Below are 285,782 nucleotides of genomic sequence, written 5' to 3'. Positions count from 1 at the left end.
AAAAGAAGAAGAAGAAGAAAAAAAAAAGAGGTTAAGTTTGATTCTCTTGACAACATATATAATAGGCTTTTACTCTCAAGCTATAGGGGGAGGGGGGGGGGCAGTTTTAGTTATCCAAGGGTTGTTCAATTGACAATGAAAAAAAAAAAAAAAAAACTCTTTGGAGTTACAAATTTGGCTAGTGGAGACTAGAAATTGTTCTATCAAACTAGGAAAAGAATTTCCCATTAATTATTTAAGTATTTGATAAATTTACCCTTCTCTAAAGGGTCTGAATCCTCTACTCTCATGGAGAGAATTTTCCTCTAGGCACCATGTTTCTTTTGTTTGTACCTCCTGCACTCCCATCCCATCTCAATCAAACCAATATCTTGCAATCTTCTCATATACTGTGAAACAATTGTATGTGACAAATTGGATCCTTAATTTTTGGGGAATGCAATGCTCTGATTGTTTTGTTTGATGCGTTTGGCTAGTTAACTGAGTCAAAAAGTGATTACGGCTCATGTGAATTGAGTTTAGATCCTCTCCACCCAGAGTGGGTCACACACTTATGTGAGTGTGGAAGAATGGATAGAGAGACAAGTTGGGTGGAGAGGATCTTCATTAGTGTTAACTTCCAAACAAATGGTAATAAGCAATTTGTGTCACCATATGCATGGCTAGATAAAATGAAAGGCGAAAAGGCTTCTTATGATATGTGCTCTTAAACTTGGCATGTCCAAGGCTTGTGATAAGGTGGAATGGACCACTTTTGTTAAAACTTCTTAAGTGCCTAGGCTTTGAGTCAAAATGGTGTGACCTTGTACAATGCTCGATCTCTACTTCATCTTTCTCAGTCAAGTTGAATGGGGCTCTTTTCTCTTGGTTCACTGAGTCTAGAAGCCTAAGACAAGGTTGTCCTCTTCGCACTTAATTGTTCTTATTAATTATGGAAGTATTATCCAGGCTGTTTGGGGCTTTTAGAAATGTGAATGCTTTTAAAGGAATAAAAGTTGCAATAACTGTTCTTGAAGTCTTTCATCTTTTCTTTATTGATGATACTTTCTTGTTTTGGAGAGCAATTGTTGTTGATGTGCATATTGTCTTCTCTGTCTTAAATATCTTTGCTAATGTTACCAACCAAGTCATTGTGTTTTCCAGTAGGAATGTAAGCAACAATGATAGATGTAACCATGTAAGCTTCTAGGCATCCTAGGTTTTAGGCTATGGGTCCTAAGGCCCCAATTTGGGATCTAACCTATTTCACTTTGGAGTAGGACCAAAGATCTGAAACCCTTGTTAGCCAAAATGACTCATAGAATGTCTGGTTGGAAATCCATTACCCTATCTTTTGCTGGTGGAATTATGCAGTCTATTTTGAATGCATTACCCATTTTACCATATGCAGTATATTATATTGTCCCAATGCAAGGTTGATTGACTAGTAAGACTCATACTTTTTAGTGAAAAGCTAGTGAGTTCAACCCTTGTAGATGGCATATGTAATATCCTCATTTCCCATATATATAAAAATTGCCAGATTTCCTAACAAATAAAAAAAAGTATGTTTCCCAAAGATATTTGCAGAAAAATGGATTCAATATGTCAAAAGAATACAAGTAAATATCTTACTTTAATTGCTTGGGATAAGCATTGCTTGCCTAAGGATAGAGGAGGATTAGACTTCAAGAGAAGGATGGAGACTTTTTCCTGACCCTGCAGGTATGGTTTTTAGGAAGGTGGGCAACTATAGGAGCATTTCTATGAGTCTGGATCCTCACCCCGCCGGGGGAGCACAGACGGCTCCCCGACGGCTTCCCAACCACACAAATACGTGGGACCCATAGGTGAAAAATACTTTTTGCAAAAATTAAAAAAAAAAAACTTCAAATTTTCATCTGTGGGACCCACGTGTTTGTGTGGTTGGGAAGCTGTCGGGGAGCAGCCTGTGCTCCCCCGACGGGGTGAGGATCCGGACTCCATTTCTTTCTAGTTTGATCTCCAGATTTGGGCAACCTAGAAGCATATGATTGGAGAGATTAATCCCCATTTTCAGTCAAGGAGCTCTTGTCTTGCTGATTTGATGGAGTGGAGATCTCTTTTGAGGGAAGAGATAGACTTGTCTTTTCCTTCCATCTGTGCAGAGGCAATCCACTCAGTCTCTTTGAATCCGGAACAAGATCCTTGGACACCCCTACTAGCTTCAAATGGTTCTTTTTCTACAAAATTAGCATATAAATATTTGATATGTAGATAACTTCAAAATTTTCCAAGTTAAAACATAGAATGGTAGAATTTCTTTTGGAAGATTAACACACATCTCAAATTTAAGCTATTTTTTTGGCAGTTGTTACATGCATGAATCCCAGTTGAGGAAGCCGTTTCTGGATGGACATCAGTTCCTGCAAATTGTCTTCATATATGACAGTTTTTCATGGGTTGCAATTGGACCCAACGCCTCTAGGCTGTAGGGCCCTTAGGACTGAGAGTGGAGAACTTGAATCATGGTGCTCTAAAGTTTAATGACTTCAGCTCATCTATTTTATGATAATAATCTGGATAAAGCTATGTTCAGATAGCTATTTTCAATTGATGATGATAACATGTTATGCTATCTGGTTGTTGAGAAATGAGGTAGTGTTTTCGAATAAAGATCTTGACCCAGCTACAGTGATGAACTACATCAATTGCTGAATTAAAGACCTTAATATCCAACCACCAGGAATTGGCTGGACTGAAAAACTCTGTCAACTACTTAGGTCTAACCAAAGTTGTGTTTGCAGATCGTAAATAGAGCTTCAAACAAGTAATGAAAGGCGAGTTTATATTAAACGAAGAACCCATGACCTTCCCATGGAAGTTTGGACTTTTTAACTGGTCAATTAACCCACCGTTGACAAAGAGTTATATTTCATATATGGTGTAATCAACCACAACTCTTGGATCTCACAATCTTACCCAATAAGGGAACATGGCTGATATTAGACCTTTAAATGGATATCCAAAATTTGCCTATGAATTCGCATTCATATTCGTTTAAGGGTGTTTGTATCCATAATTTTTTTAATGGAAAATATTGTTAGGATTAGAACGATCAATCACACACAATCAAATAGAAAACAAGGAAGAAAGAGACACGAATTTTACCTTGGTTCACCTCAATGTGAGGCTACGTCCAGCATTAGATTTTTCACTATATTCTTCTAAAAAACAATTACATATAATGTTCTGTTACAAAAGAATATATATAGGCACTTAGAAACCTTAAGCCATAGTTATTCATGGGCCTAGATCCAAATTGTAAAGAAACTCCAAAGACCATAGAAACATGGAAGCGTCCCCCACACCCTACCGAGGCAACACAATGAGAAGCATGAGTCATACTCAACAAATATCTATATTCGCCTACTAAGCAACCGGATTTGAATTCGGATAATTTATTATCAGATCGGATAATATCCAGATAGAGTTAAGTATTCAACAAATTTTTTTTTCCTAAAAAGGGAATCGGATTCGAAAATCAGAAATTAAAAAAAAAATGACAATCACCAATCAATAATCAGATTGTTTATCGGATCGGATTATTATCGGATATCCGATAAAGTTCCGAATTTGATTTCGGATGCTTTTTCTAAATTTCTGCCGGATTCTGATCCAATTTACCACTGAATACTATTAAATTAATATTTATCTTTTTTTTTTTTTTTTTTTTAAATTAAAAAAATATCCTTATCAAAATGGATTGTATGTGTTTTTAAAATATAAAGTGGGTTGTCAAAGCCATTTAGGCCCTCCATTTTGGAGCTTTGAGTGTTTTGAGCCCTTCTTTTCGGTTCTAGTGTAATTTGTTAAAATAAAAGTAAGAAGAAGAGAACACCATGTTCTCTGTGAGTGAGCGTGGAACTAGATGGTAAGGACTAAGGAGTGGAAATTCTGTTAATCAAATGCCTTGTCTCAATCTCTTTCTCATCTTAGGTTTGTAGCTCTGGGCGTCGCCATATCCAGGTAAGGGCTTCCTTCTCTATCCGTAGAATTGTTCGAGTGTGTTTGATGGGGTATTGGAATGATATGTAGCATTTCGGAAGTTGGGAAATAAGAACCTAACTCATTGATCCCTAGCAAACCCAGTTGAACTAAGCTGTTTTAGCTCAGAAAGTCTGGATTTTAAGCCCAAAAAGAGCACAGAAATTCTCCAGAGATTGAAGTAGCCCTGTTTTTCTTTGGCTTAGGTAGGTGATCTCAAGTCCATTTCTGTGCTGAAGGTAAATTGACACACTTCTGGTCTTCTATTACAGGATTAACGGACCTTTCCATCTTTATTTGAGTTGCAGAGCTAAAATTGAGATTTTCTGGAAGCTCACGGAAGGCCCGATGCTCATTCAAACATCTCATCTTCTCCTCCAAACTCCTCCTCCTCCTCCCCTTGTCCCTGGGTAAGACCTCCATGCCTGTTCTTGGGTTCTCCTTCAGAAATGTTAACTCACTTCAAAAACAAATAGTTATTCATTTATATTCCGACACGAGCTTTGCTTCGTCCACTAAATTCAAGTATTCGGTGGCTGTGACCATGTTTGACACTGTAAAAAAAAAAATCCCCACACACGGTTTCAGGTTTTCAGTGAACTACATTAGTTACTCAAGCGATTATATATACTTGAAATGTGGATAATTTGAAACTATCTAGTGAGCTTAGGCTAAAAGATTACACTTTAGTTTTGGAAATATGAATTGGTTGATCAACTTGACATTCACTATTGATATTCACGTAAGTGCGTTAATTCCAGGTAGGTATTCCTCAACTTTAATTCATCTCCTGATATCCAGCTCTGTATATTTTATAGAAGATACCTCAGTACAGGTAAACTCTGGCTGTTCGAGGACAGTAGCTCAAGGGTAAAAAGCAATGCCTCTCCTATGAAATATAAGATGAAATTTTAGGTTCATCACTTAATCTATTCAGAATTAACTAAGAAACTTAGAGCAAGCTGAGACATGTGGATTCATTTCAAGGTTTCAACAGTTGCTGGGTCTGGATTCTGTTTTGGCCAAGCCTAAACCAAGACCACCCAGAGATTTCAGTCAGTTTCCACTGAGATTTAGTTCCATGCTTTAGAGTGTGGAAGTAGCCACATATTGCCTTTAACTCACCATTAAGAACAGGAATAAACTTCATATTACATGGTTTTATTGTTCTTAATGGAAATTTAGTTGAGAATGGTCGTGGTTCATTCCACTTTTTGCCATCTTTTATTTTGTACTAATGAAGCCATTTTGTGCTCAAGAACTGAAAGAAACAGAATACCTTCTATTTTGTTATGTTTCTCATGTTGTTATTATATGTTACCCCCTCCACCCCCACCCAAAAAAAAAAAAAAAAAAACCCAACACCCTGGGGGACAGGAAGGGAAAGAAAAAAAAAAAAAAAAAAGAAGACAACTGGATCCATCTTTCAGTTAACTTCTTGATAAGTTTGTTATGATTTAATACTGATACTGCTTTCAACGAAGTCTTTTTTTCTTTCTTCACATTTTTGTCATTATTTTCTTGCCTTTGTTATGTGATTCGCCCTATTCATCATCTGAGGTAATAATTCGCCAAACAGCTTCCCTTGAATTGCAGTTGTTGACAACCATCTGCCTTTTTTTATTATCTAGATATGGATTATGGATAACATGGTGGGAGATCTCGCTCTCGAGCGAGATCTCGCCACTCCAAAATAGAGACGGGGATCTCGCGCGAGATCTACCAAAAAATTGGCATAATCTCGATGACCCATCTCGGTGGGTTTTAGGGCCCCGGTTGGGCTGAAATTTGGTATTTAGTCTATTTAAGGCATTTTGAACACATTGGTGGCCTTAGAATTGTGAGAAAATAACCCTAACTATGTCTTCTAAGTCAACCCTATGTATAAAACCGAAATGTAGAGATATCAAGTAATTCATGTTATCAACTATAAAGTATTAAATATATTACACATCAAACTATCAAAGACTTAAATGGCTTCAAAATTTTACAACCATAGAGTTTTGACTTTAGTAGTCATAAATCATAATCCATAGTTCACAATCACAATCACAAGAGTATATGGTAATAAGTTACAAGACTACAAGCGGAGTATCCCGTTCGCATCACGTTCGCGGGCCACATATGACTCCCAGTCAACTCATCACTTAGTATGTCACATATGGTTTAAATGTCACATTAAATTGGTTTCCATGAGCATATATTTACACTAAACTCACACACCCATTGTGATATTCTATTTGAATTCAAATTTGGGGGAAAATCTTACCTTTGTTGTAGATCTAGTTAAAATAGGCTTGAATGATGATAATTTGATGTTTTAAAGATGTTTAGAAGTTGAATCCCCAACAAATTTCAACAAAAAAATCAAGTTTCTGGCAAATTTTTATGGTTGCAGCGAGATATAGGCGAGATCTCGGCGAGATATGGCGAGATTTCGGCGAGATGTGGCGAGATCTCCCATCTCGCGGATCTCGCCTCTCATCTCGTCTTGCTATGTCAAATTAGCGAGATCTCGCGAGATCTCCCACCATGATGGATAAGAGTGTGAGATACTGTTTCTCTTGATTATTTTATCTTGTCTTCTTCCTCTCTTTTTTCTTCTTTCCTCCCCCCTAACTCACAGGAGGATAACAGGGAAGGAAAATATAAAGTGCTCTTTTGAGCACACTTCACCAAGCAGAAAAGGTGTTGCCAGACATGTGCTATCTGGTCTTGCTGCCTCAACTATACTCTTTTGTCAAACAAGCCAGGTGAGGCATGCTAATTTGGATAGAATTCTGAAGCTTTTTGTTACTTTAGAAAGCCAGGCCAGACGGTCTTAAATATAAGGATGGATGGGTCATAATAAAATAGATCAGCTAATATTTTTACTTACCCTAAATATTCATTTTTTAAACATTCAACTGACAAATCTTTGTTAACACAAAGTTCTCAAGGACTCTTAACAATGCTTATTTGCATTTGTCATTTGTATTGGGTTCATCATTTGATGGCCTCATAAAAGTTAAGCTATTTGGCCTGACGTCAAGATGATCTTATTATGCTAACAGTCACAGAGTTCGATTTTACAAGAACTATTTCCTTCGTGTCTTCAGCAGCTCAATGAATGTAATAAAGAAGAGGATTGTGTCTCACCTTATCCGTTGATTTTATCAGCAGCTCAATGCTAACAGTCACATGGTTCTCACCTCCTCTTGTGTTTCCACATGTATTGGTCGTAGACAATCTTTTTTGTTCCATCCAAGGGGAACTGTGTTATATTCCATATTTGTCATGTTGACACCAGAGTAAAAAAACAAAAGAAGCCATATAGGAATTAGCTCTTGTTTCAGGACTCATTTTCAGAATTAGCTCTGCTTGTTAGAGCCAGAAAATACCGGAGTCATCACAAGAAATTACAGAATGTAGCATGAGAGTATTAGAGCATAAGGGGTGAAAACTTAATTTGTTTTTAAAACCAATCTCATTTCTCTTGCCCAGGTCCTTGCAGCAGATCTTTCTCATCCCCTGCACTTATGTGAACTTGCAACAGCCACAAAGAATATCCCTACTCTTCCACTTAATGAAGGGTCTGCAGATAGTGGGAAATTGATGATGATGAGAGGCATGACGGCTAATAATTTTGATCCAACAAGATATGCTGGAAGGTGGTTTGAAGTAGCTTCACTTAAACGTGGATTTGCTGGACAAGGGCAGGAAGATTGTCATTGCACACAGGTGAAAGCTTCAGACCATATGGTTTTAGATAACTTTTTCCCCCTCTTGGTGGGGGGGGGGGGTTGTTCTGGTGTTGGTGTGGGAGAGCCTTCTGTGCATGAAGCCATGAAAGTTCTGGTATCTACTCCTGAGACTACCTAAGACTTAAACTGTGGGTTTACTCTTGGATTGCTAACTACATAAGACATGCATGCCAAAATGATCCTAGGCTTCTCTAACTGACTAGGTGATGGCATTCTTTAAAGTTCTTTTATTTCCTTATTGTATGATACAGTACAAGATTGTACCCAATCATCGGCTGAATCCTTGTTTTTCTTTGTCTCCAGTAAAAAAAAATGGAGGATTTATGTTTCTGAATGATTTCTAATCGGCTAAATCCTTGTTTTCCTCGTTTTTCTTTGTCTCCAGTGAAAAATTTGAGGATTTATGTTACTGAATGATATGCTAAACTTTCTAATCAACACATTTGTAGGGCATATACACATTTGATGCTGAGACCCCCTCAATCCAAGTTGATACTTTTTGTGTTCATGGTGGCCCAGATGGCTATATTACAGGGATAAGGGGGAGGGTACAATGCCTCTCTGAGGAAGATACAGCGAAAAATGAGACTGATCTAGAAAGGCAAGAGATGATTAAGGAAAAGTGTTACCTTCGTTTTCCTACATTGCCATTTATTCCCAAGGAGCCATATGATGTGATTGCAACTGATTATGATAACTTTTCTCTAGTTTCGGGAGCAAAAGACAAGAGTTTCATTCAGGTAAAGGCAACCATTTGACTAGGGCTGGTAAAAATCTAGAAGCTAAATTCAAAATGTTGATAATTTTAATGGACACCTACAATCATTTGTAATTGTTTTGAGTTTCATACTGTGCTTGATTTAATCTGTTGGGTTTTCTCTCTCTCTCCCTTTTTTTTTTTTTTTTTTTTTTTTTTTTTTTGATAATTCAGATTTATTCAAGGACACCTGATCCTGGTCCAGAGTTCATAGAGAAATACAAAACTTACTTGGCAAACTTCGGGTATGATGCAACTAAGATCAAAGACACCCCACAAGATTGTGAAGTAATGTCTAATAGTAAGCTTGCAGCGATGATGTCTATGTCTGGAATGCAGCAGGCTCTAACCAACCAATTCCCTGATCTGGAATTAAAGGGTCCTATCCAGTTTAATCCATTCACAAGCATATTTGACACCTTGAAGAAGCTTGTTCAGCTCTATTTCAAGTAGTTCTGCTTCCATTCAGGGTGGATATGTACTGAATATTGTAAAGTTGCTGTGGATAAAATCTATAATTCTAAAATATTCTTTCAGTAATTCAAGAAGAAGCACTGCCTAAACTCAAACCATTTGTAACCAAACAAATTGGCAATGGAAGAAGCACTGCTTTTTGGTATGACCCTTGGCTCCCTTCAATTAAAGCAAAATGTATTCCTGAAAATCTTCATAAAGAAGACCGAATGAGTTGGGTCTCTCAAGCTATCGTGGGTAGTTAACTTTTGACTTCTCTTCTTCCCCTTTTTTTTTTCTTCTTTTCTGAGATTGTGACTTTCAGGATCCCTGGATAAGAAGATGAGAGGTGGACTTGCTCCTTGGTTCGGGGTTCTAAATTCTCCACGAGGCTGGCTGCTCTACATCTTTCTCCACATTCTCATACTACTGGAGTTAAGTACTTGAAATGGTGTTCTTATTTTCATAAAAATTTTGCCTTACACTCAAGACACAAAATGTTTTTTTGGAGAATCCTATCTAATGGATTACCAGTCAAATCTAAACCGAGTAGGTGGAAAACTCTCTACTTTGTGTAGCGTATGTGGTAAATCTGATGAGTCGATTTGGCATTTCTATTTTGGTTGTGATATGTCCAAACACATTTTAGCTGTAGGACCATTAGGACTTAGACTGAAAATATTTCAGCCCTCTCTCTATTGGATGTTTGCATTTTTTGGGGAGATGATTTCAGATGGAAAACTCTTGTGATTAATTGGTTTTTTGCTATTTTATCAATCTCCTTCTATTACCTATGGAAATCTAGGAACCAAAATCTTTTTGACAAAAAAAATGCAAGCCTGGTATTATTCTCCAAACAATTCACTTTTGGATTGATGCTTAAAATATACACCCTCCATTAGAAAATCTAATCCCCTCTCAACTAGTGTCACAAGCTGAAACTACAGGTATGGACACTCACTTTTCTTTTCCTCACTGGTTAGCAGCTACTGACTCAGAACTAATTGTTGCAGGTGCTGAGTAGATGGCTATGGCAACTCTTTTTGGTCCATGAAGGACATGTTGTAAATAGCAAGACAAGTTCCTGCACTTTCGTCTCCCAGTCAGAAGCGGTTTTGGATGGTATTAGCGAAGGTCTGCAGGATATTCAGGTTCAGCAACTACAGCTACATAAACTATGGCATAACTGTTTAGTTTTTGTAAGTATGCTGCCGAATCCTTACTTAAGCCCGCTGCTTGTGCAACTGTTAGATGCTCTCTCCACAGTCTAGATTGTTGTAATACCATCCCAAACCCGGAAAAATGTCACCTGCTATGCACAGCAATGCACATTTATGCCAAATAACTGACGGAGAAAGCAAAAAAATTATAAGGTTATTCTAAGAAAGCAAAGAAATGACCCCTATTGTAAATACAGTCACTAGTGAGTCCTGAAAGTCTAGAAGAAAAGAAGAAGAAGAGTTTATGTACATTTAAGTTGAATAACCAGAAGATATGGGCATAAGAAATCTAGTACAAATCGACCGGAATCTGAACAGGATCCATCGGATTCTGATCCAATTTAGCTCAAATCTTGCTGTGATTCCTGGAATCATACTCCATATTCAAAACTCTTACACCCTTACTGGATTATTGGTCATGGGTTACATGCTACAGGTGTGTTAACATGCAATTTCAGAATCTACAGAAATAAAAGCATTTTCAGAACAGATTTTGGGGTTATATTACACTGTAGGGTGCATATCTAATCTCAATTTTATTTGATTCAATATGAAGGGGAAACTCTAGAAGCTGTATGCACTATGCAGTGCCCATTTGATTTCATTCACAGGTACGAGCATTTGACAGTTAGAATTTGATTATCTGTTCAGAAACTCCTGAATCCTAAGTTGCATTGGTATTAAGTACAATAAAAACTTTTTCAATAATAAAATTGATTTTTTTTTTGGGTGGGGGTTATGTTTATCCAGGCCAATTTGCATGCATGTCAACTACATCTTTTGGATAGTTTAATTATGCTATGAAGTTGAATCAAACCTTGATTTCTTCACCCTTACCCCCACCAAAAAAAAAAAAAATAAAAAAAAGAAGAAGAAAGAAAGGAAGCTGACTTCTTCACGGAGAAGCATTGTTCATTAGCAATGGGCTAACTCTCTTTGGTGGTATTATTTCTCAAAATGTTGGAGCTAATTTTACTTTTTATTCTTTGTTGGTAACCTTGACTACAAGGGCTTTTATGCCAAAAAGAAAAAAAGAAAAAAAAAAAAGAAGGGGAGAATTTGAAAGATACCCCAAAATCTATAGTAGAAAGCATATACACTCCAAGAATATATTAAATTGGCAAAGGCACCTCAAAATATGTCTTAGATTTGCTCAACGGGTTATATTCCATTAGCGGATTTCGTTATCCTTGTTAGATAATCTCATAATTCCTAAATTGTTGTATATTCATATTTTTGAGAATAAGTAATTAAAAATCTTATTTTTTAGAGCAAATTATTAAGAAAATTATAAAAGTTACAATCATCTTTTTTAAATTAATTTGAATTTTGATGACTTTTACTGTCCAAAATTTAAATTAATTCTAAAAAAGATTGTTGTAAGTTGTAACTTTTAATTTATTTTTTTCCCTTTTTGATAATTTGCTCCTTAAAAAAAGACCATTTCAAAATTTAATTAATTTATTTTCATAAAAATGAAAATACAATGAATACAAAAGATATTATGAATTTGTAATTACTTGTTTGAATAGATATTAAGGGTAATTTAGAAATTATAAGATTATTTAATAATGAACCAATGAAATTTGCTAAGGGTTTGTTTGGTTACATGAATCCAGAGATTTCAAATGTTTAAATTCATGAAATCTTGAGATTCATCTTTTTATACTAAAAATATCAATATATACATTTATAGGTATGGGGAGAAATCCAGATTTGTACACATTTACAAAAATTACGTCGATCAAACAGTTTTTCATAATGAAATTACTACAAATTCATGTTAATCAAACATGCCCTTAAGAAATTTTTTATGGTGCAAATTTAAGAAATGTAATGAAATGTCTCAGTACATTTAATACATTTTTGGAGTATAATACTTTTTTGGTACCAACTTCTTCACTAAGAAACATTGCTCATTGCCAATCAGCTACGTCTGTGGTATTATTTTTCAAAAGTCAAGAGCTAATTCTGGTAGAAGTGCTTTGAAGATTACTCAATAACCTTGACTTCATGATCAAGAATTCAAGGGTTTATACTCTTTACCGAACAAAAATACTTCAAGGGTAGGGGTTGTATTTCATCAAAACCTGGTGAAGATAATGAATGTCGGTTAACCACTTAATCCCCCTGTTCGTGAAGAACTGGTTCTTTGAAATCATCGGTTTTCCAAACAGGTTTCTTTATCTCCTCCCGCCATTAAAATCATTTTTTCTTCTCAAATCTGAACCCTCCGCCATTGCCCAAATTATCGAATCGAAGATCAGATTTTTCTACGCATTAAATCTCTAAAAATCTCTGCTTTTAGTGACGCAAAAATCAAGGAAGAAATCTGACAATTCTTGGGAATTCTTTAACACGTTAGACCTTGAAAGAAATTTCTGTCTGTCTCTCGAAATCTCAAAAATGAACAGCTACCCACCTCTGAAATCCATTGTTTTCTACAACTGATCTCAACTCCAAATCTTTAATAGAGATCTTAGATATGTCATGGGGATTGGGATGGAAGCGTCCTTCTGAGATCTTCCATCTCAGTCTCATCTATGGCAACGTCGACGATGTCGATCTTGATGATCCCGTCGATTCTCCAGCTTCTACCACCCCTCCTTCCACTCCTTGTTCCCCTTGTACCCAAGAATCAGAATTTGGGTTTCGGATTGAGCTTGAATGGAATGCCGGTGATGATGAGGACCAGGTCAGCCTTAGGCTTCAATCTCAGCTCATGGTTGCAATTCCGCCTCCGCAGGAATCCGTTGTGCTTAAGCTTAATCTCCAGGATGAGAATGTGGGTGTTGATATGTCGGTCGTGAAGCAGAGAGACCCTCTCCGAGTGGTTAAGCTGTCGAAGCCTGCTGGATCGCATAGCGATGGGATGGGTGTTCTTACAAAGCTCATAAGATCCAATCTTGCGCCGCCTTCTGGCAATTCCGATGGCTATGCTGACCACTGGAACAGCGTTACCGTGCTGAGCCTCTGTGCATGCGGTTTTACGGTGAGTGCCAATCTTAATTGACAACATCGTTGCGCTTCAATTTAGTTTTCTTTAAACTTGGAATTCTTCGGGTTTACAATTCATTATATGTTTTAACGTCGTAAAAGGTGGACTGGTCGACTTCCTCTCCTGCTCATTCGCATGCATTTAATAATTTCTTATCCATGGTTTGGTTCAATTTCAACTGAGTTGCTGAACCTTAATCTAAGTTCTTTGATGACTGCAAATGAGTACTTTCTCGAGTAAACATTCGAACCCACATTCTGAAACTTTGAAGATTCTTTTGTTCTTTGGGGCCGGGGGGGGGGGTAGATGTTGGGGTTCTTATTTCGTTACATTGGAAATTGTTTGTATGATTATAATATTTACTTCTTTACATAATTTGATATGTTTAGGTCTCAAGTTGATGTTCTTGTGCTTAATTGGGTAATATATAATCTTAGATTCCATTATATACTTTGGTCATTATCAGGTACTCCCAGTAGGATTAACTCGGTTCCCACATCTTGAAAAACTATATCTTGACAACAATAGGCTATCACTTCTGCCACCAGAGCTTGGTGAATTGAAGAATTTGAAAGTTCTCAGAGTTGACTACAACATGCTAACTTCAGTGCCTGGTAAGGTTGAAATTTGTGATTTGGCGTTTTATTTAAATGCTGCTTATCCTACTTGGTTAGCAATCCAAGACTGGGTTGGTGACCGAGTCAGTTTTATGCATGCCATTCATTTCTGATTGCTGGAAACCTGTCAGCAGTAGAGCTTAGACAGTGTGTTGGACTGGTAGAGTTGTCACTTGAGCACAACAAATTGGTCAGGCCCCTTCTTGATTTCAGGTCATTTAATCAGCAATCTGTATGTTAATTTCAGCCTTTCCTTTTTCCCCCGGTATCAGTTTAGGTTGCTCTGATGTTTACATCCAGTTTAATGGCAGGGCTATGGCCGAGTTACGTGTTCTTAGGCTATTTGGAAATCCTCTTGAATTCCTCCCAGAAATTTTGCCCTTGCATAAGCTCCGCCACTTGTCTCTTGCAAATATCAGGATTGAAGCTGATGAGAACTTAAAATCTGTGAATGTCCAAATTGAGGTAATGAAGGATCCAGCTGAGTTGGCCTAGGTGTTGGTCACTAAATTGTTTGTGTTGTAACATATGGTTTCTAATTGTTGCAGACAGAGAACAGTTCCTATTTCATTGCATCAAGGCACAAATTGAGTGCCTTCTTCTCTCTTATATTCCGATTTTCCTCTTGTCATCACCCTTTGCTAGCGTCCGCACTGGCCAAAATTATGCAAGACCATGGAAACCGCATAGTCGTTGGTAAAGATGAGAATGCAGTCCGGCAGCTTATTAGCATGATAAGCAGTGACAATCGCCATGTGGTATGTAGCAAACCCTAACATACGCTTTTGTTTTTTGGGCGTCTGAATTAGCCTTCTCGCAGCTAAATGGTGGCAGCTACATGAATCTTGTTTCACAACTATACCCTGTTTATATGTGCCCAAAATTTTGTTGTATGTTGTCTTAAAAATAGCTCTGCATTTTTGCAGGTTGAACAAGCTTGTTCTGCACTTTCATCTCTTGCTGGGGACATTTCTGTAGCAATGCAGCTGATGAAATCTGACATAATGCAACCCATAGAAAAAGTATTGAGATCAATGGCTGCTGAAGAAGTTATATCTGTTTTGCAAGTCATGATCACCTTAGCCATAGCCTCTGATAGTGTGGCTCAGAAGATTTTGACAAAGGATGTATTAAGATCACTGAAAGCACTATGTGCTCATAAAAATCCAGAGGCAAGTCTAACACTATTTTAATGAACTTTCTAGTGTGCCTTTTAATGTGGGGGGTGTTAGTCTTCCCTTACTATTGTACAGTCCTGCTATATTGTATTTTATCTTTCCTCAGGTGCAAAGATTTGCATTACTGGCTGTTGGTAATTTAGCTTTCTGTCTGGAGAATCGGCGGACCCTTGTCACTTCTGAAAGTTTGCGGGAACTTCTCGTACGATTGACGGTTGCTTCTGAGCCACGCGTGCATAAAGCTGCTGCTCGTGCTTTGGCAATTTTTGGTTTGTTTCACACCTCTCTTTCAAGTATGCTTATTCATTAGTACTTCTAAATCTAACCCTGCCTGATCTTGTTGTCTCTATAGGAGAGAATGAAATATTACGGAGAGCAATAAAAGGAAGGCCAGTCGCAAAGCAAGGACTACGCATACTAACAATGGATGGGGGTGGCATGAAAGGTCTGGCAACAGTACAGATGCTTAAACAAATTGAATTAGGAACAGGAAAGCGTATACATGAATTGTTTGACCTAATCTGTGGTACATCCACGGGTGGTATGCTTGCTGTTGCTCTTGGAATCAAGTTAATGACCTTGGATCAGTGCGAAGAAATTTACAAGGAACTTGGTAAGTCCTTTCATTATGGAATGGGATGTACTGCACCAATTTTCTTATTTAACTTGTGCTCTTAAAAATTTTGTCCCCTCAGGAAAACTTGTGTTTACTGATCCCGTCCCAAACAATGAAGCTGCTACTTGGAGAGAAAAGCTGGATCAACTTTACAAAAGTTCGTCACAGAGCTTTAGAGTTGTTGTTCATGGATCTAAAGTACGGAATAATTAGTTACCTTGATATTTTAATTGCCTTCTGAAAATTCTGCTGTATGCACTTTGTCTGCATGTTTTTTTTTTCTGATGGTCAGAAAGAGGTTCTTGAATTTCTATATTGGTTGGATATCTGGTTGGAAATATTTTGCTAAAAAATTGCAAGCTTATTCAGTATTTTAAAATCCTTTAGATATCTCTGCCACATAATTAAATAGTCCCTCTGCTAAAGTTGGGAAAGTAAAAGTATTATTTTCATTAGTGCTTCTGGCTGTTGTATTATTGAGGACAGATTTAAGTCTTGGCCCAAAGCTGCAATCTTACGTTAGATTTGGATTTCAGCACAGTGCAGAACAGTTTGAGAAGCTGTTAAGGGAGATGTGTGCTGATGAGGATGGAGACCTTTTGATTGAATCAGCTGCAAAAGGCATCCCAAAAGTTTTTGTGGTATCAACTTTAGTCAGTGTTATGCCAGCTCAGCCATTCATATTCCGCAATTATCAGGTTCAATTTTAGGATATCTTATTCTGTTTTGACTGCACGTCTTTTATGGTCCATCAGTTTAATAGAGAGTAGTTTGTAATTGATCACCAAACCTTTCTTCCAATTATTCTTTTTGATAAACTTAATCTTTTTTCTCATACTGGCATGCAGTATCCCATCGGAACACTAGAATCACCGTTGGGAATGGGAGAGAGCCCAGCTCTTACTGGGGTGGGAACAGTGACTAATGGGACACCAACTGGCTATAAGCATGGTGCGTTTATTGGTAGTTGCAAGCATCATATTTGGCAGGCAATAAGAGCATCGTCTGCAGCTCCATATTATCTTGATGATTTTTCTGATGGTATGTTTGATGATGCTTAATTGTTCATTCATTTGGTTCTAACATTACTCCATGTTCATTCCTTTGATCTCTTCCTGCTTCTAATTGTTGGTTTATTCTCACAAATTTTCTTCTAGATGTACACCGCTGGCAAGATGGTGCGATAGTAGCTAATAATCCCACTTTTTTTGCCATAAGAGAAGCACAACTTCTGTGGCCTGATGCCAAAATTGACAGTTTAGTTTCCATTGGATGTGGTTCTGTTCCAACGAAGGTAATGGCATAATTTCTTGTACTTAAACCCCCCCCCTTCTCCCACAGGAAAAAAGGACGGAATTTTTTTTGGACCTTCTTAGGGGCACGAAAAATGATTGATCAAATTTGGAATTTTTAGTTATTTTCTTTCTTCTCATAGAGAAAATAATATATTGTGATTTTTCTTACGGCAAGAGATCACTATCTGGTCATGTAGTGCTTGCACCGTTTTGAGGGATTTTTTTTTTGGGGGGGGGGGGGGGGGGGGGGAAGGGGGAGTGTGCATAGAATGGATCTGTGTGAACAAGGTTTTATTTATTAATTGGGGCTGAACGGTAAAATCATGCAGCAACATGTCTCGGTGAGAACGCTGCGGCTAGTTAGCATTCTTTTCCTTATTTCTTATGTTGAAAAATGAGTGAAAAACATGGGGCATAATGCAAACTCTCATGCAAGCACATTTTTAGCAATATGTCTTACTCATCTGTCATTCTATTCATTTCTGTTGTGTCACTTGCCATCCATCTGATTCTTCTGAACCAAAACCGACCGCAGCCAATGTTGTTATTTCTGCCACCTCTGCCATTGTCAAGGCACTGATCTGTTAATTCGTTGCTGGTGAACCTAGAAAGGTTACCGAATCCTTGTGGAAGCACCATCAAATGTCAATGCATAACCACACTATTCGTTTACCTAGGTGGAACCTCCATGGAAATATCCATTGCTCCCTCCTTTCAATCCCCTGCCTGGCAGAGTGATGATGTGGCAGTTGTTTATTACAGTAATGGGGGTGGAGGGTGCAAAGAAGTGGAGAGAAAGATACAGTGCAGGATGGGCTTGAATTAGTGGATGCTGATGGTAGATGAGGTGCTACTGTGCTAGTGTGCAAGATTTTATTATACATAGCTAGTCTAAAGCATAGTTGGTGCGGCTCTAGGCAAACCAGGGTGTTGCAGGGGGCATGGACGCAAGGCAGTACAAGGCAACCAACTGACATTAGTTGTCAAGGCTCTTGGATGAGAAGTGATGTGAACCCAATTTTAGAGTTAGAGTTCCTAGGATGGTTTCCCTAAAATTAAGGGTTTGCCTAGAATCTTCCAACAAATAAATTAAAAATATTATGGGATGCCTATGGGTATTCAAGGAAGTTGTTGGAATCTCTTAGGAGTGACATGGGTTGATGGGAAAAAATGTGGGATGACAAGATCGATCTAAATTGATAAGGGAAACTCAATTAAGTCAAACCTAATAGTTATGATAATTTTTTGGTAAAGGAAAAATTAAGGTCTTGCATCAAATCCTTACGGGATAGCTTTGGGATGTTCAGAATCACCCACGGGTTGAAAGAAAATAGTGGGGATTGATCTCGGGAAGATTTTGGGAAGTATGGGCTTGAACTCAGAGGGAGGGAAAGATCTTGGGCAATCTTGAACTTTTTTTCTTATTATTTCTTTTCTTTTTTCTTTTCTTTCTTTTACTATTCTTTCTTTTCCTTGTTTCATATCTGCCGCAAGTCAAAAACCGGGGACGGGAGAGTGGCAATGAAGAGAGGAGAGGCGGGGGAGGGGCTGGGAAGAATCGCAGTGGGGAGGGGGAGGGTCTAGGGGCTGTCGGGGGCTGGGGGAGATGCTGCTAGGGGTGCAGCAGCAAGGGGGGAGGGGTTTATGGTATGCGCAGGCAGGGGAAGGGGGCTGGGGGTAGGTGCGATGGGTCTAGAAGGGTGAGGGAGGGGGTGGGGGTCTGCTTTACTTACTTGAAGATTGCTGTAGCTTCTTGAAGATGTTAGAGACTGGAAGAAGAGATGCTAGAACTTGAAGAAGGTGCTGATCTTTGAAGAAGACTCTCAATTCTTGACTTAAATGTGGTCCCCTTAGCAAGGTCATGATCCTTAATCAATTCTTTCAAATAATCAGACTTAAAGAGTTCAATGAAAGATTAGGCTTATTTATAGCCTACTAAAACTCCAATTCTTGACTTAACTGTGGTCTCCTTAACAAGGCCACGATCCTTAATCAATTCTTTCAAATAATCAGACTTAAAGAATTCAATGAAAGACTAGGCTTATTTGTAGCCTACTAAAACTCCAACTAAGAGGGATTCCTTTATAATTTAGCATCTCCCTTACAATTAATCTCAGCCACTCAATTAAAGACTTTAATTTGAACTAAACAACTAGGGGAATCTTCTTAAAAATAAGTTCCTCCTAAGACACTAGGAGCCCAAGATAAGGAAAGGAATTCTTCTTGTAATAAAAGACTACAAGAGTCCTTCTTTAAAGAAAGACTCCTGAAGATTCAAGAACTCACCTTTAAATCAATCAAGGCTTCTAAACTAAACCAGACTCTTGAAAAATAAGAAAGAAACTTCTGAAACTTAATTCCAGCATGTATTTAGGGCTGGAATTGACCAAACTACACTTCTAGGAGGATTCAGCCAGCCCTTGGTGCGCCACTTTGAAGTGGCCTAGGGGCACTCTAGGGTTTCGGCTAGGGGGTGAACCCTTGTTCAATTCACCAAAACAGTAACCTAAGCAACGTGTTAGAAGTATGATTGAGGTTTCCTAATTGGAGTTGACTCCTCTTTTAGTTATATATTTTGTTTTCTTCTATTCTTTATATTGGTTTCATATTTTGTGTTAGACTAGGTTTCCTAATATGTAGGATTGGTTTTTCTATTCTATTTGCTTTGTATTTCCTTATCCTACTCAAAGTAGGGTTTACTCAGATTGTAACTATAAATACCCCATTGGGGCCTATAAATGAAAAATACCTTCTGAGTAATAATTTCTTCAAATTCTCACACAACACCTTGACATAGATACCCCTCTTAATTTTTTATAACTATTCGAAAGTAACTTAGAAATTCAGAATTTTTAGTTTACTATTCTGGCTTAAGATGTCTTCATTTACTTTCTACAATCTACACTTAAATTTTGTCACTGTTTAAGTGCGGGTGGGAGGGGCATGGATTCACTTGGGCATTGAGTACTTCAGATTGAAAGCTGAACTGGCCTTTTCTTTGCAGTTTAAATGCATCCCAGCTTGTTTTCAAGGTTTCACTTAGGCATTGAGTACTTTAGTTTGAATGCTGACATGGACCAGCCGATCGAACTGTGGCTCTTTTTTGGGTGAATAATTGGCGTTTCTTTCCATTTTAGATTTTAGATATGCCCAATGTTCCAAGGCAATGGGATTGAATCTGCAATCTCAGCTTGTTTTCAATCTTGTCTTGAGACTCAGATGTTTTTCTATTAAAATTCTTTTGCTATATCTCTTTTGATTTGAAGCTTAACACCAGGTTGAACCAAGTCAAGATGGATTAGGACACTTTTTTTTGCTGTTTTAATCATTGTTCCAATTTAAAAGACTATATACACCTATGGGGCATCACCAAATGTGTTCCATTGCAACATGCTTTAGGTCCAAGGTAGTTGATTGCTTTGTTTTTCTGAGTTTTGATCCTAAACTACTAAAACTTGGGCCATATGTTTTTGGTCATGCTTGGGCTTTGGTCCTATAAAATTATCATATATACATTCTATTTGTGGTGCATAAAACAAAGATCAATGATTTGACTTACTCAGATCCTTTTATCTTCAGTATCCATTTGGAATATGAATTAGTGTGGATCATGTTCCGATTAAGATCTGTATACATTCAGATCTATGAAACAGCCTCTGTGATGCAGGAATAAAGTTGTGCGTGCATTATGACCATCTCCAAAGCCAGTAGCATAGTTCAAGATCTCAATCTTGAGTCCCATCTTGCCAACTCAAAAAAGAGAGTTGGCTCGGGATCTCAATAAGATCTCGCTGAATTGGTGGAAATTCCCCTCAACTCAAAATTTCAACTTTAGGGATATCAGAGTCATCTGCGGTCGAATTGGCTTCAGATTTATGAAAAAAGTCGGTACATATGTGAGCCACTTCAGACCCATAATTTTATCAGGTCATGGACCATCCATTTCCCTCTGAATGAAAAAGGTTGAGGTAATATTTAGAAGACAGAAATATTTTTATTTTAATTTAGTTTGAACCTTTGGATGTGACTGATGGACATGTGTCCTTCATCTAGAGGGAAATGGATGGTCCATTTCTTGTCAGAAATGGACCTGATATAGTTCCCTTTGGACCCTTGGTGGGAAACGTCTAAGCTGAAGTGAAACCTTAAGGTGGCCTATCATTCACCTTCTATACCCATAATTAATACTTAAAGTTCAAAATTCAAATGAGTCTAGTACATTACACATGTTCATGGTTCAACCTACAAAGTTCGAATGACAATCCAATCATCAAACTTACAACTCAATAGTCATCATTTGAGAACCATTTGTGCTTAGCACATCGTCTAGCCCGACTAAATGGAAATACGAGATATCTTGTGGGTTCTCAACGAGATCTCAAGAGTTCTCCTACCATGCACAGTAGTGGCCCGAACCTCGTGCATTGGCTTTGCCTTTTTATGTCAATCAAATCCATTTGGAGTTTCTTTCTCTCTCTTTTATTTATTTATTTATTTGTTTGTTTTTCTGTTGTTTATCTACACTAAAATTTCATAATAATGTAGATGGTAAAAAACTCAAAGTTGTTCCCTTCATTGAAAAATCAACTATATATACTTTTTATATGAGAGTTGCTAATTGTCTGTAAGCTTTCCTATCATTAAATTATCTAGAGATCACAAATTTGTTTTGTGTTTGATAATTACAGGTTCGAAAAGGTGGGTGGCGTTATCTGGATACTGGGCAAGTATTGATTGAGAGTGCATGTTCAGTGGATCGGGTTGAGGAAGAACTAAACACATTGCTACCTATGCTTCCTGAAATTCAATATTTTCGGTTTAACCCAGGTAAATTCTTGACTAAGGAATTCTTCTTGTCTGCACACTTGTACAGGGACATTTTCTGTTTAGGATTTTGTTTGTTTCACCTCAAAACTTAGTGAGGCAGTCTTGCTGCTGAAGTGTACTTCACCTTATAGTAGTTTTTCCCCCGTCTAGTTGTGCGGTGGGGGTGGGGAGTTGTTTCGGATAGGCAAAAGCCTTACTTACCTTGCAAATTGCTGGTGAAGAATTGTGGAGTTCTAATTCAGCATTGCCACCATATCCCCACCACCCCCAATTGTATCCTTTGTTGGAATCGTTTAGAGGACATTGAGCATCTTTTCTTTATTTCCCTTTTGCTAGCTCCCTCTGGTCAAAAGCCCTTCCCTGGCCACGTTCAAGACACTTGTATGGATTTGCTCGATTGGTCTTGGATTTTGAAAAATTATGCACGGTCTGCCATTTGTGACCGAGTTGGTAATGTTTTGTGCCACCATCCACCGTTTGTGGTGGGAGCGGAACTTTAGGAGATGGACTTCCAAATCACGCCCAATTGACTTGATTTAGAAAACTATCTGCTTTGATATCTCCTCCAGACTAAAGTCTATTCTCCATCCCCCTATTGTTGATTCCCCAAGGGACAAACACATTGTTGTTACCTGGGGTCTTCCCTCCCCCCTCTAGTTTGCTTCTTGAAGACTGGTTGTTCCCCTCTCTTTTTCATCCCTTGTACAGTCTCTTTTCTCTCGTGTTTTAGTAAAGTTCTTTGTTCACCCCAAAAAAAAAAATATTCAGCATTGCCATTTTTGGTTTGCACGCATAGTTGATGAGAGGTGTGGCATGGAGCTGGATGAAACCGATCCTGCAGTTTGGCTAAAGTTGGAAGCTGCTACAGAGGAATTCATGCAAAAAAATTGTCAGGCTTTCAAGAATGCATGTGAAAGACTACTTCTACCATTCCAAAATGAGGAGAAATGGTCAGAAAACTCTCAACCTCTGAATTTTCATGCAAAAAAAGCTTCAAATACAGGTGTGTGGTTTATCATCATATCCCCTGCCACTTTCCAAGATAATCTTGTTTTTCATTGTCTGATGCAAAGTTTCAATCTGGAATTGTGCAGTTATAGATGAGAATAGCCCTTCATTAGGCTGGAGACGTATGGTACTGCTTGCAGAAGCCTCTCATAGTCCTGATTCTGGGAGAATTGTTCACCATGCCCGGTCTCTTGAGACCTTCTGTGCCCGTAATGGAATAAGATTATCGATTGTGAATAGGATAGCGGGATTTTCGAAGGCAGTGCCTGCAACGACATTTCCAACACCATTTACATCACCCATGTTCAATGGAAGCTTTCCTTCAAGCCCACTTCCATTCAGTCCTGATATTGGTCTGCAGAGGATTAATCGAATAGATTTAGTCCCTCCACTAAGCTTGGATGGATTTCAATCTGGGAGGGCACCTGGTTCACCCCCAAAATCTCCTTCAGGAACCTGGCAACTTAGCTCACCTGCTAGATCATTGTATGAGAAACTACAAAATTTGCCCCAGGTGGGCATTATACATTTGGCTCTTCAAAATGATTCAGTTGGTTCAATACTAAGGTGAAATGCTTCTCACCTGCTGACATCCCTTACCCTCACTGTTAGGATGCATGTTTGAGTCCTAACCTGATTTGTGATTGCAGTTGGCAAAATGATGTATTTGTGGTTGCTGAACCTGGGGAACTTGCAGATAGATTTGTACAGAGTGTTAAATTTAGTATGATACCAACAATGCGTGATCGTAGCAGAAAGGATGCATCAGCACTAGCAGCTGTTTCCACTGTGGCTGATTTGGTTGCCTATAGGCCATACTTCCAAATTGGAGGTATTGTCCATCGGTATATTGGGCGTCAAACACAAGTAGGTATCTCAGAGTCTGAATCCCCCATCCACATGGAGAGAAAAAATTCAAATCCCCATGGTTGGATACTTGACACATGTCCAATCTAAAAATAAAATCCTCTTTTTTAGGAAAATTTTGAAAATGTAGGAATCCAAATCTTCTATCTCCTTTCCTAAAAAAGAGGATTCTTTTTTTTGTTTGGACATGTGTCAAGCCTCCAACCATGTGGATTGGAATTTTTTCTCTCCATGTGGGTAGGGGATCTAGACTCAGTGGCTCATTGTTAATTAACCTTATCAGATTCTTCACTCTTGGGTTTGAGAAAAAACTAATCATTCATATGATGAGTGCTTGTAGGTTATGGAAGATGACCAGGAAATTGGTGCATACATGTTTCGCCGGACTGTGCCATCTGTGCACCTAGCACCAGAAGATGTTCGTGGGATGGTATATTTGCATACACTGTTTTAGTTTCCTTCCTACTCTATTGATGGCTGCAGATGAAATTTTCACTATATGAGCCTATGGGATATTTTTTTGTCTCCATTATAGAACTGAACAGTGTACACTTTAGGTTCTTTTTTTTCTTTCTTTTTCTTTTTTTGTGCATTTACTTTTTGCCATTCACTCTGTCAAAAGGTGAAGGTCAAAGCCTTTTTGGCATAACATCTCTCTTTCCTTTTATCAAACTATATATTTCTACCGTAGTACTAGATTTCTTACTCTCAATGACCTAATATAGGCAACGGAAGAAGCCATAGGAAAACATGGATACTTGCTGAAAATTTTATCTTTTCCTTTTGTGTGTTTTAAGAATTGTTCCATTCATTGAGTTCAAGTAAGTCGCATTTTGTTCTGGATGTCTTTTTATGTAATGAGCCAAGCAATTAGCTTTCACGTACAACTTTTGTTGGTGACTTGGTGGTATATAAATTACTTGATAGTTTCATGGCGTGGGGAAATCTGTCATGAGCTTCTCTTTCTATCAAATGATGAATCTTATGGAAGAAACTGAAAAATGATTGGAGAATGTCTTATCCTTTTTAATTTTCAAATATTTAACACTCCCTAGAAGTCTCACAGCTTATTTACGAAGTAGAAAGACATCTGAATAGTTGCAATTTTATGTATTTACATAGCATGAACTGTATGCTTTTGATGAACTTGCTTCCATTGTACTATTATTCATTTTATTTTACCCTGCTCATCCAACTACTGCTTGATGCTTGTAAAATCTTTAGGTTGGAGCATGGAGGGATAGGATCATTATATGTACAGGAACATATGGGCCTACACCCAGTTTATTGAAGGCCTTTCTGAACTCTGGTGCCAAAGCTGTTATTTCGCCGACAACATTACCACCAGAGACACCAGAGACATCATATCATGTGTCAGCTGAATTCAACATACCAGAGAGTGGTAAGTTTGAAATCGGAGAAGAGGCAGAGGATGAAGAGGTGGAACCATCAAGTCCAGTGAGTGACTGGGATGACAGTGAACCAGAAAATAACTGTGAGCATTCATCAGCTTGGGTGGATGACGAAGAAGAGGAATTGTCAAGGTTTGTCTGTCAGTTATATGATGGATTATTTCGAGAAGGTGATACAATAGATGTCGCCCTTAAAAAATCTCTTGGTACGCGTTCGAAACTGAGATATTCATGTCATCTTCCCAAAACACCATAGGTTGTATAATATGTAAGGATACGTAAAAGAAAATAAAATGAGCATGCATATAATGATGAAATTTTGAGGGAAAAGAAGAAAAAAAAAGATGCAACTTTGGGGCTTGCAAATTTTTGTTATATTGTAACCTTTTCCCAAATTATCCAGTGAATCTGTCTTTACCTCGGTGGAGAATTACCAATCTTTTTGGAAGTTGCTTCTTCCATTCTGATAAGTGCGAAGCCCCTTGGTGAATTTATCTGAAGCTCACCGTCTTTTACAGTGTTATTCAACTTGAGTTGTGATTTCCTTGTTGGATGAGATTCCGTTGCTCTGGAAAAATTGGAATATGAGTGAGACTTGGTTAACATTAGAACATAGTTGCTAGATTTTTTTTTTTTTTGGTCAACATAGTTGCTAGATAAAGGTAAGGCCTCTATGTGTCTTTGACACTCAGCAGTACATTGTGAAATTGCTTCAGGAACCATCATTCACAGCAGGCTCAGTGGTGAAGCTACAAGCTTCATTTGTTTGCTAATGCTTATAAGCATTCACTGACAATGGATTGACTTCTCTTACTTGGGGTTGTTATAAGCTGCACTGTTGTGTTATGTGCCAAAGCCTGCTGAACCACAACCTTCTTTTTTATTTGATATCCTACTTGAAGAGGACTAAAGTAAATGCTTTAAGGCATTCAACGATTGGTCCAGGGATGACACAAGACATTTGAATAGAGGAAGAGTACTCCAAAAGATGATTCTAGTGCTGTGAATTATATGGTTTCTTTCTGTTTACCAGTCATCAGCTGGTAATGGTATATTTTCTAACACTGCAAAACATCAAAGTGCAAATTTAGATATATTTGTTTTCTTTATCATTTCAAAATGTGTTGGGGAAGAGTACAGAGAGAAAAAGAAGATGGCATTCTAAACACACACAAGTTGGAAGGCAATAGTCTTAATATCCCTTACTATGGCTATTTCAGTTCTTTACTCTGCAAAATCTGATTACATCAAAAGAGACATAAAAGCAAAAACAATTGACAATCCCAAAGCAAGAAACTGGGAAATTTAGAGGTAAAAAGGGGATGTTCTAAAACCAAAAAGGAGAGCTGCAATCATGTCTTCTGAACTGAAAAACCCAGGATTAATTGCTTGATCTCATCACTGGTTGCTCTATCGAGTGCGGTTCTTCCATCACTGTCTTTGACAGTGTAGTTAGCTCCTGCTCTTAGCAGTTCCTCAATTTTAGGCTTGTCCCCTTCTGAAGCAGCCAACATCAACAAGATGTCCACAGGGTGAATGTTTTGGCTTAGAAGGGCTTCCATCTTATCATAAGTACCCTCAACTGCAAGCATCCCCATGTAATTGAAATACTGAAAATAAAACAGAGGAATTAAACAGCAAGGCAATGCCCTTTCCTAGTGAATTCAACCTCTCAATCTTGATTTTATCTTCTCGTGAACATAAGAGAATAACGGGAGGTGCAGCAAGGATTACAACAGATAATGAGTTGAGAATCACTCTGTTCCAACAAGGAAAAAGAAAATGCTTTTGGATGCATAGATAGGGATGGGAGGATTACAATTTCTTTTTAGAATTTCCCACAAATAGAATTCCAATAGAGAAAGACTATTAGACAAATTATAGATCACAGGAATTCACAAATTTACAAAGAGATACAGAACTTGATGATGGTTTGGAGAAGTAATTGATGTAAAACATTAGGTTTACTGTAGAAAAGATATCCGATAAATTCCCAATGAAGTAATGTAAAGCAGTGTTCTTCATATTCATCACTGAAAAACTCTTACCAAAATAATCACCGAAGGACGAAGAAATTGAATATTTCTATCACAAGCAACATAAGCCTCTATAGTAGAACAAAATTCTACAACTAATATCACTCGTAATCTGCTAGGATTCTTACAAGAAGTCACATACATCTATATCACAATTGAATTTCAACGAACCTTCTTCCTGGAAACCAAAATTTCATATAACCCAGATTTTATTTATTTATTTATTTTTCCCTCTTTTCGGGAGGGCGATTAAGAAGGAAAGATAAAAAGAAGAAATTTAAACAAGGTAGAGAAGCATACCTGTTCGACATCATCGCGATCAAAATCTTCACGGGACTGGCTACCGTAAATACCAGCACCTTCAGCATCAACACCATTCTTTCCGAACTTGAACCAACATTTTGCTCTAAAACCATCACTGGTTCCGATTTTGGGTGCAATTCTGGAAGCCCTGAACCATCCTAGCTTCTTTCGAATACCCAGGAACTGAGAAGTTAATTTGGTGGAATACCCAGAAGAAGCAGAAGAATTATTAACCGTTGCAGGAAGGATGAGCTGAATAGTACAAGGAATGGACGCCATTAACGTTTCCACAAGAACCAACTCAACTCTTTCTTATCCACATAAATAAAATCCTCTCCCAATCACCCAGTCCACACAGTAAATGAAAGTGAATTCTCTCCCAGTCTTACCCAAACGCAATCCACTCAGTCAGTACCGAATAACGTATGTATATTTTTTGGCTTATGAGAGTAAAGAAATCCAGAAGATAATAGACAAGCAGAGAGAATTTAGATCAGAGATCCCAAAGTATACCTGAAAGTCTAAAAATTATGATTAGCAGGTAAGGATTAAGACCTTTAATGGGATAAATGAACGCCAACTCCAAATCTCTATTGAAGGGAAAGCAGGGAAAGCTATGTGAAATGGGTACTTGGGACATCTTTGTAATTTTCTGTTAAAAATGGATTCCACGTGGTTCAAGACTTACAAGCAAGCGAGGGTTCTTATGAATTTGTATTTGCAGCAGCGGCAGGATTTGGCCACGTAATCACAATTAAATCAAACGGTTGTAAAAAAAAATATAAAGGTATATATGTAAGAATAATTGCATTGGCACTCCAAAATGGAGGCTTTAAAGCACTGAAAACAGTTAAATCAATGTTTATTTTGTTTCAATTCAAAAAAATCCTTACAATAAAAAGTATTTGGACGTTTTTCAGTGATAAATTAGACAAATATATCCAATGATAATTCAATTTTGAGGACTTCATATTTTTTAAATATAAAGTGGGGTGTCAGTGCTTTAAGGCCTCCATTTTGGAGTGCAGTGCAATTTTCTCTATATGTAAATATAAAAAAATATTTTTACATCTAAAGATTTAAAAGTTTTGAATTTACAAAATCAAGTACTTAAATTTACCCAATCCAAACGACGAAGTGGTGGAGTGGAGGAGCCACCTTATCATTCTTCTTCCACCACCACCACCGCCTCCACTCTTAAAGCCATTTTCAAGGGTTCTTCCACTGTTGCGGCCGATAGTAGTAGCCTCTCCAATCAGCGTGATAGACCCTCCTCTTCCTCCTCTTTCTTCCCTGAGCTCCGCCGCAGCAAGTCTTTCTCTAGCCAAAGGAGAGGGATTCTCCTGTGTGTTCAAGCCTCAGCACAAATCCTACGATCTCCGGGGTCGGAGTACTCTCTAGTCGCTCTTCAACCTTGATGACGAAAAGAAGGCAGACAACAACCAAAACAATAAGAAGTAAGCCTTGTCGAGAGCAGGAACTTAGGGTTTTCTAGGGTTGGAGAACCCATCTTCGAGTCCAAAGAAGAAGAAGAAGGTTTGGGAATTTGAGGATTGAATCAGGTAGATTAAGGGATTTGATTTTGTAAATTTGAAACTTTTTAAACCTTTAGATGTAAAAATATTTTTTTTTTATTTACATATATATTCTGCACTTTCTTTTACAACTGTTTGATTTAGTTTTGACCATGTGGCTAAATCATAACCATTGGCAGTAGCGGGCAGCCAATGCTGCAAATAAAAATTTTGTTTCGATTGGATAAACTGGGAATTTTATTCAAACGAAAAATCACATAAAGTCACAAGTCATAAATTGATCTCAAAACACTAATAGTTATAAAATGGAAAAGATATATTAAAGACAAGAAAGAAAATTAGGATAAGATAAATCAAACTCCTCTATTAAACTGTGTGCATTACATGTTTATAATATAAGTAATATCTTCTTTAATATGGAAAATATCAAAGTCTACAAGAATATACAATATATGATTCTTGCACACAATAAAATGATTTTAATAAATAATGATGGATTATTATGATCTTCAGTTAATATTAGTTTGCACATCTCCAATCTCATATACCAACTTCTCAAAATTTGAAGTAGATAATGCTTTAGTAAATAAATCTGTCAAATTATCACTTGATCGATTTCACCATTTTGTTGAAGATCATGAGTGAAAAAGAATTTTAGTAAAATACATTTTGTTATATCTCCTTTGATGTATCATCCATTTAATTGCGCTATGCATGTAGCATTATTTTCATATAATATAATTGAAATCATTTTTTTCTAATGGAATATTCCATGTTGCTTAATGTGTTGGGTCATTGATTTTAACTAAACGCATTCTGACTTACTTCATGAATTGCTATTATCTCTGCATAATTTAAAGATGTGGCAACTTAACTAAAATTCATAGACAATTTTTTTAAATATAAGATGTAAAGGTGATCGTTGAAGATTGATACACAAAATTATGAGATTAGACTTAGATAATTTTTTCTAAATGTAAGATGCAACGATGACATTGAAGATAGATGCATAAAACTAACTGACACTAACAATATTAATAATATGAGGTCTGCTGATAAATAAAGGGGGTGACATTAATAATAAAGGACAAGGGGTGGGACTGAAAGTGTTCCTAAAAATTAACCCGACGATGCAGACATATCAACTAAATTTGATTTTTCAATGAACAACCCACGTGGTAATTATGACTGGTTATCAAGTAGATTAATTTCTGATCCTTAATGTCACTAAAATCTGATTGACTTCATAAATTCTCCCCAGTTTACTTTTTCCACTGAGATGTTAATTAGTGCACTTTCTTGTTGCAAAATCTCTCTTAATCAAAAACAATCTTAACCCCATCAATTTATTGACAGCAGAATCTCTCTCCCTCTATTTTATTTCTGGCTCTAAATCTCTCTAATGGTCTGTGAAGTTTGTTAGAAATGGTGATGCGAGTCTCCTGTACAGTCCACAAGCATAGATGCCCAAAATCCTATCTGCCAAATTGGCCATTGTTCTACAGAAAATGCAATAACAGACGAAAGAGAGATGACAACAATAAAAGCACCAGTGTTGGCAACTCTGCACCACATGATGTACATGAACCAGTCGCTATCACTTCTTCACCATGAAGCCAATAAAGCAACAAATTTAATAAAAGAGATGCTAAATAAAGACAAAAACTCTCTTCCCCTCTCTCTCCTCACTTCCATAGACGCATTACCTAAATATGGCACTAATAAAGAATCCAGAATTCTTGATGGTCGTACCTCCACTAGAAGGATTAAATATGTCACATGACTCCAATTGCTTCCTACCCTTTTCTCATCACTCAAGAGCCAAGACAAATAAAAATGGATGAAAGAGAACACCAAACAAGAAGAGGAAAACAAGGTAAACTGAAATTTATTCACAATACCTGAGTGAATGCAATGATCCATGTTGTCCACTAGTGATAAGGCTCTTTCACAAATTACTTTTATGTATAATAACTCTTCAATGAGACCCGAGATTCATGCCCAAAACTCGAAAACAATCCTTCCACCAATACAGGGACCCAAACCCACCTATCCTATTTGCCCACAGAGCTTTCTGCCAATCCACTCTGATCTAAACTGATGTATTAAAAGGCTCTACTTACATCTATTAATTCTCTGCAACTATGGCTGCAACCTTTCCAGTTGAGATTGGTACACGAGGTACAGTTGGATCTCTTGTCCTACAAGAGATCGACCACTTCAGCAGACTTGAGTTAGCCAGCAATGGAATCCCCAAGAAACCCCAGTCGCAGATTACGAACGTCACATCCACCAGTGATGTCTCTGGACCTGAATTTGAGTTTATGATCATGGCATCAAAGAAGAAGAAGAAGAAGAAGAAAAAGAAAAAGCTTCTACCAAGCATCTGTTCTGCAGTGGAGATCGCTGATAGTAGTCGGCCCAATGGAGTTCCTAGGTTCTCTCACAAGAATCTGAAGGCCGACACGAACAATCCAAAGATCTAGCCAATTCTCTCTGAGAGCTTCGAGAAAGATAGCTTCCGGAGCTGATTAGCAATTGGGTTGGACCTTCCACATTTTACATCAACAACTTCCACAATGTAAGATACTTTCTTATCAGGTTTTTTTCTGTTAGGAGTATTATCAACAATAGCATCATCAGAGCCAAGCATTGGGATACTATGTGCCCTCTTGAAGACATTTGATCTTGTTTTTCGAGCACTTCCAGGGTTTCTGTGGTTACTGCTGCTGCCACAAGTGCCTGCTTCATTCACTACAGTTTCTCTAGGAACCCTTTTAGACCTAGAAACACAGGGAACAGATACAGAAAGAGTTGGTGATTTTCTTGGAGAAGATTTTGATGACTGTGGTGACTTTTTAACAGAATCCAATTCCCTACTCATCAAGGAACCAATAGTCCCTGTGGCACCTATTCTAATGGAGCCCCCACCACCCTTTATAGCATCAAGTGTTGGAAACATGATCCTCCCAGTTCAATCAAAGGAATCTGTCTTCACAGAGAAGAAGCAGTTCTATCTTCTGATGTCTTTTCCCGTAGAAGCTGTTAGTTAATCTGTCCATGAAAGTGAAATGTAGACTTCAGTATGGGGTACTACAGAGTAAGTAATTGGCTCATACTTTAATTGGAATTGATTCTCAATAATTCTCGAAAACAGATTGCTATATTCACAACCAAATGAGGAACAAACAGTGCCATCTGCATTCCAATAATTGTATTCATTATAAATATGAAAAAGATTTCATGGCTTTCAACAGAAAAAAAAAATCCCCAACGGAAGAGGATTTAGCATGGAATGAAGATCCAAATACCTAATAAATAAAACCCAGAAAAGCATGCTAACAGGATATCAGACAAGAAATTTCCATGGCCTTTGGCACCTCGATTAGCAGGTTGTTGTGAAACCATCGAATAAAGAAGAGACGATATTTATTAGAATGAGGAAAATTTAGTCTAGGGAGGAATAATCAGGATTTGGGTAACCACAAAGGATGACAATCAACCAAAGCAAAGTTTCAGCAAGCAAGCAATCCCAAAATTTCGATTTGGGTCACTGAGAAAGGAAAAGACAGAAAAATAAAGGTTAAAATAGCATAAAATTCTTATAAAACAAGTAACTGTTTAAAATTCCACCGCCCAAGAAAAGCCAAAGGGGGAAAAAGAGAAAAGGGAACTAAGAGAAGGAAGTGCAGAAATTGATTAAAAGAAGATGCCCAGAGTAAATCATCTTTCCTTTCTTGAGAAAGAATTACTATCGAAGCAAAAGTCCAAGCAAGCCCTTCAATCAAACATTAGTTAAGGTAAAAAAAAAAATGGAATTTTCCAATTAAAAACCTGCAAACCACCTAAAACACTTGGGAAAAAATGAAAGTTAATGGTTGCTGGAAGGAACAAGAAATGAATCTTAGAAGAGCAGGAGAACATATTCCACACATATTCCAGTATTATAAAATTCAAATTGAAATCTAGAAAAACAAACCCTAACCACCATTAGAAGATCATAACAGCAATACTTCGGATCGGTTTATAGACAATTAATACTAACCGATGAAACCGTAAGAAAGGAACGATTAGGAAAGCATACCGACAAGGTTCACCGAATGCATTTAATTCTGAAGAGAAGAGGCCATGGAGGAAAATTCAAAGTTACATCCGTCTCTGCAACTTCTTCATAACCTCATCCACATGTAAACGACAAGTTGCCTTCAAATGGATTTTCCTCTCTCTCTCTCCTCTCTCTCACTTCTCTCTCTCTATCGCTCTCTCTCTCTCTCTTCTGACAGTCTCACTCAACCACCGGAGGGTGGAATATCAGACAAAAATCAGTGGCATGAATCACGGGAGATCTGCCTCGTCCTCTTGTGTTCCTTGGATTGGAATAAGTCAACGTCTGTGATTGACTAAAATAACTACTTTATTATTTTATTTTTTTTGGCGGCAACTAACCACTTTAATTAACTTCTAACTTTCTTCATTAAGAATTTTTCATTTAGTTATTATCGTAATAAATGTATCTAACCAAATAAATAAATAAAATAATATTCTATTAAGCAAATTATATATAAAGCCTTAGGTTTACAAATTATTATGTTTACACTCCTTAGAATTAATTCTATTATTCTTGTCTTAATTGAGGTTGAGGTGGTGCCACTTGGCCAATGATAAGCATTTAGAAATTATCTTGTTGACTTAGTACATAAATTAATTAGTCTGCCAAAGGTATCCTTCCATTGTTAAAGCGAGTTCTCAACCACTCCTTAGAATTAATTCTATTATTCTTGTCTTAATCGAGGTTGAGGTGGTGCCACTTGGCCAATGATAAGCATTTAGAAATTATCTTGTTGACTATGGTACATAAACTAATTAGTCTGCCAAAGGTGGTATGTTAAAGTACCAAAGAAAAAAACTTCCAATGGGAGGTCTTGGGTTCACACCCACTCGGAGGGGTGTGTTCCATCAAATATGGGACCTTGTAGAGTTGTAGGCTTGTAGCGACCAATCTATAAAGAGACATTCTGGATTTCCTAATCCATGAAGGTTGCATAAATATATCATTCTAGGGATACAAGAAATAAATTCGGAGGGTGTGTTCCATCAAATATGGGACCTTGTAGAGTTGTAGGCTTGTAGCGACCAATCTAGAAAGAGGTTTTAAGTTCTTTTTCGTCTAAATCCATTCCCCCTTATTATCTTTCGGATGTACTAAACGATTGAAGTGTCCACTTCTCAAAATTGAAGTATGGAAGAATTTTGTATTTCTATACCCTTTTCTAAGCCACTGTATACGAGACTTTTGCTTATAATACAACACTTCTTGTTTGAAAATGTCATTCAGCTAAGCTTTCGAATTCCCCTCTTCTTTTTCCGACTGTGGGGATTTATCCCTTTCGATTACAATTTTTCCAAGTTGCCAAGAGCTTTATCAATTTCTTTTTGTGCAGTACTAAAGGTTTTCTTGCTCCACATATTTAAACCATTTTCACACGACTTGACATTGAGTTGTAATTGAAACATAGGAGAACCTTATATAGAGTAGCTCCAACTTTCCTTGACCTAGTTTACTAATTCTGAGTGATCCTCCCATTTTTTTTTATCTTGTTTCAGTTCAGCGAGACTTACAATCGTTGGATCATGCATCTCAGTCGAGATTTCGATCTCAAACGCTTGTTTTTCAACAGTCAAGATCAAAATCTCGACCAAGATTTTGATCTGACAGTCATTGCATCAAGCTAAACCGTTCAACTCATTTATTGCGCTGAAATGAAGCAATTTTCCCCATTTTTCATCAAACCTGAATGGGTTTCAGGTTTCAATGCTGCTTTAGCTTTTTAAAAGTGACAAAAAGAGGGGGGGGGGGGGGGGGGGGATGATCTAATCCAAGCATAGGTCTCCGATATGTTGTGAATCCACTATATTCGCATAATAAATCAATACTAGCAAAGACCTTATCTGTGCTATCCATTACAAGTGTAAAGGATAAGTCTCTGAATTCAAATTCAAATTCAAATCCACTGTAAATTTGAATTCAGATACTTATCCTTTACAACAAGGTCTCTACCCTTGTGTTTATTTGACCACAAAACCTTGCATTTGTGAATTTCAGCTCCATCAAATTACACTCATCCAATTACATATTTACATATCAACAAAAATTGAAATGACGAAATAATTTATTCCAAAGCATTGTCATGTCACCAGATTTCCTATGGGATTAACACAAAGAGGTCTAAGAAACCCAAAACAGATTTCATTTTATTCGTGAAGGCAAAGTATCGCTTGATTTCCAAAAAAGAACCAAGAATGACTCATTCTATAAAACATGATATTTAAAGTTTACATCTCACTTTGTAAAATATAATTACCAAAAAAAAAAATGTTTCTCTATCATTTTCTGATAATTAATTAATAAGATTGGTATGAAAAAAAATTATGAATAAAAATAATAATACTGTTCTAAGTCTGTGATTTCACAAATCAAGAGATGCAGAAGAATTGGAGTCACCATTATGGTAGTGAATTTTTTAGGGAAATTTTTTTTCCCTTAAGAATTATGCATTTTACTCTTGTTTTCAATACTCACCATATATACACAGATGTGGCTTGGGATGCACTTTCTTCAAAGGGAGGCCGTGGCTATATCATATGAACTCCAAGAAGGAATTTTCTGGTGGTCAAATTTATTGCAAGTTTCAGTTATTCTGCAGCTACAATTGAGCTGGAAGTGATACAGGATGCCATTAAACTTGCTATGACTCTTGGGATCCAGTGGGTCTTTCTTTACAATGATTATAAACCAGTGGTTCTTGCTCTTTCAGAAGAAAACAACAATTTGAGTTGGCTTTGTGAGGGACTTTTCAAGAAATTCTAGTTTTAAATCATTTTTTATAACATTTTTAGGTTTTGTGTTTAAATAGACAGTAAAACTGCTTAGCAAATTGACAACTAGGTTAAATTACACATTGTGGTTGCTATAGTCTTGTATTTTCTTGCCCTTAGCTCTACAATTGCCTTTCAAATACCATTTAGCATACATTATGATGAAGTTCTATTGGTTGAGTTCTACTAGGAGTTCCACTATATTAGAGTTTTTATTCATGTAAATTTTTATTTCTTGTTACCCAACTAAAGGTATTTATGTAATAGTGTATTTTTCACTTAATTATAAATAAAGGGCTTGAGATCACATTGATCAATGAGTCATTCTACCACAATTGGTTTTTTCAATTGGTATTAGAGCCTCGAGATGATTAGGGAAGAACAAAATAAGACGGAAAGAAGAAGAGAAGAGAGAGAAGAAGAGAACCACCACCGCCGCTACTTGTTGCTACTTGCTGCATTGCAAACCTTACCGTTGCTAAACTTGTTGTTGTTGCATCGCAAAACTTACCGCTGCTTGTCATTGCTACATCACAAACCTCACCACTGCTTAACTTGTCATTGCCGACAGTTTTTTCAGTACCGCCTCGAGCTGATTCGGGAAGAACAGTAACAAGAAAAAAGAGGAAAGCAAAAGAGAAGAAGTTGCTCCTGCCTTGTTGCACTACAATTGCTCCTGCCTTGTTGCACTACAGTTGCTCTTTCCTTGCTGCAGTACTGCTGCTCATACACTATCGTGAGTTATTTCCTCCATCTTCCTCTGCTTTTCCGCCGCTACTCCAACCAAGTTTTCTCCTCCTCCATGAGATTTCTACTCCTACATTTAATCAAACCAGACTTTGGTTTTCTCCTCCTCCCTGAGATTTGATTAGCCCAAACATCGTATGTTTGTTTTCTCCTCCACAAAACAAACATCGTATGTTAAAGGGGTTTAGTTTGCAAATTTAAATCCTTTTAGGGATATTTTGGTCAATTTGAGTATATTCAGGGACCTATTTGCAATTTTATAAATTCTCAAGGACTTATGTGTACATATGCATAATTCTAGGGGCCTAATTGCAAATTTGTAGGTTTTCAGGGACTTATATGCAATTTTACACAATTGCATGGACTTATGTGTACTATTGCATAGCTTCAGGGACTTAACTATAAATTCATATTTGTTAGGGACGTATTTGTAGTTTTTCAAAAAGAAAAGAAAAAAAAAGAAGAAGAAAGAAAGAAAGAAACATGGTGTTTCTTATGTGCACATTTTGAATCGTGGTTTGGCTATTACATTTTGCAACATTTTAGTTGAAGGGTGACGACTGAAGAACTGCAACCAATTTTTTCAACATGGAAACTACCGATGGTACTACTGCTCCCACTCGCTTTACACATTATCCCAATCTTCATCCTCTTTTAGTAAGATTTGATGGAACAAATTATTTGATCTAGTCTTGATCTGTTTACTTGACTATTGCTGGAAGAGGAGTTGTTAGACACATTACGGGCACCACTATCCAACCTACTACCACAGGTGTTTCACATAATAATTGGATCTCGAATGACTCTCTTATTATGTCATTCCTTTTGAACTCCATGAATCCAAATATTGTTTGTGGATACCTATTACTTGATACTGTAGCCCAAATCTAGAAGGCCACTTCTGAAACATATGGATAGTTGGGGAATGATGCACATGTTCATGAGACTACCCAAAAGGAACTAACTGTGGCCCAATATTATGCTGAGTTGCGCTCTTTTTGGCAGGAGTTGGATTATGATGGGGATTATCACCTTACTAATCCAAATGATGTGACTACTTATTGGAAGCACGTTGATAAGATTCGGGTATATGATTTCTTGACAAGTTTGAATGTGGAGTATGATCAGATTAGAGTGCAAGCATTAAGTTGTTCTCTCTTTCCTACACTCGAACAATCTTATGCCCTTGTTCAGTATGAGGAAAGCCATTGATTAGCCATGCTTCATGCTCCTATTGTGGAGAAATTAGCCTTATAGTTTGTTAGCACTAAATCTAATTCGGCTAAGGAGATTCTCAAGTATGAGCATTGTCACAAACCATATCATACTAAGGCTAATTGTTGGAAGCTCCATGGGAAGCCTGCTGATTTTGAGCAAAAAAGAGCACAAAGAAGGGGAAAATCGAAAGCTAATATTTTTTAGACAGTTTCCACAACACCCTCTGCAAACGTTGGTTTCTCACAGGAGGAGTTAGGTACTTTGCGACGTATTCTCAGGTCTTCTACTGTTGATACAACCTCTACTATTGCCTCCTCCACTACCCATACCAACTCTTGTCTTGCTACTTCAGGTAAAACTTTTATAGGCTATCATGTTTCTTCAATTTCTGCTCCCTGGATCATTGAAACAGGAACCATAGATCATATGACAGGTTCCTCCTTTTTTTCACATTATGCTCCAACTTCCGAAAATGATAAAGTTCGAATTGTTGATGGCTCATATTCTTCATTGTTGGAAAAAGTGACCATTCAGCATTTCTATCACTTTTTTTGTTTAAAATTTAACATGTTCTCTCTTTCTCTACCAACTTGCTCTCTATAAGTAGTCTTACGCATGACTTGAATTGTAAAGTGATTTTTTCCCCATCTTATTGTGTCTTCCAGGATCTGGTAACGAGGAAGGAGATTGGACGTGGTAAACTAGACAATGGACTTTATATATTGGAGCCAATTGGAGGATCTACTTATGCTCTAACTACATCTCCTTATCAGGCCCATTCGGTAATGTCAGACCTTCAGCAATGGCACCATAGGCTAGGTCAAGGATGAATTTTTTTGTGAAGCCTGCATTTTTGAGAAGCAGACTCATTCTACTTATTTACCTTCTCTTCATAATAGAAAATCTATTCCTTTTGGACTTATTCATACTGATGTGTGGGGCCCTTTCTAACGTGTGTCTATTACTGGCTATGGATATTTTGTTACTTTTATTGATTGTCACTCTCGTTCTACATTGATTTATCTTTTTACAACAAAAAAATTAAGATTTTTCAATGTTTTTGTGATTTTCATAATATGATTAAGACTCAATTCAATGCCACTGTGAAGATCCTTCACAGTGACAATGACATAGAGTATATTGATGGTGAATTTCAGAGATGTCTTTCCAACTTTGGCATAATACACTAAAGCAGTTGTGTTGATACTCAGGGGCGAAGCCAGGATTGAATGTTGGGGGGGGCAAATATACGTGAGCAAATGATGGACCCACGGTGGGTCCCACAATTATAAGTAAATTATAAAAAATATATTAGAATAATGTAAGGGCTAAAATTGTGGGAGAAAGCTTTAAAAAATCTCAAAATTTTAATTGCTATTAGTAGGAATCGAAACTGGATTCAAAAATAAAATTAAATGTTTGTGATTAGATATGATAAAATTGATGGCTGAAATCCTAAATGAGATTTAAATTTCCATTAATAGGAAATGAAATTTTAGGAGAAAAATTTAGGATTAAAAAATCCAATGATCTATGATTAGATTTGATCCAATCATTTTGTGAGACGTGTGAGAAAAGCAGTAGAAAAATAGGAATAAAAGAGGAGATTCAAGAAAGAATAACGAGGAATGAAAATGTGTATATGAGAATATAATGGAGAAATTCATGGATCGTGAGTTAGTTTTTTATTTAGAATTTGCCAACCTGTTTATTACCGATGGTTCGACCACCGCACACCGATTTAGTGAAAACCGATTTAATGATTAAGAATGACATTTGTACCCATTATCTTTATCTTAAGTTTTTACTTCCCCCTTGGTGATCGGAAGTGTTAATAGAAACCTTTACCTTAAAACTAGGGAAGAACCATTTAATTATTAGTGTTTCGCCCTTCTTCTTTTTTATTTTTTGGAGGGGGGCCAAATAGTGGTGTTTCACATGTAAAGTGAGAGAAATAACAAAAAATATAGGTATAGTTTAAAATTTCAAAAAATCCTGGGGGGGGCCCCCGGCCCAACATGGCTCCGCCATTACTGATACTGCTGCCCAAAATGAGGTTGCAAAAGGAAGAATTGGCATCTTTCTACCCCTTTTTTTTTTCCCCCCGGGGGCTCCCCGCTTGCCCACTTATGAATGCAAGATGCCCAATAAGATACTTGGTTTTAAATGTTCTAATGAACTTCTCCAAGGAACCTCTTCTTTTCTTATTCCTCCAAAGGTTTTTGGATGTGTCTGTTATGCCAGAATCACAACCCTCAAAGTAAGCTGGCTCCCCGTGGTTTATGCTACATTTTTCTAGGGTATTCTGCTACTTTGAAAGGGTACACATGTTATCATCCTTCTTCCAGGAAAACCATTGTCTCCATAGATATCATTTTTAATGAGTCTTACCCATACTATACACCTCTCTAGGGGTAGAGTCCTAGAGGAGAGGTGATATTTCCAACTCTAGACCTTTCTATCACACCACCACAACACAACTTAGGCGTTCAAAAAGTGTTTCCTGACCGGGAGGATACTTCAGCCAGTATACCTGAGGACTCTAATTCCCCTCCTCCATTTTCTAAAACCATGTGAAGAACCTGGTCAAGGGGAGACCACTCCTATGAGGCACACTATTGAGGTCCTTCAAAACAAGATTGACCATAATAAGAAGGTGCATACTTATCAAATGAAGAATTACAACCGGCTAAAGTAGGTGGAGAAAGGTGACAGGTTACCACTTTAGTCTCCTGCTCTAGAATCATATTCTATAGTTCCCCTTGAGGTATCTTATTCTGATCTTCCTATTGCTGTTAAAAAAGGAGTCAGATCTTGTCTCAGCATCCATAGCTAAATATGTCTCTTATGACTTATTGTCCGACTCTTACCGTGCTTTTATCCTCTCTATCATCTATATCTCTTACTAAAAATTGCTTGGAAGCCCATGCTAATAAGAGATGGAAAGCAGCTTTGGTAGAGAAAATGCAGGCAATGAAGAAAAATGATACTTGAAAGCTGGTTACACTTCCTCTAGAAAAAAAAACCAATGGACTGCAAATGGGTGTTTGGGGTTAAACAAAACATGAATGGATCAGTCAACAAGTTGAAGGCTAGACTAGTTGCAAAGGGGTTTACCCATACACCCAGACCTATGGGATATATTATCAGGAGACTTTTGCCCTTGATTGTAAAACTGATCACTGTTAGAGTTCTGTTGTCTGTAGTTGTGAACAAAGACTAGAACTTGCACCAACTAAACATAAAGAATGCCTTCTTACATAGGGAGTTAGAGGAAGAAGTCTATATGGAAATCCCACATGGTTTCTCCAATGACAATACTGTAAGGAAAGTTTGACGGTTGAAGAGGTCAATTTATGGGTTAAAACAGTCTCCTAGATGTTGGTTTGGACGCCTCCTAAAGGCAATGACTTCTATTGGGTACAAGCAAAACAATGTTGGTCATACACTATTTATCAAGAAGTCAGGTACTAACATTACACTTTTCATTGTTTATATGGATAATATTGTCATCACAGGGAATGATGGTGAATGAATTCAAAGGTTGAAGAACTTGGCAGAGAGTTTGAGATTAAAGATCTAGGGAAGTTACAGTATTTCTTAGGGATTGAGGTGGCTCGATCAAAGAAGGGTATATTTCTATCCCAAAGAAAGTATGTCCTAGACTTATTATCAAAAGTGGGAATATTGGGGTATAAAGCAGTTGATACCCCTATTAGTTGATACCCCTATTGAAGTTGGAGTTAAACATAAAAAAAAAAAGGGAGAACCAATGGAAAAAGGAAGATACCAAAAGCTAGTAGGGAAGCTTATTTACTTGTCCCATACCAGGCCAGACATCGCTTATGCCGTGGGGATAGTGAACTAATTCATGCATGATCCATATTTATCAAATATGAAAGTTGTTACTAGAATACTACAATATTTGAAGGAAACTCTTGGAAAATGAATACTTTTGTCACCCACTGATAATCTAAGAGTAGAAGCATACATTGATGTTGACTAGGAGTGGTAATCCAGACAGAAAGTCAATTTCAAGTTACTACACCTTTGTTGGAAGTAATCTAGTTACTTGGAAAATAAGAAACAGAACATGGTAGCTTTATCCAGTACAAAAGCTAAATATAAAGCTATAGTTTGTGGAGTTTGTGAGCTACTATGGTTGAAACGCTTGCTACAAGATATTGAAGTCCAAGTTCCAAACCCTATGATGCTATATTGTGACAACAATGCTGCTATTAGTATTGTTAATAATCATGTACAATATGATCAAACTAAACACATTAAAATTGACAGGTTTTTTGTCAAAGGAAACCTGAAACAAGGGCTTATTTGCATGCCTTTTGTGAGGTCTGAAAATCAAGTGGCAGATGTTTTCACTAAGGGTTTAAAAGAATGAGATTTCCTTCCTATTGTAGGCAAGTTGGGCATGCCTAATATCTATGCCTCAACTTGAGGGGGAGTGTTGGTTGAGTTCTACTAGGAGTCCAACTCTATTAGAGCTTTTATTCATTTAAATTTATATTTCTTGTTACCAAAGAGGTATTTATGTAATAATGTACTTTTCACTTAATTATAAATAGAGGGCTTAAGATCACATTGATCAATAAATCATTCTATCACAATCGATTTTTTCAACAAGTTCCCCTTATAAGTTATAATCCATCCAAGAGTCAAGTGCATTTATACAAGTTTGTGGATTAGTCAAAAATATCATGAAAATGAATTCCTAACAACAACTAAAGTGGCAGAATTGTCTCTTTCATCAAACGTGGGATCCATATCTTTTCCAATGAATTTACGAACCAATGCTCCAAGCCTCCAAACAAAGTACCAGACACAGGTAGGGAACAATGACCACTCATACCCTTGTCGAGACATCTTAGCTAGAATAAAGTCCATCTACATGTGCTTGTTTCAAATTAGCAAGTGCTCTCGGGGAGAATACTCAAACCACACAAGGTAAAAAGAAATTTTTTTTGTCAAAGGTAATAGATAATCTAACTGAACTCTTAAAATAGTTAATATCGTCGTTAACTTCAACCCACATTTTGCTTCAGTAAATGCACAGGACTATTCAGCAGACCGTTAGATTGTGATCTGGTTGAGATTTTGACTAAGATCTTGATCTCAACCATTGATTTTCAATGGTCAAGATCAAGATTTCTATCTGGACCCGACGACTAACAATCACGCTAAATGTATTAATGCACAAGACACAAGGAAGGTCCCTTCAACCCCTTATCGTTGACCAATCAAAATATCTTTTCTTAGTCCAAATTCTTGCAGTATCAATCAAATAAGGATATATAGAACTTATGTTTGCTATTGCAAGCGTGGCTTTCGGATTGCAATATCTAGCATTTCTAAGGATCAATGGCTGTGATTACGAATACGAGGAGTTCAAACCTTTAATCTAAAAAAATGTGACGTGTCATGATTCAAAAATTCCGGAAGAGAATATTTCGGGTAAAGTTAGCTGTTAGCCAGGTAGGAAAATTTATAATTTATATAATAACGAATAAAAATACAAATAAAATTACTTTTCTTTAAGGGGAGTAGTAGCAGAAACAGCATAAGAGGTAGGGAGGTAAGAGGGTTACTTCACAGAACCTGACTTGCCTCCTTCTCTTTCGCTTTCGTTCTTTAGTTTTATGTATAGTGGTGGCTCTTAATTTCTTTCATGTTTGGTGATCTTCCAGATCTTTGCGCTTAGACTACTCATTCTTGAATTGCAGAGATCCGCAGAAATTTGCTGCATTTTCGCTTCGTCTCTCTCTCTGTCTATATGCCATTGGCCGCCGCAATGAGTTCACAAGTTTCGAAACCTTCAAAACCCTCAAAACCTCCAAACTCTTCAGCAGCGTCACCACCATCAAGATCATCTCTTTCCTCACATCTCGCCATGATTGAACTGAAGCAGCGAATCCTCAACTCTCTCTCTAAGCTCTCCGACCGAGATACATACCAGATCGCAGTTGAAGACCTCGAAAAGATGATCCAAACCCTCTCACCTGATGGAAATGGCGTTTCAATACTCCTCAATTGCCTCTACGAGTCTTCCAATGATCCTAAACCGGCTGTCAAGAAAGAATCCCTACGTCTTCTTGCCCTCCTCTGTACCGTCCACTCCGATTACACTTTTACCCATCTTACCAAGATCATTGCACATATTGTCCGGCGGCTTAAAGACTCTGATTCCGCCGTTCGCGAATCGTGTCGTGATGCCATCGGAACATTGTCGACTCAATACCTGCGGGGTGATTCTGATAATGGGAGTATTGGATCGGTTGTGTCATTGTTCGTGAAGCCTCTATTTGAGGCAATGGGAGAGCAGAATAAGACGGTTCAGGCTGGCGCTGCAATGTGCATGGCCAGAATGATCGATTCCGCTGCCAAGCCGCCTGTTGCCGCATTTCAGAAGCTGTGCCCCAGGATCTCAAAGTTCCTTAACAGTCAGAACTTCCTTGTGAAGGCTGCCCTTCTGTCTGTTGTCTCTAGTCTATCTCAGGTCGGTTCAATCTTCAGCGTGGTTGCTTTTTTCATTTTCTCTGTTCTAAAATTATTCCGTTCTGTGAAATAAACTTAGTCCGACTGGGTGATCTGGTCAAGTTAAGGGCTTTTATTTTATGAGATATGGGTCTTTGATCAAAATAGAAGAGCAAAAGAATATGAGTCATACGGGTGATCTTTACAGCAGTGTTGAGTAAAACATAGAACTTGTTAATGTTCAGTTTAAAAGTATTTTACATACAACAAATTCCTAAATTTTGCTATTCCCCAGCATATTTACTTTTTAATACTTTATATTTATGTGAACCCATTACATTTATACCCAAATGGGTTGGAACGTTGGATGTTAGGAAGTTTTTATGTTAGCTTGGGCATTTCCTTGTCTTTCATGTGCATTGTTAGTTTGTTTTGTGACTCCTTTTTTCCTTTTTCTTTTTTGTCTTTTGATATTCTTATCTGATTATTGTCTTGGCCTTTGATTGGAGTATTCAGTGCAGTAGCTTTCTGTGCTAAAAGAACAGATCTTAGAACTTTCAAGGTGGTGTCCTTATTTGTTAATAATACCAGGAGATATAAATTGCAGGTAGGGGCAATTGCGCAGCAGAGTTTACCAGCATTTCTGCAAAGCATACACGAGTGCCTTGAGAGTACAGATTGGGCAACACGTAAGGCTGCGGCAGATACATTGACTGCCTTAGCGTCTCATTCAAGCCAGTTAATTGTAGATGAGACCAGTTCCACGATAACAGCCCTTGAAGCTTGCCGTTTTGATAAGGTATGCATCTTTTCTTCCTGCATGGGGGTTGGTATGTACATGGTAAGCAAATGAAGGTTATAAAGCTTGGAAGAGAACATTGTACTCCTGATTACAATATTCTCATCACTGAGGCAAAAATTATTGCAACATTTACACACAGAATAATTGACACTTTTAGAGAAAAATCATGTTATTTGTGGCAATTCATCCTCTGATAATTCTTTTATATTGCTGTGAGTTTATGTTTATATTGTGCACGCTAATTCCAAACCAAAAGGAAAACAATCCAGCAAGAGATTAGTGTAGGCAGGATCAGAGAAACTGAAGTACAGACCAGAAGTAGGAGAATGGTTTAAACTCACAATAGACGGATCAGAATACGTTAGTGTTGAGGTCCAGTGACCTATTCTAGTAGAAGAATTGATCTGCAGAATATAAGAACAGAAATAGTTAGCCCAATTAGCCAATCTCAACTTTCACTGGTTTTTCTTTGATTGAATGAATGCTCAGCCTGAAAGTTCTTCTCATTATGGCACAACTAGGATAGTCCCTTCCTCTTCCTCATGTGTCATATTTGGGATTGGCTATAGATATGCCTTTTTAAAAATTAGCACTCATAACTTATGAGATGGGTTGCCTATAATTTTTTCCTCAATAAACTTATGAATTATGTGTCAAGAATTCATGTTATGTTGAATCTTGGTTTGGACTTTCCAGTGCTTGATTTCAGTGTCAATTTTATTTGTTTACTTGATTTTGGACCATGAAATGGGGAATGCCTAGTTGAGAGGAGATCAACTATGATATGAAGAATGATTACATTTCCCATGTGCTTGTCCATTTGGAGGGGGCAGATTGCAAAGATTTTATTACTGAGAAAGAAGATAATTTCAGGGTGGCCAAGAAAGCAAAAAGTTGGTTTCTTGTTCAGTGGGCAAATATCTATGATATATCACTGTCAAGAGGTTTTTTGTAGGGGTCATAAGTTTGGCGACCCCAATTTGTGTGTCATCTGTAGTTCTTTTATTGCTCCATTGTTAATCCTAAAGCTTACCAATTATCTTACAAAAACAAAAACCAAATTTCTGTTGAATTACAAAGATCGGTTACTATGTCAGGTGAAACCTGTCAGAGACAGCATGACTGAGGCACTGCAATTGTGGAAAAAGATTGGAGGGAAGGGAATGGATGGAACTCCAGATGAACCCACAGCTGTGATTCAGGGTCGGTACGGAGTAACACTTAACTAGTGTACTGTAATATACTGTGTTTCCTAATCTTTTCTCCCTCACCCCTAAATATTTTCAATTTTTGATATTTCAGATGGTAAAAATTTGGAGTCAACTGAGTTGAGTGGGAAGCCAGACCCAATAAAGTCAATCCCTGGTGACACAAGAATGGATTCTTTGGCCAAGGAGACATCTAATGGTTCCTCACGAAATGCTTCTCCTTCGAAAACCAAGGGTGCTAATATTTCGGACAAAACAGTTGGAATATTGAAGAAGAAGGGATTGACTGACAAAGATTTGAACATGGAATTCTTCCAGAAACTTGAAACCAGGGGTTCAGGTGATTTGCCTGTGGAAGTCGTGGTCCCTCGAAGATGTACTAACTCTTCCAATTCTGAAGATGATGGAGAACTGGAACCAACTGATAGAGCTTCAAGGGACAGCTCAAATCAAAATATAGACCCTGAAACAGATCTTCAGGGAACTGGCAACATTAAATACCGTAACCTTAATCGAGGAGCTGCTATTAGTCATTTCAATAGACTACAAGATCCTGATGAACTTGCACGAGAAAAATGGACTGAACAGAGATCATTGAGAGGAAAAGACCTGAATGCTATTGGGCCATCTGAACAGAGGACATTGAGGGGAAAAGACTCCAAGGCTATTGGGTTTGATGCTGATGATGCGAATGGATTTAATGAGAGGGATGATTCTAATGCACGTGCATGTTTTGCCAAGCCGGATGGCCTTTCTGAAGGATCTCTCTTAAATAGCAAAGGAAATTGGTTAGCTATTCAAAGGCAGTTAGCACAACTGGAGAGGCAACAAGCCCACCTCATGGACATGTTGCAGGTTTGTTCAATGAAGTTTCATTTGAAATAATGGTTTTTGGTCATGTTTGCTAATGAAATATTTTGAACTTGCAGGACTTTATTGGTGGGTCCCATGACAGTATGATAACTTTAGAGAACAGGGTCAGGGGTCTTGAGAGAGTTGTTGAGGACATGGCACGGGATTTGTCTGTATCATCAGGTAGAAGAGGTAGTAACTTTATGATGGGATATGAAGGGTCTTCCGGTAGGCTCTTCAGCAAGTATAATGGTCTCCCTGAGTACACTAACACCAAGTTAGGCAGAGGCAGTGATGGTCGAATTCCATTCTCAGATAGGTTCCACTCTTCTGATGGTATTGTTTCAGGAGTGAGGGGAAGGGACCCTACTTGGAGACCTGAGGTTTCCGATACATGGGATTCGTACAACCATGGTAGTTGTAGAAATAATGGGAATATGGGCTCTAGAAGAGCCCTAGCTGGTCCTTCAAACAATGGCAGATCACCTAGAGCTGAACATGATAGTGATCAGGTTGGTAACAGGAGGGCTTGGGAGAAGGGGCCTGGACCTGTTCGGCTTGGTGAGGGGCCCTCTGCAAGAAGTGTCTGGCAAGCATCGAAGGATGAGGCTACTCTAGAAGCAATTAGGGTGGCTGGAGAAGATGGCGGAACGTCTCGAGCTGGAAAAAGATTTGCTATTCCAGAATTAACTGCTGAAGCCATAGGAGATGATAATGTAGGTCAGGATCGGGCACCCATCTGGGCTTCTTGGAGTAATGCTATGGAAGCACTTCATATAGGTGATATAGAGTCGGCATATGCAGAAGTTTTATCAACAGGGGACGATTTTTTGCTTGCAAAGCTAATGGACAGATCAGGCCCTGTGATTGATCAGCTTTCTAATGAAATTGCAGCTGAGCTCTTGCATGCTGTAGGACAGTTTGTACTGGAACAGAATTTGTTCGACATTGGTTTCTCTTGGATTCAACAGGTATGAGTTTTTGTACACTCTTACTGCCCATTCTCATTACTGGATAATATACGATGCTCATGATAATTTAACTTTTTCTCAAGCATGTTATTTGACCAATTTATTCAACACTGAAAATGATACCTCTTTGAGTGCTTCTGTTACTACTTGTTTAGAAGGATAATGATATGAAATCACTGAATTGTCATTCCAATTGTACTGCAATATTTTATCTTAACATGATGCATGATTTATTTCTTTTAGGGAAATAACCTACTGTTAATCAGCAATAATTAGCTTTACTCAAGTGCGAGCACTCTAAAGTTTTATTTTATCATATATGTATATATATATTGTATACTAGCAATCTATATGTTTTTGTTTGAGTAGAACTTCTTTAACCTGGTTATGAATAGTAAATGATTTTCTCAGTAGGATTATTGGTGAGGGAGGTTATAGTTTCCTGATAGACACAGGAACAAACTGATGAGTTATGAGCTCATAGAAAGGGTTTAACATAGCAAGAATATAGTAGAGGGTTTAGCTTGGCTAGCCGCAAGTCTACACCACAGGATTGTAAAATGTAAATTTATGTTTCTAGGTGAGAACTTTTATTGGGAAAATCAAGTTAGATACTTATACAATCAATTTTCCAGTTGCGTATTACATATATATGCCATGCTGTTGTATTGCTTCTTGTAATTTTAATGACCACATTGGTGGAACCATCTTGATGTTTGAATGATGTGGGACAATCTTATTTGTGGGCATATTGTAGTGGAAACGTTGGCTTGCATGGTATTATGGACCAAGGAGTTTGTATTGTTATTGGCCACTCTAATGAACCTAGAATGTGGACTGGAGGTAGGAATATGAGATAGGTGAAGTAAGATTAGTTTATTCCAAATTTATGGTGTGTCCCTCGAATGAAAGTTAGCTGAGTCAAGTCCTCTATTTGTTATGAAGTTCAATAAAGAGTTCATTCTAAGTCAATATTCTGTTCTGTAGAGTGGCTTTTTTTGGCTATTCCAGTAATCAGTTTAACTTCAACCAGTTTTGAGTATTCGAGTAGTCTATGGATTCTGAATTGCAGATATACATAACATTCACCTGAAAACCCAATAAGAATGGATCAAGTTGGAAGGAGAAATCCACTCAGAAAAAGTACCAAATCCAAATATAGTTTTGAGAAAATATAATAATACTCATAAATTTGAAATCTGTCTGGTTGTTGGTTAGAGGCACCAAATTATATATACGTGTTCCTGTATACATACTCTCTTGAATAAATACCCAGGGCTGAAGGCTCCTGCCGCTGCAGGTCTGAGAGGTCATAAATGTGGCAGCCTTAACCCCTTTTTCTGAATCTTGTATAGCTGAACCAAGTCTCGAGTGTTCGATTAGCACTACAGCTTTTGTTTGCTAGTTATACTAGGATTCATGTTGCAGCCTGTATTTGATCTCAGATTATGAAAAAAATTTGCAGGCAGATTCTGGTAACCAAGGACGATTTGATATGAATATTAGGTCAATCCGACTATTTTGCTTCAAGTTTTAAATTCCCCAAATTCTCTATTTTGGTGGTACTTTTCTGCTAGTCAGTTCTATTCTTCTATCTCGGAACTCATTTTGCACTGCTACTTCACATGTTCAAAATATTGTGAACCATGACAGTTTAAAGGGCACTTGTGGTATCTTTGTAATTATGTTTCCTTCTGAGGGTGTCCTTGTAATTTTGTTTCTTTTTCCTTTGTATTATAAATTAAACATGGCTGTGATCTCTTTGACACGAATCATTGTTTCTCTAATGACTTCCATCTCAAAGGTATCACATTTCCTCTTGTTGTCTAACTGAATGCATTCCCCAAATTTGGAAATAAGAGAGGAAACCATGTGTATGTTTGCAGTCTAACATTGTTGGGTTCAGACTCAAATTTCATGGAGGCCATATAAAGGCAAACAAAGAATAGGAAAACATGTATATGTCAGTAGTCTAGATTGTTGGGTTTACTCAAATTTCATTGAGGCTGTATAAAGGCAACCCTAATTCTTTGTTCTGGGTGTAGCTTCAGCAAGGATAGTGTGGTTATCACTGGGTCCAGATACAGTACTGATGAGTATTTGGGTTCATCAGCCTAAAAATTAATCAGTCTAGCCAAAACAGTGGGGGAGCTCAATGCTGACCAATCCATGTTGGTATATAGTCATCCAAGTCATACAGATCAATAAACCTTTGGTGCCATCATGATCAACCTCAAAAGATCTGTGATTAGTGTCCTTATGCCTATAGGTTGGTGGAATTTTACTTGGAGGTTTCCATTTTGAGCTCCCTGACAATTGTTCAGTAAGAAAAAGAATGCAGCAACCAGCTATTACCCCCCCCCCCCTTTCGGCCTGCTTCTGATAGCTTGCCCACTTTCATTAGTGCAAAATCTGTTTTAGGGCATAGGTTAAGTGTCTTGTAACCTTCCGACTCCTGCTGTACCTCAAGTTTGTGCATTAATTTATGCACAAGCTGTTTTTCTTTCTTTCTGGGTCATCTTTGTTTGAGGTTAAAGACAACAGAAACTATGGTTTGTTTACTCTGACAAAAATAGGGTTGATAAAAAGGAATCTTACCTTGGTTTCTTCTTCCATGATGTGTTGCAGTTAGCAGATCTGGTGGTGGAAAATGGACCCGACATTTTAGGCATTTCAATGGAAGGCAAGAGAGATATCTTACTCAGTTTACATGAGGCATCTTCCACCATTGAACTACCGGAGGACTGGGAAGGTGTCACTCCTGAGCAGGTGATGTTGCAGTTAGCGTCAGCTTGGGGAGTTGATTTACAACAGCTTGATAGATAGTGCCACCTTAGTCCAAGTGCTAGAGTATTGTGTATTTTTTTGTAATCTTAGCAAACTTGGACATGTTGGATGATGTACTCTCAATTTAAATTGTTCTGTCATCTTTTTTCCTTTCTCCGTGTCATTGTTTGGATGCCAAAGAGACTGGGAACCTTCATAATATGAGCAATTTCGTGGCCATTTTTCCATATTCTCTCTGATTTTTTTAATTTTTTTTGAATGTTCCAGTCATCATAGACAAACAAGGAGTTCGTATCCCCTCCCACACTCCCTAGTGGATCGGAAGGACAAGATGAAATCCCCCAACATAAGAATACGTGGACAGGCGGTTTTTTTTTTCTTTTTTCCGGACACCTACATTTTTCTGGCGTTTCACTGGTTTGTTACAAGACTCGTTTAGTTGAAAGGGGAATTAAAGGAAAGAGAAGTAAAAAATTTAAACTTAGTGGGAGTAACACAATTCAAGATAATATATCCTTTGATACGGATGATTCTACAGAATCCAGAAACGTTCAAGCAATTCCCAGGATGCAATAATTTTTTGGGCACTGCAGTGATGGGATGCTGCTTGATGGTTTACACAAGCGATTTGCCTATGAAAAGAATACTTGAAAAACAATTATTCAGAAGAAGAAAGCTATCTCTACGAAAGAAATTCAGTAGCTCAATAATCACAACTAGTCAGGTACAACTAACAAAAGCTCTTCCTATTACCAAACATATACATATGTACAACATCATCATCCATTCCCTCTCCGCATCTTACCAGCTTTCTTTTTTTCCTGTTGCGGACTTTTTTTGGAGGTGAGGGGGTTTGTTACGGCAATGCAACTAAAGCAGCAATTTAACTTCCTCAGCCCTGTCTAGGTGACATTGCATTGTCATCCCAAGTTAGAAAATCAATGCGAGCTTGAACCACCACTTTTCTGGCACAACTTGGCTATGTTAGTCAAAAACAGTAGCTCAGCATTGATGATTTCTGCCTGTTCAGGCATTGCCATTCAATCCATAATAGACCACTTCGTTTACTTGGCTGCATACCAGTTCTGTGCACACTTAGCATCAACAGACAAGTCAACTTTGAGAATATTGGTACCATAGAAGGGTTTGGACATGCACTCAACCACTATGGCCTTTGCAACCTCTGCTGATTCCATTGGTCCCTCTAGTATCACTTCATCATGTACCTGCATTTTCAAATAGCAAATAACCTTTTGTGAGGATCAGATTTATGTATTTGATATTCCCACTCATATTCAGTGCTCTACTGCTCTATTAAAATGAGCCCAACTACTCAAATATCACACAAGGACCTGGTTCGTGTCTCAGAGCAGACCAACAGACACACAAACAAGCATAGTTTGACAACTTGGTTCTGAAGTCCTAATTAAAAGGGTGAACCCGGTGGTCAAGGCTTCCATACAAGTAGAGTTTGACGGTAACCTCAACAATTTTTCCTGAGAGATTGCTTCAATGCCTTAACCTCACACAACAAATGTGGTCCACCAACCATTGTGCCAAGGCACAGCCCCTTTTGGAGTCCTTAATGGTCAGTCAAAAATCCTAGTTGCTGAGATTTAACCAGTCAATGCACCTTTTTTTATTTAAATTGCAGCCAGGTTAGGATAAGAAGCATAAGATTACAATAAAGTTCCGAGATATACCAAGATCTCGCCGAGATAATAAATATTATTGAGATATTCAAGATATTAAGTCATGCCATCTCATCCCAAAATCCCAAGAAAATGAGATACTACCGAGGTCTCGGCAAGTTCTCCATCTATGCATTTAAGAAGCAAAAAATGCAAGCCTAACCATAGCAACTTTGCAAAACATTGAAATTAAGAGCATTGCTATCTAATTAATTCCAATTTGCAACAGACTCAGAAAAGGAAAGAAGAGAAATTAAGTCATTTAACTCATGAAATCAACCTGCAAAAGCAGTCTCCACCCAAGCTCCTTCAACTGTGCATTCCTTGATATTTCTAGCATGGCACACATGGCAACGTCAGCAGCACTACCCTGATAAAGTAACAAGCCACAGTAAGTCCATGAAGGTAATAACAAACATACTAAATAAATAAATAAGGACAATCATAAACCCTGCCTATATACAGCCAAAGAAATAAAAAGTTGTCCAAGTGACACCTAGGCGACATCTAGGCATCCAAGCACCTTGGTCATCATCCATGCAGAACCCAACTAACATCTTGGGTTGCCTAGATGCCTGAGATGCCAACTTATTCAACCAAAAAAATTGACACATTGACTTATTGTAAGAAAAAACCGAAGTTGTTTTGGTTACATTATTTTCCAAGTTTAAACTTTGTTACCCACTTCCAGTGACATCAATTGCAAAAAAAGGAAAATCCAACTAAATCAAAAAATAAAAGGAAAATCTTATGGATCACTGGCTAGCTGGATCCTAAAAAAGGTTAGTTGGACAAGAAAATGCCAGTTAGGAAAAGATATCAGGCTTGGTGATGAAGACTGCTTCAACAAGTCAAGAAAGACATTAGGTTAGTAGTCGTAACCATTATCATAAATGCAACCAAAGGGACTAAATAAGAAAATCTTGAGATTGCAGCCCCTATTACAAAGAGTGACTCAATTAGACAATTTCAAAACACCTATGCCAGCACTACATGTCGTTAATAGAAGAAGTGAAGAAAATAAAAACTGAAAATTTCATTTTCCTTTTCTTTTAAGAGGGGTGATTTGGTCCAAAAGGAACCCATACTGTACGGCAGGAGTGAAATCCCTAAACATCATAGTATTTGGGTTAAGTTGAACATTGATAGATCATCTTAGGGCCTGTTTGGTAACATGAGTCTGGAAATTTCAAATATCTAGAGATTTCAAATCTATGGAGTCATAATTTATAAAATTAACTGTTTGGTTAACCGAATATGTGGAATAAAATCTATGGATTCATCAGCGATTTTTGTGAATGTGCAAATGTTGAGTGTTTTTATGGTATGGATGAAATCTCTAGATTTCACCCCATACCCATAAATCTACAGATTCACGTTTTTAGTGTAAAAAAATGAATCTCTAGATTTCATGAATCTAGAGATTTTCACAACCAAACGAGTATAATTCTCGCATTCATGAATCCAGAGATTTGAAATCTCTGGATTCATGTAACCAAAACAGGCCCTTAGGAAATCCAGGAAATGCAAGCGTGGATGGAATTTTTTGTGATTCAGAAGCAAGAGTTGTTGCTTCACATAGAATTTTTTTAGGGGTGAGAACAAATTATGAATTTTTTGTGATTCAGAAGCAAGAGTTGTTGCTTCACATAGAATTTTTTAGGGGAGAGAACAAATTATGAAGCTGAGTTTGAAGCTTTGATGCATGGATTGGAATGGGCAAAATCATTGTGTATTCAAAAACTGTGAGTGGAATGTGAATCGGCAGCAATTGTTGTTAGCATGTATAAGAGGAATATTCCATGGTTGATTTTATGGAGTTGGCGAGGGATTACAGGTTATTTACAAACTATGGAGTGGAATATCTCTCATTGTTATCGGGAAACAAATGCTACAGCAAATCTTTTTTACAAGGTTGGAAGAAAGACTCCGCACTTCAGCGGTGGTAGAAGTTTGGCCAGAGATGATTGTTAGGGAGATGGAACTTGATGCATCTATTAGACCGTGCTTTCGTTTCTAAAGGCGGACTGAAGAAAAGTGTCCACAATCTCTCTGGTTTTGTTTAGAGTTACAATATGCTGAAGTTTCTAAGGTTCAAGAGTCTATAAATCTAATATCCTGCTTGTAAATTTTCATTTCTAATTATTAATACCAAATGACCTTCTAGCAGAAAAAAAAGGAATAACAATTACCTCCATAGTATAGGAGTCTTGAAGTCATCCTTATTAAGGGAAGGAATCCATTAGATTCGATGTAAGAAATGTCAAAAAGTCATCCTTGGGATTGGGAAGCCCAGAGGATTAGACAGCACTTGATCCTATTCATCACATGCACGGAAAGTGCATGATTGCTTTTAAATCATCTTCAGCCCTCCACAGATCCCAAACAGTAGGTCCAAGAATAATAGAATAAAAATCCATAGCCTCTCGCTTTTATTCTGCGAATGTTCTCTACAGCTCCCGAAAGAGCAAAATAGTCACAAGACAGAAGCACGCGTCTAAGGTTCCTAGTCTCTTCCAACACCGGCTTACCAAAAATAACATTCATAGAAAAATTTGGGGTGTCATTTATTCTTCACCACAGCAGAAAGAGACATTTGGGAGTACATAACCTCAGAAATTAAATGATTAAAGATAGCCTACTACCCAAATTCCATTAGTGATCAACAAAAGGAATTCCAAATTGATGAATAACCTTGAGCACCAATCAGGTTGGTGGTAAAATTGATAAGCTTCTTGTTTCCAAGCAAAGTAGCCAATAGGGATTTGACTAAGAATGTTCCATGGGCTTCCCACTTTGCCACTGTAGAGATCAAGCAGCTCCGGGTGTTAACCAAAGCATTGTTTAGTTTCTTCTTGTCAGGTCTTTGACCCTGTTTCAGAACAACCCCTCCCCGGGCAAGAAAAAAAGAGAGATCAAGAAGCCCCTTTTAGAGCACATATCTTTCCACCTTCCAATCACTAGGGTTACTGACTTCAAAAATTCCAACATTTATTGATATTCTGCCAATACTAGATTGTTGGTAAAGGACGAGTGGAAAGCAATACTACAACTTTCAAATTTCAAATTCAAGGTTTGGATTCTTAATTATTTTGAATTTATCAATCTGCAACTCTTGCGTAGACTAATTCAAAATCTGATGTAACATGATGGATACAAAACAAGCTATGTAAGATTGAGTATGAAAGTAAACAAAAGTGTAAATTGAAATAAAAATATAATAAAACAGCTCCCCTTGATCGATCAACAAGAAGAAGCATTCCAACTCAGTTTGAATTCTTTATAATGAGGACATTATGAAGAGATGGGATGAGTATATTGGTGACCTACTAAATGGAGATAGGTCAAGTGGAAATGACTTGAGCATGTTATTTCACAGAACACCCACACATCAGAAGTAGGGTCCTAAAGTTAGTGCAGCTGACGCAGATCTGGCACCAAATTTTTGTTCAGATCTACAAAAGTGAAGGTGATATCCAAAGCTAGAATAACTAAAGAAGCATAAATCTAAGAAGTTGCACCATAAAACTACAAGGGAAGGTCATTGAAGCCCGTTTGAGAAGAGAGGCTCATTTCTAGGTGAACCAATTTGGCTTTATACCAGGTAGATCCACAGCCAGAATTATCTAATTTGAGGAGGCTTATGGAAAGAGATAGCTAGAAGGATCTCCATATGGATTAACATGGAAAAAACCTATATTAAGTCCCTAAAGATCAAATCTAGCATGTCCTAGTAAAGAGGGGCATTCAGAAAGCATGTGGACTAGTTTAATGACACCTATGAAAGTACTGTGATAATGTGAGATCTGTGGGAGGCCATGGGAAGGAATTCCATCAGCCTTAAGCCCTTAGCTTTTTGCGCTTATAATTGAAAACGTAATTAGAAGGCATTCAAGATGAGGTCCCATGATATATCCTCTTTGTTGGTGATATCATTTTTGGTGGACAAATTATTGACATGAAGGAATTGAGTAAAGAGAGATACTGCAAATTGGCTGTTTAAGATATTCGTGGTTGACTAAAAATAAGGAGGGTGAAATGGAGAAGATGTTTCAATTTTCACATGGTAGTAAAGTGCGATACATAAAGTGGGGAGGTCAGAAGTGTGCCCAGAATTTTGAGGCTGATGCAATATTTTGAAGCTTAAAGGAAGTCCTACAGGATAATCATACAAGCAGAATGTTGAGCAATTAAGAAATTCCATATACAGACAGTGTTGTAGTAGAGATAAGGATGTTAAGCGTCTGTGCAGAAGAACCAGAAAGAATAAAATGAGGAATGAAAATATTAGCACTAGCTTGAGAGTTGTTCTTATCAATAACAATCTTTGAGAATCATTTGCGGAGGTACGGTCATGTTTAATGGAGTCCTACAGTCACCCCACTAAGGAGGAGAAATATGATTCCAATTGAAGCAGCTACAAGAGCTAAGTATAGGCCTAAAAAAACATAGGAAGTTGTGACGAAGGACATGCACAGTCTAGGCCTTGTGACAAGTATGCCTTCAGATAGAGCCTATCACAAGGCAAGGATTCATGTAGTAGATTTCATACAGCTGAGATCCTTGATGTGCTGTGCCTCCCCACTCTTACATTTCATACAGCTGAGATCCTTGATGTGCTGTGCCTCCTCACTCTTACTCTCATTCAAAATTATCTTTTATTTTCAGGTTTCAACATTTACTTCTTCCCTTAATTTCTTTTCACTTCCTTTACCTTTCTTATTTCTATTATTGTCAAAGTCTGTTTCTGATCGAAGTAGCTCACCCCATGATAAGGTTATGGCTGGTTTGCCTGTTTCAAGCTTTCAGCTGGCATTTTCCATTAGCCATTCTACATATCCTTATTCCTCTCTTTTTTCTAGTATTGTGGTGTTCGACGGGGATCCAAGTAGCTGACCCCCATTGGGCTAGGATAAGGTTGAGTTTGTTATTGTATGGTTATTCTACAAATTAAAAATAGTTGGCAACATGAGCTTTTTTCATCTCTTTTAATCTCTTGCAATAGTATAAAATCTCAAGAAATACCTTTATCAACGTTTTCTCATAAATGAAACACTACACACAAAACAAGTTGGATACAGTTTCCACCTTCAAGTAATCATTTCCATGAGTTCTTCATTTTGGTCTCCCCTCCCCTCCCCCCTTCTCCCCCTTCTCTTTCTCTCTTCATCTGTTTATGCTGTTACGATGCTCTGTCCCACAACTCGTGTTTTCTTCCTTCATTATTTTATTTATTTATTTTTCTTGGTCCTACATAGGGGTGTAAATGGATCGGATTCGGATCGGATAGTGGTAATACCATATCCGCATCCTATTATATTCGGACGGATTCGGATAATATCCTATCGGATTTCAGATGGATTCAGCCGGATTCGGATGATAATCGGATAGTTATTTTCTTCAATAAATTATTCTAAATGGCAATGAATATAGATTGAATACAAGTTTTCGTCTACCTAGTAACATCTTTACCACTTTATTTGTGAGGGTTAGGTTTCAAATTTAAGAATTTAACAACTTTAGTAGTTATTTTAGCAAAAAATCTAGAAAAATACTCACATATTTCAAGTAAAAAATATATAAAATAAGAAAAACAAATCCAAATAAGTAACTTAATCGGATAATTTTATCGGACGGATAATAACCGGATAGAAAGGGGTATACCATATCCGCATCCTATTAGTAATCGGACGGATTCGGATACCTCTAAAAGGATGCGAATGCGAATTCGGGAGCGGATTTCGGTTATCCATTTACACCCCTAGTCCTACACTGCTGCTGCTTAGTATCTAAAATTCTAAACCAAAGATGTATTTTTGTTGTGTGCTAACATGCTGCTGATGGCCTGATGCTCATTCTTCTTCTTCTTTTTTAAGGTATCTTCTGCTTATTTATTTTGTCATCTTGACATCTTCAATTGAATAATTGATTAGTATTTTTCATCTCCTTATAGTTTATCTAGGATATAGTGAATTACCAAATAAGAGAATGCTGATGTATCATGTACTTTTTTTTTTTAGTATTTTTGATGACTTAAGGTGGCTTTTATGTTCTTTCTTTCCCTTTCCTCCTCTCAACCACCCATGAACCTTGGATCTCCAGTTCTAAACACAATCAATTAACCATTTTGGATAACAAGAGGCTAGGAAGGTGGCTTAATGTTCTAAAGATTCAAGGTATGATGCATCGGTGTCAGAAAAGAAGGTGGGAGGGGATGTACTTGAACTGCCTCAGATGCTGTACTGCCTAAGTGCTTTGACAGCCCTAAACAGCCTTGGACTGCCTCACTTCCAAGAAAACTATTGTTGGAAGGATCGGTTCCTTGTAGGTGTGGGTACAAATCACAAATTTCAAAAGTAATAATGGTTGCAACTTGCAAGTGAGGCAAACTCCTACATGTAGACCCTCAACAAAGTAAAAGCCTTCTAACCGGGTGGAAAATGAATCCTTGCAAAGTGGAGGGGACGAAGAAGTCACAGTGCATTGAAAATCCTCTTGCAAATAATTTTTTGTGACAAAAGTCAACTAATAATGGTTTCAAGAAAATAAGGAGCAGAAGGAAGAAGACCTGCACAGGGGTATTAATAGCCGCTCTCTCAATATGACCTCTTTGAGAAGTACTAGCATGGGCCATATCAGGGAGATGGCGAGCACGCCCCAACAATGTGTGTACACGTCGCAAGGTCTTAGCTTCCTTTTTGCGCTCTTCTTGCCATTTCCTAACTTCTTTCCTCTCTTTGTACCAGAGATCTACAGTTTCCTTTGCTTCCTTAACTGAAACCTAAAGACAGATATAGATATGTCAGAAAAAGAAAGCTGCATGGTTCTAGTTTAATCCTAAACAATGGAATCACCATCTCTGTAAAAGTCAAAAAAGTAATTGTACCTTCCAATCTCTGGCAAGTCCAACAGGAGTTTTCCCATATGCAATGGAAAAATTGAGCATTTTGGCTTTCCTTCTTTCAGAAGCATAGGCATCCTGAAATATATATACATAAAGGAAACATTAACCATTACAGACAGATGGAAGCATTAAAATGTTTGCTGTAATTCAAGAGACTAAAGAATTTTGAATGGGTATCATTATATGTGAATCATGAAACTTCCAATAACAAGAGGGAGGTGACACAGATCAGATCCATTAACAAGTGGAGACAAACCAAATAGTGAACTTGATTCCTTGAACCAGTCAAAGAAAAACATGTAAGTTGTTGTTGTTGCTGTTGTTGTAATATTTAATACATCAAATCCAATGTATTAAATATTACAACTTTACATGGGTAACAGCATCTATGAAATTAACAGCTGAGCAACAACTCACTAAGTCATGCTTCACACAATACAACATAAAAGCATTAGGTCCTCCATTCAAACTTTGCAAATATCAAAATGGATTTTTTACTTGGCCTCATAGTGATTCTCTAGTAATCACTATGGATTGATCAACAATTTTTTAAATGAATACGTGTCCTTTTGCATTTTAACCTTCAATAAGGGAACTGGCGGTTTCTCTTCACCAGGCTGAGGTTGCCATTCCAGCAAAACTCTATTTTGTTCTACAGCCTCTCGAATGTGAGGGTACATATTCATTGCTGTCCTTGAATGAAAATCACCTCCAGCTTTGAAGGCATCCAACATACTCTTACAGTTTGCAAGATGCGCCAGAATTCTAAGTTCCAACTGCAATTAGAATAATGTATTTGATCATCACAGGAAACAATAACATAAAGCTTCTTCTTCTTTTTTTGAGTGAGATATAACATTAACCTTAAACACTAGCAATAGAAGTAGATAAAGAGTGTCAGACCTGCCCATAATCGGCAACTATTAGAGAGTTTCCAGGTGCTGCTATGAATGCCTGGCGTATTTTGTACCTGTCCTTCTCCAAAGCAGGCTGATTCTGATTTGCAGACGAAGGTAAAGTCAGTAGCCTTTTTAATATCTCGGGAATAAACCAAGTTCTATTGATTGAAATTTGAAATTGCACATCAGGTACGTATATCAATTATCAAGTTGTCAATAGCAAAGCAACTGGTAAAATGTTGAATTGCATCTCTGATCTCCTTAAGATCAAAAAGGATGGGAAAGCACACTGAATAGGCAAAATCTTTAATCAAGAAGTAATCATGGGTTTCTTTGATTCACCTCCCAACCAGAGAAGAAAATGACAAAGATCCACAAAATGAACATACAAGATTGCAAGGTGAAACTCAACAAGTAAACCAGATTTCACTACAGCAATTAGCCCATATCTAAGAGGTCAATTAATGTAGTTAGAGGTGGCAAAAAGTCTCCAGATCACATACACATTGGGCTTATAATGATTTCCTAGAGAGAAAGCTGACTCCCAGGAATGCATATTCATTCAGAGTGGAAAGGACAACTCTCTCATATGGCTTACATAAGAACAGAAGAACAGTGAAGACCACTTTTAATATGTTTGCTTACTGAACTTAAGAATGATTTGGTTTGGACTAAGTTGGGTCTAGTGCAATTATGTAGTAATGTTCTTTTGTCTCAGTTGCAATGGAAAAAGCAACACAGTAAAATACTGAGGTTGTGGATACAACCCAATGGCTTCACAATTCTAGCAGACTAGCACATCCCAACTCCGACACAGTCATTCATTCATTTAATAGAACATCTAAAAACGTCAAAACTTGATAACAATTTTAGGCTCTGACAGAAAAAAGAAGTTAAACACAACTCAAATCCGGTTAAATCAACAAGGGAAATAAAACAAACCTGCAAATTTGGTCTCCTGGCAGATAAACGACCAGTCTCAGTGTTGATATTTAAAGAACAATGGACACGGCCATCCTTGCCTGATATGTGACAGCCCTGATCAACAAGAAAAAAATTTACCTATAAATCACCTTCTACCTGTGATGTGAAGTTGTTAATTGAAAATGACGAATAGAGTATTACAACAACAAAAAAACACCAAGCCTTATCTCAACTTCGCTAAGAATCAAATGGTTTGAGAAGTGAGAGAGATTGCATTAGTCATAATTATTCATCATAGCAAACAATAAATTATTGACCCTTTGAAAAATGCAACCACTTCTTCCCTCCTCCCCCCCAAGAAAAAAGATGGATCCACTTCCCCTTACACATGCAAAAGTTACACTTGTTAATGGCATTAACAACCTGTTTATGACTTAGATTCATACCATCAAATCCATGAAGTAAGAATTTGGTACTTCTCATCCATTGCAAAACTCAGTAATAAGCAACAAAATATATAAATAATTGGATGCAAATATGCTTGCATGTATTGGAAAAGAATTTCAGTAAAAACTAAAAGATTGTTGACTATATGGGTCCCCAACCCCTTTTGGTCAAAGCATGAACAGAAAATTGGGTAAGGAATCACAGCCTTGAACATCGAGATCATATTTCAAGGAATAAGAGGTGTCCACAGTTTTCACAAACTAAACCGAGACTAGAGGCAAGCATTTAGGGGTTCATGGAAGAACCTGCAACGGAAGAATGAAGTTGGATAACAAAGTTTCAATAGAGCAGACTTCGCATAGAGCAGCAATGGCGTGGCAAGCTGCTTTCCCCTCATTTCCCTTTCCAAATGCTGCATAAGCTGTCCCATACATGGATATATCAGTGTTCTCTTCATTAACAGAGGTATCTTGCTTTTCATCAACTTTGTTGACCACCTGTTCTGTAGGAGATTCATCATTTTCGTCAAGCTGTGATTCATATACATCATCACTCAGATCATATTCAGAAGAGACCCGCCCAGCAAGGACCTTCAGAGCATCTCCACCCATCGAGGGCCAACCTGTAGCTGTATACATCTCCGTGTGCATTCCATCGACAATGTTTTCTAACGTAATGTTACGATATTTTGTTGCCACCTTCTTCCCTTCTTCAATAACCTTATCAACATTAAGAACCTTAAAAGTCTTCAACTTTGGAAGGCTCTCTGAAGGATCCTTGCTGTAAAGAGCACAGGAGGATATAAATAAGTTTCCACAGATATATTTACCTTGCACACAAAAACAGCTATTGTGAAAGAAGAAAATTAAGGGAAGAAAATGTTACAGCAATAACATTCAATGTTCAAGAAAGAACAGGAACTGCACAACAACTTTAATGTTTAAACAGATACTGAAGCATAACTTGGTATATTTAGCCAGTAAGTTAAATGATCAGGAGTTTCAGCCCTGCACTTTACCTAATAACAATTCAAGCACTTATGCTTAAGGGACTCATAAAAATGGAAGGACATAACTGGAAGCTCACAGGTTACAATAAGGTTTCCTCTTCTTCTTCTTCTTCTTTTTTTTTTTTTTTTTGGGGGGGGGGGGTTGGGGGGAAAATTAATTATCACGAACAGTCAATAGAAAACACAATACTCAAAGGCATTCATATGTATATTTGCTTTTGCTAATAAATGAGCATATTAATACTGCATTTTCTTTTTTGGAGTCTTGCATCAATGTTCCAATAATTCCACTTTTTAATTGAAAAGTACATAAACATATGCATATGTACTAGTGTCCACAACTCCGACATAACCTATCTAATAGAATCGTTTCCACCCCTAAATTGGCCTCAACATAGGAACTTGGCTGGGTCAAAGCTAGCTTGGCAAAATGCTTTTTACCATCTGACTTCTAGACTATTGCTGGAGCTGTAATAGATTTTGTTCACAATAAATGGTCACAATCAATAATTGAAGCAGTTCATTGTTCAGGAAATGCCTCAGGATGTGCCCTCACAATGTTCTTTTTTTTTTTGGATGAATTGCCCTCACAATGTTAGATCAGTCTAGATTCTAATGCCCCAGAATAATGGATTATCATTGGTTCCAGTGCCCCCCCCCCAGTGTAACTTGGATGAGTCAAAATGATCTCTTTCTGTTGAAAATTAAACAAAGTATAACTTAAATAAAGAAATATCATGTGTATTAAGAAACAACAGGCACTGCATTCAGTTCAACAATGTTTTCCAAATGCCAAGGTATGAACGCTTCCACTGGTATTATTCACCACATTTTCTGGATGAAACCCCAACAGGAGAGAGAAAAAGCACTGTAATTATTCACCATTAATTACCAACTAGAAGCATAAAGAAGGATCAAGATGATGTAGGCAGCAATATCACCCTATAGGAACTCCAAGGTCAAATTTAGCAAACAGATGACCCCAGCCACTAAGAGACGAACAGATGAACAGCTTAAGCCCAGAAGATACAGAGTGGGCAATCATTAGATCCAACAGCTATCTCCAACCTGTATGTCTTCCAAGTTAATTGCATCATGTATTTAACCATAATATTTAGCCCATAGACATCCCTATCAAAATAATGTCACCACGAGGCATCATTTACCTGTTAGTCATACCGCCAAAAAAAAGCTGTCGTAGCTGTCCATCACTTCCAACATTCATGTATTTCGCATCAGGACAATACCTAGAAGCCCATTTTCGAAATCTATCTACAGCAATTTCTTTTTCTATAGTGGCCAACTTCTCCACCTCCACAAGATATGCCCTATCAACCAGCACTCCATCAGTTTCCATTTGAACCAAAAGCTCACCAAATGGACGCCAATACTCCTCATAATAGTCATACATTGTTCCTCTATGAACCTCATCAATAATCCATTTTTCCTTAATTAGCTTTCTTTGCAGGCTCTCATAAAGCTTTAGTGTGCTTATTGAATCTAAAGCAGAGTAGCAAATCCAATGTACCTTTTCTTTCCTTTGAAGTTCTTCAATAGGAGGAATAGTGATAAGTTTGCCTTCAGATCCATCCTTCTTTATTTTTTTCTTCCCAAAGATTGTCTTCATTGATATCTTGCCAATTAATTCCCCCTCACTGCATTTTTTATCATTAGAGAAGATCTTTGACTCACGTGTGAGTGCTTCAAGAGAATACCCGCCTTCCATTTGTCTTGAAGAATCCCAAAGCCGTGCCATATGCATCGTATCAGCATGGAAGCCTGAAAGCTTAAGCCCATAGTTCTCTATAACATGACTATCAAAGCTATAATTGTGCCAAACCTACAAAAAAGTAATATAATATTTATCTAACAACTCGCCCACCCCTCATAGAAAAAGAAGAAATGAGGAAGAGATTACTTTTAATTTACGGAAGGCAAATATAAGTAAATTATCAGTCTTGAGTACAACACGATCCAAACATAAACCTTTGGTCACACAATCAATCTAGGCAAGCTTAAAAAATACACCCCAAGAAAACCTAAAAGTAAACTATCAACTTAACCATGTTGTACTGCCTTGGAATTCGAATACTTGAAAGTGTTGAAAATATAGATACATTTTTCCAGGGATATTTTCGTAATTTTACACTCATGGGGCTATTAAATTTACAAATTTTCTTTTGCTTAATCCCATTATGCAGAATTTAGCCTATTTGTAACCTAGTAATGAATGGCATAATGGAAAATAAGATGCTTAAGAATTAAAAGAGTACCTAAGTTCTTTATTATAACTTGAGTTGTGAATTTATCAAACAGGTGAGCATCTAGTTTAGTGGTCAAGAATGTAATTGATTAAGAAGTCTACGGTTCAAGTATTATTAGCCTCAAGGGGATATTATAGTTGAGCTTTTTGGTCTATCTTCTTAAGCTGTGAAAGTTGGGATTTTAAGTCAATCTACAATAAGAGCTTACAAAGAGATTAGAAGATCAGGTATTAATAATAATTTAAAAAGAAAAGCATGGTTGGGGGGTGGAAGAGAGTTGGGAGAAAGAGGGGGGCGGACTGGGAGAAGAAAAAGTAAAACCATGTTGGTGTGCTGTACATAATTCCAGATTGGACATCTTCAGGGTTGCCTTGGGTATGGGAGATGGGACTTCATTGAGACTTCTTAATTCATGGGAATATTGGTATATTCAGAAGTCGCAGAAGGATAAGCAATGAGTTGTTCTTCATCTAGAGGGATTTCCATTGATAATATCAGAAAACTAAAAGAGCCATTGCAAAAAAGTAATTATTATATTTCTGCAGATTCTGGTACATAATACCTAAAGTTGACATTGCAATAACTGATTTGAGTACTTGGAATTTGGACGTTGAATTAACACATTCACAAAGCAAAGTGGAATACAGCTGGTCCACACCCCTGATATGTGTGATTGACTTATATTTTGTTAAGAGTGCTTGTTACTGCTGAAATAAGGTGTAAGGTGACCTGAATTGTGCTCATATGTAATGTGAGCCATAGGGTGATGAAAATAATGTTTAGCAATAATAAATAATGTTTTATGCGATGCATAAATCTGAAAGTTATACCTAATGGTTAATGATTACTGCACAGATATTTGAGTGTTGACAAGTAATATCTGAAGCAGGCATTTATTTAAATAGTAAAATAGATTAGCTGTTCAAAAGTAAATAGATTCCACTGTGCCAGTGAGAGACATAGCAACCTAAGAGATACAGCGTTCCATGGGGCAGAGGAGTCATACCTAGCATACAGTTGTGATTTTATAATGGTGTATATATAATCAGATAGTAGGTGACAACAAAGAGGGGTTACAATGGCCCGTGTTATTCTCGTAAGTTGTAATATGGGTGGCAGTAGCATGTTTCTCTTAATGCCAGTTAGAGTGATAAAGAAGTGGTTATCAGTAAGAGTATATTGATAAAAAGTGTTATGCTTGAGAAAAGTAAAAGTGTTTTGTTTGGTTGCATATGATTGTTTGACTGTTGTTTCTGTGTTGTGCTCTTGCTATATTCTATTGGGCTGTTTAGTTCATCCCTATTTTAATGACATCACAGAGGCATGCTCTTGATGGAGAGTTCAAGGGAAACTAAAAGATTTATTTTCATCATTTACTATTTAATTTCCTTAGATGGATACAATCAGGCCATTTGAGATGTCAACTTTAATAGATTGGAATTTATTAAGATTTAAATTTGAACAAAGACTAGGCTGCTACCAGGAGAAGTTATCTAAGGTTTGAGGCTATCGTTTGAATATATTATGTTCGACACTTAAATTTGATGATTTATTTTGTACCCTTTTGTTGGAATTTAGTAATCATCTGATCAATGTCTACCAGGGCTGAAACACTACATACATGCAGCTTGGGTCATGACTCAGATCATAAGTGAACTTCTTTCTCCCTCGGTCAGGCCCATCACCTTCTTGAGAAACACCAAGAGATTTCCCACAGTGAGGATCTACCCAGTGCAGGAAGCATGGGACATCACTGTACTCATAGGACTATATTGTTATCAAGTATCCCTTGCCCTTAACTCTAGTACAAGTGTACAATGATGTGCAACTTAATATTATTAATCACTACCAGAATGACACAAAGTAGGAGAACCTCACAATAAATTTTACCTTTTTAATCGAAGGGTCCTCAAAGAATGGAGCAAATTCTTTCAGAATGTCCCTCCCACCACCATCAAGAACATCTACCCAGATACAAGACTTCCCATTTCCAAAATCCACAGTTGGTCCAGAATAAATACTTAAACATATGACTTCTCCATGATCAATGGGAGTGTCCTGGTTTACATCAATATTAGCTACCTGTAAATGTCAATAAACAAAGAAAGGAAACCAATCATCAACATCACCCATCAGAAGAAGTTATAAACTCTCTTGAGCTGAAAACAAAGGAAATTGTATGTAACTAAGTAACAAGCACACAGATGGGAAGTGTCAATACATATGCTTATGGTTTTTCATCATAAACTTTGATTAGACTATGTTTCCCTGTATTTATAACTGTTTGACAGGACCATATAATGCTGAATGGCATGGCAAAGTTAGAGTCAATATCAAAATAGATGTGTCTATAACTGTATATACTCCCATATAAAATACGTGCCTCTGTGTCACATGCATACACTAGATTGTTGTATTCTGTTGTAAGCTTTCTCACAATATCCCTTGCAACTGAAATATTGTCAATCACAAGAACTTTCTCATAGATGCACTCAAGCCTCTCTCGATGCTCAATTGGATTAATTCCATTCCCTTCACTTGGATTTATTGCTTCACTGTAAGCTGCAATTGATTTATCAGCAACAGAAGATCGTCCACTGGATAAGTCCCTTTTAGTTGCTTCACTAGTTCTAGCTCCATCAGAAGGTCTCTCTTTAATATGAACAGAGATTTTGGGTGAAAATGAATCATCCATGTTACAATGCCCAACCTTGTCTTCTCTTAAACCACTTTGACCTTTGGCATTCTCAAGCTCAATAGATTGAAACAAACCATTCATTAAAATATGCCCAGCCTTCTCATGTCTTAAGCCACTTTGATCTTCTGAGGTCTCAAGCTTCTTCTGGTTCTGAATATTTTGACGAATTTCCAATATATTAACTTTCACTCGTTCAGCTTCCGTGACCCATGGATTTATAGACCTGTGCTCAGTACTCTGCAACACAGTATCAAGGGCATTGTAGCTGCCAGGGAAAGAGAATTTTGTTAATTCCACCTTCCTAGCAAGACATTCATGAAAGTGTATAGAAGTCTGCTTCTTTTGCTCCCCTACACTTGTTCCATTGACTGATCTCCCTGGTAATTTTTCTCCTCTGAAATCGATCATACCAGGGTAACGAGGTAACATCCAAGCTGAAGAACCATAAGTCTTGAGAAACCATGGAGGTTTTCCTTCATCAAATACATCCACATCATCTTTTTTCATGGATGATCCAGTATAATAACTTGAACCTCGTTTAAATTGAAGAAAACTACTTAAGGCAACTATACTGCAATGACGACTGTCAACATACCGTAGACAGTGTGATTCATGCCAGCTCTCCAAAACACTGAAGAAAAAGAAGAATGAACAGGTTACCCTCACAAATGATAGCTTAAAAAAAAAGAGAAAGGAGACAATTCATAGAACCTACTTCATAGTCTTGACCTAATCAGTAAAGATGGCTTTTATGATGTAATCTAGATTATCTTTTTCCTGAAATTTCAGTTCTATTGCCTCAGCAGTCCATTTTCAATACGTTGCACCATACTTTATCACTTTAGCCAACTTTAAGAACAACATTAAACCCTCCATTTAGGCTACAACTATGATCCACCAACCATTGCACCAAGGCCTGCCCCTCTCCATTTAGCTACACCTCCAATATTTCTAGCTCTCAGAGCTAGTTAAGAAAGTGCCGGGGGGGAAGATGGTTGAGAGAATGAAAAAGATGACTACAGACAGAATGCGTTTTCATATTTGAGGGTCACCGTCCTATGGTCCATGGGTTCCCATGAGTTAATTCCCTCACCAGTTGTTAGTGCACTCTTCTCATGAATGTTTAGGCAATTTGACACCCATGCAACTTCTATGGGTAATCAAATATCACAAAATCATTAAACGTTTGAGGAATAAACCAAAGCTAACTTGAAAATCTATATTTGACGCTAAATGTACCCAAGTTTTCCAACCTCCCATCTTTCGTCTTAAATAACAAAATAACTCCACTCAAGCAGTGTCCACCAACAGCCCTTCAACTCCCTCTTCGTCCTTTCATATTAACCATTTGAATTGTTTACATATTCCTCCAGGAAACCCAGAAATGAAATGAAAATTAAAGTCACTACAGAGAATTCCATAAATAATTTTATATAAACGCGGGTGTTTGGCCCATACCTGTGGGAGACTTTGAAAGCCGAATACCCGTTAAAAAAAGAAGCCACCTTGGTTGAGTGGCGCCGGCAAGACGTAGAAAACCAGAAAGACCGAGGGAAGCAGGGTTTGACAGGGACACATTGGGAGCGTAAACCCACTCCCATAACCTCTGCAACTCTCCCCAGATTACAACTATAACTGCTATAAGGAGCCGTCTTGGACTCTTGGTCGGTGGGGGAGGTCCTGTGAAAAAAAAATGTTGGTTGAGGAACTATTGCTGTTTCCGGACCTGTTTCACCAGGTCTTACAGCAGAATATAGAACGAAACCGTAAAGCAACACACCAATACAGAGGGGATGGATCACAGGGAAGAGGTATTTACAGTTCTTGACTTTTCTTGTTGTTGCCCTGAAACGTTTCAGAGCTCAGGAGGCTAAGAGCCCCCTAAAACCCTTTTCGTTAACAGTAAAACCCACCTCATCATTTGCCGGGTGGAGGTAGGGGCCGGCGGTCGGGGGGCGGGCCACAACCCCGCCATCGGGCCGCGGTTTGGGCGTGGGTGCCGGGCGTCTTCGGTTCGGCGCCCGGTGGGGTTTAGGGAAGAAATCTTTATCTCACCTCCGACAATTTTTTGGATACCAAATCTAGAATTTAGATTCTCTCTACCCATGAGATCAGGTGTGGGACCCATATTACCTTTATGATAAATTCTAATTCCAAAGGTACGAGAAACCAAAAATCCAACGGATATAAAATAGAAAGGTTTCTGAAATTGCAGCTTTGACGTAGTCGCGATTGTTCCGAGGCTATACGGGAGACCAAGGGTTTTGCCGAGCTTCTGACATAGTTTGATACTTGCAAGATGAGATAAGGATGCCTGAGTTTTAGATTATCAGCCTTACTCTTAGAGATCTGAAGACTCTAATTCCAAAGGCGTAAATTCTAAGGCTCTGGACTGAAAATTAGTTTGGGACTTGATCAAATCTCGTGTAATAATCGGTGAAAGAAGTATCTGGCGTTTTTCGTGCAGAGGAGATTGACGGGAGAAAATTACATCGTACCCACGATTATCTCGGTGAAACTGGTGAATAGTCACTATTATCTCCAAAATTATATGGTACCAACATACATAATTACAAGTTACCTATAGTTTTGTTGTTAAATGGAAATAAAATTACCTAAATGCCTTTATTCTTATTTAAATAATTTAAATCTTATATTACCCAAATGCCCTTTTGGGCACAAAAATGAATAATGCCCACAATTTAATACCCTCACATACCCACCTAGAAGGGATTCTCCTTTCACCCATCTTCTACCTTCACCTCCACACCATCCCCTACCGGTGACCAACTATCCCCATCTTCCCCTGCCGGCGACCCCCCCCCCCCTGCTCCCTCTCTCCCCGCTGCTATGATGGTGATAGCCATTTCCCTCTCTTTCTTCCTCTTTGTCAGCCACGAAGAGAGAAAGGGATGGAACGTTGAAACGACACCATCACCACCAATGATCTCCAACAACTCCGACTGTCACACCCCACCTAGCCGAATCTAGTTATACCCAAATGCCCATGGGAGTGATACACTATAAGCCCAAGGTTCAGTGATGATTATATACAAATATATGATATAGCATAAATCCAAAAACAATAGTAAATCAAGTTTAAATATCAAATCATAAAATCTAAAATATTAAGTTTACAATCATCCATTAACTAAAGTTAAAAATTAACTAATGTTGATCAAAATAAACATTAGAGTTTGAAAGGAAATAATAGTTTGTTTGCAACGGAATTAATTTAAGGGATTCTCTATTGGAAACCAACTCCATAAGAACAATCATGACACAAGCATGAAGCATTATGTCCGTCCACTTCATCTTCCGGCAACGGATCCTCCATTGGTGTGGGGTCCTTATAACCTGTAGAAAATTCTAAAGAAACATACACATATAATTGAATGAGTTCCACAAAACTCAGTGAGGTCAACTAAAAATTAATGTCATGAATCCGATCACAATTTCCACATCAAATTCATAAGATGATGATGTAAGTAATGACATTAATATAATAAATACGTGATTATGATGTTATGCTTATAACTCTATCATGAAGTTTCTATAGTAGACACACATTAAGTTAAACATCAATCTCCTTTAGGGCGGTTTCAGTCACTCTCCCTCAACAAGAGAATTCTATTGGGTTCTCCAAGGTCGTTGGGTAAGTCATGTCAAGCCATGGTTGGGGTATAAGTCACTACTTTCTCACATCACCATTTGACATGATAACTCTAAGCCCAATGTAATGTTGTACAGTCTCGTACTACATATGGTCCGAATATCTCCCCTCATGCCTAGTGCCATTTTTGTTTTATAGATTTCCCACCTATGAATGGTATCCTCAACAAGAGGCATCTGTTGGATCATATTCCTAACCCAATGATCATCCACATATAATTGACAAGATGCTCTCCATGTCCTCTCACGGGTTGATTACCGGTCTTAAGTGTCTAGGAGCCCTTATCTATTATATACAACCCTATCATTCTACGATGACAGTGGGCCTGTTTGACATCACAGGGCCCTAGCCACTAACATCAAGGATTAACCGGTTTCAATACCCCTACAGGAAGGGTAGTAGCACTCATAAGGATATCTAGCCCAACACTTCTAGGGATTTTTATTTGCATTGATGTACCTAGGGGGGGGATTTTGCCACATGTACAATAATCAATCAACGGTGTGAGATCACTAGGTGGGTTTAATTGTAGGATCCACAACTTTAGTTTGTACATTAGGGTTTTAGAAATTCTCAATTTTACAACAATGATCATTCATTCACCATCCCTATTCTCATTTCACCTACTGGAGCATGTCTCGGCGGAATCTACGATTCTCCAAATAAGAAACTTGGACAATACTCATTCACATATGGGTGGATACTCTTCCGTTCCCATGCAAAGTCACACCCATCACATATTATTGTGCGTTGTTGTCTCCTCTCATAAAAATAAAGCAAGATATCATCAATGAAATTGCAAAACGATATTCCAAACATACAAGACATTGTTTTGTTTAATTCTCACCAATCTTGATGTGGGTTCTTGGCCTCCGAAATCCCAACTTCTCACAAACCTCAAGGTGAGCGATCAATCCCCGCTTTGATTCTCAAACATATTCTTGATCACTTTGAAGAGAACATAGTAGATATTGAATTTGGGAACCGAATTGAGTTTCATGAAATCGATGTCCATAATCAGGTGTTTATGCGGTTTGACCTAACTTATGGTGTTCTCCTTCCATGCCATATCAGGAAGTTGGAATCGAAGTGGGACTTTGGAGAGGTTCTAAAAGATAATAGGCCAGAATCCTTTAGAGGGGTGAGTAACGATTTGTCCCAATTTGCCGTCTCAAGTTGGTTAGAGCCCGGGATCCGTTTTGTAAATTTGCAAAGTTTTAGAACCCTTAGAATGTGAATAAAAAAATATTATATTTATAATTTAACTTGCCTATGGATCCCACCCGTTGGATTGTTGTGGTGAAAACCCGGACACATGAATAAAACTAATTGCAAGCATTCAATGCATTTAACATGATCCATCTACCAACTTCTAGACACATAGCATTGATGTACCTGGTTTAGATCTAATCATATAAGATCACTAGGGTAATGGGCGGACCCACAACCCTAGTTGGTAAAATAGAATAAAAGAACAATCTCAACCAATATCATTCATTCACATACATTCTCATATCATACTCATATCACCAATATAAGATTCGGAAGGAAATCACAAGATTCTCCTTGGTTTCTTACCTCCTTCATGCAAAGTCACACACAATCACATAATAATATATGTAAATAATAAAGCAAGATATCATCAATGAAATTGAAATAACGATATTAAACATACAAGACATTGTTAGTTTATTCCTCACCTTTTGATTTGGGTTTCATTCTCCGAAGTCCCAATTTTCACACTCAATAGTCGATGATTATACTCAAAATATTCCTAATCACATAAGAGAAATAATAGATATTAATTTGGGAACCAATTGAGTTTCAAAAGTGGTCCATAATCATGCTTCCTAAACCCAACTTATTTCACCTTAGATTTGAAGTCGAATCAAAATGAGACTTTGGGAACTTCTAATTAATAGTAAATTTGTCCCAATTTGGTCTCGTGCCCAAAGCCCCAAATTTGGCCCTTCGCGATTGATTTTCTCTCTCGTCTTACATTTTAGGAGAGGACTAATTGCAAGCATTCAATGCATTTAACATGATCCATCTACCAAAATCTAACATTTATTGTGAAAGAAACATCACAAACCTAGGTTTAGAGAAGAGAGGTTGAAGAACACTCACATTTCTCAACATTCTCACGACGATCCGAATCTCAACGCATCTTCGTGCGAATGGAATCCAAGATTCTCCTTGGTTTCTCCTCCTTTCCAAGCTTTAGCTCCACTCTAGCATTAGAAAATGCGTGTAAAGGTGAAGAGAGGCTTCAAATAGGGCTTTAATCATTTTTTTTTCCCTGAAATTATGTGAAACTAGGATGGGCGTTGATCCAGTCAGTCCGATCACCGGTCCCTATCGACCGGCTTTTGGTTGACCCTCAACTAAGGTCCGATTAAGGTGATTTTCGGCTTGATTGAAAGGTCTTTAAAATATCTACGTTTGGGTATATTTACCTTGTCATTTGGATTTTCCATCATCGGTTTACAGTTGTGCCCAAAATCGCCTTTTAATCCCTTCGTGATTGACTTTCTCTCTCATCTTACATTTTAGGAGACTATCCTACCATTGGCTATCGCTGCCCACTTTTAATGAACCCAATCCATCTCTACCTTGATCACATCCGATTCTAGTTCCCAGATACCCTAGAACCCTCAAATCCCAAATTCCCATCAAAGCAAAACCCCTTGACCTCCACAGTCTGAGAAACCAAACCCAACACTTAAATCCATTCATCACTGCTCCAACTACCACAAACCAGTTAAATGACAATTAAACTTTTACCATGATCTAAAATTTAAATGACAATTAAACCATAAACCCCAAACACAGTGTTCAAGAACCATGAGAAAGTGGAAATAATGCCTCAGCAGATGAATTGATGAGTAAATCTCAAGCAAACAGTGAAGAAAACATAAGTTTAGGAAAAAGTTAGGCAAAGGAATCAGACTTTTTGCTTTTGATATCTCATTTCTTGTTGAGGAATTTGGAGTTGGAAATTGGTATTTAGATATCTCTCATAAGCTACTGGACTCTGCAAATTACTCCACCCTCTTCAGCAACACCACAACTGAAGGGTAAAGGCCAATCAAGGGCATACTAATGGGCAAGGTAAGAAATATTGTTTCGGTTCGGTGGTTGGCTGGGTGGCGAAACAAGCAAAAACCCAAAATGTCAGCCATATTTGGTTGACATTTCAGGGGTATTTCGGTTGCTTTTAACAGGAAATTGGGGAACCTAGGCATTATATCCCAGGTTCTCAACCCCAATATGCTGATGGTTCCCGTGCTTAGCAAAATCTAGATCGTTGGTTCTTGTGCTCATCAAAATCTAAATCGCTGCTTCCTGTGCTCAGCAAAATCTGGATCGTTAAGAGAGGAGTTTGCAAAATCGACATCAATTTCTAATTTGCTTATGCAATTTTGAAATGTTAAGTCCCTAATTTAAATCTACAACTTTTCTAAATTTCTCTTGCTTCTTCAATTTCTTCTTCTTTTGATATCCCATCGATGGTGGATTGAAAAAGATGAGTTAAAAAATCTTGATCGCTAAGAGATGGAGCCAATTTAATCGATATTTGAATTTTCTTTTGCTTGATGCTAGATTGTTGGGTCAGTTGTTCAACACAGAGAAACTGGAAGATGAAAATAGAAGAAGAAGAAATTGCAAAAGTAAGAGATCTAGGGGTTGCTAGGTCAGTGTTCAAGACAGAGAAACCGAAATAAGATCTAGGGATGTGATGAAAAAGAAGGAGAAGAAGTTGCAGAAGCAAAGAAATCTATGCAGGATTCAACGATGTTTTCCCGACATTTTGTAGGTTTGGCAATTTTCCGGCGATATTTGGTCAATCTTGTTTTCGGAGGGTGTTTCAGTTTGGTGAATGCTAATGGGATTATTCTTTGAGGCTACGTTTGTTTGCAAAGGTGGGGTGGGAAAAAAAAACATGTGGATCCCGTGTGTAGTTGGGTGAGGGAGACAAAAAGGAAATGAAAGAGTTTTGTCGAAAAGTGATAGGGGTGGGTCCCACTTTTTACTTTTCCCAACTTTTCCACAAAGTCCCACCAAATATGTGGGGTTAAATAGCATGGGGTGGGAAAGTTGAGCTGGCCACATCACAGACAAGTTTCCTTGATTCAAGAAAACTTATCTCCCACTTTCCCACTCCAAACAACCAAACAATCTACTATTTTGGGATTTAAAGGAAAAGTAAGAAATCTACACTTTTTTCAAGAATTTTCCCACCCCTTTTTTCCCACCCCACCTTTATTCCGGCAAACAAACGCAGCCTGAGGGAATCAAACGGATTTTGGGCATGCCAAGGATTTCAATAAGAAGTATACTATAGGGAAGTTGTTGGGTAATGGGCAGTTTGGTTATGCCTTTGCTACCACAAATAAGTCTAATGGGGAGTGTGTCTTTGTGAAGAGGATCGAGAAGAATAAGGTATTTTCTTAGGGCCTGTTTGGTTACATGAGCTTGGAGATTTCAAATCTATGGAGTCATAATTTATAAAATAAAATGTTTGGTTGTAGAATGAAATTTATGGATTCATCCTAAAAAACTATTTGATCAACGTGATTTTTGTGAATGTGCAAATGTATAGCTTTTTTGAAATCTCTAGATTTCACCCCTTACCCATAAATCTATAGATTCACGTTTTTTGTGTAAAAAGGTGAATCTCTAGATTTCATGAATCTTGATATTTTTACAACCAAACGGGTATAATTCTCAGATTCATGAATCCAGAGATTTCAAATCTCTTGGTTCAAGTAACCAAACAGGCCCTTAAATAGGTTATTTTTCATCTTGGTTTTTTGCACAATTCAAAACTGAAAGATGGGGTTGGGGTGGTCGTCGGCTGGGGAAGGGAGTGGGGGTATAGGTAGAAGGTGAGTGAAGGGAGATAGGTTATTTTTCATCTTGGTTTTTTGCACAATTCAAAACTGAAGGATGGGGTTGGGGTGGTCGTCGACTGGGGAAGGGCGTGGCCGCGTGGGGGTATAGGTAGAAGGTGAGTGAAGGGAGAAGGGGTAAATCCCTTCACCCACCTAAGGGTTGGGTATGGGACTACATTAAACTGGGGGCATTATTATCATTTTTTTGCCTATAAGGGATTTGGGTAATTTGTAATTTAACTTTTAAATGACTTAAATAAGAGTAAGGGCATTTAGGTAATTTTACCCCATTTAACAACAAAATTTAATTGTGGGTTACATGTAATTATGCATGTGGGTGCCATGTGATTTTGGAAATAATAGTAGGTGGTCACTAGTTTCACCCAAAAAATAGTGGCTCCAGTATATAGTGGCTCCAGTGTAATTTCTCATTGATTTATAAGCATAGAGGTGAAGTTATATATTTGTTATTCCACTTCAACCTACACATGGACGAGAACAGAATAATGTCCAGATATTATCACAAATTAGCGAAGCTTGGAAAGGCTTTTGGATCTATAATTATTATGAAACCCAAGATTTCTATATTCCCAGCTTCAAAATGTACTTAGAATCAGAATCTCTTATGAGAATGCATACCATAACATACCAAAACACAAACAAAAGAGAATTTACCTAAAAAAAAAGAGAAAAAAGAAGAAGAGAGAACTTTGGGGATAGTATGTGGAAGATGCTACTCGAGTGGAGAACCATGACTTGACATTGTATTGTGTCACCCGATTTCAAAGCTTGCATTGTTTGGAACAGTGCTAGTCAATGGTACCCCTTCTCTAGCTAGGCTAAAAGGGTTTAGACCCCAAAACATTATTGAACAAAAGTAAGTGAGGAGTTTTACCAAAAAAAAAAAAAAAAAAGTAAGTGAGGAGTAGCTCAAAACACCACAAGAGGACATGAGTTTATTCTCTTCAGAACCTACAAACCCAGATAAAAATTAAAACAGGTTTTGAGCGATTGTACCATAATAAATAACATCATCATGGTTCTATAAAGCCAAATGGCACCGAAGCATATCTACATCAACTGTTGCTCCATTAGTTTTCAACTATGAGCTCCAATACTAGATATCTTACTCTATACTGAACTCATATATGGAGAGGTATCAACATCTTCCTCTCCCACAGGTTACGGGCTTTGGTTGATGCTATTGCTCAACTGCAATTCCATTTGCTACACAACAAAGCCACACTCCATAGACTCTACTTACACTTTCTTCTCCTGTATCCACATTACAATGGGATCTAGCATATGAAACTTAGTTTATTTCAATAGAAGATGAGTTCAGAGTATCGCTACTGCCTTCATCTCTGTTCATTGGAATAAAAAGATACTCAAGAGCAGTTACAACATCACACATAAGAGGGCGAAAGCCAGCTTCCTCCTGCAGGCACATTGCTGCAATTGCAATAGCTTGGTATAGAGCCTTTAAGGGGTACTTTCCTTCAAGCAGTGGATCAGCTATTTGTATAAATTGTTTCCTATCTCTAAATAATGGTTGTGCCTGCAAAAAGATATCAGATTTGATATTAAGCGGTGATCTGGAAGATAGATTAAAAAAACTGAACCATTAAATACATAATGCCTAAGGATATTTGTAGGATAATTGAATGGGAAACCTATTAGATGGCTTCTGCAAAACATATCGACTGCAAGCAAAAAATATCATAGCATTATAGTACATTTGATATAACAAATTTATGCCAAGGGCCAGAAGAGAAAAAAGGGTATATCTACCCCATATTCAAAAGGCAAAGCATGGGAATGGCTATATCTTGAACCATGATATGGTAGTGGCACTCTCAGATACATGGATCATAGCTAAAAACTGTATCATTTGCAGTATGAAGTATATAATAGGAGATGAACAGCCACCCTCTGTATATATCCACCAATTGTAGCAACATGCTAGGTGTAAACTGCATTAAGAATCTATGACCATAATGAAAGCTTGTATATTCTCTGTCTGCTCTTTTCTGTTTCTCGGGTAGGGCCCTGAGGAAGTATGATGAATTTCTATGAAGCAAGGGACCTTGGATCACTAATGACAATTAAGACAATGCTCACCACACAGATATGTTTTTATGTGTATCTAATGCAGGCCGGGTGTAGGGATACGTGGGCAGGGTAGATAAAGATCCATGTAGCCGACCCCATTTAGTTGGGAATTTGGGACAGGGCTTCTTGTTGTTGTGGTGGTGTATGTAATGCAGTTATAAGAAAACTTAGTTTCACAGCAATAAAAACAATGTACCGATATTTGGGAATCTAAAACAATTCCGTCCAGCAATTACACAAGACAATGGTTGTGACAGTCTATAAAGAGAAATGAATAAACATCATATGGAATCAATGTATATAAAATTCTTTAAGGCAATAGGTTTATTTGATAGATTGAATAAGGAGTTCCTAGACATGTTATGCTCATCTATCACTGTTGGCAATGGTGCTTTAGAAGAGACTATTATGGTTGATAATGGATTAATTGTTCAGACATACCCATGCAACAAGACTCTGGTCAGCTTTAGGTCTTGCATAGTCAAGAGCTCTTCTCCCCGTGATCATCTCCAGAAACACGACTCCAAAACTGTACACGTCTGATTTAGTTGTCAGCTGACCTGTCATTGCATATTCAGGTGCACAATAGCCATAGGTTCCCATTACTCTTGTAGAAACATGGCTTCTATCATCAGTCGGACCAAGCCTGGCAAGTCCAAAATCAGAGAGTCTTGGATTGAAATCCTCGTCTAACAGTATGTTGGATGCTTTGAAGTCCCGATAAATCACTGGGGGTTTGACTGTATGCAAGTATTCAAGACCTTTGGCTGCACCTGAAGCAATTTTTATCCTAGTATTCCAATCCAAGGGTTTCTGATTTGGAACTAAATCTGCAAAACCAGAATTACTTCATAATCTGCTCAGAACTTGCACCAAGAAAGGAGAAATGTCAACATGCCTTTTGAGCTAAAGAATGACCAACCAAGTACATGGCACATGGGAATGCATGATGTGGATGCACATAAATTGTGCATTAGATGGTTAGGGTGGAACTAAGTCACTATTTTCCTTGGTTAGGGTGATCTCCAAGTGAGATAATTTAAGGGGAAAGCAAAATGTCTACAATATGAAACTGGTGACTGTCATACAGTAGAAAGTTGCAAAGGATATCCTCATCTTGTTGAAAATTATATACTAAAAACATACCGAAAAGATGATCTTCTAGAGATCCCAGTTCCATATATTCATACACTAAAATCCTTTGATCTCCCTCTGCACAATAGCCAATAAGATTCATAAGGTTTGGGTGATGAAGAAGACCCAGCATCAAAACTTCCACAAGGAATTCTCTGGTTCCTTGCATTCCATTCCGATCAAGTTTCTTAACAGCCACAACCTGAGCAAGTTAGCATTAGTTCAGTGAATCCAGAAAATTGCTCTTGATTTTGATGCTTGGCAGAAATGAAAAGGAGAAATAGAGAGAGGGAGTACTTGGTTTGTGCTCTGAATCAGTCCCTTATACACTCTCCCAAAGCCACCTTCTCCCAGTAGACATGAAGCTGCGAAGTTTCTAGTTGCAGCTGCTAACTCCCGAAAAGTGAAGGTTTGAGCATTGATATTCCCTTTTCCCATTTTAATTAGCTCTTGAGCTATCTTTGCCCTAATGCTATCTGTACAGAAATATTACTCATAATCACTATTAATGCATAAGGTGTCATAAAAAAACAAATATGGGAAAGCAGTAAGCCAAGCAAAAAAGTTCAACTTCTGGGCCATGTGTACAAAACCTCTCAAAGCTTGGATATTAATGTCTTACCTAAATTTCAACTGGTGGCCTTGAAACTCACCTAAGAAGCGAGAAAAATTGGTCGACAACCTCAAGAACTACTAAAATCGTAATTTGGTTTCATTGCAATTTTGTCTTAGGAGTGAATTAAAGAATGGAGCCAGTCTGATACCACTAGTTAGGTGGTCTAGAATTTTGGCCTACTCGATCTAAACATCAAACAATATGAATACTGCTGCTCTAAAGATTTAAACAAGAAAAACTATTCCATTGGGATGGTAAAAGGAAATCGATCTTTCAGATACAACAGAAAAGAAGAATCCAATTTTCAATTCAAATAAAAATACATCAACTTAATAAAGAGATTGATATCCAAACAAATGTCCGGAAAAAAGTCCTACCTGACTTGAAGGACAACTTTCTGATAAATGATGATAACGCAAACCCATCTTTGAATTTTTCCCTTCGCTTCTTCGATGGGCGCCATTTGAATTGAGAAGAACAGCAAGGAACACAACTAATTTCAAATCGCCCCATTGGTCCTCCACTAACCCTATTTATATAAACTGAAAGTTCTTTCTTTCATGTACCTCCACAGAGCAATCTTCATGAGAAACAAAAACCCAGCAAAGAAAGACAAATATACGTCAAACAATAAATCAAGACTGCAATTTGGGTCGGAGTCACCAAGATACCAGAAAACTTTAGCTCCAGAGCCGAGAAAAAGCTAAAGTTTTCTGGTTTCTGACGAGAACTAAGCCGTAACAAATCCTTTTGGTCAAATCTCCCAAACCCCTCTCCCCAATTCCCAATGATTCGGGAAAATGGTTTGACAGATTATTCTTAGCCAAATTTGGTTATCGCTCTTGCTTACGTAGTGAGGGAGAAGGAAGATGGACAAGCAAGAGCTCCGGAAGAAAAAGGGCAAAAAAAAACTGACGCGGACGCCAAGTCAAATTTCAATTACGCTTTTCTTGGCCGTTTAAATGGATTAACAGATTTTCAAACTTCCCGCTCTCTTACTTGACAATCTAATTGAAAGATTCGAATCGCATGGTTCGTAAGTGAATACAATCTCTAGTCCTCCGTGATAAAAAGATTCCGATCCGATAGGTACCGATTTGATTGGATCGGGCCAAGAACGATCTTGATCCGACGGATACTCTTTTACGTGGATCCGGGTTTCCAGAACCCGTCTTGACTCATTTACACGTGGCATTGCTACTGCCCTCTGCAAGTCTCTTACCGTGATGACTAAAACCATCGCTAAACCTAATGCTACGTCCGTTTCCGATTTCGTCGGCTTAGAAAAAATGAAATGTTAATGGCGTTCTTCAGGTCACCAAAACCCTTCTTCAGACATAAAGAATCTCGGTATTTTCTTAGTATTTGTGCTTCTTCTACTCCATTTCCTTCTCCATCTGCTCCTCTATCTTCGATCTTCTCTTGCTCTCCTTCTTCGCCATCTTTTGCTGCATCGGTGCATCCATTTTCTTTCGCCTTTCGTCTCAATTCATCCCACTCGAGGTTTCTTTCACCGTTCTCCAAATGGATTCCTTGTCCGGGACCTCTGTTTCTGTCTTCTCCTCCGTGGAAGCTTTTGCAATCTGCTACTCCTTTATATCTCCATGGGAAAATCGTCACAAAAGCGGAATCTTTGAATCTTCTTAAGAGGAGAAGTTTTCCGATAAAACTAGGGTTTGATCCAATCGCATCCGTACCGAGATTCGTAAATGAATTTGATCAGAAGTTGTTGTTCAAGGGACATGATATTATCAGTGGTGTTCATGGCAGTTCTGTTGAGAATTTTGTTAATTTGCCGAATTTGATTTCGTTGAGTCGATTAGCTTCTGGTCCCTTGCTTGGATGGTATGCTCTCTCTCTCTCACTCTGTGCACACTTGTTTCAGTTTGTATGTTCCTGTTTGGGGAAAGAAAAGAAAAGAGTATAACTTGCAGCAGACAAGCTTATCTTCCTCTGAATGTCGTTCTTCATTAATTTTGCTTTCCAGTTGTGATTAGTCTTCCGTACCTACTCCCCCCCCCCCGGGTTTTTTTTTTTCTTCTTCTATAGATATTTCTGCGTACCCCTGCACCCCTGCTGAGCAGCATGCAAGATGATTGTATCATGGTTTAAAAACACTTTGATTTGCAGTTGAACATGCTGTAATTTTAGCTAACCAGACAAGTTGTAATCTTTTCCAACTGAAAACGTCATGACAGTTATGATAGTTTGCTGAATCTGGGATTAGCTATAGATGTTTGATCATGTATGCAGCGTATAATATGTATTTCAATATTTGAACATCAATTACATTTTGAAAAGATAAAGATATGGAACATAATTATCATCTAGGAAAAGGAATAAATAAATGCTGATGTATGCTTTTAAAATTTTGCTTTCTATGAACAACTCCCAGGGTTTTCAAAATTCTTGGAACTGTATACAATCTCTACACATGCAAATAACTTAATAAGCAATTTTTGCTTGATGCGGATTTACTTCCCCTGTAGTGGAAATGTTATTAGCTAGTTTCTGATGCAGGATGATCTTAAATGATTGGTATCTTTCTGGATTCGTGGGGTTGGCGATATCTGGAGCAACTGACTGGGTAGAAACTCCTCTTGTTCTTCACACAAGCATACATGACATTGTCCCCATACTTGGAATTTTGACATTTCTTATCTTTTTATCTTTTTATTTATTTATTTATAGCTAGATGGCTACGTGGCTAGGAAGATGGGCATTAATTCAGTGGTTGGATCATATCTCGATCCCCTTGCTGACAAGGTAACATCTTAAACTCCTTGTTTTTCAAGTTGGTGACATTGACCCTTCTATGTAACAACAGGTTTTGCTGCTTTTGCTTTTGAATTCCACTACTAACTCATGTTGCCGTAATTCATGCATCCTGCTTGTGCAGGTTCTTATTGGATGTGTTGCTTTAGCTATGGTGGAGAAAGATCTTCTCCACCGTAAGTATTATTGATTTTTTCTTTTGTTTACCCCTATGCTAGGTAACTTGAGATCAATCTGACATAGTTTTCTTTTGTTATAAAGCTGCACTTGTAGGACTTGTTGTACTTCGAGATGTTGGACTTGTCAGTGGTGCAATTTATAAAAGAGCTAGTAACTTGGGTTGGGAGGTAGACTAATCTTAATTACAATAAAATTATCTTTTCCTCTTCTTTTTCGGCTTTTAATCGGTCATGTAAAGACCTGATTTTAACTGAAATACTGAAAATTTACTGACGTATCAAATCCTTTGCTATTTCTTGTATCAGTGGAGAAGTTGGTCCGATTTCATCAACCTTGATGGGACCCACAGAGAGAAAGTAGAACCCCTCTTCCTCAGCAAGGTAAGCTTCCTTCTATCTAGCCTTCTCTCTGATTAGTGCCTCACCATTCAGCACAGTGTAAATTTTGAGAGTGCCTTTTGATGTCCATTCTGTGTGTTTGCCTTTGTTTGATGCAAAATATAAACTATTTAACATTTCAGTTTCTTCGATGAATTTTCTGGTGGAAGATTTCTGTGCGATATTAATTAAATTATTAAAAGGTTAGACATTAAGTTGAAGAAAGTATTATCCTTGTCACAAACTTATAGAATCTCACGTAACATGACCCCCATAAATTGTTATCATTTCCATTATAGTTGAAACCTAAATAAATTTGCAGTTAAAACATCACATTTATTATATTTATAAAGTATTGGGAAGAAGCAAGGTTACCTTGATCAAACTTAGTGGTTAACGTTTTCACATGATTAGGAGCCCGATTTTGAAAAAGACATGCTACATCGAGGAGATAAGGAAGAACTAGAAACAGAGGCTTGTGAGGGAGTGGGAGAGAGCATCCTGGCAAACCATAGAACTAACTTAATTAGGTAATTCATTTATTTACAAAAGAAAAAGCAAACTCCACATCTCCTTGCTGAACTTTGCCATATATTTTGACAAATGGAGCAAGCTTCACCAATTTATATGTGGCATTGTTCTTGCTTGCTAGGGATGTAAATGGATGGTCGAAAATCCAAATTTGATTCGTATTCGTGTCCATTTAAGAGCATCCAACTTTTTTTTTATTATTTGGGTTCGAATTTGGATGATCCAACTAGTAATCGGATTCGAATTCGGATATGCCAATTTTAAGTCGAATATTATCAGATTTTGATTAGATATTTGACGGATACTATTCGTATCTAATTAAAGTTTAATTTTGGGGAATACATCATTATCCCTTCATTAATATTCATAAATAGTAACTAATTACATTAAACTACTAATGCATCATTATATTAATTGGACCCAACACTCAAGAATGAAATGAAGAGTCCAAAACGCGAAGTCTCTTTAGACCTCACGTTTTATGAGTCTATGACTCTTCATCTCTTTCTAGTCTCTACTTCTGGTAGGAGGAGATGAAGAGACTAGAAGTAGAAAGAGATGAAGAGTCATAGACTCATAAAACGTGAAGTCTCTTTAGACTTCACATTTTGGACTTTTCATCTCATTCTTGAGTGTTGGACCCAATTAATAATAGTGTATTGGTAGTTTAATGTAATTAGTTGCTATTAGTGAATATTAATGAAGGGATAATGATGTATTCCCTAAAATTAAACTTTAACCGGATATGGATATCGGGTATGGATAGTATTAGTCAAATATCTAATTGAATTGGATAAAATCTTACTTAAAATTGGTATATCCAAATTTGAATCCGATTATTAATCGGATCATCTTAATCCGATCCCAAAAAATTGAATCGAGTTCGGATGCTCTTAAATGAATACGAATCGAATTCAGATTTTCAACCATCCATTTACATGCCTACTAGTCTCTTCATCTCCTCATAGTAGACCATTTTTTCAAGTGTTCTATCAATCTGCACCTTCGGAAGAATTTGAACTTTGAATCTCCTTACTATAAGGTACGTATACTGCTGCACCTGAGTTCAAATTATTATTTTCCTTCAAACATGGCACCCACATGCATAATTATAAGTTACCCACAGTTAAACTCTGCTAATAAATGGTTAGTAAAATTACTTAAATGCACTTACCCTTGTTTAAGTCATTTAAAATTAAAATTTTAAATCACACAAATGTCCTCTAGGAAGGGAAATGACAATAATGCCTCCACTTTAATACCCTCCCATACCCAACTAGGTGAAGGGAATCCCTTCACTCGTCTTCTACCTAAACCTCGCCGGAAACTGACCACCACCACCGCCGCCAGAACCACCCCACCCCCTCTCCCCCCGCCTGCGAACAACTACCCCTATCCATGAAGCCGTTTCAACCCCTAAAACCAGGACAAAAGATGTTGAAGATAACAGAGAAACTAGAGCCTATTGAAGATAAATCAATCACAGAAATTGCAGATACGAAGATAAAGTTGTCTCCGAAATCAAAATTGGAATCCCAATGGAGTAGGAATCATCACAAGTGCTTGATTTGGAAACATGTACAGTGAGACCAAAAAAGGGTTTTTTTTTTAAACAAAGACAAAGGAATTCGATTTTGTTTTCAATTTTGCTGATAGAGAAATTTAACTTTAAGTTGAAGAATTTTGAGAAAGAAATGTTGGAATTGCAAGAATTCTAGTAGGTTTGATTAATTGGAAGTGAAGTGTACGGGAAGAGAAGAGATTAGGGTTGGAACCTAAGATGCGAGGGGAACAACGTCTTTTAGAAACCCACACACAAAAACCAAATCATATATAGAAAATCCCCTTTTGAGTTCTAGTTTTGCTTCAACAATTCAACAGAGTAATTAGAAGACAAGCAAAGGAAAATATAAAAAGGAAAGAGAAGATAGAAGTAACTAAATTCGTAGGAGGAATAGTCATCTACGACCAAAGTCATTCCTCGCCTTCTTGCTTCTCTCTGCAACTATGATTAAATCAAAATCATGAAGACCACCCATGAGTTCCCAAGCATTGATTACCGAAACAAGAGACGCACTTTCTTGGGTTTTTTATTCTAGCATTTGGGTCTTTCTTTAGATGATATCTTGATTATTATTTGTGCAGTTGATGAGATTTTTGCATGTATTTTGATTTTGAAAACAATTAATCAAATCCATGATTCAAAACGGTTTGCCATGCCATGGCAATCGGAGATTCTGCTTGCTTGGTTCAATCAGTTTCTCAACTTCGGCAAGAATTGCCCTAACATATAGAGAGGGTTTAATATATGATGGAGGAGGGCAATTGGTTGCCAGAAGGGGAAGGGCGTGGGGTGGGTGGTTTGCGGCGGTGGCGGTAGAAGATGGGTTAAGGGATTCCTTTCACCCAGTTGTGTATGGGAGGGTATTAAACTAGGGGCATTATTGTCACCTCTCTACCTAGAGGGAATTTAGGTTACTTGAAATTCAAATATAAATGACCTAAACAAGTGTAAGGGTATTTAAGTAATTTTACTAACCATTTAGCAGCAGATAATTGTTGGTAACTTGTAATTACGCATGTCGGTGCCATGTAATTTGGAGATAATAGGTGGTCACTAGTTTCACCCCAAAAATAGTGGGTGCGTGTAATTTTCTCTAATCTAAATAATTGTTGTGGAGCGACTATGTATTTGTACCTATACATTAGATTGCAATACAATAGAGAAGGAAGCAAAATTAAACTTGTATGAGTACAAAAAATCGACACAGATTCTTGGGTAACATAGTTAATCTTGAATTCTTTCTTAATGCGGATCTATTATAGTTGTTCCTTAACGTGATCAACAATATCCTCACCAATATGAGGAGTTGGGAAGATTTTTATTTATTCATAAATAGATAAAGCTTTTGGAAGTAGTGGTTATTTATTTGAAACAGTGGTGGAGATCTTCTACTTGTCAATTTAGAAGTCTTTTTTTTTTTTTTTAATTTATTTGTGAAGTGATAAACAATTCTATTGCTTCAAGGGCTCCTATTTGTACTATTTTTGTTTCATCATTAACTTGTTAATTTTGATTCATTTTTTCCATATCTTTTTGTCGATTAAGAAAAACATTTTTTCTATTTGGATATTTGTTACTCTATCGGATATCAAATATTCTAACTTCATTCGGATATTTTTATCCATCTGATTACTTTGAATTCGGATCAGATTATTATCCGAAAATCCCATTAACTAAAATTTATACATCCAACGGATATCAGATTTGAATTGGGACAATGTGTTTAATAATAGAATTTGGATATTACCATATCCAAGCCGAATTTGATCCGTTTACATCCCTATTGCTTGCTTTACCTTTCTCACTTTTCACCTCAGATCTGCAACTACAATTTAACATCTCTTCTGCTAAGATATCTTTTCGTGTTCTTTAGCCTCCTACTTTTCATTTACTTCATCTAGATCTTCTCATCTTCATCAAGCTCTCCAAAAAGATATCACATCCATTGGCACCCTTGTACTCTAGAAGCCACATTTTCTCCCATGTCCCAAGAATGAATTGGCGCAATTTCAAAGAATGTTCCTTTGATTGCTTTCTCTATTTCCTGTAGTTTAATTTCAAGATTAAAGATTCCAGATCTGTGGTTAGCATTAACTTTGGTCAAGATCACTTGATCAAAGGTAATCTCGTTGAAGTTGACTGAAAAGGACCAAAATAGGCAAAAACAGTGAAAGCTCTGAAACATAATTTGATGAAGTAAAATACTTTGTTGTAGATTTTTTTGGCCAGGTCAAGACAGATTTAATAACTAAGATTAATGCCACAAATTGTCATGTACACCTTACACAGGGAGGCCACAAGTTCAACTCTTCTTGGTGCTACAGTTATCTGAGTCTTGGAAAGTATGCCAGCTTGCAATTTTTGCCAAAGAACTGTGGTTTTGGTTATCTTTTGCCCTATGTGTATCTTCTCAGCTCAGCCTACCTAACCTGTTTGTGCATTCCTTAATTAACAAATGGAATGCTATTGCATTTGGCCTGTGTTGAGTTGTTGTCAGATTGGTTATGTTATCATATAACATGATGGTGGAATCCCTGTATCATAGATAATTATTGATATGTTCAAGCAGTGAAATTGTTAACAGTGTTTCTATTTACTTGAAGGAGAGGAGGAAAAAAAAAAAGAAGCATTTCTGCTTAGCATCATTTTTTTAGTGGGTTCAGTGTACTGCTAGGGTTCTTGGACTGCTGTTGCTGCAATTTTTTTCCTTCTGTTACTGAATTTGGTGGTCTCTGTGTTTGATTTTGAATCTATCAAAACCTTCCCTGGAATCGTTGCTACAATCAACCCAAGGAGGAGATACTGGTTCTGCCTCTGTCTGCCACTGCTATGCTTCTAATGTTTCCTGGTTCAAAGCATTAGTTGGTGGGTACTGCTGCTGCTCTAGATATCGATTAGCTCGTGTCGGTTGCACCTGTTATGCAATCTATAGGTTAAGGTTTCTCTTCGTAGTGTCTGTTATGATATGCTGCTACTGGATTCCATACCTTAAGAGAAGTCTTGAGAAAAGATATGCACAGCTTAGGTCTTGTATCTAGTATGACGTCAACAGAGCTGATTGGAAGGCACAAATACATGTAGCTAACCCCATTAAGTTGGGACAAGGCTTCTTGTTGTTGTGTCCGTGTGGTTACTGCCAGTCTTCTGCTTTGATTTATTGGTTTTCACCTAATGTTGGAGGTAGGGGATAAGTTCGATGGCCTTCCTTTATTTGTATTTTGTTAAGTAAAAGTCCCCCTGCAACACCAGTCATATCTAGCATCCCATGTCATAATGAGTTATTTCTTTATTTTCCATCTTTACCCCTCTGGTTCCATCTAATCACCCCATGCCCCAACTTTTAATTTTCTTTCAAGTCTATCTATGATCAATAATTAATTGCTTTCCACATGCTTAGCTCCTTATCTTACCCGGTAACCTTTGAAGAAATTTGGAGTGTTGAAATATGGCCACTGATTCTTATGTCTGAGCCACTTTTTAATCGGGTGCACCCGTTAGCAGTCTGAACCCGCTCTTGAACCCATATGCTTGGGTGGTCCCAATAAGAGTGGCTAATGATTGGGTTTCAAACTGGGTTCAAATGGATTATTTGGTGGACCATTGCATTAATTTGGGATCCCAGATTTGATGATGGGAAATTATTTATTGGGATCTTACTTGGATGGAGATGATCTATATATGTAGACCTTGTTGCAAAGCTACTCTTGATTATTGGATTTTTGTGATGCTCATCCTTTGAGATACTAAATATTGGTTGTCATTTTTTGTCCACGTGTAAATGCTGCACAAGAAGGGAGGGTAAAGGTTATTACTCTCTTATTTGCTGAAGTCATCAGCTCAAGATTTTTTTTATCTGAAGGATACTACTATTTACTTTTTCATGTCCTCAGCAACTTTTTTTTCTGTGAAAAGTCAGTATTAAGCAACAAATTCATTTCTATTTGGTTCATAGCAATCTAGTGTTGTCTGGTCTGAAGTTTCCTGGACTACCCATTGGTCTACAATTACCTATCTTGTCTATCTGGTCTGGAATAACCCATACTGCCTATTTTGTTTTGGTCTACAATAACCTAATGATGTCTGGTCCTATTTATTATTGAATCGTCCAGAGGTAGTATTCTAGAATCTAGATTGTTTGGGTGTTGATTGATTTTCATTATCTCTTTAGTTGTTTCCTACTTTCCTTATTAGAGTACTTGATTTCTAGTTTAGGCTATTGATCTACTTTCCTAGTTTGACGAGGAAACCTATATGAACTTGATGCATATGTAATGATATGGAGGGGGAACTACAACTGGCAGCTGTTAGTTTCCTCTCTCTTCTCTTGATTGAGGTTACTGGTTTTTATTCTGATATTATCACAGTCTGATACCCCCAAATATTATATGGTTGGCCGAGGCATCAGCTCCAGCTTGAACCTGCCCAATTGACTGATAACATACTGCTAAAATGATAGATGAAATTCGAGTCAAGAGTAAGTAGTAGTCCAACGGCTTACTAGAATATCCCACATTGTAACTGCCACTTAGGAATCCAATCTCCTGCATGGGTAATTCAAAAGTCTCAGATCTACCTTTCCCAGATTGAATTTTATACAGGGAGAAAATAAGGTTAAAAATGGTTAAAAATATCAATTGAAGAGCTGTAAAAGGGGAAAAATCCAACATAAATGGGCATTACAGTTGACTTTGACCACCAGAAAGTTACTGGGTTTACCGTTTTAATACTGTTTCAAATACCTGTCATCTGTCACATGGCCCAAATTTGGTGGGTCATCGTGCCAAGCTTGGCATGACAGTCACCACCATTCTGGCCCGAAAACATTATTCATTATTTGTTTATTGTCCTTTTTGGTGGTTCTCCTTGAACCTGCCTGGTTATAAATGGGAGGGCCTTGGGCATGCCTATGGGGGAGCCTACATTAATTCCTAGTGGCCAAGGCATATACAAATGTTCCTGTTGACTAGGTACATCAACCTCTGGTTTGGGTCGACTTGGCCAATAACCATGGTAGTCAGCAAGCAATGCAAGTTTTTGCTTAGTTTCTCATCAAAATGTGTTTTTCTGATAGGTAAATACAGTTTTCCAACTGGCCTTGGTAGCTGCTGCTCTTCTTCAGCCAGAATTTGGCACCGAAGCAACCCAGTCATATATTGTATACCTGAGGTAATTCCATCTCCATGTTCATCTTACTATGCTATTAACATGTCTCAACAAGAAATAACTGCCATTACTATTAAATGTTGAACAGCTGGTTGGTAGGTTCGACAACAGTTGCATCAACAGTGGCGTATGGAGTAAAACACTTGCGAACTGGGTCACTATTAGCTGGTAGGGGATCCTCCTTGAGCAAGTCGCATTAAGTATTGACCCTAACAAAGAAACCAGTGCAGTTGAAATGCTACTATTTGAGGTTCAAGGAACCTCTTGTGTGGGGAATTTTGGATTTTCGCATTTCTATGCTACTGACAAATACTCAACAGAGGGGGTGAGAGATGCAAGTATGCGAACTTCCTACAGAAAGCTGCAAGCGCAATGACTTATTGGGTGGTTTGTAATCCCTGTGTTTTGTGAATGGACCAAGGGAAGAAAGCTGTGCTCAAGAGAGAGCTGTAACTTGAATCTAATAAATAAGGAAGTTAGGGGTAGAGATTTTTCTTCTCTGAAATTCAGAGCTGTGTCTTGTAAAAAATTTAAGTCAAGTTCATGGCAGTTTGCGAGTTCCTTTTCTTACCATATGAATTTTTTCTTCCATGTAATCCAAAGTGAAACTGATCTATTGCTATCCTACATACTTAAATTACTTAAGCTGAATCTGTAGTTGGAATTGTAGAGTTCTTGCAGGTCTCTCTACAATTTGCAGGCTGATGAAATCTTGCAAAACAGAGAAAGCCTGACATTATATTCCTTAATGGGGAAAATGATAAATAGGAGGAAGGTGTCGAAGATAGTGAGAGAGTTAAAAATGGAAAATAGCCTGATTGTTGACCCTGTAGGAAAGGCAGGGGACTTAGTGCTCATGGGGAAGGATCCAATCAAATTGAAGTAAAGGCAGCATCTATGAGATTTATTGATGGTTTTGTCACACTGTCTCCCTCTGAAAAATTCTTCCTTGCAGCAGTGTATGGAGATTCAAACCGCAAATTGAGTTAAAAAGTGTGGAAATCTCTGGCAGAAATTGGCTTACAGAGGATGGAACAGTGGGTGTGTTTTGGCGATTTTAATTCTATCTTAGCTTGGCATGAAAAAAGTGGTGGATTGTGTAAGGGCTCCACAGACACTAAAATTTTTCAAGAACTGACTCAAAATTGCAGTTTGGTGGATCTCGGAGTACATGGAGCCGGTTATACTTGGAGTAATAAGAGAGTTGGAAGAGCCAACATTTGATTGAGATTGGATCGAGCCTTTGCCTCAGTTGACTGGTTGACCCAATATCCAGAAACTATGGTATTTGTGGAGACTACTCTAGCCTCTGCAACCCTAACTATTGACACTGAAGGTACACCAAGCAAAGGACTCCGTCTTTTTTGTTTCGAGGCAATGTGGTTATCAAATCCAGGCTGTGGAGAGTTAATTAGAAGAGTATGGAAAAAAGATGATGGTTCTCCCCCTCAATCAATTCTGTTTAAGAAACTCTCATGGTGTGAGGATGACTTGAGAAGCTACGAACAAAGAACATTTTGGTAACCTCCAAAAACAGATCAAGAAATTGATGAAAGATCTAGCTGCTCTTCAAGGTCAATGAGTGACGGAAACAGCTCAAATCAAAGAAGGTTACTTGCAAAAGGAATTGGGTTCTTTATTGAAATGTGAAGAGACTTTTTGGAGCAAAAGTCAAGAGTATAGTGGTTATCTATGCTAGTACCTTGACTCAAAGACGGTGGAATTGGATTCTAAAGCTTAAGGATGAAAATGGGACGTGGTTTGGATCATAAGCTGATGTTTATGATATCTTCTCGTCCTATTATCATTCTTTGTTTACCTCAGAGAATGTAGTAGATGAGGACTTGGATTTAGTCCTAGAAAATATTCAATCATTAGTGTCACTAGAGAACAATGAATTTCTCATGGCAACCCCTACTTTGGAGGAAGTTAAATAAGCTTAATTTGCCATGGCACCTATGAAGAGCCCAGGTCTTGATGGCTTCCCACCTTGTTTTTTCAAACCTTTTGGGAATTAACATCTTTGGATTTGTATAATTTTGTATCAGATTTTCTTTCTACATGATTATTTCCCGAAGGTGCCAATGATACACTAATTTTGAAGAAGCATACTTGAGGGCAGGAAAGTTTTGAAGGTTGGTTTGATTTGGAAAATTTGGAAAGGAATATCCATTAAAGAATGGGAGGATCCATGGATCGCAACAATGAAAGGCTTCAAAGTGTGCTCATTAAAGGACCCACAATGTCTGATATCCTTGGTTGCAAATTTGATCAATGCAGAGGAGAGAGAAAATGGAAACGTGATTTAATGGATAGATGGTTCACTGAAGAGGAGGCTAAGGCTATTAAAAGAATTAAACTCTCTCTCTCTCTTCCTGCAAGAGGATCAGCTGGTGTGGGGTTGAAGTAAAAATGTATCCTTCTCAGTTAAGGATGCCTATAGACTGCAATGGAGTTTATGGGAGCAGGAGGAGTATCATGCTCCATTTTCCTCTAAAACACACTAATGGGAAGAAATGACCCCTGACCTTTGGGATATGGTATGGAAGTATAAATCATATCCCAAAATTAGATCTTTTTTATGGAGGTCTGCAATCAAGGTCTTGCCTCTTCAATAGATTTGAACAAGAAAGGAATTAAAGTGGAGAATTGATCAATCGAACTGCAACTCAATGGTGGACTGAATTAGATCTTGGAAGACCTTTGATAAGATGAACTCATCATGGTCAAAGAAAATGAAGAGCTTATGAGCCTTTACGATTTGGTCTCTATGGAAAGCACGCAATGAAGGAGTAGGAGGAGGGAAGGTTTTATTCCCTCTTCAGATTATTGAGGCAGCTATAGGGGCTTACCAAGAATTTTGGGAAGCGATCATGAATGCAGAGGTGAGGTCAATACAAGAACTAGAGATTGAAGAAGAGGAATCGCAAGTTGTTTGGAAACCACCGAGCCCTCCCTTTTTGGATTAAGAAGAGAACGTTCCTTTGCCTTTAAAGACAACCAATTAAAGCCATTACAACCTGTTACAGTTCCAATGGTTTTTGTGTTTGTGTGTATAATAATCTTCCTCGTAATTATTGTCTTCTTCATATTTTTGGGTAAATTACTGAGTCACCAACTGTCGGAGGTCATCCAAACAAAAGCGAGGATGAGATATGGGGAAAGGACAAATTTGAAAAGCAAGTTGCAGTTGCTTGAAATGATGATCCAATGATTTCAAGCATGAAATTCGAATTCTCCAAAGAAGATGAAAGTTTCTAAGATGTATGAGGGTGACAATGAGGGTGACAATAGAGTTTCATATTTAAAATACATTGTACATAAATGCTCATAGCTTGATACAGTCGAAGTAGATATGGATGCAACCTCTTAATATTCCTCAAACTTTATTTACTAGTAAGCATTTTGTTAATCTAGATTGAAGGAATTAAAAGAGTTGTGGGCAGAGCTAAAATATACTTAAGAGAAGTCGTGAAAAAGAATATGCATAGCTTACGCTTTATTTCTAGTATAATCTTAAATGGAACTAATTGGAAGGCAAAAATCTATGTGACTGACCCCATTTTGTTGTAATCACTTGCTAATCAAGTAGCAATGTCAGATTAAGAACAACTAGGCAACATTCAAACTTATCCATAGACATCACCAGAGTTACCAATAGAGTAATTCTTATAGCTAAAAATTAATGATATGGCAACTATGACAGCCAACTCACCAAAATGCAATGGTGATTTCACTAGGGATCCTTTAGGGTATTGGGATTGAGGATGATTGTCTCTACCCTATGAGATTGAGCACAATAACTAGTACATTCATTGCAAAAACGTCTTGTTAGATAAATTAATAATCATTATGGAAATCCCCATAGAAGGGGGAAAAGACAAGAGTGTACAAGGGGAAGAGAGTGGGGGAGCGAAACACCAAGCCTCAAGAGGAAAATTGAGAAGTAGAGCCTAGACCCCAAGAAACAACAAATTCAGATCATCTCCACCCAGGTGGGCTATCCTCCCATCCCCCCACCTTCACAGGCCTGTATGTGTACCATGGGTAAGCCATGCATGAGGGTGGGGGGGGGGGATGGGAGGATGGGCTGCTCGGATGGAAAGGATCTGGACTCAGCAACAACAATGAGCCTATTCTTTGAAGTGTCCAAAACAGGGGTGTGGAACTACTAAAGCATAGAGAAAACATTGATGCAAATGGCTTTCCTAATCATATCTAAGGACCCAAAATTGGAAGTCTATCTCCTTGGGTTATGCTACCACCACAAGTGATGGATAGTAGTAATATCAAAAACTAACGTACTTGGTCACAAATAGAAGAATTAAAGTAAGATCTCAGAACCCAAGACCAATCCCCAACAAAACCAAAAGAGCATATAAAGTCGTGTCAAATAGAGGCAAAAGCTTTCCACCAAAAAGAACGGGTAAAGGGGCGGGGAAAAAAACTGATGGTCAAAATCCTCTGAACGAGTCCAACAAAGGATACATCTAGCTAGGGCTAGCGGGGATATGATGGCAAATGAGAAAAGAGTATTTAGTTTATTTCTACCCAACGGCTTTCTAAATGCTTGAATGCAGAATTTATATATATACTACACATTTTTATCCATGAAAATCTATCACGCCCCACCCAAAAAAAATAATAACAATAACAATAATGAAATAATAATATCACCCGTCCAAACGGACCAAACCTACTCTAGCAGAGCGAAGTTCTAAAAACAGTTTAAACAAGGCACAACTTTAAATGCAGAAGCTTTCACCGATGGAACCATCTAAGTGAGGAAAAGCATATATTACAGATTCTACATCTAAAACTGAGACTTCAATGCAAGATGAATCACTGAAAGTCGAAACTAGTAACTCTAGGATCATTGTTCTGAAATTAAAGCTTCATCTGTACAATACGATTCGAAAAGTTTGGTTATGCAGAATCAAGCACATTTGAATTTTACATACATCTTAAGCAGAACATGGATTTAAACAGACAGCGATGGGCTCGGTTTTGTTTGAATACCCGCTTCTTTAGAACGCAATTTCTCTTTAAGCCCAGAAATCTCCCTCTCAAGCTCCCAAACCCGAGCTTCCAGTTCCATTGCCTTCCTTTTTATGCCTCCTACCTTGGGTCTATGACCGCCTTTATCTTTGATTGAGTTCTTCTCCGTGAGATCTATAAGGGCTCCTTCAGTTCCTGCCAAATCTCTCTTCCTTGGCGTAATTGAGGCAATAGCCGGGATGCTCACAATTGCAGACTCATTGAGATCTTTTAGAAGTTTAAACTTTTGCAGCACTGAATCTTCCTCTTTCTGGCTTGAATCTTCCAAGTGTAACTTGTTACATTTTGAAGAAAATCCAGGGGGAACAGGACCATAGGGGTCTTCATCCTTCACCTTCTCCAGTTGAAGGTTTTCATCAGTAGAATTTTCAAAGTTCCGCTTGTGATTATCAGAAGAAACCAATGTAAGAGCCAAACAATTGTTGCTTCTTGCCTTGTCTTTCATTGAACGTTTCCTTTTGGCTAATTTTCTTGTGTTTTCCTGAATTTGAACTTGAGTTAAAGCACACTTGATTGCTTCTCGACGAAGCAGCATAGACTGCTTCCACCATTCTGAGTATCTCTTCGTTACATCAGATTTGAAATGCCTAGGTGGGACAGAGAACATAGCAAATTTGAGAGGTTGGGAGCAATATCTTCTGGGAAAGCTAAGATGACCAGGGATGTCTTGATCAAATCCAAATTGCATGGCCACTCGATGCGGGAGATAATGTTCTTTACTATCAATCCCAACTAGCTGAGAAGCCCACAAGAAATGGGAAAAGCTCTGCAATTCGTCTTCCCCATCAGAACCTTGGGAAACCCACTTTTCTTTTTCGCTGTAGAAGGGAGGGAGACACCAGTTGCTCAGATTGGTCGTATAAGGACGCCATTGATAACTTTCAGGTGAACTCATAACCAACTTCACCAGCTCAATACTTATGTTGGTCCTCAGTTTGCTCCACAGAGCTGCTCTGGGTTCTCCAGGACGGAGAGAGTTGGGTTTCTCAGGTCTCAAGGTTGGAAACCTTTCCCAAGCCCAGAGCTGCATGAGTTGAAACGGAGCATAAACATTGAGATGGAAATCATCTTCGAGAAAATCCTTTTTCGGTCCAAGAAGGCTTTGAACACATTGTTCTTTAAGAAACCTAAGATCACGGTAGAGACTTGCAAGAACTGCTGGTCCAAGAGCAATGGGTGTGCCTTGAGCTAAGTGAACGGCAATGGGGAAAACATACCTCCCTGCAGCTCTCTCAGATGGTGTTGGAAAGACATACCTTAACAGCCACAAGGAAATGAAGGCTACATGCTCCAAATCGATTTGGGTCTCCGTGAAATGGTTAATCCATTCTGAATTTGAGGGGTTCCACCACTGATGTCTGTAGAACCCATCGTGTTCTTCTTCCATCTTCTTCTCCAACTTTTCTTGGTCTTTCGTTAATGGTTCTGTAATGGGTTTTCCAAGAAAAGAGAATCCACCCAGAATGAAGGTATCTTCAAGAGTTATTGTAGCTTCTCCCCATGGAAAGACAAATGAACTGGTCTGAGGGCACCATTTCTCCAACAATGCAAGAACCAAATCATGATCCTTCCGAACTCTGTAAGTTGAAGCCATGATCCCGTTATATATACCGGCCTTCACCCAAATGGGTCCGTACAAAGGCTGCAAACGATCGATCCAGTACTTCCATTTCTTCTGGGGACACCTCCATCCTTTAAACAGGATTTTTGGAGGCCATTTGCAGGGTTTGAAAGTGATGATTTCAGAAAGAAGAGGAACTGGAGGAATCTCAGCTGCTTGATTAACGTGATCAACAAATGGTTTGAGAAATCTACCTATTCTCAGTGTGGGTTTTCCCTCAACCAGCGACACCATCTCCTCTTCCCGTTCCACCGCGAAACTGGATTCCTCTTTTAGAAACTCATCTACTACTACCAAGGAGAGATGATGGGTTTTCCCTTCCACCATTGGCACTGCAAATGGAGCTTTACTCTGTTCAGGAACAGGACTATAGACAGATAATTCCATTTTTACTCTTCTCCCTCAAAAGCACTGAACTTTAGATAGGGAACTCCGCCATATTAAAATGGGTTAGGGTTTGCTTGCAAGAGAGAGAGTGAGAGAGATGAGAAAAAAGAATGGGCCTATGGAAATCCTCCGCTTGGGGAGAGGAGAGAAATGGTAGTGGTGGTGGTGATGGGAAGTGGGAATTGTGTTACATTGCTCACGCAACCCAGAGCAAAACTCGCATGGGGAGATGGGGCATGAGTCCGTATGATCCTGTTGGTGAAGCATTGAGGAGGTGTTCGCTTTGATGGGAGAAATACAAACTGGGTTCCTTCCTTTATTTTTTTTTTGTAAAACAACTGGGTTCCTTCCACCATTAACAAAAAGTACTTTAAACAATAAAAGGAAATCGCTTTGACTGAGCCTTGAGGAAGCCAATTTCTCAGGCATCTTTCTGACCCAGTTCACCCACCTGGCCTATTCCGTGCAAAATCTGTTCTTACAATTTACAACCCTTATAATCCTAAATCTTCATCAATTTTCTCTGAAGCTTTTCGTTTATCCCAAGAGCCCAAGCTAATCTTCCTTTTTCCTGCTACTGTGCTTCATAAAAACAGTGATGCTGGGTGAATTGATGTATCTGATTTCGGATCGGTCATTATGTATTGATATCGGATTAGATAACCAGAACCGGTCCGTTTATCTAATCATTCCGGTTGGATTCGGATTAGATGAGTAGTTGGCTTTTGTGCATCTCGATGTCTAGTTTCCTTTTGTCTGTTTTTTTTTTTTTTTTTTTTTTTGAAAAGTGATTTAGCATTCAAGTATCGATGTCTTGGTTGATCCATTCGATCCTATATCGGTACAACTCGGCTGAGCCATCCGATACAATTTCCCTGAATCGTGATACGAAATTTTAGAAACAAAATGTTCTTGAACAGGAACCTATCTTGGTACGATCTTCATCAAATCTGACAATAGAGCCACCATGCTTGAATCAACTAGAAATTAGCCTGCAAAAATGCAGGCCGATCACATGGAGGAATCACTGTCGATGCCCAATCATAGAACTCTTGTTGCAGGGTCTAAGTTTTGAGAATTTAATGAAGTAGGAAAAGAGCTTGAGCTCAGAGAAGAAACAACTTCATTAATGCATAGGAAGGAGGTATTTATATCTCATTATGACCAAGAAGGCAGGTATTTATACCTCTTCGGCATTAATGGTAGAAGCCCGTGCTATGCGATCAGGCCTACTATATGCTTTGGCCAAAGGCGTGGACTATGTGCATGTGGAATCATATGCTTTGGACCTAATTCTATCCATTCATCAAAGAAGACGCTCTTTGGCCCAAGACATTGAGCCAATTGTTGATGATATTTGTCATCTTGGTGGTTGTTTTTTGGATTGTAAGTTTTTTCATATTTCTAGGAGATGCAACCATATTGCTGACCAACTAGCTAGGAGGCCCCAGTCAATTACAATTACGACTGAATGGCCTATATCTGATCATTGGATTCAGGCGCTTTGTTCTCTTGTTTCCTTGGCTTAGCCGTTATAAATACGACTTCATTACCAAAAAAAAAAAAAAGGAATATTTAGATTTTTTTTTTTTTTTGGAGTTGGGAGAGGGTCAAAAGGAATATTTAGGATTAACCATTGGAAGAAAAAGCAACAAAGCTAAACAAGGTAAATTTTGTAGTGGTTCTATGAAGTGAACTTTTTCTTTTTTAATGATGGTGAATCTGCAAAGAATGCTTCTTTTCTTACATCCAAGAATATCTGTTCTTCTGAGTTGAATCCATCCATATGAATTCACTTGAATCCAACTTGCATTCACGGTAGAATCTGTGGATTTGAATTCAATCCCAGAAAGATAGAACCAATGAATGAGGGGGGAGAGATATATTTGGTAGTGTTGGGCTACTTGTTGCACAGTGGTGCCAAGTTCTTGGGGTCAGTAAGGCTATATGGTATGGATTAGATGTCCTGCTGCCAACATTTGCGCCCATATGATAAATGGTTATTTCCCAGGACTAACCAGCAAAGTGAAACTTATCATATTTGAACAACCCTAATCCATGATAACCCCTTCCCCCACCCAGAGCACACACACACACAGAGAAACAAGAAGCTAATATTGCTAATAAACAAGTGGTTAATCTCTTAGGTATAAATCATGGATTATGTTAAGTTCATACAATCATAAATCTGAAAGAGAAGTAACAAATGCACTCAAAGAAGTATCATTTTCAAAGTTCAATGGCTTGTCAATAGATACCAACAACATATCAACTACCATCTTATATAGAAGGAAGACCACAGCTGCAGTTCCATTAGAAAGCTGGTCAGTTTGCATCAACAACACGGGGAACTTCTGCTTATGCTAACGCAACATCACATGTGAATTGCTTCCATGGCATGACTCCATGGAAAAGCCTAATAGTTTCTCCAGTCCTGACCTACTTGCCATCTCCCATGGCTTCAACAGTTAATTCTGGGATAGCATATCTTACTGCATCAAACCCTGCTTAAGGAGCACCTTCCCTCAAAGCCCAGGGGTTCACAGGTAACAATAAACTAGATCCCCAGAATGGATAGATACCCAAGTTTTACCAGCTATTTCCAAAACTGAAACTGAATGAAGTGTTACCAGCAAAGTTCAAAATTCAATTCTAAAATTTAACACATTCACAACTTCTTTTTTTGGTAGACACATTCACAACTTAAAAGCTACAGATCAGTACAATTCGTCAATCACTAAATCCATTGGAATAAATCAATTTGTTTTGAACTTCCTTAGATTCAAGAAGTCACACTTGGCACAATTTCTCATTTCCAGTATTTCATGTTTTTGAACGTCAAACAAACTAAACAGATTATTGATACAACACCATTCAATTGCCCAATCTAAAGAAGTAACTTTGCATTAGATCTTGATTACAGGTTATCTTCACTATACTGTCACTTCACATTCAAGATGACAATCAACAAATGTTAAGTTTTTTCATATAAAAATGATTTCGAGCAAATTTTTTAAAAGGCAAATAAATTGAAAAAAAATAATTGTGTGGATGGAAATACATAACTGCATCAGCATTCATACCTCACAAACTCTTGGTCATCATACATTCATACTTTTACTAGTTCGTTCACAACTGCCCTTGTAGTAAGCATAACTTTTTAATGGTTAGAAAGCAAATGTTAAGGCATTAATGGAGGAGGGAGAAAAAACACTGGACTGGACTAATCACAAACAGCAGCACCTAGTAAGCAAAACCTTTTTGGATCCTTTGGAGGTTCATCTTCCAAGTGGGTAGGTTTTCTTCAATATGCCACATAAGCTCAACCCTTCAAAATAACAACTGGTTCTCTATCATTACTTAATAATATTCAGCGGCTTCTGCATCATTGCACAAAAGTGTGAGGTCCTCTGTTTCTTTACCTTCTTTAATTTTCGCTTCTGGATTCCTGCTTCTCCTCTTCTTTCCCTTCCAGAAATTGGCTTTATTGGGAGGATATCCTGGTGGAATTTCATCATAGCTGCTCAAGTTGCTCTGTTCCTCATCGCTCCAGCTTTCACCAAACATGATATGCATTCTCCAATTTGAATATCTCTCTGTTTCACGCCGCTTCCTTTTGCTGCCAGATGCTTTCACGGGATTACATTCCATCGGCAGTTCAACCCTCTGTTCCTGTTCGTCTTCCTGGTTTCCCATTTTCACAGCCTCAGCCTTCCGGTTTACTTTAATTGCACCAGACTTCCTCGGGCTGAAAGAAGGCTTCTCCGGGGTAAATTCTAGCAGGTGTTCCATGCTCTGTTCTTGTTCCAGGTATCCCATGTTAGAAGCTTCAGCCTTCAGGTCTACCTCAAAATTCTTATTCAAATTCTCTCTTTTCTCCAGGAGTTCCTTGATCGCTTCTTTACGAACCAACATAGATTGCTTCCACCAATCTGAGTATCTCTGTGTGCATTCTGTCTCTATGTATCGGCAGCGAATGAATAGCCTTGGGTCCCTCACATGGCGATCATAGCTACTCCATGCATCTTTCCCCTTTGAATTTGATAGAGGGAAATGCCCTGGAAGATCTTGATCAATCCCGAACTGTCTTGACACCCGATGGGGCAGATACAGCTCTATCTGATCTAAACCGACAAGCTCGGAGCTCCTTAAACATCGAATGAAGGATTGCAACTCATCATCATCATCATCATCGAGCAGACATCCTTTATTCAATAGCTCTTCCCTTCCCTTGTAGAAGGAAGGGTATCTCCAGTTGTAAACCCCGGATACATAAGGCCGCCATTCGAAGTCATCAATCTGTTTCAGAACAGACCTCACTAGTGGAAGCTTCAGATTGAATCGAGAGTTTGAGTTACACTTTTTCCATCGACCAACCCTCGGCTCCCCAGGGTTCAGTGCACAAGGAGAACCATGGGGTCTAAGAAGAGGGAATCGTTCCCAAGCCCACATATGTAGCAATTGGAAATGTGAAAAAAACACTAAAAGCAGCAGATTTAGCTACATATACATGTTCATATATGGCACGAAGGTCCTTGTAAAGATTAGCCAGAACAGCAGGTGCAAGAGCTACCCGAGTCCCCATAGATAAATGAACTGCAACAGGGAATACACTTTCCTCTATTACTGATTCAGGTTGAGAAGCAAACCAGAATGTGGACAGCCAATAGGCTAGAAAAGCCACATGCTCGAGCTCTCTATCTCCATTGGCCTTGCTAACCATGAATCGATTTATCCAAGCAGAAAGATTAGCCATGTTGCTTCCCTCCAAGTGCATTTGCTCTGCAATCAACTTCTCCTCTATCTTCTTCAAATGTTCTTCTACAAGAGGATTAGTAACAGGCTGACCAAGAAGAGAGAGGTTACCAAGAATCAATGTATCTTCTAATGTAACCGTGACCTCTCCCCAAGGAAATAAGAAAATGTTCATCTCAGAACACCAAAACTCTGAGAGCCCAAGAACTAGTTCCCAGTCTTCATGGATTTCATATGTAGAACCAATAATGGCATCATAGATTCCAGCTTTCTTCCATGTAGGTTCATGAAGCTTAGCCAAACGATCGACCCACAGCTTCCACTTCTTCAGTGGCTGTCTGCAACCCTTGAACAGGACCTTCGAAGGCCACTTCGTAAGATTAGGAGCCATTGTTTCAGATAACAGAGGAACAAGAGGCAGTGACGCTGCTTTTTCAGGACGTTCAGCACAAGGCCTAAGGAATCTTCCAATTCTGAGTGTTGGGTTCCCACCATTTGAAGATACCATCTTCTCCTCTCTTTCCTCTGTAGGTGAATCTTCAGCCTCCATGCTTGAACAATATGTAAAACAAGACACAGAAGAACAGGTTGGAAATGAAGCTAGGGTTGGAATCGCATAAGGAGATGCAGGGAAAAAAAGAAGAAGCGAAAACTGTGGAGTTCTGCAGATTAAAGATGTCTGGTTTGATTAATACTGATAGGAAGGCAGCCATTGGGGCTCCCCGCTCCCTGATACGTATATGCCATCAATGCTTTCTGCTCTGCACCTGTGGACTGTACCGTCAATACCCGCCAAAACCAGGTTATTGAAACAAGAATTAGTACCGATTCTGATACACATTAGAACGTCAACCTAGAATTATACTGGAAGGTCTCAGAGGAACCTGAAATTTTTTCATATTATGAACCCGAAATTTTTTCCTTTTTTACGAATGCCCAGAGTGAAGATTCCTTTTTTTATTTTCGTCGATTTCTACGGATTTGGACCCATTTTAATCCAAAGAAAATTTTTGTGTTTTTTCTTGAGTTGAGCTGTTTCTTTCAAATTTTAAAATCAGTGAGTTAATCAAATTTAAACTGTGATATGGACAAAATATGATGAACCGGGTTCATACTCGGTTTGACCCTCGACCCCGGTCGAGACGGAAGGAATCGATTCGCTCCCGAGCGAATCAAATCCAGAAGATAGCTTGTTGAGGAAGAAAACTAATTCGGCTACAAGCACGCCCTAATCCAACTTATGGATTAGGTTAATTGCCCTAATGATGGCAGGCACAAATTGACAGCTGTTGATTATCATTATCGAGGGGATAATCATCACATAACCTAAAGGTTATCTCAAGAGTCCTCTACTAGTCCAAACTAGTAGAAGTCTAGCGCACACTCTTTATAAATCTCACTTACCCACGAGGTAGGAGGACTCAGATTCACATACACACTGGTAGACGTAAACTATCAGAAGCTTACGATCTAGATCACATTTCCCAGTCTTTCATTCCTTAGCTCGTGCTTCTAGCCAGAGCCGTGTATGATTAAGTTCATCAACTCACTTAGCCTTCGGAGGTGGACTCCCGACCCCAGCGGTCGGGCCACGTCTAACGCTTTCGTTTTGCAGGTTATCACGAGGAGACCTAAGGGTTGAGCAGATTTTGGACGCATCAAACTGATAATGATACAACCAATATAAAGAAATCCAACATACTTTTCGAACAAAAATCAAAATTTTCCAGTTTTGTTTCATAATATTATTTTGACATCAATAAGAACTGATATGAAACTTGAAGAATGTGTAGTGTATTCAATTTTGTGTTATTTTGGGGACAAATAAAAACACGAAACAAGGTGGTAGGGTTTATTCTCACATAATAACAAATAATTTGTGTTTATATCCTGTTATCTTGAGAATCCTGTAATTTTGTTATAGTGTTGGTGATCATAATTGAAAAATGACAATTGAGGCGAATCAATTAAATTGAACCAAAATTTTAAAATTATTATCAACTTTTGGTTGATACTAGTCACTGGAAAAAAAATAAAATCTTCAGTGCACATATTATACTAAATAACATACTAAGATTTAAAACTTAATTTCAAATTTGAAAAGTCTAAAATAGCTTTATAGTAACTTTACTTTCTCAGTCCATTATTTGGCATATGAGCTACTGTGCACAACAGAAGATGTTTTTCCCTAGTCACATTGGCGGAGTTATATTCACGACATGGTTCACTGTGTCGGCGATATATCGCGGACACAAGGCGATATATCGCCGTGTCGCTTGGGGCGACATGACTCCCCCCATCGACACGATATTTACCATATGTCGGCGACATATCGCCCTTTGTCGGCGATATAGCGCCAACAAGTCGATATATCGCCGAAAAATACATTCGCCATATATAACAGCCTTTCGTTTGTTTTTCGCCGATTTTTCGTTCTTTTTGCCAAAGTGACATAGGGCCTCTAAAAGCTTCGGGGGCGCTGCCCCCACACCCCCGCCAGGGCGACCTCCCCGGACCCCCTGGCCGTCGGCAACAATATGTGAAGCATGAGCCATACTCAACATAATTGTATAATGAATTATAAACTTTAGTACATCTCTTTACTTTTTTTTTTTAGTAGAATAGTACATCTCTTTACTAAAGTTCATTTGTGTTCTCTTTGCATATTTACATTAGTTTATATGAATTTTCCAAACTTCCAGTTTTTCCCGCATATGGTCGGACATGTGCCAATTATAAACTTTAGGTTAAACGATGTTTTAGGTCAAAATAACTCTCTCAATGTGTTTATTGAAATCAAATTAGATTTCAAGTCAAAATGACCTGAAATACCTTTCGAAGAAGGGGTTCGATAACCCCTGCCAAAAGTCGGCCTACTTTTGGCAAACGACATGTCGGACCTTGATTCACGATCAACATAACCCTCAATTCCGTGACTCCCTAGTCCTTCCTTAAGGGGGAAAGCCCAATTTAATAGACCCATTCCACAACTTCTTTGACCAACCAGTGCTATCTCGCCCTTGAATCTCAGCTCTTAGCGCTCTGTTCCACATCAAAGATAACGAAAATACCAACTTGGAAATAACGTAATTTAGGAATGTTATTTGCAGGGAGGTGACCCAATCATTAGGGATGGAAAGAAATTGATTAGCAGAGATCTGGTTCGTTTCGTAGAGTTCATCATGGGGTTTCAACGAAAAGACGAGAGCATTTTTCTCAAGCAATGAAGAGTTTCAGACTTTGAGGGTTCATGCATTTTACTAAACGCCAAATCCCAAATCTCGTCATCTTCTTCTTGAGACTTAAACCCCAAATCCAGCTCATATCTCACCTAAAATGCTGGAAGGAGACACAAGATCAAGAAAAGACACCAATTGTTTATCATATGGTGATGAAATGCTTTGTTATTTTTCACAGATTTAGAGGATTCACGAGCTCTTTTTTGTCACAAATTCAAATGTAGAAATCATCGTGAAATCCACCATTGTTTCTCCTCTGAAACCCTCTAATAATAACTTTTTCCTTTCATTGGCCATTCCTTTCCATCAATCTGAGTCCCCATGTCGCCCAAACTCTGTTGAAGCACTCAAGGCAACGGTGAATTAACCCATCAAGTATGTTCTTGATCTTGAACGCGACGGTGAAGATAAATGGTAAGAAATCAAGGGTTTGTGTAAGTTCCCATGATCCAGTGATGGGCATCTATCATTGAGATCTAAGAGGTGACAGAGAGAGCTCTTGATGAAATCTTAAAATTTTTTGGTTAAAAGATCTTGAGGTGAACAAAGAGAGAAATGGGAGGGGGTTGTGGACCAGTGGTCAAAGACTGGGAGAGGATTCGTCTGTCATCGGGGGTGGTGGAGAGCAGAGCAGTTTCTAGAAGAAGATGGGTGAAAGGAGAATCTAGGAATTGAATACGGCATCAAATGGCATTTATTCAAGTAATTTCATAACCCATTTTAACAGCAAACTTAACTTTCTTTCTTTTTTGTAGTAAACTAGATTAGGTAGAATGAGATGCTCGCTGAAGAACATGATCTTTGGTAAATTATGCCAAACAGCAATAGGGCTTCCTGAGTCAAGGAATGAGCCACATGGTCGGCTTCTCTTGGAGTAAAGGAAAAGACACATTTTGGTAACTTGTAATTTGCATGTGATTTGGAAAGCTTATACCATACCAAAGATTCGACATGTAATTTGGCGAATCTGTGCTGAAGGGAGCCAAATAGGAGAAAATCTTAGAAGAAGGCAGATTAAAGCTGAGTACACATGCCCACGGGGTTGTAATCTTGAAGAATCTGCAGGACATCTCTTTCTGGAATGTGATTTCACTCGCAGAGTGTGGTTCTTGTCTCCTTTGATGTATCGGCCACCAGAACAGATACCTCTTTGCCTAGCCGATTGGATCGAAGGCCTTATCAAAGCGAAGCCAGCAAAGAAATGGGAGGCTAGGAAATTCATAAGCCTAAACTGCTTCATCATCTGGGAGCTATGGATGGCAAGAAACGCTCTGCTCTTCAACTTAGAACACAGATCGCCCATGGAGGTTGTCAAACGAGCCACACTTCAATATAGACTCTTCTGGAACGCTAATGAGAAGGCACCACAGGAACCGACAAGGCGTGAACATCCCAAGAAGGTAGCAAATCCCACGGGTCCTACTTCTTCAGACTGGTTCATCGTGCAGAGTGACGCTACTTTTCACTTGGATAAACAACTTATGGGCCTGGGCTATGCCATTCTACATCTACTGGGTTGCTTCTTAAGGCAGTCTCGAGAAAAGATAGTTTTGGATCTCCAGTCGTGGGTGAGGCTCTAGCTATGAGATCGACCATGTTGGATTGTTTGGGCGAATGTATGGAGAGAGTGACGTTCCAACTGACTGTGCTGAACTTATACATCTCATACAACAGCAATCACCAACGGCCACTACAGAATTGGCACCCATCGTTTCAGATATTCTAACATTAAAATCATGTTTCTTGGATTCAAACTTTGTTGTAATTCCTAGGTCGTGCAATGTAATTGCTCATGTCCTAGCCCGAAGGCGCCTGTCGATTTTAGACTCGACGGTTTGGCCTCTTTCCTCTCCTTGGTTGTCTTTTTCAACCTTGGCTTCAGTCCATACTTAATGAAAATTGTTTACCAAAAAAAAAAAAAAATTTGCATGCGGGTGCCACATAATTTATAAGACAATAGTTAATGATTTAATGGTCACTAGTTTCAACTCAAATATGATAGACACCTTGTAATTTGTTCAAAAATAAATGATAAACTTTTTTTTTTAGTAATAATATATAATAAATTAATAACCATACAAATATCATTGATTTATTATTTTTCATAAATAATGTGTGCTATCACATCAGACTTTATGTCATTGTAGGTCAAGAATTGCCTTTTTTTTTTTTTTTGGTAAGCAGTACTTCATTCATTAAAAAAAGAAAAGTACAGACACACAGTTGCATGAAAACACAAGGTTCACACCGAATTGGCTATGTTTGATTATTTAAATTTAGTTTTTTTCCATTCATAGTGATTGTAGAAATTTTTTATTTTACTATGATCATTGCAAAAGGGTAATATGGCCATTATACCCTTCATTGCTCTGTGATACATGTAAATAATGTCACTTATATCCTTCTCTTTCCTTCAAGCCATTGGAGGCAATAGCTCTTAACACGACAAGAGAAATCTCACTAAAAATTTTTTTAAAAATAGATGAAATTACAAGAAGAAACAAGACCAGTACACCAATGCACAAGCTCTCATGTTTAGCAAAGAAGATGAAACACATCCTAACAAAAGGCTCTTTCCAGTCTTTGAAACCTACAGCTGAATGAGCATAGGGCAATTAGCCAAGTAAGTCCTTCAAACACAGAAAAAAAGGGGAAAAAAAAGAAAGAAAAAAAAAGCAAGGTAGCTCCATCATCTTCCAAGGGAGTTGCTTTTCTCATTTTGCCAAAGAAACTCAACCAGAAAATTACAATTGCTGGTTCACAAACATTAATTAATCGTCGTCATCATCAATTGTAACAAGAACCATTCCATGGGGCTGTTCTTCCTCTTTAACCTGCATCAATGCTTTTGAGTTGTCAATTTTACTTGTTTGGGCACTCATCTTCCACTTACAGTTCCCAGTTTCCTCGGTCTTAATTGATCCACTTCTGTTTTTCCACAGTGATGCAATGGGCTTACGATCGATTTCTTCATTGTAATCATCATCACTCCAAATGGGTATGTCTTCCCGACTCTGTTCTTCTTCTTCTTCTTCTTCAAACAACACCTGTGCTTTGCAGTCTTTATCTTTACTCGTTTGACTGATCTTCCACTGAGAGTTCTCTGGTTCCTCGATCTTAACTGAAACACTCCCTCTTCTCTTCTTTGCTTTGTGCTTCCAATCTTTGTATTCCTCATCAAACTGGTAATCATCATCACTCCAAATTGGAATTGTATCCTTCAATTTTTCTTCTTTTTGGTTTTGTGATTCCTCCTCAACCAACACCAATTCCTTGGAGTTGCAGAACTTACTTGTTCGAGCAATCTCCTTCCTTTCATCATCACAAAGTTCCTGAGTTTTATCTGATCCACTACTTTTCCTTGGTGCCTTACTATGCATATCCTCTTTCTGGTCCTCCCCAATATCACAACGCTTCCCGCTGCTGAAATTGGGTTTCTTGGGAAGAAATCCAGGTGGATGATCACCCCAACCGTCACAATTGCTCATTTCCTCTTCTTTTATTTTCGAATTTCGCTCTTGTAGGTTTAACTTGATGGGTTTTTTGGGAGCAAATCCTGATGGATGATCACCATAGCCAGCCAGAATGCTTTGTTCTTTGTCTGCATTTTGGTTTAACTTCACTTCCTCTTCTTTTATTCTCGAATTTCCCACTTGTGGATTTACCTTGAAATTGGGTTTTTTGGGAGCAAATCCTGGTGGATGATCACCGTAGCTTGCGAGAATGCTTTGCTCTTTGTCTGCAAGTGGTTTTACTTTAAACCCATAGCTTGCGAGAATGCTTTGTTGTTTGTCTGCAAGTGGTTTTACTTTAAAATTCTGCTTGGGCCTCTCTCTTTTCTTCAAAACATTCTTGATAGCTTCTCTGCGAACTGTCATGGAATCTACCCACCATTTAGAGTATCTCCAGGTGCATTCAGCCTCTAAAAACCTGCATCGAATGTAAAATTTTGGGTCCTTCACATGGCGATCATAGCTACTCCAAGCAATTTTAGGGTTCGAATTGACCCGGAGAAATTTCCCAGGAAGATCTTGATCAACACCAAACTGCCTTGCTACACGGTTGGGTAGATACTGTTCTATACAATCTAATCCAACTAGTTCAGAGCACCTTAAGCAACGAACAAAGGACTGTAATTCATCATCTTCAAGAACAGATCCATTGTTCAGTAGTTCTTCTCTCTCTTTGTAAAAGGGTGGGTAGTAGCAATTGCTTACAGCAGAAACGTAAGGTCGCCATTCGAAATTATCACTCTGCTTCAGAACAGACCTAATAATTGGAAGCTTCAATTTGAATCTAAGTTTCAAGGTGGATTTGTGCCATCGAGCCATCCTAGGCTCGCCAGGTTGCAGTAGATTCGGAGAATCACAGGGTCTTAGAAGAGCAAATCTTTCCCAAACCCATAACAGTAGGAACCGGAAAGGAGCCCAAACAGTAACAGAAGCAGAGTTTTTATGATATACCTGTTCATATATGAAGCCAAGATCTTTGTAGATAGTGGCGAGAATTGCAGGAGCAAGAGCTAGCCGAGTCCCCTGAGACAAGTGAATAGCGATGGAGAAGACATTTTTACCTATCACTTCTCCAGGGTAAGAAGGAAAAATAAATCTGGACAACCACAATGCTAGAAAAGCCACATGTTCCAGCTCGTCGTCCTCACTAACCATGAATCGGTTCATCCAAGGACCATGAGCTACTTTTTTAGCTTTGGTTCTATTGAAGAGTTTGTGCTCTGCAATCAATTTCTGCTCTATCTTCTTCAGATTCCCATCAATCAGAGGAGTAGTAATAGGTTTTCCAAGAACTGGAAATCCACCAAGAACAAACATATCCTCCAATGTCACCGTGGCCTCTCCCCATTGAAATACGAATGTGTTAGTCTCTGAACACCAAATTTCTGAGAGCCCAAGAAGTATTTCTCGATCTATTTGGATTGTACAAGTAGAGCTCATGATTGCAGTGTAAATGCAAGCCTTCTTCCATGTATGTTCATGTTTTTTGGCCAAACGATCGACCCATTGCTTCCACTTCTTTGGTGGTTGTTTACAACCCTTGAACAGAACCTCGGAAGGCCATTTTGTGAGCTTTTGAGAAATGGATTCAGATAGTAAAGGCATTTGAGGTAGTGAAGCTGCTTTTTCAGGAGAATAAGCACAAGGCTTGATGAATCTTCCTTTTCTGAAAACTGGACTTTTACCGTCCGCAATTGCCATCTTTTCCTCTCTCTCCTCCGTGAGAGCATCTTCAATCGTCATTTTTCGTAGAACATGGAGAGGTGGAGATACAGGTGAGAAATTGCTTATAAGCTAGAAGAAATGAAGCATGAAGGGACTGGAAGTTAGACAGTCTTGCTTGGGAAACTGTGAAGAGCCATCGTTGCAGCCACCTAGGAAAGAAATTATTGGAATGAAAATCCTCAAAGGGACTTACCAAAAAAAAAAAAAACTCAAAGGGAAAGAAAACCCATAAAGTCAAAATATTGATACCAAAGTATAGAAAGGGGAAGGGAAAGGGAAAATAAAGAGGATTGAGTGGCTGCAGAGTAAGCTGAAAGCTATCATACTAATTTCCCTCCATAAGCGTCTGTTGAAAACTTGAAATATGATTGAATCTTAACCAAAAAAAAATAAAAATGATTAAATCAAAATATGAGGATAGGCTAAGGATGTCCCTTTCAGAGTGTGCTTGATTCTCAGGGGTGTGTTCTTGGACTTTGCTTCAGTAGGACTAAAGCAATTTCATATGTTCTTTCTTCCTTTCTCAAAAGATGTATAATTGGTACATTGTCACTTCCAACTATGATGCTTCTGATGTTATTGAGATTGCTAGTTAGATGGCGCTTTTAATGATTGCTACTTCGGCTAGAATGGCTTGAAGATTACCCTGTACACTTCTCCACTAGATGCATCTCTCAATGAAGCATTGAACTCATTTAGAAATTTTGATCATTAGAGTATCGTTTGTAGATAGAAAGTAGAGTGGGAGAAAAAGTAAATTTTGATTGAATTGCAACAATATTATTCATGCAAGAAAGTTGTCACTCATTGGGTAATAGTTCAACAAGCATTTCGATTTACTCAAAATTATAAGGTGAAGAAACACAAAGAAAATAAACATGAGGACAAAAGAGAAATTAAATGGATAGCCCCTCCAGAAGGCTGGCTAAAAATCAACATTGATGGTTCAGTAAGGAAGTATCAAAATAACTCCTGGAGTTAGATAATCGCGGCATAATGCTTATTAGTTTCTATCAAGGATGCGGCAATTAAATAGCAATTGAGGCATACATATATGCTCTTAGAAAAGCTTTATGTTGAGTCAGCAAAAAAATAGAAATTCTGCTTGGAAGATCAGATCGGTTATTCTTGATAGTAGAGTTCTTGTGGCATTATTTGATTCGATAGAGTTTAAACATACTCTTAGAAAATGAAATTATGCAGCAAATTGTTTAGCTTCTAAAGGTGAAGAGACTCAGTAGTATTTTTGGAGTGACCCTAATCCTCCACCTTTTTAGTTTGTCCTTTACTTTTTGATAGTTTAGCCTCTATTATTAAAAGAGGGTTTAAATTCAAAAAAATTTCTACTTTATCCAAAAAAAAATAATAATAAATAAATTTATTTTCACAAAATTCCAAAATGTAGAGTGGGAAAGTAACAAAGAAAGCTTAACAAGCAAGCTTTCTGATGTGACATTTTATTTTTTTCCACCCAATAGATTTTCCACATAAAAAACCAATAATGTGGCAAATCACCTAGCCAAGGAGGCCTTATCTGTTTCACTAGGAAAAGTTGGCCGTTATAACTCTATGTGTGATGCCCCACATTTTTTTATATATTATTATTTTATCATTGTACGAGAATGTTTCAATCCTCAAGATTTTTAAAGGATTATGGTGGTTGGATTATGTGTCAATTGTTTAATCAAATAGTTCGAGTGTAATTAAATGATAGTTTAAAAGGAATTGGATTATAATTAGTAGGGTGAATATCACTTACCTCCCCTCTTAGCTGGACAAATAGCACTTACACCCCCTCTTAGTTGGATAATATCACTTACCTCCCCTCTTACCTAGCAAGTATATCAAACACCTCCCCTCTGTTAACTTTATCGGTTAAATTTAACTTTTTCCATTAAATATTTTTCTAAAATCCCAAACTACCCTTGACTAAAATATTTTTTATTTTAAACCCTAAATTATCATAATCACCCTAAAAGTTAAAATACTAAATTACCCTCAATTAAAATAATTATTAAAAACCAAAACTAAAACCCAAATTATCTTTAATTATTAAAAGCCCAACATGCCCTTTTTTATTTTTATTTTTATCAAACAATTAAAAAAACACGTACTACTCTCAAGTAAATTAAAAATGCAATTAAAAAAGAAAGGGTATATTTATAAAATTAAACACGTACTACTATTTTGGGCTTTTTTAATTGTTTGATAATTTTTTTTTAAAAAAAGGGCATGTTGGGCTTTTAATAACTAAAGATAATTTGGATTTTAGTTTTGATTTTTCATAATTATTTTAATTGAGGTAATTTAGTATTTTAACTTTTAGGGGTGATTACGGCAATTTATGGTTTAAAATAAAAACATATTTTAAGTCAAGGGTAGTTTGGGATTTTAGAAAAATATTTAACGGCAAAAATTAAATTTAACCTAGAAAGTTAACAGGGGAGGTGTTTGATATATTTGCTAGGTAAGAGGGGAGGTAAGTGATATTATCCAACTAAGAGGGGGTGTAAGTGCTATTTGTCCAGCTAAGAGGGGAGGTAAGTGATATTTACCCTAATTAGTATTTTGGTCAAAATTCAACATCATTTATAGGTCCTACAACAATGGAATTAAACTGAGTTGAGAGCAAATAAATGATCATCATAATTTTCTGAATCCAAAGGTGATAATATATGTATTCTTATAAAAAAACAGAGTGGGCCCACAAGCCCATAAAGAAATCAACTAATTAATTTAACTATATATATTATGTTACATTATATTATATTATATTATATTAATTATATAAGACATGATAAATTAATGAGGGAGAGGAGGAGGTGACACCTCCCTTTCCCTCCCACCTAACGTAGCAAAACTTGCAAAAACATAAGATTTTAGGTGTTAACATAAGAGTGGAAAGAGAAAACAAGAAAGAATCAAGAAGAGGTTGGTTTTTGCATGAAAAGAGGAAGAAAATAGGAGAGAGAAAGAAAAGAACAGTAACGTACAAGAAGGATTCAGGAGGAGAGATAAGAAAAAGAAAAGAGCAAGATTCCAGGATACACAGAAGAATTAAGGAGGAGAGAGAAGAGAGAGGAGAAGTGGAGAGAGAAGAGAAAGAAAAGTGAAAGAACGTGGAGAGAAGAGAAAGAGAAAGGAGGAGAGAGAAAGTAGAGGAGAAGATTTCTGTATTAATTGAAATAGTCAAGGATTATTTGGAGTACACGACACAGGATAGACTTTTAGCTGAAGTAAGATCGAGAGACGAACATGGAATAGAAATAGGTAAGTGATATTGACCAACCTATGTATGTTATAAGTGGGTGATTCTACTTAGTAAACAGGTAACATTCATATATTAATATAAATTATATCTTATTTATTTACTGATGCAATAGATGGAAAATACATGATATATTACTTTGTGAATAAAACAAAAACGCATGGGATTGAATGACAGCTTAAGAACTTGATTGAAGTGTTTGAATTAAAATGTTAATAGTATGCTTGAACTGTTAAATTAAGAATTTTAAATGATGTTTATACTTGTTAAATTTAGAATTATCATGTTCTTTTATTTAAATAATTGGATTGTATGAATTGTGTCTAGTCTTATTCAGATAAAGCTAAGTGATGACTGAAATACAAGAGGTACATTAAAATGGACAGGATATAATAATGCAATACTGAAATTGTCAATATTACTTATTATGCCTCAAATCTCACTATTGTAAATATTGACAGATCCTCAGATCCATGACAAGGACAATGGTGCTGCCACCCAACAATGCCTTTAAAGCTGAAGATGAAAACCTTTTTCCTTTTTGTTGCAACTGATGTTTGTTTAAATAGATTGTGAATGTATATGTTTCCTTTAAGACTGTATGTACTTAACTAGGTACTGTTGAAAATTTGAATGAAAACATAACATGATTTTGGACTGTATACATATGTTTGTGAATCAAATTGTCAAACAGATTATTTGTCTTAATCCTTGGAAATGTTCAATTTAATATTGTTCTTTTTTAGTGGGTATAAACAGGTTAATACTGAGAAAAACTATCACATGCCCAGGTTGGAAGTCTGTAATGTGGATCCCACCAAGCCTATGGAAACTGGGGTCATGACACTATAGTTGGATGGATTTTCCATTCCCACATGTAGCTCTTGCTTTGCTATGGAATAAAGATCTTTTCTACTAAAAAAAGTTTAGTGGGATTTTGTGGGAAAACGATGGATATAATAAAAGTGGGACCACAATTACAACTTTTCTAGATTTTTTTTCTTTCTTTTTTCTATTCTCCCCCTAGAAGTGGGTCTCACATATTTAGTTTTCCCATCCCTTTTTTAATCTAGCAAATGAACAATGCCTCTCTTTTCTTTTTTTGTCTATTGCATGTACGACAGTTTGGTCAATTTTTTGCTTCTTGGTTCAGATCGAACCTTGTATTTTCCTGCATCTATTTGTTGTATTTTTCCTTTCTTTGGTGTGTCAGTTTTTCAATGATAATGTGTGTTAGTCACATTGGTTCCACGCATTTTGTATCAATAAATGCTAACTACTCGAAAAATGATACTCTTTTTTTTTGGTGAAAGTTGATTTCATTCAAAAGAGTTAACAAAAGTGGAACAAAAGCCTGGCTCTAAAGCAAGCACATCTTGCAGCCAGGGGGAGCTCATAGGCCAGAGAGGCCTAGAACCAATAAAAATGATACTCTTGTACCAACGTGAATATGAAGTTTCCCCAAACATGAGAATTATCCATGGTGTTTCCTATACAATCATAACACACGTTATGTGGTAGATAAGAAATAAGGATCAATGTCCTCTTGTTCACTTAATAAGTTTTAACCAACAAAATTTAACCATTTAGAGACCATGCAAAATTAATCATAGGGTTAATAAGGTAAAAGCTGTTTTTTTTTTTTTTTTCAGGTAGAAATTAGGTTAAAACTTCAGATCACTAAACTTTTGCTAAAATGTAAAGAACTAAAATAATTTGTTAAGTTGATCATTTGATGTATAAAAATATAAACATCTAAGTGTTAGCTATTTTTCAATTACCAAAAAAAAAAAATGTTAGCTGTTTTTATTTAACCAAGTCTAAAAACATAATTTCATTTATTTATTATTTTTATTTTTAAGCATGACAAGGAAACATTGGTTGAAATAAAGTTGATTATGAGATCTAAAGTTTGATTTGATTATGAGTTTTGAACCCAAAAAAAAGATTTGATTCACAAATGATGGTTGAAGAATGTACTTTCAAACGTTGGAATATTAACATGTCTTTTGTGGTCAATGATTCATTATCTTTATCTTGTTTGGATAATGTGTTGCACTTGCAGTGCCAGTTCCAATGATTGGTTTGCCTTAAAGGACCCATAGAATGGAAGGTCATGTTAATCATTTTGTACTTTTTTTTTTTTTTTTTCTAGAATAAAATCTTATAATTGATGATTAAATATTTGGTCATAAAAGATAACAATTTAACCAACGGGGGTTGGTCCAAGTGGTTAGCAGCTTGGTTTGCTTAAGCAAGGTTCTAGTATCGAATCTTTGTGGATGCAAAAAATACCCGCTAGGAGACTCACCCATCACAGCTAGGTGTGCGACGCGAGTCTAATCACCGGTATATAAACCGGGGTTGGCAAACAAAAAAAAAAAAAACGATAACAATTTAATATTTATTATGGGACATAAAATTAAATAATGAATTTTTTTTTTTGAATAAACGACTTTTATAAAATTAGAGGTGAGGGTATTACATAATATGATAATATACCTTCAAGTCACTCGCATTAGCCAGTGTACACGTATGGACTATTAGCCAGTGTATACATATGGACTTTAGAGGATCTCTAAAAGCGCATTTTGTTGACTTAATTCCATTAATGTTTGCATTAATTCTAGATTCAAATTTATGAAATCAATATCTATAAGAACATAGGTGATTTAAATTTAACTAGTTCGATTACATTTATCCTGTGAAATGATTCATCTGACTATGTTTGATTTACGTAAGTAAATAATTTTAATATTCAAAGTTAAAATGGGAAAAAATCATGAATTTAACCCTCAAACCATCAAATCCAAATAATTGAAAAAGTTTGAGCACAATTCTAACTCTATGTCCCTATATGATTCTTGAATCGGATAACAAAAGTAATCCACTTATTCAAAATTGGCCAAACAAGCTTGGCTATTATTGTAGAATTCCAATTCCTTGTGGGCACAAGTTATTAAATTCAAATATTTTTATACTGAGGATTTTCTTGATGTCAGATGTTCACGGGGGTGCTCTTGGGGATGACAGAGTTTATATGAGGGGAAAGAATTCTTCAAAGGGTTTGACAAAGGTAATATTCTCGAGGTGCCCTTGGGGGGGGGTTTTTTTTGGGGGGGGAATTCAAATGGGTTTTCGGCATGGTGAGGATTCTTGATGCGTATTTGGGGAGAGATCCATCTCCTGCCAGTTCTTTATGGGTTGGTGAATTAATCAATTGGCCTTCAAGATCTTGGGGGGAGACTGATTCTAAAATGGGTTTGATCAAGCATAGGTATAGAGGATTTTCTTGATGCCGATATTTGGGAGCTCTGGGGATCCTACTTTATTTGAGGGGAATAGAAATCTTAAAATGGGTTGAAACATGAATAGGGAATTAGGGAATTTTATTGTTAGATCTGCTTGTTTTGGGGAAAAAATTTTTTAAATGGGTTTGAATCCAGGTAATAAGGAACAAGGTTGAGCGCACCACGATTTACATCCTCAAGGGAGTTTTTTTTTATATTAATGGTGTTGAGTGGGTGCGAACCCAAGACCTCCCGTAGGGAAGTTGGATCTTTAACCGTTTTAACATACCACCTTTGGCGAGTCTACATGATCATTATAGTGCTCTAGATTGGGTTCCAACTTACTTTAGCTTATGAATAATTCTTTGTTGGGGTTTGACAACTATGTTGTCTTACATATTTCTAGAACAGAAAATACTGTTACAGATTTCTTGACTAGGGGGCCCTTTGTTTAGGTATGTCTAAAATTCGGTGGATATAACCACCTCAAGGACTTGATCCTTTCTACTATGTTTCTACTAGGAGGATTTCCCTTGATTTGTTTCTTTAAATACATTTCTTTTTCTGTGTTTGAAAAAAAAAAAAAAAAAAACCAGAAATTCTTTTACCAATTAGGTGTGCCCAAGTGTCACCAAGAATGAGTGACATGCTGTACAGTCACAGGTCATCATCGTCATCATCTGAGAGATTCTTCCCCACTTTTTATTTTATTTTATGTTTTGGATTTTTGATTCTCTTCTTTTGGGGTGACACTCGTGGTCCGCCGAGCTTGCTTTGCTAGGAACTTGGAAGACTCAGGGCCTCAAACTTGAATCAGAGAATCATAGAACAAGACAACCAAACCATCTTAATCTCGTCGACAAATTCGCAATTTGCATCTCTTGGCCACAATCTTTATTCACCTTTTTTGCCCTTTCAAAATTTGATTTTATAATTTTTCTGGGTTGCAACAAAGATGAGCCCTTCAAATAATCGTGGACACAAAAGAAAAACAGAGGTTTTATTTGTTACTTGTCGTTCCTTCTCCTCTATCTCGATACGCTCGACGACTCAGCTTCCTTGTAGCGTTCTCCAGATCATTTCAAGCTTAAGCAGGTAACTGAATTCAGATTATTCTTTTATTTCTGATGATTTGGAAGAAGGATTATTGATTAAGAAGAACAAAACAAAGGAACTCCTGTGGTTTCATTAACACTTATTTCTCCCCTAGAAGGGGGAAAAAAAAACTATAATCATTATCTCGATGTTTAATTTGGAAATCACTCTAATTACTATTCGATTTGCAAAATAAATTCCGAGCATGTAGAAGTTTTGCCACAATTCGAATTTTATAGGATATAAATCATAATTGAAAATTGATCAGCGATTTGATTTGAGTGACAGGTGCTCGATCCTCTTTGTTAATTTGATTTTTTTTTGCATCAGGATTCAGGTATTTTGAGCTGTTACTTTGAGGGGGAAAAATGGGATTTGTCATAAATAGCTAGTTCAAGTTTTCAAGAAGGGATTATCTTGGAGAGACTGGTATTTTTTGAACAAAAAAATTAGACCCCTTTTATTCCCTCATCAAACTTAGAAGCAGGGGTTTGCGTTTGCACCTTACTTGCTGAAAGTTCCTGAAGCCGAAAAATTCACCAATGTTTCATTTTTTTATTTTGTAAAAACCTGAAAAAACTGGCCGTAGATCATAGGTATGAGAAATTATTCTATTGACTGAATAATATACTTGCATTGTGCTAATGATTTAATGATTGTTTGATTGGATTCTGAAGAACAATACTCTGATCATGCAACCATGATGGCGTTACATGCTCCTAGAGCAATCAGCAAGTGCTGGACAAATTGTGAAACTAAAACATTGCTAGAGGCTTATCCTGGCAGCATTTCACACGGTAATGTGTTGATCAGCAGAGATCCTTGCAATCAAAGATTGCATGCTTCTATTCCTTGGGAACCGTGTGGTCAAAATAAGAACCGCTGCCCATCAAAGATATCGAACTATGGAAGTTCAAAGAGATGGCTGGTAAGTAACTCCTCTATGTTTCCTGTCAACGAAATTGTTTCCATTAAAAGCAGATTTCTGATTAACGACTGGTACTACCTGTGAGCCATTTGATTTATATTTTGTTAGTGTCGATTTCATGCTTCCACTTCATCAGACGATGAGTATCGTTCATCCCGCAATATTGCAATCAGCTTATTTCGAAGGTACAGGAATGTCATTGCTCGAGGAGGAGGTGACAATCTAAAGGTAAATATGTATTATTATTACTTTTTTTAATGCTTGGTTATTGCTTGAGGCAATGTTATCGTTTTACTAATATCTTTGGGTGTTGTCTCACTGATATTAGGAGTTCATCAGTGCTGGGGTAAATGCATATGCTTTAGGCTGCACTGATGAAGGCTTGAGGAAAGAACTTATTGATATAAAGAACTCCGGAATTGAGATTGAAGGTGTGCAATGTTATGGTGGAAACACCAGGTTGAAGTCCAAGATTTTCTCTAAGGAGGTGACATTCATGCCTTCTATGTTGATTCGCATAGATGGAATACTGGAATGTTATGCAAATTAAGGAGCTAAAATCATTGAATTTATGTATATATTGCTTTTACATCTGTCTAGATATATCATATATGTTTACTAGTTCAACTTAAAGGAAAAATTTTCCTTTTAGCCCTCTAAGAAAAAAATCTGCCAAATGGCATGTTGGTTAGGGCGCTTTGTAAAACCCCTTTCAATTCGAGAACAAAAAGCCCCTATACCTATTCATTCCAATAGATTCTAGGGCACAATTTTTCTGTTATAGTTAGACCCCAAGTCCCATTTCCACTAGTCAAGTTTTAACCCATTCCAATCTAGCAAATCGGCAAGAAAAAAAAAGGTTCATACTTAGCGCATGAGGCTTCCGCCCTACGGTTCTTGGGATGGTTATAATGTACATAGTCTTACCCCTTCTTTCATAGAGAGGTTGTTTCCAGGCTCAAGCCTGGTACCTCTTGGTCAGGATAGAGTGACTTTTACCTTTACAGCAAATTGGCATAACAAAGCTTGAAAACATATTAGGACCATAATTCATCTTTAGGATGGATGGATGTATGTGGAAGCTATATAAGGGATGCTATATGAATTTGGATTTGATATTAGACATGGGCCAATCTAAACATTCCCCATTAGTCCAACTGTTGGAATTACTGCATCCTTCAATTTTAAAGACCTACTTTGGAGTCAACAGATTTTAAGTTAGGTAGAACAAAGATAGAACATGTGATCTGTAACTTCTGTCAAACTAGGAGATGTGCAATGAAGTGGTGAAACTTGAAGTTCGAGAGATACTACAAAGTGAGTGCTTTAGATACCTAGGGTCAACCATTAACAAGGAGGGTGATACAGAGGATGATATTTCTCACAAATAGGGTCAACCATTCCCTATTTGTCCAACAGTTTTTTTTTGGGGATCAATAAAAAATTCATTACCAAAGGAAAGATGGGGGGTGTGCAATGAAGTGGTGAAACTTGAAGTTCGAGAGATACTACAAAGTGAGTGCTTTAGATACCTAGGGTCAACCATTAACAAGGAGGGTGATACAGAGGATGATATTTCTCACAAATAGGGTCAACCATTCCTTATTTGTCCAACAGTTTTTTTTGGGGATCAATAAAAAATTCATTACCAAAGGAAAGATGGGGGGAGGGGAAAGGAATTACAAGCAGAACTTGGGCTGAGCCCAAAATAAAGCCAAACTAAGGCACCAAGCTAAACAGTGAAAATAAAGGGAAACAACTGACCACGGCCAACTAGATGGGAAACTAACTTTTCCCTCTATTGTTCTTTTTTCTTTTAGGAGACTTAAACTCCAACACGAAATCATCCAAGTGGCGTCGACCTTTCGTTTGTACGGTACTTCTCTTGCAATCATCATTGGCAAAGCTCCCATTCTCAAAACTAAGGGTTGAATCTTCGTTCTCTAGATGGGAGGCTTGCTCTTCAAGGGCCTCTAGAATAGGAGGGCTAGTGCCTGACCATTCAATAGGAGAAATGGTAACAATTGTCGGAGCGAGGGAAGAGGATGGAGGGGAAGGAGTGCTCGACAACAGCAAAGAAGGGGAGTACAAGGGGGTCAGGGAGCAAGCTGTGACAACAGGGTTCACAGTGCATTTTAGAAACGAAGAGATGCCAAGCTCATTGGGAGTGATGGAAGAGGAAGAAGGTCTAAGGGAGGTCAAGAATGGAGGTCCAACAGGGGGAGGGATTGGGCTTGAGGTCGGCCTAGCATAGAAGAAGGTGAAGCAAGAGAGCAAGATGGGGCAGTGATAGGCCCAGGTGCGAGAGGGCCCAGGACCAAGCACAAAGCAGTAAGAGAGCAAGAGGGGCGGGGGGTTGAGGAAGAGTTGAGGGCTCCATGCCAGTGGGCCCAGCTGAGACCAGAGAGAGAGAGAGAGAGAGGAGAGGAAGATTTAGGGAATGAAAGGGGATTCTTGTCAATAAGCAAGGCTGGGGTAGGTGAGCAAAGATAATGGGAAGAGCGATTCTGAAGCAGGGCTGAAGACAGGCTAAGCGATGACGAAGAAGGACAAGGGATAGTTGGGCAGTGTGGTGCAGGCTCTAGAATGGAAGGGGTAGATGCTAAGTTGTCAACAGTCAGGCTGCAGAGAGTAGTAGCTGCCAGGTTTGAGGAAAGGGTAGCAGGATCTCTCATGGAGAGAGGCCCAGCATTTGCAAGCGAGTTAGAGGCTGGGGTTTCCAAAATGGTGAAAGGATTCCCAGCAGTGAATGCATCAGAGCAGCCGAGCAGGGCAGTGGGAGATGCGGTGAAAAGGGATTGCAGCGCAGAGCTGTCGGGGTCGTTGGAGGAGGCAGCCAGTGTGGCAGGGGCTGGGCTAGATGCAGGGTCTTTGGCAGGGGAAAACTGCAGAGGGACAAAACGATTCTGCTGGCAGGATCAACAGGAATTGTTGGAGCAATTTCTGGCGACTCAGATCTTCGCCGAAGGGAGTGAATCCTTCGATAGTAGCTTATCATTGTCCTTCCTCTTGGAGGATTTCTAGAGTTTGTAACAGTAGTAGAGGCGGGGATGGAGGCGACAATGTGAATAGGGGATTGATGGGGAGTGGGGGCTGCAATAACCTGGTCTCATTTTCGATCTCTATAGCACAGAAGTTATGACCAAACAAGCAGAGCAATGAGGAGGCTTCCAGTTGAACTTCACAGCTTGGGTGAAACTAAAATCGCCTTCTTCCATGACGACGATAGGTGAAGGAAGAGGAGCATTTGCAGACACCTCAACACAATTATAAGCATAAGAAAGCCTATCTTTCTTCAAGGTTGTGGCATCAGTGAACAGAGGGGTACCAATAGCAGAGCCCACCATGCTTAGGCCAAGCACTAATAGTGGAGAGGGAGGAGCCCAGGGAGGGAGACCCAAAGAGGGAGCTAAGAGAACTCTACCCGGATAAGTTGAAGACAACAATGCCAATGACAAAGGAAGAGTGGACATCTCCCAACTGACCATTTGCCACCTTCAGGGCACTGCGTTTGTCATCATCCCAGAATTTGAAGAGAAAAAAGACTTGGTCCAAGAGATAGAACTCAAGAGCACCAGAAGTTTCCACTGTTTCAAGAGGGAGGCTTTAACAATGGGAAAGGGGGGGGGGGGAGTCTTGAGCCTAGGAAATGGCCAACGAGACAACAATTCCAACGAGAGGTGTCATCATCCAGCACTTCAACAGGATTATGAGGCGGTCTTCCGACCATCCACCAGGGGAGAGGGGATCAGGTGAAGAGGAAGTCTGACAAATACTTTTCTTTTGTGTGTGTGGGGGGGGGGGGGGGGGAGGAGGGGAATAGGGATGACCAGGGAGATGGTGAGTGGATAGATGTAGGGAGGGCAAGAAGGGCAGAAGCTGCTGGAGGAATGGAGGGAGAGGTGGAAGAGAGGGGTTGGAAATCATCCCATCTTCACATAGTTATTTTGTTGCTTCCATTTTCTTGTCCAACAGCTTTTTATTTTTTATGCAAGTATTATTGCCGAAAAATGTTTGTTTAAGCAAGAATAAAAAATAATGAATTATATGTAGGTTAATCAAATTTGTTTGTTTAAATGGCCACAGGAAGATTAATAAGCTAGTACCTGCTAGGCTACTATAATTTTTCTGTTTTCATGTAGTCAACTATAAATGGAGAAACATTTAAGACTGCTACAGTAATCTAAACTATGGATAAATTGCTAAAGCTAGATCTGAACATAACTCACTATGTTTACTTGCACTTTCTTATCAACAGATTTTCTACATGATACTGCTGCCACCCTACCACTGCAAGAACTCCCTATAGCAATTTATCCAGGATGATAACCCCACTTACCAATGAATTCACAGTGTGTTTTAGTCACGTTCCGACATGTTGCCTGGTGTTGCCGTGTCGGACCCTGGCGATATGGGCGACACAGGCGACATGTCACCCGATTTTTTGGTGCAAGGGCTGGAATCGTGGATCGCAACTGTTTATTTGGAGAGGGGAAGATGCCATCATCGTATTTCTGGAAGCTGAACCCTGAGCTGTGAAGTGGTATCCAGAGATTGATTGTTGGGCAACAAGTAGAGCTGCAAAGCTCGGAGGAAGTTCTTCTTGGGCAAGGAAAATCATTGCTTACAAACTCTGGGCTATCTCTTATCAGACCAATTTTAACCATTGGCGAGGCACTTTTGTACTTGAGAATTTAGGGATAAGTTGGTATCTTTCTCGTTGAAAGGTTGGTTTTTTTGTGAGGTTCCACAACCCCTGCTGGGCGTCGTAGAGAGAATCAACACATGGCCTCGGTGGGGTCTTCTTAACGGTGCTACAGATGCAGTCGTTTCGTTAGGCTTTGGGCCTTTGGGGTCAAGATACCATAGTCTGCCCTAATTGCGATGGAGGATTTGTTGAAGAGTTCGAGTTCGAGAACCCTTCCGTGGCGGCACAAGACGAGTCTCGGCGTCGGCGGTTGCCTCGGAATCGATCTGCTTCTGATCAGAATAGAAATTTAGGATTACGCTGCAGCTGGAGGAATGGTGGTGATCGCTCGACTATTCGATTGTCGGCAATATAGTCGGCGATATATCGCCGACTTATTGTTGGTTTCATGTCGCTGGGGGGTTGTGTGTCCCCCGGCGCTGGGCATGCTTTTGCTGTGTCGGCGATATGACATGGCGATTTTGTACCGTGGTTTTAGTATAGTTAATTTATGAAGTACTCTGTTTACGCTCTGGTTAGTTTATCACAATGCATACCTGTTGCAGCACTACTGGTAATCAAAACTCTAATTTGGTGAAGTGTCTTAGTGGGGTCTGATTGAAGGAAGTCATGCAATCTGTTTACTGAATTAAGGAATGAAAATTTATACATCCCATATTCCAATGCAGGTTGATGAGTGCATTCTGTGGTTAAGCCTCATATTTGTCACCATCTTGTGTACACCGCAACCTACTATTGTTAGATGGTCATCTACACCTCCAGTCTCAGCTGATTTCATGCTTCAGTGGAAAGGCTTTTGTTCTATCATTGCAAATGCTTACTATGTAAGAGGAATGGCATGGTGAGGTCCCATTGTTATTGATTGAGTTTTTATTTGTATTACTCATTGGAATCATCACCTCTTTGTCAGTTGTGTGTGTGCGTCTGTAATTGGGATACTTCTGTTATCTCTCATTTTAGGAACATAATGGCTCATTGTAGCAAAATAAATGTTGTTTTCCTAACTGTAATCTGCATTGACAATCGACTTCATTTTTTTCTTTTCTGTATTCATTTTAACCAGATCTACTAATGTGCATATTAGGCTTTGGAATTAACATCTGTCACTACTGAAATACTGTATTTGAGACTTTGAGCAGAATATTTCTGGCAGTAAGAACTGTAGTTCATTCTACCAGCCAAGTTGTATGTTGAAATTGAGCCAAACAGGGATAAATGAGACAATACTTGGGTCAATGAGTTGCACAATTTACCAAAGTATGATGCTGGTTTCATTATAGTGTATTTAAGTAATTCTACATTGGTTCTGCCTGTGATTACACAATCAAAGGTCAACTGAGTTTCTAGTTTGATCACAATCACTGGCTAGTTTATATTGGTTTTCAAATGAAAATATCATTTGGGGACCAATATAGATCTGTGCCAGTTGATCAATATTCAGTGAAGTCACTAGTCTAAGTTAGTGAGAGCTGTCAAAACCTTAGTTCACCAAAATCCGTGTATTCCACTCCTGATCATCATGGGCATGCACTCTTTAAGGCTCATCTCAGGATCACTCGGCAGATACCAATAATTAACTGATATGAATATACATACTAAATTCTGTAACTTATGTGAAGAATCTATAGTAAACATCATTACTCGGGGGCTTGAAGACAGGGCTGCACCCATGCCAACAGTTTCCAGCTTAAAATGCCATGTCCTCTTGTAGATGGGTGTTTCTCTCAGTGGATATCGCAAATCATAGAATCAATCCTGAGGAAATGTTGTACTTTTGTTCATAAAAATATAAAGAACAGGGGCAGAGTTAATTCTTATGTAGTATCTTCTATTTGAGAACTTTTATGACCTGAACAAACATGGCTACTGCTTACACGAGCTATAGGAATATGATTCACCGCTTCAAGTTTCTTGTCTTATAAACTTCTGAAAACTTTCAGTTAAGGTATATGCTTGATGTATGTTAAATTGAGTTTTCTTATGTTTTCCCCAGGCTTCCAGTGAAGACTCTTCAACTGGAGCAAATGGCAGTTGTGGGACATGCTGAAGAGCCCTCTCTTGTTGCTAGTCGAATGCGATTAGTGTTCAGCACACTAGAGGTTTACCTTCCCTTCACACTTTTCATGCAATGCTTGGGGGGGGGGGGGGGGGGAGAAAGAAAGAAAGGAGACCTAAAAAAATTTATTCTGCACTTCAAGGGCGGAGAGAGGGGAAAACACCACTCGATTACTCCCTATCCATCATGGGACCCTCCGATCCATAAATACCTTACTTATTTCTGGATGTATAATTAGGAACATCAAGTTCTGATTGTAGGCCATGAGTTGTCAAACTTGAATTCATGAAACTGCCTCATTCTATGTTGTGCCCCCCATCTGAAAGCTGACTGCCACTAAACTCCCTGTTAATTGAAATGTGCAGAAAGTGGCTGTGAGAAACAGTTTATTAAGAACTATGGTCACTCAGGGCCATCTTATTTAAATAAGTTTCTCATAGTCCATTAAGTTGGAGGACGAAAGATGTGAAAAACAAGGAGAAAGATGAAAATAGAAAGTTGAAGAAAAGGAAGATGGAAAATAGAAAAAGAGAAAAAGAGAGGAGTGTGGGATATTTTGTAACAGAATTATCTTTACCACACCTATATTACTTTTCTAATTAGACGAAAGGACTTAAATACACATTCCTAGGGAGTTAAAAGGTAGAGGAGATAAAAAAAAATATAAGACAACTGAATACCAAACTAGTTATACAAATTGTGTACCAACCGTTGAAGAGGCTGAAATACAAAAAGTTTGATGTCTTTTCTTTCCTGTCTGAAAAATGTTATTCTCTGGTTCCATTTAAGAAAGTTCAAGCAGGTGTTTACAGGGAAACCATCTGATATAACTATTTTGTATTGTGCAGGTGGTGAGTCCACAATGGCCAAGAGTATAGTTCAGTGCTTGAACAGGGATCAGTTGGCTTTAATTGATCTCTTCAGGCATATGGCTTCATTAATTCATTTATGTCATCAGTAAAGAAACTGTGGAGATATATGGATGTAAAAGTTCATAGATGAAAATCAGATGGTTTTTCTTTTGCACTTGTAAATTGCAACTCCCCTTAACAAGGGTAGCTTTATATATGTTATTGAAAGCTTGTCTCCAGCAATATGATTATAAATGTAGAAGTTGTTTTCAAGTTGTCTCACTCAAAACATGCTCTTGATTTCTGAATCTTTAGAAGTCATATGTATCATACTATCATGAATCTTTAGAAGAGCCCAATTGTACTTACTCTGGTTTTTCTTGAACCAATCACCAGCCAAAATTGTTAGCTGGGTTAGGGAAAGGAACAGGGATTTCTGGGAGGCTTTATGGAATGCAGGTAAGGGAAGGCAAAAAAGAAGAAGAAAGAAAAAAAGCTGCTTAGTTGATCCTTAACCTGGAGATGATAAGTGAAGTATTCCCGAGGAGGAATAAGACAGTTGGTGCCTCAGTTTCCATCCTGCCTCGAGTTCCTTCCATGCTGCAAAGAGTTCCTGGTAAAAAAGTATTATCACTAATTAACTGAAATCACTAATTAACTGAAAGAAAAAAAGTTGTATCACAATAAACAATTTAGGCCATGCTTGGCGGATGTGGATCATCTCCCTTGATGGTGCTTTTCCGACGGCATTATAACCATAAATTATGTGGGACCCACAAGCCAAAAAAAACAATTTCTCATCACCCTCATCTTGTAGGCCCCTATAATTTGTAGTCAATAGTCCTTAGTAGAACACTCTCTGTTCCTTGTTGGGAGAGATGATCCTGACTCATGCTTGGCAAGTGAGAAATCAAGTAGAAGTAAATCAAAATTTTTTTTTACACAATAGTAAATGACTATAGTACCCCTCAAAATCCAAATATAAGGCAGCTTTACAACGTAGAAGATACCCGCCATTGGAGGGACATCTAAGCTACTTTAGACCGTTTCAGCCAGAATAAATTTGGGAATTAGAGCCATAGAGCCATAGAGCCATTTTTGTTCGCGTCTATGTGGATGGATATCCATCACAGTTCATGGTTTGAAACTTTGAAATGACACCCCTCTTGGACACTTGAAAGGGTCAGCAGGTTAGTTATCCGGTGGGTGGTGGAAAAATGTTTTTTTATTTTTAATCCCGTTGAAAAGTCGAAATTCTATAAAATAAAATAAAATAAAAAGCGCATACAAATTGGACATTATTCAGAAATTAAAATTTGGCGCGCAAACGACGAGTCTATAAAGAGACAGAACTAGGGAATTAACATCTTAAGTTATAACCCTTAGTCTGAGCGAAATGGAAGAAATTGATGAAACGGAAGTAAAATCGCAGGTAATTTTTTTCACATTTCTCTGAACTGGTTATGATTTCTCCTCTGGTTTTTCGTGAGAGCTACCGATAGTAAGCATCCATTAAGCTTGTACGCAATTCCATTAGCATCTGCATCTGCCGTCAATGTTATGGTAACGGTTCTGCATGATACATTGATCTTCAAAGCTCGTAGTGCAACTTTGATCGTTTTGCCTATCTGTCCCTAGCTTTCTCTCCAGTGATCCTGGAGAAACACCGGTTCCATCTGAGTTTAAACTCCAAAGCTATCAGATGCAAAGACATCTATTTGATTCAATTATTTTCCCTGTAAATTATGAGTGAACGAGTTATGCGCATACTTACGCCTGTAAATGGTCGATATACATCATATGCTTTTTCTTACATCCTCATGGAATTTGGAAATTTTATAATAACAGATTGTGGATTTTGCATCAATTAATTCACCAGGATTGTGTTGACTTCAAGTGCAGGTTTACATGGTTTGCATCATGCATGGTAAACGGTGAGTTTTGTAGATCAGAGTTGAAACTATTTCCTTCTCGTTACAGTTAACCATGTCCGTTGAACAATGAAGTTTTGACTATGTCCAAAGTGCTGGCTTGGATATCGATGTTCAACAGAATGAATAACACTTCTTGAAAGATTACAAATTTTTCCAAGAAAGTATCTTTCATACAAAGAATCTTGATTGACCATATGCTATATGCTTTTCTCTAGGCTTTTTGCCTTATGCTGTTCGTTCATGATAGTCCATATTTTGAATCAGAGTAACATGAAAAGAATCAGAGTTCTGCTACTAGAGAAATTTCAGAATCAGTGAACGGTTACTTGAAAATATTTCAAACTTATTGCTTTATAAATTATAACTTGCTATGTGTTTTGTTTATGGAGAAAGTGTATTCAAATGTTTAAACAAAAGGGAAACAAATTGCTCAGTTAGGCACCAGCTATAGGATTTTTTCTTAGAGGATGATATTCCCCTGAGAGTGGCATACTGAAGCTGTTTCTGTTACATCTTTTTTTTTTATAATGAGGTCAATACCTAACGACTAAGAAATGGTAAGTAAAATCGCAACTTGAACCTAAGTAATGGATTGCTTTGATGCCGTGGGGAAATTTAAAAAAGAAGAATGGAAGAGAGGCAAAAGTGAATGAGTGGACATGTGACAAAGGTTTATTGGCAAGATTAGTAAGTTTCATCAACAACTCATTGCTATGTTTTACATATCTGGTAAACTATGTATGGTCTTATGATCATAATGACTAAATTCTTTGGTTCCACATTCCAAAGGCAGAGGACCAAGTCCTCTTGAACCACTGGCGGCCTAATCTTAAAACTGGCAATATTATAACATTATTTAGAACTGAACTCAGTTTATGTATGATAGCATTTTCTGTTATGTGCAATCAACATCTTTTGTTTGTAATTGATGAATTTCTTAATTCTTGCTGTTAGAGTTGGGGTTGCATACTACGATTCCAATATCAACCACCTTTATGTCACTGAAGTTTGGGAAGATGGTAGCGAAGATTTTCCCCTCATTGATCTCAGTATGTGATCCTATTTTCTTTCCACGTTATCAACAGTTGCTCAAATCCTATTTTGTTCATTATTTTAATTTATTTAGTTTACAGAGGGAAGGAAACAACATTTTACATATCTTGAATCACATATCCTGAATCATGTTATGTTTTCTTGATACTTGAGACCGAAAAAGATTGGATTTTCCTTTGCGTTGCTCTTGATTATATATTCTTATGTTTTCAATGTTCAATCCTTGATGCCATTTGGATTGCTGCATACATGAATATCCTCTTTAGGTTTGCATTTTCTGTACTTATATGTTTCTATTCACTAACATTGGCTCAGTAAAATATCAAGCCAAGCCCCTGATTATTTACACAAGCACAAAATCAGAAGAATCCTTGCTTGCTGCTTTACAGAGAAGTGGTTTGTAACTGAAACCTTGGCTTGATAAACACCAGCTGTCAAAACTTATGTTTAACAACCTTCTAAAGTATTACAGATGGAACAGAAAGCCCTCAAGTGAAACTTATGAAAAGCTCTATATTCAGCTATGAACAAGCATGGCACAGGTAATAAAGCATTTGCTTAATGCTTTAAATATTTATTTTGGGGGTTTATAAATAACTTTCCTGGTGTGCAGTTTCTCTAAAAATGCCTTTTGTACCTTTTTTTTTTTTTTTTGTATGAATGAAGAATCCATCACCAAAGGAAGGGGGGGGGAGGAGGTGTAAGGAAATACAAGCGAACGCAAGGACTGATCCAAACAAAGCCAAGAAGGCACCTAGCTAAGCAACAAAACTAAAGAGGAATAAACAGCCAAAGCAAAAAAGGGCTAGACTGGAAACTAATTTCTGCCGCTACCGCTGTTCGAAACTGTGCCCTCCTACTGCCCCCTACTTTCCTCTCTTGTCTTTGCAAACCCTTCATGGCAAAACCCAATTCCGTCGCCCTTTTTCCATTTTTGGATTCTCCTACCCCTGCCACAACTCCCCTTTCTGTCGACCCCTCTTTTGGTTACCTCATCTCTTTGAACTAGCCCTCTCAGTCTGCCCTGCCCATTCGCCATTGGGCTATATTCCTTCTCTCCATCTGGCTTAGCACACGATCCCAAGCTAGGCCATTCTTTTTCTTCCTGCCTTAGCCCTGGCCTTTGCCCATTGAATGATTTATTTCCTCCCCCTCACCTGTCTCCTTCCTTGGCCACCCTTCTGGACCAGGCCTATCTCAATCCCCCTCCCTCCTTTAGGCTTACCTCCTCGTCAGCCCATTCTACTAATTCCTTGAGCCCTCCGCTCTTGATTCCTCTTCTCTGTTTCCCCTCTTTCCCAAATTGAGGTTCAGATATGTCTCCTTGACCCTATTTTCGGTGGCTGTGGGTGGCGTTGACCATGAACTAGCTGCCCTTTCCATCTAGGATCCTTGGGGGTACTTTTGATTAAAACCCCCCTTCTCCTGCTCTTCATAGCAGGGGAAGCAGCCATTCCAACAAAGGGCACCACCATCTTGATGAAGATTTCGTCATTGAGTTCAAGTGTCCTAGGAAAAAGAAGAAGAAAAATATGAAAAACTAGATTTGCTTTTTGATCTCGGCCTTAGGGCCTAGTTCTTTGTCTGCTTTGCCTTTGCTTTGGGTCATGTTGGCTGAGTTAGGGCTCTGCCCATTGCTTTGTCGTAGTAGTCCACCCCCTCTCTTCTTTTGGTTAATGAATTATTTATTCATCCAAAATAAAAAAAGAAGTTTGTATGTACTGATGTAATGAACTTTTTGAGATAAAGCGTAATCAGCCCAAGTTCTAAGGCTTGACCCAGCTGAAGAATCAGTGGCATCTGTTCAAGTGTGATGCTGCTCCAAGCTGTGGATATACATTCTGCAATTTCCCATTTTATTTTGAGAAAGCATGTTTTATTCTTTTTGAATGTTTATCTTTCCTTGATGCAAGGTCTGTTGTCTCCTCTGACCTTCTTGCTCCCTCTTTCAAACATTGCAGATTGATATACCTTCAGGTCACAGGGATGGATGATGGGCTCAGCATCAAAGAGAGAATTTGCTTTGTCAGTTGTTTGAGTTCCCTTTCTGTTGTTAATTCTGGTTTATTGATTCATAATTTTTCTGTTTTATCATGGAGTTGCATACAGCCTGCCGGGGGGGGGGGGATTGAGGCCTGTCCCTGATTTTAACTGGTGATAGACACTGCATGAAAGCTATGTGACTTTTGCCTTTGAAGTGCTGATTTGGTTTGGGCTTCCATCTAAGAGAAGGAGGTCCCAAAAGGCTACATTTTCTCTTAGATGAGAGCATGCCAAGCCAAGGAGGCGGAGTCGGTGAATGTGTGATGTTTGGAGTTGTTGGTGCACCTGTTCCGAGCAGATATGAGAGACCCATTCCCCAGCAGTTACATATAGCCTTACTGCTTGGTTCCAATATTCAAGTCATAAGATGATTTTATCCAAGATGAGTATGTTGATATGATAGAATAGTAATACTAGGAGGGCTCGTGTGCAAGAACTCAGCCTTTTTCCAATTAGATGGGTTGGCTACATGGATCTCAGAAGAAACATTGTATTCAAATTATATCATTCAAGGGAAGGAGCTCAACAAATGAAAAGCTCTGAGGCATCATCCCAGCTTAACTACAAAGTGCATCATAACTGCTCAATAATGAGCCCCAAACATCAAGAAGGGGGAGTTTATGGGGTCCACTACATGGATCTTCACTCTCAAATCAGCTCTATTTGAAATCATACTAGGTGAGGTAGTAAATTAAAAAAAAAAAGTACATTCGATGGATGTTAGTAGCACAACTAGCTGTCAAAACTAGGTTAGTCATATGTGATGATTTTGCTATGTGCAATGAAAGATGACAAAATGCACCAGTGAGGATTTGCAACTTGAGGTGTCAAGGAATGAGGGGAAGACTTAAGAAGAACTGGTTGACGAACAAGAAATGCAAAGATGTTCATGAGTTGACGGCAAACATGACCTCAAACAGGGCAGAATGGTGGAAAATGATTTGTGAAGCCAATAACAACCACTAGTGCACAAATTTTAAATGCTTCAAGTATCTGGGGTATCTGTGAAGTTTATGGATATATATTTGTCATATTATCAAGTATTTTGGTCACTCTAAGGAGGCATTTTCAATTACGAAATATTTAGATATATTAACAAAAACATCGAAGTGTGTGTGTGTGTGTGTGTGGTGTCTACATATATAGTGTTGGCAACTTGGCACTTAGTGCAAATTTAAAATAGATACAAAAGCAGAAAGAGAGAAGACTTCATTCAGGTGGGCTCTGGTCAGTTTGAGTTAGATTTACTCCAATACTCTATGCTATAACGTAGTATAAATGTAATAGGACAAGTCTTAATACTGAGAAACTTAGTTTCTTTCAAGGTAAAGAATTTTGTCAAAACCCCAATATAAAACCATATTAGTAAATCTCTCTTGGAAGGCTATTTTGGCCAGACCAAAATTTTGCCAGAACATTGTATTTTTCTTTGAAGAAAAATTGGCATTTTAGGTGTGAAGTGCCAAAACACAGAACAAGATAACCAACGTTTGATGAAATATTTAAAAGTTTGAGACAAGGTGACCAAAAGTATTGAAACATTGCAACTTTTCCCCATTTCAGTATAATAAATAATCTAGGCCTGATTGAAATATCTGAAATTTTTGGTATCCTGCCAGATTTTGGACTATGTATAGAATCACATAAGGATAATGGGTAAATTCATCCTGATCCTACTCCTTCCTTAAAAGAGGGGAAAAAAAAAATTAAAATAAGAATTTCTCTTAATGCAACACATAACAGTTGGAAAGTGATTCCTTTTTGAGTTCCAGAATGTTATTTTTACCACAAGTGGAGATATCTTTGATTATTGATACTCTTGGCACCCTAACCCCATCATATGGCTGAATTCTTTTCCTCACTCGACTATGCTTATTTCTTTCTTGTCCAGTCCAATGGAAAAAAAATGGCAGGAAAATATAAAATAAATATTTATATAACAATAAATGAAAATTTGTATGGTGAGATAAATGAATCCCTGCGCTACAAAATTGTTACTTCTTAAATGCTGCAGTTTTCCTTATTTATCTCATATGGATTAGTTGTTAATGAGTTGGTGAGCCTTGGTGCACTGGTTAAGCTGCACTATTGCAGCCTGTTGGTTACAGATTCAAAACTTGGAAACATTTGCCTCTCCCAGACTCTGCAGAGGAGGGAGCTTTGTGCACTGTGTTGCTCTTTTTTTTTTTTTTTTTTGGTGTATCTTGAGCTGTTGATTCTGACATTTGCATGCATCAGTATCATTTTTTGGCTTGTATTTTTTCTTCTTCTTTTTTTCTGAACTTCTGCAATGATTTTAAAGTTCTCATGTTTTCTTACTAATTGCAGTTGAACTCTATGATGGATATTGGAAGTGATATCCAAGTTCGAGCCAGTGGGGCGCTTCTTGCTATATTAGAAAATGAGAGACTTGTAGACACACTTGAACAAAGAGAAAGTGGGAACTCGTCAATTGCTATTGATTGTGTTACAGAGATTTCATTTTATCCTTAAAATACCATGTTCCCAGAAATCTGCTTTGTACTTACAATTTCCATCTGTAGTTGCTACTTGCTACTAGTTTAAGGCTACATAGTTCAGCTCATTTAATAGTTGATAAGCTTGTTGTTTGTACCATCGTTTTGTGAAACCTTACATCCAAAACAGAAACAACTTTCTCAAACTGGACTCTGCTGCTTATGAGACGCTGCAAATTTTCCAAGTAGACAAGCATCCAAGCCATATGGGCATTGGGAGAGCAAAAGAAGGGTAAGGAGTGAGACAGGTTTTGTGGTCTTCTCCCCTCCCCTGCACAAAAAGGAAAAAAGGTGGTGTTTATATGCAAATTGATATTCTTGAACTGCAGGTTTTCTGTGTTTGGGATGTTGAACAAGGTATGGTAGAGGTAATGTGTCTTCCAAGCCAGAAATATCCATGGACTAAACAGCTTATATGCTCATTTGTTTCAGTGTGTCACACCAATGGGCAGGCGCCTTTTGAGGTAAATCATTCCAGGATGTATGTGCTGCATGGTTTAGGGAGTGACCCTTATTAACTAATCCTGCATTGTATCAGAAACTGGTTCCTGAGGCCTATACTAGATCTTGAAGTTTTGAACAAACGACTCGACACTGTATCCTTGTCAATCAATGGATGAATCTTTAATTATTTGCAGAACCAATAGATTGGGCTGGCATAGCTGGATTCATGTAACTGACCATAGTTGGAGAAGGTTATATTGATCACAATATTACTTGAAATTGATCATGAAAATTGCAGTATCCAATATTATGCTAGATATCGTTCCTCGTTTCTTGTGAAGAGCTGATGACTACTTTACATGAGACGCTGAAGTATGTAAAAGATATCACCCAAATACTTAAGGTGTTGGTTTCTTTCTTTTATTTTCTTTTCCTTAATAGTTTCTTTATTAACTGTAAGTTCCATTTCAGTATCAATATTTCAAGCTCTAGTTTCCATTACTTATAACAGAACGGTCAGCCAGTACAGGGAGATCTATGCAATCAATCCGTATTGTACATATATATGCAAAATTTTGTTTGTGTAAGTTTTCTGATGAAAATGTTAGAAAGTTTAGTAAAAAGTTTTGTTGTTATGTGGCCTCAGTTTTGACTTTAGGGATTGATGTAGCTTCAGTTTTTGACATGAACGGTGGGAGGAGTGGGAAGAAAAGAGAGAAGTAGATTCTATGACCTTAAAATAAGCTAGACGTATACTATTGGATGTATGGAAACCATAGTTTTCAAGGCGCCTAGGTATCCAGGCAGACTGTGGGCAGTGGCAGCCTTGAATGTTTTATGTTTTGTTATTGCATTTACTTAAGATATTATTCATAATTAAGCAAATATCATCCTATTTGAATCCAATAAAAAATGGTTAAAAATAAAATTCCAAAAGGATAAAAGTTAACCTCCCTAGTTTGAGAACAATAACTAAACTTTTGGCGGTATGTAAAATTGTCAACTTTTTAATGCAGTTTTTTCCTCTCTCAAAAAATTGTATAAACCTTAACCTTAATATTGCAGGACATTTTAGAAGTGGATGTGCTTCTAGCATGGTGGTGGCAGCCTCCTATGTGGAGGCAGTAAGTCTAAGGAGGTCATGGGTTTGAACCTTTGCCCCTACCACACCTTCCCCCCCCCCCCACTGGGGCCTGTGTGCCCCTAGTTGCTGACTGGTTTGATGATGACCAAAAAAAGGACATTGTTAGAAACCAAAAATGAGGCAAAATACTCACTTGTTCTGATAACCAAAAATCATCTAGAGCGGTTTTGACAAAATTTGTGCAAGCCAAATAAAGTTTACTGGATGATTACCCCTTCAGCACAAATCAATTTGATGGCAAGCTAGTTTGTGCTCTATCTAATACAAAAAGTCTCATCTATAGTTGATGCTTGCTATATTAGGTCTATGTTGATTTTTAATGACTTTTTTTTGGGGATGAATTAATAATTAAATTAAAGCAACAAAACAATACAAAGGAGAGAAGAGGGCGGGGGGGGGGGAGCACAAGGCTTTAAGAGGAGGGATACTGAGGAGAGCTGAGACCCCAGGAGCTAACAATCAACCTATGTCTGGGGTTGTCAGTAACAGGGGGGATGGGGAAAAGAGAGCACTCTAGAAGTAACATCAAAATAGATGGCTTTCCACATCAAGTCTAAGGATCGAGATTTGGAAGTCCATCTTTTGAGATTGTGTTCCCACCAAATGTGGTGGATGGTGACACCAAAGACTAGCTTGTCTAATTGATCGCAAATAGAATGACCGGCAAAGTTTCTCAAAATCCAGGTCCAATCACTAACAAACCCATAGGAGTGCCTCGATCGGGGCCAAATGGAAGCCATGGCTCTATCCCAGAGGGATTGGGAGAAAGGGCAAGAGAAGAAAAGGTGGTCGATGTCCTCTGGGCCATTCTAGCAAAGGGTACAGTTTGGGTTGGCGGGGATATGGTGGCTTATGAGGAAGGATTGGGTTGGGAGGGTGAGATTGAGGGCTCTCCAAAGGGTGAGGGTGTGGTGGGGGATGTGACCTTTAAACCAAACCAAGGGGGTCCAAGGGATAGGGGGGAAGGAGAGCGGTGGAGGTTCCAGGCGGAGGAAGTGGTAAAAGATTTAGTGGGAGAGGGAAGCCATATGGTGGTATCTTAGGAGGAGTTGAGGATGGGGGGAAGGGAAATCCAGACGTGAGAGAGGCTGGGGTGGGGGAGAGGGGACCAAGATCCATTGGAGATGAATGAGGAGAGGTTGGAAGTCTTGGGAATGCACGTATCATAGACACTGCAAGGACCAAGAAGGGAGTAAAGAATGCCCATTGGGTGCCAGGGGTTAAGCTAGAAGAGAGTCGAGGCTCCACTAGAGATTTGGACAGAGATAGCGGATAGAGCATGAGGGCAAAGGAGTAGGAGCTTTCTCCAAATTCAAGAGGGATTAAAGGGGTAAGACACTGTCCAGAAGGAATCCTGTTTGAGAAGAAAGGAGTAAACCCAAGAAACTCATATAGAGTCATGCTTGGTGGCAATCTTCCAAATGAGCTTCAAGAGGCAGGCCATGTTAATGTCAAGGATGCGACAAATTCCAAGGCTACCCTCCGATTTTGGGCAATAAACAGAGGCCCAAGGGATGGGGTGAAGGAAATGGGAGGATTCTTGGCCTATCCAGAGGAAGGCACAGAAAAAGGATTCCATTGAATGGATTATGAATTTGGGGAGAGAAAGATGCCACTTCAATAAAGGTAGGAAGATAAGAGGACAAATTGAATGAGTACCACTACTTTACCAGCAAAGGGTAGAAGCTTTCCTTTCTAGAGTTGGAGTTTTTTCCCTAATATGGTCATGCATAGGAGAGCAATGGTGTCGGGTGAGCCTGCTAGGGAAAGAGGGAGTCCTAGATAGGTCACAGTCAGAGAGCTGCAAGAGAGAGGATTGGACAGGGTTAGAAACACCAGAGAGAAAGAGGGTGGACTTGCTAAGGTTAAGACGGAGGGCGGAAAGGGATTCAAAGGTGGGGAGAGAAGATAGGATGGCAGAAATGAACTGATGGTCAGCTTTGGAAAAGATCATGAGATTGTCCGCGAAGGCAAGGTAGGTTAGCTTGGTGGATCTACATTTGGGAATGGGAGAGATTAGGAGCTGATCAGTTTTGGATTGGAGGATGCGGGAGAGGACTTCAAGGGCCAGGGAGAACAGATAAGGGGAAAGGGGGCAACCTTAGTGAATTCCCACCCTAGATGGGAAATAGCCAGCCAAGGAGCCATTTGTAATGATGGAGAAGTGTTGGGGGGGGGGGGGTGGAAATGCAAATTTTGGTCCAATGGACAAAGGCAGGGGGGAAGCCCATGGCCGATAGAACTTCACTAATGAAGTCCCATTTGATTGAATCAAAAGCTTTGTGGATATCCACTTTTAAGAGGGCGGTAGGGGAATGGGAGGCTTTGTCAAATCCTCGAACAATCTTGACACAGAGGAGAATGTTATCTGATATACTGCGACCCGAAATGAAAGTAGATTGATTGGCACTCACAAGCAAAGGAATGACAAGTTTAATGTGGTTTTCAAGGACCTTAGAGATGAATTTATAGACGACATTACAGAGGGAAATGGGGTGAAAGTCAAAAAGGGAAGAAGCTCCAGGCTTTTTGGGAATGAGGTAGAGGAATGTTTGGTTAACGGAGGAGAGCTGGGAAGGTTGAGGAAGAAACTCCAAATGGCTTGAACAAGGTCATCTACAATGAAATCCCAGACAGATAGGAAAAAACCCATACTAAACCCATCGGGACCAGGGGCACGATTTTTAATGACTTGATGGGCTTAATGTTGAGTTTGATGGTTTGGTGTGGCTTAATGTTTATTTGATGACTTGCTGTTTCTTAATGTTGATTTTGATGATATGAAGCATGTATTTTAACATACTAAATGATAAAAATAATGTTAGCAAATAGGGGAAATTAAAAATCACACTTGGGCAGTTAGGCAAACACTTTGTCCTACATTTTAGGCACATCCCCCCCCCCCCCCCCCCCCAAAAAAAAAAAAAAAAAAGAAGCCTTGGATTGCCTTGGCTCATTGACAACTATAATAGAAGTACAATTGATGTTCCTCTGCAATGTTAAGTAACTCTTTCCTGATTCAACTATGTTTGTTGAGTAATCATAGCAAGAATATAATAGGTTAGAGTTTTGGGCAGTTCCTCTTTCAACAGTACTGGATACCTCGACCAATCAATTTAAAAGCAGACATTGTACTCAGACCCAATATGTTCAGTTGATTTTCAGCTGAATTTGCTCCACTTATAAAGGATGTTTGAATACTTGCTTGTGATATACAGTAATGCAGTTGAAACTTTTTACAATTCTACAAATGCATGTATATTTAACAGATACAACAATCAGTTTCAATTCTATTGCTTGTTCATTGGCCTTTTGAGATGAATTTCAGCTAAAAAATTCTCCTAATCTAGTTATTTTCTTTGATGTCTATTTATTCCTGAAAATTAGTATACTTGGTTTTCAGTTTCAAGAATGATCTAAATTATGATTTTCTTTTTCTCAATCATCTTATTTTCATTTTTCTATTTATTAATTTGTGTTTTTTGTATTTGGAGATTCTTCATAATCTCACATGTTAGCCCTATTTCTTTTGTTCATTGAAGAAATTCAACTCCCCAAGTTCTGTATATACAACTGGTGACTGGATGACCTTCCTAAAGGTAGATACCCAGACACTTCTTTTCAATATAAATTCTTACATACTTGAAGATAGTATACTTTTTAGTGACACAGGTGAAAAATACTTGAAGACACTATACTTTTTAAGTGACATAGGTGAAACTGGTATTGTGTGAAAGAAACTTTGGAACTAAAAATAATATACTTAATTCATAACAAAGTGTTCCATTCAGCAGAAAATTGTTCTTTTATGGTGCAGTTTCTTCTAATGAAATACCATGTGGCCATATCATTTATTTGTATCCCAATTATGTGTCTCAGTCATGTCATGTGTGCATCTAGTATCTGTATGACAGTTTACAGGATTCATGATCACCAAAGTAGGATGAGCTTAATTATGTAGTTAGGTGCCAACCTTCCACCTTTAGGCACCTGGTTTTTCTGAGGAAATAAATCATGTGGTTTTTGTTTTTTCCTTTTGAAAAATGTAATGCAATCTGATAGATTTTACAATTAAACAATGAAGTACCCGTTCTTCTAATTCTACTTGTTTTGGCAGAGCATTTGTTCACTGTTGCATGTGAAGAAGATAGTCGAGGTTGGTATTTCTGAAAGTCTTCAAGAGCATGCAAAGTATTTGAACTTGGATATTTTTGAGAAGGTACTAAGCACGTCTTTTGGGAGGGGGGGGTGTTCTTCAAACCTTATTATTATATGGACTTGAAGTTTCTCACTAGTTGCACAATAAAATGTGGTATATGTGTTCTTGTAGGCAGCTTTGTGCATTTCACAGGAGCTGGCTTTCGTCTATGAATTGGTTAGTCTGCATTTGTTTCTTAATTTCTTTCAGTTGCATTCTTGTTTCTTTGGTTTCTTTGTTTTATTGTTTGATCAAATATAGCTAACAAATGAACAGCATGCATTTGTTTCCTTGGAGGTCACTAGGCTTACTACCCGGCCATGAGGTTCACACTGGAGGGTCTAATCCTAGATAATTAGCCTCTAACAATTTGGGCAGAAGATGATAGTACTTAGTCTCTCTTTGATAGAGATGCTGCAATATTGATCCTGACTTGTCTTTCTTGGATTGCCATTTGCATCATGTTGTTCTTTTTGTCACATCCACCCATCCGGTACCCTATCTGGCCCACCCGGGAATGTGATCCACAGTCCAAGGATCAAGAATCGAGGGTCCATGCCTCCCACATACACGATAACACAATCATGAACAATAATAATCAAGGTAAAAGCAACTGATAATAGATATCATGAATAAGATAAGATTCAATTAATCAAAGTGCGGAAATAGATAATATCAATATATAAGTATAATCATAAAGATGAGAGGGTGAGTGAAAATCACTCTCTCAAAGCAGCGGAAAGGTAGTAATAATCAAGTTAGTTACAATCCATGTTTCAAAAGTAATCCAGAGAAAGTTAATTACATAACCAATTGTTAAAGTTAATTACATAACCAATTGTTCCATAATAAACCAGGGAAATGGGGCACTAGACTAGGGTTTCTTCTATCCTAATGATCGTCTCCTCATAGGTGTGGATGAAGAAGGCCCAGCTCTGCCGCTCCCGCACTATCGTGGGGCTAACCCTGGTACGAAGAGTAATCCTCTTCGGCACCAAAACTTTGATCTTCACTGAAGCTACCACCCGGAGGGTAGTATGCGGGATCAAAGTCTGTCTCGAAGAATGTGCCATCAGAATCTTTGGTACCTGCAGGATAATCTAAAAACATTGCACAAAAGGAATGAGTTCAAAGAACTCAGCGAGGTAGTTATTCCATAATTTAAAGTCATACAGATTCAAAACATAACATAATGCAATGTGATATGAGACATGTGATGCAAATATGATTCTAACTCTATGAATGCTAGTCTCTATGGTAGACATGCTTTAAGTCATAGCACCATACTTCTTTGGGTAGTTAGTCACTCTCCCTCAACCCATTCCGTATCTTGGGAATGCCGTGGTAATTGGGTAAAGTCCTCTCAAACCATGGTAGGGGAATCGGTCACCTCTCTCTCACATCACCGTTTGGTATAAGTACTGGCGCATGTCACAGTAAAGCGTAGCCCAATGCAAGTCATTTACTCAGTTGTATCAAGTCAGATCCAGATACGTCCATTCCTTGCCCCCGGCGATCCTTTCCGGTATCCTTCACACTAGAGTCAGCGAAATCCCAGATTTCGGACTCATCAACCATATTGATCATCCACAAATAGTAAACGGGAAGCTCTCACGTCCTCTCATGGGTTGGTTACCGGTCTTGAGTGCCCGTGAGCCCAAGTCTAGCTATTTGTAACCCTACCAATAAATGGCCCCTTTCGGGTATCCGTAGCATGGTTTATGTCCTCTCCCGAGTTGGTTACCGGTCTTGAGCACCCATCAAACCATACACTACCATGGGTCGTTCGGTCTTAATGCCCTTCCGATTCGGGTCTGACACGACAAGGACAAACCTAGCCACACAACTAGACAATCCTATGTATGTCATCCAATAACCCGGGAAAATGTCGATAGGCACCTTTGGAGAACATCCCATACTATTTTCTCCGATGCCCATGGACAGAAGCGTCAATAGGACACTCCCCAATCCCAAGTTATACTTAGGCAATCACATATTCAAGTCCATCATTTCTCATACGTTCAATACATCTTCATGATAAGAGTTAAATCATAATATCGAGTTGATCCATCATGAGTACAAATAGCATGAGTAATAAATCATTCTAACAATAATATAATAATTCACAATACTACTGTTCTAAAACATGTATAACAGTCCTTTAATAATTAAAAGCAATTAAGAGACTATTTTCTTTAAGTATAAACACTAAACATAAGTTCATGGTCTATATGTTTATGGAGATAACCATCCTTACCTTAGGTTGAGTTGATGATGAATTGAGAATTACCAAGGAATGGTCCAAAAGAAATGTTAAGACCCTAAACAAACATCAATAATAAGTTAGAGAAGAAGTCGGGAAGATCGGATGTCAATTGGGTCAAAACTGGCTAAGGTTGCTGTTAGCAACAACTTTGGTTGATGGCATCGACCAAGGAGGATCGACCAAAATGTCTTCGGGACAGAATAGTGGGTTTTGGGGATTTTGGTCCGAAATTGGTCTTCCGGGGTTCGGATCGATCCGGAACTTGGGGGATTGCTTAAGAACAGTATGGGGACACTACAAATCAATGAATTAACATAATCCAATGGTCTAAATAGAAAGCCCCAAATTGAGCTCCTAAGTTCAAGAGACAAGCATCATAGCATGAATTGAAATTGATTGCATTGACATTGAAAAGGCATGCATTAGCTAGGGAAACTTATAGAAATTCGATTAGGATCATATGCTAGTGATAAACATGTACATAGCATACTATATATCTCAGTTTTGTACAAGATGGCATGATGTTAAGAAGAAAATCAAAGAATGCATATGCTAGGCTTGAAATGGGGGCATAACATCAATAGATAGGTAAGAGGATCATAGGTTAAGCAAGAGTGGACACTTGGAGTGATGGTTGCAAGGTTGCAGCACCATCTCCAAGGTCTCAACAGCAAGAGAGGAATAGAAAAGAATAGAAAAAGATAGAATAGAGAGTGGAATGATGAATCATACCTTGAAGTTGTAGATGGAGACAAGAAACAATGATTAACAATGAGTTTTGGTGAAGTATCCTTCACAAATGCCTAGGAGTTGCTTTGGGAAGCTCCCCCCACGTTCTCAGGAGTGAAAATGATTGCAATAGGGTTCAAAACACGAGGCTAGTATAAATAGATTAGGGAATATTCCAAAGAATCATTAACTTGTCTGATTGGGAAACTTTGGTCGATGGTCCTTGGTCGATGGCATCGACCAAAGAGGATCGACCAAAATGTTTCTCAGCAGAAAAACAGGTATAGCTCAGCAACTTCAGGCAGGGACTTGGAGGGCTATACAAGGTCAAATTGAATGAGGTTTTCTTCTACAATTCAATCAAGAAGTCTAGTTTCGGGGAATACCTTCGGATTGTGCATGGGAGTTCATTTGGTACTTCAACTAAATCATTCTTCTCCGATGCGCAGACTTTCATTAAACATTGACAATGTACTCAAGTAAGGGGTATCATCGTCAATGTCCATGGGCTCGGTCTCCGGCTCATAATTATCAATCAAAAGGGTCCATAAGTCTCTTCTACCACCGCTTCGGGTCTTCGGACCTAAAAGCAACAGTGGATCCGGGTTAGGGTCAGGGTTAGAATAGGGCTGGATATTACACTTTTTGTTGGCCCATCTGATGGGAATCTTTCTAGTCTTATTAATTCAGATTGGTATTACATCAGACCTTGGCTTTAGTATCATTTTTTGAATCCTTGAACGTTTCCTTGTGTCTCAAGCAAGTATCCAAACCATTGTTTGACCTAATATACCCTACAGCTGCATCAAAAGTTTCATAGAACTTCTTGGAACAAATTCTTCTGCAATCGAATAATATATAATTAAAGCAGTAGCTTTTACCATGTTTTTGTTGTTGTATTCTGATGTGTGAAAGGTTCTTTTACTGTTGCCTTAGTTTTTGCATATTCTATGTCCTCACTATGTGTTTTCTTAGGTAATTGGCGTTATTGATGTCAACAGGAGTAAAGAAAAGGGGTATGGGACAGTTGTGAAGGAGGGGTTCTGTGACGAGGTTGAACTTCCTACTAATATAACTTTCTCCAGTTAGTCTCATTAGTCTTTGCACACAAAATGATATACTTCTATTGTCTACTTTTTACATTAGTTGATATTTCTGTTATCTGAAAGCCTTCACTTCTTGTCTTCTTCCTACAATCATGGGTAGATTACTACTCTCTTTTTATTTTTTATTTTTCTTGGTGACTTAAATATAAAGAGTCACTTAAGTCATTGTTCTTGGGAATAATCACAACCAATCAACTCTGGATCCTTGGAGAACTTCATATACTAGTTGAGTTCTTCTACCGAATAGCCCATGCTTTTGGTTGGGACACCACATATAATCAGAGCCACCAGGTCTGTTATTTTAAGGAGATACCTATTTATAGTCACCTGAAAGAGATGCCAGACATTCCACATGTTATACCACCCAAAAGAGACATGTAAGGAGACCTGGTAGCTTAACAAGAATACAAGATCAGTTGGATGCTTCAGGAAATTCTGATGCAAGATCAGTTGTAATAAGGTTACAATAACAGTGGATTACAGGCCAGTCTCATTTTTTCTAATTTGTTACATATTTGGGCTTATTTGAGAACCTCATGTATCCTATAGTATAATGAAGACTTTTTATGATAGTGGTTTTCACTTTTATGGGTTTGGGGGTTATATGGACAGCAATGGTGCATTTAGCTGAAAGGTTGGCCTCAGAATAGTGGTAAGGTTGCTCCATTGTGACCTAATGGTTGTGGGTTGAGTCAAGAAGCAGCCTCTCGACGAAGAGGATAAAGTTGCATACTTATGACCCTCCCCAGTCTCACAGTAGCGGGAGCTTCATGCACTTGATGCAACCTTTTTAATGTTGTATAAAGATGATTGTTGAGCAACTAAGTGATAAGACATTGACAAAATACATATTGTGGGGGTTAATAAGTTGAGATGTCTGAGTGGAAAACTAGAAAGATAAACTCAGAAATGAAAAAAAAGAAATTGAAACAATATAAAATGTTTCTGATGGAAGATAAGTTGAAAGAGAAATGTCTGATGTGGTGTGGGCACTTGTAATGGAGGACTTCAGGTGCAGTGGTAAGGAGGATTTAAATGTTGAAAATGAGACAATAAAAGACAAGGGGTTAACTGAAAATTGGGGGTGAGCGCTGAAAAAGGATAAGAGTAAGTTGAGTTGTCTGGAAACACAGCTGAAAAAGGATAAGAGTAAGTTGAGTTGTCTGGAAACACAGATTTTAATGGATGAAGTGGGGAAAAAAAAAGGATCCTTGTTGCCAACTTAATTTCGTAGGAAAGGTTGCATGTCAATGTCTAAAGGATTAATAAGCCAAAAATTTAAAAAGCACTTCAACTAGAGTTAATGGCAAAGTGTTATTCACAGAGCTGATGCCATCTAGCTGGTGGATACAAAGCTGACAATAAAAAATAAAAAAGGTGAACTCGGTGCCAAAGGCTTCTGCACAAACATAGACCCCCTGGGGGGGGGGGGCAATTTTCCCATGCATCTTATCCCAACAATGTGATTAATTTGCCAAGTGTAGAATAGTTGAGTGCTGAGTCATGCAGATATGTTTCCTTAATTCAAATCTGCCATTGATTTGAGTTATATTTTGGTCCTAGATTAACAGTTCAACTGAACCTTGTGTTTTCCTCTGACATCTAGCTGGATGAGTTAAGAAAAATATATGATGAATTACCAGAGTTTCTAGAGGAGGTATATTTCCTTTCACTTCTTATTCATCAAATGTAAGCTAGCAACCATAGTTGGTCTTTGCAACAGTTTATGTGCATCCAATTATACCAATTCCTTGCAGGTTTCAGCATTTGAACTTGAACAACTACCTCATCTACAAGGAACTAAACCTGCTCCTTCTATTGTTTACATACATCAGATTGGTAGGTCCATGTTTCTTTGCCAATTTACACCTAAAAATGCTTTGACTTGAAAAGATGTTGATATCCAGATTAGATCCACTCTCATTTGGAGAGTTAGTAATGCATGATGCATCTAGTGGCTAGCTTTCCTTTTATTTCTTACATGCAGTTGTCATATCCTTCACACTGCCTCCCAACAATTGGTTCAATGATGGTTTTTTACCTGTCGTTTTGCTCCCAGTACTGTGAATGAATCAAGATGTCTCTCTCTGTAATACTCAGGGTCTTGATAATTTGAAAATATACTTGGAAGAATTTTGATTGAGATATAGGGTCTTAAACTTCTAAGATGGTAGAAGAATGTAAAAACATGGTTGTGATTCTTGATTTTTTCAATCAATGACAATAACTTCAGTAACTTTGAAGAGACAAAATAATGTGTTTCAACTTTGATTTTCTGTTACAATACTGCCAGTGTATTGAGTCATAAGGTACCCCTACCAGACTATGATTGCTCTTCACTATTTTCGCTTCACAATGAATGTATTAGTCTTTAGATGTAAGTGGCTCATTTGTAGTTGTAAATGAGCATATATTCCTGAGTTGTTTTCCTTGTCAGTTTCCTTTATGTCAAGCTTAGTTGAATGCTGTTCCTGTACCTTTTTCTTTTTCTAGCTTCTTTCTTCATTTGCAGGATATTTGATGTGCATTTTTGAAGAAAAACTTGATGAAACCATGCTAAAGGAACTTCAAGATTTTGAATTTGCAGTAAGTGAAAAGTAGCTGCTTAGTTAAATTCTTACCTATTGATAATCTATCATGTATTTGAGGTAAGATTGCATGTCTTTCAAGTATATGATGCATGTAAACAATCTAGTTTTCAGATGGAGATGCAGAAACGAAGAAATTCTTCTATCGTACTTTCAAGACACGAGAGTTGGACAACCTTTTGGGTGATATTTATAACAAAATTTTAGGTACTTGGCTTAGGCACCATTCTTAATTTTATCCTTTTTGTTGAAATTTTTTATTGTATTGGTATAAAGAATGTATACTTTCAGGAAGGATAACAGTGACTAGTTTTGACACTCGAAATATAAATACCTGGCTGTTATTCCCCCCCCCCCCCCCCCTTTTTAAATTCATTAACCAAAGGAGAGAAGGGGGGAGGGAGGGGAGAGAATACAAACGAGCCAAGGACCAATCCCAGACAAAGACGAAGCAAATAAAGACTCAAAACTCACTAAGCCTTACACAAGGCAAAGACAAAAAAGACCAACTAACCAATTTGGACTAGCTGAGCCTAGAGTTACTCTATTTCTTTTTCTTCTTCCTTTTGTTTCTTGGAGACTTGAAATTAACTAAATAGTATCCATCCTCTTGGTAAGGCCCTATGGAGATGCGGTTGCTTCTCCTGCAACCCTTACGATCAGATGTTAAAGAAGGGGTAGGAGTTTGGACTTAGGAGCAACCTCAGAGACAACCTTTTTGCATGAAGGTCATATTAGGCTGGCCAAAGTCGATGGGGAAGGGGAGCAGATGATGGAGAATGGGCAAGCTAAACTCTTGAGGTAATTAGAGATCTCCAATTCAAGAGGCCACACCGGAGAGTCTAGAGAAGAGGAAGTAAAGACAAGATTAGAGGATGGGGAGAGGGCTTGGGGGGGGGGGGTTATGAGAGTGGGGGCTGGAGAGAGGAGGAGAGAGATGAGAAGAGAGAGGGGGAGAGGGGAGGTGGGGTGGGAGGGGCTGGGACAAAAGGGAGGAAGAGGTGGTGAGCTGGGTTGGGGGAGAGGGGGGTAAAGTGAGGAGCATGAAGTGCCAGAGGAGTTGGGTCAAGAGGATGTGCCAAGAGGGAGGGAATGGGAGAACAAGTGGTGGGCTGGCCAGAATGGGGGAGGAAGTGGCGGGCTGGGTTGGGGGTAAGGAAAAGTGAAAGAGAAAGGGTGGGTTGGGGAGTAGGATGGGCCAAAGAGGAAGAGTCAAGGGGTTGTGCCGAGGGGGTGGGAGAAGTGGTTGGCCCAAAGATTGAGTGAGGCCCGGGAGGGTAAGGAAGAAGGGGACTACAAAGGGAGGGGTAGTAAAATATCTCCTTTATTGTGAGCAATAAAAGGTGTATTTCCATTGTAGATATATTAGATTTGTAATTTATTTATCAGAAAAAACATACTTGTCATTTGTTCTTTTTCTCTTAATTACAGACATGGAGAGAGCAATCGTTGCGGACTTGGTCTCCCGTATTCTTTTATTCACATCCCATCTGCTAAAGGCATTGAACTTTGCAGCAGAACTTGATTGGTAAGAAGCACTATAAAATAATTTGGTCAGTTTCTTTCACAGCTATTTGGACACCTTGTTTTACTAGTTTTCGTTGTGGTTTCTTTCCTAAGTGCTAATTTTGGGTATTATACTTAGTCTTTTGTCACTGGCACTGGTCGCTTGTCAAAACAACTATGTCAGGCCAAATTTGACTGCAGAAACCTCACTTGATATACGAAATGGCAGGTAAGTTCAAAAAATATTACTTTTATATGCTGTGTTTTCTTTTGCAGGATTTCATATTATGTGGCTGCATTCTCTTTATTAGGGGGGAAAAGAGAATCTGTTTTCATCAACCTGTGCAATTAGTAACAGTTTCAAATGGGTACCAGGCATGTTTTGCAGGAAATGACAGTAGACACATTTATTCCCAATGATACAATTTTTTTTTTTTTTTTTTTTTTCTTTTGTTTTTTTTTTTTTTTTTTTTTTTTTTTTTTTTTTTTTTTTTTTGTTTGAGCAACCACCTTCCCCCCCCCCTCCCCCCTCCCGCTTCACTAATAACCCTATCACTACACCTCCCTCCTTCGCGTGTGTTTTGTTTTTTTTTTTCTCCTCTTCCCTCCTCCCACTCTCCTCCCCCCTTCCCCCCTTTTTCTTCCCTCCCCCCCCCTCCCTCTTTTCTCTTTTTCTTTTTTTTTTCTTATTTTGTTTCGCCAGCCTGTGGTTCTTTTTTTTTTTTTTCTTTTTGTTTTGCTGCCCCCCCCCCCCTTTTTTGCTGCCCGCCCCCCCCGGTAAAGGAGGAGGGTTGGTGCGCGCGGCGCCGGCACCGGAAAAATCTAGCCAAACCTTTTTTCATGGATTCGACCTTATATGATAAAGCTATGCTAGGCGTTCCCCGACAAAAGAAGCGCGTGCTACACTATGGCCCGGGTGTGTGATAAGTGGGCAAGGGTTAGCTAGGGCGTCCCCGTGGCGACGCGTCGCATCGGCGCCCGGATGCGGTGATAAGTAGGCAAGGGTTCCCGCGCCGTGGACGAGTGCGGGTAAAGAAGCTAGTCCATAAGCATAGGATTAGATTGGCATCTTGGAACATAGGATCTCTAACTGGTAAGAGCTTAGAATTGATAGATGTTATGAGGAGAAGAAGGATTAATGTAGCTTGCATTCAAGAGACTAGATGGAGGGGTAAAAAAGCCAAAGAGTTGGATGACTTTAAACTTTGGTATCTGGGGATAAAACAAATAAAAATGGAGTGGGTATAATAGTGGATAAAGATTTAAAAAATGATGTGGTGGATGTTAAAAGAGTGGGTGATAGGATTATTGCTATCAAGCTTGTAATGGAGAAAGAGTTCGTAAATATAATTTGTGCATATGCACCTCAAGTAGGACTAGATGAAAGTCTAAAGCTAGAATTTTGGGAAAATATGGGTGGATTACTGCAAGGAATTCGTCAAGGAGAAAAGATTATCATAGGAGGTGATTTAAATGGACATATTGGAAAAGATCAAAGAGGATATGAGAGTGTTCATGGAGGATATGGTTTTGGAGAAAGGAATGACGAGGGATTTCAATTTTGGATTTTGCTACTGCTTTTGATCTATCTATTATAAATACTTACTTCAAAAAGAGAGATGAGCATTTAATTACTTTCAAAAGTGGACAGCATAGAAGCCAAATAGATTTCTTCCTAACTAGAAGGACTGATAGATTGTTGTGCAAGGATTGCAAGGTGATACCGGGGGAAAGCTTAACTGCACAACATAGACTTGTGGTCTTGGATATGTGCTTAGTCCCAAGAACACATAAAAGGTCTAAGGTAAACTATCCCAGAATAAAATGGTGGAATTTGAAAGGAGAGTACTCTAAATCCTTCGTTAATGAAGTAGTCAAACAAGGAAAATGGGATTTTAAAGGGGATACCAATGCAATGTGGAATGAGATGGCTATGTGTATTCGAAGGTGGCTAAAGATGTTCTAGGTGAATCAAAAGGAAAGATCCATTCTTATAGAGAGCGTGGTGGTGGGATAGTGAGGTTCAAGCTGCCATTAGGAATAAAAAGGCTAGTTTTAAGACATGGCAAAGAACTAAGGATGTTGAGGATCTTCAAAGGTATAGGTTAGATAGAAATGAAGCTAAGAAAATTGCGGGAAAAGCAAGGGAAAGAAAGTATGAAGAGTTATACAATAAGTTGGGCACAAAGGAAGGGGAAAAATCTATTTATAAGATAGCTAAGATGAGGGATAGGAAGAGTAGAGATCTTGACCATGTTAGATGTATTAAAAATGGAGATGGTAAAGTATTAGTTTGTGAGGAGGATATTAAGAAAAGATGGGAAACCTATTTCTCTAGTTTACTAAATGAGCATTCTTCAAGCACTTATGTTTCGGACGATTACACTTTTCACCAAGGCACCGGTGTCCGAACTTATATACGTAGAATTTCGATGTCCAAGTAAAAGAAGCTTTAAGGAGGATGAAACTTGGCAAGACACAAGGTCCCGATGAAATCCCAATTGAAGTATGGAAGAGCTTAGGAACCCATGGACTAGTTTGGTTGACTAAGTTGTTTAATAAGATTATGAGCACAGGGGAAAATGCCGATGATTGGAGGAGAAGTGTTGTGGTTCCAATTTACAAAAATAAAGGAGATATTCAAAGTTGTAATAACTATAGAGGCATTAAATTGATGAGCCATACGATGAAATTATGGGAGAGAATAATTGAAACCCGGTTGAGACACTTAACTACGATTACGGAGAACCAATTTGGGTTTATGCCGGGAAGATCTACAACGGAGGCTATTTACTTAATTAGGAGACTTATGGAAAGGTATAGAAAATGTAGGAAAGACCTTCATATGGTATTTATTGACCTAGAAAAAGCTTATGATAGAGTCCCTAGAGCGTTAATTTGGCAAGTACTAGAGAAAAGAAGTGTTCAAGTAAATATGTGATATAGTTAAGGATATGTATGATGGTTCGGTGACTAGTGTTAGAGCAGTGGGGGGACAAAGTAAGGAATTCCCGATAACAGTTGGGCTACATCAAGGGTCAACTTTAAGCCCATATCTATTTGCACCGGTAATGGATGAATTAACCAAAGACATTCAAGATGAGGTCCCCCGGTGTATGCTTTTGCGGATGATATTGTGTTGATTGATGAGACCCAGTGGGGATTAATACCAAATTAGAATCATGGAGAGTAGCTTTGGAATCAAAAGGCTTTAAACTTAGTAGATCGAAGGCGAATATCTAGTTTGTAACTTTAGTCATGATCGGGCAGATGATGAAGTGGTGATACTTGCGATAAAGAGATTCGTCGAGTGATTGTTTTAGGTACCTAGGTTCAATCATAAGTAAAAGAGGTGATTTAGAAGATGAGGTTTCCCAAAGAATTAAAATAGGGTGGATGAAGTGGAGAGGTGCATCCGGGGTCTTATGTGATCGGCATATTCCATTAAAGCTTAAAGGAAAATTTTATAGGACCGTTGTCCGACCAGCTATGATGTCGGTGCAGTGTTGGCTGTTAAAAAGAATCATATCGATAAACTCGATTGCGAATGAGAATGCTAAGATGGATGAGTGGCAAAACTAGGATGGATAAGATAAGAAGCGATCATATTAGAGTTGGTCGGGAGTTGCTCCCATAAGTGATAAGCTTAGAGAAAGTCGTTTGAGGTGGCACGGCCACGTTCAACGGAGACCTATAAATGCTCCTGTTCGGAGAAGTGATATAATCCATATTGAAGGAACTAGAAGAGCTAGGGGTAGACCTAAGATAACCTTAGGAGAAGTGGTGAGAAAGGATATGTATAGCTTAGGCCTTGTATCTAGCATGGCGGACGGGGGGGGGGGGGGGGGGGGGGCGGGGGCAGCGGGCCCCCTTTTGTTGGGAAAAGGATTATTGTTGTTGTTGTTGTTGTTGTTGTATGTGTTGATACGGAATCTCGCTCGCCCTTCCCTGTCACGAACTTGCAAAATACGTGCTCGACCTTGTGTGGTCGAGGTACGTCTCCGACGAGCAAGTCAGTACCAATGATATGATCTCAACTACTCAATAGAGAATTCAAGTAATTGATCACACAGAATATTAATTCCTACCTCATGGTGTTTACCTAGGGGTTTATATAGTGTATAATAATAGAGTTATACTCGGAATGTGACTCTAATATGAGTTGCTCTAGGAAAGTAACTCAATAAAGAGTTCTTTTACCTAGCTGACTCTCTTCTCCAGTTGTTGGATGGTAGGAGTCTACCTTCGTGAGGCTTTCTCATCCTGCTAATTGGATGGGCTTATCACTATGGTCGGTCCTACCATGAACCGCCTGGTCGGACCTTGCTAGGTTGCGAACCTGGTCGGATCGTGCAACCGCCGGTTCAGACCGGAAGATATAGAATGACCATTTTAGTCATTAACATAAGCCCCCCAGTCCATTGTGTTCGAGAACTGTGTGCTCGGCTCAAGGGAGTATATTTTTCTCATTCATGGGTTGTATGGTCGAACCGACCAACACCCTCTTTATCGAAATCCATAACGTCCCACTCATGAATAGCCGTCATTTGCGCACACATATCGATGCACGTTCATCGAAGTTCATGTGTTTGACACGTGTCATGGCTGTCGTTTCTCAATAAATGCTCGTCATGATGATGAAGAGACTCTTCATCTCCCACCGTCCATCTATGCGTTGCCATAGCCGTTGGATGTGAATGTTTTAGAAATGATGAATTTTTACCGTTGATGATGATCCATACCAACCCTTAGATTAGCATTTAAATCTGTATATATACATCTTCCTCAGTTTTTTTCTTCTTCCCATTTCTGCTTTTGAACATCCATGTGTCTCTGCAACTGCGAATTGTTTCTTCGTTGGGGACTTACCATTTTGCTTCGCTCCAAGCTTTTGTTTATCTTTGAGGGAGCTCTGTCAGTCATTTCTTTCCTCTTCGTCGTCGTACGATCACCAACAAGTAAGTCTTTGGTACTCTGCCCTTGTTGTTTTTCTATTTGCAATAGTTGAAGCAGGTGGCTCGAGTCTTATTTGTGTTTTTGTTTTCTTTTTGTCTTCTTTTCCTTTGTCTCTGGGTACGTTTTTGTGTATGCTCTCTTTTTTGTTTTGTCTTGTGTGCTTACTTAACCCCTTCTACTTAGAGCCTTCTGTTTAGTCCAATAGAGACCCATAGTAATAGTAAAGAAGGGTCCTTTTACCCTGAGACATAGGAGAGACTTAGAAGAAGAAACCTCTGATGATCCCGAGCTCGCGACCGGATTCGACCAGAGTAATGATGATAGGACCGAAGAAACCCATGAGACTTTATCTGGTCGAGAGCCTCTCAGTAACTACGGTGAGGGGGATGTAGAATCCCGACCATAAGTAATGGGCCAAAGTGCTCGGGCTCGTTTTAAGGCTGATAGACGACTTTGGAAAGATAGTCTGTCCTTAGAAGAGTATACTCTTGAGAAGAACAAAGATCTCACTTCCGACCATATTGACTATGATCCGTACTCTTCGGGTCCCGATTTCCTTCCTTCGTCGATGACTGAAGAGAGATTAGAGTATCTTCGTCAGAAATACGAAATACCTTCTGATCATGTCATCCGCGTCCCGACCTCTGATGAACGGGCGAATTCTCCTCGACTCGGGGAGTTTGCACTTTATGAAGACGCGTTAAGGAGTGGTTTTCATCTTCCCGTCCATCCTCTCTTTAGAGAAATTAGTATCCATTTCGGTATGTGTCCTGGGATGTTCGTACCGAACAGTTGGAGGAATGTTATTTGCTTCGGGGATCTGTCAAAGAAAAAAAGTGAACGTCCGACCATCTCTTGCTCTTTTCCTTCATTTTTTTATGACAAAAAAGTAAGAGCAAGACGGGTGGTTTTATTTATCGAAACGTATAGCTTCCCAATGTGGTTGGGAAGGTAATTTCGTTGGGACTGGTACCCTCCCGTCTAATACCAGGGGGTGGCGTCCCAAGTATTTCTTTGTCCGACCTCCTTCCAAACCTTCTTTCCCTATATATTGGGTCTGAGGACCACTTCAGGGGTCAAATGATTTTCCTTCGCTATCTGGGACCGAGGAGCATGCTAGGGAGAAGATTTGCCATCTTCCTTCCGAGGATAGAAACATGTTTGCCGTTCATGGGTACTGTCCGGAATACCCCAATATTCTGCGTCATTGGGGATTCCTTCCCGATGAGTGGTACTTCTATTCCCTTGATTGGTTTATAGATTATGTGACCTTGTCTAGGATTAACAGTATAGATATACTTTTTGTGCAGTGAGGCTCAATCGTAATGTTGCTGAGGCTGCCAAGGTGGATGTTGCAGAAGCCGAGGAGAGAGTACCGACTAAACTTGATCGGAGTCGTGCTAGGGGTAAGCATAGTTCTGTTTCTACGGCTCAAAAGAGACCTCACAGTGGTTCCGAACTTCCTCCTCGAGCGAGCAAGAAGAAAGCTCCCATGTCCTTCATTGCTAGCTCGTCCGAGGAGAGTGTGTTACCCTCTACTCCCAATCCGGATCTTGCAACAGTCCCTTCTTCGGTGCTCATGCCTTCATGGTCGCTCAATTCTTCTTCACATGTGCTAAGCAATCAAAAGGATGGTACTGAAGTGGCAAAGGAGTGGTTGCCAGGAGTGACTCTTCCTGCCGATCAGAAATTTTTGTTGGATGCTGGTTCTTCTCGTACTCAAGATATGATGACAAGGTATGCTGCTTCCCGAACAACTTTTTCATTTTCTTTTAGTTATTGGCCTTTGGACTAACTCTTTATCCTTTAGGTTGTTGTGTGCTTTGACACAAACATGGGCTGGAAACTTGGAGGTTGCCCGGCGAGATGTGTCAGCTATTCATATGTTGGAGGATAAGATCAAAGATTTGAGCATTCAGGTGAAAGAGTTGACCAAGGAGAAGGTTAAATCAGATGCTTGGGCTGAGTCTGCCGAACAACAAATGTCTGCTTATAAGTCAGAGATTGACAATCTCAAGGGATCTTTGGAAAGTAAAGATATGAGTCTTGCCACCGCCAAACAAGAGAAGTTGGAGAAGGATCAGTTTATCAAGGACTTGATCGACCAACTTGCTCAAGCTTCGCCGGCCACATTTGCTGATCTTTCCAATGAATTGCGCCATAAAGTAATCCGTAGATGGGTCCGGACTAAGGGGTGTTAACAATTTGTTGCCAAGGTTGCTGCTCCTGGTTTTAGATATGGTCGTCGTGCGGCTTTTTCCAGCATCATCGGAGAGTTCAAAGATCTTGATCTTCAGAAACTAGAGAAATTCATCGATCCGAGCATATATGATGATTTGAAGATTCCTCGGCCTGCTTGGGCGATAGGCAAGGAGTCATTTGGGTTGCCGAAGGATGTGGATGTCCAGGATTTTCTTAATTCCAACTGGGAGCATGCCCCTGAGGAAGAAGATGAAGTCGGCCCTTTGATGACCACTGAACCCGCCGACGTTGTTGCCTCGGATGATACTGTCGCCGAATAGTCTCTCTTGTTTTGATCGGCCTTTTTTGTTGTTGTTATTGACAACTTTTGAACAATGATGATTTTGTAAGTGATATATTTATCATAGTTTATTTTGCCTATGTAAACCTTTGCTTGTCAATGGTAGTTTTCCCTTCTTTATACCAAGTATGCTTGGTCGGTTGGGTACCTTTGTTCGGCATATTGTGGTTTGGTCGTTCATAGCAATCACCCACTTTGAAAAGAATCCTTGTCGGGTTTTTGTAATTAATGGTATTCTTTTGTACCAAGTATACTTGTTCGGTGAGGTATCTTGTTCGGTGACATGTATTTCTATCATTCCAAGCCATGCTGTTCGGTATAGTAAGGTTTGCTCGGTCATGGACTAAGTAGTTGTTCGTCAACAACTGCTCGTTCATAACCCCTACCTCCCGGGCATGATAACCTGGTATGATTTTGAAGTTTTCGTGCCTAAGGAATGTTAGGTCTTTACTGCCTATTGAGTGTAGGTCTTTTCGCCTAAGTAGTATCTTAGGTCTTTTATGCCTTAAGATTTGTAGGGCCTTCCTAGGAATCTCAGGTCTTTTCTGCCTGAGAGTTTCAGGTCTTTTCCGCCTGAGAGTTTCAGGTCTTCTCTGCCTGAGAGTTTCGGGTCTTTTCCTCCGTCTTGTTGAAGCCGTATAGTACTTGTATGAATGAAAAAATCCATATATAAGAAAAAATCCGAAGCTTTGGGATTATGAATCTCCCATGTTGACTATACACTGAAATAAATAACAAGACTGAAGTAAATATCAAAATTTGTCGTATTCGCGACTTTCTCGGAGACTATTCTTATCGATAGTATTTCCGGAGATTGTTTGAATTCCATGATCGAGGGATCTTGTCGCTTGTTTCCGGATCTTGTAAATGGTATGCTCCGGGGGCGACTTGTCGTATAACTATGTATGGTCCTTCCCAATTTGGGGATAATTTCCCTTGATTGGTTGGATCTGAAGCAGCTGTTCGGCGAAGTACCAGTTCACTGGGCAAGTATTGTTCATTCCGAACCTTGGCATTATAATATGTCGCTATCCTTCGCTGATATTCTTCAAGTCGGAATTGGGCTTTGTCTTTTACCTCGTCAATCAGATCCAGATTGGTTCGCATTCCTTCGATGTTTGCCTCTTCTTAGAATTCTTTTTCCCGAAGTGATCCAATTTGGATTTCTCTTGGGACTCTAGCCTTTGCTCCATACGCCAGCCGGAATGGTGATTCTCCGGTGGTCGTCCTAGGAGTTGTTTGGTACGACCACAATACATTAGGTAGTTCGTCTACCCATCTCCCTTTGAGCTGGTCGAGCCTCTTTTTGAGTCCGTCGAGCATGGTTTTATTAGTAACTTCAACCTGACCGTTACTTTGGGGATATACTACTGAGGAAAATCTGTGCTCGATCCCTTGTTCTTTGCGGAATGTTGAGAATGTTGCATTCTCAAATTGTTTTCCATGGTCGGTTACTAATATTTTTGGAACTCCATATCTGTATGATATGTTATGCTTGACAAAGCGTTTCATCTGCTCGGTGTTGATAATTGCAAGGGGTTCAGCTTCTACCCACTTGGTAAAATAGTCTACTGCCACTACCAAGTATTCTCTTCCTCCCGACGCTTTAGGTAACTTCCCTACCAAGTCTATTCCCCACCTTGCAAAAGGTATTGGGGATAGAATTGATGTCAAAGGAACTGCGGAGATGTGGGAGACCTTTGCGTGTGCCTGGCACTTGTCGTATTTCTTAACGAAGTCTTTGGCATCTTCTTCTAAGGTCGGCCAATAGAATCCTTGGCGTAAAATTGTATTAGAGAGTGTTCGGGATCCTACGTGAGATCCGCAGATCCCTTCGTGCACTTCTCTTAAAACATTTGTAGCTTCTAGTGGTCCCAAACATCTTAGCAGTGGTCGGGTGAAGGATTTTTTGTATAATAGTCCATCCCTGATCGTGAACCGAGCTGCTCTTTGTCTTATTGCTCGAGCAATTTTTTGATCTTCTGGGAGCTGGTCGTTCTCAAGATAATGTATGATCGGCTCCATCCAACCCTGCTCGGTTGAAATTTGTATGTGGTCGACCTGGTTTATGCTGGGGTTATCAAGCTCTTTAAGGTAGATCATTGGTGCACGGACATCCATTCCTTCCATGGCCAAGCAAGATAATGAGTCGGCCTGGTCTTTTTCAACCCTTAGTACTTGAGTTATCTCTAACTCCTTAAAGTACTGTTTGTACTTGTTGACCAGGTTCAGATATTTCTCCATTCTTTTTTCTTTGGCTTCATAGATTCCCTTCACCTGATTAACTATCAGCTGTGAGTCACTTTTGATTTCTAGATGTTGAATGCCTAGAGCTTTGGCCATTCAGAGTCCTATTAACATGACCTCATATTCAGCCTTATTGTTGGATGCTTTAAACTTGAAACGAAGGGCATATTTTATTTCAAATCCCCCTGGACTTTTCATTAATAGTCCTGCTCCGCTTCCCTGCGAATTGCTCCATCCGTCCACGAACAAAGTCCATCTTTTGATTGATTCTTCCCCTTGCTCGTCCTCATTCTGTCTGCCAGGGATTGAGCTTTGATGCTTGGTCGGGGCTTGAATTCTATTTGATGCTTGCTTAATTCTACCGCTCATGTCACCATTCTTCCAGTCAGGTCTGGTCGGTGAAGGATTTTTTTGAGTGGTAAATTTGTCATCACCGTAATGGGATGAGATTGGAAATATGGACGGAGCTTCCTGGCCGCTACAACTAGTGCCAAAGCTTGTTTGTCCACTTCTGGATAGCGAGTCTCGGCGTCATTTAGAACATGACTGATATAATAGACAGGTTGTTGTACATTACCTTCTTCTTGTACAAGAACCGCACTAACCGCCATCGATGAAGCGGCTAAATATAGTTGTAGCTCCTTCTTGCTGGTCGGCATCACGAGCAAAGGTGGTCGGGATAGTTTCTTTTTTAGTTCTTCAAATGCTCCCTGACACTCGTCATTCCAAATGTTGCCTTTTTGATTTGCTACCTGCTTTAAAGCTTTGAAAAATGGCATGCACTTCTCCCCTGATCTAGAAATGAATCTGTTCAGCGCTGCCACCCGACCAATTAAGCATTGAACTTCTCTGATGGTTCTGGGTGCTTTCATGTCCAAAATTGCTTTGATTTTCTCAGGATTGGCTTCGATTCCTCTTTGAGACACCATGAATCCGAGGAATTTTCCAGAAGACACCCCGAAAGCGCACTTTTTAGGGTTAAGCTTCATCTTGTATTTTCGAAGCACTTTGAATACTTTTGCTAGGTCAGTCAAATGATCTTTCTTTGATATGCTTTTTACCAGCATGTCATCCACATACCTCCATGTTCCGGCCAATTTGATGTGTGAAGATTTTATTTACCGCCCTTTGATATGTTGCTCCTGCATTCTTTAGACCAAAAGGCATTACTTTATAGTAATAGCTGTCCCTGTTAGTCATGAATGTTGTATGTTTTTCATCTTCAGGGTGCATGAGGATCTGATTATATCCTGAATATGCATCCATGAAACTGAGCATTTCATGCCCGGCCGTTGCATCTATGAGAAGATCGATCCTTGGAAGTGGATAGTGATCCTTCGAGTAAGCTTTGTTGAGGTCTGTGTAATCGTACACATCCGCCACTTCCCGTTCGCTTTTTTGACCATCACCACGTTAGTCAGCCACTTCGGGTGGTCTGTGGGCTTTATGAAGCCAGACCGTCTTAGCTTTTGCACTTCAGTTCGAATGGCTTCATGCTTTTCAATGGAGAAATTTCTTCTTTTTTGAACCACCGGAATTGCCTGTGGATCGATACAGAGTTTATGCTCGGCAACCTCCCTGTCAATCCCTGGCATGTCTTCAGCCGACCAAGCGAATACATCAAAATTTTTCTTTAGAAACTTGGTAAGCTCTGATTTGAAGTTTGCTTCTTGTTCGGCACCAATCATGGTGCCTTGTTCCTCGTGGTTGGGATTGAGGTGGATTTTTTCTAGTTCTTCCACGGGTTCGGCTCTTTGTAAAGTTTCTTCATCACGATCGTCCCTGAATTCAATAGTCATTGTCGAGTTTGTCCTTCTCTTCTTTCGCATGTAATTGTTGTAACTTTGCCGGCTACTTTTCTGGTCGGCCAGACATTCTCCAATTCCCTTCGTGGTCGGGAATTTCATCTTCATGTGTAGCGAGGAGACCGCTGCTTCGAGTGCGCAGAGGGTTGGTCATCCTATGATAGCATTATATGCCGACAAATCTCATACAACCATAAAATTGGTTTGTACGATCCTATCTCTTGGGTGCTCTCCAATCCGTAGCTCTAATCGAATCGTACCTTCTGCTCGGGTGGATGATCCTGGAAACCATAAAGTTGGATTTCGCATGGAACGAGCATATTCTCCTTCTAGGAAAACTTTGACTACTAAGGCATCATCATGAGGGATTGTGATGTCCCTTAGATCCTTTGAAGAAAAAGTAATTGGCTCAGTAGATATATTTTTATTGGTTTCAGTATTCCCAATATATTGTACTTTTCTCTTTGTTTGTTGACTTGATTCTTCCGCCGGACCACCAAATACAGTATACACCGGACTTCTTTTTCCTTGACCTTCATCCGCCTTAGGTCGGCGTTTGGCCGGACTTCTTCTTTCTTCCTTATAGTCCGACCTTTCTCTCTTCAGGGTCGGTTTGTCTTGTGGTCGGCCTTCCTATTTAGATTGTATGAATCTCTTAAAGTGTCCTCGGGAAATTAGATTTTCGATCTCCATCTTCAGATTTTTGCAATTGTCCGTCCAATGATCGTGATCCTTATGATATTCGCAATATTTTTGCTTATCACGTTTTCCGGTGGTGCCCGGATTTTGTCCGGCCACTTCAGAAGCCCTTGACCTTTGATTTGTGTCAAGATTTCTGATATCCTTGCATTTAGTGGGAGATTACCGATCTCTTGATTTTTTACGGGTTCTACTCAACTATTCTTGGTCGAGCTTATCCCTAGCATCCTGGCCGGAGGTGCTCGTTCACGATTGCTCCTTCTTTCGGTCCTAGGCTCTCTCTTTTGAGACTCTAGGGTTTCCGTAATTTCTGTTTGTTTATGGCATCTTTTGTTCAACTCTGCATATGTTTTTGGCATATCCAGGAGTAGTCGTTCTAGCAATCCTTTATGAGTAAGTCCCTGGTACAATACATGGAACGCGATTTTTTCATCCAAGCTTTTAATTTGCATGGTTAGATTGTTGAATCTGTGAAGAAAACTTCATATAGACTCCGTCCAACCTTGTTTTATAGCAAACAAAGTATCCTCTTTTTTCTTCATTCCAACTCCACTCTGGAAGTGCAATACAAACACTCGACCTAATTGATCGAAACTCTTTATCGAGCTGCTTGGTAGTGCCAAGAACCAATCCAATGCAGAACTGGTTAGAGAGGCAGGGAAACTTTGGCACATGGCTGCCTCATTATGCTTATAGATTGACATGGTCGATTTGTAGCGAGTGATGTGATGTTTTGGACATCGTGACCCGTCGAACAAAGTGAAAGTAGGGCATTTGAATCCTTTTGGTATTTCCACCTCTGAGATAGCTTGGATGAAAGGATCCTCCTTTAGAAAAGCATATAGCTCGTCTTTGTTTGGATCCTTTAACTTCTTTGGCTTCTCATCTAATTCTTTGATTTGCTTGCTCATGTGTTCTTCACGTTTGCTCGGTCCGGGCTCGCTTTTTTTGTCTTTTGGTCCTTTGAGTGGATTGTTGCTGCTACCTTGATCATTGTCATCGTCCATCAGAGGATCCTTACTTGGAATTTCTTTCTCAGATGCACAGGACTTCTTGCCTAGCTTTTCTTTTAACTTCTGTCCATTTGCTTGAGATGGTCGAGGCGTTTGATTGGGAATGATCAAGAGGTTACTCTTGCTTCTCTCCAGTACTTTCTGAGTTTCTTTTGGTTCTGCAGTCGGGGCAATTACATGACACATGGCCATCCTGATTAGTTCATTCAGGGAGGATATCTCCTTTCGAAGCTCTATTTGTCCCTTCTGGAGTACCTCCACCTGATTTGCCAATGTGCCTTGCTGCAAGTGTTTGGAGTTTTTCTCCTCCTGCTTGGGGTCTTTCTCCACCTGTTCGGGATCTTTCTCCCCTTGGTCGGGGTTTTCCAGAATTTTAGGTGGAGGATCTCCTTTGAAACATCTTCCCCAACCTCCTTCTCGATCACGATCTTCGATCTTGATCGTCCCATGACTTTTCGATGCAGTTCCCACAGACGGCGCCAATTGTTGATACGGAATCTCGCTCGCCCTTCCCTGTCATAAACCTACAAAATACGTGCTCGACCTTGTGTGGTCGAGGTACGTCTCCGACGAGCAAGTCAGTACTAATGATATGATCTCAACTACTCAATAGAGAATTCAAGTAATTGATCACACAGAATATTAATTCCTACCTCATGGTGTTTACCTGAGGGGTTTATATAGTGTATAATAATAGAGTTATACTCGGAATGTGACTCTAATATGAGTTGCTCTAGGAAAGTAACTCAATAAAGAGTTCTTTTACCTAGCTGACTCTCTTCTCCAGTTGTTGGATGGTAGGAGTCTACTTTCGTGAGGCTTTCTCATCCTGCTAATTGGATGGGCTTATCACTATGGTCGGTCCTACCATGAACCGCCTGGTCGGACCTTGCTAGGTTGCGAACCTGGTCGGATCGTGCAACCGCCGGTTCAGACCAGAAGATATAGAATGACCATTTTAGTCATTAACACTATGAAACTATTTTCTTTAGGTTTAAGTTGAGGACAACCATGGACCATTTATTTTGTTAATAGTCACTTCTATTGTTGTGTTACAGACTGCAGCTTCTAAACTTGCATTTCTTTGGAATGAGTTGTTTCTGAGATTTAATGTTATCTCAATTAGGCATAGGATATTTGATTTCTGAAATCTGTATGTATGTTGATTACCATAACTCTGAGATGACAGATGACACTGTGCTAAACAGAATAGTGTGGTTTATTTTATGTGAATCAATAAGTAAGTTGGTGTGGATGTGCTTCAGGTGGCTTTAATTGTGTTCCTTTCCCATATTGGAAGTTTTGTACCTGCAGAGGCTGCTACTGTGGGGTTAACAGATAGGTTTGTGGGCTCATAACCTCCAACAAATTTCACTTCTGGGGTTATCTACAACAGCAGTTGCATTTTTAGCATGCAATAGACCAGGTTAACAGCAATACTTTGGAAACAGGATATTCTGTGCAATGGGAAACAAGCTTATGACTGCTGAGCAATCAACTTTCATGATTGATCTACATCAAGTGGGAATGATGCTTAGGTTTGTTCCAACTACCTAGCTGAGTATGGTACCACCTTACTAGCAACCATATCTAATGGTCTTCTGGGCTCCAGTGCCATCCATGGGTTCTCCAATCTAAAGTGTTAGGAACAGGGTTGATCTGTCATCTGTGCAATCCTACCTTTATTATTCATGTTCCTATATAATTTTCATGTACATAAATGCGAATCCATATTTGTTTTTCTCCGTAAAAAATCTTCTCATTTATGATCAATGTCTTTTGGAGCCCTTCTTGAGCGAACAAATTTCTATGGAAAAAGAGAATATCTTGTACTACTTTATTTCTAAGACTGCACAGTTTTGAAATGATGCTCACTGGATCTCATATTGGAAGCTTTTAGATCATTTCAATGAGCTTGAATGGTGTGACATTTCTCTTGTCCAAAATTGCTGTCTGGCAAATCTATTTGTATACTACCACTTTCATCATTTTTGTAAGCTGATAGCCAGAAATTTCATAGGCAGGCGACATCACGATCATTATGTTTAATGGATGAATTTGGTAAAGGTACTCTTGCAGGAGGTAGGTTCTTTGATATTCCCTATATTCTATGTTTCTTGTATATTTGATGTAAAACAGATTTTCCTCATTTAAAAGTAACATTAATTGATTCCTCTGCTCAAGTCACCTTTTGTGTTGAAAGCTGTTCTCCTTATTCATGTCAGACGGCATCGGTCTCCTTGGTGGAACTATAAATCATTTTGCCTCCTGTGATTTCCCTCCAAAGGTTTGTGAAAGTGATAATGCATCAATTGCCTATCCTATTTCTTGTACTTGAAAATCAGTTTTCTGGCCATGATAAGTGTTTGATTACAAGATGTGCTTAATACTGGCGAAAGATTTCTATAATTATCTCTGATCTCTAGTTTATTTATTTATATACTTTACATTATCTTTAGTTGTCATGGCACAGCAAACCATGGCTTGGAGAGGGATAAAAATTAAGTCAATACCAACTAAGTGACAAAGGCATTCAAGGCACTTGGACAACTACGCGACACCTTGATAGCTATATATTCACCAAAAAATACATTCCCTTATGCAATACTCCCCCTGTTGCACATTTTTAGGAGTACTTAGTTTTCCCATGGTTCCAGATTAACATTCTTTTAATGGGAAGTAGAACTGTATGGAGAGCGGTGTCAATGGATGGAAAAGCAACCAAAATTGATAATTAAATGCTTAAAAGTGGAAAATTCTAAGGAACACAGGGAGTACATAGGGTGTAATAATTTACCATTACATCTGGCAACCGTTGGAAATGGTTCTCAAGTTTCATCCCTTGGATGGATAAACTAATTTGTACCCTAAATTAATGTAGTGAAAATTTTCTTCCTTAGCTGACCTTCATTTGCGAATTCTTAGACAAATACTTCTATGTTTAACCCATCTTTTGGACTCTGCTGATAAATTGCAGGTTCTGGTGTGTACACACTTGACCGAGATATTTAGTGAGAGTTGCTTACTAAAAGTGTGTTCAATTTCTGTTAGCTTGTTTGAATGTATCATCACTATTCTTTTGAGGGAATGACAATTTATGTACTGGTCATTGCAGTCTGACAGCATCAAGTTCTACACCATGAGTGTGCTGAGACCTGATGGTAGCTGTAAAGTTGAGGAAGACATTGTGTTCTTATACCGGTATTTAAAAATTCCTCTTTAATGAATGATACTGGGCTATATATCACCTAGTAGTTAGGTTAGTTTTACTAGATGTATAGAACCACATAATAATTTTCCCTGGGAATATAACTCTTTCACCCAGTTGTATGGTGGACTATATGATCAATTCTCTTCTTCCCTATGGGTTGACATTGTCCATCTTATCCATCACCTTCCCTGTTAGTAAACCAAATACAACTACACGTTTTAGATGGTCATGGTCACCTTCGCCCTTTTATTCCAGCAAAATGTGGTAGGCTACACAGTTTTCTTATGCCAACCAGTTTATTTAAGATCATTTTGGTTCTCAAACCTTGGTTATTATGATCTGATGTGGTAAATGATCCATAAGCTATATAAATATGACCTCTATTTGCTCATTGATAATTTTCTCCAAAATTTTTGGATGGTTTGTCATGCAGGCTTGTCCCTGGACATGCACTTCTGAGTTATGGTGAGTCTGGACTTCTATAATGTCTTGGATATCAACTTTTAATATCCATTTCAAGTCACAGAAGTTAATTGTGTGTGCTACAGGGTTGCACTGTGCTTTACTTGCTGGTACGTCTAAAATTCATTCACAGTTAGCTTATTCAACCCCCCCCCCCCTTCCCTTCTAGTATGAGAATTTGAATATCCTTATCAACTGATTGGAAATAACATCACAAAATCCACGTTTACCGGTTTGCATCACTTGTTTAGATCTGCTAGCACCTTTAAGTCAATGAAATTTGAAACTAAAAGCAATTCTGTTGATTGTTGGCGCAGGAAAACATGTCTGTTTTCAACAAGTTTGATTATCTCTTCCCTGCCTTAGATAAGAATGTGATTATAGATGTTTTTAACTTACTAATTTGATTGTCCAAGTGAAGATCACTAGATGAGCACCGGATATTATCTGACAATCCCTCAATAGAAGGATATGCAAATTCTGTAACAATATTAGTTGTATAGAAGTTTTTCATGCCCCATACTTAGAGCTGAAAGAAACAACACAGAGCTCTTCTAATCATATAAAATGGATATTTATAGAACTTTGACGGTAGTAGGGGAAAGGCATCGGCGGAGATTTCTGGATCATGAGAGAAATATCATAATTGTGCTCCCCAACTTCGTTGGTCTACAAGACTCAAATGAGGTGGAGATGAAGGGTTTGAAGTTCTGGGTACGGCAGGGGGGACTGATTACTGCGTTGTTTTGTGTAGGTGTACCAGAGGAAGTTGTCAGGAGAGCAGCATTCGTGTTGGAGGCCAGTGGAACAAATAAGCACATTGAGAGACTGTGCAATGAGAAAATTTCAGCTAGAGATCATGACTATAAGGTAGTATCTTTGGGAGCTAAGCTTCATCCAAAAGGATTCTGAAATTATTTAACATATGTTCCCTGCTAAAAAAAGTTTGGTTTGTATTACTCTTAATGCAGGATGCAGTGGATAAGATGTTGGCATTTGATGCTCTCAAGGGCGATCTCAGCTTCTTCTTCCAAGCTATTTTTCCTTCTCATCGGTCTTAATATCATCAAAGGTATCTTCTACTAAATATCATTTATCAGTTGGTGCGAATGAACTGGGTTCACTTTCTTTTTCACCAGCAATTGCATGATTGTTTTGTAAAATAGCGTAAGATTCCGGGAAGGGGCTGTTTGATAACATGGTCTTCCCTCGTTTCCCGATGTTGCTTGATCAAGGCATAATCCATATGATATGATGACATTGTGTAGTAAAGCTATGAAAATATTGATTGTTAAATAAAAAATTTTTGATAATCTATGAAACAATAAAAAAATAGAAAATAGAAAATTTTGGCACATGATCAATCCAAACCAAGTCTCATTTATTGATAATCATTTAAGATTTAATAAGGTTTTTTTTGGGGGGGGAGCCACCCTCGGAAGCGGATGGAGTTTGTCTCGTGCAACATTGAGCTATTTGCTGTTCAAATGCAAAATGAGTAGTCGAGATTTTGACCTCGACCACTAAGGGAGATTGTGGCCATACGCAGCTTAATGTTGCATATTAAATGCACAATGCTGAAGTTGAATCCAATGAAGACTATGCTCCTCTTACATCCATTCACTACATGTTTACATGATTAGAAAGGAGGTTTACCTTTGAGCACAAACAAAGTGGTGGATTGTAAAAAGACCATTTTAAATATGTGGTAGAAGAATGTGAAAAAACCATATCTTTTGCCCCTTTGAGGATTGAGAATCCCAACTCTCTATGATGGGCTATATAAGTCATGTTAACTCACACTTCGAGTGAAAAGGAATAAAATCAGTGTTGGCATATGGTACATGTGTGTTATGGTCATTATAACAAGAATCTCTAAACTGGAGTAAAGCCACTTGAATTGGACCCAGGGTTCAAGCTTTGACAAAGATAGTTCAATTGATGCTTCTTAGTCATGGGTTTCTCGGAGGAGATATCAGCTAAGAACCTAAGAATCAAACATCACAGAGACAAATAGTTGTCATCATGTGTGGCTTCTCAGTAGCAGTGTTGGCAACTGATTTGGCGTGTCTTTTCATCCAGATGTCAATCATGGCATTTTATTCTACATTAAATGTGCCAAGAGTCATTAAATGCTAATGGATGACAAAGAAGCCTCTCCTTCATCCCAAGCTTATCTCGAGCCTTGCACCTACACCTTTTTGTTCCCCCAATTGCGGGCTAGTGTCATGTCAATATCAAATGGAGACTGATTGCTTGACCTCTTCAACAAGATCTTCCACCAACGTAAAGATCACACTGTTTGACTTATTGCACAAGCATCTCTAAGAAGTCATTTCCACCCTCCATCTCATCGAAATAAACATCTAAAGGTTGTGAAGCATCCACTATCTCTTTAGGTATGGACCAACTGTATATATAAAATTCACTATGCTTGATCAAAGGTAAGGCCAAGAGGACTTGAATACTCTAGCCATTACGCTCTTGCATTACTCTAGAAAAACATTATCTTTGTTATTCCCTTGGGCATTTATTCCTCAATGGGAGTCTCTAGTTTTCTTATCTGAATTGACTTAATCACTAAAGGTGGCTTCCCGTCCCTAGAGGCGGTCCACTTTAACCTTTGTTTTGGTCTTAAGAAACTATACCCGAGATCCCGAATCAGAAGCGAACTAAGGAGCTAAGAGTACATTTTCACAACAACAACGTGACTCACCAATGTATGCTCTTTACTCTAGCGTTTAAGTTTTTTAAATTCTGTGACTAAATCGTGAGGGTAAAGAGTAAATTATCAGGATGTTAATCCGAAACTGATTTGCTTTTCATATATTCAATTCTTAGACGATTTCAAAAATTTTATGCTTTTTGGTTAACATTCGGTTTGATTTGTAAAAACGGTTTTCACCTTAACACTAATCCAAATTAAAAATTCATTTCTGAAAACAAGTATAGCTTTATCAATTTGACTTGGTACCCTTGCAAAATGCTCCTCTTTCCTGTTTGGTTGAGGTATCAAAATAACCATCACGTCGGTTGATGAAATCAAAAGGTATTTGTCAAATAGAAAGCCATTCTTGTTCGATTCCTGCAAAGATGGGTACTATATTATTCAATTTAACATGACTTGGGAATTGCTGATTTTGGTTCTTCTCTCCATCTAAGTACTCAACAAATCATTAAAATCAGATTCCCCATTTCCTTATGCCAATCACCTTGTGTGGGGAAATCGGGAGTATTCCATTCCCTATAAAATCGACACAGCACCTCTAATGCAATTAACAATTAACTAATGATCAAGCCACAACTACCTCATCCTATGATAGCTTTATACCTAGGTTCTCAACTAGACGATAAGGGGATGCCTTACCTTTTGTAACATTTGTTATGTCTCAGATCTGACTCTGGTCTCGAGTGAAGAGGAATGATTCTCGAGTAAGGTCCCAAGAAGAAGATGATGAAACTTGCAAAAGAAGTTAGACGCAAGCCGGCTAGGATGCCAGGCAACCACCTCAGATGCCTAAGTCAATTGGGGATCATATTAGGATTCCAAGCAAAGCCTGTTCAGAGATTATCCTGAAAATATTTGTGTGTTTACTTAAGGATTGAAACTTTATTATATAATGTGCGGGTTACCTTGCTTGGAGCCGACAGAGTCCCGCGTAGTTGCTTGTGCAACTGTTTGTGGGGTGAATCCCCGATTAGGAACTTCCATCTTTGTGTCATGTCCTTTTTTTGCCTTAGTGTGTGATATGGAACCTCTATGGTTAGAACAGGTATAACCCGTGTGGGGCTTTATGTGGTGGGTCTTATTCGAGGTGAACGGGACACATCCCAAATAAGGCACTCTCCTAATAAGGCAATCAACTCCGCTACCGCCGGGTGGGGGGCTATCAAGAAAGGCGAGATCCCGGATGGATAACGGCCCTCTCAAGTCAACTCACCAAATACATTAAAGGTAACACCCACACGTATAAATGCATCTATTCCTCCGGTAATCAACCAATACACTTTGAGCATAACTTTTTAGTTTTTGCGCGAGACCTGATTCAAGTTCAACATCTGACTTTGCCATCGAGGCGGCTGCCCGACACACATGCCGGCCCGCAACTAACCTTTCTTGCGAGTTTGTGAATGGGTATTTCTTATTAGTTTTATTTGATAGGATATGCCCATGTTCAACCGGCACCCCCCCCCCACCCCCCCCCCCCCCCCGCGCCCCCCCCCCCGTGTTTTTTTTTTTTTAAACCCCTTTAAAAAATTTTGGGTGAATGTCAAGTGCAAATGAGCCTAGAAATGCAGCCCCCCGAGTTTTGACAAACAATATGCCCATGTTCAACCTTTGGGTGATTGGTGATGACCAACAGCATGAAATTGCCGTCATGCTGGTCTTGGCAGCAAGCTAGCAATACCGAATCACATTGCATTTGCTCTTCCTAGGCATCTCAGGTTGGATAATCAGTTAAAATATAATTATGTTTTGTTAAGGTTTGAATAACAAAATGCGGGGATAGCTCAGTTGGGAGAGCGTCAGACTGAAGATCTGAAGGTCACGTGTTCGATCCACGTTCACCGCACTTGATAATTTTATTTTTTTCATGGTGTTTCATTTTTTTGGGTAAGATTTTCATTGTGTTTATGCTTTAACTTTAAAACCAAACTTAGATGGAAAAACTTTTCCATTTGCATGTTCATCCTTGAATCTTAAAGCCGAAATTAGATGGAATACGTTGATCACACAAGACCCTAGATGCACCTCTCCACTTTATCCACCCTATTTTAATTCTTTGAGAAACATTATCTTCTATACCAACTCTTTTATTTATGATTGAACCTAAGTACCTAAAAGAATCACTTTGAGAAATCTTCTTATCGTCAAGTTTCATCACTTCATCATCTGCCTAATTATGATTAAAGTCACAAACTATGATATTTTGTCTACGTTCTACTTAATTTAAAATCTCTTGATCCCAAAGATGTTTTCCATGATTTTAACTTGGTATTAATCCCCACTTAAGTCCCATCTCTCAACATAATATCATCAACAAAAAACATATACCAAGGGACCTCATCTTGAATGTATTTAGTTTATTCATCCATTGCAAGTACAAATGAATATGGGTTTAAAGTTGATCTTTGATGTAGTCCAATTGCAATTGGGAATTCATTACTTTTTCTCCCACTATTCTTACACTTGTTATTGAACTATCATACATATCCTTAATTATTTCTACATATTTACTTATAACACTTATTTTCTCTAGTACTTGCCAAATTAATGCTCTAGGAACTCTAATATAAATTTTTTCTAGGTTTATAAATACCATATGAAGGTGTTTTCTACACTCTCTACACTTTTCCATAAGTCTCCTAATTAGGTAAATACTCTGCTTTGTAAATCTTTTCGGCATAAACCCAAACTGGTTCTCCATAATTGTGGTTTAAGTTTCTCAAACAAGTTTTAATTACTCTCACATAATTTCATAGTATGATTTATCAGTTTAATGCTCCGATAGTTATTACAACTTTGAATTTCTCCTTTATTTTTATAAATCAAAACCACAATGCTTCTCCTCCATACTTCTAGCATTTTCCTTGTACTCATAATCTTGTTGAACAACTTAATTAATCAAACTAATATTCGGGTTCCTAAGCTCTTCCATACTTCTATTGGGATTTCATCAGGACCTTGTGTCTTACCTAGTTTCATCCTCCTTAATGCTTCTTTTACTTCGAACATCAAAATTCTCCGTATATATGTTTGAAAATTGGTGCATTGATGAATGATGTAATCGTCCGATCCACAGGTGCTTGAAGCATGCTCGTTTAATAGACTAGAGAAATAGATTTTCGGTCTTTTTTTAATGTCTTCATCATATACTAGTACTTTACCATTTCCATTTTTAATACATCTAACATGATCAAGATCTCTACTCTTTATATCCTTTATTTTAGCTATCTTATAAATAGATTTTTCTCCTTTCTTATTACCCAACTTAATTATAACTCTTTATACTTCTTCTCCTTTGCTTTTCCCGCAATTTTTTTAGCTTTATTTCTAGCCAATTTATACATTTGAAGATCCTCAACATCCTTAGTTTTTTGCCCTATTTTAAAATTAATTTTCTAATTCCTAATGATAGTTTGAACCTCACTATCCCACCACCAAGTTTCTCTATAAGAATTGAGTTTTCCTTTTGATTCACCTATGACATCTTTAGCTACCTTCTTGATACACATAGTCATCTCATTCCACATCGTATTAATATCCCCCTCAAAATCCCACTTTCCTTGTTTGACTACTTCATTAGAGAAGGATTTCAAGCGCTTCTCTTTTCAAGTTCCACCATCTTATCCTAAGATAATTAACCTTTCACATTTTATGAGTTTTTGGAGTTAGGTATATATCTAAAACCATAGGTCTATATTGTGCAGTTAAGCTTTCCCCTGGTACCACCTTGCAATCCTTGCACAACAATCTATCAATATTTCTAGTTAAGAAGAAATCTATTTGACTTCTATGATGTCCACTTTTGAAAGTAATTAAATGTTCATCTCTCTTTTTGAAGTAAATATTTATAGTAGATAGATCAAAAGCAATAGCAAAATCTAAAATTTGAAATCCCTTCCTCATTCCTCTCTCCAAAACCATATCCTGCATGTATAATCTCATAGCCTTTTTTATTTTTTCCAATATGTCCACTTGGGTCACCTCCTATGATAATCTTTTCTCCTTGACAAATTCCTTGCATTAATCCATTCATTAGTTTCTCAAAATTCTAACTTTAGACTTTCATCCAATCTTACTTGAGGTGCATATGCCCAAATTATATTTATAATCTCTTTTTTCGTTACAAGCTTGATAGGAATAATCCTATCACCAACTTTGTTAACATCTACCACATCATTCTTAAAATCTTTATCCACTATTATACCTACCCCATTTTTATTAGTTTTATCCCTAGTATACAAGAGTTTAGAGTCATCCAACTCTTTAGTTTTTTTACCCTTCCATCTAGTCTCTTGAATGCGAGTTATATTAATCATTCTTTTCCTCAAAACATCTATCAATTCTAAGCTCTTACCTATTACAAGATCATATGTTCTAGGATGTCAATCCAATTCTACGTTTTTGGATTAGCTTATTTACCTGCACTCATTTACGGCTTGGGAACTCTTGTCTACTTATCACTATGTTCGGACACCAATGTGACGCGTCGTTTACAAGGGACACCCTAGCTAACCCTTGTTCACTTATCACTGCATTGAGGCAATAGTGTAGTCGAGTCGCTTCTTTTGACAGGGAACACCCTAACGTTTATCATATAAGGTCGAATCCATGAAAAAAAGGTTTGACTAGATTTTTTCCAGTGTCGACTGTCGACCTGACGCACCAACCTTCCTCCTTTACCAAATCTTGGGATCGACAACAAAACACCGGCGGAGTTACCTTTAAGGCAATTAACAAATGACTAATGATAAAGCCACAACTTCCTCATCCTATAATAGCTTTATACCCTAGGTTCTCAACTAGACGATAAGGGGATGCCTTACCTTTTGTGACATTAAAAATTTTATGCGGAATGCCAAGTCCAAATTGAATCTGTAATGCAAGAAAATGCATGCCCTTCTCAGTTCTGACAAACAATTGCCCATGTTCAACATTTGGGTGATGACCTACAGCATGAATTTACTGTCTCAACCTTTAAAATAAAACTAGCCTTCATGTTGGTCTCGGTTGCAAGCCAGTAATGCCAGGCCAAATCTCGGGTTGGACAACCAATTGAACAAATAAGTATATTTGTTACGATTACAATAACAACATGCGGGGATAGCTCAGTTGGGAGAGCGTCAGACTGAAGATCTGAAGGTCACGTGTTCGATCCACGCTCACCGCAATTTATAATTTTATTTTTTTAAATTAGAATTTCTTTTTTTGTCTAGCAAACTAGTCTGAATTCTTTTACGGGCATTCCATAGCATTTAATTACCTTCAAAAGTAGACATCATAGAAGACAAATAGATTTCTTCCTAACTAAAAGGACGGATAGATTGTTGTGCAAGGATTGCAAGGTGATACCGGGAGGAAAGCTTAATTGTTCAACATAGACTTGTGGTCTTGGATATGTGTTTAACCATCAAAACTCATAAAAGGTCCAATGTTAACTATCCCAGGATAAGATGGTGGAACTTGAAAGGAGAGTGTTTGAAATGCTTCGTTAATGAAATAGTTAAACAAAGAAAGTGGAATTTTAAGGGGGATACAAATGCGATGTGGAATGAGAAGATGGCTATGTGTATCAAGAAGGTGGCTAAAGATGTCCTAGGTGAATTAAAAGGAAAGCTCGATTCTTATACTTGGTGTGGATACGTTCATGTTGCCATTAGAATAAAAAGTTATTTTAGACATGGCAAAAACTAAGGTGTTGGATCTTCAAAAGTATAGATGAATGTATTGAGGAATTGTTATCTTGTTGGGCGGGGAATCTTTTTGATACTATGGGTGGGGTTCTTTTTTGATATATTAAAAATGGAGATGATAAAGTATTAGTATAAGGACATTAAGAAAAGATGGGAAATCTATTTCTCTAGTCTACTAAATAAGCAACTTCAAGCACTTATGATTCGGAAGATCACACCTTTCACCAAGGCACCAATTTTCAAACTTATATACGTAGAATTTCGATGTCCGAAGTAAAAGAAGCACTAAGGAGGATGAAACTCGGCAAGACACAAGGTCCTGATGAAATCCCAATAGAATTGTGGAAGAGCTTAGGAACCCATGGACTAGTTTGGTTGACTAAGTTGTTTAATAAGATTATGAGCACATGGAAAATGCCAGATGAATGGAGGAGAAGCGTCGTAGTTCTAATTTATAAAAATAAAGGAGATATTCAAAGTTGTAATAACTATAGGAACATTAAATTGATGAGCCATACTATAAAATTATGGGAGAGAATAATTGAAACCCGTTGAGACACCTAACTACAATTACGGAGAACCAGTTTGGGTTTATGTCGCAAAGACCTACAACGGAGGCTATTTACCTAATTATGAGACTTATGAAAAGGTATAGAGAATGTAGGAAATACCTTCATATGGTATTTATTGACCTAGAAAAAGCTTATGATAGAGTCCCTAGAGCATTAATTTGGCAAGTACTACGGAAAAAAAGTGTTGCAAGTAAATATGTAGATATAGTTAAGGATATATATGATGGTTACAAGTGTAAGAACAATGGGGGTACAAAGTAATGAATTTCCAATTACAGTTGGGTTACATCAAAGATTAACTTTAAGCCCATATCTATTTGCACTTGTAATGGATGAATTAACTAAAGACATTCAAGATGAGGTCCTTTGGTGTATGTTTTTTGCTGATAATATTGTGTTGATTGATGAGACTCGAGTGAAGATTAATATCAAATTAGAATCATGGAGAGTAGCTTTGAAATTAAAAGGCTTTAAACTAAGTAGAACAAAGACAGAATATCTAGTTTGTAACTTTAGTCATGATCAAGTAGACGATGAGGTAGTGATACTTGATGATAAGGAGATTCCTCAGAGTGATTGTTTTAAGTACCTAGGTTCAACCATAAGTAAAAGAGGTGATTTAGAGGAGGATGTTTCTCAAAGAATTAAAATATGGTGGATGAAGTGGAGAGGTGCGTCCAGGGTCTTGTGTGATCAGCGTATTCCATTAAAGCTTAAAGGAAAATTTTTTAGGACCGTTATTCGACTAGCTATGATGTACAGTGCAGAGTGTTAGACTGTTAAAAAGAATCATATAGATAAACTTAGTGTGGCAGAAATGAGGATGCTAAGATGGATGAGTGGCAAAACTAGGATGGATAACATAAGGAATGATCATATTAGAGTTGGTTTGGGAGTTGCTCCCATAAGTGATAAGCTTCGAGAAAGTTGTTTGAGGTGGCACGGCCACATTCAATGGAGACCTATAAATGCCCATGTACGGAGAAGTGATATAATCTAGATTGAATGAACTAGAAGAGCTAGGGGTAGACCTAAGATAACCTTAAGAGAAACGGTGAGAAATGATATGCATAGCTTAGGCCTAGTATCTAGCATGGCTTTGAACAGAACTGATTGGAAGTCAAGAATCCATGTAGCCGACCCCATTTAGTTGGGACAAGGCTTATTGTTGTTGTTGTATCAAAAGCAATAGCAAAATCTAAAATTGAAATCCCTTCTTCATTCATCTCTCCAAAACCATATCTTGCATATATACTCTCACAGCCCTCAAATTTGATTTTTTTCCAATATGTCCATTTGGGTCACCTCCTATGATAATCTTTTCTCCTTGACGATTCCTTGCATTAATCCATTCATTAGTTTATCAAAATTCTAACTTTAGACTTTCATTCAATCTTACTTGAGGTGCATATGCCCAAATTATATTTACAATCTCTTTCTCCGTTACAAGCTTAATAGCAATAATCATATCACCCACTCTTTTAACATCTACCACATCATTCTTAAAATCTTTATCCACTATTATACCTACCCCATTTTTATTAGTTTTATCCCCAGTATATCAGAGTTTAGAGTCATCTAACTCTTTATCTTTTTTACCTTTTTGTCTAATCTCTTGAATGCGAGCTATATTAATCATTCTTTTCCTCATAACATCTATCAATTCTAAGCTTTTATCTATTAAAGATCATATGTTCTATGATGCCAATCCAATCCTACGTTTTTGGATTAGCTTATTTACTTGCATTCGTCCACGGCTTGGGAACTCTTGCCTACTTATCACTGCATTCAAAGCCGATGTGACGCGTCGCTTATAGGGGACGCCCTATAGCTAACCCTTGCCCACTTGTCACTGCACTCAGGCCATAGTGTAGTCGTGTTACTTCTTTTGACGGGGAACACCCTAGTGTTTATCATATAAGGTCGAATCCATAGAAAAAGGGTTTGACTAGATTTTTTCTAGTGTTGGCTGCCGACCTGACACACCAACCCTCCTCCTTTACCCGAGCTTGGGATTGGCAGCAAAACACTAGCGGAGTTACCTCTAATGCAATTAACAAATGACTAATGATCAAGCCATAGCTTCCTCATCCTATAATAGCTCTATACCCTAGGTTCTCAACTAGACGATAAGGGGAGGCCTTACCTTTTGTGACATAAAAAATTTTTGCGGAATGTCAAGTCCAAATTCATCTGCAGTGCAAGAAATGCAAGCCCTTCTGAGTTCTAACAAACAATTGCCCATGTTCAACCTTTAGGTGAAAATGGTGATGATCTACAACATGAAATTACCGTCTCAACCTTTAAAATAAATATAGCCTTCATGCTGGTCTCGGCAGCAAGCCAGTAATGCTGGGCCAAATCTCGCATTGGACAATCAATTGAACAAATAATTATATTTGTTACAATTACAATAACAAAATGCGGGGATAGCTCAGTTGGGAGAGCGTCAGACTGAAGATCTGAAGGTCACGTGTTCGATCCACGTTCACCGCATTGACAATTTTATTTTTTTCATGATTTTGATGGTTTAACTTTAAAACCAAACTTAGATGGGAAATCTTTTCTTTTTGCATGTTCATCCTAAAATCTTGAAGCCGAAATTAGATGGATAAGTCAGAATTTCCTTCTTTTTTTTGTCTAGCAAAACTAGTCAGAATCATATACAGGCATTCCATAATAAGTATATATATGTGTCAAACTGAATAAAGTGAGTGACTATCGAACTATTTCTTACAATAAAAACCGACATTATAGATAGCAATGCTGTATTTGTAATTTTGTATAATCTCTAGCAACACCAATATATATTGCTATTGTGATACTAAAATATTCGTAATTTCTTAAGGAAATACCAATCAAGGTGAATAAACTCTTAGGTCTCACTTTACCTATATTATATTCAGCTCGAAAGGTAGGAAAGAATAACACGAGCGAAAAAGCTGGAGGGAGGGGGGTGGGGACAGACCGAAGACGAATTTGAAGCCCAAATTACAACAATGAGTCTCTTCCTTAAGTTGTCTATCCACAAGGGCTTAGAAGCGAGATGGGATAGCTTGGAGAACGAGATTTATGGGTCCATCTATGAAGGTTTTGCTCCAACCAAATGTGAGCAACACATGCAGCAAAAAGGAACCTCCCAACTATATTGGCAATGGAGAAGCCACCAAGGAAGAGGAGATCCAGTGGCACTCTATCTAGGACGACTAGGGACATCTATACCGGGGCCAGAAGGTAGCACTCGCATCGTTACTGCACCTTATTACTTAGTCCTAGTGTCTCAACATACAAGTTGAAGCTACCTGTTTGGCATTGCATTTAACACATCCATGAAGGAATCGTGAGGAGAAACCTCAAATTTCAACTTAAATTCCTGGTTTATGCTACTTGCGGAGAAGCTTTAAGAACCCACTTCAATCAAAGTAGTAAGCTCCCTAAAAAGAATTTCAGAGACTGGTGCATTGCTTGTCAAAAGGGAGTAGCAGAGGAAGTGTAAAATATGGCATGCAACATTCTGGACAATTTAGACAGCTTTAATGCTTTTGGGAAAGACAAAAAAAGGAAACAAAAAACAAAAGAACAAGATCCCAGCTCAACAAAAAGCATCCATATTGTACAAAAGATGCGAGCCAATTGCTAATCATCTGAAGTGCAAGTCATAATGCTCCACCAGAAGTGGTGCTTTCGGTGTTTTCATCTGGGGTGGTGAATCTCAAGTCTTTAACCATAATTAGACCAATCATACTTACAAAATTAAGGAAGAAAGGGCAGATGAAGGTTAGCAATTTCACAAAGCCATGTATCATCACTGGCTGCTGATTGTTAAGAGTAAGCCATAATGGTCACTCGGCAAAACAGGGAGTTCCAACTTCTTCACTTCTTTCCTCACTTTTTTCTCCTTGCAGTAAGTCAGTCCTGGAATTGCCTCCATCCCTATCATATCAACTGCACTTATTTTAAAGTCACGTAACCTGCAAACTAACCGGTCTAATCGCTTCTGCAGTGTCCTGTTACCAGACAACATCTGATTGGATTTGGTATCATAAGTCCATCCATTTTCCCCAGGCCTTAGCTCCAGCCAAACATCCACCCACCCTTCAGGCAAGGGAAATTCACCGTCCAACTTGTCATCCCAGTTCATATCACCACCAAATATTACATTTGGAGCATCCTTGAGAACGTTAAGTGCCTCTTTTGCCTGAACAACACGCTCCTTGCTGAACATCTGGTCCCATTTAGGAGGCCCTGGGCAGGGACTCTCAAGGTGACTGGTAGCAAGAATCAAGGGTTTGCCCATTGCATCTTCAATCTCAGCGGTGCAAAGTTCCCTACCCATTACTGAGTTTCTGAAGGGTTTACAGCTGAAGGATTTTACAGGCAGTTTACTTAACTGCAAGTGAGATTTAGACATAAGTTAAGATTGCATAAACTAGAATCTTGCTAAAACGTATAAAGATGTGTCAGATAAAAGCTCAAATAGATGCCAAAACTTGTAGGAATCCAGATAAACTGAAACCCACAAATCATGCCAGGAAGGAAGAAAAACAAAGAGGGAAATCATCAAAATAACTGAGGGCAACAGGAGAAAAATGTTGTTCATCTTATTGCATGGACAGTGACCTGATATATCAGCTTAACATTCTGACCAGCCAAAAAAACATGATGGAACAAATGATCAGCAGGTTGAATAGAAAGCTAATACCATCTGAGGGAAAGAGAGGGGAGGGGGAGATGGTGATCTACTCATTGCTAAACAATAAATGGATGATCCTGATCAACTGCATCCATACTGGCATATAGAATCTGGTCAAGGGACAGTAAGCTAAACATGAAAAGAATGCACAAGGATGAGAAGGGGATCAGAACCTGCATGCAGAAATAAGGTCTTGTGTTTGCCATCTCACTTGAGACTGAACAAGTGTAAACTTTCCACCAGCTTGCATGCTTAAAGATGTCATATATATCGGGGGTGACCTCCTGCAAAATAAAAACTTGTAAAGTTCATAAGTAAAGACGCACAAAAGAAACTTCCTAGGAACTCAAAATAAGCTGAGAATGGACTAGAAAAACCTGGAAACAGATGAGGTCCGGGGAATGCTGTAGAATGAGATTCCCAAGTGCTTTCATCCTCTCATGCATCTCCAAATCTTCTCGGAACCAAACATTATAACTCAAAATCTTTAATGTACTACCAGAAGCATCCAGATTTTTGTCTACTGCATTCATTTAACACTCCATGATGAATATTTCCAAAACAACAATTATAATGTCTCATAATTATCATCTTTAAATATAAAATAACTAAAAATCTACTATTTTAGATACCTCTGCACTTTCTTAGCTGCAACATATGTTACCTGGACATGGAAATTGATACAACCAGGGTGTAGTAAATATTCTATTCACAACACTCTTATTGGTTTTTCCACAAATTGTCAACAGGATTCCTGCTAATGATTTGGAGTGTCTCAGTAACATAGGCTGCAACTATTAGGTTTAGCAGTTTAAAACATGTGTAATGTGTTCATAGTAATTATCACCACAGGAGCAAACAGGAATCACAAGCAAGGGAAACTCTAGAGAGAGTTCCAAGAAACAATATGGTTAGGCTTCACAACCTTCACAATTTTGATTGATTCTCAAGTTATTGTTCAAGAGCTGGACCAGAAGATGAGTACTGGGCCATCGGATATTATTACGTTTCTGGTAGGACTGTAGGATTATCATCAAAGATTTTGTTAATGTACCTATTTTAAGCGTGATAGGTCTTTGATCTCTCCTGCCCATCATCTGGCTATCAGGACAAGAAGGATGGATCAGTACTACTATGTATGTTTTTGCTCTTTTGGGTCGGCAAGTGTAAGTTTAGATCATGTTAACCCAATTGTGTTATTAAATAATAATTTATTAACTTGGAGAGGAAAAAATTAAAAAGCATAGTAAGAAGAGCCCATGGTAACAATATGAATAGTTAGTACCGCCCTATAACTCATTTTTTAACTCTCTAAAACCCCAATCCAAAGCTGATAAGCTATAATAATAGTAATGCCTCAAATGAACAAAGATTTTCCTTTAACAAACCAGTGAGGGAATAAAGGTCTCAGACATGATAGGTAAGCCTCCAGGGCCCTCTAACCTCTCTGAAGGCCAGAAATGAGTAAGCTAATGCTAGCAGATCTCTTTACACACCCACACACACAAACACACACAGCCCAAAAGAAGAAGAAGAAAATGCTACCAGATCTCCAAACACCAAGAACAACTGTAATACTAACAAATATTAAGTCCTTTAAGTCCTGTTTATCTTCTGCAATTCAGCGACGAGTCTCGAATTATCTAGACCAAAGATCAACCACCAAAGTTGAGTTTGATAATGTTCTTATGAAAGAAAGGGAGTGGAGGGCCAGGGACTGTAAGACAGCATTTTCTTTGAAGATGAGACCATTAGAACAATACAGGTTCAGAATATCCCGACCTTTCTAAGCCCATGAATCCAACATCAGTCGTAGTTCCAAGACACCCGAAAATAAAACAGTGAAGACCAAAACAGAATATATTAATCCTTTAAAAAGACAAAACCCTTCAAACAACAGAAACAGAAGCCACAAGAAACAGCAGAAAACGAAAGATTTTCAATCGCTTAAACCAGGGAAACCAAAAAGATCATACCAATGAAAAGCAACATAGAGAAGAAGGGGAAAGGGGCAAGTGGGTATTTTACCAGAATGAATATAGAGCAAAAGAACAAAATCTCACCTACGAGGGTTTCTGCCTGCCTCGACGATTTTTCCCCTCGGAACTTACCAGATTCACTGACGCTATCACCATCCTCAATTGTGTCCCGAGTCTTCCTCTTACAGGGTTGCAAGGGCAAGAAAACAGAACCCACTTCAGAACCCAATTCATCATCTGATCCAATAGTCTCCAAATTGTCTAATCTCGATAGAAAAGAACCATTTTGTCTGGTACCGCATATTTCACAACTAGTATTGGCAAATGTGTTAGAGAAAGTACACGACTTGCAAGCCCATGTTAATGGTGAAAAAGGGAGAAGACGATGACGGATTTAACGACGAAGAAGAAGATTGACAGATTTGGCACGATAATTTATGCGATGGAGAATTGAGGAAGGTGCACTTCGAGCAAGCCCAAGCCATTAATCCGCGCGGAGAAGCAAAGGTTTTGTATAGAGCTTTTGAAGAAACCAAGTAGAAAGAAAGCTGCAAAGCACTCGAAATGTTCACTGGAATGGAAAGGAAGAGATGAATCTCCCTTGCCGATTTTCTTGTAGCCTTTATAGTCCGAAAAACTGGGGGGAAAACCGAAGCCATTCAAATCGGATTTTCCGCTTCGATGTGCCAATTGCTTCTTGGTCATTTTTCCATTCTCAAAGAATGATAAAATACCTAAAACAGTAGATGCCACAAGGATTCGACTCATTCGAGCAAACCAGTTTTATATTTTGACTGATGTAATTCTGCACCTGATGGATTTTGATCAATTTGAATCAAGAAATTTTTTCTTTTTTTTTTTTTTTTTTGGAAATGAGGTTCATCCGGCCGGTTTGCGCGCACCACGACTACATCCTCAAGATGCTATTTAAATAATTAATATAGGCGTGACTTCGCCCCTGGCCCGAAGAGATAAATCCACCAAGTACAAGAAACTTGCATCTAATTGACCCAAGCAAGGGGCTAGAGACGCCTCCAAAGGTTATCATTTATGGATGGATCAACTTCACACAATCTGACTCCTTTGGTTCATCAAAGGTCCACTGGAAAAGGTAGTCAAGAGCCCTAGAGTAGAGGTGGTAGGAAATGTCTCCTATGCATAATCACTAGTTGGAACCTATAAAAACTAAACTTCACCCTGAAGGAAACTCCATTCTTACCTGTCACCAAATATGGTAAAGTGATATTCTTCTCAACATCTTTGATGGGCAATGCAAATCCATTAAGCAAACGGAAACTATACCATATCTAATTTATACAATATAATTTTTTTTTTTGTGTAATTATACGATACAATTTCAGTATTTGCAAAAACAGTATTGTACATTTCTAATACAAAATCGCATGCAAAAAATACTTTAAATATATTTGTTATAAGTGCAATTGTGATCCACTGCTAAAGGTAGCACCTTCAAATGGACTAGCCTGGGTTTGATTATGCTCCATGGCAAAATTTCCATTTTAATTTCACAGTGTAAGTAGTGTAAGTAGTGTAAGTAGTTAAATTCTTAGAAACATAACTAAGTTATCACAAGCTCACGGGTAGTCTAAACTAGTGCCTTTCAACATATTGGCGCAGTTGGGTACGATTTAACGGTTTCGGTTTACAATTGACACCTTTACTAACGAGTCCGGATCAGCTATCCGTCGAGGGAGCACTCTGTGCTCACCGACGGCTTTACCACCATGAATACAGGGGACCCAGGGATTGGGTTCCTCAATAACAAGGTGCAAAGTTGTCAAATCAAGCTTAGGCCATCATGCCTACTACCCGTCTCTGATATGACACAAAAAAGCTTCCATTCTCTGATATGACACAATATAGCTTTCATTCCCATGACCTAGCACCCTGGACAATCCAATAGTTACAAAGAATCAAGTTTCACTATAAATACCCTTTGCCTACCGTATTTAATAATAATGTTCATTTACTCCCACAACTTTTTCTAAGCTTAATTTTCAGTTCAAGCAATTCTAAAGCCCTTTTCTACAATGGAATTGTACTTGAATCTAATCTAACCTTCGGAGGCAACTGTGTTATACCACCTGAGTCTACCAACACTCACTCTTCTCAGTTAATTCTCAGTTAAAAGAAAAGCAAAATCAACCAGATTCAAGCAAGAACATGTCTTTTTGTCATTAAATCTAAGCTAATCATGTGCATGTCACGTCCAAGTCTGCCATGTGCAAGATATATGGATGGCTAAGAACTGGTGGTTGTCTGTTCCAAGAGGGGGAGGGGAGGGGAATTATTAATTTAGGGTAGAAAGTCCTTTTCAGATCTTGCAACGGCTCTGGAGCCTCATGCAGTGGGTGAGTCATAGGATGAGTAACTGAAGTTTGCTTAACACCCAAACCCTTGAAAAAAACTTTGTAAATTGGCTTCCTGCTGTAGTAAAGCAACATATCCTTGCCTCAAGGAAAAGTCAATTTGAATTTTGAGAGTAGTAATAATAAACAACACTGGTTTGAGAGAGAGAGAGAGAGAAAGGTGATGACTTTTAAGATAGTGGGCCTTTTGTGCTTGTTGTGTCAACCCACTGGAGGGGCATTTTTCCATACTTTAGTATACACGATTGAAAAGAGAGCTGCCCAGAACAGTACAGTTCAAAATTTTATGGAGAATTTGAAAGAACACAGTTGCCAAGTTAGCATTCTGGCAATATGATGATGGAGGATAGGCAGGAATAGAAGAAGCAAAGATGAATAACTCATCACCAGGGTGTGAAATATAACATCTGGTGGCTGTTGAAAACCTGTTCATGACTGAATAGTGGCTCGATCCATCCACCTTCCATCTGCTTCACCTTTCATGCCTTTGTTCTTATTCCACCCGCCCATGTCATAGTCTCATAACCTGTGCAACAATCCATTTCAAAAACTTAAAAGAGTGCTATATTCGTGTTCTTATTAGCAAAAGACCGTAATCATCAGGTGATTTTTGCCTTTGGACAAGGAATTGGATTCAAGCCATTCAGCAAGGATTCTCTCTAGCCCTTGATCACCAATGACCAATCCATCATTTCACAACAGTTGGAAAATCTCCCACTTAGTTCATAATATCCTCAGGTTGGCGGCCTCTTTCTCTGAATGTTTCATTTTTTCATGTGCTTGGGGAGTGAACTTCACAGCGGATAAACTCACCAAATCAATAGCTCCCCACCCCTTTCTTATCTTGGATATTGCTTTTGGATATTGCTTTTTGATTCCCTTATGTCTAAAACTACCTCGTGGTTTTTTTTAAATCAATGAACATACTTTTCTCACAAAAAATTATATATGTTCATGTTCTAATTTTTAAAACTAGATGGGGATAAGAATGTCTTTGTCCACAAAAGTTATGGGAGCTCAAAGCACGGGAACGTGTGCCTTTAGTCTGTTGGAAACACTCTGTAAAGTTCATCGATTCCAAATTTCTGTTAAGAAAAGACTTCTCTGTATGGCCAAATCGAATATAAAACTTTGGCTCAATTGAGCAACAACATATCTTACTGAAATAATTGAAAAAATCAACCAATCCTCTTTTATTACAGGTAGGTACACCACATCTTCACTGAACTTGAAACCAAAACAATAAAGGAACTACACAATTACATTCTTCCATTTCTCCTAGTCACCCTTGTGCACCGAGTTCCTGCATTTAAAACACTGGATGTATTTGCCTTTCAGGAGGGGACCCATAGAAGCATCAATATTAGCACTGTGCACCCACATGAAAAACAATTCTCTTCTTAAATCAATCTTGTAAAGAAGGAAAGCTCCTTCCCTTTGCTGTCGCATAATTTTCTTCCTCTTGATCATGGTGGTTGCGGGGGTCCCATCATGATGAAGAAGGTGATAGTGAACAAGTGAACCAATAAACCCAACAAAGAAGTCGATAAGTTCTCATTCCTTGTGATTAAAGACCATCTTAACATCTCTGCACCACTTAACTTGTGGCATTGGTGGTGCTTACAGCTTTTGTCTTGTTAGCTACCCTCTTACTGCAACAATGTATACACACCACAAGTTAAACAGAGATCAGAAAAAACACCAGAACCTAATTATTTATGGACACTTTCGAGAGATGGATTGTTGATGGAAATGAGCATAAATCACAGATTTACAAGTGTACTCCTGTATGTGTGTGTGTGAATCTTGTTGCCCTCGTGAACTCTCTGAACCAGTTACATTTGTAAGGATGGAGTTTAAAGTTTAAATCCAGTATCCGATGCATCACATGAGATTTCAGCCCAGAGGATCTTCACAAGGACAAACAGACACACGGAAGCACACTCAGTGGTCATATGGCACCAAAATAACCCATCAACCAAAGCGCCAAATTCCTAAAAGAAGACAACCTAATTGTCCTCTTTAGAAGGTTAACATCACTCCCATTGGTCCATGCCAGTTTAGGAACACAGAGAAACCCAGTAACAGAGTCTGTGGATGAAAATTAAAGAATGACAATGAGTGAAAGCATAATACTAAACAGAAATTAGTAGGGAAGCAACCATGCTCACCTTCCAGGAAAAATACAGCTCCCATGACCTGCCAACAACATTTCAAGTCCCAATGTTAATGTCTTATTCAGGGCCTAGGAGACTTTACTCCCCTAATTTAGCCTAATTGGATCAATTCAAACCCTTAATCTGCAAGCAAGTTCTGTTTTTTCCCATTTTAGGTTAGGACAAGATAATACAAGTTTGAAATTTGAAGGCATTCTTTGGTTTAGGTATGCTTAGAGAAAAAAGAAAAATCCGGTTTTGTTTAACTTTGTATCAATAAAAATTTGAGCATAGCAGAGCGATTATGCATCTGGATTTTTACTTACTTGGGTCAGTGGTGGTTATCATGGCGACGCCCTTGAAATCGCAGGACCCAGAACCCTTCCCTTGGTTCTGGTAATAGCTATCAAAGGCATATGAAGCGTGATTCTGGACATTGTTGGGATCGAAACAGTCCTCCCCAGGTTGTATCTCAGAGCAATTAGCCCTCCCAGGACCGCACGCCCAATCCAGAGCCGCTTGCAATGTCTTCTTGTCCACATCATCCATGGCCACACAGTAAGTCTGGTTCGTCGTATCGTTCGCCAAAAATGCTCCACTCCCTGAAACATGCAGCACATACACCGCCGACCCATTACCGTAGAACAACCCCCAATTCGCTTCCGACACCGGCGGCGCCCTCAGGTCCTCATTGAACAATTCATATAAGTAAACACTCGAGGTTACTTCTGGGTGCAGAGGCGTTCCACCACGGTCTAACACATGCTTTATCAAATTTGAGTTATAGGTGTCTGCGTTGTCAACGGTGGCGTAAGGTTCCTTGGAATCCCCTTTTGAAGGCCACCCAGTTTCCGTCACAAGAACCTCCACATCTGTGATGTTCAAGTTCTTCATGGAGAAGTATGCCCCGTCGATCATGGCGTCCAGCACATTGGTGTAGTGAAGCAGAGTATTTGGGTCGACCATCTCTTTCGCTTGCGTCAAGGGTTTGAATAAGGAACTGTCAAGAGGCACCACCCCTTTGTTCTCCATGAAAACGTAGTAAGGATAGAGATTCATCATCAGTGGAGAACCAGTTCTCGACAGGAACTGAAGCAGGGGCAGCATCACCGAATTAAACGACTGGTTGAAGAAAGCCTGAGATGGGGGAAATGGGTCGAGTATAATGGAGGCAGAGTGGGGTGTCGAAATCTTGATCTTGTTGTGTAGGTTGGAAGCCACTAGGGCACTGTAGAGGGATTGAATCGCCGGAACAAGAAGGGGAGCAGAGGATGGGATGGTGGTTAAGACCTCGTCGCCGACAGCAATACCGATAATTAAGGTTCCAGGGTAGAATGCCACAACGTTGCGATTGATCCAGGCGGCGGCGGTGGTGTTTGAAGCGCCAATGGCGAGCAATTGGTTATTGGGTACCCCAACAACGACGCGGATCTTGGTACGAGCTAGGGCTTTGAGAATATCAGTGTCGGCGTCGTAGACACGGACATGCGTGATCTTCTGTAACTGAAGAAACGAAACAAGGTCTGCCGGAGATAAGATATTAGAGACGTCGGTTCCGATATTTAAACCCACAAAAGGCTCTTCATCTGCTTCTTGCTTCTTCAACTCTGCAACTACTCCTGTTCCTTCTGCTGCAACGAAGCACAAGAGAAATGGGAAAAAGAGGAAAGCTTCAAAAAAACTAAGTAGGGCGTGCAGTGGGATTGTTTTAATTTACCTGTTCTTGTCGAAAGAGCGGCCAGAATTAAAAGTATTAAGCCAAGTAGAACTGGGTTAAGCTTAGAAACCGCCATTATAGTATTTAATAAAGAGAAGAAACAAGCTTAGTTCTTCCTCTGCTTCCTCTGTTTCATCGGTAGAACCTTGCATTGTCTTCGAAAATCTATGTTTTCTCTCTTCGCTGAAGCTCCTCTTCCAAGTTCAAACATGAAAGAAATCATGAAACCCGAGACACAGAGATAGAAAGAGCGAGAGAACCACGAGATCCAAGTGAAGTGTTAGGAGAGGGACCCGAGAAGAAGCTGAAACAGGGCTCGAAGAATTTACTAGATCCGTGTGTTGAAGAGTTGGAGTGAACTAAGAAGTTTTGAGTTTGAGTGACTGTTACTGTTTATTTATTAGTATTTTGATAATCGATTTGGTTCTATTTTCAATTCTAACTTTGACTCTTGGGAAATATTGTAATTTAAGACTTTTCCCCTTTATCGAAGTTCCTTAATTGCCCTCGTAAGCCGACAACACCGAACCGCTACGGTCTGGTTGGATCCGATTTGGAGGTTTTAAAAATCCTGGTTTAAAGTTTAAACCCGTCATTACTTATTATTGGCCACTTTAAATGAACCGACTGCATTTACACTTTACAGGCTGTCACGATCGCTGGGTGGTCCTTGTACAGGACAGCCAAGGAATTTCTATGAAGTTTCTTTGTGGTCGGAGATTACCAAATCAAGTGCTTCTAGAAATTTTCAAAAAAAAAAAAAAAAAATTGAAATTTTGGATCTTTAGGAGATGAATGTGTGATACTGATACTTTTCAATCATACAATAGAATATAATCTACATAAAAATCACTCAAAATCTTACGAACCTAACTTCGGATTTATTGTATTAATATTCACTATCAAAAAAGCTCCCTACATCTTTAGCAGTCAAAATTGGCTGATGGGCAAGCAAAGCAACATCTGAGAGTTCTGGTCGAAAGGGATTCGAAGATTAGGGATCTAATCCAACCAATTTGATTGGCCAATAGTATTTAGTATGGCAATTGCATTAAGGTTATTTTGGTAAATATAGGGTCTCTAAATTGTCCTAAAAGGCATAGGTTGATGGTAGCCCACTGTAGGATTCTAGGAAAGGGTACTATTATTCTATTCTTTCCTTGTTTGATGATGGAAACACAAGGTTTGGACAAAAGCATGGAAGCTATAGAGGATAATTATTTGTTTTGGGCTGAGTCTATATGAAATTTTATCAGGTCTATTATGGGTCATCTATTTTTCTTTTTTAGATAAATAACACATATCCATCAGTCACATCTAAAGGTTCATATTAAATTAAAATAAAAAATTTATATCTTCTAAATTGTACCTCAACTTTTAAATGTGACTAATGAACATGTTTTTTTCATTCAGAAAAATATAGATAATCCACTTCAATTATTAGAAATTGACTAATAAAATTTCAAACTAAGTATGGTTAAGGTGTCAACATAGAACATCACTTTTGACAAGAAAACACATAGAACATATCAATCCAATAAAGTGGGAAGGTCGTGTAAGCTGCAAGTTTTTAGCAATTCAATCCAAAGAGCGAGTTGGGTATGCTGCAAGTTTTTCCATAGATTAACCAAATAGGCCAATCATTTAGAATTTGAACACAGGAGGAGAAAAGATTCTTTACGAAAAAGAGAGGAAAAAGAAAAAACAAATGCTGCTGATAAAAGTGTACCCAACCTTTTCTAGAAAGTGACAAAAATGAGCAACTTATTCAATTGAATTTGATTTCTTAAAAAAAAAAATTTATTTGTTGTGTATTTTTGAGCAAATTGTATTGGCATTTCAAAATGGAGGCTTTAATGCACTAACACTTTATTTTATGTTTAAAAAATATAACACCCCAATTCATTATATTAGTGAAATAATTTTAACCTACTGATTGTTTTTCTTTAATTTTAAAAATGTCCTTACTAAAATTTGAAGAGAAAAAAATCCAAAAATAATGTCTTTATTAAATACGCTTAGTTAGTGGAAGAATATTCTTTTGTTTTTTTGGTAAATAAGAATAAGATTTCTTAGAAGAGTATGTATAATAGTCTTAACGAAAATATAACTAATCATTTTAACTGAATAAGATCTATGTGTTTTTTATACATAAAGTGGTGTGTCAGTGCTTTAAAGCCTCCATTTTGGGGTACTAGTGTAATTTACGTTTACATTTTTTATATCAAATAGTTTTTTTTTTTTTTTTTTGGGGGGGGGGGTGGGGGGGGGGGGGTTTTTGGGTGGTGTGGTGGGGGTTGGGTTTTTTTTTTTTTTTTGTTGGGGGTTTAGTATGAGGTGGGTGGGTGGGGGGGGGGGGGGGGGGGGGGGTTTTTGGTGGGGGGGGTGGGGGGGGTTTTTTTTTTTTTGGTGGGGGGGGGGTGGGGGTTTTTTTTTTTTTCCCCCCTTTTTTTTTTTTTTTTTTTTTTTTTTTTTTTTTTTTGTGTTTTGTTTGTTTTGTCTCTTTGGTTAGGAAACACCCTCTTCTTCTTTGGGTTGGGGTTTTTTTGGGGTGGGGGGGGGGGGGGGGGCGCGCGGGGGGGGGGGGGGGCCCCCCACCCCCAAACCGACAGGGGGGGGGGCCCCCCCCCCCCCCCCCGGGGGGGGGTTGGTTGGCTCCTCCCCCCCCCTCTCCTATTTTACAAACTTCCTCCCCCCCGGTTGTTTTCCCTTTTTCTTTTATATGTTTGAAGAATTTGTAATACAATTACCCCCAACAAGTAGTTTTGATATCAAATAAAAGATTGAGATTAATAAGGGTATTTTTGGTATCTATTCTCATTCTCGATTTTTTAGCTTTTTCATTAGTTTTAAGTATTTGACACATATTTTTATTTCTTATTTTTATTTTAAAAAATAGAAAAGTCCTCAAATCTATAATAGATTTTTTTTCTTTCTATTATCAATTATGAGCATGGTCCGACATGTCGACTGGTGTCGCCGTGTCGGTGGCCGGCGACACCACCGACATGTCAACATTAGTCGACATGTCGGACGATTTGTAAATTTAAATCGAGACCCGGCCATCGGTGGTTGAGGAGGAAGGACGCAGAGTTGCATAATTGGAGATCTCTGCAACTATAACAATGGTTGCGGCAAATCCATACCTCTCTCATTCGTTGTATTTCTCTTCTTCGTTTGCTTCTTACTCTTCTGCGCCATTGACTCGATGCCTGCTCTCTCGTAAATCGTCAAGCTTCTATTTCTGCAGAGAAACTACAAGTGCACGAATCCTCACCCTCCCTACTCAAGAGCGGAATTTGGGTTTTAAAATATCTTCTACGACTTCTCATGGTGATGGATTTGAATCGAGCCTGTCAATGAGTCTGGGAGAAAACGATGCTATGATTGCGTCGTCGGCTTGCTCGTCTCCTGCTGCATCCATCGATTTTCTTATTATGTATCATCGGCTTAAGGCATGAACGACTTGGATAGAATAAAGATTGCTTACGATTTATCATGACTTGATTTTCATGAGAAGAAAACAAAGTAGAAGTGTAGAATTGAAGAAGATGAAGCAGAACAGTTTCTGGGTGCTACAGTTCTGCGTGAAAACAACCGGTGAAATCGAAAAATCGAGTCGGTCGACAATATATCGCCGACTTGTGTTTTTATCGGTGTCGCTGGGGGGTGTTGTGTCGCCCCCCAGCGACAGGTCGAAATATTGCCCCGTGTTGACGATATATCGCGGACACGAGGAACCATGATTATAAGTGAGAAATTCATTTTCTACATTTATGCTCAAGTCGACTTAAATGTCCAAGTTAAATTAAGGTTAAAATAGTCAATGCACATTCTTTTTATGCAAACCATATTTTTTTCAAAGGAATTTAGAAGTTCTTTCGTTGGGAGCTACTCCCTCTTCCTTTGTTCCTGCATCGCCAGAAAATCCTTGGAAACATGGCCAGAGAATCCACCTTCAACTCCTCTCAAGAGACACACCCATCACCATTTTCTCAAAAATCCCACCTTGGGAAGCAAGCTCATCACCCTATACTCTTGTCTATGGCCAAATTGAGGAAGCTTGTCGTGTTTTTGAAGATGTCATTGAGTCTTTTGAACATGTACCAAAATCTCTTTGGGTTGCCATGTCCGTTGCACATTCGGGAATTGGGGACTCTCAAGATTCCGTCCTTGTTTACTCCAAGATGCTTCATCGGAGTATTAGAGTAGGTAATTTTTGCATTCTCATTCTCGTCAGCACTTAAGCTTAAGGCATGTTCTCATTTTTTTATTTTTTTTTTTTTGGGGGATTTGTTGGTGGGATTTTAAAATCTGAAGATGTTGGGTTTAGTGATGAAAATCACTTTATCTTTGTTTTGAATTCAAAATTTGAATTTGGTGGGTCCCACTTAGTGTTTAACATGGGTAGGTGTTTGGTATCATTAAGAGGGCCTTGGGAGAGGTAAATGGAGAGAGAAAAAGTGAGTTTCTAGTGACTTCTAAAGGGGTTTTTGTCCAAAAACGGGATTAGCTTTTGTGAGTCTTCTTCTTCTTGTGGTTTTGCAAGAAAAGGGTTTCTTCTCTCTTGTGTTCTTCTCCATTGCAACTCCATTGTAGCTTGAGCTTGGATTGAAGGGTTTTCTTCAAGAGCTTAAGGTAGAAGGGTTTTCTAAGGAGCTTTGAGAGGTTATGTGACCGGTTGAGGTAACATTGTATCACACTCAAATCTTGTACTATTTTGAAGATTAAAATAGTGAAATCCCTCCCCGTGGATGTAGCTAATCTCGAATATTTCGGATTAGTGAACCACGTAAAATTCTTGTGTGTTGTTTGCATTTCCTTTTCATTCTTGTGGTGGTTTGTTGTTTATTTGCTTTGTGATTGTCTTTCAATTTATATTGCACAAGATCCTTGGTTTATTTTGTTACTTTGGGTGATTTGTTTAATCATCCGGTTCCGTGGATAAGGTCTTGTCTTCTACAATTGGCATCAGAGCATAGGTTTTGTGCATTTATTTTGAAGACAATGAGTGCTCATACATTTAGGGTGGAGCCATTTGATGGAAAGACAAATTTTGAATTATGGAAAATGAAGATGAAAGATTTGTTGATTCAAAATGGTTGTCACAAAGCATTGTTGGGAAATGAAAAGAAACCGGAGGGAATGAAAGATGATGATTGGGAAGAGATGGATCTCAAAGCCATGTCTACTATTCGGTTGAGCTTGTCCAATGAAGTTTTGTTTAATATTGCACATGAAAAATCGGCGGCGGATTTGTGGTCAAAGTTGGAAAGCATCTACCAAACAAAGTCTCTCACAAATAGAATTTTCTTGAAGAGAAAATTATTTTCTTGTAGAATGAAGGATGGTTCAAATATTTCTAATCATTTGAATGAGTTCAACAATATACTTTGTCAATTGGAAAGTGTTGAAGAAAAGATGAAGGATGAAGACAAGGCGGTGATTTTGCTTTGCACTCTACCGGAATCTTTTGATCATTTAGTTACGACCCTATGTTGTAGTAAGGGGGATTCTCTTGACTTTGATTCGGTTTGTAGTACATTACTTGCCGATGAACTCCGGAAAAAGGCTTCGTTGGGAAGTTCTATGGAGGTGGGTTCAGAAGCTAATATGACAAGGGGTAGAAGCAAAGAACGTCATGATTCTTCAAAGGGTTCTTCAAGAAGCAAGTCAAGACATCGTTCTAAATCCAAGGGGCATGATGGCAAGTACAATTGTTGGTTTTGTGGAGAGAGTGGACATCTTAAAAAGAATTGTTTCAAAAGAAAGAAAAATGGTTTTAATTCGGGAAATGAAAAAGGTAAAGAGATTGTTGGTGAACATTCTAAAGAGGCAAATCAAGTTGTGGCTACCACATCTAGTATTATCGAAGATGAAGTGTTGATAGTGGGTTGCAATTCGGAATTTCACCAAAATTGGGTTCTTGACACCGGTGCTACACATCATATGTGCCCACACAAATCTTGGTTTAGCACATATGAGCCATGTGAAGGAGGATTGGTGAAAATGGGGAATAACTCATCTAGTAGAACACTTGGCATTGGATCGGTACACTTGAAGATGTTTGATGGTATTGTTCGCACACTTGAAAATGTTAGACATGTTCCGGATATGACAAAAGGTTTGATTTCTTTATCTACTTTGGAGAATGAAGGTTGTAAATTTTCCGGAGGAGATGGAGTACTCAAAGTTTCAAGAGGTGCTCTTGTTATCATGAAGGGAATCCGGGTTGGTCTCTTGTACAAGTTGTTGGGTAGTTCCATTGTTGATGATGTTGCAAATGTGGCGGTTGACAAAGGAGATGTTTCTCTTAGGTTGTGGCATCGAAGACTTGGGCACATGAGTGAAAAAGGTATGAAAGTTTTGATGGAAAAGAAACTTATCCCAAATCTGAATTTTTTAGAGAAGGAATTTTGTGAGCATAGTGTCTATGGGAAGCATCATAGAAGGGCTTTTAAAGCGGGTATGCACACAAGTAAAGGGATTGTTGATTATATTCACTCGGATGTTTGGGGTCCATCACCGGATATGTCTTATGGTGGTGCTCAATACTTTGTTACTTTCATTGATGATTTTTCAAGGAAAGTATGGGTGACAATTCTCAAGTCAAAGAGTGATGTGTTAATGGCATTCAAGAACTTCAAGGTTGAGGTGGAGAAAACAACCGGTAGGAGCATCAAAGTTTTGAGGACGGATAATGGAATGGAATATGCGAAGAATGAATTTGGTAATTTTTGCAAGGAAGTAGGAATCGTATGGCATCATACGGTTGTGCATACTCCACAACAAAATGGAGTGGCGGAACGCATGAATAGAACATTGATGGAGAGGGTTCGGGCTATGCTTAGCAATGCAAACTTGGAGAAAGAATTGTGGGCCGAAGCGGTGTTGACGGCATGCTATCTTGTGAATAGGTCTCCTTCAATGACTTTGGGTGGAAAGACTCCAAATGAGGTATGGCATGGAACTCCTTGTGATTATTCGGATTTGAAAATTTTTGGATGTGATGCATATGCTTTGATTCCAAGTTGTCAAAGGAGCAAACTTGATCCAAAATCCAAGAAGTGCATTTTTGTAGGATATGCTAAGAATGTGAAGGGGTATCGGTTATGGGATCCAAGTACCCATAAGATCATCATAAGTCGTGATGTACATTTTGATGAATCCTCTATGTTGATTAAGGGGGTGGAAAAGAAATGTGATGAAGAAAAATCAATTGTTGAGGATACCCATGAATTTCACATGCAACCTACAAGTTCTTCAAATGAGGATGCTCATGATGAAGATGTTATAGATCTTGATAATCAAGATGTACAAGGAGAAATTCAAGAAGAGACACCGGTTGGTGTTGAAGAAGAAATTGTGGTACCTTTGGGAGGAAGGCCAACAAGACAAACTCGTTTGCCGGAAAGGTACAAGGATTGTGTTGATCCAAATACTCTTAGAGCTTTGGTGGCTTTAAATGAAGAACCAAGTACATTTCTTGACGCCATCAATGCGGATGATGCAAAGCATTGGAAGGATGCAATGAATGAAGAGTTTCAAGCACTTCAAAAGAACAAGACATGGGATTTGGTGGATTTGCCAAAGGGAAGAAAAGCCATTGGTTGTAAATGGGTGTACAAACTCAAGAGAGGGGTGGATGGCAAGGTGGAAAGGTATAGAGCAAGGCTTGTTGCCCAAGGCTTTGCACAAAAGGAAGGTATTGATTTCTTTGAAGTCTTTTCCCCGGTTGTGAAGTTGGTGACTATTAGATTGGTGCTTGGACTTGTTGCTATGCATGACTTGGAGCTTGAACAAATGGATGTAAAAACAGCGTTTTTACATGGTGATCTTCTTGAAGAGGTGTACATGAGGCAACCGGAAGGATTTGTTGAGAAAGGCAAAGGGAAGCTCGTGTGCAAGTTGAAGAAGTCCTTATATGGACTTAAACAAGCTTCAAGACAATGGTACAAAACTTTTGACTCCTTTATTTTAAGTCTTGGTTACAAAAGAAGTGAATATGATCATTGCTTATACATTAAGTTCTTTGATGATGGATCATATGTGATTTTAGTTTTATATGTGGATGACATGCTCTTGGTGTCCAAGGATAAAGCTAAAATTGAAGAGCTCAAAGGATGTTTGAGCAAGAGGTTTGAAATGAAGGATCTTGGTCAAGCCAAACAAATTCTTGGAGTTGAGATTCAAAGAGATAGAATGAATGGGACTTTATCACTTTCACAAAAGTCTTTTGTGAAGAAAATTCTTGAGAAGTTTGGCAAGTGTAAAGAAAAGGCGGTTTCAACTCCATTGGGATCACATTTCAAATTATCTTCCAATGATAGCCCAAATACGGAAGATGAAAAGACCAAGATGTCTAGATACCCTTATGCAAGTTTAGTTGGGAGCTTGATGTTTCTAATGGTGTGCACTAGGCCGGATATTGCTCATGCGGTTGGTGTGTTGAGTAGGTTTATGGCAAATCCCGGAAAGAAGCATTGGGAGGCGGCAAAATGGGTGCTTAGATATTTGAGAGGCACAAGTGACTACTCTATCACATTTAGCAAAGGTGGAGAGCAAGTTCAAGGCTATGTGGATGCTAGTTATTGTGATGATCGTGATAAGGGGCGATCTACAATGGGGTATGTTTTCAAGTATGGAAATGGTCCAATAAGTTGGATGTCTAAGCTTCAAGCGACGGTGGCATTATCAACTACCGAAGCGGAATACATGGCGGCAACCGAAGCTTGTAAAGAAGCGGTGTGGCTTCAAGGTTTGATGGGTGAGATTGGCATTGAGTCAAATGGTATGCATTTGTTTTGTGATAATATGAGTGCAATTTACTTGGCCAAGAACCCGGTACATCACAAGAGGACAAAGCATATATTGGTACAATATCATTACATTAGAGAAGTCATTGAAGACGGAAGGATCCAATTGTTAAAAGTTGGAACAAATGAGAATGTGGCGGATATGCTTACCAAGGTTGTTCAAGGAGAGAAGTTGAATTGGAGTCTATCATCTCTTGGTTTCAAGAAACATGACAAGTAAGTGATTTCCATCAAGGTGGAGATTGTTGGGTTTAGTGATGAAAATCACTTTATCTTTGTTTTGAATTCAAAATTTGAATTTGGTGGGTCCCACTTAGTGTTTAACATGGGTAGGTGTTTGGTATCATTAAGAGGGCCTTGGGAGAGGTAAATGGAGAGAGAAAAAGTGAGTTTCTAGTGACTTCTAAAGGGGTTTTTGTCCAAAAACGGGATTAGCTTTTGTGAGTCTTCTTCTTCTTGTGGTTTTGCAAGAAAAGGGTTTCTTCTCTCTTGTGTTCTTCTCCATTGCAACTCCATTGTAGCTTGAGCTTGGATTGAAGGGTTTTCTTCAAGAGCTTAAGGTAGAAGGGTTTTCTAAGGAGCTTTGAGAGGTTATGTGACCGGTTGAGGTAACATTGTATCACACTCAAATCTTGTACTATTTTGAAGATTAAAATAGTGAAATCCCTCCCCGTGGATGTAGCTAATCTCGAATATTTCGGATTAGTGAACCACGTAAAATTCTTGTGTGTTGTTTGCATTTCCTTTTCATTCTTGTGGTGGTTTGTTGTTTATTTGCTTTGTGATTGTCTTTCAATTTATATTGCACAAGATCCTTGGTTTATTTTGTTACTTTGGGTGATTTGTTTAATCATCCCCCCCCGGCAAAACCCCCTCCCCCCCCCACAACCCAACCCAAAAAAAGGGGAAAAACCCCCCCCCTTTTTTGTCCCCAACCCGGAACGGTTGACTAAGCACAGCAGGTATTTGGAGAAATGGGTTAGAGAAATAGTGTTTCCTGGAATTTCTTGATTGCTTCTTTTGTATTCAGGGACAAGACCATTCGAATCGCTAAACACTTTTAGAAGGATGCAGAGTGGAGGAATCATGTTCAGTTGTGTTGTTGTCACCACAATCGTACATGTCTGTGCTCGAGTAACTAATCTTCATTGTGGCTAAGAGATTCACGCTTAAATGATTAAATCATTTGCACAGCCAAATGTTCCAATACTGAACTGCCCAGTGTGGAGCAATGAATTACTGCCAATAAGTTTTTAGAGGAATGATCAGAAGAGGTTTAACATCTTAGAATACAATGCTTAGTGGGTTAAGTGATCAATGGTTGGATGACTGAAGCAATTGATTTTGTAGATGAGATGATCGGAATGGGCTTCAAACTGGATGGAGTCACCTTCATTGCGTTGCTTTCGGGATGTAGCCATGTTGGTCTCATGGTTAAGGGACATAAGTTTTTTGGGAGAATGGATAGAGATTATGGAGTTTCACCTACTATGAAGCATTATGCTTGTTTGGTGGATTAGTCAAACAAAGAAGAGAGAGAGTCTTGATCAAACGAACCCCGTAAATGGATTGGATTCAGATGGGATAGTAGTAATATCATATCTGCATCTTATTCTATTCGAAAAGATTAGAATAATATCATATTTGTTTTCAGAAAGATTCAGTTGGATTTTGATGATGTTGGATAGTTATTTTCTTTGAGATTCTTTTAAATTGGTATGAATATGAATTCAAATTAAATACAAATTTTCCACCTGTTGACATCTTTATCATTTTATTTGTGAAGGCTAGATTTGAAATTTAATAATTTAACAACTTTAGTAGTCATTTTAGTAGGAAAAAATAGTCACATATCTCAAGTTTTAAAAAAAATTGTATTAAAAAAAAAAAAAAACAAATCCAAGAAAGTAACTTAATTGAAAATAAGAAAAACAAATTTAAAAAAGTAACTTAATTGAATAATTTTATCGGACACATAATTGCCAATTAATTTAATTTTGGTTAATTGTTAATATTTTGATTAATATGCCCCTTTTAGAATAATTCAATTTTAGTTAATTGTTAATATTTTGATTAATATGCCCCTTTTAGAATCAATTTTCATTATCGTTTTCTATTTTTTATTACACAATTTATTCTTGATAAAAGTCACCAAATTATTTTTAATTTTTTACCAAAAATGAATTCTTATACTCATTTCTTTTAAATCGGTAAAATAGAGAATGAATCTTCAAAAATAAAAAAGTATTATAGAGAATGTGAATTAAAAAAAAAAAAAAAAAAAAAAAAAACCTAAAAGCTTAATTTTAAATTTGAAAAGTTCAAATTAACCTCCTAATTTCTTTGCTTTCTCAACCACTTATTTTGTATATATTAACCTCCTAGTTTCTTTGCTTTCTCCTAATTTAAATATTTTATTAGTTTTTATTTTCAATATATATTATTAATTTTTGGGAAAAAGCTATGTTTCTATTTGTATGTGTTAGCAGTATTTGTACACTCAAGCTTCCTCATCAATGGCTGGTGCGTGAGCATCTTTGATCTTCCTCAATTTTTTGAGTACGAGTTAGGCCAATTGACCAAATTATTTAGAGCCTTGTTAAGTCGGGCAATGACTTTATGGGCCAAAGATACTTGGGCATATAGAATGTGAATTCTGGAGCTTATGCTTATTGGTAGCACTTCTATCCAAATTATTTTTCTTCTAGATTCATTTCTGATGGATCTTAGTCTACTTTGAAAATTCGAGTATAAATCATGTGAAAAGAAAAATTTTCCCTCAAGGCACCAACCAATTCCATTGGATATTTCTTTATTTTGATTTTTAAGAAACAGAGGCGTGTATATATAACTGAAGTCGGAGGAACTCCCATCTCACACAAAGGCCAAAGCCCCAGAACCCAAATTGATAAAACATCTACCCAGGAAAAATAACAACAAAAACAACATGAAAGGCTGATTTATGTATTCTTCACTGTATCTATACAATAGAAAAACCATTATACTAATTCAAAAACGCCAGAGAACAAATAAAAACTAATTTATTTGTCCCCAAGAACATTTTACAGTGTTCATTCAGCCTTTCTCTGTTTCCCAGTTTAATCTTCCTATATCGTTCTGTACGGGAAGAATTGATCATCACCGGAGAGCATTCACGAAAGCCATCAATGAATCAACATCTCGCTTCTCAGATGAGTACTTAACTGGTCGTGCTGCGTGTTTTGGGAAGAACAGTATGGTGGGGAAGCTCCCAAGCTGCAGCTCTTCCTGTGCGAATGCCTTCTGCTCTCCATCTGCCCTGAATTTCCCAACCTTAACCCCACTCCCAGCCAGCTTCTCTGCCAACTCCACGTACGAACCTTCCATTGCCTGTCACATACATTGGCAAATTCCAAATTACTTGTTAGCTTCTCCAAACAATTCAAGGTGTTTGATAATTGGTCTCAAAGAAAATAAAATTTATTATTACCTGGCAGAATTGGCACCAAGGTGCATAGAGCACCACTATCCAAGGTTCCCTTCGGTCCTCCAATCTGGCGAGATTCTCAATCCCTGCCCTAGTTAGACTGACCACGTTGTTGGTGCTGAAGATGTCGGCAACTGCGGCGTTTCCATTGCTCTGTTCGCTACCGTTTTGGGGCTCACCTTCCTGTTTGATGTTACCCTTGTGAAGGCCACATTCCTTGGCCTTGGCATCCTCCCACCACCATCTTCCTTCCCTCTCATGTTGCCCAGGCAACACTGGCCTTGTGCAGGGCTCGCACCCAATTGAAACATAACCCTGTGAATGCAAAGTATTGACGGGCACATTCATCGCTCGGAGGAAGTTCCAGACATCAATACCATTCACATCTGCAAGGGGGTTCCACTTCACAAGGCTTCCAACTCCGCCATCCAATCCTTCGAATGAAGGGTCTACCTGAACAACAGGGATTTCAGACCTGGTACCTGGAGACTGATCTTTGCGTTGCCCAGTGATCCAAGCACGAAGCCCCTTAAGTGCCCTCCTCAGGGGCCTCACCTTCCTCACTCTGCAGCATTCTTGGTGTCCATCTTCATAGAAGGAGAAAAGCCCCTTAGCCCTTACCAAACCCTGCACCTCAACAGCATCGGGAAACATGTATTCGATTCGAATACCATAGTGCTTCTCCACTGTATCGAAGAACTTGTATGTCTCAGAGTTGAGCCTTCCTGTGTCTAAGCTGAACACCCTGAATGGTCTCCCTGTCAACTTCGCGTACTCGATTAAAGCCACATCCTCTGCTCCACTGCAACAAATCAACCAATTCCAGAACGTTAAAGATTGGCCTTTGCAATGGATGGTTATTGGGTTACCGGTGAAGGATCAATCACATACCTGAAAGCAATAGCGATGTCATTTCCGAATTTCTCCAGGGCCTTGTCAATGATTGCGAGAGGTGAAGCATCTTGAAGATCGTTAGCCAATTTCTCGATGTCTTCTGCTTCAGTTACCTTCTCTACATCAGTCACCTCTGAAAATACCATAACAGACCATGGGCAGAACAGTCATTTTTGAATTCTACAAAAGGAATATTCTTAGCAACAAACGGAAGTCACATAAGCCCAAATGGAATATCCAAAATGAAGGTCAAGCGTCAAGAGGGCAACGACCATACCAGGAGCAGATACCGTTGCTGCGAGAGGAACAATGGAATCGCTGCGTTTTGGTTCAGCGAATACTGGTTTCACTAAGCACCGTCGTCCGGTAGAATTCGCCGGCGCAGATGGAACGAAGTTCCGTTCAAATGGTCGGAATGAACCGATTTGAGGAGCTGCAGATATTAATTGAAACAAAAGCAACACATCAGATTCAAATTCCCAATTCATAAGCGCTCGAGGAAAACTGAAGAAAAAAAACCCAAAAAACCTTGAATGTTTTCAATGTTGAAACGACGAATCAGAAAAGGAACGGAATGCAGAACACAAACTTCAACCCTAAGGGAGTTAAAAATTAATTTTTGCTTTGAAGGGAAGAATAGAAAGAGAGTACCTCTCAGTTCTTGGTGACCTAGAGATTGGGAAGAGAATGAGCTAGAAATTGCGGAAGAAGATGCAGCAAGAGCCATCAGAAATCCAAAGAAGAGAAGAAACTGTAGAATCGTTTTTTGTGTTCGTCAAAATTCCTGAAAGAGAATTCTGTTTGGCAATATACTTTGGTAGTCTGGTATCCGTTGAAAGACTTACCTTGGAGCTCGCAAACCCAAACATAACAGCTTAAATAGCGGTTTCAGGAAATTGGGATCGTCCAGGTTCATTGAACCTAGACGTTTTCCCCGAATGGCGTTTGGCTTATTCAGTATTTACTCGTGGCGTGCTTTCATTGACGTTCCTCAGTCGCGCGTGTCGATCACGGCTTGCGTCATTTTTGTTTTGCCAGCCCAGGAAGTTTCTTCGTAACTCTTGCTGAGTATTTTTAACGGAAAAGTTACGTTGAACTTGACCCCCAGGTTTTTTTAATAATAAAAAATAAAAATAAAAAATTACCAGAATCCCAATTAGTAACTTCCCCTCTTCTTCTTTTTTTTCTTCTTTTCTTTTGAGTTTTTTATGTGTAGATCCTTTCGTAGACCACAAACTAATGTTCGATCCCCTTACTGCAATATATTACGTGTGGTTATATCCATATAATTAACAATTAATGGCCATTTTTTTTTGTGTATGAGGTTTATCTAGGCCAGCTTGCACGCACCTCCATTACATCCTCAGAGGGAGCTTCTTTGTCATTCGCAAGGATTGAACCCATGCCCTATCTACTGAGAAGTATGGATCTTATATTTCAATTCAAAATCATACATTAACACGATATATTAAATAGTCTGAGGGGCACTTTGGTTCCTTCATGTTTGAAATTTGAATATACTTAACGACGGTTAACATAATTAGTCTACTTTTGATTACCACATAATATATTGCACTAAAAGAATCTAACATTAGTTTATAGTACACTAACGGGACCCACACGTAAAAAACTCTTGATTTTTTTATATTTATTACGAATCAAGGGGAATCCATTTCCCTTTAGATAAAGAACACATGTACATCAGTCACATTCAAAGGTTCAGATTAAATTAAAATAAAAATGTTTTTATCTTTTAAATCTTACCTCAACCTTTGGATATAACTGATGGACATGTGTCATTTATTCAAAGGGAAATGGATGGTCCACCTGATAAAAATCTAAGGGTATCACCAAGGGGTGGCTTAGTTGGCAAAAGACCAATGCTACCGGTCAGAGTTTGAATCCCCTCGGGGCCAGGGGCAAAGTCCTGCCTATATTAATTATATAAAAGCTCCCCTGAGGATGTAGTCGTGGTGGTGCACGCAAGTTGCCCAGATGAACCTTGGATAAAAAAAATAAAAAAAAATCTAAGGTAATCCATCAAACGAATTTTGTTAGTGTAGTGTCCTGATGTGGTGATGCCTGGAGTGCCTAGTGTTAGATGAATGTCACGAGAATTTTTTTAATTTTAGCTACTCAAAATACTAAATACACATATAATCAACTTAAGTGAAAATAATTGTATAAAATAATTAATAATGAAGAAAAACTTACTTCATGCTCATAATTTGATTTAGACAAATATGATAAGCTGAAGGAAGTAGTTGATTTAGACAAATATGAAAATGTTAAATGTAAAAAAATTAAAATAGAAAAATTTTAGATATGAGGAGTTTAATTTTTTTCCATATGTATTAAATACTAAGATTTATTTTCATTTCCTTCCCAATGTCAATTTTTATTCAATATACTATGTTAATCAAATTTTTTTATTTCATTATTATAAAACTGTCTGTTTAGTATATACAAGTAAGGGTGTAAACGAACAGGATTCAGATCGAATAGTGGTATATCCATATCCGCATCGTATTATATTCGAACAGATTCGGATAATATCCTATCGGTTCTCGAATTCATGTATCTTAATACTAGGCACCGTAGGTAGCACTACTTTAGCGACACTAGCTTAGCAAGATCTCTGTTAAACAAAATCATAGAATCAAAGATCAATATTATATCAAACTTAAGTTGGGATCTTAGATGATTCGGACACATCAAACTTTCAATTATTTACCAAAATAGCTAACCTAGCAAAAGGCAATTGCCAAGAAGTTGGAGAACCTTTTTTTGGGGGGTTCAAACAAGTTGGAAACTTTCAAACAAAATAAAAACTACAGTAATTAAAAATATTTTTGTAACCATATAATATCATGGTAAATATTGAAAATCTCCATCCAAGGGGCTTAAATGTTGGTAATTAAAAAAGTATATAAAAAAAAAATCAAGCAATCAATTTCAACCACCACCAAGTCAATTCCATCTCTAGCTACAATAAGGAGGCCTGATCTTAAGGCATAAGCTTCTCTAGCTCATCTTAGAATATTACCACCAAGTGACATCTTTTACCAAGAAAGAAACACCAAGTCGTATGGCTGTTAATTTTATGTAAACAAGGATTTTGAGAGGTTCTCCAATCTCCATGATGCCGGTGTCGCCAGGGAATTAAAAAGAAAAACCAGTAAGTATTCAAATAATTGTACTTTTGTGCAAGGGTTTAAAAATTAAATTTTTTTTTTAAATTAGATTAGGTGAAACCCTGACCAGAAATGTGGGTTGAATCATAATAAATTCTATATTTAATGTCATGAAACATTTAGCCATGTTTTGTCATAAAACATTAATAATAAAACAAAAAAAAAAACAAGAAGGATGCTTTTCAGATGAAGATGTAAACAAATGCAACATATAAATCATTTTAACCAAATTTGAGGAAGACAATTTTATTCCTTTATTTATCTAGGAAGATAGGTTATAAGGTAACATCATATGCATTATAAGTGATGAGAAGTAGCAAGTATATGATGATAAATGAGAGACAATAAATATTTATATATATGCGTCATTTTCACATTTTATCGAATTTAAATAAAATTTAATAAGAAAGGGGATGCAATAGTGACAAACTTGGATCATGTGAACTACCAGGGTACGCATTGACCGGTAAGTGTAGCTCCACCAAAAATATACCATGAATATATATAAAGTAATTAGTCACAACTCACAACCTTACCAAATCAAAAAAGAATCTTTGAGTTTTTGGTCACGAACCTTAGTGATTTTAATTAAAATATTCACTAGTTGATTAAGATGGACTTAGTGGCATCTAAGAGGCTGCTTTTCTTTTTTTAATTAAATTCTTAAAAGAGGATTGATGTCAGGAGACGTAACTCAAAAAACTATTTCTGAGAACATTTCCCATAAAATACAAAAAAAACACTGGAATGGAGAATGCTGATTGCGTGTATGGACATGGACGCAAGAGTGGATAGAATCATAGAAGTATTATTTTGACCTAGCAAAAAATATTTTGCATCTATGTTGACCCACCTGTTAAATGCTTTAAAGTTTTTATTATTGGTATTTATTTAAATTGGGCTTAAATTATTAACTGTCTATTAAAGTGATTAAAATACAATATTATTTTTAAAATATGAAAAATTCAGTTAAGTTTCCTATTCTAGACGGTTAGGTTTTCAAATTTGAATGATAAATGGATCAAAATACCCCTCAATTGAAAAATTACTAAAATGCCCTCCCCTTTAATGTCCCTCCCATCGTCCCTCTCTCTTCAACCCCTCCTCTTTCTCTTGGCTTTTCCAGTCGCCGGAGTCGAAGGAAGAGGTGTTGAAGAGAAAGGGAGATAGGAGGGACATAAAAGGGAGGGCATTCTAGTAATTTTTTAACTAAGGGGCATTTTGGTCCGTTGATCATTCAAATTTGAAAACACAACTGTTAACGGTGGTGGGTTTTTTATATTTTGAAAAAAAGTCAAAAATAGCCGGTCTAATATTTTAGCCACTTGAGTAATTAAGAATCTAAACCCAACTTAAGTGGGTATCATAAAAAACTGTATACTTTATTAGTCATGTACGCGACCAAAGAGGTTCACCATATTTGAAAAAATAATAAAAAGTTATCCTCATTATATATATAATAAAAGAAATTGTGAAATTGTACAATTAGGTTTCCTACTTTACAATGACCAATGACAGAAATTTCAATTAAAATATTAATTTTTAAATATGGTATCAAGATTTTGGGTCTTAAATAATAATAAAAAGTTCACGAAAGTCGGTAGCATTCATGCCCAAGCCAAATAGCACACAACTGTCAAATGCAAGAAAAAGAACACACAACTGCCCAATGCAAGAAATAGAAAAATAGAAAGGAATTCAAACTTAAGACATGAGGTTTTCCAAACCACTTAAGAGTGAGCTTGGGACCACTAGACCACCACCCCCGGTGGCTTCGAGTAATACATTATTGAGAAAATGACTTCCCAAGGTTTGAAAAGGATTTAAGATGCGATGGGTTTTGACTGAGTGGAACCAACTGGAGAAACACATACAAGCCATGAGCTTAGGGCTTGGGGAGGAGAGGAACCATATATTGTTTGAGAGGTCAGCTCACCAATTGTGTGGTGAGTGAAAAAAAAAAAATTGTGTGGTGTGATGACTATCGGCGTTTCGAGGTCACAAGCATCAGCTTTGTGTGAATATGATTTGATGTAAGAGATTCGTTTAATATCTCTGTCTCAATTTGTAGAAAATCTGTTCCACACCAAGTGGGTCTTGAGAAGGGGTCACAATTGATCGGAACCTGTTTGTGCATTTGCCTGTGTGAGTTGTACACCAAGTAGATCTTGAAGAGGGGCCACAACCACAATTGATCCAAACCCGTTTGTGTGAGTTCTACACCAAGTGGATCCTGAAGAGGGGCCACAATTGATCGCAACCTGTTTGTGTATTTGCCTGTGTGAATTCTGCACCAAGTGGATCTTGAAGAGGGGTCACAACTGATGGAAACCTGTTTGTGTATTTGCCTGTGTGAGTTTGTACCAATGCCAATATGCCATAGTTTTGGAATATACTTCTCATCAATTGCAATTTGGATAGGGACCGTGAAGGTGGACAGGTTCTTGAAGTGAGTCCTCTATTGTGAAAATCTAACCGACCCATTCAGACCAGATAAGGTGACGCAATAGAGCAAATGCATGAAATACACTTCTTGTTTCTTTTGAGTTATTCCATAAAATTATTGCCACCTCCTGAATTATTCAATTTGTTAATCAAGTCTCCTATAAGATAAAGATAGAGACACCCTTTATCATTAGTAAACTATAGTTAAATGCTGATGTAAGTTAAATATTTTAAAACAGCCTCGAGGTTTTATGTTCCTAAAACCTAATGGAGTATGCCACTTGTTTCATTGTGGAACCTAGGTGTGCATCACTCACATCCTCTGTAATTCTTTTTCTTACAATTCCCTGTAATTCTCTCATAGGATTGTGCCATGTGGCTATTTAAGTAATTCAACGGTCACCCAACAAACTATAGTTTAAATAAAATTCAAATGTATGGGTTGGTTTAAATAAAATTTAAATTTAGTAACCGTTGGATTATTTAAATGCCACGTGGCACAATCCTAAGAGGGAATTACAGGGAATTGTAGGAAAATGAATTACAGAAGATGTGAATCTGTATTAGCACTTGACACTTTGTTCTAAAATGTTTAATATAAGTATTCATTTGATTAAAAAAAAAAAAAGAATAACATTGGAGGTGAAACTTTACTCTGAAACTTCTTCATCTCTCAATCATAAATTCTTAAAAAGTTTTATTGACAAAAAAAAAAAAATTCTTAAAAAGTTTGGAAGATATGGACAATGAAGAGTATATTTAAACTTATGATGTGGGGTATATTAGAAATTGATAAATAAAAACTATCTGATGATAATGGTGTTTTTAATGTGTGATTCGGTCTATACAATTTTGCATTTTAATAACTCAAAAATGTTTTCATGTTTCATGCTTTCTTGATTGCTCTATAACCACAAATTATGTGGAGGCCACAAGTAAAAAAAATTCTATCACCTAATTCTATGGGTCCCTTTTAATTTATGGTCAACAGCCGTCCGAGAAACATAGCAGGGAACACGATCCGGACTCAGTATAACCAACCATATATGAACGAGAAACAATGAACATGTATAGAAACCAAAAAAAAAGTGCTACATACGTAAAAACTGGGAATGGGATAGAAACGTTACATAATTTTTATATATGTATAATTTATTTTAGTAAAAAGAAAACATTACAATATAAGCCAATTTGAATCGGTAGCGGTCCAGGCGACCAGACCAATTCCGAATCTCAGCAGATCCGGTACAAACTTTTTCTTCCGGAGCGGCACCGTATACGTATCTGTATCGGCCTGATCCTTTCAGCCATGATCGGATTCTTCACCACTCTACTCTACACTTGATCAGTCATTCAGATAAATCAGCACCTGCCATTTTTTCTGCTAATCCCTCTGCAGAGTGGTGAAGTCATCGTTTTCCGGCAAAAAGAAAAGAAAAGAAGGTGGTGTAGTCATCAGGGCGACTGTGAGTGAAATCGTTTTTTTGTAGAAGCAAGGCTTTTGGTAGTTTCATTTTGCTCTTCTTTTGCTTTCATACTTCTAGATTCAAAGCAGTTTTTCCGATTTATCTCTGTTTCTGCTGCAAAGCTAAGCTCTCTAGAAGGATCATAGCTAATCCTTCGAGACAAATGTGATATTCTCATTCGATTATCTTTTAACTTCTGAATTTTTTTCTCAGATATGTACATTTTGGTTTCTGCTTCTGGAGAAGTATGATTTCATACTGTAATTCTCATGGAGTATATTTACTTGATTTTGAAATCTGATTTCAGAGAAATCGGAATCAACTGACAATGGCTGAAACTGAGGCGGCTGTTTCTAGTGAGAATTCGTTAGAATGGGCGAAGAAAGATAATCGCCGGATCTTGCATGCCGTATACCGAGTTGGGGATCTCGATCGCACCATTAAGTAATAGATTTTTTTCTTCTTCCTTTTCTGTAAAGCTTTATAAATTATGAGATACTGATTGATGGATTTGCTATTGGCTTTGGACGATAATACATGCTAAATCGTGATAACCAGGTTTTACACCGAAGGTTTTGGAATGAAACTGTTGCGGAGAAGGGACGTTCCAGAAGAAAAGTACTCAAATGCCTTTCTTGGATTTGGGCCTGAAGAAACAAATTTTGTCGTGGAGTTGACTTACAGTATTTTTACGAGACTTATTATTCTTCATTTTTTGTGTTCCTGCTGTCATTTTATTTACTTCGGATAATTGATGCTTCATGTTGAAACTGGTCTTTCATTAATCTCTACCCGTGGCCCTTGTGGGTAGGTATACGAGTATTCAGTTGACTTGATTAGGGGAACACTTATCAATTGTGGTAATTCTAGATGATTGATTCCCGCAACAGCAACTTGAGATGCTTATCATACCCAAGTTTTCTTTGCTCTGTTTCTTATTATACATATGAGAAAAATCAACAGCTAATTTTCTTATGTCGTTAAAGGTGTTCTATCTCAGCTCAACATTTGACTATTTTTACCCCAGTTTCTACGGAAAAACTGTTCCACAATTTTGCTATATCTAGATTCAAATTCCAACTAAGCCACAGCTCCTCATTCCTCCTACCTGCTTTGACTCTTTTTGATTCACTTTTTTCTCATCACCACCTTCAGTTTTCATTTCTCAGCATACCATTGGTTTAGTCATTCATCTTCATCCTACATGACTGGATCATCATTGGCAACGTCCCTCCTTTTTATTCATGTTGCCTGTTGGCAGCTTAGGGCCACCCTAAAATCCCATGGATGCATTAATTTATAATATCATCTTGTGTAATCTGGCAACCGCTATGCATGTTTCATTGGGCAGCCACTGTGCTCTCTCGATCCTTATAATCTTTTGATGTTGGACTGTCACTGCATTAGGTTGCTCGGAAAACATTTTTTGACTATAATCTTTAACACAAGTTATTAGTGCTGCATTTTGACATTTCATTGTACCATCCAATCCACCTATAGAAACATACCATTATATTTTGTAGGCTCCTCCAATCTCATTTTTCATGTCTTAGGAGGGAAAAACTTGGGGTGACTTCTACATTTTATGCTTAGTTTAGTTCCCTGAATTTGTAGCTTGCTGCCTTGCATCTTCTTTGTTTTGTTGAGTTTCAGATTTGATGTTTTTACATTTCTCCTTGATTCACAGACTATGGGGTGGACAAATATGATATTGGAACGGGCTTTGGACATTTTGCCATTTCAACTGAAGATGTATGAATGATTTCCTTTTCAGGATAATAACACTATAGATGATCTTGATTAGGCTGGGTCCATGTGCTAGTAACACACCATTGTCTCATGCTTCAAATTTCAGCCTCAAACAACCAATAGAAGTTCGACAAAAATTCATCAAGTCGCATTTTATGAAATGGCTTATTGTATATTATAAAATCTCACGCACTTTTCATCCATTTCCTTCTATTATTTCAATCAGTGAGATGGGAGTGGGGCCCTCTCACATGAACCCATCCATGTCTACCACTCACAAGAAACTGTGGCATGGACAAACTAAATGACACCAATATTTTTGTTTTTTAAGATTTTCTCTTTATGGTAAATGATGATATTAATTGCATAATTGGTGATACACATTGCTGAACTTTGAAATTCAGATCTATAAATTGGTTGAAAATGCACGTGCCAATGGTGGTGTTGTCACCCGTGAACCTGGACCAGTTAAAGGGGGTAAATCCGTCATTGCTTTTGTGAAGGACCCAGATGGTTATCTATTTGAACTGATTCAAAGGGGTCCTACTCCTGAACCACTGTGTCAAGTTATGTTGCGCGTTGGTGACCTAGATCGCTCTATCAAGTTCTATGAGAAGGTAAGCTCTTTATTATTTCTTGGGTTTTCCTAGTCTCTGATTATTGCATATGTGTTCTGGTTTGACCTAAATAAATACAAGTTTCTTGAAAATGTAAATTGATGATTTTATGATTTCAGAAGAAAGCCATCAAGTTATTTTGTAAGACTCCATCATACTGTGAAGGACAGAGACTTTAGGCTCTAGGTCTTAAGTTTTTCTATGACGTAGCTACATCTGTTCTGTTTTCAGTGTTTCCATGCATTCAAAGGATGTGTATAAACAAGATGTGTGCTGAGTCATATGAGTGTCAAAAGTTAAAATTCTTATGGTTTATTTCAGAACATAACTCTAGATAGAGACGAATGATAGAACAGGATTCACCTAGCTGACCTAGAAGATAAATGATGCTCAAAAACTGTCAAACAATTAGTAATTGAAGCTACAGGAAGTTCTAGCGTATTGGGTTCCACATCTTTTATGAAGTTTGAATCTGATGGTTATATCACATTTTTGTGTTATTAAAGATGAAATGTTTTAGCCGGGTTATATTCAGCTCTTAATCTGGTTAGGTGAATTCTTTTTTCTCCATCAGGTTTATAGCCATAAACTTAAAATGAATATGCCAAATGTTTTCTGTTACATGTTTCCCTGTAGACCAAGATATGAAGCACATATTTAGCTTTTGACCTGTATTATGTATACTTTGTCAAGAAAAGTTGAGATATGGTGCCATTAACAGGTTTGTACTTTGGATGCCCTCCAGAAAAGATGTTTACCTCTTGCAGATAGGTGGCATTTTTGTTTAGTGCCAGACACCTCAACTGCCACTTCATAGTCTTTTATCTTCAGAGGACCTATTAACAAATTATAAGACTTCTGAAATTGTTTAGAAGCCATTGTTTTTGAATTAAAATGACATGAGAATGGAATGCTTGGGCCTCTTTGTTCATTGGTCTTCCAGCCCTCTTGGTGCCTGGGATGAAGGTTAAAGGTATGGCTTAGTATAGTACCATACCTGCCGATACATATCATTATCAGTTAGTACTGATGGATCCAATACAGTTTTAACTGGTATAATACAGTACTCCATAAGTATCGGTCCATATCATATTGTATCAGTAAGGCTGATTGTTACCAATACATAGTGTGTATCATACTGTCATAATAAGTATCATCTGATACTTACCAATACTTGAGATATGTATTGGCAGAACCCTTCCATTCAACATGGGGTGTTGAATCATTCATACAAATTATTCAATTGAATGCACGTGTCTCTATTGCAGTGTTCGACTGTTAGAGCATGTAGGAAATCTCATCCTTTGTACAACCTCAATTAATTGCTCATGTCTCGTGATATATTGTTTATTTTTTTTGGTTTATAAATGTATGTTATGTATTGCTTTGTTATGGTGTTTTATGCTTGAAGAGTATATTTTGATCTGTCTTTTTGTTACAATATAATATAGTAATCAATAAATTTAACCTTGCATGGGATGATATTCTTCCTAAAATTTTGCCATCGTTTGGGGTATTTCTTTTTAGGGGAACAAATCTCTCTTTGAGGAGTTGAGAAGATTCTGGGTAGGCTTTTCCTACAAAGAATTACGTGAGCCTTGATATTGTACCGGTTCAACTCAGTTGATTTTCTTTGTTGGACGGAAGGAAATAAATTTAGATTATGGAAATGTTTCTTATGAATTATCTGATGAAATCAATCAGATGTAATGGATCTAATCTGCCAGCAAGTAATGGACCCACTAATGTGGTGAGAGATACTTGTTATGACAGCTAGATATGGGTCAGTTTTAGGATCTAAAGGCCAGATTTTAAGAGAGAATTATCACATCTGATTAACTGAATTTCATGATAATTGTTAAACATAAACTATCTAACTAATGGAATTTAATGAGGTGGAAGAGAGAAAAGAGAGGGTGGTTGATGGGTGTAAAAAACATAAAGAGAGAAAAAAAGAGGAAAGAAAGAAGGCTTTTTTTCATAAAAGAGTGGATCTGAAGTTTGAACAGGCTGATAGAAGAGTGATAATATAGGCTATTGATTTTAGAACTCTAAAGAGAAATAGAAGGATAAAAGAAGCAGGAAATCATCCATGGAGAGAGGTAGGAAAGATATATTAAGATAGTTACTGTGGGATGACAAAAGAGTAAAAGATGCAATCAAGAGGAAGGGAGTCCCTTCCAGTGGCAAAGGAAGGGGAGAGAATCCAGGACATTAAAAATAAAAAACATGTGGGTTTATTTATTTATTTATTTATTATTATTATTATTATTTTTTTTTTTGGGGGGGGGGGGGAGTGTTTGGGGGGACTACTTATGCCATTGCTCATACATTTAAGAGTTTCCCATCTAGACAGCTAAGGACTAAAATTGTCCTGAACTTTCTCAAAGGCAAAAGAACTTTAGGATAAGCTAAATCCCTATCTGACTATGATTTAACATGGGACTAACTAATGAAAAACAATTTTGTGCATTTCCTTGAAACCCCATTTGCAGTCAAGGGTTTGGCTACTCTCTAGGGAGAATATTCCCCAGGGAGTGCCCAGTGACCTCTAAGAAACTGCCGCCTGTAATATTCTGATCTAAGGGCTAAAATAAAACTCCCATTTTTACCCTACTTCAAACCCACAAGACCAGTGAAAACCCAACTACCTCCGGTAAACCCGATATTGATTCCAATCTTTCCTTTTTTTCTAAAAACACTTGCAAGGTGTCATCTTCCTCATTACAGTGACAGCAAGAGACGACATTTCCACGGAAAGGGTGAATTCTTCCTCATTGCATGGCTTCATTTTCCTTATTACCTCTCAGTATTTAAAACTCAGAAAGGGATGAATGAGATTAAGGGAAATGTAAGAATATTTCTTTGATAACTGGGAAAAAGAAGATAGAACAGCGTAGCGATTGTGAGCTAGACTGTTAGCTTGCAAAAGAGAAAAGATGAGGAAATATTTTTCAGAAATATTCACTCCTCTGGTGAATCAGATCTATTATAGAAATTTTAATTTACAAGGCTACCTGACAGATTGAAGAAATTAATGAAATTTGGTTTGGGGAAATTCAAACAGTACAGATTTTATTTTTGTTGCCATGGATAAGAGGGTCATCCTCCTTGCAACCGACATTGTAGATTCACAAAACAGCCAAAAAGATTTGAAATCTCCTCTGAGTGTGCATCTTGAGTGTGTTATGTGCAATAGTTAAAAAGGAGACCGTGCTTGACAACAGCACATCCACTGTGGTTACTAAAAGGAGGAGCAGGGGACAGGGGAAAGAGTTTTAGAGAGAGAGAAAAATCGAGAGAGAGAGAGAGTAGGGAGAAAGGGAGAGGGTAACATATTATTTATAGCTAAAGAGGAAGAATTGTAGGGAGAGTTTGGTGAGGGTTCTCTGCACAGGTTGAAAGGGATTGAAGGAGAAGGAAGAAGATGTTCTTTGCAGGAGATCTTTTTTTCTATTTTTTTTGGGTGGGGTAGGGGTAAAAATGGGAGCAGGCTTTACAACAAGGAAGAAGAAGCCTCATTATTGCAGGCGTCCCAATGAGGAAGATGGGAGAGTAATCCAAATCTGGTTTAGATTATTTACGGGTCTTGTGGGTTTGAAAGGGTAACAATGCGAGTTTTATTTTAGCCTTTAGATCAGAATATTACAGGTGGCAGTTTCTCGGAGCTCACTGGGCACTCCCTGGGAGATATTCTCCCTGGAGAGAAGCCGAACCCCTTGTATTTCAGTCCTTCACAATAATAAATCTGAAAGCCCAACCCAGACCTATACTAAAACCTTCTCCAAGTTCAAACTGAGCCGTAAAGTGGGCCTACTGGTCCTCTCTTGTGGTTGCAAGTTTTGACTTTTAAATGTTTAGCAGAATAGTTTTTCTGACTAATGATCTTTCTTTGGATTGAGCAACTTTTAAGGGTTGAGGTTGCACCTGTTAATCAGGCGTCCTACCATAACCTTGTCATATCCCTATCAATTGCCACCTGTAGCAATGATTTGCTTAATTCTTTTAACCACACCAAAGCAATCTAGTGATGGATTTTCTTTGTATCTACTCTTCCTAAAGATCTTTAATGTGTCATTTGATTTCTCTGTGCTTGTGCTGGCTGTTATTTTTTTCAGGCTTTGGGTATGAAACTACTGAGAAAGACTGATAGATCTGAACAGAAGGTGAGTTTGCTCTGTACTTGAGATTCCCATTTATGCAATCTATTTTCACACCATGTGAGTAGAAGTATGTTCGTATGCTGTGACTAGGAACATATTACATTACATAGTGGGTTATTTTGCATGGTATTTGCAGTATTCAATTGCAATGATGGGTTATGCGGAGGAGTATGAAACAGTTGTTTTGGAGTTGACTTACAACTACGGGGTGACAGAATATACCAAAGGAAACGCATATGCACAGGTTAGTGGCAAGCTTCAATTGTAAAATTTGTCAATCAAAGCAAATGTCTCTAATTAATGGGAAATTCATTTCTAGGTTGCCATAAGTACTGAAGATGTATATAAAAGTGCTGAAGTTGTTAATCTGGTTACTCAAGAACTTGGAGGAAAAATAACTCGGCAACCAGGCCCACTTCCTGGGATCAACACAAAGATTACTTCTTTCGTTGATCCAGATGGCTGGAAAACAGTAAGTCTTCTGATAGAATTTAGTCTCTTGTAATGTGCTTTAGTCATATTGCACGAAGGCAAGTTCTACCTCTATGTAGTTCACAATTGCTCCCTCAAGTTTCCTATTGACTTCTTTTTACTGCTCAATAGTAATAATAATAAAAAAAAGAAAGACTCCTAATTCACTTTCAGAACCTGTTTTCATTTATCAGGCCAGCTCTCTCTCTCTCTTAAGTTTATGGTTGATTCCATGATATGTTTAATCAGTCAACCAATTAATTTGTTTTTCACATCTGGCATTCGACCAGTCAGTTGTGAGCTGAATTTCATGTCATATGACTTTGGATGAAATTGTCAGCTAGCCACTTCACCCATATGTGTTTTATGAGGAGTCAGTGCATGCACAATTGAACACATACAAACCCTTCTGCTGATTTACATATTGTATAAAATTTACTGATTCGATTGGATTAATGTTCACTATGATCCTGAGCCAATGATAATTGTTTTCATTTTACCATGGGCATGGGGTCACAAATCAACTTTTTTTTTTTTTGTATTTATTTACCTTTTGGGGTTCTCTTTAAGTGTGATTGCTGCCTGGTTTATGTAAAGTTTCTTGGTTTATCTTTCAGGTCTTGGTTGACAATGAAGATTTCCTGAAGGAGCTTCCAAAGAAAGAATAATTTTGGACAAGGACTTCATCCTTAAGTTTGCCTTTAGATTTCCATTAGTCATGGAGTGAATAAACAGAATTTTTGACCCTAGCCAAGAAATATGGCCCTCCTCCGTGAATGCCAATTTATAAGCCAAAACCTGGGAGTGCTTTGTGCTCCTTTCGATGATGTTTAAGATTCTTTCACTACAGGATGCAATGGATGCTACTGCTGTTTAGCCGGTCTTTCTTACAAACTTCAGATGAACCTGATCTATTTGCATTTTAATGCGAAAAGTTACAGTTGTTTTTGTCCTCATTTTTCCGCACCTTACTCTTGCAGGCCGGAGAGACGATAGGGTTTGAATACTGGTTAATGTTCAGTAGACCCTGCTTCCAACTGCTTGGCTTTACCTGCTGGTCCTTGCGTTGTTCATGTTTCCGCATGGTTGCTTCTTGGAGGCCCCTGTCAAAGCCATTTTTCTAGTAACGCAGAAGCCAATTGGATGAATAGCTTATCTGCTTCTGACTTTGTGCTTTAACTGCTCTTCTGATTTCTCATGCACTCGCTCTTGTGCATTCTCTGCTTTATGACTTCATACCATGTTTCAGAACCTCTGTTACATCCTTTTGAATGAACCTTAGTCCAGTGAGCATCGTCGGTGGACCTTTTCTGGCTTTCTCCCGTGAGCCCAAAGCTTTCTGGTGTTGCTGCAGCTTAGATGGAGTTTCCGGTTGCGATTTTCTTCTCAATTGTCGAAGAATTCATGTCACGTGTGAGTAGATCAATGCGAAGATCCATTACGTATATGGGATCCTTTCCTGGTTGGTTTGCTTCAAAGAAATTTAACATCTCTGCTGAAATTCTATCGGGGGGGGGGGAATCCAATTACGTAATGGGATCCTTTCCTGGTTGGTTTGCTTCAAAGAAATTTAACATCTCTGCTGAAATTCTATCCCGGGGGGGGGGGGGGGGGGAGAATCCAAATCAACCGATAACAATTGGTATCTCAGAACAGAGTAATTGAAGCAGTTAGGTTGGGGGCAAGCATCACCTTTTCTTCTTCTCACTCTTCACTTCTCTTCTTTCTTCCTTTTTTTCCCCCTCTCTTCTCCTGGGGTAAAAAGGAACAAGCATCGCAATAAGCTATTTACCATGGTAAAACATATCACTGAGAATTGCCAAAATTCTTTTTTAACCGAAACCTAAACTAACAATGTTTTGGCGAGACATCGGCAATATCTCACTAGCCGACTCGTGAAATGTTGCTAAATTTCTCAAGAATTTCGGCAATAAAAACAGAGAAATTGCCAAATTTTGGAGGAACTTCCAACCTATTTTTCATGAATTTTTCTTTTCTCCCAAGCTTCTATTTCTTATTTCTTGCATTCTTGCCATATTTTTCTTTGCTCTTCAACATATAATAGTAGATCTTGCTTCATTTTTAACGGATAGAGCAGTGTTTGTGATGATCAATCAAAATTTCACACAAATCTGAAAGTTTTGTGAAAATTTTTCATCTTAACGCCAATTTAAGTGAGGTTTTAAGCAAAACCAACAATCTCAATGTGTTTACTGACATCAAATTAGGTTAGATACCAAATTTGGGCCCAAAATGACCTAAAATACCTCCAAACTGGACGTTTGAAATCTAGTGAAAACCTCACACCCTTCTATTTACTGTAAGATCAGGTTAAAAGGTAATTCGCCAATCTGTATTGTAGTGGCTGATACCACCCTGATAACTTTGGCCCAGCTGGTAAAAGCATTTCTTGGGTAGTACCTAACTGTTAGCCGCGCCCTACCCCATCTGCAGTAGCAGAAAAGTCACCTAGCTTGGACAAACAAAAACAAAAGTCACATAGCCGGTTCTTCAAGTCCCTCAGTTTTCACCCTGTGGGCAAAATTTAAGCAGAAAGATATTCTAAAGCCCTAGAAGAGTTATGAAGAGAAAATCATATACATTTCCGTGTACAATTATTTCATGAAGATGGAACTCTGCCATGCAAATACAACAACTTCTTAAGAAAAAAAATACATAAAATAAGATGAAATCTGGAACAGAGTTACTTCTACTCATGAATTACCAAGGAACACTTCAACGAAGCAGAATTCATTTATAAATTACCAAATCTTCATAGCCTAAGATTAGTTTCACTACTAGAACAAATGGACACTACCTTCTCTAGTTGTAACTAATTGAACCAAGAACTGTCTACGGACAATGAAGCCTCCTCCTCCCTGCACTATAATTTGTTATAGTTGGGGAGACGCAACATCCGGTGGCTTGCCAGCAACCATATAAATCAGAGCAGGGGATCCAACCATATCCACAATACACTTGACCAGAAAGTTTTCTCATACCAAGCAGGTGTGTTGATCATATCAGCCACAGCCAAATTAGCAAAGACATTTCAACACCGCAGCTCACAAGCTTCAAACTGTTTCTTGCAAGTTGCAACATTTTACCTTGTGTTTATAAGCCTTTGCAAGATAAAATCCTTCAGAAATAGTATAAAAAATAAACATGATTTTGTAGCGGACACTTCTTCTTATAGCAGTTCTCAGAAATCTCTCTCAATATTTCTCTTTCACCAGCTTGAACAGGATCTAACATGTTTCAAACACCAGTATTGACTGTCTTTGTCCTGCAAGCTTCATGAATTGAGAGGACAAAAAGTGCCTTTGGAGAAAGAGGGCATCTATAGAGTCATATCCATGGGATAGGAACCAAGAACCCGAAGAAATGTTGCAAATTCCTGCAAACATTAGAGAAAAGCTTCTAAATGCCATTTCACCCAAAACAAAATACAAAAAAAGAAACGGACTCTGAATGGCTAACATGTCGTTTAAATTGGCAACAGATCATAACTAAATGAATTTCGTAACCAGCCTGGAAAATTTTCGTGAATACCAATTGCTATATATAAAACAAATCAATGAAAATTATGTCCAAAAACTATGACCCCAAATTTACTCATGCTGGCAATACATCAGGTCCCAAATGACCATGTAGAAGGTGAACAACAAGCAAAAGGGATGAAATGGCAAAAATAACAAAGACAATACTTGGTTATGTAGAATGGCAACCAAACTTCTAAATGAAGTTCTAAACCAGATGCCTCAAACACTGGTTAATGATACGGCCAATTTGTGGATATTACCATGAGCAGGCTTGGCAAGTGATGGAAGTATAATACATTCAAGTACTCTATTCTTAACATGAAACTCAAGAAGAATAAAGTCGACCTACAATATAGGCAAATAGATGTACAACTCATCATTATCCGACAATGCCGTGGTACAGAACAGCCTTCACCCCACACCCAAACCGGTACACTAACAAATAGATTTGCATAGCACCCATCATCTGAAAAATCAGGGAAAGAATTGTTGTTTGAAGCATTCTCTCATTACCACAGAAACAGTTGAATGTCCTTGTCAGAAGAACCAATATATTTCAAAATTTAGACAAAATTGTTTATTTATTACTAATTAGATTTATTTCAGTCTAGATTGATATTCAAATCTTCATTGAAATCGGCATATCTAATAATGGTGGGTATAATAATTAGTAATGGTAGTGTTTATTGCATATCAACCCACACTAAGGCAACGACAAAAAGAAAAAGTTGGGTACTGGGTATAAGTGACTCCCAGGGCACAAGAAAAAAATTTAACAAAAGTTTTTCGTTCTTTTCTATTTCTAACTTTCTTCGGTTTGGACATGCATTCATGATGCAGCACAACCAGTTACCATTCACACTACAAAAACGTGAACAATAACCTAGGAGATTATTCTTCCTATTTGGTGGTCCCCAAGTCCACAGCTTGCAAGGAGATAAAATAGAAGTTTTGCACTGGAGTTCTAAAGATAATTTAGGATTTCATTATTTATTTATTGGGATAATATTGTAATCAGATTTTTAATTCAGGTAAGATATTTAGGATCAGTTATAGTTAGTTTTATATTGCTAAGCATCCAAGTAGGATCAGTTTTAGTTGGTTTTGAATTGCCAAGATAGTGCAATGGTGGTGGTGCTCAAAGCCCTTCGTGGATGCAATAGAATGGAAAATCACTCATTGCTATAGAGAAACAACCTAAGTGGTCGATTATTTGGCAAAATGTGCAGCAAAAAGTCAATCATCTGGGCAGATACAATCCTAACCTGCATCGATAGCTCAGGAAAAGGAGAAGAATGTGATGCAGTTAGACCTAGATTCAAGTTTGAAAGTTAGGTATATATGCACCAGTTAAAGGTGAAGATGGCTGTAGGTTGCACATAATCACTTTATTTCTTTTTTAATACAACTGACACTTAACCAAAAAATTAGTATAAATTGCGAAGAGCGATATTACAGTTGATCTCTTATTTAAGTATGCCTCTTTTATTATTTAAAAACTTGTAATCAGCTCGTTGATGATGGAATAGAAAAGATGAACTAAAGCTTGAGCTTTGTATGTTTGCAGCACCCCCCCCCCCCTTTCTCTCTCCCTATTTTCTCTTCTTCTCATGAATGTTGTTCTCTTCTTCCCCTGCCACAACCTTGAGTCTTTTCATGTTTCTTTCTTATTTTCTTCTTCTCTATTCTGTTCCCCATTAGTTTACCCAGAAAGAGCCCCCCCCCCCCCCCCCCCCCCACCCCCATCCCCCTGGAAAAAAAACCCACTTCCCTCTTTCTTCTTTGTAATCAATAGTCATATTTGAAAACAGAGCAGTGATAAAAGTATAATTCTAGAAGACAAAATACTAGAACAGTGTAATTAAAAGTACTGGTGACCTCTCAACTGGATATAAACCAAAATACATGATGCATTTCTGGTGGTATATAACAGAATGTCACGTACCAAATGGTGGGGACGTAATTTTTCGGCTACAAACATCAGAATGCAGATTTGGCAGATCAATTATTAGAAATGAGCAACTTGTAGCATATCAATCATGTAAATTAGTATTCACCGAAAAAAATAATATAAGTTACTAATTTTGCATAATTATAGGTGAAAAGCACAACCAGAAATAATAAAACCCAGACCTGCAGGTTTCCCAAAGCATTTTGTGCACGGGGCTCTGCCATTGAAGCTTCAAAATCAATATAGAAAAGATAGTCAAAATACCTGTAACAAAACAAAACGAGAAAAAAAAAATCACCTAGACAGCACAAGAGGATCTCATTTAAAAGAAAGATCAGCATTTCAAGAGGATCTCATTTTAAAAGAAAGATCAGCAGCATTTCCAAACTTGGATGATCATTTTCTTACAAATTCTACAAGAGAAAGTTAAAGGGGGATACTGATATAATGCTTAAAGAGAGCAAACTTTTAAGCAATATCAGACTTTAAAAAACACAGATTGAAGATTGATTTTTGATACTGTAGAAATTGGGTTTATCAAATCTTGTCAGTTTTCAGCTAATAAACAAGGACACTTGCTTTTTCAAAAATTTACAATCTCCTGATTACCTTGTATCTTTGAGCCACCAATATCAATAGTTCAATATACCTTATCAACTCACATGAGAAGCAAAACCAAGGGAGGGGGAGGGGGCATTGTTGAACATATATCACCACTATTCATTTGCCCCCCCCCCCCCCCCCCCAAAAAAAAAAAATTTGATGATATAGACATGTTGGAGAGCAACTACTTGTTATATTAAGGCATCTTAATTATCAACCCTTTGAATTTTGATATTCCTTTTATATTCTGATTTTATTTGATTCTACCCAGCAAACAAGTTGAGAACTGCACAGCCAGGAATCTGGAGGAGTATCACAAGAATCTTATCAAATACCAACAACATATTCCCTTGTATAAATTCAGTTAAATTGCTATTACGAAAGCATCATCATTTCTAAGTGTTAAATTTAGATGATTCTGTTTACTTTTGTCAGCCAAAGTGGTTCCCATTTATGAAAGAGTGATGGATAATAAGAACTGACTGCAAGGTAGCCAGAGTATGTATTTAGATGCTCAACTCTGATGAGAAATTGTACTCACTTGGCACGCCCCATGTTAGTGTCATCGACAACCCTCAATGGCCGCTTTCGTTGTGGTCGGCTTTCAATCTGAAATTTAATATGAAGGACAAAATAATGAGTGAAGCATGCAATGCTACTGGATAAAACAGAACCAAACGGATACCTTTGTCAAATTAATATCCCTCTGAGCAAACACCGCCAAGGCTTTAAACAGTACTCCTGGGCCTTCCTCCAGAGTAAAGACAATGCTTGTCTTAAATAAGAGAAAAATGAAATCAATGTTTTGAAAGGTGTATGGACAATGCAATGATAAGAGAAAAGAAGCAACCTTACCTTGAAAGGTCGGTCAGTTCTAGGGATTATAGGTTCCCTTGCAAGTATCAGAAAACGGGTTATATTTTCGGAATCATCCTGCCCAGAAAATTATGTAATCAAGTCAAACATCTTCAAATTCAATGCAATGATAAAACTAAAAAAAGAAAATGCAAACAATCCCCATCTACGAAAGAAAATAGATCTTAAAATTTCATTAGTCTAAAATATTATACAACATCAACAAGCCTTGTCCCAACTAAATGGGGTTTGCTACATGGATCCTTGCCTTCCAATTAGCTCTATATGAGGCCATACTAAATACAAGGTGTAAGCTATGCATATCCTTTCTACCACTTCTCCTAAGGTTATCTCAAGTTTGTCCTTGTTCTTCTAATTCCTTCGGTTTGGATTAAATCACTTCCTCTATACAGGGGCATTTAAAGGCCTTCATTGAATGTGGTCATGCCACCTCAATCAACTTTCTCATAGTTTAGCATTTGTGGAGCTATCCTTGGACCAGCTCTAATATGATCAATCCTTACCTTAACCTTTCTAGTTTTGCCACTAACCCATCTTAGCATGCTCATTTATGCTACACTAGGTTTTATCTATGTTTCTGCTTAACTGCCCAACACTCTGTGCTTTAAAGGAATACGCCAATCATACAAGACCCGAATGCACCTCTCCACTTCATCCACCCTAATTTTAACTCTTTGGGGAACATCATCATCCCTTTAAATCACCTTTTTTATTTAAATTGAGCCAAGGTATCTAAAATAATTGCTTTGTGAAATCTCCTTCTCATCTAGTCTCACTCCTCTAGTGTTGCTGCCGGTCCCAACCATAGTTAAAGGAGGAGGAGGGTTGTGCGTCACATTTCTAGTCGGCAACCCCCCCCCCACACAAAAAAAAAATAATAAAATAAATAAATAAAAAACTTAACTAGCCAAACCTTTTTTACATGGTTTCTACAACCCTACATGATAAACGCTAAAATATGATATAAAATGGGTGAACTCGGTGCCAAAGGCTTGTTCAATGTTGCAGATTTCCTATGCAGACTTACCTCAACAAATTTTGCTGGGAGGCTGTTCAATGCCTTGACCTCGAGGCTACAGCTGTGCTCCACCAACCGTTGCACCAAGGCCCGCCCAATAAATGCTAAAATATTATATAAGCACCCAGAATATGTGACAAATGGCAGAATTCTTACAGGACAGACCATAGTCACTCTTTCCTTCCATCAAATGCTTGTTGTAAACAGTGCAATAACTCGGATATTTTCACATAACTACAGTATCAGTACCTTGTGGACGCATACTGGACAGGTACGATAGACAGCCCCAACTATATGCAAGATTTTTAAATCTAATAATTTAGAGCCTGATTCAATTAGAAAAGCATCCACTGCTATAACTTAAAAGCTTGCAATGCAGGACAAACTCTCCTCTTTCAACTTCTTAATTGTTCTCTAACTAGTCCAACAGTAAAGCTTTCTTGCTCAAATCTGGGCTTAACCCCCCCCCCCCCCCCCCCAAACACACACCACACAAAAACAAAAAAGAACTTACCCCCACTTGGCAAGATCTTGCCCTAACTCACTTTTTTGAGGGAGTAGTTGGGCAATGAGATCTAGATTTTCAAACATGAATAAAGCACAGAACCACAAAGTTGCACTGGAGGCTCCCTTTTCTAACGATTAAATGGAAATGAAACTTCACTTGAGGGGGGGGGGGGAGTGGTGGTCATCAATGGAAGGACATGAGTGAGAAATAAGAGATCAATATACAAAACAAAGAAGAGAATGAAATGTTGTGATCATGATTGCATAACAAACTCGAAAATCTTACTAATTCTGTAAATTTAATTTTTCTCAATACATTGAGCCCTATCATATTATTTTATTCTAATCCGAAAAAGCGAAGCAAAATCAAATCACGTTATATAGCAAAATTTGAGCAAGTTACTCAATTATTTTTGCTAATGATTAAAAAGTTCTTCATTTTATATTTATTTCCCCTTCATTTAGTTTCCAACCACAAAAAGTCATGGCATATATGGAAGGACGATTGGGATCCTGGGAACTATCGCTGCTAGTGCTCAATTACAATACTTTCTAGGAATTTGATGATACAAAAGATGGTGCAGAAGTAAGGCAATGGGCTTGCAATATGGAATACAGAGTTTAGGACTGCAAGCAAGTCTTGAACAGTTAATGAATTTGTAAAGCGTTCGATGGATTGAGAATGCATGCAATTTTTTAAAATTAACTGTCAGAATATGTGGACCTTGTAATATAGATAAAGAAAAAGAAGAAGAGAAAAGAATGAAATGGAACCGTGGGAGAGGTCTGCAGCTACAATTAAATAACTAACTACAGATCCTGCCCAATTAAATTCTTATTGACTTTCTAATAAAAGAATTGGACAAGTACTGTAATTCCCTTGTACCTCAAACGCCTAAATAATGCTAGTAAATACCCTTGTAACTTAACAATAACAATGAAGGTTTGTGGAGTGACCATGGTTTGAAACCTCAACCCCACCAAAACAAGAGGAGGGATTGAATTTTTTTTTTCTTTTACATTATGTTGACCAATTCTCAAAATTCAAGAGGCATAAGTGAGAAAAACAAAAGGGACAAACCAACTTCTCGAAACCTTTTCTTTCCTGTAGTTCCAACAGGAAACCTCGTGGGATTGGGGTTTTGGCCATTTTGAGCATACTTTACTTCAAATCAAGGGGATTTCTCAACAAAGACACCAACAAACACATGGAAACAGCGGATTGAAGCTTTTTCTTTGCTTTGAGGTAACCCATTTTTATCTAAACTATTTCATTACTTGTTCATTGGTGCTGAAAATAATATATGTTGAACACCATGGACAGACCTACGAACTCATGCTATCAAAGATTTATTTTAATTACTTATTTTAATTGTTGAAAGTAATAATCATATATATACTAGTTTTAGTTTTCATTTTGAGAATTATTGAAAACTATGAAAGGGCTTTCTGTATGTTTTAAAGTGCTGCCAATGTCATTTCATAGTTGCAATTGTCATGGTATGCCACTATTATTTTGAATAATATTTTAAAAGATGGTTTTATATATGATAAAAGTACATCGGGTAAGGGAAAAGTGTTGGATTTAAGATTTGAAAATTTTATGCACGTACACATTTTAGCTATATGTTATCCAGATTTTAATATAGGTTAGGCGTTCTACTTCATTATCAATTAGAATTGTTTATCATTTGTAATTCAAGCATGTAGATGCATGAAAATACATTTAGATTGATCATATACAAGCAAGCATTTAATACGAATCTAAAAAAAATTGTTGTGGGTTGTTCTTTAATCAAACACACCATGGTTATGTATTTATAGGCCTTAAAATAAGTTGTATAAGAATAATCAGACCCAAAAAATGCCTGAAACTCACCAAAACATACCACTTAAATCTGGCAAACCATGTATCAGATTTCACGAGATTCCAGCAGAAGTCTCAACATCTTGGTTGTCTCAGTAGGTTGAGATACTGAGATGAGACAAGATCTTGAACTACAGGTTTGACTAGATAAAGATCTCAATTGATTATATCTTACTAAAAAATTAAATTGAAGAAAAAATAATAGAGATGGAGAAGGGAGGCTGTACTCCTACAAACTTTACTCTAGTGGAGCCCCAAGAACTACATCTAGAGTAAATTGTAGACATCATATATCAAGAGAGTTGGAATAAACACCAAACCAGGAGCAATAGCTCTCCAAATCATCATAATCATTCAAACATCGATCATAAGTCCCAATAGCTCTATACGGAGTCCAAAACAGTGAAACTCTATTCATACTCATTAATAGCCAGTAAATATTTTGGCTACTAGCCTGAAAGCCAAATACATGGGGAGATTTTGAACCAGCAAAAGTCAAAGTCCACGGTAATGAACATAACCGGACTTTAACAAGACTTGATTCGATTACTTGAAATAGATCCCATGCTTCTCAAATTAAGCTCTCTCTCTCTTTTTCTTTTTCTTTTTTTTTTTTTTTTTTTTTCTTTTCTTTTTTTTTTTTCTGGGGAAATATGAAGAGGAAAAAAAAGGGCTCTGTATGAACTGATAGGATTGATAAATTGAGCCACATTTATGGTGCCCAGCTCCAATATTATAGTTGGAAAAAGAAACGGGTGTCATGAATTTAGGAATTTAACCATTCAAGAGGTAGCAATTTGCTGAACAAAAGTCTGAATTGATGAAACAGCACTTTACATGATGGTGTACAGTATTTGGCCTTACTGATCATCGGCAGCATCACATTTTTCTTTTTAACAAATTTACAGAATAGATCATGGAGATAAGAGAAGATCAACAAAAACCATACCTGTATTTTTTCAGCAAGTATGTTAAGCCCATATATCTCTGCAGCTCGAGCACTTGCAACAGCTCCAGTATCTCTCCTGCCACTTGCAGCTACAAACTGGCAAAAAAGTTCTGAGAGTGATAAGCACCATAACCTCTGACTATAATTTAGCTAAACAGAAACAACTTTAAGTTAGAGATCCGTAAAAACAACCTGGGCAGCACCAGCAGTATCATCCACACTTTCTCTCACAACACCTAACTTGCTCAGTGTATTCTCACAGTGAGCAAGCGCCTGTAACAATTCAATCCATAAGAAGAAACTTTAGCATCAAAAGCTTCAAGTTCATGAAGAGGAAGATAAGGTGTTTCTGTGATCAATAGACTCAGCCATAGGAGGGGATCCACACAGCATTTAGCATGTAACTTGATCATCCAGATTCTGGAGACCAAGTGGATGGACTGTAGCCTAAATACATCCAAAAACTGTGAACTTTTTCCTCAACTGTAATATATCTTCAACACTGTTTAACCCGAAGATAACTTGTTAAGTCAGAAGGGCAATCTGATAGTACAAATGTCAGGACAAATCCAATTATTGAGGTTCAAAAGAATAAACATTGAGGTTAACAAAGAGTTCAAAGAACATGGATAGATAAGCCCCTGATGCATGCATCTAAACAGATCCTGGAATAAAGTCCAGTACTATTCTATCCAAATAACCTGGTCTACTTTTAGTACGTCAAAGAAATGTTGAGGAAGGGGGATGACTGACTTGGGGATGGCTCAAAATGCGCTTTAGCTCCTCCTTTCTAACACCAGGTAGTCCCAGAAGGCAGTGGTTAACGGCTAACCGCACCTCACCCACAATATGCAGTCTATGGCGAAGAAGTAAATCATAATTACGATGTATGCTCCCGCCTAAAGAATTCTCAATGGGGAGAACTGCTTTATCGACTAGCCATAGTTCAACTGCCTGTGAAAAAGGAATTATTTTATAATAACAGGAAATTACTGGTATATATTTAATTGCAAATCCTGTATGGTGGTATCTATCAAACCTTGAATGCAGCTTCAAACTGATCACAGGGCACTGCTTCACACTTGGGATATGCTTTCAGGACAGCAGCCTCGCTATATGCACCAGGTACCCCCTGCATTAGATGACACAATGTAACAAACAAATGCGACAAAACCATGATAGTGCAATAGGCTGTTAAATAAACAACATACTTGATATGCGACGCGCACCTCCACGCCATCGTTTGCAGAAGGCGAAAGATCAGTTACAGATAATGGTTCTGTTTTCATGTATATCATCAAAACTTTATAATTGCATATCAAAGAAAAGATTCAGTAGAAAAAATGGACCATTTGGAAAAACATACAAGCACTCTGTCACATATAAATTGTAAAGGTTGGGCATGATAATAACTGAGATATGGTGAAAATGCATCAAATAAGTCATGGCAATGATGATCAGCTTGGAAAACCAATCTATGCTACCTCTTAGATACAGCTAGATGGTGAAGGAGACTCAACCAACACGAAGCTTTGTTAATAAGGTATTAAGGTCTATTATGCAGATAGGATCCAAGAGGCAGGCCTTGGTGCAATGGTTGGTGGACCACAGTTGTAGCCTGAGGTCAAGGCATTGAAGCACCTTTCCGCAAAAATTTCTAGGGTAAGGTTACATAGGAAAATGCCCCCCTCCCCCAGACTCTGCTTGTGCAGAAGCCTTCAGCACTGGTTCATCATTCAGATGAGATCCAAAACTTGTTTACATATTCTACGAACCCAACCATTAACCATGTGGATTACTATTATGTGAAAATCATGAGACACAAAGAAACAAAGCAGATTTAGGCAAGGATGATACAGAGATTAAGGTGGTTCAAACTTCATACACCAATTTGATGTGATACATCCATTGGCAAAGATGAAGATTATTCTTCTGTGATGAAAGAAAAATAAAATAGAAAACTCTTTAGACACAAAGTTTAAAATAATAACTCTTTAGAAAACCTAACCAAAAAAGAGGGGGAACCCCCCCCCCCCCCAAATCTCATTTCACTCTCATTCTTACGCAATAAAACATAAAATAAAGTTATGTACCACAAAATTTCTCCTTTGGGTCACCACCCATCAAAAAATATCAGGGTGGGTTACACTTCAAAATGTGCATAAGAATGTAACACTTACTGCGCCCACTTCCAACTTCCCTCCAGACACCACAGACACAAGAGTTGCCAAAAGCCGTCATGGTATGCCTTTGCAATCATTGATCATATTTAAAGGCAGAGATGTCGAGATGATGAAGGAAATATACTTGTAGTACGGAAGCCATGCATGGGATATGATAGAACAAAAAAATTGGAGTAATCATAATATACCTGTAGTATGGGCTCTCCTTGGGCACCTTGGGCTCACCTTCGCACCATGACAACCAAGTTATATTTCATAATTAGGTGTTATTCTCAGATAAGTCTTGGTTTAAGAGATTAGAAATGCTTAAAATGGCAAGCAAATCTCATAAAATCACATACTGAAATGGAATGATTTAATCACTTATTTATGAGTTCGGATCCTCTAGCTACATGGAGAGGGGAAATTTTTTTAATCCATATGGTTGGATGTTTAACATGTGTTCAATTTAAAAACCAAATCCTTTTTTTTAGAAAATGAGAGAGAAGATTTAGATTCTACATTTTTTAAAAGTTGAAAAAGAGGATTTTGTTTTTAGATAGAACACATGTCAAGCATCCAAAAATCTCTCCATGCGGGTGGAGATGGTTTTTCCAATAATTTTTGCCACTGATTGATAAAAATATTTTTTTGGGCTGAAGACAAACCATAAACCACCATTTTATGATGACAGTCAAATACAGAAAACATGGTACACCACAAAAATGTTTGAAGTTCTTTTCTTTTTCGCCAAAACAAACATGTTTGAAGTTCCAACCTCTACTTTCCCGTTTCACCTTACGAAACAACATTTGGAAGAGAAGAAGAGGGGGGTTCTTGTATAGGATAGATGACGGAGTATGTAATCACAGAGAAGAGGAAATGAACCCAGGAAGCAACATCTCTAAAATCAGAAAGCTACAAACAGCGTGGAAATTATCTGGAGAAATCTATTAATAGCTCTAGGATTCACTAATTGAGAAGAACGACTAAATTCTGTTGATACAGAAGAAGCTTTATCTACTAACAAGAATCACGGTAGCCATATAACTACTATAACTACCAAGAAGAAAAAAATCGCAGACCAAACTTTCAACATCCACCGACGCCTGCAATCCTTAAAGATTCTCAATGACGAATTCAAAAAGAAAAAAGACAATCAAAATACTATAGGAAAAGAAATAACATGACCCACTTCAAAGAGAAGAAGATTTATCTGCTAAAATGCATCACTCCAGCCATAGAGCTACCAAAAAGAAGTTTACCCCAAAAAAGAACCACCAAGAAGAACAAAATGACAGACCAAAATATCAACATTCACCGAAGTCTGCAATTCTCAACGACGACATTCAAAACTAAAGTACCCAAAATACCAAAGAAAAGGAAATAATAACCCACTTGGAAGAGAACTCAAATCCTTGTGTAATATCTTATACTCGTTATTCTCGTACTGCTCAACCGATCGCTGTAATTCAACCGTGGATGACGCCGGATTCTCATCTTCAACAGGTTTTGTGGCCAGAAGAGCAGTCGAATCTGGGGAAACACAAATACGCCCAACTTTACAGCTCTTGTCAATATCTCGATTCCAATTTAAAGCCAACCCAGAAAGCCGAGAGCCAGAATCTCCTTTACCCAATTGAAAAACATAAGATCCCCAAACAGAAACAGCCTTGGAGGCCATTTCAGAGAAGCTGTTCACTCACAAAATGTGGTTTCAGAAAGGAACCAAACTCCCAGGCGAACAGAATGCAATGGCAAACTCCGTACAGAATTTCAGAATGCAGAGAGAGAAAATAAATAGCAGTGGAACCCACCAACGTTGGTAGGGTGGGGATTTGGATTATGGACTTGGGTGGAAGTTGGAACTGCAGTGCAGAGACTGACAAACAAGCGAAGGCCAAGAAAGAGAAGTAGGTGAACAGATCTTTGATGACACGTTTTCCCAACCACAAACTTCCATCTTCTCTATTTTAACGATTTAACTTCAACATTCTTTTTTTTGGGGTTAACAACTTAACATTCAACTTCCAACATTCGATGAACACAGAATGGTTAAATAACTTTGTTTCTGTTTTTCTCGTATCAGTAACCTGTAACCCATAGTTTTTCTCAAACAGGGTTGGTAATCATCAAATGATTGTCTATTCAAAATTAAGTAGCGGTTAATCATTTAATTGACTTCTGAATCCCTTATTGGTTTCTTCCTACACAACAACCCTTAATGTGAAAATCTGAAAAAGGGTGGGGAGTGGTTGATGTATGGTTGTGGGATGACACGCTGCTATGGTGACTCGGAGGATTTGATGGTGGGCTTGGTGAACTCGGTGGTTGGGTAGGATGGACCATGGAGTGTGAAAGGAGAGGGGCTGGAATTGAAGGGGTAGGTGGCTGGGGAATGTGTGCAAGTTTAGAGTCTAGAGCTTCTATTCGATAGAGTAGAGGTTTGCGCTACCCTTAGTCCCGTGTACATCTTCATGACATGTAAGGAGAGAGACCCACTTTTGAAGTTTGACAAAACGAACTACTTGTGGGCTGTCCTTTTTACGAATGTGGTGGAGAGGTGTGAGGGGAGCACAGACCTCTATCTTGACTTGAAAAAAATATCCGGACTCTAGAGAAAGGGGGTATGGAAAGTACTGCAACTTCCAAACATTGCGACATCATGACTTTGGAAGATTGAGCGTGACAATACCACTTGTATTGCATGAAAGGAATTACCATATGTTGAATTTAGAATCTTGATTCTCTAGGGTAGAGGATAATCTTATCTTGACCTCATTCCACCACATATTTATGAGAAAAATTTACCTCTAAGTACGAAATAAATTCCCCCTTGAATGTATGTTGACAGAATTACTATTGAAACAAAAAAGACTGTATAGCAACAGAGTCAAGATAAGGTCATCTTTCATCCTCAAGGGTAGAGGAACTAGACTCCATGGAGGCTGCTGTTCAAACTTAGAAATCAAACCATTAGAATCTCGATCACACCTTCATCATACATTCGTATTGGTAATTACCCTTCCATGCATGTCATTATCCAACCACCCCAAATCTTCACAAGCAATAAGTACCCACATACCTACTTTGGTTGTCAACCAATCAGTCATTTAATTACCAATAAAAGGAGGCCATTCAACTCATCAAAGTTTTAGATACTAGTATTGGGGTAGATGACACCAGTCAGATCGATGGCATTAGTCAGTGAAAAGGACTTTTTAGAGTATCTTCAGAAGCAGAGATGGAAAACCATTGTCTCAAAATTTGGTGGATTTTGACCTATTTGGATTGGAACCAGGCATGAACAGTACTGATTATAGAATATTTTTAAATCTTAGAGGGCTGATTCTAATGTTTTTGGAGTTAAGATCCTTGGGCAAAACCTTACATCATATAGCCATCTCGTGCAAATTCGTTCTACTGTCTACTCTCACTAGAAACCACTGATTTTCCTTGTTGCCCAATACAGACATGAGTTGGTGCAGAGCTCTTCAAGCCTTAACCAAACATCAAAGAATCAAGAATTGGAATCCATGGTGCACCTTTCTTGAGTATAAAAGAAGCTCTACTAAAACAATGATGAAAGCAATTTGTTTTCCATGGATGGTTCAAATACAGGGGCTCATGATATACCATTTGTATATCTTGCACCCAATTTCCCTCCCTCCCCCACCTCCCCCCAATCTTTGATGAGTCTAGATGGATTGCATTATGGGTACAGATTTATTAGCCCCACATGAGGTTTGTGTGATTATCTGACAATGAGTAAGGAACATATTTGTCTTTTTGTTAAACAGGATCTATTGGAGACAGTTTGATACAACCCTCTTCTACATTTGAGTGAAAGAGAGACAGGGAAGAAGAAAGTCCAGCAAGCAGTAGGAAGATGTACAAGTCTTAAAGCATATACTATAAATTGATGCGCGTGTGCATGTTTCTCGAAACATGGATTTTCAATGGCCCTTGCCCTGTTTTCCAATTGACACCAAAGAGGAAAAATAATCATTTCAACCTCGAGTGTACATATGTGCAATTATAATGCATAAGCTTTACAGAATGATTTCATTGTAAGCTGGGCCTCTAGCATGGACCACTACCAATCACTATGTCGGAGGATCATGTCCACAAGTTGTTTTGTTGGATAATCTTGTTCCTCGCATATCCCATAGATGCTAGTAGCCTTATCAGTTAATGTTCCCTACAGCCTTTCCAAAATCCAGATTCTTGATAGGAAAAAATCTGCATGTCACTGTCAATGGGAATACTTTTGCTGACACATGATAGTGCCATTGGAGTAACTCAAAAATGATGTTAAATCACCTTCAGTTCAGGACCTCAGGCGCTACAATTTGTTCTGAAACTAGTTCCATGAAATGCTGACTACTTCATAGAAGAATCAAAGAGCAATTCTTTCCAAAATGAATACCACCAACAGACTAACTTGAAGCCTCGGGTTTAACTGCTCCACTGAAAGAGAGTTAAATAGTTTGCCAGAGGAGGTATTCATGCAAGCATAGCTCCTACTTTTAGGATTTCACCATAAACAATACGTCAGCAACATTTTTCAAAATTCATGACTAGCACTGGAAGTGATATCAAGAAATCAATATTAAAGTTTCTCTTCAGATTAGCACAATCCATGATCTCTCACATGTAGATTGCTGTAGAAGTCAGGCTCCATACTAACCTCAATTCTTTTTTTTACTTTTTCTGTTGGGAAGGAGTTCTCTGAGCAGAACCACCATGAGAGAAGAGAGTCAAGCCAATGGATTACCGGTAGCATGGAACACGGTTAGTCAATAAGGTCAGAGCATAGAGATGGGAAGCAATACCAACAGCCGAACTCCTTGTTTGTTTCAGATCCCGCCTAACAGACCAAATCCACATTGAATCCCCTTCTTCCCAGGGAAACCAAGTCCTTGAAGTGCCACAAACTTTTTAGTATACAAGGCCTTATTTGTTCCCTTTCATGGACTTTGTCTACCTAGCTTGCAAATCTACCCCCATCACATTTGATTGAATTTGATTTCTTACTCTTCAATTCCCATCCATTGCACAAGAACTTCCAGATAAATCATTTTCATTTCATTGCAAAATGATGAAGAAGGCAGCATAAGGAGATAAGCTGACACGAATCAGAGAGTGCATGTCATAAAGAGTTACTCATCTTTTAATAAAGAGATATCTTCTTTGGCGTCTAAAGCCAACTCTCATTCTACTCAGTGCAAATAGATGTGCTGCTTCCTTTGCTCCCAGGAACTCTATGAGTAATCAAGAGACACAGGTTTCATGCAACCCAACTTAGCAGGTTATTCCTCCACTACTGGTTTGACATGAACAACCCCAGGGATATTTATTTAACGAAGACAGGTTCAAAGTTTATGAGCATAATCCCCAACTTCCCAAATGCTGGACTTGGTAAGCACGGTGAAGATTATCTAAAAAGTGCAAGTATTGCCTGCAAATTGTTTACTTGGGATTGATTAGAAGCCCAATTTTTCCTTCCATTTAATGGCATAACCCCAGGTGTGCGGCCCCAACTACCTGCAAAAAGATCCTTCTTCTTTGGAATCTAGACCCTATACCTTTTCTACTCACAAGCTAGCTTGCGAGCTCTTTCTTCACAGAAACATCTCAAAATCTAGCAGGTAGCAAGAATAAGAATCAACCTGTCCTTATATGATATGTTTACCTCACTCAGAGTTCATCTTCAAAAGCTGTTTCAACAATTTCTTGAAGTTTTCCTCTGTGTGTACCACTGAAGGCATCATATGCAATTGGGAACATAGTACCAAAACTTCAAAAGGAGCCAGCTGTTTTAGAAATTCCGGATCCCGATCATAATCCTGTTTAGACAAAGAAGACCATTCATGCATGTATGTCAAACTGGGGAGGAAAAAAAAAAGAGCAAGATGACAGAGTACAAAACCTCTGTTCATCAATGCACATAGAAATCCACATTGCTTATGATCGGCCCCTGGGAGCAGGACACGTGGGGGAAAGAGAAGGTTCTATATCATAAGTGACAGCACTTGGTGGGGGATAAAAAGGGGGAAAAAAGGTGAGGAGAGGCATCGGTTATTTTGTGGAGAGTTTTTGGGCAGCCAGCATTTGCTTAGGGGGTGACTGGCACCACTGTAACCAGGTTTACTTTATTTCTTGCTGTAATGGTTACTGTTTTTGTCCTTCATTATTCCAATTTCCAGCAATACAAACTTAGTCCAGATAGGAGGGTTCCTATCAGGTTACTGCTCAGTTTCAGCATGCGTAACTTCATATCTTAGGATATACTCACCTTTTCTGTCACCACAACAACTGGCTGCGTACCAAACTCATCCTGAAGCTTTCTAAGTCTATCTCTGATCATCACAGTATCCTAGGCATTAAGACAAAAGATGAATTACTAAGCTTATATATTGGATCAATTACAGATTCAAGATCTTCAAACACAGAAGAGCGGCAAGAAGAATTCATGCTGAAAATAGTTAACACTTGCTTTCCCTCAATGCAGAATCTGTCACATGCTCTGACCAATTCAATGCAATTTGACAATAAACACAGAGAACCAAGAATCTCTTCCCCCCCCCCCCCAATCTTTTTGTGATTAGATGGAAATGTTGCCAGTAATATGTAATGAATTTATGGACATAGTACGTGATCTCCCCCTCAACATGATACTTGTTTCAAGACCTAAAGTTCGACATAAACATATATCAAAGTCAAAGGATCAAGTTTTGCACCTTGGCACGAAATAAATGATGGTCACTGAAGTCTATTTGATCAACATATAAAGGTCCTATCTGCAGCAAGAAATTCCTCCGTCAGAATTCTCTATTATCTGTCTGATTTTCTATATAACACAACAAAATTTGGAAAGATAAAACCAGACACAGGATAGGGGAGGCGCAAAACAAAATGAAGAAGAACGAACATACAAAAGAGAGTAGAAATCAAGGAAAAATATCAAAGGAAGCAGAAAGTCTGAGAAAAATGAGAGACTTTATCTAGTTCAATGCATATAAATAGTACAATTATCTCTCATTCTTCACTTGAGTTCATATTGCTGACTCCCGAGAGTATGAAAGCCACCATGAAATGAATTTGATGATGATTGTTACATTGACAGTGAAACTGCAAGCAATGGACCTCAATCCACTTCCCGTACTGTTCCCACCTCCCCATCCACCCAGAGGGTCGTATTACTTAGTGCAGCTTTTTCTACAGTAACTCTCAGAGGTCCCTCAGATCTTTATTAGTCACACATAAATGACGTTGGAGAAGGATCATGTAGATACTGGGACCTAAAATACATTATGCTTGTTTCAGTAACCAATATGTTACCTTCCTCCAACAATATCCTTTCATAGTAAGGCTCCAGACAATTAACCATAGTCAGCTTAATTTAAGGGAAATGGATACTCTAACTATCATTTCCATGCAACTCAGGCCACTAATTGGCAGTTGATGGACAAGAACATATGGAGCACTATTAGGGATTAGAGACCATAACTTTGGTATGCAATCACATAGGTTTTTCATACGGTGTACCGCTATATTATTCATATATATATATATATATATATATATATATTGTAACATCCAGCCCAAACCTAGCCCGGACACCCTATTTATTTTGGGATATAACAAGACTTGTTTGATATTAGACCTTAAAGTTGGACTTTAGTTTCAATATTATTATCTTTGAAAACCTTAGGAAGCCATGTCAGACCTTTCCCTTAGGGTAGATTTGTAATGTTTGGCCTTATCCTACCTTGGCCCGGCCCGGGACCTGTTATGTTTGTATGTCCGAAAACCCAAAGTGGGGGAAATGAGACTTGTGGACCCTTTTGGTTGATGTTTTGGTGTCGGAACCCAAGCCCGTGGACATTGACGATGATGCCCCTCACTTGAGGGCATTGTCAGTGTTAGTTTTGAATCTGCGCACCGAAGAGGGGTGAATTAGTTGAAATACCAAATGAACTCTTGTGCTCAATCCGAATATATTTCCTGAAACTAGACTTCTTGATGGACTTGTAGGAGAAAACCCCACTCCATTTGACCTCATATAGCCCTCCAAATCCCTATCCGAAGTTGCTGAACTATGTCTGGCAAATCCTGCTTGCGCATCGAAGAAGGTGAGCTTAGTTGGTGGACCTAATGACCTCACATGCTTGATCCAAAGGTATTTCTGGAAACTAGACTTCTTGATTGACTTGTAGGAGAAAACCTCACTCAATTTGACCTTGTATAGCCCTCTGAATCCCTGTTCGAAGTTGCTGAACTATTTCTGGATTTTCTGCTGAAACCTGTTACCTATTTTGGTCGATGGTTTTGGTCAACCAAGGACCATCGACCAAAGTTGCCTAGAATCAAGAAAAAGATGCTTTTTGGATATTCCTTCTTCTATTTAAGTGAAACCTTGAACCTAGAACGATATTTCACTCATTTCAACACCTGAGAACGTGGGAAGGCTCCTCTTAGGCTCCTCCTTAGCTTGGGTGATGACCTTCTACAAGAATCCTTGTCTCTCTTCTCCAACTACCATCTTCTAAGGTATGATTCTCTCTCTTGCTCTCTATTCTACTCACTTCCCTTCTTCTTTTACTGTTGAGACCATGGCCAAGGTGCTACAACCTTGCAAACACCTTGCCATGAACGTCTCTTCCCATTTATACTTGCTTTTCCTTCATTCTTGCTATGCTTCACTTGCATCTTGATCCTTACATATACATTACCATGATTCCTTGCTTAACAACTTGATTTCTTATACTAAACTGAGATGTGGAGTATGATTAGTCTAATCTCTGGCTTGCAAATGATTGTAATCATGTTCCTAACCTATTCCCCAACTAATTCTCTAGCTTCCCTTTCAATTACATCAATTTCTCATGAATGCTAGGATTCTTGTCTTTAGAACATAGGACCTCAATTTGGGGGTTTTCATTTGGACCATTGGATTGTGATAATACTTGCTAGGTAGTGTTCTTACATTGTTATTAATCATCCCTCCAAGTTTCAGATCGATCCGAACCCCGGAAGACCCATTTTGGACCAAAATCCCCAAAATCCACTATTCTGTCCCGAAGACAATTTTGGTCGATCCTTTTGGTCGATAGCATCGACCAAGACCATCGACCAAACTTGTTGCTGACAGCAACCTTGCTCCGTTTTGATCCGTTTGACATCCGATCTTCCCGACTTCTTCTCTAACTTATTATTGATGTTTGTTTAGGGTCTTAACAATTCTTTTGGACTAATTCTTGGTATTCTCAATTCATCATCAACTCAACCTAAGGTAAGGATGGTTATCTCCATAAACATATAAGTCATCAAATATTGAATTGTGTTTTATTTAAAGAACGAGATCTCTTGATTTTCTTTCAATCATTATGAGACTGTTACATATGTGTTAGAACAGTAGCATTTAAATCTTTATACTCTTGTTGTGTTACTTTATCAATTTGATTTGCTTATGTTTATAATGATTCGTTTCAATATCATGATTTGATTACTATTATGAATATGCATTGGATGCATGAAAAATGATGAGATTGGATATGTAATTGCTTACGTATGACTTGGGATTGGGGAGTGTCCTATTGACACTTTTGTCCTTGGACACCGGAGGGAATAGTATGGGATGTTCTCCAAAGGTGCCTATCGACTCTTTCCCGGGTTATTGGATGACATACATAGGACTGTCTAGTGGTTTGGCTAGGATGTCCCTGTCGTATCAGACCCGAATCGGAAGGGCATTGAGACCGAACGACCCGTGGTAGTAGTGGGGATTTGTGGGCACTCAAGACTGGTAACCAATCCTTGAGAGGTCATAAATCTCATTGTGGGAGCCATTTATTGGTAGGGTTGCATATGGATAGACTTGGGCTCACGGGCGCTCAAGACCGGTAACCAACCCGTGAGAGGACGTGAGAGCTTCCCGTTTACTATATGTGGATGACCAATAGGGTTGATGAGTCCGTAATCCGGGATTACGCTGACTCTAGTGTGAAGGATACCGGAAAGGATCGCCGGGGGCGAGGAATGGACGTATCTGGAACTGAGATGATATGACTGAGTAGATGACTTGCATTGGGCTAGGCCTTACCGTGACATGCGCCAGTACTTGACCAAATGGTGATGTGAGAGAGCGGTGACCAATCCCTTTACCACGGCTTTTTGATGACTTTACCGATCTTCCCCGGGCATTCCCAAGATATGGAAATGGGAGAGTGACTGACGACCCAGAGAAGTACGGTGCTATGACTTAAAGCATGTCTACCCTAGATGACCAAAGATACTTAGAGTTAGATTCATATTTGCATCATATGTCTCATATCATATTGCATCATGCTATGCTGCGCATCATATGATTTATGTTATTATGGAATAACTTTCCTTGCTGAGTTCTTTCGAACTCACTCCTTTTTGCAACATACTTTGTTAGACTTTCCTGCAGTACTACCACCGTTGATCGTGGCGCTCAACCCTCTGAAGGCCGAGTTGAAGACTTGTATCATACTGGTGGCGATGAACCAGTTGATAAAGACGAGTAGACCGAGATCGGGACTTGATTGTAGCAGTTCAGTCTTATATTTGTGTGTTAGGGATGGGATGTCGCCTCATTCCCTTTTTAACCTTTTATTTGAATTGTCGGGACTATAGCTTAGTTGTTTCACTTGTTATTTGGTGAATCGGTTGTAACATTTACTTTTAATCGTTTCATCTTTCGCTAATATTATAGGACGGGTTTCCTCCCTCCATTTTACACTTGATTGTTTATACTAATGAAATCCTTTCCGCACTCTGATGTTATTTGTGAATCCTTCTGAGGTACTTTCTCGACTTTTATTATTGAATTATTTGGAAATAAGGAATTGTTCTTACTTTTGATTATATTATTGTGCTAAGTGACTATGATCGTTCCTAAACTTGATCGGCGGGACAGTAATTCACTCCCCGGGTAATCCAGATAGGGTATCCCCTTGGTGGATTTAGGGCGGGATGTGACATATATACCCTCTAATCTCACAATGAGATTATGGTTTTGAGTCATTTCTAATATAGTATCATTCGCTTGGTTCATCCCTCTTCGACTTTCTTGTCTGGGTCTTGGTTTGGTTCTGCTTTTTTGGTTCGGTCTTGATCTTTTCTTCTTGGTTCTTGAAAGTTTGCCTCATTTCTTGAGTTTATGCCCTAGTTTTCTTCACCGGTTCTCTGCTTTCTTGGCACATGGCTTCTGACTCCATCACATCTGCACCACCTATTACTGTTTCTCCTTCTGCTCTTGTGACCTCTGCTCCGTCAATTCCTTTCTCTAGTGTTCACCATTATCTCAATGTCAAGCTGTCTTCTGATACCTATTTGATATGGCGCTCACAGTTCCTACCTCTACTTCGAAGCTATGGTTTCATGGGACTTGATGATGGTACAAACCCAAACCCTCCGCCACTTCTTGATCCGACATCTCCTTCTTTGATTGCCAACCCTACCTATCTTCCATGGCAACATCAAGATTAGATCCTCTCAGTTGGCTTCTCTCCTCTCTGACTGATTTGGTTCATTCCCAGGTAGTTGGTTTATGGACATTTGCAGAGGTTTGGCAATCTTTTGCATCACGAATGCAACTTCACATGATTTGAAAGGGTTCAGATACGACGGCCAAATATTTGTTAAAAAATCAAGAAAATAGCCAATGACCTTGCTCTTGCATCCCAGCCACTTTCCGATTCTGATTTGGTACTGCTCATTCTTGGAGATTTGGGATTGGATTATCAGGCCTTTGTCACTTCAATCACCACATGAGACACTCCAGTTCGATCCTCTGATCTGCAAGGTCTTCTTTACTGTGAAGAGATGAGGATTTCTTCTACCTTAGAAGATCTCACAAAAATCTCCGCAAATCTGGCGTCCACTTTTCAGATGCGTTCACATCCTGCTTCTTGCTGCTTCCAGGCTGGTTGTGGTCAATTACTTGGAGGCAGAGGGTCAATTCCTTTCTTTTCAAGGTGGGAGACCTGCTGGACATTTTGGTGGTTCTCTCTACTGTCAACTTTGCAATCGTCCGAGACATAATACCAAGAATTGTCATTGTTATGTGAATTCTGGTGCCTCTACTAGACCTCCTTTGTCATGGTCCTCTGGTCAGATTGCTTCTCAGAACGATTGCTCATGCTCATGTGGCTCAATTCAATGGTGTCCAAGCAAATTTGCTCAGTCTTCTCCTTCTGTTGCGAATTGGATTCCTGATTCAGGAGCACCTAACCATGTCACATTCAATCTTCAGGCCATCAGCTATCCTATAGAATTTCTTGGCAATGACACGTGTATTGGCGATGGTACTGGTATGTCTATTCACAATATTGGTAGCTCAAATATTTGTGTCTGATTCCAAGTTTGTGATGAAAGATTTGCTAAATGATCCCTCAGCTTCTTAGAATCTCTTATCTGTGCAAAAATTTGCTTCTGACAATGATGATCATTTTTGCATTAAAGATCATTACTCGAGCCAGATCCTTCGCACTGGACCTACTAGAAATGGAATCACAGTCTTCCTGTGGTGCTGAACTCTGATAATAATGTTTTGGCTTTGTCTGTTGTGCATGCAACACCTGAACTTTGGCACTGTAGTCTTTGTCATGCAAATTATTCCACTGTGAGCAGAGTAATAAATCAGTTTGGTTTACCTTCTTTAAATGTCAAGTTTGCTGAACTCTGATAATAATGTTTTGGCTTTGTCTGTTGTGCATGCAACACCTGAACTTTGGCACTGTAGTCTTTGTCATGCAAATTATTCCACTGTGAGCAGAGTAATAAATCAGTTTGGTTTACCTTCTTTAAATGTCAAGCATGGTTATGTATGTTCAGCATGTCAGATGGGGAAGTCACATAAACTTCCCTTTGTCACAGTGTTTCACACACTGCAGCTCCACTGCAATTGGCTTATTCAGATCTATGGGGTCCTGCACATGTTATTTCTCATGAAGGCCATCATTTCTGTCTCTCTTTTTTATGCATTTACAAGGTTTACCTGGATATACACTTTGGCCCATAAATCAGATGCACTCCATGTTTTTCAGCTTTTTAAGGCCCTTGTTGAGAACCAGTTACTACTTCCAATAAGAGTTTCCAGTCTGAATGGGGGGAGAATTCCAGGGTTCTCTTCTTTTTTGCAAAAATGTGGTATTGCTCACAGATTATGTTGCCCTCATAGCTCTGAACAAAATGGCAAAGAGAAGCATAAACATCAACAAATTGTCAAAATGGGTTTATCCCTTTTAGCTCACTCTGGCCTCCCCCTTCGTTTTTGGACTGATGCATTTGTTGCTGCTGAGTTCATAATGAATCACCTTCCTAGTGCTGCTCTTCATTTTGAGTCACCCTTTTACAACGTCTTTCATTATGCTCCTAACTATATCTTTCTTAAAGTTTTTGGTTGCACCTGTTATCCCCTGATGAGACCTTTCAAACTGTCATAAAATGGATTTTCGGTCTATACCCTGTGTGTTTGTTGGCTATAGTCCAATGCACCATGGTTTTAAGTGCCTTAATCCTCTACTGGGAAAATCATTATATCTAGACATGCGGTTTTTGATGAGTGCAGCTTTCCTTTTCAGGCAGTGAATTCTTTCTCTACACCAACACCTTCCTCTAACTCTGCACCTGTTGTGGTCCTTGTTCTCCTTCACCTGGGTTAAATACTTGTTAGGGGTAAGATGATTCTCCTTGCACTGGTTTTGGTTCACTTCCGACCCAGTTCTCCTGAAATAAAAAGAGAAGTGAGAGTGGACCGCCTCTCAATGATTAAGTCAATCCTTGAGGAAGAAACTGTGAATCACTCCTAGAGAAGTAAATGCTCAAAAAGGATACAAGAGAATGTTCTTTGTGGATTTATGAAGGAGGGTAATGGCTGGAGAACTGCCCCCTTTACCTGTGTAACCTTCCATCCTTCTATAACGAATCTTTACTCTTGGTGGTCTTAAGATCCGTTTTTGCCCTGTGATGGAGTGAGTGGCAGAGATGGCTTCAAGATACGAATGATGCTATAGGCTGGTAGGCATTATCCTCAGGACAGCTGTTGGCTCCACAGGTGAATTAGGGAGTGAGCTTGAGTTTGACCTTGATGTGACATTGTTCCTCATTTGAGGAGACAAAGGAGAGGTTCGTAGTACTCGAGACAGCATTGGAGCAAATGAGAAGCTTCCAAGCTCTCCTAGGCATTTAATGGGATTCAGGGCATTTAATGCTGAATTAAATGCTGAGACATGACATTTGGGAGAGGGTACTCCAAATCTCCTGTCCAGCGCTAATTCGGCTGAAAAGCTATCGTGCGACAGCAGTTGTCATCAAGCTCTGCGGCTCTTGCCCTTCTTGCTGTCACTTGCTCCAAGAAGTGCCATTGCCTGGACTTTGTCAGCAGGTCTTGTTTACATCAGGCTTGGGATCTTTGATCCAACTCGGTTGGTTCATTCCAGTTCAGCGGTTCGTGTTGACTTATCCATAACATTAGCCACTAGTCTTTATGATACCCTTTGTCATGAAGAGTACCTCTGAACCAACTAAAGCAGCTCACATTAAGGTCAGCCGAAAAGCCCATACACCACACCTAATCGCCACTGAAAAGGTGGGAGATCTCGATGCATTTGTGTCTGCAGGCGTCGGCTGCTCTGACAGTTGCTTCCTCCAATCATGTTGCTGGAAGTGATGTACGCGTCGTTCAAAACGAAGGCTTTTCCAAAGAGGTACACTCGAAGGTCCATACCATTTCAAAACCAAAGCGTTCATGAACATGGCAGTCGTGGGGCGCAATCTTGAATCTTGAGTGGTCTCAGGCAGTCTCAAGCCGATTTGTGTTCTGCGATCTTTTGAGCGCCAACTTGGAGCAACGCTCATTCGAAGAATCCTTCTCTTCTCTTCCTGCGTGAGTTACTCCTCTTCGATTTGTGTCATGGGTAGGAAGTTGGTGAAGAAACGCAGCATAACGGGTTGCCAAGTGCCCCGCCTTCCTCGAATCCCTGGACGGAAGAAGGAATTCTTGGTGACCCTTTCAGCAACAAACCCTTTCACTCTTCTACTTCCTCTGACATGGCTATCGGCTCTGTCGGAGAGCCACTATTGTCCGTTCACGAAGGTGGAGTTTCAGAAACTCCAAGCATAGGCGGTGCCACCCTAGGGGTTGCCTTATCAAGTCCTCCGGTCTGTGACAACCCCAACGATGAACCTACTTCAGGACCCCAGTTTTTTCCCAGCTTCCTCCGTTCCTATCATGTCCAGCTGATGAAGACAGCCTTCAAGATTCCGGATGAATGTTCGATGAGGCTCCATGGGCCCCGCAAGAGGGCATGCCTGTTGAGAGAGGGAGAAATATCTTTGTACTTTGATTCTATACTGGGAGGCATGAGACTTCACCTCTGTGCCTTCGTCATGCAAGTCATTTTCTATTATAGACTGAACTCAGGGATGCTAGCCCCCAACGGTTGGAGGAGCCTTGTGGGTTTTATGGGGTATTGTAAGAGATTAGACATTGACTATAACCTGAACGTTTTTAGGTTCGTTTATTCCCTCAAAGCCTTAAAACAAGATGGTTGGTATGGTTTTTGCAAACGCAGTACTTCCTAAAATTCCGTATTAAAGAGGAAGGGACTCTCCTAACCAATCACAAGAAGTGGAAAGTCAGGTTCATTGCCTATCGTGTTCCTTTAGACTGTGTTGTTCTAGATTGGCCTTCCTTAACCCAAAGCTTTGTCAGGAAAATGAACATCATGCCTTCCTTGAACAAAAAGGAACAGGGCCTTTATGCGTTCTTTGTAGAGGGAAAAGGAGTTCCCATCCATGGCCGAGAGATGGAGTTCGAAGCCCCTCTACTTCTCTGGGAAGTCATGGTTGGGACTCGATTTTGAGAAAAATCGGCTTGAGACTGCCTGAGACCACTAAAGATTCGAGATTGCGCCCAACGACTGCCACGTTTATGAACACTTTGGTTTTGAAATGGTATGGACCTTTGAGTGTACCTCTCTGGAAAAGTCGTCGTTTTGAACGACGCATACGTCACTTCCAACAACATGACTGGAGGAAGCAACCGACACCTGCAAACACAAATGCATCGAGATCTCCCACCTTTTCAATGGCGATTAGGCGTGGTGTATGGGCTTTTCGGCTGACCCTAATGCGAGCCGCTTTAGTCGGTTCAGAGGTACTCTTCATGACAAAGGGTATTATAAAGACTAGGGGCTAATGTTATGGACAAGTCGACACCAACCGTTGAACCGGAATGAACCAACCGAGTTGGATCAAAGATCCCAAGCCCGATGTAAACAAGACCTGCTGACAAAGTCCAGGCAATGGCACTTCTTGGAGCAAGTGACAGCAAGAAGGGCAGGAGCCGTAGAGCTTGATGACAACTGCCGTCACACGATAGCTTTTCAGCCGAATTAGCGCTGGACAGGAGATTTGGAGTATCCTCTCCCAAACGTCATGTCTCAGCATTTAATTCAGCATTAAATGCCCTGAATCCCATTAAATGCCTAGGACAGTTTGGAAGCTTCTCATTCGCTCCAATGCTGTCTCGAGTACTACGAACCTCTCCTTTGTCTCCTCAACTGAGGAACAATGTCTCATCAAGGTCAAACTCAAGCTGACTCCCTGATTCACCTGTGGAGCCAACAGCTGTCCTGAGGATAATGCCTACCAGCCTGTAGCATCATTCGTATCTAGAAGCCATCTCCGCCACTCACTTCCATCGCAGGGCAAAAACGGATCTTAAGACCACCAAGGGTAAAGGTTCGTTATAGAAGGATGGACGGTTGCAGGTAAGGGGGCAATTCTCCAGCCATTACTCTCCTTCATAAATCCACAAAGAACATTCTCTCCATCATTCTCCTGTATCCTTCTTGAGCATTTACTTCTCTAGGAGTGATTCACAGTTTCTTCCTCAAGGACTGAATTAATCATTGGCGGTGGCTTCTTGTCTTGAGAGGCAGTCCACTCTCATTTCTCTTTTGATTTTAGGAGAACCGGGTCGTAAGTGAACCAGAACCAGTGCAAGGAGAATCATCTTACCCCTAACAATACTGCTTTTGAGTCAACTATTGTGGGTATTCAGACGCCTGCTGGGATGTCTAATGAACATGGTTTACATACCGTTACACCTTCAAACAGACCAAGCAATGCTGATGTTTCACATGGGCCACACACTCCTATTGCTTTCAATGGTGGGACTGATGTTTTGCTTCCTAATACTTAAGCTGGTGTTTAACCTACTTCTACTGCTTCTGGTCAACTTGGTTCCACTGGGCTGCATATATCTCATTCTGGTCCATTTGATTCTTCCGGCATGTATTTTACTTGTGGGCTTTTGCAGGCAACTGTACATGGTGGTGGGGTTCTACCAGGTTTTGGGCTGCAAAGTGATGGGCTGAACCAACCTCTTGCTGATGACCTAATCAATCTCATGCTGATGGGCTAAATGAACCTCATAATGATGGACTTGTGTCTGCATCTACATGTGTGCCAGAAGATTCTTTTGTTACTACTTCAACTTTGCCTCAGGGGCCTAATTTTGTTGGTTCTGTAATAAATAATGACTGGACTGTTGGCACTGTTTCAAACATTCATAATTCTTTTCATGATGTACCTGCTTTGGACACTTCACAAGGACTTTTGAATTCTGGTTTGAATTCCCGTGGGCTGATTAATTTTGTTGAGGACCATTTACCTCCAAATGTTGAGTTTCAGTAGCCAATGATAACTCAACCAATGGTCTTCATACTATTCCTAGCGAGTTCAACCCATGGTGACTCCATCTCAAGATGGGAGCCGAGTCCCTAAAGTTCCAAGGAGTTATTATGCCTCAAGGCATCCTTTGCCATTTGCCTGAGTTGTTGGTGCCTCTAGTGATGTGGGGACCACATGTTATACACAAGCCTCTAAGTCTCTTATATGGCGGCAGGCCATTGACAATGAGTTCAATGCCCTCTTAACCAACAATACTTGGGTTCTTACTCCACCGACTGATTGTCACGTCATTGTTTGCAAATGGCTACTCAGGATTAAGAATAAATCCGATGGCTCCATATAATGTCACAAAACCCGTTTGTTGGCTAAGGGATATACCCAAGAGTACGGCCTAGACTATGAGGAGACTTTCAATCCTATGGTAAAACCGACAACCATTAGGCTTGTTCTTGCTTTGGTGGTCTCTTTTAAGTGGCCAATCCAACAATTAGATGTCAACAATGCTTTATAACATGGGAATCTTGTTGAGGATGTATACATGCAGCAGCCCCTTGGGTATATAGACCATTGGTTTCCTACCTATGTTTGCAAGCTTCAGTGATCTCTTTATGGTCTAAAACAAGCACTATGAGCTTGGTTTCAGCGTCTTAGTATGTTCTTGGTCCAACTTGGTTTGAGGGTTCTAGGACGGACTCTTTTTTGTTTATTCGGCATCATTCTACTGAGTCACTTTATATACTTGTGTATGCTGATGATATTCTCATCACAGGGCCGTCGTCATCTGCTAGTGATACCTCAATGCAAACTCTCTCTAAGGAATTTTCTCTAAAGGATCCAGGTGTTGCTCGGTACTTCTTGGGTGTTGAGCTTATTCCTCTTTCCTCTGGTATCTTGTTTTCTCAGCATAAGTACATCTATGGTTTGTTGGATAGGGCTGGTTTACTTGATGCAAAGCCCATTACTACACTACACCACACCTATTGTTCCTTCTTGTCTCTTGACTAGTACGGATGGCAAGGCTCTTGTGGATCCTACCATATATCATAGCTTAGTTGGTGGCTTACAGTATGTTACTCTTACTAGGCCAGATTTGTCTTACTCTGTCAACAAGTTATGTCAATTTCTTGCTCACCCAACTGAGGATCATTGGCTTACATTGAAGCAGCTATTATGCTATCTGAATAGCACCGTTCATTTTGGGTTATACATTACAACCTCCACCTCCTTTCCTTTAGAGGCTTATTCCGATGCTGATTGGGCTGGATGCCCTGATGATCGGAAGTCTCAAGGAAGTTATCTTGTCTATTTTGGTTCCAATATCATGGCAATCACGCAAGCAAACTACAGTTGCTCATTGGAGTACAGAATGTGAGTATTGAGCACTTGCATTGGCTACTATAGAGTTGACTTGGATACAGTCCTTATTATCTGAGCTTCGTGTTTCTCAATCTTCTCCCCCTGCTTTGGTGTGACAATATTGGGGCCACCCATTTCTCTGCTAATCTGGTTTTTCGTACTCGTACGAAGCATATCGAGGTGGATTTTCACTTTATGCATGACAAAGTTGCTAAGAAGGATCTATTGGTGCAATATATCTCTACCAGTGACCAACTTGGTGATATTCTCACAAAGGTTCTCTCTCCCACTCACTTCAAATATCTTTGGTCCAAACTCAAGGTTCTTGAAGCACGCTTGACTTTGAGGGAGGGTATTAGGTATTAGAGGCCATAACTTTGATATGTAATCAAAGAGGTTTTTCATATGGTGTACTGTTATTATATTATTCATATATAAATACCCTCTAATCTTACAATGAGATTATGGTTTTGAGTCATTTCTAATAAGCACAGATACAAGGTCCTGCTTATGCTTCCACATTGTAGCAAAGACTGAAATAGTAAATGTTTTGACTTAATAACAGGGGACATAAAATGTGAGAGAAGATGACTACCTTTACAATCACTTGTACGAAAGCATCAGCAAAACCAATGGCAGAAACACATAGAACTACCATACCATTCACAACCTTTAACGGGAGGTCGGTATCGCAGTTTTTCACATCAAAGAAGTGTGAAGGAGTCAATCTAGTGAAGTAAACTGGAAGATTTTTCTTGAATTCTTGCATCATTAACACAAGACCTTTGAGGTTTTTATCAGATACCTGCATCAAAGACAAGCAATGTTTGCTTTTGTGACAGGCTAGTTCATGAAATCAGTGAAGTAAAGCAAACTAACATTACCATGTCAGCATGATGGACAACCACAACATCTACTCTCCTAATTGCAGTCAAAGGTTCCCTGAGAGGTCCCAGTGGAATCAGATGACCATTTCCCCACGGCATCATCCCGTTCACCATTAATATTTCCAGGTCCCGCTCTAAGCTCCAATGCTATCTTCCAATTTATAACGAATAAAGAATATCAACTCTTCCCTACTACAACACCACCATTATGTGATAGAATTTAGGAACAAACAAGATGAAATTAACATTACCTGCATTCCATCATCTAAAATTACAGCTCCGACTTTATCAAAATCTGAGCTTTTGTCTACTTCATGGCCGCTCCTACAGGGATTGATGTAACCGTAACGTTTGAGAAACCAAGCGGCGGTGGCGGCCCTGTTAGCACCGACACCAATCTTAGCTGGGGTTTGAAGAAGATGCCTTTGAAGCATTATAGCTTCATCACCACCAGCATAACCCTGTGTTAAAATAGATGTTAGGAGAAACCCCAAGTGACAAAACAGTTTTTAGATACCGTAGAAGTAATCAGTAACCATTAAAATGGAAACACTATAGGTTTTGAGGAGGAAGAGCATACCCTGGTAAGAATGAGAGGGGAAATTCCGGCTTCAATGAAGCAGCGAGCAACGAATTCGACCATAGGAGTTTTCCCATTTCCACCCCAGCTCAAATTACCAACGCTGATTACCGGAATCGGCAAACTGTCGAAGAGAATGATCAAGGAACCATTAGTTGCAAAAATTATGATATACGGAAGGTATCGAATGAAAATAGGAAAGAGAGATACCTCTGCTTTCGGAAGAAGCCCAGGTGATAGAGTTGGTGGCGGACGGAGAGAAGGAGACGGTAAAGAGAGGAGGCGAAAGAGAGGATAGGGATGAGAGAGCGTTGCAGTGGGGGCAGGTTAGAGAAATCTCGGCTTTTGGTGTAAGCTATTTGATTCACCACCCGTTTTATATTTTCCATGTTGCAGAGATGAGAGAGATCGATCGGGAGGAAAAACTCAGAGAAAGTTGGGTTTTTTGGACTGATCATCCGGGGTGATAAAGTAAAAAAATCAAACCAACCCGGTCGAACCATGTTCGGTTGAATCAATCCGGCCGAGGTTAACCTAGAGACGCCTCAAGCATGAAAGAACTTGATTGTTATAGAAAAAAAGGTGATCCCACAACGTTCAGAATAAGCAATCGTGCCCCATATCGAAATCGCAACTAAGTTAAATTAAAGAAATTAAACCCTACGTCAGGACGACTACATATAAGACTTGTGAATTGATCCAATGGTCAAAAATAAGAGATAAACCCTATATAAATCCAAGATAACACAAAAAAAATGTAATTAACTTGCTTCCCTCCATTGAATCTTTTAGGCTCTACATCTCATCAGAACTCTTTGGTGGTGCTCTTATTGACTTAACCATCGAAGATGGCTTCCCGATTGCCGAGTCGATCCACGTCTAATTAAGGGTATCAATTGCGTACCCAAACCGTTTAACCGGATCGAATTGCACCATCTAAAACCGCACCGCATCGCATCGTTCAAAATTGGTGCGTGCGACGCATCAAAACTGAATTTCTTCGGTACGGTTCTGGTTTTAGGTTCTCATACTGTTGGTACGTACTGAAACCGTACCGAATTGGTACCGTACCAAATTAAGAGATATAAATTGTGATTATACAATTAAAACACTTGACCTTTTCCCTATCCCTAATTTCCTATTTCAAATTTTCGTTTCATCATTCACTTCTCTTCTTAGATTTACTTGTTTTGTCTCTATTAATTATATTTATTTGTTTTATCTATGTTAATTTCAAATTATATCGATTGGTTGATCACAATTTTATTAGGATCTTAATGAACTGATAACAAAAGTGGCATAAGTTCATTCGTACCAAAATTGTACTGCACTTGATACCGTGTTTAAACCATTTTCCTGTACTGATTTAATACCGAAACTATACCAAACCGTTTTTGTAAATACCGAAATCATATTGTACCGTTTAAATTGGTACGGTACGGTTCTGGTTTTCGATATTCAAAGTTGGTACCACACTGAAACCGTACCGATTGACACCCTTACGTCTGATGTTTGTTTTACAAATATCTGAAGGTTGAACAATTTTTAGACTACATCACAGGAAAACCAAGGTTTCAACTTTGATGAACTGAGGAATTTGATCAAAATTAGCCGTTACCGATCTAAATTTTATTTCAGAAATTTTTAGCACCACTCTGGAGTTATTCCCTAAGATTAATGTCACCCTTCCATTATTCAATTAATCAACTAGACATTTCATAAGGTGAAAAATATATCAATGAAACTCATTTCTTTTAAGAAATCATAGGTAATTGTTAATATAATAAACAAGTTAAAATTTTCAAAAAGACAAGAATAACCTCGAACAAAAAACCTACCACTCATTTTTTGTCTTCCTCTACTATCTTTGACTTTGTCCTCCCCCAATGGTATCATTACAATTTTTCTAAATTTATGATGTTCCGATAATATTAAAATTTAATACATTAAAACTAACAGCCTTATTAATAAAGGATCTAGTCTTCTAAATGATAAATTGGACAACTAAAATGGTGGCATTAGATAACTTAGGGGTGAGAGTTAGACTAAAAAATTTTTATCTTTTTAAAACATAAATATTTATATTAGGGAGTGAGGACTACGACATATTCTAACACAATGATGACCTCATCAAAATGTCATTGTTGACTGACCCATACTTTAATGGTCTTATCAAAAATTTTGGTATCTTAGATATGTTGATAGGAATTAGGGATTTTTCATTTTTATCAGCCCACCTTTACACATAATAAATTAAGAAATAAATGAGTGTAATCAAGTCAATTTGTCAACAAGCCCTAAGCTTCCAAATATGTGCTAAGGGGATTGAAATCACTTCCATATCATTGGTGGTACTTTAATTATTTTAGTATTTGTTGCTCAAATGATGTTTAAAATAATATAATAAGACAAGTAACAATGGGTGACACGACCATACATGTAAACTCTCATAGAGACACACATAGTTGATTGGAGATTTGGAGTGTAGTTTTGTAGGGTAAGAAGAGTTGCACCAACTCACCTAATCCCTAGACCTAACACCACAAATAAAGTCGAAAACTTTTTTGGCCACACTAACGAAAAAGTAGTTCTTGACCAAAAAAATAAAAACGAAAAAGTAGTTATTAGGTAGGTTCTTCTTTCTTCTTCTCAAAACAAGAGGATAACATGGTCGGTTCCCTTTGGGTCCAAAAATCAACACTTGAACAGTACAAACCCTAATAGAAACCCAAATGCTTGGTCAGCTGACTAAACAGCTAAAGTGGCTTTTGGATTTGAATGTCACCCTTAGAAAGCTTCCAACTTGACCCAAACAGATGGGTCGGTTGGCCTGTGCACGCTCCTGCAGGTTCAGGATCGAGTTTGGATCATCTCCCTTGAATTATGTGGGGCCTACAAATAATAAAATAATAAAACATTTATGTAATATGCCATTTTTTCTCTCTTATAAAATGTGAAATCCCAAATCATGAAGCTTCAGAGGCTAGGTTTTGTAAGAGAGGTAGGTGGTTTATATAAACAAACGAGGAGAGTATAATAATGCAAATCCTCTCCATTTGGGTAGGTTGTCCCCCAATTGCCCCACTCTCTGGGTTGAGTTGACGATTGCAGGTCCTTTCCACCTAACTATCTATCCTCACATACCTCTATCCTCACAAATGGGCCTACCCGTGTACTACTAGCAAGCATGCGTTAAACCTACTACGAGGTTAGGAGTATAGGCGGACAGCCAACCTAGGTGGAGAGGATCTAAACTTCAATTTGACACATCGCTTGCTGTGGTACACAACCTTGAGGGTGGGGGGATGGTTTGCCTGAGTGAAAATGAATCTGGACACATAACATAGCTATGCTTCCGTTCCTTCACACTTACATAAGACCTAAAACATAGCCTACTCATATAAGGGCCTACCCATCTCGGGCTTTGTTTGGGTCATGCGCATTCAAGCCAAGCATTTCAGGCAGTCAGATCGGAATTTCGATCTCGACTGTCAAAATTCAATGGTCGAGATTTCAATCTCGACCAAAATATCAAATCGAACGGTCCAAATTTCGGCTTGATGCTGCACATGACCCAAGCAAAATTAACCCATCTCAGCCATATGTAAGCACGGCGATAGGATTACGAGCAGATTGGGTGAAGAGGATCTTGCCACTCCAAACCTCTACCTGACGAATGGAACTTCGCAGAGATGATGTCAAAGTTGGTCATTATTACCTAAAAAAGGTCATGAAAACCCTGGCCCATCTTACGGCTCTACCGCCACCGAGCATGGCTCCGGGCTCGGGTCGAGGACCCCCACAATGAATGTGAGGGTGATTTTGCTTGGGAGAGGGCCAGAGGGGGTGTGTGTTTTTTAAAATATTGTACAAAATGTCAAATCAAAGAATGACTAGAGAAAGAGGAAATTTTCTGGGAGTCTTGAGGTTGAAGCTTAGAAGCTTTTAGGTCTGTCAAAACCTTCTCCACAATTAAACGTAAAACGACCCATTTCAGTTTCTCTGGAGAACCATAACCATTTATGTTCACGCCTCCCTTATAAAGTTTTTTTTCAGTCTCTCAACCCTCTTCTCCCTCGTTCTCTCTTTGCTTTCCTCCATGACTGCAGGCTTTCTTTTTCTTCGTTTTCTTTCAGTATTAACTATATTAGATCGGCGGAGGGAGGGAGGCAACTTATAGAGATCTGATCAAACTCCATAATCAGTACTGTTTCACTTCTGATCAGTTATATATATCTCTGCCCAGGAAGCAGAAGAGGAAAACTCCACAAAGGAACACCTGGGCTGCCAGAAATCATCAATATGAGGAGATGGGTATTGAAACTGTAAGTGGGAAAACACAGAAAGTGAGGAGATGGGGATGGGAGAGGAGGTATTGGCGTGACTCAATTTGAAAACATGGTTAGATCGATGAATCATAGCCATGTGTTTTGGATTGAGCCGCGTCAATATCTCCTATCCATATATATATATAAAAACACATACACATCAAACCCACTTTCTGATTTTACTCTCTATCTGTTTATTTCTCTCTTGATCAAGGTATGTACAGTTTCATCTTTTGTTCCTTTTTGTTTCTTACTTCTGCTGCACTTCTTTTAGTGACACTTCACTTGGGCCGTCAACCGCTTCGCCTTTTACTTGCTAATATCTAGATTAATCGAATACAGTACTGTTTCTTCTTCTGATGTATTCCAATTCTTCATGCTTCCACTTCATATTGTACTGTTAACAACTTAAACTTATCATGTAGAACAACATGAAAAGAATAATTAATCATAAAATTGAACACTAGGATAATTTTGTTTCACAAGAATATATCTCTTATCTTCATGGTGAGATGAGATTCACTTCATCATCACTGAAGATTAGGTTGCATCTTTGTACTTTTCTCAAATTGCCTGTGCTGTAATTCTTTTCTTCTTCTTTTGGGATATGGGTTTTGGTAGCTCATATATGTTTTAAGATATAAAGCAGATGAGACAACCCCTTTTGTGCTCTCTCGCTCTCATATTTGGATTTGCATGGAGAACCAGAACCAAGCAGATTGAATGAATACAAGTATGGAATCTTGTTTTGGTCATCTGGGTATCATACTTCTTTCATGAGTACTGATTTAGTATATGGGCTATTCAATTACCAAAGGAACGAAAGCCAATATTGATGGTTGTAGTTGCTGAATCCAGATGTATCAGTTTTCTGCTCTCGAAACAGGTCCTTTTTCTTCCCTCACTAATTTCTTCTCATGCATGCTAAGGTGCTGTCCTAACAAGCTGAGCCAGGCCATAAGTTATGACTGATGCGTCAGGATCAACAGAGAGAGAGAGAGAATACTGTTCTGTGGTGTGCAATATATTGAGTGTAAGCACAAGGCATGATATATATCCGACATGGCTCTTGCATGAAGAGATAATAATAGAAGATAAGTGACATTAAAGAAAGGAAGGAATCTTGCATTGTTGCAGTGAGTAGTAATTGGTGAAGAAGGTAGGTGGTGTAGTGGCAGCCATAACTGATATTAATTAATTTATTCTGTGATAGAAGTTCACATTGAATTCTTCTCTCTCTCTCTCTGAGAAATTAGGTGCAGCTAGCACTGCAACAGTAGTACTGCTCTCTTAATACTTTCAAGAATTGAAAGAGGCGTGAGAGACAAATATATAGATCATATTAATGCATGAAACCAGCCTATTTCTTTTGTTTTCTTCTTTCTCTTGTATAAGATTCCTATAAACTATAAACTCTAAGTTATTTATGCAATTTAGTGCAAGTCATATATTCTTGTTTCCTTTGTTGCTTTTGGTTTGGTTTTATGGTTTTTGCCGTCAGTGATTTCATCATCAAATCTTCGTGGGTCCCTATTGATTCATGATTTTGTTTATGTTGATAAGAATCTACATCAACCTTCTTACCCAGACTATATCTAATTTTAATTACCTTATCTTATGATCTTCTATTTCCAACAACTATATGGAATTTTATGATTTTTCAATATTTTATTTTGCTACACCAAGAAGACTTCGGATCCTCTTATTTGTCAAGGTAAAGGTATGTGTTCTTCTCGCATTTCTTCAGAGCATTCTACTGGGTTTTTTATTTCTAATTCATCTTGTCATAATTCAGAGGTGATCCACCTCCTTAATATGAACCTCTACCCATCGAGATGAATGATCTCAACTCTATCAAGAATGTGTGGTTATGTGAAGTGATTATATGGTTATTCCACAAAACTAGCATTAAAAAAGATGCATTTATGAGAGCAAAATAATGTATTGGTGGTGAAAATATGCATGAAATATTCAAATATGTGTTGACCAGTAATCTTTTGTCTTCCAGGACCTTAGAACCAAATCTATGTTGAAATGCTGGCCCCATGAACCAAACAATTTCTCAACTATTACCAAATCCAAAATCAAATCTAAATCTAAATACAAATGGTTCTACCCTACAAAGAAACAAACAAGGCAGAAAAGGGAGTGGGAATCCTTTTTCAAACAAACCTACTCCTTTCGTCTCATTCGGGAATTCAAATTGATTTCTCAGTGGAAGAGATGCTTTAATTTAGATTACATGCAGTGGGTCATTTAAAAACTATTTCTGACTGTGATTTGGAGGGTTGCACTATCCTCACAGCTCCACCATAATGGGCAGAACCAACATATACGATATAACATGAACGAGGATCAAATACTGATGTTTCACTCAAAATTAACACAGTGACTTTCCTACCCATTGTCTTTAGTACTAAAATTTTTCTCCGAGATCAAGAGATCAATTATTGACACAATGAATGAGACACCTAAGGAGGAATTTTAAAAAGTCCGAACAGGAAAGCGAAAGTTTCAAAAAATGGGGGGCCAAATGTGGATATTTCACAAATGAAAAAAGAGCAAAGAGAAAATTTCAAAAGATTGGGAAGGGTATAGGGAAATTTCAAAACCTAGGGGCATCATGGCTCCCCCATCCTAAATAGCTTTGTCGCAGCCCTTGTCCTCCACACATTCAGACTGAGGGACCTACCTTTGGGCTGCGTTTGTTTGCAAAGGACATGTGGGGAAAAAAAAATATGGGCCCCATGTGTAATGGGGCGAGGGAAAAGAAAAGGAAATGAAGAGATTTTGTAGAAAATGTTAAATATGGGTCTTATTTTTTAGTTTTTCACATTTTTTTCACAAAATCCTACATATTTTGTGGGGTTTTGAAAAGGCATAGGATGAAAAAAGTTGGTATGCCATCTCACTAAACAAGCTTCATTGTCTCTTTTTTTTTTTGTATGAAACTGAAAAACTTCATTCATGAACTTGAAAGGAAATACAGACACATCAAATGAAAGAAAGAAATACAAAAGATATATAAATGCATGAAAACACAAGGTTTGATCCGAACAAATGAATGGAAATTGACCAAATGTCATACATGCAACAGACAAGGTCATCCTGGCTAAGGAATGGAACCCAAGCTTTTAGAATAATGGTTGTAGCAACTACAACAACAATTAAGCACAAGGAATACGACATACGTATCGTATCCTTCCTCACAAACGCCCAAAGAGGCGACACGCCACAAAGTCGGACATAGACACGCCACAAGGGCGGAGAGATAACACGCCACAAGAGTGGAAACAATAGCTACAGCGAAGACACACTGACCGTGACTAGCAACACGAGACTCTCACAGCAGCAAAGCTTCCAGATCCACGGGAGATACTTCCAACTCCAACATAAAACCTTCAAACCTGCAGAATGCACTACCAGATCTCGCATCTACCTGGATTTTTTTTCTTCTTTCTTTTCTCTAATAACTTGACCTTCCACCGATTGGGGGAAAAGAGGAAACAGAGAGAGACAGAGAGAATGAGAAACTGAGAGATTTTTTTCTTCTTCTTTTAAACAGGAACTTCACTGGAGAGAGGTGGAGAGAGGTGGAGAGAGGGAGAGAGTAGGTGAGGGAGCAGAAACAGGAGTGAAAAATATAAAAATAAAAAACCAGAAGAAAACAAAAAGAGAGGCGGAGAGAGGGAGAGAATAGGTGAGGGAGCAGAAACGGGAGTGAAAAAAAAATAAAAATAAAAAACCACCTCCACCTCAAAGAGCGGCGGCGAGATTTGGTTTCTTTAGAGCGTTTTCTTCAGAGTGGCGATAGGGTTTTCTTCTATTCTTTTGTAATAGCTTCCTCCTCTCTAGCTTTCCCACCCCATGAATCAAATAAACCATACCTTTGGAATTTAATGAAAAAATTTGCTTTTCCAAATTTTTTCCCACCTCACCTTTATTCCAGCAAACAAACGAAGCCTTAAGTGTTGATTGACAGAGTGAAACCCTTTAGACGTGTGATGAAAGGAAAACGCAATAGGCTGTGTAGCCCATTCAACTAGTGCAACACCATATGTCCCAGACTCCCAGGTGGGGGTGAAAAGTAGTGCCAACTGCAATCTGGGCCAGGTGGGCTGCGTAGCCCATTCGACAGTTGCAGCACAATGGGCTAGGTGGGCTGAAAGATGATGCAGAGATACAGACACGTTAGCGAAATGATCGATTCAGAGATATTTGTATCCCTGATCTCCTTGGCAAAACAGGGAAAAAAGACTGAAGAAGAAAAGTTGGGGTTGAGCCTTAAGCTTGGTTTGCCCCCTTTTAGCTGATGACGAAGATGAAAATGTTTACGCGTTGCTGTTACGTTTCAGACCGAACAAATCGCCGATACAGACAGCAGACACGAAGCAAATTTGGTTCAAACATTGCTCGCTTCCCCTCCACAGAGCAATTGTGTTATCCAAAACTATATTTCTTTGCTGCTCTAAGCTCAGAGGTTCTCCGCACACCCTTTTCGATGATCTTATCTCATATTTCTTTCACATCTTTCACAAGCTTTTTAGCTTCATACACTTTCCTCTGAAAAAAGCTCTTAGATCTCAAAACAATGATTATAAACCTCTCAGTCTCTCCTCCAGCTTCGTCTGCCTACTCTTTCCTGAATTCGAAGGCACCCATTTCCACAAACCCGCTGAAACCTAGAACCCAGCTGACGAGTTCGCTTATTTCTTCTTCTACTTCTCTGTGTTCTTCGTTTTCTTTTCCTTTCCACCAGTTTTCTCGTGAGAATACAAGATACCCATGGGAGAAGAGGAACTCTTGTCGTGTTTGGGCGTTTCCTGGGTTCGAATTAGAAAGTTTAGAAAGTGCTCAATCTGTTGTAGAGGCGGCAGCAGTGCTGGCAGCCATCGTTATCGTTCATGAGAGTGGACACTTCCTCGCTGCTTATCTCCAAGGAATTCATGTAAGTAAATTCGCAATTGGGTTTGGCCCAATTCTTGCTAAATTCAATTCAAAGAATGTAGAATACTCCATCAGAGCATTTCCTCTTGGGGGGTTTGTGGGTTTTCCGGATAATGATCCTGATAGTGATATACCCGTCGACGACGAGAATTTGCTCAAGAACAGACCCATCCTGGATAGGGTTATTGTAGTTTCGGCTGGAGTAATTGCCAATGTAATCTTTGCTTATGCCATCGTCTTTTTCCAAGTCTTATCGATTGGATTACCTGTTCAAGAATTCTTACCTGGGGTGATTGTGCCGGAGGTTCGAGCCTATTCAGCTGCTTCTCGAGATGGATTGCTTCCTGGTGATGTTATTCTTTCTGTTAACGGGATTATATTGCCTAGATCATCCACTTCTGTTTCTCAGGTTGTTGATATCGTTAAGAAAAGTCCCAGAAGGAATGTGTCTCTTAAAATTGAAAGAGGAAAGCAGGCTTTGGAAGTTGGGGTTACTCCAGATGCAAGCTCGGATGGAACAGGGAAGATTGGTGTTCAGTTATCTCCTAATCTTAAGATATCCAAGGTTAGGCCGAAGAATTTCCCAGAGGCTTTGGACCTCAGTGGAAAGGAATTTTGGGGTCTCAGCTACAACGTTTTCGACAGCATCAAGCAGACATTTTTCAATTTTTCACAGTCAGCTGGGAAGGTTTCAGGGCCTGTTGCTATTATAGCTGTTGGAGCAGAAGTTGCAAGGTCGAATATTGATGGGCTTTACCAATTTGCTGCTCTGCTCAACCTTAATCTTGCTATCATAAACCTTCTTCCCTTGCCTGCTTTAGATGGTGGTTCCTTGGCTTTGATCCTCATAGAGGCAGCTAGAGGTGGCAGAAAGCTTCCTCAGGCATTAGAACAAGGAATTATGTCTTCGGGGATTATGGCTGTTCTCTTTCTTGGGTTGTTCCTAATTATCCGGGATACACTTAATCTTGATTTCATTAAAGCCTTGTTGTGAGAGATTTCGTTTGGAATATGTGAACGGTCATAAAGGACTTCAGGTGGACTCATATAACTCTTGATTTGATCAGCTGTGGTTTTCCAGAGATTAGACAATTGAAGTTAAAAGATTGGAATCCGGTAGTTTATTTGTGGATTCTTCTGGATGCTCTGCTGTGGGTTAGGGTATGATACTCCGAGTCCTGTTCTTTCATATAAGGTGCATATTTCTGCCCTTTGAAATCTTATTTTTTGGGATACAGGTGATACTAGCATATTTCATGGATTCCAAGGTCTAATTTACATTGTAAGATAATTTATGCTGATAATGTAAGAATCACACTCCATTACAATCCTTGCCAATTGAGCAAGTTTGGGAGTCGCATGCTGGTATTTGGAAGAATTTTGTGCCTGATATATCTTCTTGGCTGGCTGTACTTAATCAGGGATCTTGAAATATGTTAGAAAATCATCTTATTTCTTACTGAAACCTCTTATGGTTCTCCTGTTTCTGTTCCATCTTCTTTTGTCATGAATGGCTTCACTAGTTCACCATCAATTATTGTTGCTGCTGAAGAACTAGTTAAATAGTTGAACTCTTGGGTTAAGGTTATCTAGGATGATTAGTGCTAATTTTGTTTGCTTCATTAACCCCTAATCTTGGCCATTATAATGGGTGTAAGGATTTAGTTTTTCATTTTATTTGCTGCTCATACTCCTTAGTTACCCATGTATTCTACCAGTTCATCCAAATGATCAACATTTATCTATTGATATTGGATTCATTCATCTCAGGGAATTGCTGAGATTTCAGACCAAGCTTAATGTGTTATTTAGTGGGGAAAAGGAATTCTTACATGCTTCTCATATATTTCCTTTTCTTTTCTAGCTAGAAAGTCAGGTGATATTGAAAAATGTGTATAACAATTACAAAACAAAGAAAAAGGGCATACCCTACCTAGTACAAAAAGAATATGGATATAAAGTCCTACCTTTGGCAATGCCTTGATTCCAAATACGGGAAGCCTACAAATCTAGGTCTACTAATTGATCCAAGAGTAGATCTTCCTTTACATGAGTTGGAATATTTAAATTTGCCAGTCTTTTCCAAGAAATCAGCTGTACAACTGGGTCCCCTTCCATGTAAAGAACTGGCTTGAGCTTGTTCCAACCTTACTGAACATACCATGGCAATAAAACTTTTGCCAAGGTTGAATTATGGTCAACCTATAGTTTGCCAATTTTAGCTCTTTAGCTTTGGGAAGCTAGAGTGATACTAGTTATTTGTGTGTTGTAATTTATAGCATTACCAAGGTAATTGCTGTAGCTTGCAATCATTTGACCCATATGATCCCTGGGAACACTTCCTACACTTGCTCGTCCAGAATTTCCCAAATAATAGCCGGCTTCATCTGATTTTTTTTCTTCGCAGCTTCCATTGGTTTGTACCATTAAACTTCCAAAATGCACCAAGGACTATGAGGATGCAGAGGTAGATCTATTTTCCTATATCAGCATCTGCATTTCTTTGCTCTGATCTGGGATTTATTTTACTACTGAATTGGAAAGAAATCACCAGTGTACTTTCTCCCCTCATTTTACCTGGATAACAATGAAACCAGACAGCCGTGTTGTATAGGAGACACTGATTTGGTCTTTTATTTCCACCATGTGAAGGAATCATGCACCATGTTTTGAATTTTCCAGTTTGCATGAAATATATGAGAGAACCTAGACCATATTGCCTTGGGTGTGAACATTTCAGGAAAAAAAAAGGTTTTGTGATCCAGCAGCCTCAAAACAAAGGTCATATTGCTAAATATTTTCTTTGTTTTTCATTGATTCTGAGTAGGAACTTTGCCACAAATGAATCTCCTCCCGAAAAATTGAATGCCTATGATGAAGACAAGAATTCCAAATAGTACAAGAGTAACAAGACCAAACTTCAGGAATAGATTTCCTCATGGCTTAACTGTTCCTGTGCTATAAAGTGTATTTGAGTGGTTTTTCTTTTATCATCCTTGGTTATTCATAGATGAGAGCATAGTTAGCCAAGATGATGATCAAGGATGTGGACTACATTTTCCCTTGACATAGATATGGAAATCACAATTAGGGAGTAGATTCAACCTTTTCATTTATAATCCATTTCTTCAACTGAATTATTTATAACTTTGTTGTCACTTGGTTTTCTTCTATTGATGACTAAATCCATGGGGGACACAGAGACAGAGACGCAGACGCTGAGCGCCAAAATATATGAAGGGAAAATTTTCTCTAAGCAGTCTTGGGAAATGGACTAACTCTCTCTCCACAATGAAATTGTTTTGCTAAAATACCTTTCTGTGGCATTTCATTGGTATGCTTATCTATGCCATTTCCCTTTCCCATATTCCCAAATATGATTATTATTTTAGACAGATAGGTTTGATTGAAATGGGGAATAGGATTCGAAGCTGTTGATGCCAGTGGAAGAACTCAATATGAAGATGATAATCTAGGTACTATTCATGTTGATATTTAGTGTCATTAACGCAAACTGAAATGGTTTTGCTGAAATATCCTAAATTAAATCACTATACTATATGGGAAAGATCAATTTTGTCAACTTTTAGTGAAGGCCTTAACTTTGGTTCAATTTCCCAGATTCAAGAATGCCAAATAGCTTTTGAAAAGCTGATTCTCCTGTCCATCTGAGTGCTCTGGCATTAAACACGCCAAGTACTACTGAATTCAAGAATACTTGCAGCAGGAATCTCAACTCTCCTAACTCCTAAGCAGGGACTGGATTGTTTTTGTTTTTGTTGGCAAAGATGGAAAATATTAAATATCTGGGTAGCAATAGCATCTTTCCATCCCATTAGCATGTATGTATCTCTCTGAAATTCAACATCATTTGGGGGTACCCACAACCCAGACTTTCGTTTCCTTGATCAGCTTAGTTTTGAAGTTCCCAACAATAATCGCTTCTAGGTTCCCAGGAGAACCATTGCCAAGAAATCCCCAGAACAGCAGAAAAAGAAATATTCCTGAAGCAGAGAGTTCTACGAGTTTTGGGTACTGAAAAAGCTGATATTCCTTGAGGAGAATCTTGCTTATTTTACTTTTGACGATTAAGATAAATGAAGATTCAGAATGGGTCGCCTTGCGTCTCCCAGTGATACACACTCAACTTGTTTTAACAAGATACAATCAAACCGTCTAATTATAACCGTTTTTTAATTGCTTCAATTTTGATTTGAAAAGTTCAAAACATCATTCATCTAGGGGTGCAAGTTTGGCCTGACGTGCCTTAAGCCCTCTTTGAGCCTGAATAGGGTTTGGGCTCAAGATTTTGGCACTAAAGGTGGGTTAAGGCCAAAATATTTTAGCCTTGACTAGGGCCATGGGCGGGCTTGAGATTACTCTTTGGTCCGCTAGGCTTATTCCCCTATCTGATTTTGTCTTTGATTCTAGCCTAATCCTAGCACTAATGCTTAATCTCAACGAATTCGGAACAGAGCCAAGTATAGGGCCAATTAGGGCCAGAGCCAAGGTTAGGGCCAAGGCTAGGGACTAATTTGCCCTTTTGCTGGTGTTCCCCCCCCCCCTGAGCAACGAACGGTGAATGATATAGAGGGACGCAAGTATAGGGCCAATTAGGCTAGAGTCATGGTCAATCAAGGCAGGAATGGATTTGGCTTGGCCCTATAAGGCTTAGGGTCAGGAACAATAATCATTGGCTCTGAATTAGGGTTGGGGGGGAATGAGCTTAGATTATAATATATAGAGCCGGCTTGGGATTACAAAAGCCTAGCCCAGCCCGACCCTGTTGTAGCCCTAGATTTCTCTAGTATTAGGGTTCAAAAATTGTGCTAATTAAATCATATGGGTTCTGAATTCATTACCTTGGCTTGATCCAATTTTTTACAAAATTGAAACTTAGAAGTGATCTACTTGAAATTGAAAGAATTAGAGGAGTTAATGGCCGACCTTCAAAGAAATGATGAGAAATAAACGGAGACTGTTGTCTATCAATAACGTTTTCATTTTGGGAGATCATATCTTACTAAAATCATCATTTACATTTTTTGTGCTAAGAGATCATTTTTATTGGCAATGAAACTCGTTCCGAAAATGTTCCCAATTGGATCCACAAAGTAAAAAAACAGGGCTCTCTAAGATCATTATCAGATAACCCTTTAAGTGGAGATAAAAGCTATCCTTGCTTTAACCAAACAGAATAACAAAGGATTTTTTGCCATTTCAGTGTGAACTTGAACTAAGTGTGTGCTTTGGGTTGCAATGTTTATGAGGAGGTTGAGGGAAATGAATACAAAATATGAAGTTTGGTTTGTGATTTGAATTCTCAAAAAGTTTGATTATGGAGATGAGACTTGTTGGAGTAAAGAGCACACAATATCCTCAATGATTAAGGGATTTCTATGCTTTGGAGGCACTACTCAATTTTATAAACGATTTCAAATCTTCTCACTCATTAGGCCCAATATTTAGAGTCCGGATCCTCACCCCGTCAGGAGAGCACAGACTGCTTCCGAAGGCTTCCCAACCACACAAACATGTGGAGCCCACAGGTGAAAATTTGAAGTTTTTTTTTTTAATTTTTTTCAAAAAGTGTTTTTCACACTGTGGGCCCCCACATATTTGTGTGGTCCTGGGGAGAACACCGTCGGGGGAGCACGACTACTCCCTAACGGGTTTCACCCCGGGGGCCCCGGCCTTGAGGAAAAAATAATAATAATCCAATTCGGGGTTCCAACGTGTTTGTCCAAGTGAGTCCATTCCGGACTCGATTGCCGCTCCCAAACGAGGTGAGGATCAGTTCGGAATTGTCCCTGTTACACATGAATAATCCATGGGGTGTAATTTATTTATTTATTTATTTTTGGTATCTAAGGTTCATTCGAATCAGCTAGCGCGTACCTCGATTACATTTTCAGGGGAGCTTTACCATCTGCAAGAGTCAAACCCATGACTTCTCCATTAAGAAATATAGATTTTTATCATTCTACCAACCCTGCATTGACGTGAAATTTGGTCAAATAGCCGTTGTTCCATGCGCTACAGCCTTCCTTGACAAGATATTTGCAGCCACGTTGATACTCCTTGGAATATAGGACTTTTCCTACTTATGCTGAAATCATAAATGCATTAACGTGGAAAGTTGGCAATTAGTCTATTAAAGGGTTCACTGATGAGTCATTTTTGTATTTTCAAACCTTTCATGACTACTTGAGAAAACGACTTCAAGAACTCAAAGATTTAATATGGTTTATTCATACACACATCAATGTGGCATGTTACGTCTAAGAGGTGAGGAGAAGAACTTTCCACTGTATAGAAAAATAACAAAATAGAGATCTCTTAATCAATCGTCAGAATAACGTTACGAAAACTTTTATCCAAAACCCTAATTTTAAATGAAAATATAATTTTAATCTACTTATAAAAAAGTTGGTAGCTAAAAATATGTCAATTCATGCTTTCACTTTGCAGCTAGCAAGCTCGAAATTACAAATGTCAAAGGATGAAACTATCCATGTATTCGTGCATGATGAGCAAGTCGACATGAATGTACATGTTTGCAACGTAGACGTCAATATCTTACGTAAAATGTAGATCTATTGACAAGGTATTATATATTTATATATATTTTTTCAATAAAAATACTTTGCTCTATGAGTCTTGATCATGGACCACCATAATCATGGCATTTACAATGGAATACTTTTGTTTCTCAGTTCCTTGCAACTAAATTTTTTTTGGCTAAACACAGACAAACTTCATTTAAATAAACAAATGTGGGGAGATTCTCCCAGCAGAAACACTGTACAATTTTTCAGTTACGTTCATTCACTTCTATCATTCATTCCCCTTGCAACTAAACTTTTTTTTTTTTGGGGGTAAATCGTTGCAACCAACACATTATAGTAATCTAATACAATAAAGGTTTCTTTGAATTCTTGAAAAGATTGATTAATTGAGAAGAGATTTGGTTGGACCAAGAAGATGCATTAATCATTTTCACAAATAGAGCTAGAGAATTAGCCGAGGATTGGTGATTAATGTGAGATCATAGACTTAAGAAATGTGATCATGGCTAATGTTAAAGGAAAAGCACTCATTATTATTTAATCATTTTTATTTTCATCATCATTGTTATTTTCATTATTTTACATTCATCAATATTGTTTCATTACGTATCATTGAGTACTAAAAAAATAAAGTTGGAGTCTTTTATTCGTAGAGAGTTGTGTTTTCCTCACATTCTTTTATCATATATTTAGGTTGATCAATATTGTTTCTTTACACGTCTTTGAGTACTAAAAAGATAAAGTCCGAGTCTTTTATCCATAGAGAATTGTGTTTTACTGACATTCATTTATCACATATGTAGGAAGGAGGATAAGCATCTGAGCACGGGTAAAATGGACCATACACAAGTCCCCCGCCTATACATATGGTAAAAAGTTGTGCCGAGACACATACATCTACCTGTCTAGATAAAGGATACAAACGCTACACAATGAAATGATCTAATCCGATCATTAACCAATCTTGACTAATTACTTCTTTTAATTTAATTTAATTTAATTTATTTATAATTTTTTGATTTATAGTTCACCGGAAGCAACTTAGGTGTACTTCAACTATATCTACAATAGCTGTTATATATAATTTAAATATATCATTAGGAAAGTTAAACCGATAATCTCTTATAGGCAATTTATAACACTACCTTAATTTCTACCACCATACAATCAGAGGTTCCTATAAATTAACTAGATGGAAATTTAACCGTGTTAGAAATGGACTTGATAAAAGTACACTATACAACCAATGGGGGTTGGTCCAAGTGGTAAGTAGCTTAGTCCGCTTAAGCAAGGTCATGGTATCGAAACCTTGTGGATGCAAAAAGTCCCCGCTAGGAGACTCACCCACCACAGCCAGGTGTGCGACCCGGGTCGAACGCCGGATTAGTCAGGGCAAAGCCTTGGAAACCGGGGTTGGCAACCAAAAAAAAAAAAGTACACTATACAAGTGTACAACCTGAACTCAAAAAGTTCAAAATCTTGCCAATTTTATTGGTAAGAAGACAAACTTTCTTTCATTAACTGTACATAAATACAAAAACACACCAAAAAGAGGAAAATAAAAAGATAGAAGCATGAAAACACAAGGTTCGAATAAAAACATCCGAAACCAAGGAGCGGAATTCGACCAAACTGTCATACATGCTATAGATAGGGCTAAGGTATGGGATAAATGTATGGTTCAATCCCAATAAAACCTTATAAATAAAAGAGCAAATTGCACTGGCACCCCAAAATGGAGGCTTTAAAGCACTGGCACCCCATTTTATGTTTAAAAAAATACAAACACCCCATTTATTAAACACACTAGTCCATTCTGTTAGTAAAACCATTAACCCACAGTTTTTTTTTAATTCCAAAAATGCCCTTGCCAACACTTAAACCCTAAACCCCAATTTGTTCTCTCTCCTCACTCGGCTCTCCTCTGCTTCACCGTCTCCACTTCAAATTATAACAATTACCAGAAAGGATATCACCTTCTTTAACAGAAGGTTTGAATAATTGATGTTCCAGGTTTTATAATTGCACGTCTACAACGTAACGGATTAGAGGTGAACAAGGGTTCCCTTACAACCATTCAAAATCAACAAAACCATTCAAATTATAAGGTTTGATCAGAAAAAAAAAAACAAAGGAATGAATCAGAAAGGAAAGAACAAAGGGTTTTGTTTAAACTTTAACAGCAGCAGGGGATGATTACCTTTTTATTTGGTGGTCGATCACTGCTTGAACAAATTGGATGGCTTGGAGAAGCGTTGTACTTCATCATCCCCATTGTTGTATCTGAAGGATCAAATCAACCCAACCACGATTAAAGGGTTGTTGGATTTGGAAGGGTTGTTGGATTTGGAAGATCAACTCTGAAATCAAAATTCGAGCTTGTTTCTTGGGTCAATATTGTGGTGTTGTGGATGCATCAAAATGACGTTGCCGGATGAAGGTGGAGACGGTGAAGCAGAGGAGAGAGAACAAATTGGGATTTAGGGTTTTATGTGTTGGTAAAGGCATTTTTTGAATTAAAAAAATAAATTGTGGGTTAATAGTTTTACTAACATAATGGGCTAGTGTGTTTAACGAATGGGGTGTTGGTGTTTTTTAAACATAAAATGGGGTGTCAGTGCTTTAAAGCCTCCATTTTGGGGTGCTAGTGCAATTTGCTCTAAATAAAATTGTAAATACAACAACTACTAATAAGCTCAAAAGATGTGAAAAATGCATTTTCCATCACAAACTCCCAAATAGAAAAAAACACGCCAAAACTGTGGAAACCACTCACCAATCCACCCAACTATGGACGCCCATAACTTGGCCCGACCCTTAAATAACCTCCATTAGTAACCCCAACAACTCATGTCCTCCTTTCATTGTCTTCCCCACATTATATTCCCATCTCTTAGGGGTGCAAGTTTGGCCCTAGTAACCTTGACTAGCCTTGAGCCTGAATAGGGCTTAGGTTAAAGATTTTGCCCCTAAGAGCAGGTCAGCGCCAAAATATTATAGTTCTAACTAGGGCCAAGATCGGGCATGTGATTACACTTTGGCCTGTTGCGCCCATCCCGACCTATCCCTGATTTTTTGTCTTGACCCTGACCCTGATTTTGGCCCTAATTCTGACCCTAATTTTGTCCTTAATCTTGATCATGATATTGTCCTTGATTTTTACCCTGATCTTCATATTAACTTTAATATAAGCCTTGATTTCGACATTGAGTCATTTTGATCATATTAAACCATGAGAACACTTTTATATTATTTTTTAGGATAATTTTTATTTGGACCCCTTTAAGTTTGACCAAAGTCATTTTTAATTCCCAAAAATATTGACATATTTTAGTTGCCTCCAATGTGGTATCTCAAAAACTATCAATGATAGATGGTTATGTTTGTAATTAAAATATCATTTTTTATTTAAAAAAAAACTACAGAAGACTAAATAAATTACCGTTGATTTACTTGTTGAATAGGGATTTTTTTTTTAATAGAGATATTAATTTATTGAACAATTGTGAATGAAAATATACTTTGTCAATGATATGACCAATCAGGGCAAGAGCCAAATATGTGACCAATTAGGGCTTGGGTTAGGGACAGGGCCAAGTCTAGGGCCAATCCGTTCCGATCCTGCCTAGTTAGGGACAATCTAGGTGGGAATGGGTTTGGCTTGGCCTTGTAGGGCTTAATATCAGGGACAATAATCATTGGCTTTGCATTAGGGTCAGGGTGAGAATAAACTTAAATTATAATATATACGGTTGGGCTTGGGATTGCAAAGTTTGGCTCAACCCGACTCTATTGCAACCCTACTCTTTCTCCCTACAAACACATAAAACTTACAAATGAATGGGAAATCTAAGCCAAGTGTGCATAAAAAGATTGAAATTAAAAGCAAAAAAGAGAAGTGGTGAGTCTTCAAAGGACATTGTGATAATCCAACGAAAGAGCATGGAGATGTCATTTTTAAAGGAACAACTACAGTTGTAATTATAAGTGTTTTTTTTTTTTTTATATTTTATATTCATTTCAAATTTATAAAATTAAGCCCTTGGTTGAAACTAGATAAAAGCCCCATTCGAATCTTATTAGTATTTTTTTTTTAAAGAGGGGGGAGGGATCTGAGGTTCACTAGGGTCAGTTTCAATTTATATGCATCTCAGATTAAATCCTCAAGGGAGTTTTATATAATCAATATAAAAACGAGACTTAAAGAGATTTGATCTGTGACCTCATATGTGAATAAAGGTAAGGTGGAGAAATTTTTTGAAAAAGTAAACTTTTACATGAAATTTCAAAATGTGACTTGTTTAGTTGATGAAATAAAAAATCTAGCAGACAAACTCTCACAAAATACGTTAGATTTTGTAAAAAAAAAATAAAAATCACATTTAATATTTTTCTACAAAATTCTTTATTTTATTTTATTTTTTATTTTCTTTCACCTTACTTACATATACGGTAATACGGCCCATATATATATATTTTTTTCCCACCCATTTGCCTTACAGGTTACACCATTTCACATGTTTTTTTGTCTACCAGTGTACAAGTTTTCACAATGACCGGAAAGGACAGCTAATTGACCCACCAAATCTCACATCAATCAACAAAATACAACGAGATCCAACGGCAAGGAATGGCCGCAGCCGTAAGTCGTAAGTTACCTGGGCCCCACTCCCTGAACGCGAAAGGTAAGTAAGGTAACCACGTACCAGCACAACAACTCATCCCCAGCCACCCTTCTTGACTTCATCGTACCGACTTCCCCATTAAACTCCAAAGTCCAACATCCAAAGAAATGAGTTTTCGTCTCAATTTTCAACTCTCAGATTCCAATCTCTCAATCAATGCCTAATAAAATAACCCTATCCATCCATCAATCACAACTCATACAATATTTCTCTAATCGCTTCGGTTCGGTTCCAGGCACAGTTCTTGGGAATTAATTTGATCGGTCCAATTACAGTCCGACCCTAAGTCCTAACTAAAACTGAACCGTAAACCGGTTTAGAACAATCTGAACCATTCACTGGTCTAATCGTTTCGCGAACATCCCAAACAACACTACAAGTGCGCAACCTTCACTTCACTCCACTCTACCTCACTTCGCTCATTTGTTGTTTGAACTTGTCCGCAAAGAGCAAAGCATTTCCAAATGGTAACTCAACACAAAACGAGCTCCCAACACGACACGTAAGCAACCGGGTAATAGGGTAGCGGGCAGCTATCAGCGGGCAACAATCCTATCAAACGCCGTCGCCGAAACTCACGGAGCGACAATCATCCCCTATTCCCGAAACGTCTTAACCTAAAGCCTCGTTATCCAAGCCTTAGGTTCGGAGTTAGGCTCGGTTCTAAAAGTAGTAGAGTCGAAAAGCCCGAGCGAGCAAACGCGAGAAAAAAAAAATATTGGCGTGGAGATGAGACATACCAGAGAAGGAGAGAGAGGGGAAGAGATGGGTAAGGGTAAGATCACCAGGAAGAAGAAAGGACGGCCGTCGAAGTCCGATCTCGGCCGCCCTTCCACTTCCAACAACGGCCAGCAGCGGTTGCCGGAGAAAACTGCAGAAACTGAGCTTCGCCGTAGTCTCCGTCGCCGGAATCCCACCTACCATGACGACTTCTATGAAGACGAAGAAGAAGAAGACGATGAGGATGAGAGGAGAGAGAAGAAGTTGAAGTTAGTGCTGAAGCTGCCACACAAAGCGGATTTTGGAGGCGGCGGTGGCGGTGGTGTTGCTGGAGTTGACTCTTCACCGAGCCAAACTCGGGCAGAGGGCAACGTGGCCCACGCATCTAAGCCTGCCGTGTCTGGTTCTTCCTCGGATTGCGGAGACGGTAATAAACCCTTGAAAAAACGGAAGATCGATGGTAACGATGGTGTTTACGGTGATGGTGAATGTGATGATGCCGACTTTAATGAAGAAGATGATGCGCGTTCCATTGGATCTGATCATAGGAAGAAGGTATAATACTGTACAATCATCATCAATTCGCTTAACTGCTGCAATTAACTAGTTGCAGAAGTGACATTAAGCAGCAGTATTGATGGTATCGATAGTAGACAAGGTAGAGAGAGAGAGAGAAGGGTTTTAGGTTTGAGGCTTTGAGCAGTGTGAGCTTTTTCCTCTCTTTCGCAGTAGTCCAGCTCAGCTTGATTTCTACATCATTTCGATTTTTTCTGATTTTCCTAATTGGACATCTTGTATTTTACTCTGGTCTCACTCACTCACTCACCCTGTCGGATTTGTCCTTGATTTTAACGGGGTCGTTTAGGGGTCAACGGCCAACTAACTCCCACAGAATCTGATCGCTCTCTACTTTCCTTTCTTGTCTCCTGTCTTCTTCACTCCACTTCCATCTTCTCTCATATCCATAATAAGTGACCACTGTCTCCATTATAATACGTATGATATCTAATTATGTTTATATTATGTCCGAGATTCCGAGTAGCTAGTTTTTGCTTATATAATGTTCGAGATTCCGATTTCCCCATTATTATTCATTAGCAATTCTCTTTTTGGGTTTTCTTCTCCAGGAACGAAGCCGCACTTCAGACACCAAAGGCATGGATTCTGCTCCGGGTTAGTTTTTTGATTACTGGGATTTATTTGCTGCTTCGTTTCTTAATGCCATTTGGTATTATTGGAGGGTCTTATTTATTCCCCCCCTTCTGATCCTTTAATTTGATCAGGCACGCCATCTGGTTCTTCAGCGAGCCTCCCGTTACCCGATAAGAAATCTCTGGAGTTGATTATAGATAAGCTTCAGAAGTATGCGATACACTCTCTCATTCTCTTTTTTCTTCCCCTCTCTATGCGTGTTCATGGGGGTGCTAATGTGTGCGATTTGGTTCTTCCACCACGTTTCTAAGAGGCTTCTTCTTGTTGAATGTGGCAGGAAAGATACTTATGGTGTATATGCGGAACCTGTTGATCCCGAAGAGGTGAATCTCTTTAGCCGTCTCTTACCTTCCTCTTTTGTCCAGTTAAGAATCTAATCTAGATGTGTAGTCTTTATGATCGACGTTGTTGGGGTCTGTGATTGTGTTTGTTCTTGCAGCTTCCTGATTATCACGAAGTGATTGACCATCCAATGGACTTTAGCACTGTAAGGAAAAAGCTTGCTGATGGGGAATACTCAACCTTGGAACAATTGGAGGTTAGTTTCTTAGTCTGGGTTTTGAATGGCTGTGAATTTCTCTTCCTTCTCTAGTTTAATTTTTAGTTATTGACTCCGCTAGTAAGAAAGGAAAAGTAAAAAAGGGTGGGGGGTGTGGTAAGATGTCTGGCTACTGGGGACTGGTGTGTGTGTGTGTGTGTGTTCATCCTTTACTGTGGCATGAATTGTTTTGAGGATTCTCTCCTTGGAACAGTATCAGTTAAGCTTCCAGGTTAAAACACTTTCCATTTAGCTCAAATCTGGTAATCATTTACTGCAATTGTTTTGCTGAAAAACGGATGGAAATTTACACAAGGGCTTAAAAAAAGGTTAGGAATATGTTTTTCTGGAATGAAGTGCAAATGTGATGGAATATTGATGACTGACACTGTTGGCACACATGAAGGCTCTATACCCCTGATATGGCTGGATTCTTTCCCTCAGTCACATACAAATGGTTTTTTTTTACCAGTCATGCGAACAACCTCACACACCTGCCGATTGGATGATGAGCGTTTTCATGTCAGATGATGGCATTAGTTTCCATATTTACTTACTTCCACGTCCACTTCTGTGCTTGTGTTTTGGTTTTTTCCTCTTCAAGTATAACTTTTGATTATGAAAGTCCGAACAATCAGAAATCTTCATAAATAATGTTATTATAGCCTCTCTTTTTTATGCTTAAATTCCTATGATCAGAAGGAATTGTCTTTCCACGCAAAGTTGCAGAATCTATCTGATTACTGTTAAGATGGGTGATTTATTTGGTTAGTTGGGAATCTATTTGGATAGCTGGATGGCTATTCATTAATAATTGTGACATTAAAAATACCAATTCCGGTTTTTTTAACACTTACATTCCAGTTTGTGCATTAAAAGCTTTCTTTCAATCTGCTAGACTAAGTAGACTAAGATTATTTTTTACCTTTTTTTTTTAAAGAAATGTGTTTTGTTAAGTAATAATTGTGTCCTTCATGGGTATATGGTTCTGATTTGGAGATAGCTGTCTGGCTATTATTCATTACTAAAAATAAAAATAGGATAAAACATCTAACCAATTCTTGACTTCTTCGACCTTTTCCAATCCTAGTTGTACCCAATTTTTTTCCTCTTTGGCATAAAAGAACCTTACTTATTATATTCTATTTTTTCAAAACTTTTAGTGGAGTAACAATTACGTCCTCCGTGTTTACACATTTCTGACTCAGAAATAGCTCCCTTTTACCTACCATAAATGGTTGTCTCATGTCACTCTATGCGACTTCTCATAGGCTCTAATATGTTTCAAAGCACCTCCCAATATAATATAGCAATCATATCTTTTTTTCTTTCCTCCAGGGCATATTGAAGGAAGACAAAAAAAAATATATATAACTGGTTCCTCCTGCCATCCTATTGAGGAAATGGTATTGGATATAGCACGTTGGGAACCATCTCAACTTATGTTTTTATGTAGGCACACTTCATGACTGTTTGATGTTGTTCGTTATGTGAACCTACTAGATTCTCTTTCACATTGATGGCCGACCCACTGATGCCTATGCCTAGATAATTAGGTAACTGATGTTCCATATCTTTTTCTGACTTGGCTTGGTTTAACGCCTGGTGCTTCTCAGTAGGACGACTAAGAATGATTTGAATTGTTGAGAATCATTAAGAAGCCAAGGGCATGAGGGCAGGTATCATCAAGGATTTAAGAATCAGCAGAGTCTCCTGAGCACCTTGTCCTGATCAGAGTCGCTCAAGGTTATTTCTTCTAGAATTTAGCTAATATAGATGGGTCCATGGTAAAAAATTCGAGGAAAACTCAAGTTTCGACCGGGTGAAAATGGGAAACTTGGGAAATTTCGAGGAAACCGAGGACTTTTTCGTACAAGTTTCGACATCAAGTTTCAACAAGTTTTAGAGAGTATTTTGGGGTGGGATCCTGTGTTTAAGCTAATTAGAGTATAAAGAATACATTTGTTGTATTTTGCTAAAAAAATCAATGTAGATATGTCATTCAATGTACATAACATCAATGTAGAGTTGTCTAAAAAGTACATTATAAACTTAACTACTTAAGCACATAACATTCAATATATAATTTCTAACTTCAAAATAGTTGACAATAAAAGGAAAATACAACTTAGTGTTAAGAGGAGTGCCAAGAGTGGATTCATCCTGTGAGCTGAGTAGTATCATGCCTGTAACATCCTCTCCTCCAACCAACGAACATAGACATCCCATGACATTTTATGCCTATGGTTGCTAAGTTAATCGACAACTGTAACTTTATGAGTCTGGTCATCAATATACTTAAGATAACCAACCTGAGGGAATACGCACTTTGGATAGGGAAGTCCTGATGGAGGGAGTATTTGTCGAGGGTATTTGGGGAAATATGAAATAAACAAAAAAATTGAAAATTTGGGAAAGCTACAAAATTTACAGGAAAAAGTCCCAAGTTTCCACAAAATTTCCTAGGTTTCCACGAAATTTCCCAAGTTTCCACGAAATAAATTTCCCAAGTTTCCGCGAAATTTCCCAAGTTTCTTACGAAATTTCCCAAGTTTCCCACGAAATTTCCCAAGTTTCCCATGAAATTTCCCAAGTTTCCCACGAAATTTCCCAAGTTTTCCACGAAATTTTCCAAGTTTCCAACGAAATTTGGGAATTTTTTCCCTCATGAACCAGCTGGTCCAACTGGGTTGAACCAAGTTTTGACAGGTTTCGAGGTTTCGACTAGTTTCGACGAAATTTCAACAGTTTCGTTTGAAACTGGACTGGGGCCTCAAGAGTTTCGTTTTGCGTTTTCCAAAATGGGAAATTTCGGTGAAAATTTCGCAAGTTTCGATGGAATTTTGTTCTATGGATGGGTCCAATGTTTAGGATCTCCCGATCAAGATTGGGCTGGTTGAGAATGGCCTTCAAGTATTTTGATCCATTTAGCAGTCTGCACCGGCTCCTTAGACGATTTAGAGGCATTATGCAATGCTAACTTTCTCTTGCAAATCCGATCATTAGAAAGCAAGCTGAGGCTAATACATGTAAGAGGGTTAGTGTTGCGTCCGATTCTGATGAGACAGCTGAGTTACCTGCAAACAAAATGGGCTGACCTTGGGTAGGTTGGGGGCTGTTTCTCACGATCAAGTCAGTCCTTCACACAACAAGTAGAAGACCCTGGTAACAGAATCTTCTGAAGCAGAGGAAATCTTATGGGAAAACTTATTACCTTTCGCTTGCAGAGGTTACGGGCATTTATTGTGTTACCTTTCAGAGTTATACTTCGACTTGGTTATGTCGATTGGCTTCAGAACTGCATTCCCGCTTGGTTATGTTGGTCTGGTGCGAAATCTGTGCAGTTGCTTCCTTCCCCTACACGGTTAGGGTTTTTATCTGAGCCATCCAAAAAGGAGGCTTCTGTGGGGCTGCCTCAGCCCTTAGATATGCACTTCTTGACTAGGCATCTGTTTAGACTAGGTTGGTTGCCTGTGGTCTGATCACTAGCGGTCCTACCGGGTTTGAGGCCTTGACCGTCCTGGGTATTGCAGTCAGCAAAATCACCCAAAATCGTTTATTTCCAAGTAAGCTTTCCAGCCCTAAAATGTAATCTTTGATCCTCATCTCTGTCATTAGCAGCAGTTTTCTTTTAGCGATTGAAGTTCCTTAAAATTATTGAAAGTGTACTTTGATGACTTCTAATTCAATTCCTTAGTCGTTCTGTAACTATGGCATGGCATGATACTTCTCATGCATTAATCTGTTGCATTGCTCTCTTTGTCTTTCACAAAGTACGTTGAACTGATATTTAACTGTTTGGTGGATGATGTTTCCCTAGTTGAGTTTGGAATTGGATGACAAACCTGGCAATGCTTCAAATGGATGATGTGTCCCTTAAATGAACAGTTTGGCCATTGTAAAATCCCCATAGAAAACATAAAATGTCTACTTCCGAATGCATCTGCTAGCCATCATCAAATATCACTAGATATGCAGAAGGTCAGGTTGAACCATGAGATGGATTTGGTGGAAATTGGTTCAGTGTTTTCAGTGAGCATGTGCTCTGAACTCGAGGAATCAGGTCCCTTAAACCTGTTTTTTCCCCAAAACAAATAGAAGTATTGTTTCTTATGAGTCCCACTCATTGTCCTATTATTCTGGTATTTACTTATACTCAGTTTCCTTTCTATAACTACCTACTTTCATGTTTTTCAATTTGTATTTTGGGGAAATAATTCTTTCCTCTATTGATACCTTTGCAATCTTTTGTCATGTTTCTTTGGGGTTTTTTTTTTGGGCGGCGGCCGGGGGAGGGGGGGAGGGGTGGGGGTGACTTCATTTGTCTTACCACATTTACTATATGAGCTATTATTTAATTGACAGGTATGAATATAAGCTGGTCTAGGCAGCCCAAGCTCTTTGAGCATGTGGAGGGCAGGCTTTGTAAGCCAATCAATTGTTTTCAGTGGTACACTTCATTGATTAGTCGTGTGTCAAATTTGGTGCCCCAAGTCAACAGTATTGTTTCCATTTTTAGATTTGAAACTTATATCTCAGCAATTGGAACCCTCTTCGCAGAGCTAGGGTTTCAACTATTATCCAAAATTTGTCTTCCTATGGAAGAATGGGCTTTGTTTTATAGCCTAGAGATTAATAGAGGTGACAGGAACTGTGATGTGGTGGATAAGGTCTACAAAATCTGATTTCCGAATAACCATGATTTGGTGAATAAGGTCTTTCAAAAATCTTCCCTTTACTGGGCTGTAAAGTGGACATGTTCTCCTTCAATATTCATGTATTTTAAATTATTTTGTGAATCTTTATCTTTTTGCATGCTGGATTTCTAGAATGGAAATAGCCGGACCGTAGACACTTGTATGTGTGACCTGTGTTTGTGACCTGTGTTTGTGCCTCTTGCATGGTTACATTATTGATGAGAAAGTCTTCAAGAACTTGTAGGTAAAGAAATAAATTATGAACATGAATGGACATTCCAGGAGCACATGTAAGTCCTGACAAACTGCAAGTCATTGAAGAGACTAAGGGAAATTACTTGAATGGCAATGAATGGAAATCATAGGTTGATAATTTTGTATAATGTGATAAATGGTCTTAATTAAGCATTCAGATCCTTAACGTGAAGACAATGCCCTGTGTAGCAGTAACAGCATTTGTATGTCTTTTTTCTTTTTCCTTTTCATTAATTCATATATATGACCTTCGCACCCCTTCCCCCCCCCCCCCCCAAAAAAAAAAAAAAAAAAAAGAAGAAAGTGAAAAACCAAAAAAGGGTTCATAAGTTATTAATTATTGCAAATTTTTTCGTTTATTTTCATTTTAGCTCCTTTGTTCTTCAATTTGGATAACATACAATGGAAAGAGATTAATGGGTAAGGGTAACGATGTTAGAGGCATATTTCTTGTGGACAGTCCCACCTGTGCCCAAAATGTTGTTAATAAAGATAAAGAATCATCAGCAGGGGTTCCTAGATACGTTACTCCCAAAAGTTGACAAAATACACCTGGAAGTGTACTTTTGGTTGCTTTATTTGTCTGTGTATTCTGGTTGATCTATACTATGATGGCCTAATCACAGTGTGTCTTCTGTTTGATCCATACCATACTACAATGGCCTAACGACACTTTGTTATTCTGCTAGATAAGATGGCATAAAATTTCAAATGCTTCCTTCAGAGAATTTTCATATTTGTATTTTTCCCCCTTTTTTTTTTTTTTGGGGGGGGGGTTGTTGGGGGCAATGCCCTTGTTCTCTTGATGTTTTCAAAACTGGCTCCTAAAGTTTTCTGTTTTGAATGCAGAGTGATATTTTTCTAATTTGCTCAAATGCAATGCAATATAATGCTCCAGAAACCATTTACTTCAAACAGGTAAGACTTTTTGATTGGTTTCTGTTTTCTTCTTTTTATTTAGCTCATACAAATTGTTTAATATCTTTCACTTAACTGTCATGAAAAGGCACGTTCCATACAAGAGCTAGCAAAAAAGAAATTCCATAGATTGAGGATTGAGATTGAGCGAATGGAGAAAGAGCTCAAATCCGAGCAGAAAAACAAATCCAACTCTGCCTTGAAGAAGCCAATGAAGAAGCCCTCTTGTAGGAGTGTACAGGAGCCTGTTGGCTCTGATTTCTCTTCAGGTGCCACTCTTGCTACAGCAGGAGATACCACTACCTGGTCAAATGTGGTACAAGCTGGTGGTTGTGAGAGGTCCAACAATACTGATGGACCTGTAGATGGAAATCCGTCTCTTATCGATAATAAGCCAGAAAAGATAGAGGAGCAACTTTCAGGTAAAACTCCAGCAATCTTCATTATTGTTTTTTTATTATTATTTCTTTTGGGGCTGGGGGGGGGGGGGTGGGTGACATGAAAAAACGTAAACCCTAAAATTTTGTGAGTTGGGCAATAAGAAAGTTTGAAGGAGATTGTAGAATCAGGATGCCAATTATTTGGATTAACAAGGTAGTTAACCTACATTAGGTTTTAAATGAACTTTACTGTAAACTAATTGTCTCCTGTAATGTTAATATTGGCCATCTTTTTAAGGGGTTAAAAAAAAAAGGTATCAAGACCAAGAAGCTTTCTGGAGTATGATCCAGAAGCTTTCTGGAGTATTGATCCATTCTTGAAAGGTTGTTACAACAGTGAACCCACATAATTGCTGACTGATTTAGCCAATATAAATGTATTCCTAATTTGTTTTTGGTATGGATTGATTTTGGAGGGAATCCTGCAACATGGCATGCATTATCAATTTTGTCCCTGTGACCAATCTAAGATAATTTAAGATAGGGCATGTAGAGCTGTCTTACTTCATCATTGTTCACTTCTTGTCCTACCAGTAGAAAATGAGGCTTGTAGTGAGCACTATTATCTTCGTCATTATTTGACATGTTGATTGTAATTGTTGTGGTTGTTCTCCTGCAGTGGGGAAGGGGCTGCCATCTAAATTTGGAAGGAAGCCGTTTGTGGTTGATGAAAATCGTCGTGCAACTTATAATTTATCCAGTCAACCTGTGGTCGGAATGGATTCAACCTTAATGACCTTTGAAGGCGAAAGCAAGCAGCTGATTGCAGTATGTCATAAAAAAAAAAAAAGATTTTTGCTTTTGTACCCTTGGTGGCTTACTCATCTGTTTTCGCTTTCTGAATCAGGTTGGGCTTCATGCAGATCATTCCTATGGAAGGAGCCTGTCTCGTTTTGCTGCAGCTCTTGGACCTGTTGCTTGGAAAGTTGCCTCCAGAAAAATTGAAAAGTCGCTGCCTGCTGGGATGAAATTTGGCCGTGGCTGGGTTGGAGAATATGAACCACTTCCAACCCCAGTATTGATGCTTGACAGCAATTTGCGGAAAGAACCGGATTGTGCTGCAAATTTAAAATTTACTGCTGATTCAAGGAAGGAGAAGGCAGAAGGTTTTAGAGCTGCGCAAGACAATGCTAACTTGGGTTTCCAAACTCCTAAGTCATCAGAGATCACAAGTTCTAGTAAAACCACTGAATCTGCAAAGGTGAGTTCTGTTAGTAGGCCTACTTCAGATGGAAAATTGTTCAGTGTTTCTGGGAGCAGATCATTCATTGGTGCTACATGTGATCAGCAGAAACCAGTAAATACAGCAATGTCTGATAATAATGTGTTTAAGAAAGCTGAATCAAATTGGTCTTCCGTTAACGGGAAACCCCGTGAAGTTGCTCCACGGAAGCAATTTGATTACAGTTCAGAAATGACTACTTCAAGGCCGATGGATGTGGTTTCTGGGAATAGACATCTTGTGCAGTCTGTGCCCTTCAAGCAGAAAGACTCCAATGGAGTTGCTGGTGGAGGTTTGACTGCCAATAAAACTGCCAGTGGCTGTTTGGATGGCAATACAGTGAATGATTCTTTCTCTGACTCTGTTTCTAGCCCTCACAGTAGAGCAGTAATGTACTTACCTCATGGAAATCAGAAGAATTATAGCGACCCAGCATTGTTGATGAGAATGTTGGCTGAGAAGTCACAAAACCAGCAGAAATCTTCAAATCCTACTTCAGTTGGTCCTCAACACATTTTGCCATCTATCCCATCCTTGAGAAGAGATGAATCAAATACTGCTGCAGTCTCTGCTGCTCGCGCTTGGATGTCCATTGGGACTGCTGATTTTAAATCTACAGACAATATGGATCCTTCCAAAATGCAGATTGCTGCAGCTTCTCTATACAATCCAGCTCGAGAACACCCGCATTTTTCACGATTTAGTGAGGGATCACCTCGTTCCAGAGGGATGCCATTGCAGCAAGAAAAAAATATGTTCCCTCCTCAGGCTTTCCTTCCACATCCTGTTCGTTCTGGCGATGAAACACAAACTCAAAACAGACCAGTTGTTTTCCCTCAACTTGCAGCCGCAGACTTGTCGAGGTTTCAGGTACACTCAGCATGGCGTGGTCTTACGCCACACACTCAGCCAAAACAAAAACAGGATATGCTGCCTCCCGATTTGAACATTGGATTCCAGTCATCAGGGTCTCCAGTGCGGCAATCGTCTGGCATTCTGGTAGACTCCCAACAGCCAGACCTGGCTTTGCAGCTCTGAGTTTGGCTGTGTTTATAGGATAAAATGGAAGGAAAACTGAGTTGAAGAGTTGCTGGCTTATGATATGAGGAGCAGTTTTATTGTTTTTAGAGGCAAATTTCCATTACATCAGGAAGCAGTTTCCTCGAACACCTCTGGCTTTAGATCTAATGACATGATTATTAACTTCTTTATTGTGAATCCACCTTTTTGGGCTGATGCTGAGGATGGGAGCAGATTTTCATTTCTAGTGTTGGATTCAAGACCATAAGCCATTAAATCTTATTCAATGGTTTACTATTGGAAGAATTGGAATACCGTGATGAATTATGAGGCTACAACATTCTTCGATGGCGTATCTTGATTATTTTGTGAAGGGCATTGCTTATTGCCGGTGAACTATGGCTTTCATGTCTTCCACATTGGGCCGAGGATATTTAGATGCAGTGGGAACAGTATATTATTTGCAGATGCATGAACATTCATATTCTGGAGCACGTACAAAAGTAGGTGGTATCCTCAGGAAAGCCAGTGGATTATGTTTTGTACATTGTCAAAAGATGAGTATCACTTGTTTCAGATTTTTAATTGTCCTGGATGTCCCTGTTCTGCTGATGATTCATAGCGTACATATCATGTAAATTGCGCGGACGGAAATTTTTTTTGAACCGAAGAGTTGCACCAGTGTTGCATTGTTTTGTTATGGAGTCTGGTGCATGCAACAACTGATGAAATCCTGAATTTGGCAGCTGCAGCCTTCGAATCGGAGATGTAGATGAGCCGCATTTATGGGTTGGAATTGTCCCAACTCTGTAGCTGGTACTGTGAAGCTGTACATCGGTTGCCATGGATGTGGCTTACCTCTGGTAGGTGTATGCATTCCACTAGGATGAGTTGTGAAATTTCAGGTAGTTCCAGTAGTGTGTTGCTAATGGTTCAACTTAGCCTACACCTAAATGGCCCCAATAAGCATTTGATGTACTACACTGAAGTGGGAGAAAAGGGGAAAAAATGAACGCTGGGTTTCATTGAGATGCTATTTTTCTTACTTTGGTATGTGGAAATACAATTGAGGTTCACTTGGGAGCTTAACGCCAAATTATCAAGAAATCTGAGCAGAAGTTAACTAATCTGTTCTACCTGTGATGTCTGTGTCATTGGCAAGTGTATTTCTGGAGAGCACGATTGCATGACGCAGTGATGCAACTGGCTGAGCGCCTGATGCACCGTCCATTTGTGAGGTCAGTGGTGCTGACCTTTTCCACTACTCAGCTTTTGTTTGTCTTGGATCATCAGCAAAGACCTAGGGATAATCAGATATTGATCGATCAACAACTGAAGGGAATATTTAAGACACCTAGTAATATCGTGAAATAACGAAGGTGTATGTCAAGAACAATAAAAAAAAAACTGTAATGCTTCTTCTTTTCTCACTCTCTGAACAGTAACAATGATGACTCCGAACTCCCAATAGTAATAGCACATCCAGGGTGAGGAAGGATTTCTTCATCTGAAAATTGAATTGGTTAGATGAGAACATTACCAAATAGCTGAATAGGGTCTGAAAATTTAACATAGAGTATTCTCAAACAACGTATCATAACAGAACTACTGAGCTAAGATTATGTAGGAAAATTTCCCGCTTGGATTCTACCTGTGCAAAAGATTTTGGCACCAAGTGTTGCCCTTCAATGTTGTTCTAACAATGGGTGCAAAGCTGCAACCCTTGAGTGGTAGTCTCCTGATACGTGCATCATGTATGAAGGACAGAAATTAAATATGGCGTTGGGCCTAACTACACCAGGATTGATTTATTGCCCAACTGGGTACATAGTCATGTGAACATTAATTTCTTAACCCATGATGAAGAAATAATTTTTGTTCAACAATATCTTATACTCTTATTGAACTGGGTAAGGCTAGTTCCTCCTCTCTTCAACATATCGGTGTTATGTAGAGGATAAGATAACCAGCAATTCAAATCCAAATCGGTTGTGTATAATTGAAACCCTAAGGTCTCATCTGTCTCATATTTGTTACAATTGGGAAAAGAAAAAAAGAGAGAAATGTAAGCACAATAAAGTTTTAAATGTTGGGGTAAAAAGGAATTAAAATCCAGAGAATCAGGGTTTGGGATCTCTTTCCAATCAGGGGGAGAGAATTGGTCGCAAAACCCTAGAAAGTAGAAATTGAATTGAAGATTCAAATGCAGTAGAAGGTACCTTCTACTTATCTTTTGGCACTTTTTGGTGATGAAAGGACAAAATGGTCAAAAAAGAGATTTATGAATCCCATTCATGACCCGATGACCGATCCCAAGTAAGCAACTTCTCCCCAAGTAACCTTCCCTTCCCTCAATTTCCACTTTTTAAAACCATCAATGACTTGTCTCCTCTCTTTGTCTCTTTATCCATGCCTTCTCACCTGCCATTGATTTAAATCATGGTATCGGGTGTCAAACACAATCGTATCGTATCGTGTTCGCACAGATCTCACTGCTCTTCAAAACCTCTTTTCACCTTTTGACCAATCTTCTGACTCAGGAGCGGCCGATACGATACGATAAGATACGATACACCACTTATATAAATGCCTCACTGGAACTGGGACTCTTTAATTGGTGTTTGGTAACCGCTAACGCTAAAATTTTGCAGTTGATAATAAAGAGCTCCAGTGGGGAGAAGAGTTTTTTTTCAGCAATGCCTGCGTTTTCGTGCTTGTAACTCTCGTCTATGGTGGTGTTGTTGTTGTTCTTTCCCTGGAGATCAATCTAGTGTAGAAGACAAGAACTGAAACCCCTACCCTAATCCAGAAATTCTCAGTTTCTTCCACTTGTTCAATGGCGACGACAGCCATTCGTTTCGAAGATTACAAGCACAGCCCAGTTCATCTTGCTATAGCACTTGGAGACCACACCACTCTCTCTCGTCTCCTTACTTCTCTTCCTACGCTACCCGACCCTTCTCAGATCCTCACCGAATCTGATTCCCTCGCCCAAGAGCGTATCGCTGATCAAATCTCCTCTTTGATCGACCGCCGCGATGTTCCTCAGAGAGAGACCCCTCTCCATCTTGCTGTCAAATTGAACGACCTCTTCTCCGCCCGTTCGCTAGCTGCTGCTGGTGCTGATGTCTCCCTCCAGAACGCCGCCGGCTGGAATTCCTTGCAGGAGGCTCTATGCCGTCGCTCGTCCGACATCGCACTCATTCTCCTCCGCCACCACCATCGCTCTGCCTGGTCCAAGTGGCGCCGCCGTCTCCCTCGTCTTATCGCCGTTCTCCGCCGTATGCGAGATTTCTACATGGAGATCTCCTTCCACTTCGAAAGCTCCATCGTTCCCTTCGTCGGCAAGATTGCTCCTTCCGACAGTTACAGGATCTGGAAACGCGATGCCAACCTCCGCGCCGATACTTCCCTCGCCGGTTTCGATGGTCTCAAGATCCAACGCGCCAATCAGAGCTTCCTTTTTCTTGGAGACGGCGATTCTGAACGTGGCCTACCTACTGGCTCCTTGTTGGTTCTCAACCACGACAACCGCAAGATCTTCGATGCCTTCGACAATGTGAGTGTTCCCATGTCAGAATCAGACATAGCAGGGTTTTGCTCCCAGACCAGCGTTTACAGACCTGGCGTCGATGTCACCAAAGCCGAACTGGTAGGGAGAACCAACTGGAGGAAGCAAGAGAGGACAGAGAGTGTGGGAGAATGGAAAGCGAAGGTCTACGAAATGCACAACGTCGTTTTCAGTTTCCGAACGAGGAAAGTCGTCGGAGACGGAGCCGGTGATGGATTAGGTGGAGAGCAGGTTTTGCCACTGGAACTCGAAGAAGACGAAGAGGATGGTTTCTTAGTTGCAGAAAACCCTAGTTTTATTAGTTTTGCACCGCCACCGCCACCAGATCGTCGACGCCATAGTAGTTTTGTTAGAGAAGAAAGAGAATGGGTTTCTTTGAGCAGGAAGAGCGTCGATATCTCCGACCGCCGGAGAATTCCAACGGTGATGCCTCCGCCGCCGAATAAAGAGAAAGAGTACATCAAGAGTCTTAGACCATCTGTTTGGTTAACGGAAAAGTTCCCATTAAAGACGGAGGAGATTCTGCCGTTACTTGATATTCTCGCTCACAAGGTTAAAGCCGTTAGACGCTTAAGAGAACTGTTAACGACCAAATTCCCGCCTGGAACGTTTCCTGTCAAGGTAAAGAGAAAGAAAACACTTACATTTACTTTATTTATTTCCATAGGACAGGAAAAAGAGCAGTACAACAACGTGGGCCCTACTCTATTTTCTCTTTTGCCCCTTTCTTTATCTTCCCTCGATGCTCTGCATGGAACATCGTCAGAATTAACCTTTATTAAGGGGGGCAAATCAGTCCAAACATCTTTTTCCAGATACGGATACGGATATGGGTCCGGATTCGGATCTTATAGTTCTTTATCAGCTTTTAATGTGAAATAATTGAATATTGCAGGTGGCGATACCGGTGGTGCCGACGGTGAGGGTGGTGATAACGTTTACCAAGTTCGTGGAGTTGCAACCGGCGGAGGAGTTTTTCACGCCGGCGTCGAGCCCTGGGCAGTGGGTTGGGGAAGGACGCTATAGTAGTACCCTCTTCTGCTTCTGCTACTGCTACTGCTTCTTCTTCTTCTTATTCATGGCTAGGGCGTAACAGTAATGCTGCTCAGCCTGGCTCAGCAAGCAAGCAGAGGAATTGTTTGGGGGCTCAACAGTTGGACCCATTTGCTATTCCAAGCGATTATACATGGAAAACTGCGGATGACATGTCTAAGAAGATGAAGAAATCAAGGTCCACCAGAAAAGCCAAGTAGAGTAGAGAGATCATTGGGGGTGGGTGGTGGTGGTGGTTGGCCAGACTCGGCGTGGTGGGTATGTTCTTCTTTTTACCTTCATCTTGCTCAGTTATGCATCTGCGTTTGCCCTGCAACTCTGTACTATTCAGTCATTCAGAATATCTGATACATGATGTACATATGCCCCAACTTCACTGTGGGGCTGGGAGGTCAGGAAGAATGTTCACAAGCACAAGTTTCTCTCATTTTTTTTTTTTAACCTTTTTCTTTTTGTAGGACCACAACATGCTTAATTGATCTTCATAGTTCATACATTAATTAACATTTATTTTCTGAAAATCAATTAAAATCTTTCTCTCTCTCTCCCCCCTCTCTCCCCTCCCAAAGCAGAGCAAACCAGTAGGGTCAGGGCAGTGTACTATCATTGGCTCTAACTTCAAGAATGTTTCTTTTGTATTATTATATAGGGAATATAGAAACTATTTGTTCTAAATAGTCACTTTTGGGTCAATAAAAAATACTGCATATAGTCCCTGTTTCCCTCTTGGGTACAGAGA

General features: G+C 38.6%; 22 protein-coding genes and 3 non-coding genes across 32 annotated transcripts; 15 read left to right on the top strand and 10 right to left on the bottom strand.

Moving 5' to 3' along the window:
* The first annotated feature begins 3,813 nt into the window (after positions 1-3,813).
* CHL (chloroplastic lipocalin) lies at positions 3,814-9,247 on the top strand. 2 transcript variants are annotated; one of them, XM_089169228.1, is made up of 6 exons: positions 3,814-3,987; positions 4,314-4,415; positions 6,632-6,758; positions 7,489-7,725; positions 8,198-8,488; positions 8,680-9,247. In XM_089169228.1, the coding sequence occupies exons 2-6, from the start codon at positions 4,354-4,356 to the stop codon at positions 8,956-8,958; spliced, it is 996 nt and encodes a 331-aa protein (XP_089025354.1). In that variant the 5' UTR covers positions 3,814-3,987; positions 4,314-4,353; the 3' UTR covers positions 8,959-9,247. The 2 variants fall into 2 exon arrangements, with proteins under 2 accessions (XP_089025354.1, XP_089025352.1); XM_089169226.1 differs by lacking the exon at positions 3,814-3,987 and adding an exon at positions 4,003-4,211.
* Positions 9,248-12,130: 2,883 nt separating this feature from the next.
* On the top strand, positions 12,131-25,514 carry LOC149004274 (phospholipase A I-like protein). Of its 2 annotated transcripts, none has more exons than XM_089167747.1 (18): positions 12,131-13,170; positions 13,643-13,790; positions 13,928-14,006; positions 14,105-14,258; positions 14,342-14,551; positions 14,720-14,965; positions 15,078-15,240; positions 15,324-15,584; positions 15,667-15,785; positions 16,124-16,285; positions 16,436-16,628; positions 16,745-16,881; positions 21,571-21,709; positions 22,506-22,712; positions 22,804-23,284; positions 23,368-23,584; positions 23,925-24,014; positions 24,809-25,514. In XM_089167747.1, exons 1-18 carry the CDS (start codon positions 12,664-12,666, stop codon positions 25,250-25,252), a joined length of 3,957 nt encoding a protein of 1,318 aa, XP_089023873.1. In that variant the 5' UTR covers positions 12,131-12,663; the 3' UTR covers positions 25,253-25,514. The 2 variants fall into 2 exon arrangements, with proteins under 2 accessions (XP_089023873.1, XP_089023872.1); XM_089167746.1 differs by having other exon boundaries at positions 13,925-14,006.
* An 83-nt stretch (positions 25,515-25,597) lies between these two features.
* On the bottom strand, positions 25,598-27,929 carry GDC1 (Ankyrin repeat family protein). The gene is made up of 2 exons (XM_089167748.1): positions 27,333-27,929; positions 25,598-26,606 (listed from the first exon to the last, which is right to left on the bottom strand). The coding sequence occupies exons 1-2, from the start codon at positions 27,612-27,614 to the stop codon at positions 26,349-26,351; spliced, it is 540 nt and encodes a 179-aa protein (XP_089023874.1). The 5' UTR covers positions 27,615-27,929; the 3' UTR covers positions 25,598-26,348.
* A 3,085-nt stretch (positions 27,930-31,014) lies between these two features.
* On the top strand, positions 31,015-31,926 carry LOC149004271 (uncharacterized). Its single transcript, XM_089169578.1, has one exon. The coding sequence runs from the start codon at positions 31,015-31,017 to the stop codon at positions 31,354-31,356; it is 342 nt and encodes a 113-aa protein (XP_089025704.1). The 3' UTR covers positions 31,357-31,926.
* LOC149004272 (hexon) lies at positions 31,353-31,832 on the bottom strand. Its single transcript, XM_089169577.1, has one exon. It carries the CDS (start codon positions 31,830-31,832, stop codon positions 31,353-31,355), a length of 480 nt encoding a protein of 159 aa, XP_089025703.1.
* An 11,355-nt stretch (positions 31,927-43,281) lies between the features above and the next one.
* LOC149004270 (microtubule-associated protein TORTIFOLIA1-like) lies at positions 43,282-51,058 on the top strand. The gene is made up of 6 exons (XM_089167612.1): positions 43,282-44,222; positions 44,808-44,999; positions 46,100-46,205; positions 46,305-47,065; positions 47,140-48,033; positions 50,662-51,058. The coding sequence occupies exons 1-6, from the start codon at positions 43,500-43,502 to the stop codon at positions 50,857-50,859; spliced, it is 2,874 nt and encodes a 957-aa protein (XP_089023738.1). The 5' UTR covers positions 43,282-43,499; the 3' UTR covers positions 50,860-51,058.
* Positions 51,051-69,559, bottom strand: LOC149004269 (DNA polymerase I A, chloroplastic/mitochondrial-like). The gene is made up of 12 exons (XM_089167615.1): positions 69,115-69,559; positions 67,342-68,287; positions 66,849-67,040; positions 63,861-64,534; positions 61,991-62,465; positions 61,257-61,352; positions 60,319-60,411; positions 59,997-60,191; positions 59,398-59,490; positions 59,080-59,292; positions 52,792-52,881; positions 51,051-52,046 (listed from the first exon to the last, which is right to left on the bottom strand). Exons 1-12 carry the CDS (start codon positions 69,255-69,257, stop codon positions 51,885-51,887), a joined length of 3,372 nt encoding a protein of 1,123 aa, XP_089023741.1. The 5' UTR covers positions 69,258-69,559; the 3' UTR covers positions 51,051-51,884.
* A 7,896-nt stretch (positions 69,560-77,455) lies between these two features.
* On the bottom strand, positions 77,456-80,725 carry LOC149004268 (putative serine/threonine-protein kinase PBL23). The gene is made up of 5 exons (XM_089168106.1): positions 80,464-80,725; positions 79,768-79,946; positions 79,483-79,672; positions 78,778-79,166; positions 77,456-77,782 (listed from the first exon to the last, which is right to left on the bottom strand). The coding sequence occupies exons 1-5, from the start codon at positions 80,597-80,599 to the stop codon at positions 77,537-77,539; spliced, it is 1,140 nt and encodes a 379-aa protein (XP_089024232.1). The 5' UTR covers positions 80,600-80,725; the 3' UTR covers positions 77,456-77,536.
* Positions 80,726-81,315: 590 nt separating this feature from the next.
* Positions 81,316-91,658, top strand: CLS (cardiolipin synthase). The gene is made up of 8 exons (XM_089168449.1): positions 81,316-81,931; positions 82,607-82,673; positions 82,778-82,852; positions 82,986-83,037; positions 83,123-83,208; positions 83,347-83,421; positions 90,585-90,679; positions 90,765-91,658. The coding sequence occupies exons 1-8, from the start codon at positions 81,381-81,383 to the stop codon at positions 90,874-90,876; spliced, it is 1,113 nt and encodes a 370-aa protein (XP_089024575.1). The 5' UTR covers positions 81,316-81,380; the 3' UTR covers positions 90,877-91,658.
* A 3,750-nt stretch (positions 91,659-95,408) lies between these two features.
* LOC149004266 (uncharacterized) lies at positions 95,409-98,239 on the bottom strand. Its single transcript, XM_089168607.1, has one exon. It carries the CDS (start codon positions 97,740-97,742, stop codon positions 95,658-95,660), a length of 2,085 nt encoding a protein of 694 aa, XP_089024733.1. The 5' UTR covers positions 97,743-98,239; the 3' UTR covers positions 95,409-95,657.
* A 4,933-nt stretch (positions 98,240-103,172) lies between these two features.
* LOC149004265 (uncharacterized) lies at positions 103,173-107,316 on the top strand. Its single transcript, XM_089168596.1, has 2 exons — positions 103,173-103,299; positions 106,664-107,316. Exons 1-2 carry the CDS (start codon positions 103,173-103,175, stop codon positions 107,314-107,316), a joined length of 780 nt encoding a protein of 259 aa, XP_089024722.1.
* An 11,001-nt stretch (positions 107,317-118,317) lies between these two features.
* Positions 118,318-127,442, top strand: LOC149004264 (orotidine 5'-phosphate decarboxylase). Its single transcript, XM_089169075.1, has 7 exons — positions 118,318-118,626; positions 119,304-119,554; positions 119,663-119,782; positions 119,883-120,041; positions 124,931-125,103; positions 126,256-126,361; positions 127,167-127,442. Exons 2-7 carry the CDS (start codon positions 119,327-119,329, stop codon positions 127,194-127,196), a joined length of 816 nt encoding a protein of 271 aa, XP_089025201.1. The 5' UTR covers positions 118,318-118,626; positions 119,304-119,326; the 3' UTR covers positions 127,197-127,442.
* Positions 127,443-128,565: 1,123 nt separating this feature from the next.
* On the top strand, positions 128,566-166,741 carry MSH5 (MUTS-homolog 5). The gene is given in 37 exon segments (XM_089168595.1): positions 128,566-128,601; positions 129,072-129,103; positions 130,058-130,152; positions 130,472-130,552; positions 130,629-130,698; positions 132,118-132,181; positions 134,528-134,700; positions 134,846-134,947; positions 135,045-135,072; positions 135,148-135,179; positions 135,254-135,311; positions 135,476-135,562; positions 139,846-139,902; positions 140,421-140,522; positions 140,634-140,678; positions 144,472-144,549; positions 146,209-146,259; positions 146,360-146,441; positions 147,115-147,188; positions 147,298-147,397; positions 148,622-148,718; positions 148,836-148,925; positions 149,072-149,124; positions 154,963-155,389; positions 155,463-155,817; positions 155,869-156,162; positions 163,017-163,070; positions 163,224-163,300; positions 163,410-163,496; positions 163,979-164,040; positions 164,184-164,245; positions 164,936-164,989; positions 165,074-165,159; positions 165,603-165,634; positions 165,718-165,741; positions 166,386-166,501; positions 166,603-166,741. Coding segments are annotated over 37 exon segments (3,507 nt in total). The 3' UTR covers positions 166,693-166,741.
* Positions 166,742-170,132: 3,391 nt separating this feature from the next.
* Positions 170,133-170,205, top strand: TRNAF-GAA (transfer RNA phenylalanine (anticodon GAA)). The gene has a single exon. It is a non-coding gene; the product is annotated as a tRNA-Phe (tRNA).
* Positions 170,206-173,453: 3,248 nt separating this feature from the next.
* TRNAF-GAA (transfer RNA phenylalanine (anticodon GAA)) lies at positions 173,454-173,526 on the top strand. The gene has a single exon. It is a non-coding gene; the product is annotated as a tRNA-Phe (tRNA).
* Positions 173,527-177,044: 3,518 nt separating this feature from the next.
* TRNAF-GAA (transfer RNA phenylalanine (anticodon GAA)) lies at positions 177,045-177,117 on the top strand. The gene has a single exon. It is a non-coding gene; the product is annotated as a tRNA-Phe (tRNA).
* Positions 177,118-178,078: 961 nt separating this feature from the next.
* LOC149004259 (endonuclease/exonuclease/phosphatase family protein) lies at positions 178,079-182,048 on the bottom strand. The gene is given in 5 exon segments (XM_089135508.1): positions 178,079-179,011; positions 179,488-179,598; positions 179,692-179,837; positions 181,378-181,651; positions 181,653-182,048. Coding segments are annotated over 5 exon segments (1,416 nt in total). The 5' UTR covers positions 181,953-182,048; the 3' UTR covers positions 178,079-178,426.
* A 2,533-nt stretch (positions 182,049-184,581) lies between these two features.
* On the bottom strand, positions 184,582-187,946 carry LOC149004258 (glucan endo-1,3-beta-glucosidase 1-like). The gene is given in 6 exon segments (XM_089169246.1): positions 184,582-185,176; positions 185,179-185,283; positions 185,286-185,335; positions 185,855-185,882; positions 186,166-187,470; positions 187,557-187,946. Coding segments are annotated over 6 exon segments (1,779 nt in total). The 5' UTR covers positions 187,633-187,946; the 3' UTR covers positions 184,582-184,961.
* An 11,365-nt stretch (positions 187,947-199,311) lies between these two features.
* Positions 199,312-201,567, bottom strand: LOC149004257 (5'-adenylylsulfate reductase 3, chloroplastic-like). The gene is made up of 5 exons (XM_089169421.1): positions 201,384-201,567; positions 201,010-201,165; positions 200,730-200,865; positions 199,842-200,640; positions 199,312-199,741 (listed from the first exon to the last, which is right to left on the bottom strand). Exons 1-5 carry the CDS (start codon positions 201,457-201,459, stop codon positions 199,511-199,513), a joined length of 1,398 nt encoding a protein of 465 aa, XP_089025547.1. The 5' UTR covers positions 201,460-201,567; the 3' UTR covers positions 199,312-199,510.
* A 6,103-nt stretch (positions 201,568-207,670) lies between these two features.
* GLX1 (glyoxalase/bleomycin resistance protein/dioxygenase superfamily protein) lies at positions 207,671-215,793 on the top strand. 3 transcript variants are annotated; one of them, XM_089168342.1, is made up of 9 exons: positions 207,671-207,875; positions 208,145-208,281; positions 208,396-208,520; positions 209,525-209,589; positions 209,991-210,203; positions 214,322-214,369; positions 214,503-214,610; positions 214,686-214,838; positions 215,455-215,793. In XM_089168342.1, the coding sequence occupies exons 2-9, from the start codon at positions 208,166-208,168 to the stop codon at positions 215,503-215,505; spliced, it is 879 nt and encodes a 292-aa protein (XP_089024468.1). In that variant the 5' UTR covers positions 207,671-207,875; positions 208,145-208,165; the 3' UTR covers positions 215,506-215,793. The 3 variants fall into 3 exon arrangements, with proteins under 3 accessions (XP_089024468.1, XP_089024467.1, XP_089024469.1); XM_089168341.1 differs by having other exon boundaries at positions 207,673-207,837; XM_089168343.1 differs by lacking the exon at positions 207,671-207,875 and adding an exon at positions 207,901-208,002.
* Positions 215,794-216,755: 962 nt separating this feature from the next.
* Positions 216,756-230,328, bottom strand: ADT1 (arogenate dehydratase 1). The gene is made up of 11 exons (XM_089167798.1): positions 229,711-230,328; positions 227,362-227,429; positions 227,190-227,282; positions 226,904-227,104; positions 226,343-226,423; positions 226,151-226,246; positions 221,789-221,866; positions 221,619-221,708; positions 221,475-221,542; positions 220,513-220,594; positions 216,756-218,234 (listed from the first exon to the last, which is right to left on the bottom strand). Exons 1-11 carry the CDS (start codon positions 229,994-229,996, stop codon positions 218,178-218,180), a joined length of 1,200 nt encoding a protein of 399 aa, XP_089023924.1. The 5' UTR covers positions 229,997-230,328; the 3' UTR covers positions 216,756-218,177.
* Positions 230,329-232,035: 1,707 nt separating this feature from the next.
* LPXK (tetraacyldisaccharide 4'-kinase family protein) lies at positions 232,036-249,287 on the bottom strand. Of its 2 annotated transcripts, XM_089167775.1 has the most exons (8): positions 249,079-249,287; positions 248,869-248,992; positions 248,540-248,749; positions 248,286-248,435; positions 247,997-248,206; positions 235,056-235,115; positions 234,611-234,691; positions 232,037-234,161 (listed from the first exon to the last, which is right to left on the bottom strand). In XM_089167775.1, exons 1-8 carry the CDS (start codon positions 249,255-249,257, stop codon positions 234,009-234,011), a joined length of 1,167 nt encoding a protein of 388 aa, XP_089023901.1. In that variant the 5' UTR covers positions 249,258-249,287; the 3' UTR covers positions 232,037-234,008. The 2 variants fall into 2 exon arrangements, with proteins under 2 accessions (XP_089023902.1, XP_089023901.1); XM_089167776.1 differs by lacking the exon at positions 235,056-235,115 and having other exon boundaries at positions 232,036-234,161.
* An 8,208-nt stretch (positions 249,288-257,495) lies between these two features.
* On the top strand, positions 257,496-261,023 carry LOC149004253 (putative membrane metalloprotease ARASP2, chloroplastic). Its single transcript, XM_089169389.1, has one exon. It carries the CDS (start codon positions 257,788-257,790, stop codon positions 259,135-259,137), a length of 1,350 nt encoding a protein of 449 aa, XP_089025515.1. The 5' UTR covers positions 257,496-257,787; the 3' UTR covers positions 259,138-261,023.
* Positions 261,024-269,824: 8,801 nt separating this feature from the next.
* On the top strand, positions 269,825-281,526 carry LOC149004252 (DNA-binding bromodomain-containing protein). 3 transcript variants are annotated; one of them, XM_089168265.1, is made up of 10 exons: positions 269,825-270,672; positions 271,245-271,290; positions 271,401-271,479; positions 271,607-271,652; positions 271,769-271,867; positions 277,669-277,737; positions 277,826-278,159; positions 278,797-278,945; positions 279,025-279,378; positions 279,469-281,526. In XM_089168265.1, the coding sequence occupies exons 1-10, from the start codon at positions 270,127-270,129 to the stop codon at positions 280,435-280,437; spliced, it is 2,691 nt and encodes an 896-aa protein (XP_089024391.1). In that variant the 5' UTR covers positions 269,825-270,126; the 3' UTR covers positions 280,438-281,526. The 3 variants fall into 3 exon arrangements, with proteins under 3 accessions (XP_089024391.1, XP_089024390.1, XP_089024392.1); XM_089168264.1 differs by having other exon boundaries at positions 279,025-281,526; XM_089168266.1 differs by lacking the exon at positions 269,825-270,672 and adding an exon at positions 270,682-271,113 and having other exon boundaries at positions 279,025-281,526.
* A 1,501-nt stretch (positions 281,527-283,027) lies between these two features.
* Positions 283,028-285,638, top strand: LOC149004251 (uncharacterized). Its single transcript, XM_089135546.1, is given in 3 exon segments — positions 283,028-284,611; positions 284,886-285,016; positions 285,018-285,638. Coding segments are annotated over 3 exon segments (1,713 nt in total). The 5' UTR covers positions 283,028-283,255; the 3' UTR covers positions 285,244-285,638.
* The last annotated feature ends 144 nt before the right edge of the window (positions 285,639-285,782 follow it).

Source organism: Hakea prostrata, chromosome 9 (assembly GCF_041222555.1).
Source record: "Hakea prostrata isolate BN-2017 chromosome 9, UWA_Hpros_2, whole genome shotgun sequence".
Classification (NCBI taxonomy): domain Eukaryota; kingdom Viridiplantae; phylum Streptophyta; class Magnoliopsida; order Proteales; family Proteaceae; genus Hakea; species Hakea prostrata.
Note: the sequence above shows the minus strand (reverse complement) of the source record. Positions and strands in the feature narration are given on the sequence as shown.

Coding starts and splice junctions, on each gene's coding strand:
- LOC149004266 (XM_089168607.1), bottom strand. CDS start 97,742: ATGGAATTATCTGTCTATAGTCCTGTTCCTGAACAGAGTAAAGCTCCA.
- LOC149004268 (XM_089168106.1), bottom strand. CDS start 80,599: ATGGGGCGATTTGAAATTAGTTGTGTTCCTTGCTGTTCTTCTCAATTC. Junction 79,167..79,482: donor TCTAGAAGATCATCTTTTCG/GTATGTTTTTAG, acceptor CTGGTTTTGCAG/ATTTAGTTCCAAATCAGAAA. Junction 77,783..78,777: donor ACCAGAGTCTTGTTGCATGG/GTATGTCTGAAC, acceptor ATCTTTTTGCAG/GCACAACCATTATTTAGAGA.
- LOC149004253 (XM_089169389.1), top strand. CDS start 257,788: ATGATTATAAACCTCTCAGTCTCTCCTCCAGCTTCGTCTGCCTACTCT.
- LOC149004252 (XM_089168264.1), top strand. CDS start 270,127: ATGAGACATACCAGAGAAGGAGAGAGAGGGGAAGAGATGGGTAAGGGT. Junction 271,480..271,606: donor ATTATAGATAAGCTTCAGAA/GTATGCGATACA, acceptor TGAATGTGGCAG/GAAAGATACTTATGGTGTAT. Junction 278,946..279,024: donor AAAGCAAGCAGCTGATTGCA/GTATGTCATAAA, acceptor TTTCTGAATCAG/GTTGGGCTTCATGCAGATCA.
- ADT1 (XM_089167798.1), bottom strand. CDS start 229,996: ATGGCCTCCAAGGCTGTTTCTGTTTGGGGATCTTATGTTTTTCAATTG. Junction 221,709..221,788: donor GAACTGACCGACCTTTCAAG/GTAAGGTTGCTT, acceptor CTCTTATTTAAG/ACAAGCATTGTCTTTACTCT. Junction 220,595..221,474: donor ACTAACATGGGGCGTGCCAA/GTGAGTACAATT, acceptor GTTTTGTTACAG/GTATTTTGACTATCTTTTCT.
- LOC149004264 (XM_089169075.1), top strand. CDS start 119,327: ATGATGGCGTTACATGCTCCTAGAGCAATCAGCAAGTGCTGGACAAAT. Junction 119,555..119,662: donor GAAGTTCAAAGAGATGGCTG/GTAAGTAACTCC, acceptor ATATTTTGTTAG/TGTCGATTTCATGCTTCCAC. Junction 126,362..127,166: donor TAGTGTTCAGCACACTAGAG/GTTTACCTTCCC, acceptor TGTATTGTGCAG/GTGGTGAGTCCACAATGGCC.
- GDC1 (XM_089167748.1), bottom strand. CDS start 27,614: ATGGCGTCCATTCCTTGTACTATTCAGCTCATCCTTCCTGCAACGGTT. Junction 26,607..27,332: donor ATCGCGATGATGTCGAACAG/GTATGCTTCTCT, acceptor TTTTATTTTCAG/TATTTCAATTACATGGGGAT.
- LOC149004274 (XM_089167746.1), top strand. CDS start 12,664: ATGTCATGGGGATTGGGATGGAAGCGTCCTTCTGAGATCTTCCATCTC. Junction 14,007..14,104: donor AGGCCCCTTCTTGATTTCAG/GTCATTTAATCA, acceptor GTTTAATGGCAG/GGCTATGGCCGAGTTACGTG. Junction 21,710..22,505: donor ATATTTTCGGTTTAACCCAG/GTAAATTCTTGA, acceptor TTGCACGCATAG/TTGATGAGAGGTGTGGCATG.
- CLS (XM_089168449.1), top strand. CDS start 81,381: ATGTTAATGGCGTTCTTCAGGTCACCAAAACCCTTCTTCAGACATAAA. Junction 82,674..82,777: donor TATCTGGAGCAACTGACTGG/GTAGAAACTCCT, acceptor ATTTATTTATAG/CTAGATGGCTACGTGGCTAG. Junction 82,853..82,985: donor TCGATCCCCTTGCTGACAAG/GTAACATCTTAA, acceptor CTGCTTGTGCAG/GTTCTTATTGGATGTGTTGC.
- LOC149004265 (XM_089168596.1), top strand. CDS start 103,173: ATGTCTGGTTTGATTAATACTGATAGGAAGGCAGCCATTGGGGCTCCC. Junction 103,300..106,663: donor TCAATACCCGCCAAAACCAG/GTTATTGAAACA, acceptor TGATTTGGAAAG/CTTATACCATACCAAAGATT.
- GLX1 (XM_089168342.1), top strand. CDS start 208,166: ATGGCTGAAACTGAGGCGGCTGTTTCTAGTGAGAATTCGTTAGAATGG. Junction 209,590..209,990: donor TTGCCATTTCAACTGAAGAT/GTATGAATGATT, acceptor TTTGAAATTCAG/ATCTATAAATTGGTTGAAAA. Junction 214,839..215,454: donor ATCCAGATGGCTGGAAAACA/GTAAGTCTTCTG, acceptor TTTATCTTTCAG/GTCTTGGTTGACAATGAAGA.
- LOC149004269 (XM_089167615.1), bottom strand. CDS start 69,257: ATGGGAGTGGGTTTACGCTCCCAATGTGTCCCTGTCAAACCCTGCTTC. Junction 59,491..59,996: donor CGCCAGTTCCCTTATTGAAG/GTTAAAATGCAA, acceptor TATATATTTCAG/GATGCCTATGCTTCTGAAAG. Junction 52,882..59,079: donor CTATTAATACCCCTGTGCAG/GTCTTCTTCCTT, acceptor TTACTTTATCAG/GGTAGTGCTGCTGACGTTGC.
- LOC149004271 (XM_089169578.1), top strand. CDS start 31,015: ATGGCTGCAACCTTTCCAGTTGAGATTGGTACACGAGGTACAGTTGGA.
- LPXK (XM_089167775.1), bottom strand. CDS start 249,257: ATGGAAAATATAAAACGGGTGGTGAATCAAATAGCTTACACCAAAAGC. Junction 248,750..248,868: donor CCCCTCTCATTCTTACCAGG/GTATGCTCTTCC, acceptor ATTTTAACACAG/GGTTATGCTGGTGGTGATGA. Junction 234,162..234,610: donor TTGTTGTGGTGACAGAAAAG/GTGAGTATATCC, acceptor TTGTCTAAACAG/GATTATGATCGGGATCCGGA.
- LOC149004257 (XM_089169421.1), bottom strand. CDS start 201,459: ATGGCTCTTGCTGCATCTTCTTCCGCAATTTCTAGCTCATTCTCTTCC. Junction 200,641..200,729: donor GACATCGCTATTGCTTTCAG/GTATGTGATTGA, acceptor GATTTGTTGCAG/TGGAGCAGAGGATGTGGCTT. Junction 199,742..199,841: donor CTTGGTGCCAATTCTGCCAG/GTAATAATAAAT, acceptor TGTATGTGACAG/GCAATGGAAGGTTCGTACGT.
- CHL (XM_089169228.1), top strand. CDS start 4,354: ATGCTCATTCAAACATCTCATCTTCTCCTCCAAACTCCTCCTCCTCCT. Junction 7,726..8,197: donor AAGATTGTCATTGCACACAG/GTGAAAGCTTCA, acceptor ACACATTTGTAG/GGCATATACACATTTGATGC. Junction 8,489..8,679: donor AAGACAAGAGTTTCATTCAG/GTAAAGGCAACC, acceptor TTGATAATTCAG/ATTTATTCAAGGACACCTGA.
- LOC149004272 (XM_089169577.1), bottom strand. CDS start 31,832: ATGTTTCCAACACTTGATGCTATAAAGGGTGGTGGGGGCTCCATTAGA.
- LOC149004270 (XM_089167612.1), top strand. CDS start 43,500: ATGCCATTGGCCGCCGCAATGAGTTCACAAGTTTCGAAACCTTCAAAA. Junction 45,000..46,099: donor AAGCTTGCCGTTTTGATAAG/GTATGCATCTTT, acceptor TTACTATGTCAG/GTGAAACCTGTCAGAGACAG. Junction 48,034..50,661: donor GTTTCTCTTGGATTCAACAG/GTATGAGTTTTT, acceptor GATGTGTTGCAG/TTAGCAGATCTGGTGGTGGA.